At 38.4% G+C, this 283265-nt stretch overlaps 1 protein-coding gene across 2 annotated transcripts; it reads left to right on the forward strand.

Annotated features, from left to right (window-relative positions):
* Positions 1-71022: 71022 nt before the first annotated feature.
* On the forward strand, positions 71023-206026 carry nrp1a (neuropilin 1a). 2 transcript variants are annotated; one of them, XM_039753568.1, is made up of 17 exons: positions 71023-71741; positions 75647-75821; positions 109430-109611; positions 126664-126891; positions 136831-136986; positions 138874-139043; positions 171378-171533; positions 174105-174249; positions 179915-180246; positions 181464-181608; positions 187399-187503; positions 189224-189277; positions 191920-192066; positions 195460-195743; positions 196423-196519; positions 199261-199308; positions 202207-206026. In XM_039753568.1, exons 1-17 carry the CDS (start codon positions 71675-71677, stop codon positions 202494-202496), a joined length of 2781 nt encoding a protein of 926 aa, XP_039609502.1. In that variant the 5' UTR covers positions 71023-71674; the 3' UTR covers positions 202497-206026. The 2 variants fall into 2 exon arrangements, with proteins under 2 accessions (XP_039609502.1, XP_039609503.1); XM_039753569.1 differs by having other exon boundaries at positions 71024-71741; positions 187399-187482.
* Positions 206027-283265: the final 77239 nt, after the last annotated feature.

Raw genomic sequence — 283265 nt, forward strand, 5'->3', positions numbered from 1 at the left:
ACAAAGGTGAATCACTTCTGGCATTGCTGGGAGCTGCAGTCCCTTTAAGAAGTGCCGGTACTAAATGAAGTGGTGCGTAATATGTGCCATATGTATTACGTCACTCAGTCGCTAACCCCAATGAGCCTTATACTTTTGTATAGAGTTGTGTTATTTTCTTTCATTTCGTCTTGATGTATTCCTGGCCTAGAAATTCTGGGGCAAATTCAATGTTGCCCTTTGACTGGCGTGACTAAGTGAGGATCGCATTATGATTGGTCAACAGTGAACAAAAGACTATAGTAATGATAGGTCACTGAAATAATATGGCCCTTATTACAGAAACAAAGAGTATATTCATCCACAATGGCTTGGTGTATTTATTTATTTTATATTATTTTTATTTTTATTTTTGGTGGGATGTTGTCCCTTTGATATCTATAGACCAGCCACCACAGCTGAATACTTATGTCAATGTGATATTTTTTATATTTTATATTTATATATATTTTTTATTTTTAATAATTTTGTAAAACTTTTTAAAATCCTGTTTTCACTTTGTCATTCTGGGGTATTGATAGTTGGAAAAATTCATTTAAATGATTTTAGCACAAGGCTGTAACACAGCAAAATGTGAAAAAAGTGAAGGGGTCTGAGTACATTCTGAATCCGCCGTTTATCCCTGCTTACACCATACTGCTTAGTTATTATGGACTTGTTTCTTCACCTGTACCTCCAGCTTTATCATCTTTACCCTCTTAGACCTTCACCTGTCATCTTTCACCCTGTCAGACATCCAGCAAACTATCTGTATTTATACTTTGATTGCTCACTGCGGGGCTTGCATATATTCAGTTATTGACATGGCCTACAGTGAAAATGATACCAGGCAGCCGACTAAACAAATGTACTTTCCACTGAAAGAAAAAAAATTGCATCATGACTTCCTTTCATTTGCCCTTTCAGCACACAATTATTGTTCCAAAGTGCACACTTTGAAATTCCAAATAGAGCTTAGACGTCCAATGACTAGTATTAATGAAATAAAGCAATGTATTGACAGCTGCAACCATTTCAAATTAAAAGAACACAGGACTAAAAGAGACATCAGGCCGCCTGACATTTTACTGATCTGAAAGCTTTAGTAAATAATCAATGTCCAAATGAGCTGTGTACTTGAAATAAAGATACAAGCAACTGAAACGATTAAGCTTCATGAGTATTTATTAGTCGTAGTCTGTAGTCTCTGCTGTCACACTTTGTGGCAGTTTCATTTTTTTTATGTGTCCAAATGAAGGATTCTGCCAAAATGAATCAGGTACATTATTCTTGTAATAACGTTACCCTAGCTTTTATTTCTGCACATACATTATTATCTATGTTATGTAACTGAAATGATAAATAAAAGTAAAAATAAATTAAATTACCAGAGTTAAAAGGAAGTTACGCATTGTGTTTGAACTGGACTGAAGGAATGTCCAACAAGAATGAATGTTATTTTTAGGTGAGGCAGGGATAAGCAACATCCTTCTTTAAGTGAGTAAACAGAAGTAAACTTGATGTCACATAACTCGGCCTCTAGTTGTTGGGTATGTCAGATTTGCTGTCTGCATTTGCTGATCTAAATTCTGGACCATATCAATACGTGACTAAAAATTGCTGGCATGTCACATTTAGTGACTACATGTCAACCTTCCCATACAGTTGTGCTCACGCTTTTTTTGTGACAGCAAATAACATGCTGCCTGGCTTTATGAGGAGTTAATAGGTACGGAGAGTTTAGCGGTATTCTCATCCCTTTTATTCCTTTTCCCATTCTGTCATGGTATGCAAAACACAAGACATTAGACAGACAAGCTTCCATTTTGTTTGTGAGGTCTTAAACACCAACATTCTTTATTCTTTATCACTGCACTGTGTTTATTGTGCTTATATACACTGTATTTCTAGGTGAACATTCATTGGTTGTCAGATCTCAACTAAACTCTCAACTAAAGTGAAAATCAAACCTTCATGATTTTGTTGAAGAAAGTCGCAGATTACTTAGAGTGAGTCACTGGGTAAGTCACATTATGCGACTGGCTTCATGGAGGTACACCTGCAACTGGCTAAGATTACATAAATGAAGGCTACGACTGAGAATCACAGGAAAAGTCGTCTACTGTGACATGGCCTTAAGTTGAAAAAAGGGTCTGTTACACAGGGTTATACAGGTTTCTTTTTACATTGATACCAAAACCAAAATAAAAGCCACATCTTAATTCCAAACCAAATCAGAACTAAAAAAAGATTCAAAATGTTTATTTATTTATTTATTTTTTTGCTCAAACACTACAATCTCATAAGTCATTCCCTAGTTCTTTCAACATTCATATGCTTGCCTGGTGAAAGTGGCTTTCTTTTCACAACCAGAAATACAAAATGACAGTACCCAGGAAATCTACAAACACAGAATGGTAGCAATCATGAAAAAATAAATATAGGAAATGGTGATGTGATTACATCATAAATGCAAAAAGAAGGCAAAAATAAAAATACATATTTTTCCAAAAAAATGAAATAAAATTAAACCAATCTGACTTTAATTAAGTGTGTGGAGGCCAATTTGAAACTGCTTCTGACTTGGTGGAGTTCATTATTAATAATATCTTGTGAAATTAGTAAACCTAGAAAAATACATTGAAGTAGATAAAGAAGGTTTATCTTCAGTTTAGCAATTGTCAGTAAAATAATACAGGGGCACTGCTAAGACCAAAAGGCATTATAAAGTACTTATAATGTCTGGTGGTAGACACATCATCTTTCTCTCTGATTTAGGTTAGATTGTGTGCACTCCAAAATTCTAATTATAGTACCTTTAAAACATAAATATAGTGTAATGAAAATTGCATAATCAGATCTGGACCACTCTGTATATATATACCTGTATACAGTGCATCCGGAAAGAATTCACAGTACATCACTTTTTCCACATTTTGTTATGTTACAGCCTTATTCCAAAATGGATTAAATTCATTTTTTTTCCTCAGAATTCTACACACAACACCCCATATTGACAACGTGAAAAAAAGTTTACTTGAGGTTTTTGCAAATTTATTAAAAATAAAAAAACTGAGAAATCACATCTACATAAGTATTCACAGCCTTTGCTCAATACTTTGTCGATGCACTTTTGGCAGCAATTACAGCCTCAAGTCTTTTTGAATATGATGCTACAAGCTTGGCACACCTATCCTTGGCCAGTTTTGCCCATTCCTCTTTGCAGCACCTCTCAAGCTCCATCAGGTTGGATGGGAAGCGTCGGTGCACAGCCATTTTAAGATCTCTCCAGAGATGTTCAGTCGAATTCAAGTCTGGGCTCTGGCAGGGCCACTCAAGGACATTCACAGAGTTGTCCTGAAGCCACTCCTTTGATATCTTGGCTGTGTGCTTAGGGTCGTTGTCCTGCTGAAAGATGAACCGTCGCCCCAGTCTGAGGTCAAGAGCGATCTGGAGCAGGTTTTCATCCAGGATGTCTCTGTACATTGCTGCAGTCATCTTTCCCTTTATCCTGACTAGTCTGCCAGTTCCCGCCACTGAAAAACATCCCCACAGCATGATGCTGCCACCACCATGCTTCACTGTAAGGACGGTATTCGCCTGGTGATGAGTGGTGCCTGGTTTCCTCCAAACGTGTCGCCTGGCATTCACACCAAACAGTTAAATGTTTGACTCATCAGACCAGAGAATTTTGTTTCTCATGGTCTGAGAGTCCTTCAGGTGCCTTTTGGTAAACTCCAGGCAGGCTGCCATGTGCCTTTTACTAAGTAGTGGCTTCCGTCTGGCCATTCTACCATACAGGCCTGATTGGTGGATTGCTGCAGAGATGGTTGTCCTTCTCGAAGGTTCTCCTCTCTCCACAGAGGACCTCTGGAGCTCTGACAGAGTGACCATCGGGTTCTTGGTCACCTCACTGACTAAGGCCCTTCTCCCCCGATCACTCAGTTTAGATGGCCGGCCAGCTCTAGGAAGAATCCTGGTGGTTTTGAACTTCTTCCACTTACGGATGATGGAGGCCACTGTGCTCATTGGGACCTTCAAAGCAGCAGAAATTTTTCTGTAACCTTCTGCAGATTTGTGCCTCGAGACAATCCTGTCTCGGAGGTCTACAGACAATTCCTTTAACTTCATGCTTGGTTTGTGCTCTGACATGAACTGTCAAATGTGGGACCTTATATAGACAGGTGTGTGCCTTTCCAAATCTGTCCAATCAGCTGAATTTACCACAGGTGGACTCCAATTAAGCTGCAGAAACATCTCAGGGATGATCAGGGGAAACAGGATGCACCTGAGCTCAATTTTGAGCTTCATGGCAAAGGTTGTGAATACTTATGTACATGTGATTTCTCAGTTTTTTTTATTTTATAATAAATTTGCAAAAACCTCAAGTAAACTTTTTTTCACGTTGTCATTATGGGGTGTTGTGTGTAGAATTCTGAGGAAAAAAAAGAATTTAATCCATTTTGGAATAAGGCTGTAACATAACAAAATGTGGAAAAAGTGATGCGCTGTGAATACTTTCCGGATGCACTGTGTATATATATATATATATATATATATATTTAGGTATATATAGGTATATGTACTGTACAGTATATGTATAGTAAATAAAGATAGAACACAAAAGAAAAGAGGTTTGAAGTCCGATTTAATTGTAACATTTCAAGGACAAGATAGGGCACAATCATTTCAGATAAAAACAGTGGGCAGTTCCTGTTTCAAAAGTGAAAGTTACTCAGCAGGCCAGAGCTCCCATCTCCTCCGAAGACGTTCTGACTCTGAATGCAAACCAGTTGTCATTCAGTTTCACTATCTTCACTACCTGAAGGGGCAGCAGGGCTGCATAGCTATTAGAAATGACCTCAGTAGACTTCATATATACTGCTCAAAAAATTAAAGGAACTCTTTTTAATCTCAGAGTATAGCATCAAGTCAATAAAACTTCTGGGGTATTGATCTGGTCAGTTAAGTAGCAGATGGGGTTGTTAATCAGTTTCAGCTGCTTTGGTGTTAATGAAATTAACAACAGGTGCAGTAGAGGGGCAACAATAAGATGACCCCCAAAACAGGAATGATTTAACAGATGGAGGCCACTGACATTTTCCCCTCCTCATCTGTTTATTCACTCGTTTTGCATTTGGCTACAGTCAGTGTCACTACAGGATAAGTGCCATTGCCAGAAGGTTTGCCATGTCTCCCAGAACTGTCTCAAGGGCATGGAGGAGATTCCAGGAGGCAGGCAGTTACTCCAGGAGAGCTGGACAGGGCCGTAGAAGGTCCTTAATCCATCAGCAGGACCGGTATCTGCTCCTTTGGGCAAGGAGGAACAAGATGAGCACTGGCAGAGCCCTACAAAATGACCTCCAGCAGGCCACTGGTGTGAATGTCTCTGACCAAACAATCAGAAACAGACTTCATGAGGATGGCCTGAGATCCCATTGTTCTCTCGTGGGCCCTGTGCTCACTGCCCGGCACCAAGGAGCTCGTTTGGCATTTGCCATAGAATACCAGAATTGGCAGGTCCACCATTGCACCTTGACTGCCATTAGGTATTGGGATGAAATCCTTGGATCCATTGTCAGACCCTATGCTGGTGAAGTTGGTCCTGGGTTCCTCCTGGCGCACAACAAAGCCCGGCCTGTTGTGGCAAGAGTTCCTGGAGGATGAAGGAATTGATACCATTGACTGGCCCCCACGCTCATTCGCCTGACCTCAATCCAATAGAAAACCTCTGGGTGTGACATTATGTTTAGGTCCATCTGACACTACCAGGTTGCACCAGGACACCATCCGCCATCTCATTAGGATCATGTCCAGACATTGTCAGGCATGCATACAAGCTTGTGGAGGCCATACAAACTACTGAGTACGATTTTGAGTTGCTGCAATGAAATTTTAGCAAAATAGACTAGCCTGCCGCATCAGTTTTCACTTTGATTTTCGGGGTGTCTTTGAATTCAACCCTCTGTAGGTTGATAAGTTTAATTCATCAAACGATGTGGCATCCTTTCATTCCTAACTCATTATCCAGTCCATATCAGTTGAGAAATCCAGCAGAATTTTTTTTTTCCATTGAGATCTGACGTGTTTTCAAAGTGTTCCTTTAACTTTTTTGAGCAGTTTATATTGTACCAGATGGCCAGGGCCCTTACCTGGCTGGGACGCCTTTATAAAGGTAGGACCAGGGGAGAGAATATGCACAGGTCATTATTTCCCCAGAACGCTAGATGGCAGCCCCCCTGGGTTGCAGCGGTGCCTTGGATTTCCACAGGGATTCATGAGAGTTGGACTTTGGTACAAACATGTTGGATTCCATGGGTGCCACCAGAGAGTGCGGCAGGGATTGCACAGCCCTATTTTCTCAGGCTTCCGCCTCACCCAGAAGTGCTTCTGAACCACATTAACAGGCCACCAGAAGTACTCCCATATGCAGGATAAAAGGAGCCAACTGCAACTGCTCCAGGACCCAGAGTCGGGAGGGAAAGGACGACACTTGCCGGAAGAAGTGGAGGCAGAGACAAAGGCAAAGAAAGATCAAAAATACAAAGTTCTTGCTCTTACTGTGTACTGCTTAGTGCTGTACCGGACTGTGCATTGGTGCTAGTGGGAAACGATTTTGGGAAGCATTTCCCACTGAATTAAGCCTGTGTGTTGTGCTGAACTTGTGTCTGCATTTGTCTGTTTTGTGTTTGGGGAGCTGGTGTGCCCCCTGCCAGGCACAATATAAACAGAATATATAAAAGTATTTTAAAGTTCAGAAACGTATGAAAAAAATTGTCTTAAGTTGGAAGCAACACAGGAAACAGCAATATAACTTGGTTTGTGTCTTAAACTCAAGGTATTTCATTGTCACACCTCATAACACCTTCTACAGCTAAACAAATACAGTAAATAAACTTTGTCTGGGCTTGTGAAAGGCAAAGTGATTTGGCGCACACAGGCTTGTAAAAGGAAAAAGCGATTCAACATGTGTGGGCTTGTGAAAGGGAAACCAAGCTGGCATGTATGAGCTTGTCAAATTAAATTAATTCCATTAAAGAAAAAAAAAAAAGGTTCTCAGTATAATGGTATATTTTTTTGTAATTCTTGTGTAGGCCGGCAATTTTTTTTTTGTTTTTGAAAGAGGAGGAACTTCTTAAATTTGAAGCAAAAAATGTGGTATATGTATACAACATATATCTGGCCACTGTGGTGGCAAATGCTTTCCACTGTGGCCTAACACCTCTAGATATCGGGGTACATATCCTGTCTGAATGCATATTGCCCCCTTGTCTGTGTCCCCTTGTGGCTCTCACATGGAAGAAGGTTAACTGACGCTGCCAAAGTGGCTGTATGTATGTGAGTGAGCCCTATAAAATGCTATTGCCTTATCCAGCGCTGTTTTTTTTTTGTCTTGTGCCTAATGCTACCAAGAAAGGCTTAGACTCCACCAGCCCTGAATTAGACTAAATATGTTTATGTTTGAAAAAGATGGATATAATGTAATGCTGGCTGGTGCTTTTAATTCCTACAGCAAGAGCGGAAAAAGGGCATCTGGGACAGCAATCTGTCAAAGACATGACAAAATAAGTGACAAAAGAGAGGGTTCAGAGCACTGGGAAGTAAAGGGGACGAGTATCTGAGGAGCACAAGAAATCTGAGAGAATAGAAGGAATGGAATATCATGAAGCAGAGAGAGACAGGAGAATATACTGGGTAGAGAGGAAAATATTGCCAACTAGTTTAGTGAATGTGCAGAACTGTAGGTGGTTGTGGCTTTCTTGTTTTTATGGTGGGTTTGGTATCTTCATGTTGGGCTGACTAGAGGGACACCACAGTAGAAACTGAATTGAGTACATAAAGCGAGATGCTTCAGCATCCACCTAAAGACTTACCAAGTGTCCTGCATGGTTCCTTTGAGTTTCATTCAAATATCTATACATTAATTTAAGTTTTATCTGTTCACGCCACCTAAACCCATTCTATATTTCATTACAGTATATTGAATTTGAGAGTAGATGTTATGAGAAGACAAGCAAAATGACACCTTTTATTGGCTAACTAAAAAGATTACAATACGCAAGCTTTCGAGGCAACTCAGGCCCCTTCTTCAGGCAAGATGTAATCAACACCTTAGTACTACAGAGTATATGTTAAAAATCAGACATTTACTCTGTTAATGGTGATAATACCTGCATTCTGAAGACCCAATCTAAGGTTAGAAATGGCATTCATGCAAAATGCTGCTATAAAACATTAGGCATTCTCAATTTGATCTAAATATTGAACACACTGGCAAAACAAAAATGATGAAAGAGTCTGGGGGACTGAAAAGCTAAAGATTTGGCCTTCCAAAATTGTTTTATTTATTCTGGTAAACCAGTATTAGTAACTTGAGATTGCACTGTATAATTAAGAGTATTGGTGTTAGTAAGTGTTGTATGGTAAAGAAGTGCTAAACTGAATTTTTAAAACTATAACTACATATGTATAACAAAATACAATAAAAGGCCTTTCAGAATAGCTGGAAACTACCATTGTGACTTTCCAGTATAGCTGGTGTGAACTACAAGGGGGCATACAGCTCCCCAGCCCAGACACAACAGACACAGAGCCCAGTCTTGCCACACAGCACCTGTTTATTTTACGTTGGGAATCACTTTTCCTTTGCTCCCCACTACACAGTACTGTACAAAGCACCAATACACTGTCCCTTTCTTCTTTCTTTTCCTTTCCTTCTTTTGCCTCCACTCCAGCAAGCTTCGTCCAACTCCTCCCGACTCTGGCTCCCCGAGTTATAGAGCACCCGAAAGTGCTCCAGGTGTTCCATGATCTCCTGACTGCACTTCCGGGTGTGGTGGCAGCCCTGCAGAGGAGGGCTCAGCCATTTTCCATGCATGGGCCAAAGCAGGGTTGAGTTTCCATGCTCCAAAACCATGGCACTGTAACACGCCGGGGGGCTGACCTCTGTCGCCCCAGGGAAGGTATTACTCCATGCAAGCTCCTTCCTCCGGTACTTCTGTTACGGAGGCGTTCCAGCCGGGTAAGAATCCTGGCTGTCCATTACAGCTAGATTTATGTTTGGCCATATTTAACACTTCTCGTTGTGATCCTTCTGCCCAGCGATAAACTGATCCCAATGGTGTGGCTCCAGGATTAAACCAGAATTAAATGGGTGGAGTAATGGATGGATATAATTATAAAATCTCCGCTTTTCTTATTAATTTAAATTGGCGAATGAGATGTGTGACAAGTTTTTAACATAGTTAGGCTCTGTTTGTCTTTTTTTTTATTTGGAAATTGCTTATGTATTTTCCCACCTATTATAAATGTTATCGTTATTCTGGTAACACCGTTTTGTATTAACCATTACCATATTTTGTGAACTTTTCCTTAGCCATATTGCTTCAGGCGGCTATGCCTGTTAGCAGTGACACAGTGACATGACATACAGTATAATGGGTCATCTTACACTTACAGAACATAAAATGTGATCCATTTCTTTAACAAACACCAAAGATGTTAATAAGGAAAAAAATATAACAAGTAAGTTTGAGGGCTTCGAAACATTTCTTTTGACTATGACGTGTTATAACCTGGGATTATGCTTATTTTTTCTGACCTCATTTCTGTGTTTCTTGACTCTAAATTTCTCTTATTATGTATTCTTGTTCATCATGCTCATTTTTCATGACTGCAGCTATTCTCTTCTCAATGAGAAGCAGAAGATTTTATGTAAAAGGACCGGGAGAATGAGATGTGATCAAAATGTGTATGTGCCAGGGTCAAAAACCAGAAACTCAAACTGATCTCTCACCAATCCTGAACGTTATCTAGAAAATCAAAGTACAAAAAACAAGACGAGAGTCAGTAACCAGGAAATCCTTAAACAAAAATAACCACACTTAACACTCTTCAAATCCAGATCTAAGATAAAGAGGAATCTTAATTGGCAATCTAAATTCTGTCACAGCGATGACATTAGCAATCCTATCCTCCCAGTGGACAATGGGAATGTTGTAATAGTAACGGAAACACTATTGCCTTAAAAAGGTGACAAACACACCAAAACAAACTTGGTGTTGCACAACAGCATAAAAAATATAAAACTTTCAAATTGTTGAGTTGTTTGGAGTAGAAAAAACAATAACAATGTATATTTTGTAGGATTAGACCATAAAAAGCTGGAGAAAAATTAAATAAAGATACAAATCATAACAGCAGCCATACTGTGTACAGTCACAATTGTTGTTGCCAGCTTTGTGAAAGCGCTGGTGTCCTGAAGTGTGACATCAACATGTGATCAATATTTAAAATGGCGGCCCTGTATCTCAGCATCCCAGCTTTTAGATAACGCCATAAAGCAACCTCATTTGCAGTTGTTTCTTGTTAGTTCTGGTGCTTCAATTCTGCTTGAGAACCATTCATTGATTTTGTACCCCAGTTTTTGCTTGTAGACACTAGATAGTTTATCCACCCTTTTACAAACTCAGTTTATTATCTGAATGCAATTTTTGCCTGCACCTCTGAATTATGTTGATCTCCTTATCTATTCTTTCACTCTGCTTCCATTCCACTACTTTTTTTCCATTTCAAGGCATTCACTACAGGAGAAGATTCTTCTAATGACACCATGACATGTCATTTCATGGTTCCCTACACTAAAAATGCAGGTCTGAATCTGAAATCAACACTGAAAAATCCCAGGTAGACCTCAATAAGCAAACCTGGCCCTCAAAAACTTAATAAGCAGGCTTTACGACATGCACACCCAAAAGGCGTCTGAAGCATTTTCATCTAAAAATGGAGCAACTGTTAAAAAATAAACTCAGCCCAAATTAAAAAGACAAAGTTCCAAAATGATGAATTTATTAGAGCAAAAATACAATTCAAAAAACAAAGTGACAGCAAAAATATCTATAGAGGAGAGAAAGAGAAGTAGCCTGAAATAGGCAAAAAAAAAAGACCAAATTTGAATCCAAAAGTCAAGAAACCAAAGCTGAGAGTCTAAAGCCAAATCAAAAAACAAGCAGAATACAAAATTAGTTGAACAAGAGCAAAATAGCCAAGCCTCTGCAATTGTACCGAGGCACCTCAGAACTGATATATGGCTGGAGATGTGCCCAGAGCTGCAGCGTTTGGGTGGCTCCATCCCAATACAGTCCAGCTGCAGTCAGGACAGTTTTAGGCCTCAGACAGATTCAGCGACCTGAGACATTCTGAGGCCCATAAGATGGCGCTCCTGTCAGTTGCATCTCTTTTGACTCCACCCAGTTTTCACCCCCTAATAACCCTGGGTGTTTGCGGTAGACTTTTGTGCTAAATGTACTATTATAGTAATGGTGGCAAACTGAACATGTGTGCAAAATATATTTATTATAAATTAAAAAGCTTCACTAGGATAAACTGTCGTGCTAATAAATGTCTCTTTGTACTTGTTGCAAGGTTGCGAGCCGTCCCCAGCGGGTATGCAAAGCCACTCAGCTGAGAAGGTCTTAGGTGGGCAACTCAAATGCCTACTTTATAACTCTTCATGCTTCTAAATGCAAGTGTGTCATTCCTCTGGAGCATAAACTCCAACACAAATTAATGCATCATTAATATAAATATTTAAATTTTGCACACCAGTAATAATGCAGTACTAATGATATAACACAGAGAGGACCACTAAGACAGTACTCTAAAAAGATCTTACATGTCCGGCACGTAGTATTACATATTTTTACTGTTTACACAAATTATACGATTTACAGTATTCGATTCAGAGTCTTTAAGAATATATAGTATTAATCGTAGCTGAGTGCAGCATATAATTTATTTTTCTTAGTCTTCTTCCTTAGCATTTCCCATTTTTAAATGGGGTCAACCTTCTGATTACCAGTGTAGATCCTTAGCCACAGAGTCACTACTCCGTTGAGAGCAGCATATAACTAACGTATTAAAAAGTGCAGTCTCATGAATGAGACATGGCAAACACAGATATAAAATGTATACTATAAAATACAAAATGTTAAGATTTTTTGTTCAATTTGTTTCTATTAAATGACACGAAAACAATTGCTTCAGATGCAGAACTGAGAGACTTCGATAGTTTAGAAGTTTAATAAATTCTGAATCCACATTTGAGTGCAGGAACTAAAGGGAAATGAAATCGTCATAATGTGCATGTAATATAGGTGTCAGTTCACCAGCGAAACAGAGGAGTGGCTTCAGAATGGGGCGTCAATTTATGGACCTCATAGTGTCTGAAGTGCTCAGATCTGTCCGAGGCCTAAAACTGTCCTGACTGCAGCTGGACACTTCTCCTCCATGCCCTTAAGTTCAACACATCAAAGACAAGGAACATCACCAGTACAACCAATATAAAACAATAATGCAAAATCACTAAAAAACAAGACAATACTAATTAAAGAATTACACAATACAAATAAAAATATATGTTCAAGAAGAGAAAACATAAAAGAATTCACAAAGAAAGAAGTCAATTTTGTATGATTTAAGGGAATTGGGAACTGAAATTGTTTAATTTAGACCTTTGTTAATTTTTTTCTTTTTATTATTATATATTTGTTTTGTACTCAAAGCATTATGGAGTTCCAAATTTCATTTTAGGTTTAGCATAATTGTATATTATTAACAAGTTTAGTTCAGCTGTTTATTATTTACCATTTGTCCTGCAGTGCCATGTTGTTTTGGCATGGTTGGGTTGCTATTGCCATGTCACAATGGCAAGTTACTAGGGAGTGGTTCAAGTAAGGTGACATCATCTCTGTGACAGTATATAAGCTGGCAGCGTATTGAAAGTAACCATCCAAGATTCCGGATTTCCTCTAAAAGTGATTTTTAGAGTCAGTGTAGTTTCTTTTTTGAAGTAGAACTAACACACCTTTGAATGTTTCTTTTGACTACAATATTTGGCTTACCGTATATACTCGCGGATAAGTTCTACCACGGATAAGTCAGGACTTGATTTTATCGTATTATTTCTTGTATTTTATAATGTTGGTCGTATAAGTCAAATTTGGAAAACTCACGCTATTGGTCCAAGAGATTATGATATTCTAACGCCTACCTGAGAGAGTAATCACGGAGCACACCGCCTTTTTTTCTATGTGGGTGTGGCAATGTGTTTTATCAGCGTGTGCTCCTAGCCTCTCTCTCTCTCTATTGTGCCCACATGACCACACGGTACTACCCAAACTATTCCGAAGCAATGTTTACACTGATTTGTGTTTTTTGTGTCACACACACTCATACACCTGTATCATAAGAGCATCCCTTATCTACGATGGAGCGTTCGATAAGAAGAAAATATGAAGCTGGTTTTAAATTTACAGTCATTGAAGTAGTGAAAGAAATTGGCAACTGCGCTGCTGCCACAAAATGCGATGCGTCTGAGAAACTGATGCGAGATTGGAGGTGGCAAGAAGATGTAAAAAAAAAAATTAAGTGTCGCAATTTTGAACGGGCATATAAATCGGGGTCTGATTTTATGATTGATTTTTCAGTTTTCAAGATCCAACTTATATGTGAGTATATAGAGTAAATACTTTCTCATTCATTCTTTCTGTCATCCCAGTATCAGACCTTAGCCGGTGCCTAAACATTAATCTGTTATTCTTAACTTCCCCTGTCTAATCCTGCCAGATAGTATACAAAATAAACAAATAAAATTAGAAAAAACTAAAGTCACAAAGGAAACCCTGGACAAATCTATCTATGTCTTATGTGAGCACATACATTGACACATGAAAATTCAAAGCAAAAGTCACCCAAAGAAAGAGCCACATCAAAATGCGCTTGATTCACGGTAATGCTAGTGAAGATGCCTTTTAGGGTGCAATGTAAAGCAACAAGGCAAACCAAGTATGAGAACTTGACATTTAGTATAATGTGCAGCTTCCACACTGACAAAGGAAGTGCAGAAAATCAAATCTTGATCTTAGAACTGTCAGTTTGCAATACTCAGCCTCGATAAGGCAAAAATGCTAGTGGACTGCAGGAAAAGTGTGTGTTTTTACAGTAAAATGCATCCAGTTTGTATAGTTTTTTGGCTTTGCATGTTGTCTTTTTGGAATTAGTCCTAGATTAGGTATGCGTTCACCGCAAAACACACTCACGTACAGTATAATCAATTTAGAGTCAACAATTAACTATCAAGTAATTTTGCGGTATTTGGAGAAAAGCCCATGTAGACACTGGAGGACAAATAAATTCCATATAGACAACGACCTGGGCAGTTAGTGTACCTTGTCACTTATTCCTGACCTACAACTATCCTGGTTAACAAAGAGATCAGAAGAAGGTGGTTGTTCATGAGTTCTTTTTTACCTTTTATTAAGTGAAATCTTTCCCAACAATGCAGGTTTTAAAGGCATCATAATGCACTGTGAACCAAACTGAATGGCAGAAAAGCTCTAGGTGTAGGATCCAAAATCTTTAATCAGAACTAGATAGGGTCCATCTGTTCCTTAATTGTTGATTGACACAGAAGCTCTACAGTCAGTACTTGTTCTAAATACTCTGTCAGAGTGGCGTCTTCCTCGAGGTCAAACTACAGGCAGAAGGAGCTTCATATTCACAGTGCCATTTGTACTTATTCATATTTACACAGCTAAGAGCTGCAATATATTTTTATAAGCTTCAGTGGTCCCTTATGCTAAACTTGACTTGTATATTCAACAGCTGCTCCTTAATTGTCTAATATATTCATGGAAATAACATCCAAAATAATTTAGTTCCAATTTTTTTACCCGATAATACATCCACCAAATCCCCCGCCCTCACCACCAACAAGTAATAACTGCACACCAGCTGCATCCAAGGCAAACATAATTCAATACATTAAACACTCAGAAATGGCAACTGGCTTCTGCTGATTAATATTGCCTTCATGGGAAGCTATTTATCCCAAATAATGAACCAGTCACTCTTCTACTCACTCCATTTTAGGCCTGTCATGTAAAGTCAAATCCATTTGGGGAATGGAAGGATTTATTTTATTATAATATGTGCCATCCCCAGGACAGTGTCAGTAACTTTGACTTTAATCAATCATAAAACTCAGGAAAGGTTATAAACAGGATGAGCTGCTAGTAAGTTATTGATCTGAAAATCTCATTAAGCTTTTTCTTGAAGGAGCTCACAAAAGGTTTTTTGGATGCCTAGCACACTGGTTTATTGTGGGCGGACATTGGGGTGCATAGTTAAGATCTGTAACATTTTCAGTTACTTAGGACAGTCATGGAGGGTCTATTAGCAGTTTTACCTGTCAAGGAGCTGACCGATATGGCAGCCCTAGAACTTCTGGATCTCACTTGCACCCCACCCCATCTATGGCTTAACATTTTTTGCCTTTACTTTGTTATTCCCCTTCTCTTTTTCACTTGTTAATTGTTTTCAGTTTAGTTTGGCATCCTAGAAGGACAGACCATCTTATATTTTCATGTACATTTGTTTATTACATAAAAATTACATTTATATTAAAGCTGATGCTTTAATCCAAAGTGCCTTAGAAGAGAGGTCAGCATAATTGAGTAAACATCAGTGTTGGGGACTGTTTGGGAACAAATGTAACAGATCAAGGGTACAAAATTGGCCATCATAATTGAAGAGCCGAGAACAAAATGGAAGCTAGTTACAATTCATTGTTTAGAAAAAGCTAATAGCTAGACAGAAATTCAACAGATGACAGTTTTCAAACACTTCTTCAAAATGGAATTTCAAAATGGAAGTGGGAAGATCATTCCACAAGCTATATATATATAGGTGTTGACCCACTGACTACTCTGTAGGCAAGCATCAATAATTTGAACTCAGTATCTCCAGCTACAGAAAGTCAATGTAGTTATCTAAAAAGAGGAGTAACATTTGGCTTGTCTCAGCTGGTTGAATACCAGATGTGATGGTACATTCTGAATTATCTGCAGAGGTTTGGTAGCGCATGCCGGTAATCCTGTCAGCAGAGAGTTGCAGTGGTCCAGACATGACAAAACCATAGCCTGGACAAGGAGCTGTGCTGCGTACTCATACATCAGATACAGCCTGGTCTTGCGGATATTCTATAGAGCAAATCTGCCAGACCTAGAGACCATAGCAACATTATCCCTTAAGACTCATATTTGTTCATTGACCTCAAGAGATGTGATTAATTGAGTTGCATTCATCACTATAGTAATGATCATAATAATAACTCATAAATATCCACACTTACTAACACAGTGCCACTTTACAATCATCAAATATCCCCAGATCCAGGCCCCTATAGCTATAACACAAACCCCCTGTTAACTTCAATCAACATAAGTATGCCAAACCCAAAATTAAACTATATAGCAGCTTCCAGGCCTCCTGCTTTCTTCTGTTGTCAACATGACACCCTCAACACCCTTTCACATTTCTTGTTTTCCCATAAAAAAAGATTATGTCTCTGTTCCAGCTTTCCATAAGCTTTCTTGGTCAGGTACATGGTACATTTTTTTCTGGATCAGCTCTCTCTTTCTGTAGTCTCAACATCTTCTAGCCCTTGGCAGCTCCCGCATAGCTACACTGCTTTCCATTAGCTAGCATGGCTCAGTTTCTCATCATATATAATCCATCAAGCTCATTCCATGTCCTGTGTCATTACCATGCCTTTGTTGTTCACCTATCAACACCTTATCAAGGAGAAAATATGGCACTGGAAGGCAATGTATGACGTCATCACAAGCATCGGATGACACATATTACCCGAAGGTGTGTGAGTTGTAATAAAGGAGACCCAGAGACTCCACCTGAAAAGAAGAAAACCTTGTTTATTTCCATTAGGCTTTTGGAAAAAAAGAAAACAAACAAAAAAAAGTTTATTGGGCAACACCTGTGTGCCATCTTAATCATCTGGCCAAGTCTGACGACACTGTTATAGTGTGTCCAAACTAAATGAGATGCAAAGCAGAAGAGACGTTGATGGAGGCCTTGTGGCAGAGGGCTCAAAGCTCATTGTTCAAAATGTGGGCTTCTTGGCTGTAGGTAGAAGAGACAAGTGGTGGCATCTCATCCACATTCTTCCTCATATGTTCTCTTTAAATCAGTCCCAATAAGGCAAAGGCTATACATGTCAATGACAATTTTATGGTAGATTTATTTAATGTACACGCTGACCTTTCCTTTAAAACATAAAGCTCAGAAGGAAGCTGTTTGAGCAGTTTAACAACATTGATGCATTTCAATAATTTATTTGTGCTTACATGTTTTATCATGCATCTGTAAATATAACAAAATAAAGCTGAGTTGGACAACAACAAAGTGGATTACAGGGCTCTAATGCTGGATGCGTCAAATGCACACTTAAATATGTGCACAAGTAAAAAAAACCTGGATAATTTCAGCTTCCATTTCTGGTGTAAACCTGCAATCATTCAACGAGCAATGCAAAGAAGAAGAGCCTGAAAGAAGGATGCATACATGACGTCACCATCTTTGAGCTATTGGTGCAGCAATTGTAAATTGCAAGATTCAAAAAGAAAACAGACCTCCCTTAACAATTGATCATAGACATATATCTTTATGTGTGAATTAAATGGACAATGCTGTACTTTCCTGTTAAAAATCCAGTCTTTTCCAGTCTTTAAAATACTAATGTGATGTGTTAATATAAGAGGTACCATACATTAGAACAAAAAAAAAAAAAAAAACAACTCTGGAGCTTTGTATGGTTGCTTAATAGCTGCAAATACATCCTCTGTTTCCATCAATCCATTCAAATTTGGGGGCATAAGGAGCTGGAATTTATTATCAGAAAAATTAGCACGATGCCATGCCAGTCCATTCCAGGGCACACACTCACTCATACACACATTCAGCCGTACTCATTCCAGTTTAAAAGTCCCCAACTAACTTGAACTCATGTCTTTCAGCTGTAGGAGAACAACTTACACAAGTGCTTGGAGAACATGCAAACACCATGTGAATTTACCAACCAACATATGTACCACCATAACAGCCTATTATAAATAACAATTCTTAAATTATAGAGTTTTGTAAATAAGAATATCAATGAGGCAATCGCCTCCAGCAGCACATTAGTCAAGTCACTGTTTTCATATAGGTGTATTTGAGCTTACATAGCATAGATATGTAATTAGAATAGTAGAGTCCTTATATACAGTGCATCCGGAAAGTATTCACAGCGCATCACTTTTTCCACATTTTGTTATGTTACAGCCTTATTCCAAAATGGATTAAATTCATTTTTTTCCTCAGAATTCTACACACAACACCCCATAATAACAACGTGAAAAAAGTTTACTTAAGGTGTTTCCAAATTTATTAAAAATAAAAAAATCACATGTACATAAGCATTCACAGCCTTTGCTCAATACTTTGTCGATGCACCTTTGGCAGCAATTACAGCCTCAAGTCTTTTTGAATATGATGCCACAAGCTTGGCACACCTATCCTTGGCCAGTTTTGCCCATTCCTCTTTGCAGCACCTCTCAAGCTCCATCTGGTTGGATGGGAAGCGTCGGTGCACAGCCATTTTAAGATCTTTCCAGAGATGTTCAATCGGATTCAAGTCTGGGCTCGGCTGGGCCACTCAAGGACATTCACAGAGTTGTCCTGAAGCCACTCCTTTGATATCTTGGCTGTGTGCTTAGGGTCGTTGTCCTGCTGAAAGGTGAACCGTCGCCCCAGTCTAAGGTCAAGAGCGCTCTGGAGCAGGTTTTCATCCAGGATGTCTCTGTACATTGCTGCAGTCATCTTTCCTTTTATCCTGACTAGTCTCCCAGTTCCTGCCGCTGAAAAACTTCCCCACAGCATGATGCTGCCACCACCATGCTTCACTGTAGGCATGGTATTGGCCTGATGATGAGCGGTGCCTGGTTTCGTGCAAACGTGACACCTGGCATTCACACCAAAGAGTTCAATCTTTGTCTCATCAGACCAGAGAATTTTGTTTCTCATGGTCTGAGAGTCCTTCAGGTGCCTTTTGGCAAACTCCAGGCGGGCTGCCATGTGCCTTTTACTAAGGAGTGGCTTCCGTCTGGCCACTCTACCATACAGGCCTGATTGGTGGATTGCTGCAGAGATGGTTGTCCTTCTGGAAGGTTCTCCTCTCTCCACAGAGGACCTCTGCAGCTCTGGCAGAGTGGCCATCGGGTTCTTGGTCACCTCCCTGACTAAGGCCCTTCTCCCCCGATCGCCCAGTTTAGATGGCCGGCCAGCTCTAGGAAGAGTCTTGGTGGTTTCAAACTTCTTCCACATACGGATGATGGAGGCCACTGTGCGTATTGGGACCTTCAAGGCAGCAGAAATTTTTCTGTAACCTTCCCCAGATTTGTGCCTCGAAGACAATCCTGTCTTGGAGGTCTACAGACAATTCCTTTGACTTCATGCTTGGTTTGTGCTCTGACATGAACTGTCAACTGTGGGACCTTATATAGACAGATGTGTGCCTTTCCAAATCTGTCCAATCAACTGAATTTACCACAGGTGGACTCCAATTAAGCTGCAGAAACATCTGAAGGATGATCAGGGGAAACAGGATGCACCTGAGCTCAATTTTGAGCTTCATGGCAAAGGCTGTGAATGCTTATGTACATGTGATTTCTCAGTATTTTTATTTTTAATAAATTTGTAAAAACCTCAAGTAAACTTTTTTCATGTTGTCATTATGGGGTGTTGTGTGTAGAATTCTGAGGAAAAAAATGAATTTAATCCATTTTGGAATAAGGCTGTAACATAACAAAATGTGGAAAAAGTGATGCGCTGTGAATACTTTCTGGATGCACTGTATAATATCATATTGTAAGTCTCTAAAGATGACTACAATGATAAGGTCAGATGGCTGGGAAAGGCAGAAAAAAAACTCCAGATAAGATGGAGAAAGAAAAATCTACAGGGGTTCCAACAAGTGGTAGTGCTGCTGCTTTGCAGTGAGGAGACTGTGGAAGATTGAGGGTTCGCTTCCCGGTTCCTCCCTGTGTGGATAGCGCTTTGAGTACTGAGAAAAGCGCTATATAAATGTAATGAATTATTAAGGCCAAAAGACCCCCCAGCCCTCACTTGGCATTCAACCTAAATACATTTTCTAAAGTCATTCCTCATTGTTTCCAAGTTTTGTCCCAGTGGATTTAATGCAGAGAGGGCATCCACCTTCATTCATGCATTGCAGGAGCCTGCACAGTAATCAGGGGGTAAAGAAAAAAAAGAAAGCTGAGAGAAGCAGAGATAGATTACTAATGATTACAAATCCATGAGGAATATGATACTTTTATGCATGTATAGTCTTTTAGGAGTATAACTAAAAAATATCAACAAAGAATTAGAATTATTTATAAACACTATACCTGATCACTATACTGTTTTAATATCTAGTTATGCAAAATGTTGAGCTTTATAGGGGTTTCCCCTATTTTTGGCCCTCCAGACCCAACAAGTTCAACTTTTTAGGCAATCTTGAAGTATACTTTATGCAAGAAATTACACCCTTATGATAAAGAGTGAATTAAAAGGTGCGTTCATCATAAAATAATCAGAAGGAATTAAAGTTGTACATACCACATCAACCAGTCCCAGGCATTCATCCCCTAATGTTATACGAAGGGTCAAAGTTACTCCTTTTCACAAAAATTCTTAAGGAATGGGGATCAGTGATAAAGTCACGTAGAGAGTCATTTTATACAATTCCAAGGTTGCAGCTCACAAATATGATAATATCTGATTCCCTATAGATAGTCCAATCCTTCTAACAGCCACTCATCGAAGGTTTAAAAATAACCAGTTTTAAACATAAGCAAGTAGGGTATCATTTTAGACTATTTTAAAGTCAGAGGCTATGTTATTTTATATTTTTGATCCTTTACTAGGGATCTACACCTTGTAGACCCCTATCTTAGGGTGAAAAATGACAAATTTCTATTACAATTGAGAATATTTAGACTTTAAACATTTAAACTGAAGCACATATATTAGTATTTCAAATATTTGACACAACTTTTCTTGTTTATTATGTACTTCTCCATCATGAAGAAAATCATTACATTTCTTATGAACACCCAGAATTAGGGTGGCTTATGCTAATTTATACTTTTTATGTATTATTTTGCCTATTGTTCTAAGGATTTACTGTATGATGGGAGTATTACGTTATGAAAACTGTTTCACAAAACACATTGTATGTGGGTTAAGTGTATTGACTCATGACTAGTAGGGCCACAGGGTCGGGGGGCAGGTTTTTTTGTTTGTAGTAAAAATGTGCATTGTCTAAGGGAGCATTATTTAACTTGCCAGCCCTGATGGAGGCACTTCTTTTACTTAACAATTTGAGTATGGATGCTCTTCATCATAAATTTCAAATGTACCTTTGGGGTAATGAACCAAAATTGCCACAAAATCATCCTTTTATTGGAAGTATTCCAGGAATTCATCCTACCACCGTTCTCCTATGTCTACTACAGAACACTTAGCCTGAATATTGAATCACTTCATATTCTCACATCTCCACCACAGCCAGACAGACATCCCACTGAGTAGCCAATAAAAACAGGAAGGCATTTCCCTGTTGTGTGCTTCAAACCAGACATACAGGAAGCTTCAAAGAACCGTATACAGTATTTGCTGCAGCTTTATAGTATTTTTGGAAGAAAAGAACACATTAGCTTGCTGCACATTAAATAAATATATTATAAGCAAGAAGTCTGCAAAAGTAGTTAATGTGATCATTTACATTTCTATCCATATTACTTCTGTGGCATGCTGTGACTTTTCTAAATGAGCCATGCAGCAACATGAGAAGAAATTATTATTTTTTCTTTTGTGACCAATGCATACCAATGAAACGAATCCAACTGACACAATGTATGAAACACAATGTTTACATTATAATATGAATCAAATGTGTAAACAACTATACTAATTAGCGCAAGAATAATAAGTAAATAGGATCATAAAAAAAATACACACAAGCTGGTTTTCAGTCAGGATTTGGCACCCATTGCTACTATGACTAAACAAGTATAAATATAGGAATGCATGGCAGTGAAATAATACATTATATGTATTTAAAACTGACAGATCAATAGATCTGACCTAAAATAACAGTAGCCATCTGTTACTCTCTCAAGTGAACTCTCTTGTTCAGTCACTAGATTTGAGCACATAAACCCTGATGCCTTTGTTTCCCCTTTTAAGAAATGGGCAGCCGGTGAGCTGTTTTAGAATTGGTGCAGCTTCAGGAGGGACCTCCAACTTGATGGATCTTTAGCCAAAGAGGAACCTTCATTGAACCAACATGAATTACCAGACTCTGTCAGACATAACTTCCACGTGGAAATTTAAAACCAGTTCATGGTCTGAAGTTGAGAGTAGAGATGGTGTAAGGTGCTTGTTGGCAGCAAATGGACAGGAGCATAAGTGTGATGGGAGTAGGGAAGGGAGCATTTGGATGTATTACAGGTAGTCGTCGACTTAAGACCTATGTATCTTATGAACATTTGACTTGTGACCGTTACCGCGTCTCACAGGCAAACAACAATTTTCGCCACACCAGCTCCATATGCCATGACTCACTCATCTCAGTCTCAGTTTATTACCTGCAGCTGTTTCGACTATGTTCAGTTACATTTTTCTTACAATGAAAAAGGCAATTGATCTCGACACAAAAATTAAGGTGATCAAGTAGTATGAGGGAGGAAAGAAAGTGAATGTGATAGCATGTGACTTTAAGTTATCCCATTGTAACCGGTGTACACCTCACATGCTGAACTGCTACATTCTGGCTTTGAATCTGGTTAACCTCCAAAGATTCTGCGTTGTGACTCACGTGTGCCACCTCGTGTGAACCGCCACGAAGGGGTAATGAAACCACACAGAACTCCATTATCTGTTAATGTTAATTATTAACTGGCTGAAATGTTAAAACAGAAAACATATGAGTGCTCAAACTGTGCTGGTAAAAATCCTCCTCTCACAGTTAACACAATGAACACTGGGAGAGGCTCACACTGATGACATAACACAGGGGTGACAACTCCAGTCCTGGTGAGCCGCAGTGGCCGCAGGATTTCATTCTAACCCTTTTCCTAATCAGTGAGCAGCTTTCACTGCTAATTAACTCCTTTTCCCTTCATTTTAATAGCCCTGTTTTTAAGGATTCAGTCCTCTGTATCAATTCATTTCTTCATCAAATGGCAGTCAAACCGAAATGAGATGTGAAACGAGGCAAAAGATGACCAGCTAAATTGGAACGTCAGACTCCAGCCAGTTTTACTCTAGACAGTTTCTTAATGAGAAGCCAGTTCTTGCTGTTATTTAAAGCCGTTATTAAATATCATGACTTGTTGCTGCTCTCATTCTGCTACAGCAGACTGTGGATTTTCTGTTTTTTCTAAGACCACCGTCAAGATGTTTTTGTGACCTGAGCAGACCAACATGACCAAGACCTTCACTTTTCTTTATTTTGAGGTTAGCTGGTCATGTGGCGGCTTGTTTTGTGTCTCATTATTGTTTGGCTGCTCATTAAGGAAAAATAAACAACTAAGGGTTCTGAGTCATGTCCATTAAAACTAAGCAAAAACAGCTCACTAATTAAGAAGATGGTTAGAATGAAAACTTGCATCCACTGTGCCCCACCAGGACCGGAGTTGAACACCGCTGACATAACATAACACAGACAAAGAAAGGATTCGTGAAACTGTTAAAGATTTGGCACCCATGCAAGCAACAGTAATAATGACAGACAATAATAAAAAATACAATTTACATAAAAAAGGTAGAAAGTCTACACAATGTGCTAAAAATGATGATTAAAAAGAATATAAAACAATCAATATGACTCAAAGGACTTATTATACAGTACTATACATGCAGTCAGGTTTCATCGGAACTGAACGTGGCCATAAATTGACGACTACCTGTATTTGAAAGGTGAGTAACTGAGCAATCCTCTGCACTCGAGAAACAACACAATGTCTTAATGTTTACACCTCAAAGCAGACACCTTGTGACTCCTATAGTTCAGCCAGGGTGTCATCCTTGGCTTAAGTGGGTTTTTTTTATTTACTCTTTTTATTATATTCTTAATACTATTTTGAAACTATTGCTTACATTTTGTTTCCTTTTTTATGTATGTATCTTATTTATTGAATACTGTTGAAGGTTGGTGCCCTGCCCAGGGTTTGTTTCCTGCCTTGTGCCCTGTGTTGGCTAGGATTGGCTCCAGCAGGCCCCCGTGACCCTGTGGCTAGGATATAGCGGGTTGGTAATGGATGGATGGATGGATTTATTGAATAAACAAATGAACAAATAAATAAATAAATAAAATTAGATATTTTATGTTATTGAGGTGCTGCGGTGGGCTGGCACCCTGCCTGGGGTTTGTTTCCTGCCTTGCACCCTATGTTGGCTGGGATTGGCTCCAGTAGACCCCCGTGACCCTGTAGTTAGGATATAGCGGGTTGGATAATGGATGGATGGATGTTATTGATGTATTTATGTGTTATGTCTATTCTCCCCTTTATTTTGATCCTCAGGGGGCAGAGCCCCCAGACAAATTAGATGTGGGATTGTCCTCAGCTTTAATAATGGTCTCTGGCTTCAGAACTGACATTCTCTGTGGTTTGTGATTTATTGTGTAAATACCTTGTGGAATTTTCTGGAGTTTGACTCATTTGCTTCTGTTTCTGGTTTTCTAAATTGTGGACTGGCTTTGTTTGTTTTTGGAAGATTGCCTTTTAGGCAATCATTTGTGCCTCATTATCAAATGATGTCATGAACGCAACAGGTAAAAGATCGGCATCATGCATTTCCAGGTCCTCTGGGTATTCAGATATCTTCTATGAAGCTGGTTCAAGGCCTATTATATTTGTTTGATCTTTTGGTTTTCACTTATTGTCTCTGCTCCTGATCCTCTAGCTACATCCTTTTTCACGCTGATTTCTGTTACACGTTTTGGGCTCTGTTTAAAATATTAATTTTCTTGCAAACTCTTATTAACCTTAACTTGCTTTTCTAACTTCCATCTCCTACGCTTTAATTTAAAACCATCTATGACTGTTTCTTTCTGTTCAGTCATTACAGAATACAGTCAGGAAAAGCATGCAAGCAAAATAAAAACCTAACCTGCTTTGTAACCTGAGTTCAGAAGGACAACAGGTTTCTTACTGTCATTCCTTTGGTACTTTTGTTCTACCTAATTACCTCTACATTTTTATTTAGTTCTTAAAATATGTGCACCAACAAAGAGACTGGGAGAGGCTACATATCAAGGCTGGATGCTCCTCCGACCCGCTATATGGCAGTATCCCTGGAATTCAGTACCCATTCAGACACCTGCAGCGACAGCTGGCAACTGTAGCCCTGTGGTGTAGCCCTGCTGGGGACCATGGGTACAGACAGAGGATGCTGCTGGGAGTTAAACTCCCTACTTTACTTTGTGGGACTACCATATAACCTGAAAGTGCTTCCAACGTAGAATGCCCTGGCACCAGAAGTACCTCACTGCTTTCACCAGGAGAGTCGGAGTTGAGACTGGAGCTGGACAACACTTGCCTGGGAGGAGTGGAGGAATAAAAGAGAGAGTAGAAGAGAGCATTTGTGGCTATACAACATATAAGAACCCCTATTCGTTGGGTATTTGTTCTAATAAACCTTTTTATTTATACTGGGACTTGTGCCATTGTGGTTGTGTTTGGGGTTTGGAGTGATGCAGTGCCATATAAATGGACACAATAGACAAACAGATGAGCTGGCATGTCATCCAGGGCTAACATCTTGATTTGCACATTCTAATGCCAATATAAATTCAGACAGCTAGATTAAACACAACCTGAAGTAAACAGACTTGAGGGAATGAATGTACAAATACTACCTAATAGCTTGAATGACATCTGCCTAAGAATTTATGTTGCTACTTTTCATCTTTTCATTTGCTTGAAGAAAAGCTGCATTGCACTATTGACATATTATCTACTGTAATGCCATTTGAAAAAATGATAGAGTGAATGGTTTTAATATTAGTACCATGCTTTGTTTACTATAATGCATTTTCTTTTTCTATTTTTATTATTTCTATCATTAATTTATTTGTTGTCTTCCTTAGTAAGCAGAATCATAAAGCTTCTTTAAGTTAATTTTAGTGCTCAAAGCAATAAAGGTCTACTGCAAGTCTAATTAAAATATTTATAGAAGATACATGTTTTAAAGATATTTTGCTATAGTTATAAAACCATATATTAAAAATGTATGCTTGTAATATTATTGAAGGTTTCTATGGGGTATGCTTGAATAGCTGTATTCTCTCTGTGTTTTACTCTTCACCTTTCAACATTTATTTTTTTCTCCAACCACTTTATCCTTTGGTTACAGGCACTCTACAGCAACTAAGAATCAAAGTCTCCACAGCACTGTGTCATCTTTATCTTTCTAATCCCTTTTAGTGCTGCTGTTTTGACAGGAAGTCTCCCTAAAAACAACAGCAGGTGACAATTAAGAGCTTAAAAGTAATGAGAAAAGAGCACAATTGAACTCCTGCAGGATCGCCCAGTATGAAGAGAAACTGAGGTTCAATTGTTAGGACACTAACCCATTACCACTTCACTGTCAGCTATTCCAACCTTCCATCCCTTGTCACAGAGGTCCTCATTGACAGAAAAAGCAATCATGCACTTGTTGTTTTAATGTTAGGTTGTGTTCATCCATCCATCCATTATCCAACCCGCTATATCCTAACTACACAGTCACAGGGGTCTGCTGGAGCCAATCCCAGCCAACACAGGGCACAAGGCAGGAAACAACCCCCACGGGGCACACACACACACCAAGCACACACAATTTAGGATCGCCAATGCACCTAACTTGCATATCTTTGAACTGTGGGAGGAAACCGGAGTACCTGGAGGAAACCCACGCAGACATGGGGAGAACATGGAAACTCTACGCAGGGAAGAAACAGAAAGCCAACCCAGGTCTCCTAACTGCGAGGCAGCAGCGCTACCCACTGCACCACTGTGCTACCTAGGTTGTGTTCAGTCATTCAATATTAATTCATTTATTATTTATTCATCTCATTTTTCTTTGGGGATTTTATTTTCCTCTTCCTATCAATGTTGGGTTTGCCCACACCACTGAGTCATTTGTAGTGGAAAGTCTCTACAAGAACAAGGACGTCTCCACAACTGGGGTTGGCAACCTTTTCCATATTAAGTGTCAACTGGGCAAAACCCCATTTAATACATTGTCACAAAAAGACCGTGCAATGGTGCAAAAATGATCCGCAAGTTGCCATGGTGCAAAAAAACTTTCAGTTGACCATGTGACCTTCTTCGTGGCTCGTCAGGTCAGAACTGAGATGCCATCTCTTAGCAGTGTCATTCCTTTATACTGGCTGGACCGGAAGGGACAGGGCCACCTTGGCTCAGTTGCCCTTAAGGCGTCATTCCTTGAGGCTGTTAGGGGAAAAGAAGACTAAACTGTCAGTGTCAGTGCCACCTCTCATCCCAGGGAGGTTCCACATACCTTACGTGAGCCGGAAGGTGATCATCTGATGCACATCTGTGACAATAATAAACTTAGATAACAACACAGATTAGATAATATTAAGTGAACTTTACTATAGTCATGTGTAGAAATATCAAATAGGTTTTAGACATGTGACTATCCATCTTTTAGGTACCACTAAAAATGTTGTTGAGGGCCTTAAGTTGCTGACCCCTGCTAATTCCAGATCCAGACAACAGAGCACCAGAGTGTGTCCTTGGCAGGGCCCACCCATACACACTCACAGATGGACAATGACACTGGAGATGTGATTAGAAAGCTGAAATATATAAAGGAAACTCTACACAGGCATACGTAGAATGAGAAGACTTAACATAGACAATGCCTGGTGTAATATCTAAACCTTTCGGATAGTTTGGGGAACCAAAAAAGAATGAAGGTAAGAAAGAGCTCCCATTCCATATTTCTGGTATTTTGGTGCACCATTAAGGCAGATCATCAAACATATTTTGAAAAAAAATATTACAGTTTCCAACAATAAATATTCTGTGGTTTCTCTGAACTGTAAAATGAACAGAACAGAATCAGATTTTGATTTATTTTTTGCTTCAGGTTAAAAAGTTCAAGCAATTGAACATTGGCTTCAGCTGTGGTGGTGGAGGACTATTGTACTTTTTCACTTAGGCACCAGTTAGGAACACTAATGCCATTTCTGTATATTCTGAATGTGTTATTATTCCATGCACACTGTATACAAACTCTTATTCTCTGTGTCTGCCTGGTAATGAAATTCAAGGCTGCAGGTAAGGGTTGACAGTGAAATGGATGGAAATCTATCTTTGGATACTGTGCTCAGCTTCTGGTGGGTATGATAAATGCCCCGTGTTCTTGGATTGAAAGATGATGGATTTAATGACCCCACACTTAACCACTAAACAGTTGTCTTAGAATAATTAAAGGAACCATTACTTGCCAGTATGAGTTGTTTTTTTTTTTGTCACAATCATCATTGCAGTTAGCGTCCTCCCTCTCTCTGGAACTGTCCAATGTGTATTCTAACTTGAAACATTTCTTATAATAATGAAGATTGCTTTAATGGTCTGGCCCTGCAAATAATGAGCACCACTGAATGAAATGCACCCAGTTTATTTTTTCACATCGTTACAAAAGACATAACATCCGTTAATGAAAGAAGACACAAAATAAATTACACAGGTGCAACAACTTTTATCTGCCTATCCATTCATCCATTTTCTGAAGCCATTACAAAAATGAAATAAATTGCATGTATAATGAAACTATCAGTTTATATAAATATAACATAATCTGAAATGTGATAGATAGATAGATAGATAGATAGATAGATAGATAGATAGATAGATAGATAGATAGATAGATAGATAGATAGATAGATAGATAGATAGATACTTAATTGAACCCAATGTAAAATTGTAGCAGTATATATTTTAACTACAGTATATTTATAATTGTATGGCTAAATGAAATTCAATATAATAGCTAAAGTACATTTCTGGTTTGTTTATCTCATTGTATATTAAACAGCAGGATTTCTTTCAGAACTATAACCCTCAATTAGTAAAATATTTTAAAAAGTGCACTTAAGCATTGATCCATTTTCAAAATGAAGGTGTGCTTCCATCATAATGGTAGCTGCTTGGTTGTGCAAAGTGATGTATGTCTATAACTTTTGCTTTTATAATTTTGCTGTAGTTGTCCCTAAATGGCCATGCAGTGAGTTTATCTTTTATAAAGTTTTTTCTGTGCTTTCCATCTGCACAAGAGAATGGCTTGTGCATGTTTAGTGAAAGACTGTCTCTGCATCAGTAGCAGAGTTCACAACTTTTTTTTATTATTTTTCTCTTTTTCTTGCTTGTGCCAATGTTACACTGCTAAGTCCCTGGTTTTATCCACGGAATAGGATATCACAGTGATTTGAAATTTTAAGATTCAATAGTTACTGATCCAATACCAGGATATCTTCTTTCAGTAAAGTGCTAAGCTTGAGAATGTAAAACACCCAGAAGGGAGTGGGTAGCAGATAGCCCATGTCAGCAAAACTGTCTCTTTTCATTGTTATAAATGACCATGAACCCCCCCAAGAAAGTGCTTAATTGGAGTTTTTGCTTTCCACTCCTCTATTGTCAACTGGCAATATTTCAAATCTTATGTTTGTGGGAATTAATACTAGCATCCATCCATCCATTTTCCAACCCGCTGAATCCGAACACAGGGTCACGGGGGTCTGCTGGAGCCAATCCCAGCCAACACAGGGCACAAGGCAGGAACCAATCCCGGGCAGGGTGCCAACCCACTGCAGTAATACTAGCATGACTTTGTTTATATTAAACTACAAAGATTGATTTTGGTTTCATAATTTGTGTGCCTTGATATCTGTGTTTATATATGTAAATGTAAGTTTTTTATTTTAATGACCCAAGGTGTAACGGAGGAAATGACTGATATACAACCAGGAAGTTGAAGGTCCCCATTTATTAAAACACTTTCTTCAGGCTAGCTGTTATACCAGCTCCCATTGCTAACAGCCTCAGGAGATTCCAGTTAATTCATGTACTGCTCCTGATGTTCAATGACCCCAGGAGACACCACCCATTACCGTTAAAAGTAAATGCCTATTCAAATGTTACAAACAAAAAATTGTAATTTGAATATGTTATTACAAACTGCCAAAACCATCCTGAATTACTCACTCATGGCCATTACAAAGTAAACACATAAAATACATCGCAATTACACCAATTAGTCACAACATTAAAACTAGTGATACATGAAATGATTAGCATTGATTATATTGTTACAATGGCAACTGTCAAAGAGTGGGATATGTTAGGCAGCAAAGTGAACAGTTAGTTCTTGAAGGTGATGTGTTAAAAGCAGTAAAAATGTACAAACGTGAGGATCTGAGTAACATTGAGAAGGGCCAAATTCTAATGACTAGACGACTGGGTCAGGGCATCTCCAAAACAATAGGTCTTGTGGGGTGTTCCCAGTATGCAGTGGTTAGTGCCTACCAAAAGTGGTCCAAGGAAGGACAATTGGTTAACCAGTGACAGAGTCGTGGGGGCTAGCCTTTCTGGTCCAATCCCACAGAAGAGCTACTGCTAAAAAACATAACAAAGGCCATGAGGGAAAGGAGTCAGAAAACCGTTTGTATTGCAGCTTTCTGTGTAGGGAATTGTGTGGCTACTGACCAGTCAGAGTGCTCATGCTGACCCTTATTCACCACCGAAAGTACTTACAATAGGCATGTGAGTGGCAGAACTGGACAATATAGCAATAGAAGGTGGCCTGGTCTGATAAATCGTGTATTCTTTTAGATCACGTGGACGTGTGCATCATTTATCTCAGAAAAAAAAGGCATCAAGATGCAGTATTGGAAGAAATCAAGCTAACAGAGGCAGTGTGATGCTCTGGGGAATATTGGGTATTGACATTCATCTAGATTGTTGCAGACCACATACACCCATCCAATAGAACATTTCATGATGGCAGTAACTCTTTCATCAGAATAATGCACCCTGCCACACTACAAAAAGTTATCAGAAATAGTTTGAGGAACAAGGAGTTCAAGGTGTTGAGCTGGCCTCCAAATTCACAAGATCTCAGTCTAACAGAGTATATGTGGGATGTGCTGGAAAAACAAGTCTGTTCCATGGAGGCCCCTCTTCACAACTTACAAGACTTAAACAATCTGTTGCTAACATCTTGTTGCTGTGGGACACTTTCAGAGGTCTTGTGGAGTCCATGCCTCAAAGGGTCAGAGCCATTTTGCTGGCATGAGGGGAACTTACACAATATTAGGCCGGTGGATTTAACGTTAAGAATATCTATGTAAAAATTATTACAGGCAAGTTTGTAAGGTATATCTAATGGAAAAAGCTTTTTTAGTAAATCGTATATAGGGTGTTTGTGCCTGCACTCAGTGAAGAATGCTATACAAAAAATATTCATCCATTTTCCAACCTGCTATATCCTAACACAGGGTTACGGGGGTCTGCTGGAGTCAATCCCAGCCAGCACAGGGCGCGAAGCAGGAACAAATCCCGGGCAGGGCGCCAGCCCACCGCAGGGCACACACATACACACCCATATACACACCCACACACCAAGCACACACCAGGGACAATTCAGGATCGCCAATGCACCTAACCTGCATGTCCTTGGACTGTGGGAGGAAACTGGAGTACCTGGAGGAAACCCACGCAGACATGGGAAGAACAAGCAAACTCCACGCAGGGAGGACCCAGGAAGCAAACCCTGGTCTCCTAACTGCAAGGAAGCAGTGCTACCACTGCGCCACGGTGCTCCCCTACAAAAAATATGTTGTATTTGATTATATTGTATGTGGGATCTGGATGACATATGGGAAATATGGTAATATAGTCTGGACTTGTTCCAGAACTTTGCAGAAGTTCTGAATTCAAACCGTTCATTCGTCAGGATCAAATATACCGTTGACACAAATACAATTAACTTTCTAGACACAACCACTGCGAAGGTAGACTCATTTGCTGAATCAGACATCCTATACACTAAAACATATTTCAAAGAAATAGACACACACTATTAAATGAAAAAAGCTACAACCTAAAACATACATTTAGAAGCCTACTAAAATTTCAATGGACTTAGAATCCACAAATTTGTACTCAGGAAAAATATTTAAGAATCCACAAAAATAGCCTTTCATCACTCAGGATTAGAGGATACTCAAGCTCCTTGTTTGGGAACATGCTATAAAACATTTCTAAAACAAACTATCCAAAAAATAGTACCCCTAAGTGCAACCTATTCGCAGTACAGCCAGGTTATGAGTCACATAAATAAAAACTATTTCTTACAGCAACAAAAAAAAAACATACTATATCAATACAAAATTATTTCCAAAAAAATGAAACCTGCAAATGATCTTGGTTGCTAGCAAACTTTAATGTCTTAATATTAGACACCCTTTCTGGAAACAAAGCAACACCAAAAGTGTCAAACAATATAAACTGGAGAAAGGTACTTCATTAGAAAACGTCTCATACATCATCTACAAAACATCCAAGATATGAAAGAAATAAAAACACATAAGTACTCAGCCACTTTCTCAGGCATGGACCCCAAGCACGAAAAGTTTTGGATCAAGGGTGCAATCGAAGTTACATGCACAGGGAGTGAAAACAAACAAAAAGACATTGAATCAGGAAACCAAACACAACCTTTTAATTGCATTTAAATACAGTTAGGTCCATAAATATTTGGACAGAGACAACTTTTTTCTAATTTTGGTTCTGTACATTACCACAATGAATTTTAAATGAAACAACTCAGATGCAGTTGAAGTGCAGACTTTCAGCTTTAATTCAGTGGGTTGAACAAAAAGACTGCATAAAAATGTGAGGCAACTAAAGCATTTTTTTAACACAATCCCTTCATTTCAGGGGCTCAAAAGTAATTGGACAATTGACTCAAAGGCTATTTCATGGGCAGGTGTGGGCAAGTCCGTCGTTATGTCATTATCAATTAAGCAGATAAAAGGCCTGGAGTTGATTTGAGGTGTGGTGCTTGCATGTGGAAGATTTTGCTGTGAACAGACAACATGCGGTCAAAGGAGCTCTCCATGCAGGTGAAAGAAGCCATCCTTAAGCTGCGAAAACAGAAAAAACCCATCCGAGAAATTGCTACAATATTACGAGTGGCAAAATCTACAGTTTGGTACATCCTGAGAAAGAAAGCAAGCACTGGTGAACTCAGCAGCAAAAGACCTGGATGTCCATGGAAGACAACAGTGGTGGATGATCGCAGAATCATTTCCATGGTGAAGAGAAACCCTTCACAACAGCCAACCAAGTGAACAACACTCTCCAGGGGTAGTAGGTGTATCGATATCCAAGTCTACCATAAAGAGAAGACTGCATGAAAGTAAATACAGAGGGTGCACTGCAAGGTGCAAGCCACTCATAAGCCTCAAGAATAGAAAGGCTAGATTGGACTTTGCTAAAGAACATCTAAAAAAGCCAGCACAGTTCTGGAAAAACATTCTTTGGACAGATGAAACCAAGATCAACCTCTACCAGAATGATGGCAAGAAAAAGTATGGAGAAGCATGGAACAGCTCATTATCCAAAGCATACCACATCATCTGTAAAACACGGTGGAGGCAGTGTGATGGCTTGGGCGTGCATGGCTGCCAGTGGCACTGGGACACTAGTGTTTATTGATGATGTGACACAGGACAGAAGCAGCCAATTAATTCTGAGGTGTTCAGAGACATACTGTCTGCTCAAATCCAGCTAAATGCAGTCAAATTGATTGGGCGGTGTTTCATGATACAGATGGACAATGACCCAAAACATACAGCCAAAGCAACCCAGGAGTTTATTAAAGCAAAGAAGTGGAAAATTCTTGAATGGCCAAGTCAGTCACCTGATCTTAACCCAATTGAGCAGGCATTTCACTTGTTGAAGACTAAACTTTGGACAAAAAGGCCCACAAACAAACAGCAACTGAAAGCCGCTGCAGTAAAGGCCTGGCAGAGCATTAAAAAGGAGGAAACCCAGCATCTGGTGATGTCCATGAGTTCAAGACTTCAGGCTGTCATTGCCAGCAAAGGGTTTTCAACCAAGTATTAGAAATGAACATTTTATTTCCAGTTATTTAATTTGTCCAATTTCTTTTGAGCCCCTGAAATAAAGGGATTGTGTTAAAAAAATGCTTTAGTTGCCTCACATTTTATGCAATCTTTTGTTCAACCCACTGAATTAAAGCTGAAAGTCTGCACTTCAACTGCGTGTGAGTTGTTTCATTTAAAATTCATTGTAGTAATGTACAGAACCAAAATTAGAAAAAAGTTGTCTCTGTCCAAATGTTTATGGACCTAACTGTAGAAGGAATACATTAAGCCTGAAAAAAACAAAACAAAAAATAACAGCAATGACCAATTTATTTGTGAATACACATGAGACCTAAAACACACAGATGTCATTTATAGTAGCAGTGCAGTGGGAGCTCAGAGGAACTCTGTTTCCCCGAACCTAACCTATATTCCTTATTTCCCACCTCTCAAGTATCAAAAGTCACCTATTTTATGCTCACTGTCTACCTGGAAGACCAGGTTTCTGGATGATACCATACTTTATTGTTACTGCATTATATCTTTAACTGTACTCAGTGAAAAGAACTGTGGGAAAATAAACTGAGCTGAAGTGAAGTGAATTGAGTATCGGGGCAGATGAGTGGCACCTGTTGGAACTGTATGATTTGAATGAGCTGTTGTGTATTTTATTTTAAGTTGAAAGTGTTTCCGGCAAAGAGCTTGATGCCTGCAGGAAGTTATTACAGCATGACTAATGTTCATCTAAACACAGAAAATCATTCTTGAGCGGAGCAGGGAGCACTAGGCACACACATTTTTAGAGAAGTGTTAATCAGGCAGAAGATTTCACTTCTGAAAGTGGCATCTGAAATAAACAGAAGTACTCTGTTAATTTGTTGAAGACAGGCTTTGGTGAAGCCAAACTTTAATTTACAATACATGTGGACATTTAAAGATAGGCAAAGTGGTGGGATGGGAAATACAAAAGATACATTCCATTTTACAAACTGTAAAGCAATTACCCCACCAAAATTTGTAATGAGTTTAGACCAGGAGAATCTATTTAACTAATATGCTAGATGCCATAAAAGTATTTGACGACTGCAAAGCATACAATATTACATACTTTGACTTTCAAAAATCTGCTAAGAAGGTACAACATGTCAAGGTGGTTATCAAGCTACAAATTGGGCATCCTGCATAAAGTGTGCAGTCCTGTCAGTGTAATTTGTAAAATGTCAAGTGTATGCCCAGTAGGACTCTAGGTTATTGCTTTTTGAGATTAGAAATGGTTTCATTTAAAAAAGTTATATTTTGGCCACATTTTCAGATTACGCTAAATTAAATGGATAACAGGCTACACTAGAGTAAGAACAGTTGGATACAATTGAGATTGTACAGATATATGTCAAATAACTGTACAATGGGAATAGTTTTCCTGTAAAGTACACCTAAAACACCATAGATGTGCTAATAGTTTTATTTATGTCCAAAACCAGATAAAGATCATGTTTCACGGATGCTGGACTAAGTAACGTGTGAAATGGTGTGAATGCAAACAGAGGCTGTGTTCAAACTTTATAAATTGCTTGTAAAAACATATAGAAAATTATCAGCATTTTTTGTATGGACATATGCTGAGGAGAGACAATGAATATGTGGGCAAAAGAGTGATAGGAATAGAAATACAGGGGAAGAGAAAGTGAGGGAGGCCAATGAATAAAGTAAAAGAAGACCTGAAGGAAAACAGTTTGACTGGCAAGGAGGTGCAGGACCAAGCGGATTGACTGATCAAGCACATTGACTCCACAAGGAAATGGCAAAAGATGAAGAAGAAGAAGAAGAAGAAGAAGAAGAAGAAGATCAGCATTTTTTCTCTCTACATTATAAAAATCATATAATAGCATTAGAGAGTACTCACCTTATTCTGGAGCTGCAGTGTGTGAGCTATGTATGTAAATGGAATTTCCAGGAGTGAAATGGCAAAGCGTTTCAGACTACAAAAGGTGTAAGAATACTCAATTCCAGCTGTTACTTTAATGGAAATTATTCATTCGGATAGAACATGGAAACTCAGATGGCTGCTAGTTAAGACTACATTTTCCACAGAAGTTTGAAAACATTTCTTCACACATTGGCCCCAAGGAACAACTTTGGAAGAAGTAAATTTCAACTGGAAATTCCCTTCATTGCATAAGGTGAATAAAACAAGCCTGTATCCATTAAATGTTTTCTTACGCTCTTATTTCTGTGTCTTCTTGTTACTTAATAAAGAGAATGCAGTGGTCCTGCTCCACAACAATCACATTATGCCAGAAACAGATGGAGTCATTTGCTATCTGTTGCATCGATCCATCATCCATCCATCCATTTTCTGACCCGCTGAATCCGAATACAGGGTCACAGGGGTCTGCTGGAGCCAATCCCAGCCAACACAGGGCACAAGGCAGGAACCAATCCTGGGCAGGGTGCCAACCCACTGCAGCGATCCATCATGAAAATATTCAAAATCAATTAGATCTTTTGGCCTGGATTTTCAAAATCAAGATAAGAAATTGATTACAATTTAGATACTGTATTTATCTTTTCAATAGGAACCTGCAACATCCCCTCCAGACACAATAAAAGTATATTTACTCAGCATCCATCTTTTCATTATATACAGTGCTTATAAAAAGTAATCATCCCACTTGAAAATGCTTACTTTTTATTATCATGTAACATTGAATCACAGTGGATTTAATTTGACATTGATCAACATAAAAATGACTCTTTAATGTCAAAAACAGATCTCTGTAAAGTGGTGTAAATTAGTAAGTATAAGTATTCACCCCCTTCAGGACTTGAGTTGACTACCCCTGCTATAGAATTTACCTCCAACTGACTTCTGGGACTCCTATGTGCTTTCTAATAAACTCCAACTGAGACGTTATGTGCATTTTTTTAATGGTGGCTTTCTCTCTGCCCGTTCCCATAAAGCATAAACGAATTGTTTGCATGTTCTCCCTCCAGTGTCATCCACTGTCACTTGTAACTCCCGCAGAGCTATTATAGGCCTCATGGTCTCTTACTAGTCTTGTTCTTGCATATCCACTCACTTTTTTGAATGACTTTCTCTAGGCAGATATACAGCTGCGCCATAGTCCTTCCATTTCTTAATGCTCAAATTAACTGGATATTCAGTGACTTGGATATTTTCTTGTCTCCATCCCCTGACTTCTGCATTTTCAATCAATTTTCATGGAGTTGCCTGGAGTGCTCTTTTGTCTTCATTGGGTAGGTTGGGCCACCATACTGACTCGCCCAGGTAAATGGGCATTTGTACTACAATCATTTGAAAGTACAATCAGATAAACTCCACTTAACTAATGCTATGACTCTTAAAACCAATTGGCTACACCAGTGATGATTTAGGGGTACCACATTAAATACTTATGCATTCAACTATTTTGTATGTGTTACAGTGCTAGAAAAGGCAAATTAAATCCACTGTGATTCAATGATGTTTAACAATAAAATGTGAAAACTGCGACAGGGGTAAATACTTTTTATAGACGCTGTGAATCTAATATACTTAGCCCTGTTGGATTAATCAAAATCTGCATGTTCTGTAACATTATTATGTACTCAGGACGCTTGGTTCAGAGTTTGCTTCTTTCTTTTGCCTGATACTGCAGACTACATTTCTGCTCCCAAAAACACATAGTAAAGAAAGTACGTAGATTCTGAATACTCTTATAAGGATCGATACTATAGAATACATGTCAAGTCTCTGATATCACATAAAAATAGGCATGATATTTTTATTATAATAAATAGTTTGAATGATCTGAACAAGGAAGACGATGTCAGTTCTTAAGACAACACCTACAACTTAAAATTTAATTTTGACTAATCTTTATTATGGGCTTATAAATTCTGCAATTTACACAAAGCAAATTATTATTTTAACTGAATAGAACTAAAATCTGTGTTTTTGTTGTTTATTATTATTTTTTGAATACAGACTTAATCTTCATTAATAGCTGTGTGCTCACTCTGTTCTAAAGTATCCAATTAGCAGTTCCTGACATGAATCTTACCATTTATTGGTGCCAGCCTGAAAATGCATGGTCATTTCCACCTGCGCCTCAATTTGAATGTTATCATTTGTTTTACAGTATACTCTATGGAAACACAACATCTCTTTTTCTTCTCTTTAACTAGTGTTAAGGCAACCTTCTGGCTCGTTGTAAATAAATAATTGCAAAATCTCTAAAAGACACTCACAAATCTTGCCATTCGCTGCTATTTTTGACTTACCGCAGTTAGTCTGATGAGGAACAAGGACACATGTAAATCTCTGTCTTATATAACTAAATGTTTTGGTGCAATGTGCAGTGTATGACTTGTGAAATGTGTAAATTACAGTCCTAATTAGAACAAAGCAAACACACACAGACAGCAACCTCGGTTCATTATTAATGCATGACCCATCAGTCTTTCTTTGCATCCTTGGAGAATGCTTACATTTTTTTTGCAAAGTTATACATATTTATGGATATTTCCCAACCATTTGTGTTGGATGCAAGGAAACTAATTTATTTTCTTAATTAATGCCTTATTTGATTGTTTTTTTCATAATCCATGACCCTACTTTCATTTTATTGACAAACAAACAACACAGTGTGAAGCATATATGAGTGCATTTTTATTGCTTCACAATTACTACAAATGTGCTTTCTTCCCCTATTAATTCCGTTCACATTTCATTACACCTCACTGAAATCTCAGAAGAGACAAACTGCTAGAAGCAGAATTACCTCTGACCCCATTCTGGTTAAATCCCCAAAGTGAACACAAGGCAGGGGGGTGGTGTAGGGGTGCAGTCGGAATGCTTATAAATGTATGAGCTAGGAAATATTCCAATTTAACCAAGCAGATTTCTTTTTGGATGCGGAAACACTTCACTTCCTTGCTGTAGTGAATCACAATTGGTTAACATTGCAGGTGTTTCATTTTAAAATGCCAAACAGCACAATTAGAAACAGAAACAAAGGAGCAATTCAAGTGTAAGGCCATTAACACAAAATATGACTCATATCTTTATGTTAAGTGTGCTTGCATTTAAACAAAATACTATAAAAATAGTTGTGACTAATTATTTCAACTTTCAGCTTGCTTTCCCACAGTTCATCCATGGTAACAAAATGCAAGGTAAAACAGCGTTAATCATGCAAACCCAAATTTGTATATTGTTTAATTTTTTTATTATGTATATTATTTGTTCCAGTCAGTCTGAATGAGGTGCTGAACAAATCATCAGTAGATATTTTTCTTTTTTTTAACTTGACCTGATTCTTTAAAGATCTCACCTGACCCCATGCACAGTGCTGATACTGGACAACAACAACAACAACAACAACATTTACTTCTGGATCACATTTTCATACACAGGATGTAGCTTAAAGTTCGTTATAAGACGTCAAAGGAATGGTTACAAGAAAATAAAAAACAAATTAAAATTAGATAAGAATAATAATGAATAAATAACACACAGGAAATAAATAATACACATATACACCAATCAGCCGGAACACTGACACCACCTGCCTAATATTGTGTAAGTCCCCCTTGTGCCATTTTTGAAGCATGGACTCCACAAGACCTTTGAAGGTGTCCTTTGGTACCTGGCACTAAGATGTTAGCTGCAGATCCTTTAAGTCCTGTAAGTTGCGAGGTGGGGCCTCCATGAATTGGACTTGTTTTGACAAGTACATCCCACAGATGATCAATCTGGGGAATTTGAAGGCAAAGTCAACAACCTGAACACTCTGTCATGTTCATCTAACTATTCCATAACCATTCCAACTCTAAACCTATTTTTGTCCACCCCGTATGTATATACAGTATGTATAGGTATATAGATCAGAGTATAATATCCATAGATCTGAATCACAATCTGATTATCTGGGTGGTCACCTACCAGGAGCCAGCCACCATGGTACAATGACTGAGGCTCTGCCTCAGGTGCTGGAGTCCAAGGTTCGATCCCCATATGGGGAAGCAAAAATGCATACACCTGATGAGCCCCAGTTAGGGCAAAATATGTGTTATGTACTCTTTGTATTATTTGACAGGTACTAAATAACTTATATATTGTGGAAGCTCAGAAAGGCACACACAGATGGTTCCAAAAACACACACGTTTACTTATATAAAGTCCTCAGAACATACAGTGCCCCTGCACCAATAACCATCTTTTCTGGCCCTCCAAAGGTCCTTCACTGCCTCCACTCCTCTCCACCAAGCTCTATCCTCTTCCTCCTGACTACAGCTGTCGACTAGAGGGAGGCGGCCCCTTTTATTCTCACCTGGACGTACTCCAGGTGCTTTCTGATGGACTTCCTGTGGCACTTCCTGGTGTGGCAGAAGTGCCGCATGATCACTCCGGGTGTCCTCGCTAACATCCGAGTCTCAACAATCATCTGGTGGCCCCCAAACCAGGCAGGGCGGCTGCCCTCTTGTGGTCCTGGGAAGGCACAGTCCCTCTCCTGGTCCATCCAGGTGTCGCGACTGGGCACAGCCCCCAGTCGACCAACACAATATATATATTGTCACCTACATGCGATTAGAAGAAAGCTGAGTGGACCAAGTGGAGGTAATTACCCGCCAGGACAGGGGGTGGGAGGTGTTTTAAACCTACTTCTGTTATCTCTGCAGGCCAAATACAAGAAAACCTACCTGATTTAACAACAACAACGTCACTTCTGGTTCCAGTGTCGAGAACAGCGTCACTTCTAGTTCCAGTCTCTCAATGACATCACTTCCACTTTTGGCCTTTAAAACCACCACCATCTCACCAGTAAGTTCAGTTTTGTCTTGGAATTCAAACAGCGCACTTCAGGATTTATTCGAATACCCTACTGCAGCCAGGGTGGCTGCCCCAAACCTTTTTCGTGTGTTGAGACTCATTCTTTCACAATATATATATATTAATCAGACATGAAACAAGGTGAAGGATTGTGAACAGCCTTGGTAACCCTTTTTAATAACTTAAACAAAAAAGGAAAGCAAAAGTAATGAAAATAATGGTATATTTACACATCCCGCTTGCACTCTTCTTAAAGTGCTTCTCTGGAAGGAGAAACTGACATCCTATTATATTTCTCCTTAAATAACCAGGTAGGCAGAAGAGACAGGACTTGCGGACTACTAATGAAAATAAGGTCACTTGTCCTCCTGTAAATTTTCCTCCACTCTGTGGACAAAAAGGGTGAAGGAGTCAGCAAATGTGCCACCCTACTCTAGGGTTCCACCACTCTAGTTTTACCAGTGCCCTGAAGATGCTCCCTAGGCAAGAGTGTTGGACAATGTATTGACAGGAAAAACCTTTGAGTACCACCTTAACCCACAACAAAGAAGAAAGAATTGAAAGTGGTAATTTTGTTAACCAAACTAGACAAGTAAGAAATGATCAAAGGGAGAAGACAAATTAACGAATCGATACAATAGAAAACAAATATGAGCTGCCCAGCTGGGCTAGACTATACTTTTTCAGCCCACTGTCTCTCCATCTCATGTTTAAATTGCCAAGAAATCTGCCACAGTCAAGTAAGTCCCAATTGTTTTTCCCAGTTCCAACACAAGCACTGATTCTAAACTCAACAATGCAATGGCAGGATACAATCTTTAAACACCACATAAGTGGTATTTAAAAGGCTAACCTAAGAACAACTACTACTTTCACCCTCTGAACGTTTTGGGAGTGTTCGTATAAAGCTCCCTCTTGTTGAGTCCGAGCTCACAATTAATGGTCAGGTGTGCTTGGTAACTCCCAGTGTGCCTGCCTTGCCCAATATACAGCAAGGTCCAATCTGTTCAGTATGAACAGGGTCTGCTCCACATGGGCAGCCTTTAGTGCCATCTGATAGCTTGAAGCAATTCTTCTGGCCTTCTGCCAGTTCCCCAAGGCCTCTTTCTTGCTTCTGTGCCCCTGATTTAATTACTTGTATGGTACATTTAAAATAAATTCCTCATACTACATCTGGACAGCTGGCACTTGGAGGGACTCTCCAGTTACCTGTGTGAGTTCTTACCTTGACATACGGAAACTGCCTGGCCTGTCCTCTGCCTTTAGATTCCCCATTTTTGCCACTGGTAACCCTTTGCCAGTTGGGTGAAATGTTATGTTTGTTATGCTATTCATTTAAGATGTACATTGTGTAAAATAAAATGTGCTTGTGTCTGCAATTTTAAAATATGTCTTTAAAAAAAGAGCAGCTACAGATAGACGAACCAGATTATGATGTCCATGTTTTACTTTGATAAATCAAGGCTACACATTCCTAACCAATTTAAATGCAAGCAAAATGATTTCCTCATAAACTTTACTGAAACCTATTGAAACTATATCTAACAAAACAAATTAAGCCACTTTGTCTCTTTGTCTCACAAATCCCCCTTTGTTATTTTTAAAGGCCAAGGAAGAACTGCAGACTCATATCATGATAACAGCACTAAAGTCTTAATCAGATTAGAAATTCGAAAGCCCTAATTAAACATTTTATAGAATTATCCCACAACTAAGATGTCCACATTATCATGCTGCCATTTTAAGTATTCTCTGGGTTGGAACCGTAAACAAGATTGCCTTGACAATGAAGAAGACCACACAATATAGTGGCACCCAATGGTGGTGGAGCTTTGTAAAGAAAAAAAAAGTTTAAAATGAAATAACAATAAGAAGAACAAATAATACACACTAGCCAACCCGCGGCGTACCATACGCCGCATAATCAGGCCAGTTTTTTAATGATTTTTTAAGCACAGGGAGAAAACTAACATTTGAAAAATTGGTAATGTAATAAATCAGCAAGAAAAGCAACATTGTAACAATGCACAGAACGAACCAACACACAATCGTCCGTGACTAAATACTCGCGGACCACCATCACTCATGTTCCCACCTCCAACTTGTCACTTGAATCGTTGTCGTCTTTGCACAGTCCAGATACACCTGTGACTCACGTAGACTTTCCGTGTTCCTGCAGGAGCATCTAAGAAGACGCATGTTTGTTGCGGACGCGAATTGCTGTATGTAGCGTGTAAAACAGTTTGCTATGGTGCACACGGTCGTGCGTCGTAACCGAAAACTCGGTTTTTAAAAACTGCTTACTTCATTGTGTTTTAACCTCAGTTGTAAAGGATTGTTTTAAGGATCCCATGGGATATCCCTCGCAAACTGTTTTACACGCTGCATATGGCGATTCATCTCCGCGAGAAACATGCCTCTATGAACAGTCAACGTGGCTCGGAGGTGCATGTGGCCTCTACGACAGACGAATATAAATGACACCGTTTTTTCTGTGTCGTCACGTCCAAGTTGGTGGGCGAGGCTCTGCGAGTTGTCGTCGTATCCAATGGTCTTGGAGTTGGTGGGCGTGGCTCCTTCCTGTGTGCACCATAGGTGTCTTACTTGTCGCGGCTTAGTGAATCCATGCCCCTTACGGCGTGCTTTCCAAGGGGTCTTGCCTTAGTGAATTATGTATATAGATAATAAAATAAGAAACATATTTATGACACCTGTCTCCTAAAGTTGTGAGGGTCCACCCTACCATTGTGTTACCTTAGCATAAAAAGTTTTCAAAACAGCATATTTATATTCAACAAATGTTTAATAATAAATAGTCATTTCATATGGCGGACATTCAGAACATTGAGCTCAGAAAATAGTTTTTTTTAGCTGTTTACTGGCTTTCCTGTTTTTAAAATATAAGCCTCAAATGTCTTTTGTGTATTAAAATTAGGTTAAAATCTGCTTGTCTACAATTCCCCTATCACTTCATGAAATACACATTCCTTTTAACATGTATGCCTACTTGAATTTTACACCATTTGAATTTTTATGTTCCAGGACTCATTAGATCAATGGCTTCTAAGGAAAAAAATCTTGTTTGCAGTTTTAAAATGTTATCAGTACTAAATCCAATAATATTTGCTGAAAACAAATAATTACTTACATTTCTGAGATTGAAAGTTAATAATTTACAGCAGCTTTTAATATACAGTACAGTTTGCAAAATGTGCTTTTATTATGCATATTCTTTTTATATACACAGAATGAATAGTGAATGTATTGGCATTATCAGCAGTACACAATCTAAATCCTCATAAGGTAATAATCCTATACTCATAGGGACATAATTGCAAAAAGATGATTAAAATTTTAGAAGAGACTGCTCCAATTACTTTTTTTAAATGACTGTGTCAGCTTAATACATTCATGTGATATTATTGCTCAACCCTGTGAATGCATTTGAGAGCTTCCCTTTTTGTGGAAAGCAAATGCTGCATTTATTCATATCTCCAATAGGCTTAAATGGAATATATTTACAAATGACACTGTTTTCTGTAAATACCATACCCTCCAGCTTTTTCTTATTTTTTTCTGACAGAGTAAGTGATTGAATGGATCATAGACAATCAATGCTAATGACTACTAGACTCAAATCTCTTAGCAATGTGAGTGATTTTTAGAATAGCAGAATCTAGCATAAGTAGAAAATAACACTATCAGTAGGAAAAAAAGAAAATATCTTAATTTACACACCACTAAAATGTCAGAAATGGTTTAAAATGAAAGACATTGAAAACATACAGCACAATGAACCGTTTCCTGAACCTCTTTAGTCCACAGTGTATTCTGGTTTGTTTAGGAGCAAGGCAGTAATGAAGCTTGAATGGGGTACCAGTTTATCTTAAGGCACACTCACACAATCCAGTATCCTTAGTCTGTGGACCCCCAGCACGAATCACCACACCACTATGCTGTTCCATTTTGAAAACATCCATTAATTCATCTCAAGTACACTCTTACAATCCAATATCCTGGATCTGTGGACTAGCAGAACTAATCACTACACTACTATGCTATTCCATCTTGAAAACATCCTTTCATTTTCACCAACTTACATATCAAGTTAAATGTTGCAAAGGGTATGACTTCAATTTCCCTGCAGGCACTGGCGGATTTTGAAATTTAGGCCTGGTGGGGGGCAGACAAATAATAAAAAATAATTGCATTTTTAAAGTCACATCTGTACTGCTACATATTTACATCACATCCCATGACAAATACGGTAAGTTGTTTGTAATATAAATGTACAATATGAAGTGAGTCTCATTTCTACTCACATTTCTAGCTTTGAAATTCCAAAATAGTACACAAATATCGTTAATGATATTTAAAGGACAGAAAACACAGTTTTTTTTTTAAGATTGATAGCCTATGTAACTGTGACAAAATAAGCATTTCCTTATTTTAAAATGTTAGAAAGCATATGCATGGAGAAGCATGTGGTTGTGTTTGGGGACTTAGTTCACTGATTTTGAAGGTTGGTGCAATTTCTGTTATTTATTTGCCTCATCAAAGAGATAGATGTCACCTTTTTGCTTTATAAATATTATGATTACTGAGATCTGTTTTGCCAACAGCAGCTACTCTTGGACGTGTCAAAGAGGAAAATACTCTATATATAATCTACAATTTGAAATCCCCTGTCTGTTTTAAGGACAGGTGGTATGCAAATAAGAGCTGCTTCAGACAGAATGGATTATAATTATAATTGTTGATCCATCCAGCCATCTTTTATACCTGTTTATCCAGGGAATGGGGCTGCTGGAGAGTATCCCCCCAAGCAACAGGCATGGCAAGGAACAACCCATGGACAGGGAGCCAGCCTGTCACAGGGTGAACAAACATACACATGGCCGGGATAATAAAACATTACCAGTTCACCTAACTTGCACGTCTTTGGACTGTGGGGGGAAACCAGAGCAAACCCAAATAGACCCACATGCAAACAGAGACCCCCTGACTTCTAATGGTAGCTGTAGTGCTACCATTGTATCACCATGCCACATATTCATTGATTATTAACATATTTACATTAACTGTGGCCTTAAAAATAACTGAGGAAAAAAAGTCCCTTTATTTGAGACTTATTTTAGTAACATCATGCATCCATTGTGGAGGCCAGGCCCCCCTTGCCATCCCCTAAACTCTGCCCGCGCCTGCAGGGTATATTCAGTCACACTCATTGCAGTGGACTAATATAGTGCTGCCAATTAATCTAACAAAGATGTCTGTCTTATGGATGTGGGAAAAAACAGAACCAAATCTACACCAGCATTGGCAAAACAGGCAAACACTACATAATGCGTGCCTATATACAATAATGAGTAAAGTCTGTAATTGTGTATAATATATAAAATGTATCCTAAGTAAAAATTACTGCGTCAGTAAATCTGTTTGCCCTTATAATATTTCAGAATAAAATCCATCATCACATCACCAAGGATAAAGAATAATCTAAAATGACAAATGCAGTGTAATACAATATGTATTGTAGTACAAATAGGGAACTAGTAAAACCATACTGGAGTCTATTAACAAGACCAAAGAGATCTGTGAGTAAAGAACAAAAGGAAGTGTGAAGCAGATGTTGAGCAATAAGACATTCATCGCATTTCCTTAACTTGCATTCTGGCCTCAAATATATAAAAAAAGTAACTGGCAAGACAAAATTCAAAAAGTCTGAAAATCTTGTACTGTGCAGCAAGTGCCTGTGCTGAGAAATTAAAAAATGAGACGTGCTATTATTAAGTGGCTGCTGAACACTGTTTAAGTCAGTTTGCTTACAGAATTAAAAGAACATTCTGTTCACTGTACATCCTTCAGAAAACTGTGGTGGAAGACTACAAAGAAGGTCAACACAACCCACTTGTTCAACTGAAGGTCAATGGGAGCTCCAGCTTACTCTGGGAACTCTGAGCACAAAACCACAATCAACCCTGCAGAGCGTGCCAGTCGACCACCTGGGCCTTAGCTGACATTATGATTTGAAGGATGAAGACAGTATGACTTAGAAAGCTTTCTTATTATATCCTGCAATTATGAGTATGGAACAAATGAACTAATGTTAAAAAAGAACCAAGTTTACTTTTAGCACCAACCCATCTTGTTCTCCACATGGATCTGCTCTTTACACCTACGAGGAGCGTTGCAAAAAGCCATAGCCTTCAGTTCTTAGTGAGCAGGCATCATGTTCACATTTATGGAGATCAATTTTATTCTTTGTTGAGTTTGAAAAAAAAAATTTTCATGGTAAGTAGTACATGGGGGAAGAGTTAGAGGAGTGGAGGTCCCCAAAGTGAAATTCCGGGCTTCACAAATGAACACATTTTAATGATCATTCATTAATCATTCATGAAATGTCTGAGTGTGAGGTGTCCAGCAACAGTTAAAAACTGTGCCACACTCGTGCAACTAGGAGGAAGCTGACTGGACCAAGTGGAGGTAATTTTCTGGCAGGCCAGGGGGTGGCGGGATGCGCTAAACCTTATTCTTCTATCTCTGCAGGCCAAATGCGGGAAAACCTTACTGATTTAACGACAATGTCACTTCCGGTTCAGACACCAAGACAGACACCAATTCCGGCACCAAGACAGATGTCTCTTCTGGTTCTGGCACTAAGAAAGACATAACTTCCGGTTTCCAGCCTCAGATGACATCACTTCCAGTCTCACCCTTTAAAACTGCCATCTTCTCCACCACCAGTTCAGTTCAGTCTGGAGCTCAATCCATGCATATCAGTGCTTACTAAAAAACCCTTTTTGCGGCCAGGGACAATATACAGGTGGCTGCCCCAAACCTTTCCAGTGTGTTGAGACTCAGTCTTTCACAACTGTTTTTCTCAGTTCAGAAATGGTCACTTCATTATTGACGATGATGAGCAGGAAGGAAGCCCCAAAATTTACACTGACAGGCAGAATATCGCCGCTATGAGGGCAGCTGTTGGGGAAGACCCTGTATTGATCCTTCACAAGCTTACCCTTTTTCTGAAAACTGAGATCATGTCAATTTTTAGAATTGACTTGGTTATTCAAAAAGATGTGCTAGATGAGTTTCTTGCCTTTTGACCTCAGAGCTCAAGGAGCGCCATGTTAGTTTCTGTTGTCAGACTCACTAGTTTTCAAGAGATCAGTCAACTCAGATGGAAAAGCTTGTTACTGGTGATGAAGCCTGGTTTCACTTCTTTGACCCAGAAACACACCAAAAAAAAGTTGAAAGTGTGGATCCCAAAAGGCTCAAAGGCCCTTCTGATAGCTTGGCGCACCCATTCTGCTGGATAAGCCATGTTTGCGATTTTTGTTGCTGAAATCATCTCATGGCATCTGAAAAAGTGTATTGAGCTTGAGGATGACTATGTGGAAAAAGCTTGAATGCTGTGTTAAATAAATGAACTTTTTTGCCTCAATTGTTATTTCTTTCATGAAAGGCTAAAGAATTCTGCATCACCCTTTTTGTATACTCGTAACATGGCAGCAGAGCAGAAACAAAAGTGGCTAAACCCTTTGAGCTGAAGAAGAGTGGTTCATATAATTGTTACCTGCAATATAATGGGCTTACACTGAGCACTGTAACTTTTAAGATTTTGTAAAGTGTGCCTCCCAATTCCACTTACAGTCCAAAGATATGTGGCTACATTAACAGTTGGTCCTACATCACTTAGTGTGGGTGTGTGAGCCAATGATGCTCTGGCATCCAGGGCTCATTCCTGTATATGTTTAATGCTGCTGGCATAGTTTTTAGTTTCCCTGCTACCTATCAATAGATTAAGTAGGTATGAAAAATGGAGGGATATATTTCTTATTGTGCCTAAGTGAAAGGAAAGATGTTTAATGTTTCAACAATATGCCCAGCAAAGTAATTCTTCTGAGATATATGCCAGATAATATTTTCATTAATTCTGTTTCTAAAAAGAACAAGAGCGGAACAGGGAAGAGAAGGATCTTGATTCAGAATGCATATAAATTATTAAAAGCAGATGTTGAGCGCCTAGATGAAAGATCTACGTGTCCTGTGGTTGCGTTTGTAAGCATGAGCTATAGGTGAAAGTTTCACTGTTAAACCCCATGCTGATGTTATGCAAAGAATCCACTTACTTTTATATAATTCACAAAACTTTGTTCTCAGCTTGGTAAATTAGATATGCTTGCTATGAATACTGAATGTGATTTTTACATTTTTCTTTTTTTATAAAAGGGGCACTCCTGCCCAGCTTATCGCAGTCTGGTGAAGAGACACAGCTATCTGTTGGCGGGAGTCTCTAGGGCAGACTTGTAAACACGACCTTTCATGGCTGTGATTTACCCAGCTTGTGTTGTAAATAAGCAAATTAACATTTGTGGGCTGGAATGGCATGTATTTGTCAATGTTTACTTTTTGCAAATGCATTTAGTCTGATTCACGTAATTAAATTACTGCTGGGCCACATAGTAGAGCAAAAAATGAACAATAAAAAGCTCCTATGACCTCTTCCATTAAGCTCAGAACAAGGGCCAGATTTTACAAATTTATCCAAAATAGGTTAGAGCAGTAGAGATGAGAGCAAAAAATCCCATTAAAGGTGTTAAATATAAAATACACACTTTACAAAACAAAGCAAAGGTTATGCACATTGTATGTGGAAAAACCTGGGCTTTAGACAGTATCCCAGACAGTAACTACCTACTGTAGCACTGGGTAATGAAGAATGACTAGTGTAACATTTTACATATTGACCAGATGTTAGCGTAATAATGTAACACAATTCAGAGTCATGAGGGACCAAAGCAAATCCCAGCAGAACCTGACATACCAGTAAGTCAGGAGGCAACCCTGGATGAGGTGTCAGTACTTTCTAGAGCTCAACATTCCCCAATGAACCTAACTTGCATGCTTTAAACTGTTGAAGGAAAATTACATGCAGAGTCGATGGATAAAAACATAGGATGATGGATCCGTAAGGAAGTAGTATCAACATCTGTGCCACCATGCCACACACACAAAAAGTAAATAGTGAAACTGATGAAAGGGCAAAATCTGAAGAATCTCTTGAGCTGCGGAGTAAGTGTCTGTGCTTGTAAGTGAAGAATGAGATGTGAGAATCCTCTGGAAGAAGCCAGACGGCTCTATTAGAATGAAGATGCAAGCCCCTCAACTTCTACTTTAACCCATATACATAACTGAAGACAGGATTCTGAGGGGGGCTGGTGAATGTTCAAAAGCAGAGAATTATGGGAATTTGCCTTTCTTATTTATGTTATATGCTTTGTTGCATAGAAATAAGTATCTATATATATAATTCACTAAGGCAAGACAACCATGGAAAGCACACCGGAAGGGGTGTGGATTCACTAAGCCGCCGACAAGTGAGACACCTATGGCACATGCAGGAAGGAGCTACACCCACCAACTCCAAGACCACTGGATACGACGACAACTCGCAGAGCCACGCCCACCAACTTGGACGCGACGACACAGAAAAAATGATGTCATTTATATTCGTCTGTCATAGAGGCCACATGCAGTGCAGGTCAGGTTAATGTTATGTACATGTCATGCACCTCCGAGCTATGTTGACTGGTCATAGAGGCATGTTTCTCGCGCAGGTGAATCGCCATATGCAGAGTGTGAAACGGTTTGCGAGGGGTATCCCATGGGATCCTTAAAACAATCCTTTACAACTGAGGTTAAAGCACAATGAAGTAAGCAGTCTTTAAAAAACGAGTTTTCAGTTACGACGCACGACCGCATGCACCATAGCAAACTGTTTTACACGCTACATATAGCTATTCGCATCCGCGACATACATGCGTCTTCTTAGATGCTCCTGCAGGAACACGGAAGACGTTTCCCTGCCCACCAACACTTCTTTTTCACCGGCCAGCGTCTACCCTCACTCTCTAGGTATTCACACTGCCTGCTCATTTGCCTGGATGCAAAAACTGACCCACCACCCAGTTAGTCCCTTTCGTCTGTGCTAAGAGTCCACATGCACGTCTGAGCCATGCAGCGTTTGTTATGCTGCGGGTTCACTATTGTGTTGTATTTTGCTCTCTCCAGAGTTCCATCTTTTCATTCACTTACTGTTGTATTCTCACACCAACCCGTTTTAGACAACCGTGTCTTTCCAGAAGTGTTTAGCATTCAATAAATAATTATGCATGAGATTGAGCATGTGTCTACACGGCGCGGAGAGGCGTGGGTAAGCTGTTGCACCCCATTCGGGCTGCAAACCGTGGAATTCCCAGTAAGCGCAACTCATACGCTCCCACACATTACGTCCCTACCATTTGCACACTCCCCCCTCCCACCTCGCTACTTCCATGGTCGGGTGTCTTGGTGGATTATATATAGAAAAGCAGCCAAAACCGCACAGAGCAATGAAAAGTCTATGTGAGTCACAGCTGCATCTGGACTCGTGCAAAGACGACAACGACTCGAGTGACGAGTTGGAGGTGGGCACATGAGCAGGCAGTGCATACTGCACGAGAAATCAGCAGGCTAGCATGACGGAGGGAGCGGAGTGGATGTCCTTCTCCTCTCCTCCCATTCCACCCTCCGCGCCTGAGCGCCGCACGGACGATTGTGTGTTGGTTCGTTCCGTGCATTGTTACAATGTGGCTTTTCTTGCTGATTTATTACATTACCGATTTTTCAAATGTTAATTTTCTCCCTGTGCTTAAAAATCATTTAAAAACCGGCCTGATTATGCGGCGTATGGTACGCTGCGGGTTGGCTAGTTAATAATATTTTAACAAAAAATGCATGCATTTTGAATGTTCTGAGCATATGAATGGACAAAGGACATGTGAATTACGCAACATGAGTTTTGCGAGAATTTTTCACATTGTTTGCCATTGTAAAGCTGTAGCGGTGCTACATGATTAATGTCGTCGTAAATGTATTTTGTGCTGAGTCCCGTCTTTCGTTGTCCTGTTTACATGGTCTGTGTGTAAATATACTCCCCTGGAAACAAAAGGGGAAGGATAACACTGTGGAACCGTGGTCCCTCATGATAATTGGTCCTGTCAATCCCATCATCTGCTTCCAGTCATTCGCTATTTAAACAAAGGGACAGAAAGAAAAGAAAAAAAAACATTCTGTTCTACTAGACCACCAATTCACTACAGAGACAGGAAAAAGCACTGATTCAAAGCATTCACACCTTTGTCTACCTGCCACTTTCAATGCCCAACAACAAGATCTTTGCACTGCAAAACCCCGGGGTTCTGGATTATGCCACGTACCAAGATTAAGCACAGTGAGACTGTTTCTTGTTGTTTGGGGAGAGGAGCAAGCCATCATTTTCATCCGTGTAATTTCCGTAGGACGATTTTTCCAGCTGAACCAGGTTCACAAACATTATCCAATTTCCATTAAATCTTCTGGACTTTTATTTCGTACTATCTGTGTGTCTTATTGAGTTTGTGTTCAGTGTGGGGTCAAGGGAGGGTTTGTATTGTACAGTATATTAATTTTGTGCTGCACTTTGTCTCTTTATTATTACTTTCTGCCAGACTCTTTTGGGTTTGAATGTTATGTCGGGGTTGGTTGGGGTATGAGTCTAAAAGGACTATATTCTTTGTGGTTGGTGCACTGTTTGGGGTGTTATTGTGTGTTACACAATAAAACGTGTGTGCTTTAAGACATTCTGTGTCTGCCTATTTGTGTCCGGGTCTGAATATTCCACAAATGGCATCCCAGATGGCAAATAATTTTGTGGACGGCCCGACACTACAGAGCAACACGCACACGTGCTGCAACCGCTGCAACTGCCTCACTGAACATCCGGGTGACTCACTGTTCTTCCTAATAGGAAAAAAGACAGCCAGGCACAGCCAGAAGACAGCAGACACTTTCAGAAAGCCTGTTATCGAAAGTGTCAGCATGCCGGAAGGAGTGGATGGAAGAAAGCAGCAGCCTCCGGGAGAAGGATTCCAGGAGGTAGGTACCGACTGCAGGGAACGCTTGCCCTGTGGGAGTTTTTGGAGTGTTTTAGGTGCCTACCTCCTAGGGGTAAACCTTATGGAGGCATGCTGTTGGCTGAAGGATGCCAACGCCGAAGAAGACGGCAGGGCAACATCCGAGGAGAACAAGAACCTGTTGTCTTTGAGAGAGCAGAAACTGGCAGACCTACACCTGAGCTCATATCCCAAGGGGAGCAAGAACTCAGCGGAGAGGCAGTGGAGGACCGGAAGTCCCGCCTACAAGCTGCCAGTGCTGCCAGAAGAGGAGTTGAACGTCTTAACGAGCCCATCTGGGCTGTGATACAGCCACACCCTGGAAATGTTGCCTAATTAGGCTAATTACCACCTGAAGCATTTACAGATGGGCTATAAGAGAACCCAGCAGCCACCACTTTAGGGAGCCAGAGTCGGGTGGTAGTGGACAGAGCTTGGAAGAGAGGAGTGGACGCGACAGAGAAAGAAAGAAAGGAGTCTAAAAGGACTGTATTCTTGGTGGTTGGTGCACTGTTTGGGGTGTTATTGTGTGTTCCACAATAAAACATGTGTGCTTTGAGACATTCTGTGTCTGCCTGTTTGTGTTCGGGTCTGAATATTCCACAATATATATATATGTACTAGGGGGCTTGCCTCCTGCTCTCTTCACTCTCCCACCCCCCCACCCCCCATCCACCATGGCACGCTTCACGCTCGCCATTTCGCATCTCTGCCACTCACGTTGTGAAGGGGGCTGAACACACGCTAAGGAGATGCGGATGGATCAGCTGCTGCTACCGAGCTGCGTGTTCTGTATGTTGCGCTGCGCATTGATCATTTAAAAGCCTGTACAGCAGCTGCTGCTACCATGCTGTGTGATCTGCAGGTCACGCTGCACGACAATCATTTAAAAGCCTGGACAGTAGCTGATGTTAAAGTGTCTCCGAGAAATTATTTGTAAGTAGGGTGTGACGTGCAAGTAGTCACGCGGAACTTCAAAGTGTCTCTTCGAGATGATCACGTTTGACCCAAGATTCTTTTTATATAATAGATAGATTTATACATATATATATATATATATATATATATATATATATATATATATATATATATATATATATATATATATATATATATATATATATATATACACAGTGGAACCTCGAGATACGAGTTTAATTCGTTCCAGCACTGAGCTTGTATAGCAAATTTCTCGTATCTAGAACAAACTTCCCCATTGAAAATAATGGAAATTCAGTTAATCCGTTCCGCACCCCCAAAAATATCAACATACAAATCAATTTTCCTAACAAATAACACTGATAAATAATATATACAGTACAAGTGGAACCTCGGTTTGCAAGTAATTTGGTTTACGAGTATTTTGTAAGACGAGCTAAATTTTTTAATTAATTTTGACTTGATAAAATGAGCGATGTCTTGCAATACAAGTAGTATGGATACACTTAGTCTGCTGAGTGTCATGTGAGCATAACTGAGCTGATGGTTCTTCTCTCTCGTGCGCATCTCTCTCTCTCCTTATCTTTCCCGCTCGTGCATGCGTCTCTCTCTCTCTCTCCTTATCTCTCTCATTCATGCGCGCCTCTCTCTCTCCTTATCTCTCTCGCTCACGCCTCTCTCACTCCTTATCTCGCTCGCTCTCTCTCTCTCTCTCTCTCTCCCCTCTTCAGGGCAATCGTCTCCTATTCTCCGTCTGCATGTCCGTGATATTTTTGGATACGCTTATACAGCGAACTGCTACAGCGAAACAATGAAATCACAAGCGCACAAACGCGTAGATCCTCACGCTACAGGAGAACAAGGAACACTGAGTGAGCGGACGGGCTGGCAGCGTCAGCTTGGGTGAATCCCCGAGTCGAGGTGGATCGGGAAATGCGTCACGCATAACCACAGCCTGGCTCATGGCTCGTTAGGCGAGCCAATGCTCGTATTTAGATCCGAATTTTTCGCTCATACTTTCCTCTTATCTTGAATTTCTTGTATACAGAGGTGATCGTATCTAGGGGTTCCACTGTATATATAAATATATATATACTGTATGGAGTTTGTTCATTTCCTTTTTAATCAATATATACTCACTTTATTATTTTACATATGGTTTGTTTTTAAGCTTATTTTTGATCGGCGACCGGGGGGAAGTTTATTTGGAAGAAGTGCAGCCTGTTGGGTCTAACGTCCACAATTTGCCAGGCCACAGGCATTACCGCCGCCAGGATTTAATTCAGGGGGGTGCACATGGGCGCCGGCAGGGGGGTGCAAGTAGGTGCACATGCAATTCCTGCAACAACCTACAGTATTGAAAGATCTTTTAGCACATTACGGCGCGTCAAAACTTGGAACCGATCTACAATGAGTGACGATAGATTAAGTGGATTATGTATGCTTAGTGTACACAAAAAAAGAATAAATAATTGTCCAAAATTTATCGACAAAGTTGTAGACAAGTTTGGACAACAAAAAAGAAGGCTTGAAATGCTCTTTTAGAAACAAAGTGAATGATTGTTTATGTATAGTTGTAAAATGTAAACGTCTAATTGTAATTTAAAAATTTAAAATAAAAACTATTTTTTCGCGTTTTTTCTTATTATTGAAAGATTTATTTTTTTTCTCCATTTCCTTTTTTTTCAAAAGCTAGGGGGGTGCAAGTAGGTGCACGGCGCCCATGGCCACAGGTCTTGATGGTGCAGCTGCCAGTTCTGGAGTCGGCTGTTACAAAGCATTGGTCACTATTGGGGCACATTCAGTTACAATCTTTTTAAAGTGCTTTTGACATGAAAACATAAAAGATTTAGGTTTTTTTCAGCCAGTACTACAAACTACATGGTTTATTATTTCTTAAAATAATGAACATTCCTTTCTGTTACATGGTGTTTATTGCCTTAAAAGCTATGTTTAAACTAGCATAAATATTCAATTGCAACACAACATTCACCCCCCACTAACTCTTTTCTGTGTTGCTCCCTCGCACACTGACACAATAGCAGTATGCTATTGAGACCTGCTTCACATGCGATACAGCTCACCAGTAGGTCATCGGTCAAATATTTATTTTAATTGTCAGAATTATTTTGCAACTGAATGCTCAGTGGCAAAAACTATCAACAAAAGATTGGCAAGATTGAAAAGTTCTGTGCAGAAGAATTCCTGTCACAAAGCCAACAGTATTTTTCACCTTGCATTATTTCATACTAAGCAAACACATTGTCCCAGTTTACATGGGGTTATCATTCAGACTAATTTTGCTATGAAGGTAGCTGTATATTTTAATACATTTTGACATTGTTCTTGAAATGGCTAGTAAAATGCATTTGTCATGGTGCCATTCCTTGGCCGTGTCTTGGATATTGAAAACAATAGACCCAAGCATTATTTATCTTTTCCATTCTTTTTGTTTGACTCCAAAAACTCAATGGGTCATAAAAACACAAATGCAAAGGAAGGAGTGGAAACAAAACATCAAAACACCTAGCCTCCCAATGTGTGACTGATTATATTAAGCATTTGTTGACCCCGCTCTTCGAAGTAGAGGAGTTCAGGAGGCAACCTTTTACACCCAGAAACTCTGTCCACTGACCACTACTTACCATAATGCCATGTTAATTATTCAAATTGGTCACATACTCCTAAATGTTACATGACTACATACCATATGATATTGCTGACCTGGACTCCATGAATCTTTTGGGTTTCTATCTGTACTATGAAGAACTGTGGCTCCCTAGAAATTATTATTCTATTATATTTCTAAGTTTAGATGATCTATCTATCTACATATATATATATATATATGCAGCACTTAAATAAGGAAATGGTGCACCAAAGAAATGTTACCACAGCCATTTTATAGAGGCTTAGGTAGCCGTTCCCTTGCATGGGGCTTGAAACCTCCTTCCTGTAATCTGGCACACTCTCTGGCTAAAATCTTCTAAGGCCATTTTCTAAGTTCAAGCTCAGAAATGAACAGTTTTTAGCCAAGCTTGCATCTCACCTTGTCCTTGCAGATTTCGTTATCTAAGAGTGATTACAAATAGCAGCAAAACTGCTTTCTACCAGAAGTTTCCCTTTAAATGACTCATTCCTTAATGCGTGACTGTTCGATGTGCATTGCATTTCCTTTTTTCTTCTTTGAGTCACTTCTTGCTCAGATTTAATGAAATAAATGTTCTAGCTTTATGCTTAATTGAATGAATACCAGAACAGCAAAGGGGCTACAACCACATAGCTATCCCAACATGCAGTCCCATGACCTCAGATGTAACAGCTCAGATTGTTTTTGGAATTGGAGAAGGGGAGTTGACCATTTAAGACTGCTTAGGCATTATTATACAGATTTGTTTTCTTCTACTTGTCATATAAACAAGTCCAAGACATTATAAAGGTTTGGGGCAGCCACCCGTATATTGTTTTTCCCAGCTGCAAAAGGGTTTTCTTATCAAAGAAACGATGTGCATATCACAGAGTCCAAAACAGAACTGACTATAGTAGCCCAAGATGGAGGCTTTAAAAGATCTTGAGAGGAACTGACGTCATCAAAAGGACCGGCTTCGGAAGTGACGTCATCAAAGGGGCTGGCTTCGGAAGTGACGTCTTCAGAGGCGCCAGAACCTTGCAGGATTTCCCGGGAAAGGTCTGTAGGGAACTGAGAAAGACAGTCAACGCACTCCGCCACCCCCTGGTCAGATGTTTTATTACAATTACTTGAGCCCTTTAGCTGCCTCCTACTCGCACGTGTGTGACATCTATTATATCCATTTTATTAAATTGTTGCTGTTAAATTGATCATGGTTTGTCCTACATCAAAATCCTAACTCAAATATAAGAGTAATTTTCAAATCATTAATTTCTATGACATTTGTTTCAAATTCAGCCTGTGCAGATTGTTGCTTGAGGTTAAGGTTGGGGAGCATGCACTGATTACAGTGCATTGCCGCACCCACCACATGATAAACTACCCAGATTCGGACCTGAGTGCAGCCGTGCAATGGGTGACACCTCAGCACCACTTATGATTTTACAGTACAGAGCAATTGTATGACATGCATACTTACCAATAAGCAGTGTGTCTGGTTATTTGCACCACTATACTGCTAAAAGAGCTTTAAAGGAATACTCCACCCAAAAATGGTATTTTGTTAGTATATTACAAACTCCATGCAGTTAGTAGTGATGGCTGAAAAAAGTTTTTAGTGGAGAAAAGAAATAACAGTGCTTCTGATAAAATGGATGTCTATGCAGACAAACGCTGGACAACAGCAAATTATATCCAAAACTTCCATGAAAAAATTGTTTCATGTAATCTACATGCTCACCAGTCCATCAGCCCAGCTCACTCTCTATATTGTCATTGTGTAATGTTGCAGGAACCCTGTTTTTCTTTCTCTGAGGTGTTTTCTGGTATGGTGGAGACTACTACCAAGATCCTGTAAAGAATGATGTCTTATCAAGTTCAAAAGATCAAAAGAGAACTGCAAAACACTCATTTTGATTCAAAATCATGGAAGCATCCAGACGTAACCACAGGAAGAGAAAGAATATGCAGGCAGGTTTGTCTAATATCAGTCTCTCCTATCTCAAATTGTTCACTGTACATGTCCCACATTAGCCTGTGAGCCTTCTCATTGTCTGTTTGGCCTTCAGTCCAGAGTACACATGGGAGATGCTTATCAACACAGCTTTTTGCAGCGTCAGCCTCTCACTTCCCTCTGTTTTATTCAACTAAATATAAACTGCATGTTTTTATTTTTTTTAACATGGAGTAGCACAGTAGCCCTCCAACCCATCTATCAAAACAAATGACCCCTACATTAGCAGTCTAAGTATCTTAAGTACAGAATTACTCCCTCTACTGGAACGCAATATCCTGTCTTGAGAGATTTCAGAGAGCTCTTGAAACCTTTCTACTTTTGATGTAGTTACTTTTCCTTAGTGGCTTCCAGCTCTCACTATAAGCAGCAAGACCACACATTTTTTCCTATACTAATATAAGATTAAATGTCTTCCCAGCATACCCACAGGGACCATGCCCGAACCCTAAAGACTCCAGACCTATCCTCCTTCTTTTCCATTAAGAATTCATTAAAGCCAAATACATAGAGCCAAACACTCCAATATGACACGATACAAAGCAATTTAATTATCATGCATTTATACTGCTGATGCCACTGATTTATTTAATCTTGTCATTTCCCTTTCAAAACCACAGCATACCATACTGTAAATACTTCAGGTTTTTAATATCTTTCTTGGCAAAGCCATTGCAGTTGCTTGCTCTCACTGTTTGGAAAAAAAAAATGTTTTTTTGTCCTGGTAAATCCATGGTAAGAAAATACTTACGCTGACAGTGGTGAGGAAACATGACTTTGACCAGGGGCGCTTGACACATTTTAAGGAAAGAAGATGCCTGGCGATTATCACTTGATTTTGGAAATTAATTTGGCTGGCAATGCATTTTAGCACCATATTCAAAGTATTTGGATCCCAGTTTTTATAACTATGCAAACTAAACTCTGGTTATCCAAACTAACATGAATGACATGGATTAATTCAGTTAACAGTTCATTTATTGATATTTAGAAAGCATTATTTAACTTTTTTATTTACTGAATGTAATTGTCTTCGATGCACAGGTGAGAAATGCATTACAGGTTATATTATACATCTTAAAAAACAAAAGAATATGATGGAATCATCAGATAATTATTCATTAGGCACACAGCATAGTTATATATAAAATAAAGACAATGCAATTGCATGATTTATAGAAATATTTGTGCGCACTATGTCATATAAAATCATATGTTACTTACTGTAATGCCTCCCCTTTGACCATGCCCATCTCCCGGGCTTTCACCCAGTTATAGCAAGTAACACAGGTCTGCAAAATTAAAGACATAGAGCATGGTTTTTATTGTGAAGAGTTATCATCTATTTTTGTTTTTTTTTTTTTTTTTTTGCATTTACAAACACTACCATTAATCAGCAAAATTTGCCAAAGTTTTTTTTGCAGCAAATATGCTGTGTCTGCTGGTGACCTTGGTTGCTGAATATTTTCTTGGAAATTCATCATGTTGCCAGCATAGGCAAACATTTTTTTTCCAAGCACCTCATGATGCTTTGAGGCCAGCATGTCATCGCAGACCTGTAGCAGCCATGTGCAGAACTTTCCCACATGCCTACTGTAAGACCGTTGGTGACATGGCCATCGCTGACTCACAAACACATTCAGCTATTGAAATGCACTGACACCACCCTTCCCTGTTACCAATGCGCTTGACTATGATATTTTTCCCCAAACTCATTTCTACAACTTGTGGTAGCTCAACCCCCAGAGCATTTTGATTGCTGCATGTGAGTTGTCATGTCAATAAACGTAAGAAGGTAAAAATGGGTTCCAAAGATAAAAAGATTGAGAAACACCACCAGATTTCCATCACACAGGCCTTTAAAAACAATAAACCAAAAACTTGAAGTATGTCAGGTACTGCCACCATATATATAACACTGATTCCTGTGTACTGGCAGCGCAGCACCACTTTGCTAATTATGCATGCAAATTAGTCATGTGTCCAGCAACTACATCAAAATAAACATCCCCCTCATCAAAAAACAACAAACAAACTGTGAAATAATAAAAACAAAACATGTATTTCTATTTACAAGGTTTCCTTGAGGGACAAAAAAATTACTATGCAACTGCACAGGTACATGGGAAACAAGAAGGACATTCCTGCTGTGTCCAGAGCCACGACTTCAAACAATGGTACATGCCCATCCAATGCTGTCACTTTGTGGCACAGCCAATGTGCCCCAAGATTGGAACTCTGTGACCGCAAGAATCAAGATTTTATTTACTCATTGCTAGTTTGTACTGTTTGTTATACAGTGGTGTGAAAAACGATTTGCCCCCTTCCTGATTTCTTATTCTTTTGCAAGTTTGTCACACAAAATGTTTCTGATCATCAAACACATTTAACCATTAGTCAAATATAACAGAAGTAAACACAAAATGCAGTTTTTAAATGATGGTTTTTATTATTTAGGGAGAAAAAAAATCCAAACCTACATGGCCCTGTGTGAAAAAGTAATTGCCCCCTGAACCTAATAACTGGTTGGGCCACCCTTAGCAGCAATAACTGCAATCAAGCGTTTGCGATAACTTGCAATGAGTCTTTTACAGCGCTCTGGAGGAATTTTGGCCCACTCATCTTTGCAGAATTGTTGTAATTCAGCTTTATTTGAGGGTTTTCTAGCATGAACCGCCTTTTTAAGGTCATGCCATAGCATCTCATTTGGATTCAGGTCAGGACTTTGACTAGGCCACTCCAAAGTCTTCATTTTGTTTTTCTTTAGCCATTCAGAGGTGGATTTGCTGGTGTGTTTTGTGTCATTGTCCTGTTGCAGCACCCAAGATCGCTTCAGCTTGAGTTGACGAACAGATGGCCGGACATTCTCCTTCAGGATTTTTTGGTAGACAGTAGAATTCATGGTTCCATCTATCACAGCAAGCCTTCCAGGTCCTGAAGCAGCAAAACAACCCCAGACCATCACACTACCACCACCATATTTTACTGTTGGTATGATGTTCTTTTTCTGAAATGCTGTGTTCCTTTTATGCCAGATGTAACAGGACATTTGCCTTCCAAAAAGTTCAACTTTTGTCTCATCAGTCCACAAAGTATTTTCCCAAAAGTCTTGGCAATCATTGAGATGTTTCTTAGCAAAATTGAGACGAGCCCTAATGTTCTTTTTGCTTAACAGTGGTTTGCGTCTTGGAAATCTGCCATGCAGGCCGTTTTTGCCCAGTCTCTTTCTTATGGTGGAGTCGTGAACACTGACCTTAATTGAGGCAAGTGAGGCCTGCAGTTCTTTAGACGTTGTCCTGGGGTCTTTGTGACCTCTCGGATGAGTCGTCTCTGCGCTCTTAGGGTAATTTTGGTCGGCCGGCCACTCCTGGGAAGGTTCACCACTGTTCCATGTTTTTGCCATTTGTGGATAATGGCTCTCACTGTGGTTCGCTGGAGTCCCAAAGCTTTAGAAATGGCTTTATAACCTTTACCAGACTGATAGATCTCAATTACTTCTGTTCTCATTTGTTCCTGAATTTCTTTGGATCTTGGCATGATGTCTAGCTTTTGAGGTGCTTTTGGTCTACTTCTCTGTGTCAGGCAGCTCCTATTTAAGTGATTTCTTGATTGAAACAGGTGTGGCAGTAATCAGGCCTGGGGGTGGCTACGGAAATTGAACTCAGGTGTGATACACCGCAGTTAGGTTATTTTTTAACAAGGGGCAATTACTTTTCACACAGGGCCATGTAGGTTTGGATTTTTTTTTCCCTAAATAATAAAAACCATCATTTAAAAACTGCATTTTGTGTTTACTTGTGTTATATTTGACTAATGGTTAAATGTGTTTGATGATCAGAAACATTTTGTGTGACAAACATGCAAAAGAATAAGAAATCAGGAAGGGGGCAAATAGTTTTTCACACCACTGTATTTCGTCTGTGTCCTTCGCTGTTTGAGTGACAGTGGCTCAGTGGTCAGCACTGCTGCATCACAGCTTTGATCATAAATTTGGCCACAATAACCAGTCCTGCATAGTTGGTACACACTTTCCCTGCCCTCAGGGGCACTAAAAAGACCATTGCACTATTATAATACAGTCAACACTAGTTCACTTCCTTCTTCCCAATTGACTTTGATGCATTTTGTGGAGTTTAGTGAAGTTTGAAGCAAAGAGAATTCAACTGGATTTGCTCATCCCTACTGAGCACACTATAAAATGTAATTATAAAATTTCCATCACATTCCACATAGGTATAAAACTGAAAAAAAATTAAATAAAATTTAACAAATGACACAGTTTATTCATGTATAAAATAAGACTATATATTTGTTCACCCTGAACATTTTTTGTCAGTCTAATATTTATAAACATATATGTAAAGAAAACAACAATACATATTCACTGACTTAAATGAAGTTTTTGTCACTTTTTTTGATCCAAATCTTTGTTTTGTTGGTCCATCATTTGTACACTTTTTCTGGGTTGCCCTATGAATCATCCAGCAGTAGCCCACCATTATACTAACACCCTAATGTCACAGGTACCTTATTTCTGTATCCTTGATATCCTGCTGAAATCTTTCACCCTGCACTTCACTCACCGCTCCAAGATTTTCAGAGAACAATTTCAAATGTTGTGGTGGGTTGGCACCCTGCCCAGGATTAGTTCCTGCCTTGTGCCCTGTGTTGGCTGGGATTGGCTCCAGCAGACCCCCGTGACCCTGTATTCGGATTCAGCGGGTTAGAAAATGGATGGATGGATGAATTTCAAATGTTAATCCAAAAAGTGGACTTTGCGACTCATATTACAACCAATTTAGGTCTGATGATGTTTTGGCACCAAGCTGTAGCTTTTTTTGAGCTGGCCGTTCCGTTCAATTCTTGGCCCTCCTGTCCCACTCACATGGGAATTTTGTATGCCCTGACTGCTGACCCAGTAAGATACACACAACTTTCAAGTTACCATATACTGTATGAACCAGTGATGTACATTGTAGCTAATAACTGCTAAAAAAATAACTGTTGCTTTAAACATAGATTTTATTATTATAACATATTAAATTCAAACCAATTATCATTCAAATAAAATAACTATTTAATCAATTAAAAAAACAACTGCAAAATTGCAAAAACAATACAAAACTATAATTGACAGTGAAAAAATGTGTCTTTTGAAAAAAGTCACATGATTGTGACAAATGCATTTCATTTTTGAATTTGGTACCCAAAAACAGTGCTTGAAATTGGTCGGTAGTCAACTGTTCCACCTTCAACATAGAGTACCAGCTTCTCTTCTTAGTATTAGGGTGAGAACTAACACTTCTTCAGAAATCTTAACTGAGACCCCCCACCCCCTCCCACTGCAACTATTTGATTGAATGTCACTGTATCGCCGTAAATTAAGTACTGCCAATAATTTGGTTCCACTTCAAGCATTGCCCAAAAATGTATAAAATAATAATCAAAACAATTTTTTATGTATACTTGCGATAACTATCCTCAACCTTTGCCTGTTATAACAATACTTGACTCATTATTTGAAATGTCACCTTATGCTCAGGACTTTATTGTCATTTTCCATTTCAAATTCTTGTTCTCAAGTGTACTCGTATTCATGATTAGTCTTCTAAACTCATGGCCTTGACTTAATCAATGTTTTGAATTGACTCTGGCATATACTAAGATCTGCATGTTAGGAGTGTGTGAGCATGTGCCCTATGGTGGTCTTATTCCCAGGCTAGCACTGGTTCCTGCTTTGAAACTAGTGCTGCCAAGATTGACTCTGCCCGCATCACCTTGAATTGAAGTACTCAGGTTTGAGAATGTTATATTATGTTACATTGTGTTAATCTATGTGTTTGTCTCATTTTGGACAGTTGGGCAATGTAATGTACTGCTATTTAAGTTTTTAGGTGGTGGAAGCTAAAGCTTCATCTTGTAAGATTTACTAACAGACAAATCTGTCCTTATCCTTCATCTAAACTCTCATAAACAAAGCCAAATTGTTTTTTTTTTAATTTAGAAAGGATTTAAGCAATCAGAAATTCCCCAATTCAATAAGATTTCTCAAACAGGTTTACTAGCAGAGATGGTTCAGTTCCTTTCCATATTTTTTGGAAACTTAGAGTATATCCAAAATGGCCACCATTTGGTCATTTCTGAGTATCATGCCTGTATTTAAAATTAATTCTGGGTCGTGTTGCCCACACCAATGACATCATGAAAAAAATAATATAATGTAAAAGGTAAGAAAATGTGAAAATGTAATAAACATTCTCCAACTTGTTCAATCCAGTTCTAATTAAAGGGGGACAGCACTCCAAGCATCACTGAGCAAAACACAGAAACTAGTTCTATACAGGACACCAGTCCATAGTAGAACTTATTCTACTAATGCTGTCACCTGTTCAGTTAGTCCCTACGGCTACAGACAGAGCCTCTGCTGTGGAAAACATTCTGCTTCATTCCTGTTCCAAAAAAGGCAGGCACTTCTTCACCTAATGACTACAGGCACTTAGGTCTCACATCATGAAGACCTTTGAGAGATTGGTCCTGGACTATAGGGGTCTTCTTGTGGTAGACCACCCAGACCCACTGCAGTTTGCCAGTCGGACAAAGATTAGAGTGGAGGATGTAATTATCTACCTGCTCCACAAGCCTTATCCTCACCTGTGAGGATTAAGCTCCTGTGAGTCATAAGCTTTTGAATTCTCCAGCACCTTCAATACCATGCAGCCATCCCTGCTAAGGGGTAAAATGAGAGATAAGCACGTGGATGAGTCTATGGTGTCCTGGATAACGGACTACCTGTTAGGCCAGGGGTGCCCAATGCGTCGATCACGATCGACCGGTAGATTGCAAAGGTTGTGCAGATAGATTGCGTTGAATTCAAAAAACATTTTTTTAAACGTTAGTCTATCCTCCCTATGGCATTTGCCACTTGATTGACATACAGGGCGGCCAGTCTGAGATCTCCTTTCTTCTAACACACTGGTCATCCCTCACGCACAATCAAACGCACAAGCTACTGCAAAACTCCGGCTGTGATCTAGTTAGCCTTCCAATTTCTATCGACTAAAGAAGGGATTTAAAAAAAAAATTTGTTTAAGGAGGGTATTGGCTGGATGTGGAATTGGAAGAGGATTTTTTTTCTCACAATGTCACAATCGAAGTACGTTTGTCTGAAGTCCGAGGTTCGATCCCCGATAAGGGGTGCAGTGGGGTGTGTACGCCTGTTGAGCCCAAAATAGGGCAAAACACTTGTTGCGTACTCTGCATTATTTGACAGTTAACTATGTAACATTCTATGATCTGCTTCTCGCAACTGAGAGGGCACCTGTGGCGGATGTCTGCCGACTTGCAGACCAACCACACGCGTTACCTGGTAGGTAACCTCCCATACAATCAGATTGTGATTCAGACTTCGAATGCTATATATATATATATATATATATATATATATATATATATATATATATATATATATGTATTTATTTACTTAAAGGGCTTCTGTAATAAGCCAAATTTTCCCTGGGGACAAGATAACGTTCTCCTTGTCTATCTATCTACTTACAAACATACACTGACACTCATTGAGGGGCCAATTTAAAAACACCAGTTACCTAACCTGTATGTATTTATGGGTGTGGAGTGAAAACCAGAGAAACTGGAAGAAAACCTAGGCAAAAGCAGGGAATGTGGAAATTCCACACAGATGATTGATCACGGGATTCAATGCCAAGATGCCAAGGCAACAGTGCCAATTACTGAACTATTCTGTTGCTCTAAATTAAATATATAAATTAATAATTTTAAGTCATTAAGGACCCTTTGTAGGATGATGGCCTTATCTTTCTGTGGAATGAGAATTAACCTATACATGTTATCTTAACTCACATTAAATATATCTGTAAAGTATTTCCAAGGGGTTGCTTGCCATTTAATATACCAATATTTTTTTGTCTTCATAAAAAATAAATTTAACATGCAAATTCATAAGTTAACACAGCACAATAGATACTATATAATTAATTTAAAATAATAATGTAATTATAAAAATGTATAAATAATCAATTAACAAAAGTACTAAAAATGCATTGTTCATTTTTCAGTTATTGACACCTTGCGCTGAAGACAAAGGACAAAGACAAAGACTATTAATTAACGTAGTCTCTCACAGCTCAAGACAAGACAAATTGTTTTTCTGCGCATTCCTCCAAAAATAAGCTTTAAAATCTTAATGCAGAAAACACTTGAAAAATGTACCACCTCATGTGCAGCACTTTAGCAATATAAAATGTAACTGAATAGGCTACTGTGAAACCACTTCAGGCAAAAATATTTTTTTTTGGTTGGTTTTGTTTAGGAACAGAAAAGGACACAGAATCACACGGGTTTTTGGTTTTTGTAATACACATAGAAACATACTGTTGTATGTTTTATACAAATCAGAAAGCCACAAGCAGATTTTTTGAGGACAGAACCAATATATTTTAAAGGATGTTGGCAACACAATAAATAATTAAGCAAAATACATATAAGCAGCTGGCTCCCTCTTGGGGCTTCTCTCAAATCTAGCACCGTTTAGTTTTTGAGTACCCGGTCCTTTTCTGCATGGATACTAAAAGTGGACCATTCCATGCCCTCACTGATTCACATGGTGCTGTCAGATTTCTTCTCTCTTTCCTTTGTTTTTTGCCTTTAGTTCTGGTAAGGCTCACTCTCTTTGTCCAGTACAGGTTGGAACAGAGCAGGAGTCAATCTGAGCAGCCACAAAAACAAAGCAGAAAATAAAAGAAAAAAAAAAAACCATGAACAAACACCCTGGCCAAAACCCCAAACTTAGTGAGATATGAATACAATTCACTGCACTTCCCGGCCATACTTTATAAATAAAACAACATGTAATTCATATAAACATTACTCAGGCAAAGAGCAATCTGTAGATATCTCATGGATCCACACACATGATTTTATACAGTTTATGTTACGTACAATATACTTTAAATTTATTCTTCAGAATTTATCATGAAGACCTGACAGTTTTATACACTTAAGAAATACTTAATATGTATATATAAATTATACTTAAGTCATTATTAATGACTTTCATATCTCCATTACCTATGGGGACCCTATTAGCTTCAAGTGGAACCTGCTGATTGTAAAAGCATGTAAACAAAAAGAAGATGTTAAGGTGTACTTTTAATGAATAAATTAGTAGCTGGAGAACATGACAATAACACTGTGATGATGGAAGATCTTTATATATTTATGATAGAAAACACACTAAAAACAATCCTTTAAAAAAAACACCTTCAATTATTCTGATATGTCAATAAACACAACTTTGTGTGAGAACACAGCTCTTGAATTCCTCCTCTAAAGAACATTCACAACCCAGAGGTGTTTGATTTATTTCCATCGCTATTTGCCTTTCCCCTGCTTTTCACCCTTACCTTGGCAGTGGTGTTATTCAGGCAAGTTGACCCTGATCATTCGGCTTTATCCTTGAATTTGTTCTCCTGTCTCTGCACAGGCTTTTTTTTTTTTTTTACCAATTTGTTGACTTGATTTTGAAGGCAGTGTACAGCATTTACCACTCTGAGAGCATTGAGTTTTCATTTTCTGCTTCTCTTTTGGAAAAAAAAAAAGAAAAAAAAACTCTTGCAGGTCAGCCAATACGAATTCCATTGAAATTGAAATGGAACACAGAGAGAATTGTTTTAATCCTTTTAAATGGCATGTTATTTTTTTAGAAATGTGTGTGCTTTTTTAAACATTTACGAAAGCTTTATCCTGGTAATGGGAATTAAAAGGCTCTCCAATACGCCCATTAGATTTTTGTTAAGTGGAAGGTTACTGTTTCACCTATTAAAACAAAAACAACTGAAACGCAGTGTGTTAAGCATCAAAACCAATCAAAAAAATCAAATGGAAGAGCAGAGGACTTCTAAGAATGTAAATATTAAGAATCTGTTCCTTGTGCTGCCCTGTTTCCCCTCCTCTTGATTGCTAGGCTGTTCTGTTCTGTTTGCAAAACTTACACATATAGCAAATACCTTTCAATTTACTTGCTTAACTGCTGGTATGGATTGTGTTACATCAATCAAGTTATAAACTAAATGATTATTGAAAGAACAAGACATTATTTGTAAAATACAGTTATCAGTATCTCATAAAGACATTTGCTCCTTGATGCCAGCTGTGACTTGATTGCTCCCATGCTATAATGAGAAGCTATAGCATGGGTGTTTCTCTGTCCCTCCTTTGGGACAAGCATAATCAAACGATTAACCTATTCAACCAATTGAACATTCATTTAGTCACAGTGGCTAATTGTGCTTTTGATTGCAGATCTTGTGGTGTCAGTACATCTTTTACAAGATGGCCTGCGTGAAACTGCTATAACACTTTAGAAGAACAAAAGGCAACTGATGTTCAAATTCTGTCATCTGCAGGTCTCAAAACCATTTGCCACTGAAAGTTTAGTAGCAAGACATTTTTGGAAAGTACTATTTGCCATTGTACTATTTTGTTAAGGTATGGAAGCCCACAATCCACCCATTTTCAAATCCACTTAATTAGGGTCACAGGGGATGGGAGCCTATCCAAATAAAATCAGGGCAGAACAAATGCTTAATGTGGTGCCAGTTTACTGCAGGGCACACTCATGCATAAGGACGATTTAAAAATGGCAATTAACTTAACTCATACATCTATAAGTAAGTGAGAGAAAGAAGAGTATCCAGAAAAGGGAACTCTACAGACATACAGAAAACATGCAAAATCCAGGGACAGCCAGGATTTTAAACAAATCTCAAGCAGCAATATTAGAAACTACACTGCCGATAAAAAATTCAATGAAAAATTGTTTAATGTTTTTCCTGTAAGGATACCAATTTTACAGCTACACATTGGTTTATAAGTGAGTTTGAATCACAAACCATGAGTCGGGCAAAAACACGTACGGGTGGCATAATAAAAGATTTCAATTCGGTGAACTATTTGTGTAAAATGAGTGAGAGATTATTTTTCTCAAAAGTGTGCATTATTAACAAATGACCTAACCTCACTACAAACCCACTTGAGAACTTCACTCCGAGCGATCAGCAAAATTCTAAGAGATGAGCTCTAAATAATTGCAATTAAATTATGATGATAACGCCAGGGAAGCATAAATGATAGTGTATCAAAAAAATCACAAAATTTAAAAAGTGAGCAATTCAAATTTGTGTGCATGGTCTAGACTGCATATATAGGGCTACAATACAGAAACAGAAAAATTAAATTAATACAAAAGATCTATGCGGGAAAACTGAGGAGTTGTAACACTGTATAATGTGAGCATTGGCAAGGGCACCAAAAAATCACTTAGAACAAACTAGCAATCAAAGGACGGAAATCGTGCTATCGGTGCAACAATTTGCAAGAAAGAGAGCAGAGGAGGGTGGAGAGTACCACCTGCCGTACAGGCGAGCATTACACCGCTTACTGAGGGGAATACATTAAATGCGACCGTTTCGTCCGGAAAGTTCATTTGTGCAACCTCACTCTAAATAAATATTAGTTACCAGAGAGGAACGACCTGATGGCGCCCACCTTGTCTCTGTGCCCATTATAAATGTTAATTCATCGATACGCCGGTTGCACGAGAGCATAGACGTGTGTGCAAAGCGGCCACCGCAAGTTTGTCGTCAGAAGAACACGAGTGCCGAGTGGGTGAACAGATCCCACCGTGGTGTCGTCTAGGGACGTGACATGATACCACCAGTGTCACGATTCGAGTGTGCCTTTTGCCCGACAATAGCGGGAGAGCCTGCAGCCGCGCGCTGACTCTTCAGAGCGGTGCCCGCCTTCCGTATGTGAAGTTGTTTTGCCATTTAGACTCAAACTGACAGAGGCTTTGTGTGCAGAAGGTAAAGTGTACTGCCATGCGTGTTTGTCTGTTGGATAAATATCAATGACACCCCCGTGTACACAGTGATCTTAGCCCATTATATATCATATGGCACCCTCCACTGAAAGCCTTCGTATTTATTTGTGTTTGCTTGTGTTGGCTGTGTTACTTCCACGGACCGCGCACCTATAGGAATCTGAGGGTGAAACGGCGCTGACATGTTTCTGTCACTTGTCGCATTTGCCTTTCGGTGCCACACCGTGTATTAGTAGCGAGCTACCCGTGACAAAGTTGTCGATCTGATTAGGCGGACCCCATGTGCCTTGCAAGCGATGAATATGAGTGAATAATGCCTGGTCGCCTTCGATCCCTGATCCCCGGGACTTCCGACAAATCTGATAGAAACTTCGACATGAAAAGCAAGCGCTATGTTTTCCCTTTATTCTTGGCCAGTTACCACCAGCTGATATAAATGCTCTCAGATAAGATATAGGATGAACAGTTACAAGAGGAGTCGCCAATAAATAAGCCGCCGCCTCCTCCTCCACCTCCTTCTTTACGTTATCGCGTGTCCCTTATCTTCGACGCGCAAGGGTTAACGACATGCGCCTCCCGAAAGTCGCCCTCTTCTCTCACTTTCACGTCTGAACTTCAGTCGGCTCGGCTCGCCGGAGAGGGGCTCCTTCTGTGCGTCTCTGCGTATCCAATCACCAATTCCTCGGAGAGGTAGCAGACAGCCTCGGGGAGACAGTTTTTTAGAAGCGTAATGGCAGAGTCCGAGTGCAGAGCGCCGCTGTCACCAAGACCGTAACGAGACACGCTAATAATCTGAACGCACGCTTCTGTGTGTGTGAGTGAGTGTAAGAGAGAGAGAGAGAGGGAGCGAGCGAGAGAGAGAGAGCGCGACTGCGAGTTTCTGCGAGGTCTGCCAGCCTTCTCCCCGTCACACAGCCCAGGATTATTGTTCACGTCTTGCACTGCGAGCACCGACTGCGCGAGTGGACTGCCTGTTGTGCCTTCTCCTTCACTCCTTTCTTCATATTTTGTATTGGCATTGTGACTTCTTTACTAGGAAATGGCAACACCAGCGATTGGAAAAGGAACAAAACTGGGAAAAGAGGGAGGAAATCTGAACTAAATGACAGGATGCTGGAGACCTCGGACACAAAATCACGAATTTTCTTCATCGTGTAGACATTGCTGCGCAAAGTGAAGTGGGAACAATACAGCTGATTTACCCCTGAGGAGTTTATTTTCTTTTTTTCCTTTTCATTCTACCATTTGAACAATATGAGGATGTATTGTGGAATAGTGCTAGCTGGAATCTTTCTTCTAACCACCAGCGCTTCTAAACCCGGTAAGTGGCCGCCAACACCAGCCGTGCGCAATCAAAGAATGGAGAAGTTGGTTCATTCTGAAATGTAGGGGTGTATGACACATCGAGAAAATCACAAGAAATATTTTCAACAAAAAGAAAAACAGCTTCATAAACATTTTTGAACATGTTTTATAGCATCATTAGCTCCCGTTGTGGTAATTTTAATATTAATAATACTGGGCTTCTGGGCGACGTAACCTATTCAAGAAACTGGACGGGACGTCAGTGCAAATGCAAAATAATGAATTATATTTGTCTTCGAAGAATAAGCCGAAGTATTGACAATGTTGCATACATTTACAGTTAGCAGTGTCACAAGTGACCATATTTTTACAGTCCATCGTTTTCAAGAAGAATTGCTTTTATTTATGGAAAGGCACTTTTTAAGATGTACCAGAAGTCTTAACTGTAATAAAAGTTTCAGTGGTGGTTTTAAACTGTTCCCAGGTAATCTTGCTATTTTGGGGCTAAATAATAATTAATGCGACATTGATGATTATTATAAAAGATGCTGATATTTGAGCTATGAACAACTAGAAACACGACATTTTCATTGTAGTAGTAGTAGTTGTAAGTTATTGTGTGCGCTACATAGGTTGCCCTGTCTTTGCTATAACGCAAGTTTGTAAATTATTTTATGCACCATAATTCTTACATATTATGCTGTGCTAGATACAGGTAATATCTTATTGTTTTATATAATTTCTGGTGCATTAATCTGTAACATGAAAAAATATCATGTCCTTAATACAATTTCACATTAATCGCACTGGAATATATTATTATTATTATTATTATTATTATTATTATTATTATTATTATTATACAGCGACGCCAGTTAGCCCATTATGCGTGATTTTGGAATTTGATAGAGATAACCTGAATAACCGGAGCCTACACTCCAAAAAATGGGAACGGTGTGCAGATCCCAAAGACCGCTGACTACAGAAGTAATGTGTCGCGCGTTACTATCAATGTTATCGGGATAATAATTGGTGGCACTGTAGGAAAGTGTTGTTTTCTCACAGGCACAATTTAGTTGCATGCGTTGTGCCGTTCCATGTGGGGCTTACACGCTCTTCAGGTTTCTACAGCTACTCCTTTTTCGTTACAGCAAATCTTAGTTGACTCGTTATGTTTGAGTTTGCCCTGCCACAAACTGTTTTTAACTTTTTTTGCCACCGTTCACGATTATCGCCATCGAATGAGATTGATAAAGATCTGGCACTCGATCCTAGGATGGTGCACGGATGGTGCACGCATTGTGCCCAGTGCTGCTTGATATGCACCGGCTCTTTGCGTCTCTGACCTGGGTAAGCAGGTTAGAAGAAGAGCGGATGGGCAGTCCATACAGTCATTATATCGACCTTGCGTTCGCAGTTTCGATTGAAACGGTTCTGTGGAGTTATTTATGGTTTAAACTATGATGCATGCGCCAGTTTCCTAAGCGGTTGAGCCAGTAAATTCAGTGGCTTGCACACTTTGAATTTTTAACAATAGGTCGATGTTTAATCATTTTCGAAGCCAACGGTTAACCTAAGTCCCGCTGTAATACTGTGCATACATGTACTTCTGTAAAGCAAATTTGCATTTCTTTAAACAATGCTATCATTAATCAGGAGGAAAGTTATTTATAGTAAAGTTTGCTGAAAGCAAATTGTGCAGGAAACTTCACTTAAGTGGAATTATATTTTCTTTTACTTAACTGTTATATTTTTAAAATTAGGTGGGCTAGAATAAGAGTTTCCAGCCTTGTGTATGTTTGTAGTTGTACGTTCTGCTGGTCTTCAAGTAAAAGTGTGCATCTTCATACATCACATACATCAACTTTAAAAGTTAAATTCTGTTAAGTTACTGCTTAGCAGTCGTACGATAGATTACGAGAACCGAAACAAATCGGGGCTAATTGCTTTTTCCTTCTGTATAACAGCCCCTGGCCGCTAACTTCAGATCACAATAGAGCTTCTACTTGATTATCTTTAGAGCTGCCCGATTCACGAAGCCCATTAACCTTGTCTTGTTCTTCCCGTTGCCTTGTCCGGCACTGCCGTCTCCCAGATTAATTCATTAACCCTCAACGAGGATAATGGGTTCACAGTCATTAGGATCCGTCCCTTCTAATGGTGTGCTGGATGATATTCCGCAGAGCAGCACACGTCACCTACAATTGAGTAAACCAAGAGGCCAGTGACCGGCCTCCCCATAGTCGGGGGGGTCACCACGGGGATTATCGCGAATGAGTGACCGGCAATTGGAAGGACACAGGCAGCCAGTAACAGCTGAAACGAGCCGGTTCTAAGGCAAAGCTGGCTTGCCAGCTGTAAGCGAAGGTTAAAAGAGTGCATATAGGGCTCCATAATACGGAGTACCTGGCTGTCATTTCCTGCCTGTAAAAGTGCAACACAAGAACGGCTCACCGCCCATCGGAACTCTGACCTTTAGCCATATCAGACGCAGACATCAGGATTTTATTCCGGCGTCCAACAGGTCACAGACCGTCATAAAAGTTCGGAAACCACCTTTTTTGTCGTTCGATGGTATCGGTATATTGTTAAGACTAGAAACATAATAGTCAAATACATATCCAACAGATCAAAGGTTTATCACTGCACTCACTTTTATATATTGCCTTTCAAATAAAGCGCAGTTTCATGCATTGTTTTATGCTGTAATTTTGTTTGAATGTCTGTTCGGCGCCCATTAACTGAAGTATTCATTAGCTGAATCGGGCATCGAAAATGTAAAGTGTTAGATTGGGTGCATTAATTCGTAATTCAGTTTTTACAACAGTATGTTGCCTGTCTTTGCGTTCCAAACCTGCTTCATATTTTATTAGTATTTCTTATATTTAACCTTAATGGGCGCGAACGCGCAGAAACAACCTGGAAACCCATCCAGGCCATTCAGGACTGTACAGTTGAGATAGGCTTCCAGCTTGGATCGGGGGTCCAGCAACGGACGGATAGTCAGAAGGAAACGTTACAGAGAAGCCGTATTGTACAGCTGTATGGATTTAGGGAGGCAGAGGTTATTAACATGTACTCGCACTTCATTAAGGATACAAATCACTTGTAATCATCTCTGAAATTATATGTACAAAATAACTTTGGTATCATTTCCTAATGTATATAACCTGCCTGTGCCGTGAATAGCTCATTATATTTAGTATATTACATTGTTCATTTCTTACTTTGCCACCTAACTTCTAGTGTCAGAGTGCCGTAATTTTACATATATACATTATACATATATTTAATATAACAAGATGTTTGCCCTTTAAATATCTTATTGGGAAAATATACAGTATGTAGGTTATTATTGAAGAACTCTGTTAAGCGGTGACCTGAAACCGACCGCGTAGTGCTTCTCCGACGAAGTAAAAAGTTTAGACTCGCCCGACAAACTTCTTTTGGGCCCGACTGTCACATAAACAAGCACACCGTTTTTTTTCCTGTTTTCCTGGGACATACAGTGTGATTTTGTTAAAGGTGATCACAGAGTGAGATTGCTATGGTTCAAGATCAAAGGTAACCCACAAACTTTTATTTCCTCAGGATGTTTAATGTAAAGATTTGGTTACCCCGTGCATTTAGCTGATGTCTTCATCTGTGTTCTGTAAATCTGTATGTAATTAAATACTCAGCTGCGTAGGCCACGTCCACGTTGTTAATAAAAAAATTATAACCCGAAATATTCTATTTTAATACAAGGCAAACTAGGCACGTGCATTAGTTGATCAGTGCAGCACTGTAAAATAACACTTGGTAACTTAAAAATGAATCATAAACAGTCTAGAGATACAGTATACGCAGTTGTGTTGCCGGGTGGGCTTAAGTCAATCTCAGATTCGGATGCTAAGTTTTCACTTTTTTTCTTTTTTACAGAACAATGCGGTGGCGATATAAAAATTAAAGAACCTGGCTACCTGACCTCGCCTGGATATCCAAACCAGTACTTCCCGTACCAGAACTGTGTTTGGATAATCCAAGCACCGGAGCCTTATCAGCGGATTCTGATCAACTTTAACCCACATTTCGATCTGGAGGACAGGGAATGCAAGTAAGTCCATTTGCCGACAGCATACCGCCATCTAGTGGCAGTTTCTAGAGTGCAGGCACCGTCTTGCGTGAAGGAGACAGATGTTCACACTTCGGCAAACAGTTTACTATAATACATGTATAATTTGCGCACATTTTGCAAAACGTTGTGGCATATTGTGAATATTTAGAGGAAATCTGAAACAACACGAAAGTTATTATTATCTAAATTTTGTTAGAGCTTTAATGCATCAATCTAATCTTCATCCGTTTACTGATCTCACTCAGTTATAGTAATCCTCGTTCTATTCTGGTTGGATTATGAACAAAATGTTTTCCTCTTTAACTGTAGTTTTTTAATAAGATTTAATCTGAAAAACAAAGTTTTACAATGGAAGGTGATTTATGAATATTTCTAATATTAAGACAAAAATGAGAAGCAACTGTAAAAGTTATTCTCATCAGAATCATGTCAAAACTTTCCAAATATTTCTATAATTTGTGTTATTTTATATTTCTGGACAAAAAAGTAATTCTTTGGTTTATTTTGTTAATTTTATCACAGATTTTATTTACTCTTCATATAGTTTCAAGTAAAAAAAGAAGTTGCATTCATCATACTGTTTAAACTAGAATTTATGGACTGATTTCTTATCCAGGTTTGTTCCTCAATTAATGTCATTGTTGCTAGGTTAGACTTTGGTTCCTCATGATCCAGCTGTGGTTAAAAGGCAGCTTTGGCAAACAAATCCACACGTAAATATCCCTACAGGGGGCATTGGGGTGTCACCCAGCCGGTGCTTAGTGGACACATTGGTGCGATCTCTGCATTTTTGACTCTTTTTATCATTTGCGTGTTGTTTTGAGTAGAACTTGTTTTCACATGCTGAGAAAATAACAAAAAATCTTTTCATCAAAAGTTTTAAAAGTGGGAGTCTGCTTCACAATGCTAAACATACGTCAGAATTTTCAATACAACTGACAAGGTTTATAGCAACCTACATTTTACAGCTATGTAAACTACCAGTAATTTATGGCTCTAGTAAGAAATGCAGCCTGGCAGATGGGGTCTGCCGCTACAAGTGGATCAAATGTCGCTATCAGGGGACCAATAAAAATTTCTGAAAGGAAAAGATGCTGAAAGATTTGCAGGGCGGATGAGCAAAGATGGGTACATTGTTTTCTTAAAGGCTACACTGAGAGTCTAAGATTACCAGAGTAACAAAAAAAAATGCGCAAAAAGTGTTCTTAGAGGGTGTGCTATTACCCACATATGCATGCAATTAATGCACTGTCATGAGCTCAAAATTGCCTATTTATTTCTAAAAAAAACTCTTACAACTTGTTTCTTCTAATATTGTTAAGGGAATGTGCATGAAAAAGACATACATAATGTATTGTATTATTCTGCATGTGCAGCTAAATTCAGTTTGCAATTTTTGTACTTCTGTGAGTTGTTTTGAGTAAGAGCTGCTGGAACTGTGTTAGGTATATCATACCATCTGGACACCCTATAACAGTAGATCTCAAGTTTTTTCACGTTAACAGAAATGTAAGTATATATCAGTCATGTAGTAATAATGGTGCATTGCCATCCTGTATATGAACATATAACTGTTCAATTTTGTCATATCTTATATTCTTGTTACAGCCATTAGAGTTTTGAATATATTTTTCAGCAAGATCAAAAGTCAGATACAAACCTGCAAAGATGTTTTATCTAACTCTCTGTCATATTAGTGTGTATTATATTGGAATACTGGAAGGCAGTTATAGATCCTAAACTCAAATGGGTGTTTTAAACAATTAAATACAGCATATTAAATGGTCTACCAAGGTTAGTGATGCTGCCTCACTCCCCCAGAGTCTTGGGTTAAATCCCAGCCCAGTCACTGTTTGTGGACTTTACGTATTATCCCTAAGTCTGCTTGAGTTTCCCTCTCTCTACTCAGGCGTCTTCCCAAACACATGCCAGTTGGACTAAATGGCAACACTAAATTGGCTAAATATTAGTGAGAGTGCCCTGTGGTGGTCTGGCATCTTGTTCAGGGTTGGTTCCTGGCTTCCTTCTCTAGGCAGAGTGAGTTTGGAAATGGATGGATGGATATTTCATTTTGAAGAAAAAGACATTTGTACCATTAATTTCAATGTAAAAATCAAAGATATTAGCCTTTGCAGGAACTAATCTGAGTGTTCTTTTCAGCAGTAGCAGAAAGGTTTGTTGAACTCAGAGTAAAGGAATATTTCTCAGAATAAAATTACTCATTGGTATATGGTTATAGCATCTGAAAAAAGTGTAGGATTCATCTTTGAAACCAATTTGATGCTGGGGTGTAATGTTTTCCTCGGTGATCATTGAAACCACCTTTTCTGTAGCCAGATATCAACTAATAACCAGCAGCAGCATTGAACTGCGAGCATGTGTATTTAGATTGTTGGGGATGGCAGCTACCATTATGGCAATGTACTGCAGAGTATAAAATGTCCTTAATTAGGTGCTAATCAGGGCTAATTAGGGCCTGATGGAGCTCAGGTGGGCAAGCTGCCCTTTTAATGTGGAATGCCAGGAAAGGCAGAAAGAGACGGCAGATGGGACAGAACTAAAACAGGAAGAGAAAGTGGCTATTAGTCATCTGCTATCGGCCAGTGAAGGCACTAAGAGGTCTTTCTAAATAGGGGAGGGTATCAGAAGGTACACTTGCTTGTTTTTTTTATTAATAAGAAATAAAGACAGAGTGAATCTGCCAAAAGAAAAAAAATCTGCAAAAGACTAATTCCATGTTAACAAGCTAGAAATATAAAAATAATTTTCAACAGAAGAAATGTATTTCTAAGCTCGAATTAATTATTTCAGCATGGAAATAACCTTTACCTTTTACACATTGCATATTAGTTTAATAGGCACATATGCCTCTATATAACTGATTACCTGTAAATGTTTGCAGTGATGAATGACTGGGATACACATAACAGACATAACCATCATTCGCATAGGTAATTAATTAGACTTTTTAATAATCCTCTGCTTTGTAGAAACATATTTGTGTAAGGCAGGAACAAAAGTGTCCCACAGAGAAAGTTACAGTAGTTCATGTATAAAAGTACAGTCTTAAATATGTGTATTGCAGATGTCGGGCTTTAGCCTGTCTTGTCTTTCATCTGCTAGTTTCCTGTCTGTTCAGAGCTCTTGCCAACCTGTACAATGGTGTGATCCAAACTTGCACTTCCAAGGAAATAAACATCGTGAACTCTAAGGCACTGGACCCCCACCCAAAATCCTACTTCTGCTTTTCAAAGAAACCAGAGCAGTAAAATCAACTTTCTCATTTGAGTTCTATATACGATTTAAGTAAAGTTTTCCCAGGCTGTGAGCCAGTAAAAACGAAGCATGTGTGAACATTACAAAGGAATGTAAAGAAAAGCATTTTGCTTTATTCTACACCACCATCTCCATTATTCCAAAAAGAAACACTGATACCAACAGACGCATATCCTTATTCCCCCCATACTGGGACAATTTAGAATCATCAGTCGACCTTAAAAAAGTTTTATCACAAGAGTAAGTCCATTTGAATACAAAGGGAACGTGCAAACTTGGCATAGTGGACATGTCAACCTAGGATCGAACCACAGCCCAGTGTGAGGTAGTTACTGAACTAATATGTGTCTAATTAGAAGACCTGTGTGTGTATATGGAGCAGACTGCTCTGCTCACGCTCAACCACAACCATTAGATGGCGCCTGCTTGCACCGTTACATTTTTTCAGCGCTTTCATGCGCTTTGATTTTTGTTCAACCCAAGCAGACGAACTCAGCTTTGTAGTATATGCACATTGTACTTTTACGCAACAAGCTACCATACATGTGTCTGAGACAGGTTACAGCCTGTCCTGCTCAACTTGTGCCACAGCCTCACTCCACTACACATCCATCTCGGACAAGATGCAACCTATCCCTTGGCAAGTTCACCACTTGTGAAACTGCTAGGGAGTCTTCGGGTTGTTTTTTTGTTCTGAAGATCTCATCCAGTTAGTATTTACATAAATATACAATTCTTGAAATTTAGCTATAGCTTGCATTGTGTGACTTTAACATGGAAAATGCAAAATGTACTGGAGAAGACTTGTTGGGCCTTTTTTCTGTATGCATTTTGTCATTTTTCCAAAACTGTAAACTGTTTTACCGTATTTGCATACGTTTACTCGCTACATTACCTGTCTAAGGCAGGTAGTAGAATGAATTGAAAATATTTAATATATCTTGCCTTATGTATACCCTCAACATTTGTTGTATCCTTGTGTGTCTCAACCTGAGTTGTCCAGTGTTTCCTCTCTCAATCACATTCTCATAAACCTGCTTCTCAGAGTCTGTCATTTCAAGCCGTGTTGTATGCCCCATCTCCTTTTTGACAACCACCTATGGTAAATGGCTCCCATTACCGGTATCCTCTGTGAACAACAACCATTTATTTTTTGTATAACCCAAAATCACACTAGGAGCGCCACAACAGGCTTTAACAGGCCCTGTTTTTTGACAGCCCCCTAGCCTTGACTCCCTAAAATGACAAGAAAAAACTGCCAAAAAAACCCTGCGAGGACATTGTTTGTATTCTTGTGAACCTTTCTCACCTCCTTTTCTCTGTACGTATCTCCGTGTGTCTCAACCTCCTTTGCCCTGTACTTTCTATTTTGATAGGAAGCCAAAGCCAAACTGACCAATCAGATTGCTCAGAGGGACCAGGCACACACACAGACATTAGCTTTTTATTATATAGAATATTAATTTGTGGTGAAGTTTAATTTGCAGTGTTTGACATTTCTGACTGTGGCACCATGTCTCCCTCACCTTGATCTTAATATTTGTTAATGTCCAAACACTGAACATATTGTGAAAAGTAAAGAGTATGTGGTGTATTAGCTCTCTCTCCATAGCTCTCTGTTTTCCTCTTTCTTTTTGTGCAAGTCAATGCAGCTTTAAAATAAATAAAAGCTCAGAGCTAATTGCTAGTAGTGTTTCTGTACTGAGCAGCATTAGCTTTCTTAGCATGATTAATAAGTAGCTTTCACATCAGTTGAACTAGTTTGACTTTGTACGTCCCAGTGCTGTGTACATTTTTGATTATTCAGCTAACACCCTTGTTATCGTAAACTATCAGCTTCTTTAATAACCAGTTGTGCTCCAGTCAAATTTTATATCTACATTCTGTACTCCTGCCCTTAAGACATGATTCTTGTCATCTGATCCTGACTCCAAAGCCAACAGGCACTTTTCGTGTAAGTCAGGCTGCAGGCCATTAACTCAAAAATGTGCTTTCTAGATTGATTCTTTCCACCTGCACTAACGAGACAAATTGAGTAAGTAGTTGTAGATAAAATCTCCAAGCACTATCAAAGATATGTATTATTTTTTGCATAGTTACTATGTCGTATTAAAAATAAGTAAGTGGGGGAAATGATTTGGCATTGTAATTGTAGTGAACTAAGACACGACAGCAGCAAATCGCTTTAATCACTGTCACCCCCAAAAATAACAAAGCTGTGGTTTTATCTGATGTGGTCTAAGGCTGATTTTATTGCTCTCTGCCTAGTTACTTTACAATGCATATTACACTGCTGTGACACACTCTCAGGCAAAGCTTCTTTCTAAGGCCAGGGTGGCTGGCACCAGGTATGCATGTTGATTCTGAGTTATGTGAAACTGACCCTCTAAGATGTCTTTTTTAGGTTTGATGCTTTAGAGGTGTTGAAAAAGTGTCTTTAGTTTAGTGTTGCCATCATACATTGCTTAAATACTCATCAAGCTGTCCATGAATTTATCAAATGCATTTACTCTAATCACTGGGTTTTGGAGAAGTGGAGCACCAGGTGCAAGGTAGGCTCGAGACCCAGATGGGATACTAGGCTGTTACAGGGCACACTCACAGATTTAAAGCCATCCTAATCTGCCCATCTTGGGGATATAGAGGGAAAACCCACAGAAACCCATTTAGACACATAGAGAATGTGCAGATTTCACAAAGACATTTGAAAGTAGCCCACATGAGGTTTTGTGAGGAGATAATGCTAACCCTTAAGCCACCATGCTGTCCTGCTTAAATACAGTTTTCCTAAAATAAATTTCCATCCATTGATTTTTTTAACCATCTTGCATAGAATAAATATTCTGTGCAGTGTTTGGTCAGCACTTTTTTGGGCAATTTTGATATTTCTTAATGGGGAGGAGAATGTATATGTGTTATTGCATAGTCATTTGTTTTCTATGGTATAAATCTTTCTTATCCAATGGGAATAGCCTGGATGAAAGCAGAGGCTATTAGACCTCCCTTGTCTCCAAGGGTTAGCTACTGTCGAGTTGTTGATGGGGCTGCTGGAAATACAAATATGCCTGCAGAGGGATCTGCATGGCTTTAATGTTTGAGGCTTATTTTGTCTATTCATCTGTCCGTCCATCAATTTTCTGAATGTTTTTTTCAATACTGAGTTTCTGGCCTGGCAGCATTGGATACATGCAGGAGCTAACCTAGGATGGGATGCCAGTCAACCACACACATCACATGCACATATCAACAGACTAATGCCCAGATAATTAAACATCATCAATCCAACTAACATGTTAATCTATGGGATACTCAAAATCCTTACAGAGACACTGGGAGAGACAAACAGATTTTCCACACAGACGCTGATCAGGCTGTGTTGTAAACTCAAATTCCGTAGCCAAGAGTCAGTAGTGTTATACAACAATTTCTAGTCAGCATAATTATGATTCAGTTTGTTGTAAGTGCAATGGATGGATAATTATGATTCATAAACATACTAAATGATTCATCCAGCTATGTCTGTCAGTAGCAGCAGCCAATGAAATGACAGTTATGACAAAGCAAAGCTTTGCAGTCTTGGGAACTAAAAAAGGAGCGACCATAAGGTGAAATGATCTTTTAATCAGCATTAGAATCATTGTTAGATCAATACTACCCTCATCCTAAGGTCCCACATATACACAGTCTGGGCTAGATTTAGGCTTTAGACTATTTTCCTGCTGCTTGTGGTATCTGACAGTTCTGATAAGTTGTCGAACTCTGGTGATATTGATTGGGTGCTGTTGCCCACTGGGAGCCAATTATAAATTTAGATAAACCAGATTGGTCGTGACATGATTTCTTACAAGTTCTCTTTAGGTCTTTCTGTGTTTATGCCACAGGAAACTCTCAATTTCAGAATTAATATTTGAGCAACCAAACAAACTGAAGTGAAACCCAAAAAAATGACCATTTAAACCATTGAAAAACATTAAACTAAGCTGTGTGTACAATGTGGGCAGTGGCTTTGGATTTTGGGCCGAAAGACTTTTGCTGTGGCAGTTTGCTGTGAGTACATTTGTTTTTTCTTCCAGTATTATTTTTTCAGTTGCTACACATTGAAACTCCGGCTACGCAATTTCACAGGGATCTGCTTGTGTAATTTACTGTTCTCCCAGATTCATGTTTTGGCTTTTTTTTTAATTGGTATTTGAAAGATGCATGTATTAGGTTAAATGATTATTGATCTGGTGTGAGCCAGTGTAAATATGGTTTGTGATGGACTGGCAGCACACCCAGGGCTGAGTCCATCCTAACTTCACCACTGTAATGGCAAAACCTGTTTCAGAAAAAATTTAATGGATCGACTGTACTGATGAATAGTTATTTTGTAGTGTGGCATGAGAAAAGTCCATTCTTGACCAGACAAAGCAGATTAACTCTGTCTTACACTGTCAGACGTATTACACTATAATAGCCTTGCAAATCTTTTAATTGTTTATGACTAAAAAAAGATTAGAAGACTCAAAGTAGGATGACAAATCAAAATAAAAAAATTAAAAAGTGCTTTGCTGATTTATGGAAATCTAGACGTGGTGTCTAAAACAAGGTGATTTGCAGAGAAATGATCTCATCAACCATCACCAGTCTCAAACTGGACCTGCAGTAATGATTTTTGTGCCTAATATTACAGTGTTCTGACGCCATGATCATTGGACTCTTTATAACAGAAGAATTGTTTCTTGATCATTTTCTTGAAAATCACTATTGTTTATTTATACTAATATTACTCTAGAAAGGTTTGCCTGCAGAGAAACTTTATCTCATGCAAAGCTAGAATGCAGAGCCGGTCAATCTATTAGGCAACTTAGGTGGCCGCTTAGAGCGCCATTTTCTGTTGGCGGGTCTTTTATGAACGTTAAGGGGTGCACTCCGGATCCCGTGGGAGACCTTTTCAGGCTGTCAAACTCTGGTGGTATTGATTGGGTGCTGTTGCCTACTGAGACCCAATTAAAAAAGTAAATGTGCTATACACCAAGGGATGTGTGCTCCTTAAAGTTTGTGGAATATACACAAAGGGACGCCACTTGTGCTACTGGAGGGGTGCACAATATGGACACCAAGGGGGCAACAGGTCATTGAAATCTAATAGTAATGACTACCCGTTATGGAAACGATGGATGATGCTCATCCACTCTGCCTAGGGTTCAAAGTGGGCTTCGAGCTGCACTACTAGACAGAGACCCTTCTTAGTGATGAAGCTGAGATTTAATATGTTTTTGTTCCTACAGCTATAGCTAAGACTTCCACTATCTTGTTGGTATAGCTTGATTGAGAGGGGCATTACCATCTTATAAATATATAATCACCCTGGTTAAGGATAAGACCAGGAGATGACTCTGTGTCTTTAGTGGTCCAGGTTTTTTTTTCTTAAAATCTTTAATTTTAGCTTGATAGAAAGCAATCATTGGAGTTTGGAGTTTTCCTTGTTAAATTCATCGTTATTGGAATATTTAGTGTATGGTGTTAAAAACTGTTATGATATCACCTAGTATAGTGGTAGGCAGTAGGCCAAGCAGCTACCTACTGTTGACAGGTATTCTGCTCAGTAACTGCATAATCCAAGAGACAACCGGTTAACAAGATCATAGAACAGTGAACTGAGATAGCTGAACATGAGTACTGTTCAGCAGATCCCTGAACTTCGCTTAGAACTATGAAAAATAGTTTCAGTCATTTTCATCCTTTAAAATTAATATGGATTAGTAGAATCATACAGCTCCATTGAAATTTGCTTATTTGAGAAATAAAGCAGGAAAGAATTACCTGTAAGATCTCAGACTTTCTTCTTCACTGTACTTCTGTACTATTGTTTTCTGTTACTTTCCAACAATAAGTAATTTAGCAACAATTATTTGATGATGACAGATACTTATGGGAAATATATCCAGCAGGTTACAAAGATTATAATTTTGGAAAACACATGCTTTGGCATGGTTTGGAAGTATTTCATTTTGTGATCACATCACTCCTCTAAAGACCGCATTGTCCTTGTTCACTGACGAGGTTATACCCCATGTTTTCACATAATCAAAGTAAATTAAGGGAATGTGCTTTCATTAGTCTGCACAAATTATTCAAGTCCACTGTGACCCTAAATGGAAGAAGAGAGCTCAGACAATTGGCTGGATAGATGGATTTCACTTAACCTGAGACCGAACAAAGCAAGCTGCATAGTGGTCAGCGATTATGTGAAGGTCAGCATAGACATGATATTGTTTAAGGTAGTCTGCTGTAAGATGAAATAGATTGATGACCAGAAAGATTATGAGTCCATTTTTAAATTCAGTTACTTAACATCCATCCATCCATCCATCTGTCCATCCATTTTAACAAACAGGGTCATGGGGGGAAAGCTTATTCCAGAAACATCAAGCATAAGCAGGAACCAGCCATGGACAGGAGTCCAGTCTTTCACAGGGAGTTTAAGCATTACTTTTTTATTCTTTAAAACATTGCCTTTCATTGGGAATGTAGAACTGGTGTCATTGATTCAAGCAATGGACACTTCAACCAACAACTTACTGGCTTCTTTGGCAGATTTATCTGTATTAATGAGACAGCTTCACCCCAATTTTCACATTTGTCTGTTATCACCTTTCTTCCAATGTATCCTCATTGAATTGTCCATCACCAGCCTGTCATATATGTGGCAGTAAGCCAAGGAGGTAATGTAATTCTGTAACGTTGAATAATCCCTTATTGTTTTCTGGACAAGTGATGCCCAGCATCTCATACAGTGATACCGCCTGCCAATTCAAGCCTGCATACAAATCTGAATGCTGCCAAAAGTACATCTGTACTTTTTAAGAGCATTTTTTTGCACAGCAGAAATTCAATCCTTTATGTAACCACATCATTCTTTGACTTTTTTCCCACATATCTGGCAGTGGAGTCAGAGTGACAGAAGTAAAAAGCAAATCCCAGCACCCGTCTCATACAGTAAAAGAAATCCTTGTCAGCTCCAAGCTGCATGAAATCAACATCAGTACGAACCAATGATCATGATACTCTTTTATATATATATATATATCTGCGGTGGGTTGGCACCCTGCCCAGGATTGGTTCCTGCCTTGTGCCCTGTGTTGGCTGGGATTGGCTCCAGCAGACCCCTGTGACCCTGTGTTCGGATTCAACAGGTTGGAAAATTGATGGATGGATGGATATATATATATATACATATATTAATACTATATATACTATACTGTACATAATTATGTATATATGTATACAGTATATACAAAGTGAAACTTGCTACAATATAACTTATACTGTATTATCTAAGAAAATATTTACCAATTATTCTGTGTTATCAGTAGTACCTTTCTTTACAAGCTAAAGGTTGCCCATTAAAGACTCTCCTTAATTTTGCTGACAAGCAGTGAGTTGTTGACAGTGGTGTCATATGCAATATTGCTGTCATTTTGTCATTTTCTATCACTCTAAACTGGCAGCCTGCCTTTGGCACGTGGTGTGTGGATACATTTTCTTGTCTATCAATCCACCAGAGCCTCAGCCAAGACATGCCAGTGTGTAACGAGATGGCAGTTGCTGCAGTCTGACAGCCCATTCCTCTTAGGGGTCAGTGTGGCCAGCTAACTTGCATTTAACATTCTTTTATAAATTCAGATTTTTCCTTCAATAAGGACGATTACATCTGTCACTTTATATATTTTGGCAGGGTGTCAAGAAGGGATGACCTTGTTGCATTTTCCTAGTGCAGACAAGGCCAGTGATACAAACAGGAAGAAATGTTCGTTTATATCAGAGAAGCACATCTGAACAGGAAGGACATTTTTTTTTTAGATTCAGTCTCCTTAATTACTTAAATGAAATAATGCAGAATCCAGGATAACAGGGCACTGCTTTGGCTGTTTTGTTTTTCATTTACCTTGTATTTGAAAAGGTAATTGATGCCATATATATGTCGTCTGCTGTTCCTCTAGTGACTCACAGAGTTTGCTTTAGTGGCTGCACTTCTTCTTTTCTTGGTGCATAGTAAACTGACTAGTTTTCAGTTGTAAACATTTAAACATGTTAAGTGCTTTACAATAGTGCTTACCATGGAAGACACAATTTAAAAAGAAGGTGGTCTCACATTTGTTTTTATTTTGAAGGTCCATTTCAGAGGTTTCAGAATTTTTCAGTATACTAGAAACTCCTGGAGAATGAGGTGTGCACTTACGCACAAGAAGAATACAAGATCAAAAGCACAAGGACTAAAAGTAAAGTTCCCGTCCACTTTCTTAAGTTTTCCATTTACTGCTACAGAAAAGACCGGTCAGAAGAGACGGCGGATAGCTTTTAAAAAAAACACCCAGGATCCTCCTCTTCTTCATGACCTCTTTTTCAATTTTGCCATTGACTCTTAAGGAAAAAGGAATGAAGTCCTCAGGGGTATCTTGTATATGTCTCTAAAAATGCATATAAAGTTTAAATATTTATTTTTGTAGATGCTCACAATGAATTCTAAATATTTATTGTGTATTGAGGGTTTTGTTTTTTGATTTCAGTTTTACTTGAGGGAGAATCGTTTGCTTGGCAGTACAGCAGTTTCCATTGCCTGACACCCAAAAATAATTTATGGCCTGTTTACAGAAAGTACAACCAGAAATTTTTTATGGCCTGCTTGAAAAGATTATAGAAACTAAGAAGTATTATGATAAGAACAGACCATTCAGCTCTAAATAGCCAATCATTTTCTGATCAGTTAACATTTGTTAAGTATCGTTGAGTTGCAATTTGAAATCCCCTAAAGTACTAATATCGCTTACACTACTATGTCTAAGTCACGTCATATATTATTAGTGCACAATTTAGCCTTAACCAGTTTTGGCCTCCATGTAAAACTATTTTTAAGTAAGTGCTGGCATCCACATTTCTCATATATTCACTTCACAGTTTTGAACACTTATACATTGTCACCTCTTAATGTTGGTTTGTTTAAAGATGTGTTAGTTAATATTTGACAGTGCTCTTTCTTTAAACAGATAATCTAGGGTAATTCATAACTGTGTCCTTCGAACACCTCAAACAAGTGCCATTATGTTGTGTGACATATGTAAGCCCACTACGGTAAATTATTCAGCATTCTTCTGTATTTAAAAAAAATGCGTTTACTTTAATACTGTTGGTTCGTCTTGCATGAGCTTATTTGAATGACAGCTGCTTGTGTCTTTTCTATTGTGTAAGTTGCCCTAACCTTTAGTCATTTATTCTTTTGTCCTGATTCACTTGTGCTTTTAAAAAGTTTTCCCTTTAGTATCTTTTGTCTGTAAACATAGCTTAACTAAAACAAAATATGGGTCTTTTCATGTCTTTGAATGCATCATCTTTTGCTTCCTTTCCAGTAAGTTAGACTGCATGCTTCATCTACCTGGAAAGCATTAGCTACGACCCACCTGAACAGCGGCACATTTTTCTTCCTTCTTTAAGATATGCTTCCACATCATCTTCACCTTTGTAAACTATAGATGGGGGCTTCCCGTTTCTTTGTATGCCTGTCCTCTTGAAACTTTAGTAGCTGTTGTCCATTTTTTTTTTTGCAAGCTTCTAGCACAGCTGGAGACCAAGGAGCATAGCATTTACATCCTACTACAAGGGTTAAAGATTAAGATTTGGATTTCACCCTGGAGCCACACTGAGGCACTTACTGAAGGCAGCTGTCTCCACAAAAAAGAGAAAACTAACTAAAGAACATCTATTAAAAGGTCCAACTCTGTAAGGGCGAGCCATTTCAGTAGTTCCAGGCTCATTACACTATCCCACCGCTTTCATGCACATTCAGCCTGCAGTGACTTGTAACCCATTGCGTTATATCGGGATGTGCTGACCTCCACTTGACATGCTGGCAGAAGTAACATGGCAGGCGATTCCCATGTTATGCTCACACTTTACAGTGAATGAGCATTTTTTGCCATGGAGGATCACAGCAAGAACAATCACACAGGAGCATTTGATCATGACCAGTTGCAGTGTCATGGTGTGACTCACACAGCCTTAATAGCACACACTGAGTTGTACGCAGCTGAGTGGTCTACTTCATTGTCCTGGCTGCTGACTCTTCCTTTATGTAGACATGTCTGTTTTTATTCAGAAAAATTGTAAGTCATACTCTTAGTCCTTTCTCAATTGAAACTCCGGGAGATTCAGTGTTGAAATTTTACTTCAGCTTTATGGGTATTTTAATTTCTGACTTGATGTTACATGTCTTCTGGCAGAAGGAACATTTCCGTTTGTGGCCACACTATTTCCTGGTGTACTTAACAACAGATCCTCCGTCAGATAAGTGGCATTGTGACTCAGTACACACCAACTATTAATTTGACCTAAAATGACAGATGTGTGAAAAAAGATGCACTTTGATGATAGATAAAGGAATTCATTCTCTCTATACTAATGAATAGTCTACTGGCTAAGGACTGGGGTTTTAAACAAGGTTGCCTCTTCAGCCCACACTCAGTGTGTGAACCTAAGCAAGTCACCTCACCCACCTCTTTGCCAACAGTAAGAATGCATTTAAACAAGTAGTTTATAGCAGTTGTTGCCCTTTAGGGGGCATCTTACAACCCCCAACTGACAGAAAAACAGCAAAGACTTTAATAACACACTCTAAATAAGTAATACAAGGGAACAGCAAACTACAACTAAAGAATAATAAACGCCTCTAATTCCCTGGGCATATCTATATAATAGTAACTCCTGGCTACTCAGTTACACTTTTCCACTGCAAACCATCCAGTATTTTAGCACTCCTCCCTACCTTTGATTAGCCGAGCTCTTGCCATGATCTGCCTCTTAACTCTAAGCTCTCTGAGCCAAGATAAAGAGGACCTTTTATATTGTGTCTTAATGCCTTTCTGGGTATCCCACTATAAGCAATTCTGGGGCTCCGACTGACATTTTAAGTCCCTGACATTGCATGGGTAGAGCTCCCACCAGCAGCACATTAGCCTCACTACAGATGTGCTGGAGAGGGACAAATTTGGTTGCCAACCCCCCAGTATGCCCATCAGGTTACAACACCTCACATCCTAGTGGTCTGGGGATTCTCATACCCTGCAATAGGGCTTCATTTATATATTCACATTACCAGGCTGAAGTAAATTAGTTCCGATTTTTTGTCTTAATGTAACACAAGTGTGATATTTTCAGGGCTTTGTGGAAACAGAAATTTGATGTTTTGAAATCAGATACGAGTCACTTTCTTATGTGGTCCTAGATTGGATACATATCTGACTCGTGGCCATGCGACATGAATCAGAATGATCAGATCAGAATTCATGTGTTTTTTTTTTTGCCTGTACACATTGGGCTGAGCACAGTCATCATCAGCCAATACCGGCAGCATGTCAAAACAACAATTGAGGAGAGGTACAGCTGTGACAGCAATCACATTCTCACCATTGTTGACTTCTTTCTCATCCCCAAACATCCCTTTGAGGACAGATACATGCTCATTACGGCTAGATACAGGTCACTTGTACTTATGAATGTTAGCCTTCAAGATAGGCAAATCCAATCTGAGCAAAAAATCGAAATTGAATAATGAGGCATGTGATGTGAATGTAGCAAGAGTCCTGAATGACCCCTGCTGGTCAATAAGGGCACTGCTACCCAGATTAACTTCAAATAGTATACAGTGATCCCTCGCTATATTGCGCTTTGACTTTCGTGGCTTCACTCCATCGTGGATTTTATATGTAAGAATATCTAAATATATATCACAGATTTTTTTGCTGGTTCGCGGATTTCTCCGGGCAATGGAAATTTTAATTTCTGGTACATGCTTCCTCAGTTGTTTTGCCCAGTTGATTTCATACAAGGGACGCTCTTGGCAGGTGGCTGGGAAGCTACCCAATCAGAGCACGTATTGCATCTATATATATAATTCACTAAGGCAAGACAACCATGGAAAGCACGCCGGAAGGGGCGTGGATTCACTGAGCCGCCGACAAGTAAGACACCTATGGCGCACGCAGGAATGAGCCACGCCGGAGGTAAGTCTCCATATGCAGCATGTAAAACAGTTTGCGAGGGGTATCCCATGGGATCCTTAAAACAATCCTTTACAACTGACGTTAAAACACAATGAAGTAAGCAGTCTTTAAAAACCGAGTTTTCGGTTACGACGCACAACCGCGTGCATCATAGCAAACTGTTTTACACGCTACATACAGCAATTCGCATCTGAGACAAACATGCTTCTTCTTAGATGCTCCTGCAGGAACACGGAAAGTCTACGTGAGTCACAGGTGCATCTGGACTGTGCAAAGACGACAACAACTCAAGTGACGAGTTGGAGGTGGGCACATGAGCGATGGCGGTCCGCCAGTTTTCAGTCAAGTACGATTGTGTGTTGGTTCGTTCTGTGCATTGTTACAATGTTGCTTTTCTTGCTGGTTTATTACATTACCGATTTTTCAAATGTTAATTTTCTCCCTGTGCTTAAAAATCATTAAAAAACCGGCCTGATTATGGGGCTTATTGTACGCTGCGGGTTGGCTAGTATTAAATAAAACTCCTCAATGATATACGATATGCTTCCCGTGCGGTGCTTCGCATACTTAAAAGCTCGAACAGCATCTATTGATTTTTGATTGTTTGCTTTTCTCTCTCTCTCTCTCTCTGACCTGCTCTTCTCCTGATGGAGGGGGTGTGAGCAGAGGGGCTGTTCACACATTAGCCTAGAGGATACGGACGCTCCTCTAAAAAATGCTGAAAGACTACCTTCACATTGGTCCCTTCAGCTGCTTTGTCACGTGGTGCTTTGCATACTTAAAAGCCCGAACAGCACCTATTGATTTTTGATTGTTTGCTTTTCGCTCTCTGTCTTTGTAGCCAATAAAAGGTGTAATTTCACCCTACAGTCTCCTGCATCAGTCTATGGCTAACACGGTACAACACTCTACTGCTGTCTCTCTCTCTGACATTCTCTGCTCCTGACACACACTCCTTTGAAGAGGAAGATATGTTTGCATTCTTTTAATTGTGAGACGGAACTGTCATCTCTGTTTTGTCATGGAGAACAGTTTAAACTTTTGAAAAAGAGACAAATGTTTGTTTGCAGTGTTTTAAAGTCCCTGTCTCTGCAACCTCCTGTGTTTCTGTGCAAATCTATGACCCAAGTGTGACAATATAAAATAAACAATATAAACATATGGTTTTTACTTTGCGGATTTTCACCTTTTGCGGGGGGTTCTGGAATGCAACCCCCACGATCGAGGAGGGATCACTGTAGTTGTGAAGTACAAGATATTGTGTTCACTGTTGAAAACTGCTATAAAAGATACATTTTTAGTATTAAAAAAATATTTACAATATACTGTATTGCAGGCATCTGGTAAAAATATATATAGAGACCGAGACTGGGCAAGGATGGTCCTGGAGACAGTAGAACGAAACACAAAGCTCTGTATTTGTTGTTAGATTTATTCCCATAGTGCAGCCCTGAGCAATGCAAGGTTGATTGCCTAGAGTGCATTGTTGTTGCCTCATAAGGATTGTTCAAAGGGAGAAGTCAACCAGGGTGTGTACACACAAAGACTAGTAACTTCCATTAAAAAAACCCTGCAGCAGTATACACCTGAAGCCCTCTATGACCCTATTTATGTAGGGTTCATTGTTCATGTTGTCCTTGTTCAATTAGAATCTCTTAAGTGTTCCAGAATATAGAAATATGTGTTTCTGTATATATTTACAAGATGTAGATTTCACTCTCCGTCTGTAAAGAATAGAGGTTTATTACAAGTGTTCTATTTTCTTTATACATAGCAAAGAGGTGTGAGGTTAGGGTTAGATTGTAATTATAAATTGACACATTGTGTGTGTATACATAACTGTGGCTCCATCCTTGGACCTTGTGCTAAGGGAATAAGCTCCAGCTCCTCGCAACCCTGCAGTGAAGGTGACAATTGTGTAATGAGGTGTCTATTTGTTTGTCTATTTATCTATCTATAAAGTAAAGGGAACCTCACAGCTGTTGAGGTTAACATGACAAAACCTGCTTAATCCAATTCAGAGTGACAGGAGAGGCTATTGCAGCAGCACTGGAATACAAGAAGAAACAGCTCTGGACAGGGTACCAGTCCATTGCAAGACCCTCTCACAAACAAACCCTCATGCACACTTCCACTGGGGCCAATTTAGAATCACCAGTTCAACTAACCTGCATGCCCCTGACAACATGAAAGAAACATTCGAGTAACTGGTGGAAACCTCACAAAGACAGAGGGAATGTCTAGAATCAACACTAACAACGAGTGGGTCAAAACCCAGGATGTTGTCAATCACTAAGATAGTATGTTACCTTCAAGTAAAAAAATTAAATCTAAAATATCTCAAAAATATTTTTGTTAAGCAAATACATAGATATAGGATGACCTAACAGACGTAAAAAAATGTAAATTAAGTTTGCCTGCTCTACCTGGCCTGGCTATACTAGTCTCACTTACTGGACTTATTTGTTCTCAAAATGTGCAATATTAACTTAAGGTGCGACACTCTGTACTTTAGTTTGATACTTAAATTTATTATACTTTATTTATATTTACATAATTACTCTATACTTGCTAATAGTGTAACATGTCCCTTGTCTGTTATTAAGTTGCAACATAAGTAATATTTTTCGGGATTAATAAAATTTTCTGATTCTGATTCTGATTCTGATTCAACAAGCCATCAACCTGGATCAACTCCTGACTTTAATCTCAGTTAACAGTTGGATGGGAGTAGCCAGTTAACCCAGGGGAGTTCATTCAAACTTATCGTCCATAGAATAACTGTCCTACTCTAGAAAAACCCCAAGGCTACCAGGTCACTAAGCCCTCTAGTGACCAAAGAACCACTGCATTACTGGAGCACTCTTATTTTATTAGAGAGCCAAGGATCATAAAGGCTCTGCCATAAAGATTAAGATCCCACATAATGGATGTAGGAGTCCTCTGCTGTTCCTCCAGAGACTGCCATTGTAAGAGCAAGAAGGGTTTTTAACTCATCCTGCAATTTTGCCTGTGTATTGTTAGTAAGCTAAACATAGACTGTAGATAAATGAGTCTTTAATTACATTATGCTTGAAGAATAATTGAACTGCCGGCCTGTTCATTCATTTACTAAAAAATCTAATGAACCTTCTATGGTAATGTATGTTATATGTAAGCAGCTAGAAGCTTAAAATTATATACACCTATAAGTGATGAGAGAGAGAGAGATTAGGAGCACTCACAGATACAGCGCATTGCTGCACCCACCACATGATAAACCAACTCAGGATCCCAGAGTGGGACCCGAGTGTAGCCATGGCTCATAAAAATATGTAAGTAATGTTATAAGTAATTACGTTAATATATACAGTAAGTGCAATTATAAGATAATTTTTTAAAAACATTGAGCACTTAATATTTTATTATAGTCTGCATCATTTCTGAGTTCAAGTTTATAATCTTGCATGTTGTTTAACTAAAGCCTATTGTCTTCAACAATCCATTACCCGATTCTGGCTGCCAGTAGAAAGTGCCTGTCAGTTCTTAATTATAACTGTGTGTGTATGTGTTGTTGTATCCTTAAGTGATTCTTTGCTTATGTTTCCGAGGTGTATGTTGTATCTGCATTTGTTGCATTACACAATGTACGCTGAGTGGTGAGAAAGTTGCTTTGGGCAAAACTGTTTTTTATCATAGTGTAATGGCGTCTCTCTGGAGGATTGTAATGTCAAGAAATAAAGCAAAGCAATCAGGGCAAGATGTTGCACAGAAAACCCAGACACAATACGTCGAGCCAGCATTTTATCTGTAATTTTCTAGCTTGGCTTATTAATGTGTTAGCCGTCACTCACATATATTCAAAGCATGGAAATAAAAATCGCAAAAGTTGCAATAATACTAAAAATGCTTGCCAAAGGGGTCCAATATAAACAAATGTAGTTTGCCAGGCTTGTCTGCCATTTGCCCTCAGCTATTTATAAAATCAAGGGCAGATGTTGAGTGATTTGTACAAAATATAAATAAGAACTATATATTCAATAACTATATATGTGTGTGTGTGTGTGTGTGTGTGTGTGTATTTTCTGCAAAATGCAGTCTTATAACAGCTCTCCCCACCCTTTTATTTTGCACAATAATAGCTCCTTAGTTCAGACGCACCCAATTTTGCAAACAACTGGATATATGGAATGGGCAGGAAGAGAATTGCCAACAGAGTTAACTACAACATAACTTCTTTGTAAAACTTTTTCTGCCAGCAGGCTTTTTTTCCTTGGGAACTTTTTTAACTCGCAAAAGAGGAGTATCTAAGCTCTTTATTATATTTGGATACAGAAATGACCTAAGCCTTTCATGAGACAGAAGATTTATTTATTTTAAGAACAGTTAGGCTTTGTGTACAATCAGCGTCTTTGTTGTTGCTTCCCCAATTTACAGATGCTTGCTCTCCTTAAGGATGACACAGAGAAATGTCTGGAATACGTTAATGGCCCGTCTGCCTTTAAGCAATTGCAGGTCAGCGGGTTATACATTCACTTGTATAGAAGAGGAGAGGGTTGGTAACAAAATTGTAAAAACTCATAATCAGAATGTTATGCAACCTCATTAAAAAAGCAATAAATGCAGCTTGATAGTGTGGTTAGAGCATGTAAAAATCTGTTCTTAAATAATAATTATATTTAAAAAATACCAACTGTAATGGGACAGAATAAACGGTCACCTTTAGTAAGAGGCTTCAGTTGCATTTTATAGTACATACATTTTAAGTCTAGTGATTTCAGATCCTTATAAATGGATGTCCATTGAATATATACTAATTATTTTTTGATTACTGTCTGCATACTTGATTGAATGATTTAAAATGCATGCAAAAATTGCATTATGTTTAAACTCTGTTCACCTTTCATTGAATGTACACACTAATGACTTACCATGATTTGGTTATATTAATAAGTGAGATTTATATCTGTCATATTGTGTGCCTAACCTAAATTATACACATACATGCAAATACTGTGTAGTTTAGTAAAGGTTTCACATTTAGTGAAGAGAACTGTTAATTGTATTGTTGAACCTGGGATATCTGTAGACTTGTGTTTGCAAATTAAAAGAAACACTTTATCATCATAGAAGGGATAACCTAGGATGTATTTCAGCATGACATGGTCTCAAGTAGTACTTCTGGTTTCTTGAGTCTCTGGTGGTGACTAAGTAAGACATCCTGTCTCTCTTTCTGTCTTCTATAACTGCACTCATCTGTGAACGGATGTGGGATGGGTTTTGGTTAATTTTAACTTGAAGAAATCAAACGCAGGAATCGGCCATGCTTAGCTTTAGGTAGTGTGAAACTGCCAACAAATCTGTTCTGGCCATGACCAGTGCATACTTCCTTAATAGTTTGTGGCAGCCTAAGGCAGCGGAGCTGTTTCCCTATTAGTTAGCAGCCAATAAGTCATCTATCGTTCTTTTTCAGAAAGCATTTCATGCTGGCCAGCATTGTGGCACCAGTCCCAATTAACAGTGGGGAGGAAGCAGGACTGTGCTCAGAGCAGGTTGGCAGTCTGCTTTGGACATGGACAGTCTCACATAATTTTGTGACACCAAGCCAGTTTTTTAGCAGTTGTAATCTAGCAACAACTTACATGAATTTAAACAAAATTTTAAGATTGAGAGCAAAATGCCACACCACATCAGAGGGCATTCATTTGTCAGAATGTAAAGATTAAAGTCTTTGGGGGTGCTGAAGCAGCTGTGGAAGCTCAGTTCTTACTTTCAGTATCTCCACAGCCAACCCAGTTCCTTGTTGTCAAGAACGGTGCTTTATAAATGTCTTCTTGATTATAATGTGGTGCTGGCAATAGCGAAGGGTGCTCATAACATCTGTTACAGAGGAGCTAATCTGATCTCTTCCAGTCATGTCTTTACCTTTTTATTATGACTGAGAGTTTGTAATTGGGAATGATTAGTTGTAATCAACTGAAGCTTTTCAAGTTGCACACGTTTGTGGAAAATAATTTCCCTCAGGGTTTTCCCAGAGCAAGAGTGAGACGGACAATATAAATGTCCCACATTTTTGTGAAATCTAACAAGGTTCAACTAGCAGTTTAGTGAACACGTCATAACAAAACACTTAAGCAAGAAGTTGCAAGCTGATGCTGTGTGTGGTTTTGTTTTTTTTCCTAAAAGCAACAGGTTTCTTTATAAACTTGTCAGCCACCTTTCTTTATGGAGCAAGAATCCACTACTTTTAAGTTGATGAAAATCTTGGCCGACTTTTTAAGACCAATGACATGGGCTTTTGTTGGCTAGCTTTATGACTAAGTGACCATAACCATTTTATTTTGGGTTGTCCTTTTCACTACAAAAAATGATATACAATTAGTTGGACTGAAAGTCTTGACAATATACAGTATCTCTGTGGTTAGCCACCCAGTTAAGGCTGTGTACTCCGTAACCCACAGAGCAGAGGATAACTAATCTAAATAAAGTATATAAAGCATTAATAAAATGCATTTTTATTGAATGGCACACAGTAGTAGTGTTTTCTCTTCTGATATTAGAGCTGTGTGTTCAGTTCTGGAGATAGTTTATTTTTTTTTTGCTTTTAAGCTATCTGATTTTCCTTGCACCCTCAATCATCTTACTTTCAGAGATACAGTATGTCTATGTAACAAGTGTTAATAAATGTGTAATAAATGGGCCAGTAGTCCATTGATGTTTCCTGCATTATACCAGTTATTATATGGAACAGGTGTTAGTAAAAAAAAGAATGGACAATTAGATCCTACTTACTATACTGTTGTACATACTAGGTTAACAAAATGTACATACAGTTCATTCTAATATTCCAAGTTCTTTAACAAATAAACTCAAATGGCACTAATTTTATATTTTTGGCTATAAGAGAATGTGGTGATCAAGCTGTTTAGGTAAATGACAACAACATATGAGTAACTGAGCCTGTTGTACTGAAGTAGTGTTCCTGTAGTCTGAAAAGCTACAGCTTGCTGTTTACTGTAGAGTGGTGGCATGGCTGCATGTACTTCCGTCTCCCTTACTCTTATTCATTGTTTTTCCTCATTACATGTCCATATCACTTCAGACTACTTTCCTATACTTTCTTAGATATCTCTTCCACTCTGCATACATCCACACACCATTGCTAGTCTTACCACTGCCTTAAAATAAAATAATAATAGTATGTTGATAAAATTGGAATTAACGCCCCTGCCCTAAGAAAACAACAAACTGTGTGCCTTCTTTTAGGATTTAGTATAGGTTTATTCCGAGGATGCTGTTTTCCTTCCATAGTCCAACATACCTGGCAAGTCCAAGCTGGAGTGGGGCTGGCGTTTGCATGTGTTTGCCCTGCAGTGGATTGGTTCCTAATTTATAGTTGGTTCCTGCCTCGTGCACACTACTGGCATAGTCTCCCAAGTACCCAGCACTCCTTGCATGGTGTAAAGTTGATTTGGAATATGGATATACAAACTGATGTTTTCACATACTTACAGTACATATAATTCTTTTTTTATAGATTCATTCACCTCCTTCAGTCCAACTTAACAATTCACATTTTTTAATTCTATAAAAGGTATGATAGTGTTTTTTTCTCTATTGTTCGTCTATTGATATAGAAGTGAAAATTGCCTTCAGTAGATCAAAATATCAATCCACAAGTGCGGTATAGCATATAATTTAAACAGGGCCTAGTTAGACTTGTAAAATGCTCACACGAGGATAAAAAGTTGAGATTCCTGTGTAACTTTTAAATTGCTTCTCTTCCATAGTGCAATACCATATCTACTGTTTCACCATACATTGTCCATTTTTGTGTTTAAAAATGCATTTATTAAGTTATCATCTAATAGTTTTTGTTGCATTTAAATAAATGTATATTTACTTACATAAAATTTTATTTGCTTCATATCTGTCCAATTTAGATCCTTGTCAAACTCCTTTTCTGTGTGCTGTGGGAGTCTGTCCTCTAACAGACTCCATCAAGAGCTTATATCGATAAATTTCATTAAAGTGCAAATTACAAAGAATTGGATGCATGTACTGCAGGAAGCTGTGTTTTACCCTGAAACATTCATTAATCCCAAGATTTAAAAAGTAAAGGCAGCCACAGAGGGAGGTTGTCACTCCACAGAGATATTAAAATGTGATCATATGAAATTAATGGCTATTGATTTTAATACAGCCATTACAGCGTGCTCATATTTTTTGCCTTATGTCTCAAAATTGGTTTTGTGAGATGAGCTGGTTGCAAAATTCAGGCTCTCATAAATGCCATACATGTTGTTCTGCGGGGCAGACTGAGCTCAGCAAGTTTAACATATCTTGTGTGCCATGGATGCAAAATTTCTGGTATGGATTCTGATAGGAGATCCAGTAAAGCTTTGTTTTTGTCTGATGTCAAGGCAGGTTTAATAAAAATCGTCAGTCTACTTTTAATTGTTTGATCTCTCACCTTTTGGCTCCTGAGGTGTGAAACACATGACAAACAGAAAAAAGAGCTACCTTGATATATCCAGAAATTCTTAAAGCTATAATTAAATATTTCAGTTTAATGTAAATAACATATGCCATTCACTTGTTACTTTGAAAATATAGATAGATAGATAGATAGATAGATAGATAGATAGATAGATAGATACTTTATTAATCCCAAGGGGAAATTCACATAATCCATAAATTTCTCACGAAAATATTTTATACTTATCATGTGATATGTAAAGAACAAAGAAGAAAAAACAATATACTTTCGATCAGCATAAAATTCATACCATATTAATACTGCAGGATGATGAAATGCAATGAAAGGATAAAAGTAGATAAAGCTTGACACCGGTAAAAATAAACAAGCTTGAAAAGTGAATATGAAAAATAAGGATTTCCTTTCCTCTTCATAATGTTCAGTTAGGCTGATTAGAGATTCAGAATTGCCTGTAGCGGCTACCGACCTAATGAAAATTTCTCAAAGCTGTCTGCTAATTTATAACTCAACCCTCGTTTATAAAACCATTTTGCCTTTTTAGTTAAGTAAGCCAGATAATGCCACGGAGCATGCATGGATGTGAATGATACAGGACTCTGGCAGTGGGCTCTATACATTAGTTCATTGTTGTATTTGAAAGTGACAAGGTGGGGAGAGGGATTGTTGATGTCCATTCAGACATTCTTATAAGAAGACTGTTATTATTATTATTGTTGTATATTTGGTTGACACATTTGTTTGAGGTAACTTTACAAGATCAGGGTACATTACATACATTTTTTTAACAGTTGAAGCAAAGACAGTGTAAGTGACTTACTTATAGTCAGCAAGTAAATACTGTATTAGCAGTTTTGTAGTTTAGAGTCCAGCATCTTAGCATTGCATCACTGATGACATTCATCTTGAACTGCAATATGACAGATTTTTCAAATGTATCAATAATCCTTTAAAAGGCATCATTTTCACATTTTAAGTCTATGCAGGTAAAATAGCAGCATCCACTACATTAAGATTTACAATAACACCAGAGTCTGCGGTGGGTTGGCACCCTGCCCAGGATTGGTTCCTGCCTTGTGCCCTGTGTTGGCTGGGATTGGCTCCAGCAGACCCCCGTGACCCTGTATTTGGATTCAGCGGGTTAGAAAATGGATAACACCAGAGTACTTGGGAGCTGATAAGAATTAAGCAAAAGATAGACTAAGGTGAAAAAGCCCTGAGTAGACCTCCAGTAGGAACTGTGTTTCCCTCTGAGGATCACAAGGTCTTTTACACAACACTAGGAGAGTATCAAAACCTACAGTGAATTTGTTAATAGATTTGACTTTATTAAATGCTTGTAAAATACACTAGATAACTCTGCAGGTGGTTGTGAAAATATATTTTAAAATATGCAGCTGAAAACTAACAAAAGAGTGAGGGGGAAGGCAGACTGAGAATTTTCAGCCCTGAATAAGTAGGTGAATGAGCTGTAAATGATCGAATAATAACTTCCAGATGATTCACACGCATGTCGTTTTAATGCAGCACATGTGAATGTTGTGATCAAGGCACTAGGGGGTTTGGAGCAGGCACAGATTAAACAGCAGCCAGTTTTTAGCCATCTAACAGATGTAGGAGTAGCTAAACGTTGTGTCTTTGCAACAGGTGATGGTAACAATAAAGATGTCAAGATCTTCCATAACCACAGTTCTGGTGATAGGAGGTAGCTTTTTGGTGAGAATCAACAACCTTAAACACAGGCTTATCTCAGAAAAAATGAACTCTGTCACGTAATACCCCAAAAAATAAAATGTTGACATATTTATGTCAATCACTCAATTGTCTGTTATTATGTGTTCATTTAATGAAAAGGCTTATCTTGAATACAAGACAAAATTACATGGTAGAAAGTTACTGTGTAATTTTCAGTTTGTGATGCTTCACCACTGTTGTATTCTCTCTCACTTACTTATGTAATGTGTCTGCATATAAACAGTATAAGGTATTTAATTTAAATTTGAGTTTTTTTGCTTAACTCAATGTTTGATGTTGATTTTTTCCAAGAATTGCTCAGACTGGACTGTGTGGTAATGTCCAGCACTACATGTAGGAATGTTACGTGCTAAACAGCATGGTAATGCTGTTTGAAAACCCTAACAAATGACTGCAGAGTAAATATTTGGTTTATTCTTCTATGTAAGTCAAAAACTTGCAGTTCATGTGGTGTTGAGAGAGAGAGAGAGAGAGATACAGAGAGAGATAGAGGTTAGGAGCACACGCTGATACAGTGCATTACCGCACCCACCACATAACAAACCAACGGTGGATCCCAGATTGGGACCCAAGTGCAGCCATGCAACGGGTGACACCTCAGCACCACACAAGTTCAGATGGAATGGAACCAGTGGGAGGTTTTTTTTTATGGTGGCCAGAGTGCCAATTCTGCCACCAACACCCAGATTTTTCCCTGCAGGTTGGAGGGCTTACAAGCAGGGCTAATGCAGATTAACGTCATACCCAGGGCGGATGTGGTGTTGGAAATTACAGAAATACAAGTTTCTAACTGGTGAAGGAAAATATTAAATTGAAAAGTCAAAGACAATTTCTAGTTTGTTATGTTTCACCATTTCACCTCACTTCTGTCATTGTAAAATAGCCACAATTTGTGTTTAGGCAGTTTTACAGGACATTTGCTCATCTATTGCATTTTTGTTCCTTTATAACTGCACATAAGGTGATAGCAGCTCTTCAAGCTCTGTTGTATCAGAGAACCAGAAAATTATTTTTGATGAACTCCATATTTATTGGCAGTTATGAACAAAGATAACAACATAGTGAAAAATTCTGACAGATGAAAATGTTAAGTTACTGTAATTATATGAATGCAGCAGTTGGGCCCTTGTTTATTGAATCATCTCTAAATGCAGGAACTATGACAAACCCGGGCAAGTGTAACAGCCAGCTTATGCTGCGATTCTGGTACCACAAAATAACAAAAAAGGCCTTCAAAAAGACCCACAAGAACCACAATCCAGCCACAATATAGGCCTTACCCAGGAAGCCAGATTCTAGGCGAATGGTAGGCTTCAAGTCAGAGTAGGCCCCAAAGTGGAGAACAGGATTTTAAAGGAAAATAATAGCAAAGAGTCTCAAAATGCTGAAAGTTCAGCCTCCAAGGAGAACACCGTAAAAACGCTGGCTGGTGTTTAAAGACTTATTCACAAAAATCTGAAAATATTACAAAATACTCAAAAGAGCAAAAGACAGGCAAAAGAAGTTTCCAACAAGGCAATCTGTAAGAAAGCAAATCCAAATACAAGATACTCAATCAAGATCCTAAGACAGAAGCAAAAAAAGTAAGTGTAATTAACGGTGAGCAACTGCATTGCATTGCCTATCAGCCTTTACAGGGCTGGAGCAGTCCTTGAACAGTGATGGACAGGTGGCCCCACCTCTTGAAGATCCACTCACAAAATACATGGAGCACAGAGGCACTTGAAGAAACAGTACATAAATATTTTTAAGCATAACAAAATCAATACTATATTAAATATATTGACTAAATGATAAATGAACAGAACAATATTAACAGAAATAACCATACTAAATAATTCAAGCTGAAAAATGAATGAAAAAACATAAACAAAGGAAGGAGCCCTAGTCAAAACACAAGAGTTTGTACATATTTGCAGTATTACGTTAATTGTGGGCTCTTGAAGAATTCGTGAGCCCCAAAAAAATGTAAATGGGTGTTTTAAGGAGGCCTAACTGCAGATTTTTAATTTCATCCCTGCTCCTTTTCCCTGGTGTAATGATTGATGTTTCATTTTATCACTTCATTCACAATTGGGCTTCTCCTAAAGCATCACATCCTTAGCATTTTTTTCATTAGGAGAAAAGAAGATCTCCCACCAGCTCATCAGCGCCTTTTGATCTTTTCTTTCATATGTTGACCAGGCAGAACTCTACATGTTTTCTAAGATCTGACATACTCAGTGGGCAAACTTGTGTAGACCACTGTCTGTTGAGTTTCCTTTCTTTCATGGCTTTAAAAGTGGTTGCAAAGACAAGTAGACTGGCCAGATGCCTGCCCTTGCATTAGGATATCATGTTCCAGAGCAGTATCTTTTATTGTTATTACCCAATGAGCAGAAACATCTCTATGTTAGCTCAAATTGCTTGAGTTGCAAAACTTTTATGATTGTACTAGAGAGTTAAAGATTTTCTTCCCTGTCTCCCAGCACTACAAATGATAAATGGATAAGTACAGAATAAAAATGCAGCAGTGACATAAGCTTTTTTTATCCATTTCCACCAGATATAAAAAGAATTGTGTTTAGACATACAAACAAATTATAGGAACAGTGAATGTCTAGGTAAGATTATTCCCTTACCCATTTTCAAGGTCCCCCACACATTTTCCAGTATGAATTCATCAGCATAAATTAATGTGTTGGGTCATGAAAAAAATAGACAAGAGACTGCTGTATTACTACTTGCAGTGAGTTTTTTTTTTTTTTTGGTGTCCAACCACACTTTTTTTTTAAACTGGACTCTGGGTGATGGCAAAGCAGATTCAAATAACATGCATATCTACGGATCAAAAGTGTTGTCACAGTCATGTCTAAAGGGAATAAGAGTCAAGGCCAAAACAAGCCTGACATCTTCAGCAAGCTGCACAGTCTCATTAGCAGTTTATTTTCGTTGTGCAGAATCGCTCCTATTATCACTGATGTATGAAATCTGCAAGACATTATTAGTCTTTTCGACCAGTTGCAATTTCCTAATTGCAAAACAGCAAAAGAACAAAGAGGCAATTTAGACTCAAGTAGCTGATGAGATTCACGGCAGAAAAAATAAAATACTGTCCTGAAAGACTCATATATTTCCAAGCCAAAAGAGCTTCATCAATGTCAGTGAAGTGATCTGGAGGAAACATAAAGTGACAATGGCCTTAAGTGATGAGGTGATATCATTTGTAATAAAAGCAATTGGTGAGGTCATGCTGTCGGAGAATTGTGACAACCAATGAAAAATTAATATTGGGTTAGGATAAAATACATATAATGATGTATACAACAGCTGTATCTTGTTTTTCTACCTCAAACCTCCTCCATAAACACAAACACACATGCACATGCTGTATATATATATATAGTTTTATTTATCTATCTGTAATGTATAAGCTTTAAATCTGTGCATACATTTCTGAACCTACCTAACTAACTTAGGTGCTTGACAATAAGTGAGGATCTAGCCAGTAATATGGTGGCAGTCCATCTTGGGATACACACTTACACTTATACAAGGCCACTTTTCATTGTATGTGATTCTGTTAGATAGATAGATAGATAGATAGATAGATAGATAGATAGATAGATAGATAGATAGATAGATAGATAGATAGATAGATAGCATTATTGTCATTCTGTTCAAAAACAATACATTTACTGTGCATTCCTTGGAATACTATTTAAGAGCATTCACAAAAATATAACTACATAATACATAAATTATATAAAAAAGTAAAAGTATTGCAATTCTGGTAGAGTGTACACAGTCAACAATATTTTAAATTCTAAACAAAATTACATATAAGGCTACCCAAAAATTGAGTGTTGGAAGTGGAGTCATTTTTTCACTAAGTTCGGTTCAATGATGTCTCTGAAATAAATTCTATTTTTGTGCATGGATGTATGGGTTTACATGGCCCTGTAGCATCTCCCAGATGGCACCAGGATAAAAGTTTAATGTGCATAGACATATGTTACTGTATACATACTGTAAATGATTTTCAAATTGTTCTCCTCTGTCTGTCCTTTTGAAAGGATTACATTATCAGCACTGAGCATCAAACAAACTTTAATATGGATACAAATCTATCATTGTGTTGATTTGATTTTGATTTTTTTTTAATATACTGTTAATCCTGTCTTTTTGTACCTCCTTTGGGTTCCTAAATTAAAAAAAATGTCGTCAGGCAGTGTGGCTTAGCGACTAGGAATGTGGACCTTAAACCACAAGAATGCCTACTTCCTGCTTCCTATGTCACACTGAGCAAGTCACTTAAGCAAACCAGCACTTCATATATATATATGATATATATATATATATATATATATATATATATATATATATATATATATATATATATATATATACATATATCTAGCCCAACACAATACATGCATTTTAGTTATCATGACATTGGAGACTAGTGGTGTATTGCATGATGTTTGGACATGCAAGTAAGAATTCTATAGAAGAATCACTATACTGTACATATGAACACTACATTCACTTGGTAAAATGTATCTGCAATAATAAAAAATGTAAAATAAGAAAATTAAAGAGTTTTAATTTTTACAGACAACATCAAACTACTTGACTACAATGATAAACTGTGAATAAGTAAAATAGTGAAATGAAACAAAAGTGGTGATCTACTACTTGCTGCAGCAACTTCCAGTTTTGTAGTTATTATTACTTATTGTATTATTGTGCTTATTGTATTATTACGTATTTTTGTAGTTATTATTACTTTTTGTGATAATTTCTGATTTAGTTGCTTTATTTGTAGAAGACTGATGATTTTCATTTTCTCACAAAGGAAGTGGCTTCTCGCACAAAGCTTACAATTTCTGTCTGCTAGTTCTGCCATTTGAGAAGACAGACTCCATAAGCGTCATTCATAGCACATTCATACTTTACCTACAGATTATGGCTGCAGGATCAGACAGAAATCATTTTATCAGCACGCCTTGCATATGCTTAGTCATCTCCCTGACCTACTCTCAAATGTGGGTCACATACACTGATTTCTTTAATAGTCCTGCATATGAGGCCCCTCTTTACATAAGGGTCTATAGAACATTGAAGCCATAGGGCTTGCATTTTACAGATGACATCATCAGACTATGCCAATGTTACAGTGAATACTGCCCTCTGCTGGAGCTTGCTCTCAACTTGTCAACACAGCAGTGCATATTGTCCTTTAAAAAGTCTGTTTTGAATGGTTCTCTCACTTTAAAGAAACTAACTTCCAAATGTTTCCGTGACTGTTGGCTTCCAAATTCTGTCACAAGTTGTATACTGAAGAAAAAAAGATAAACACTTAGCAAAACATGCCATTGGTGAAGTATTTTATATTAAAAAATATGATTTCAGTCTTTGTGTCAGGATTGAATTGCATGGAATGAAAATGAAACATCAGGTATCTTAAGATCCTTAGAGTATTAAAATCAATGTAAAGTGATAACCTTGAGTATAATTTTCTTCAACAGAAGATGTGCCTTCACATAAATGATCAAGAATATGAATTTATGAATTTCACAACATTTATCAGTTTTGCTCATTTCAAAGTAGTGTTTGATTTTAAATCACTTGATTAGTATAACAAAAGGCAGACTGTCAGATGCAGGCTATCATTTCATACAGGAAGTTTGAATAAAACATTTTTGCAACCTGTAGGCTGAAAAGAAAAACAAGCAATTAAATGTAAATGTGTTTATTTTAAGCAATACTGAGCAAATTGCAACTGATGTTGTCTCTGTGAATGACTTCCGTGGTACAGATATCAGTTTTCTATCCATAGAGTCTTTGAACAAAAAATATCACAACTGCCATTGTTGTCAACTTAAACTGAAATTAAACTGGGAAAACTGGACAATATTCCCAAATATTTTTCTATATGTGCTTAATCCAATCTAGGATTATGATGTAATTAAGCAGCAGTGGGCACAAGGCCCAGCCAGGGTATCGAGTTCATCACAGGGCCCACTTCTGCACACACCCATGGTCACACTCACTTATGGAATCACAAATTACTATGACAAGCATGTCTTTGGAGATGAGGAAGGTACCAAGAGGTAAACCCACACTGATGGCACGAGGAGACTAATCAAATTCCATATAGTCAGTAATTGGTGAACGTTTAGAACAAAAGAATCCAGGGTTTATGAGGTATCAGTACAAACTTATGTGCCGTTTTGCCACCGTCAGTTTTACTAATCATCACATTGACATTGTTCATTTACAGCTTGTAACCATTTACTTATCAAAATCTCTGAGAGGAACACCTTTTCCACTGTATCAGTACTAGTATTATGCTACCCTTCTAAGATGGAATAAATCTCCGTAATCAATGTAGACCTTAGCATTAATGTTTGCAGTGCACCATCTATTGGGATGTATTTTTTATTGCGTGTAGTAGTAAACTTCATCATATTTGTCATTTCAAAATATGGTGCATCACAAACATTTCTAATAATAAAATTAATTACTACAAATGTTTGGGATGTGCCATCTATTGGAGTAACAAATACAATGCATATAAGTCTGTTTTATGCCATTTGGTATAGTATTTATAAAAGCAATGTTAATGTTTGTGATGCACCATCTGTTGGAATAACAGAGACATAGCAACCAGACAGACACTCAGGCACTTTTCATTGTATTCGTATTCATTTCATTTCTAATAAATTTCAATTAAAGGTTCCTTTTTTTCTGTTTCCACTCTTCATGTCTACAGCTTTGGCTAAGTTCACATTAGTATGAACCATTTTCAAAAGGTTTTCATCCACAGTAACACTTTAGATCATTTTTCAAACATTTTCCAAAACTCTTTTCAATTGGTTTGTCAGCCAAGACAGAGAGATGTTTCTTTGTAAAGTAAACACAAAGTAAATGGAAAGACTGAAAGCACAGGAAGACAAAGAGCACCTGAAGAAAACTTTATCCTGGACTTCTTTGTCTGGAGAGACAATGGAGAAACTGCTTTTAAAGGTTACATACGAGTGTAATGTTGCCCAAGCCATGGAAAATATATTTCTGGTAGGTCTGCCAAAATAAATATGGAGAAATATTAGAGTGCTTCAAGATGCAGTTAGGAAAGAACAATCACTGCAGAAAAGATGTGATCACAAAGGAAGTTATCACAGGAAAACTTCAGTCAGTGTCTGATAATATGAAAATCATACATAAGTGTTTTCAAAAAGCTCGGTTTTCCCTGTTCACACTGCCTGGCAAGACCCAGTGTTTTTAAATTTATACACTTCAGAGAACATTTTCAAAAAGATCAGTTTTCAGTGGTCAAAAACACCATTTCAGGCCTTAGTCCTGAAAGTGTTAGATAGAAGGATACAGAGTGTAGTCCCTGATCAGGATATTATAGTGGTAATGAAATATGTATGTTATTGTCTGAGTTTATAGAAAATACTGAAGTTAAATATCAGAACAGCAAGAAACTAAAATCCATATTTGACCAGTTACATGATACTAGTGTCCAATCACTCTTCAAGCTAGTAAGGGCCGTGTCATTTCCAACATCTTCCCTTCTCATCTTGCTCAACTTTGCTTCATTACTCTGCATTTCTCCTTTCCTTTTTTCCTTATATTTGATTTTTTTGGTAGCAACTGCTTGCTTGTATTTGTATTATGTTATAGCTATGCAATATATCCAGGGGCATATTTTTTCTTAGGCATTTGAGAATGCTGTTAAAGGCTCATGAGATTATCAGATTAATTTTGCAAGGTTATTCTGAAGATTCTAGCATCCTGGTTTTACTCCTGTTTCATGAGTAGTTGGAGTTTTTGTCTGTTCTCAAGGAATGTATTAAACCTGTAGAGAAAATAGGCTTAGAGACAAAAATCATTTTTCACATTTCTTTATGTTAGTCGTGATTGGACTGGTAGAATGTACAGCACTATGCCCCTTCACACTTATGAATATTCAGAAGTCTAGTAGAAAACATAACAATTAAATTACAGTCACTGTTAATCGCTAAACCTTTCTGCATCCATTTGCCTCTTTTTAGATATGACTACGTGGAGGTTCATGATGGTGGTGATGAAAACTCTCATCTCCTAGGGAAGTATTGTGGAAAGATTGCTCCTTCACCTTTGCAGTCAACATCTCCTCTGCTCTATATCAAATTTGTGTCAGACTATGAAACTCATGGAGCTGGTTTTTCAATCCGTTTTGAAGTCCTCAAAACAGGTAAGATTTTAAAAGTCATTAAAAACAAAATTTTCTGGTTTTAGAAACAGTATTCTTTTTGTCTTTTTAAATGTACTTAATGAAACATTCTTCTCCTAGGTCTGATCCACCATTTTTACCTTGCCTTTCACACAATGCTTATTTGTATACATTTACAATGTTAGATATCATTGCTGCCCTTAATTTATACAGATCATATACATTCATACAATGTATGTTTGAGATCCTTCTTCTGTGAAAAAGTATGTAACATATTCTGGACCCAAAGCTCTGCATTTAGTAGTTAACTGACACCACTGAGAGGACAAGTTCCACATTAATGTACGAGTCTTAAATTGACTAGAAAGGGTGTTTTGGAGTGAAGAGCGGGAACTCCGTTCAAGTTTACGTTTTTGTGCTGTACTTTTTCCTAATTCCCAAGACAAAATTACACAAGAAGCTAGTGGGTAATTTTTTTTTAATTTAGGGAAAATAATTGCACCCTAACATCACTTACCGTTACCATGAAAATATACAAACTACAAAATTAGTGTTGCCGGCAGCCAAGAGCCTAATCTGGCAGCCTTCAGCCTTAGGTTGGATTCTTTTTAATAGCAGGGCGCGCTTAAACACAGGGACAGATTGACTTACACTTGAAAAACCTAGTTTGGACTCATAGTGTGTCTTTGGACTGCAGAAGAAAGCTAAAGTCACAGACAGAGGGAAAGTATACAGACTTCCCAGCCAGAAGTCAAACTTGAGATTCAAGGTGACAATATTAAAAAAATTGCACATTATCTGGTGCCAAAATGATAATGATTAAATAGTGCTTTGTAATGGACCAGCATCCCATTAAGAGTTTGCCTTGAAACTGATGCTGGCAAGATGGGATCCGGCTAATATTTACCAGGATGAACATTGAAGAAGTATAGGAAATGTCCAAATGGACACCCAAACAATACTCCCCTTACTTTATTGTCCAATCTAATATCAATAACTGCAACTTAATTAAAACTTATTTAGGCTTGAGATTAAGCAAATGTTGCAGCTCTTACAAAGATGTAAATGCAAATTTTATTTTTCCAAAAAAAAATCAGTGCAGCTGGAAAATGAAAGTAAATTCACAGTGTTTTCCCGATTATTTGTTACCTTATAATGCTAGTGTCGTGCATAAAATCTATACTATATATAGTGTAAGCTACCTAGAGAAGTGATTCAATGATTTAAGAGGACACATTCTAACATAAAGTACTGCAAATTATCCAAGTGTGAGAGAGTGCTGATGTGTGTGTGATGGATTGGCAGTCCATCTTGGGCTCGTTCCTACCTTGTGTTCAGTGATGCTAATACAAATTTCTATCATCTGTGTGAACTGAATAAGCAGACAGAGAGATTAGATAGATTATTGGATGTTCTAACATATAATATGTTATTAAAATATTAAAACATGAAGACATGAAGTCATTTCTTTATGACAAATGAACCAAAAAGTGCATAATTGCATTATTTCACAAAAATATTGCATTATTTTGCAATTATTTATTGCATTATTTTAAAAAGCATATTATTTCTCAAAGATATTGCCTGCAGTTGCTGTTGTTATCGTGCACATGCATGCTTCTATCTAATGACATCTATTGACAGAGAGATTAAGCACGCACTTAAGTGCAATCAAGTGAAAATAGCAGAAGAAAAGTTACAGGTGTACAGTTTTAACTAGAGTAAAGTTCAGTATGTTTAGTACAGGTGTTTTAACATTGCCAGAGTGGTAGTCATAAGCTGTCATTCCTGCCTCAAGTGCCAGGATCTGGATAGGTTTTGCATGTTGGTCCCGTGCATTTGCAGATTGATTGTTAGCAGTGAGTATGCTTAAATGCACATGATTACTTTTTTGAAGTTTTGATACTGAACAACTGAAATGTGTCAATAATACTTCACATTTAACCAAATCATGTAGTCCTTCATGTGTTCTGAAGCAATTAACACACGCTAGCATACTGTCTGCTATGTTTGCTTCTTGCCTCAAACCCAGTGCTGCTACAATAATTACTGGCTCACACTGAGCCTGAACTGGGTGGTCTAAATTCATCCCTCAGCACATGCAGGATTAAATATGCGGTCATGTGTCGATATACATCTGAACAAGTTAAGGTGATCTGTATCTATGCCCCGAGAGCCATAATAAGGTATTAATGTTCTAGAAATTCCCAATACCAGCCACAGTTATAAATCTTTCATTATTATCATTATTATTTCACAAGGTCTCATATGTTTTCTGACTCTTCGTGGGTCCGTTAAAGTGTTATTTGATTGGCGTCGCTCCATGTGACTAACGTATTCAGCCAACACTACCTCCTGTTACAGTGTAAGGCTTACAGGGACCAGGTGAAGACTTGAAGATCAGTTTTTGCTATTCCATATTAGCAGTTAAAGTATGCCTTACTGGTGACCCATACCAGATCCACAGAAAGTCAATTAGCAAAGACTTGTTCACTTTGTGAGTGACATACGACAGTCCAAAATGGAGCCATAAGTCTCCACATAACTGTATTCCCATAAAGTCTGTTCAGTTTTTGCCTCTTGATTGGACACTGTGCATGTCTTTAATTTTTTCCTCACTAGCTGTCACTAAACAGCAGAACACATGTGTGCACAATAATATTACCAACCCCAGTGGGTAATGACTGTTGTGAAATAACTGAATTTTTTTTTAAGTGGTGGGAATAAGCCTCTATAAAAATGCTTACGTTTAATAGCATTAATTAAAATGTGTTTGTTTTAAAATGCTAAAATAAATGTACAGAAATATTTTCACATTGTTTATGTACGTATGTTGATTTGATACAGTATAATTATTTATCTTTCCACCTTTAAGACTTCTGAATTTCTGATTTAAGTTTAGTGTGGTTAAGTGCAATGACTGCCAGCTGTCTGTCACAATTCACGTTGGCATTATCTGTTGGTGAGCTCAACAAGCTTGGTGCTCCATCAGTGTGGACAATGAAGCAGTAGGAGCTGGCTAAGGGAGCATGCACTAAAAATGAACAGAAACCATTTTATTTCTGACATTTAATTAATATAAAAGGTGTTTACCGTTTTGAGCCAAAATAAAGTTTCTAAAATCATACAATTCTAACACACTGTAGATTTAAAATTTGTACAACAGATTGACTTTGTCTATTGAAAAATTAGATAAACATATCATCTACTGACTTATTTGATTAAAAAAATAAAAAAACAAAAGCATCTCATTGAATATGAATGATGCCAAGGTAAGAATAAAAATCTGTGCTTGTGTCATTTAGTAATAAAAATACTTTTTGCTTGCCTTCTCTTACATTTATTTAAAAAATTGGATTACATCTACATACTTCTATTAATCAGTTTTGATACTGAGTTGCTTGATTTTGTGTTTTTTTGGTTTGATCTCACAGTTTGTCTTCTTCAATTAATTGTAAAAATATACACTGAAAAAACAAGAGAAAGGAAACACCCTGATGTAGTAATTGTTTTTAAAATTGTGTTCATATTTCAGTGGTAAATAAAAAATTGCCTTGAGCAATCAACGCTCGTAGTTATTTTTGCTGATGGATTATTACAGTATATGAATAAATGAATTGTTTAATGGAATGCAGTTTCTGTATGGTCGCAGCACTAATTTTTATCCCTCTCTCTACACAAACAATTTATTGTGCCTAATCTAATACATCTACTCATTAATCTCCTTTGATTCTGATACTGTTTATAATTGCTGTTTCTAAACTGTTATACTTTGAGGCTTATATAAAAAGTTTTGGAAGGGAATTCACCATGAGAAATGTTATATAATGATAAGAAAGCATCTTTATCTAGGTCAGATAAATAGTTAGACAATAAAGAACCTATTTATAAGTAACAGTAATACATTTTAAAAAACAATTGTCAATGTCAAAATCATGCAGTTAACAAGTAACAGTGCATTGTAACAGACTGTTTAAGTGTGGGTTTTATCGAACTCTGCACATCAAACTATATTTGTTATGCTAAATTGACCTACAAATATGGCCTAGGTCACAGTCACAACAGTTGGTCATGTGTTATCTTAAATATTTGTCGTTTTGCCTTTTTACATTGTTTACTCACCAAAAAAATGGTGTTACATTGATTCATTGAGAAGACACAACTTTACGGTCATACATGAAAATTGTATTTTAGTGATCAATAAAAGGAATTGTAGTTTTTATCTGTAATAGCTTTGTAAACGATAGATGGTCCTCATGAGCCATCTCCAGAATAAGACAAAGAAAACCAAGTAATACAAAAAAGGTATATTTATTACTAAGATAAAAAAAGACTAGAGAAAGTAAAACATAAGGACTAATAGACACAACAGATGAACAAAATGAAAGAAATAATCTGTTGCCTCATTTGGGCCCCTGAGACATTCCTTGCATTACTATGCAATAAGTGGGGTACCTGATCTGTCTTTCAATGAAGTACCACATTAAACACTTCTGTTCCACACATTCTGGACCTTAATAACATCTCTGATTTTTCTTACTCCCACAGTTTAGCTTATTAATCTTTTTATCCTTCCAACTACAAAGTCCCCTAGGTGGTGGCCAGAAGGTGCCTTTATTCCTGGTCAGGAATGTCTTCTGGAACAATCCTCCAGGTCAAAAATAGGTTCTTAAACTTTTTAAGTCATCCTTTTGCCACTTCTCCTAGATGCCCAAGATGCCCCTTCAATCCTTGACCTTAGCTTTCTCTTAAATCCTCAATTTGCATGTCCACCACGATGTGCAGTAAGAAGCCATTTATAAAATACTAGCCACACTACCTGCCGTAGTACAGTAATTAAAAATATTTGTTGTCTCTTGCCCTATGTACACTTTCAGGTACTTTCTTCAGTATCCACGTGTGTGTGAACATTTCTTCTCCAGTTCTCCCTCTGCTGAGTGTGTTCCTGTAAAGTTTGCTTCTCTGACTCTGTCATTATTCTTGAGAAGGCTTTCTCGCATCCAGTCCACTTTTATACTTTGAAGGTGACTCTTTGCATGCCTTCTATGTCCTGTTTTTCCTCCTTGTGTATCTCACACTTGCTCTTCCTCCTTTGTCATGTCACCAAAGCCAAACTGACCAATCACACCAAAGCCAAATGGACCAATCAGATTACTCAGATGAACTGGACACTCAGACTTTTCTTGTTTTATTGTATAGTACAGTACCAAACTTTTTAAGAGACTCCTGCTTCAATCACCAAAGTTACCAAACATCATTCCACTTCAGATTGGTCCAAAAAGGACCTTCCGAGTTCCTTATTTCATGGGCGGAATTAATGAGGTAGCTCTGGGGCTTGAGACACCACAAAGGATTAACTGAGGTTCTAGAATTAATCTCAAATAAAAGCTACCTTTTCTCAGAAGTCTTTATAAATATGTTGATAATCAATAAATACAATAATTAAATTCACCCTGTCATAGGAACTTTCTTTTTCACTTTGCCTAGCCTTAAAACAACATTGAAACATTCTGTATAACTATAAATTAGTTTACTGGTCCAAATTTAGCTTGAGAGAGGTTATTTCAACTTAGGTAGTATATTTTGTATGCAGTATTTTCTACTTTTACACGTGTAATAGCCGCTCCTTTTTACAAACAGATCCTCAACAACCAGTACAAGCAATGAACTGAGCAAATCTCTAACATACATCACACACACCCTGGTAACAAAATATTTAATGAACAAAAATGTTTTTTTAATGAAGTAAATATAAATGCACATGCTGTTATATGTACTTTTTATTTTAGATAGATTTTTGTCATTTAATTTAAATATTTAATGCTTATTTATGGTAATATATGGGGTAAAAATAATACATTATTTATATGAAATCTAATTGTGTGGTTAGTATTCAAGTAATCAACAGTTACTTCATAAATATAGTGCACTTTATAAGCCATATTGAATAGTCAAAAAAATAAAATGTATAGCTTTTAATGTACTGTATTATTAATGGTACTATAAGGCAGAGTTTATTTATACTGACATCATATCAGTAATTCAATACTTAACCTATTCTGTCTTTGATGCATGGTTTGGAATTTCTAAACACTGATGGTTTCTGTCAGAGAAGAAGTGACGGCCTCTGCAGGTTAACATCCAAACTTTACAAGAACGTTTGTATCAAAAGCATGGAGGCTTCCGTCATGTTAGGTTAAGAAAAGGAAAAAAGAAAATGCCAGGACATCAAGATGACTTTCACATGCAGTCTCCTTTGAGTTGTTGCCATGAAGGCATTTCTAGCAAGAGTGTGCTTATTTTCTAGACTAGATACAGGGGGTCCTCGGGTTACAACGTCTCGACATATGACGTTTTGAGTTTACAACGCTCACTCCTATAAAAACTTTAAAAAATTGAGACATGAGAAGGAATAAAGGTAAGGATTTTTTTGCACTCTTTTTCTGTTACTACAGTACGGTGTACAGTACAGTATATTTATGTCCTTTTCCTTTTTCTGTGGCTTAGTTGTGTTTTTATGTTCTAGATTATGATTTTGCAAATGTATTAGGATAGGCAAGTGGCTTAGGCTAGGTTGTGTTTCGACTTACACCAAAACATCACTGTTGTAGGAACGGAACTGTGTTGTAACCTGAGGACCCCCTGTATTCCACTGCTGTATGCTGAAAGGTTGTGCAACTTTCAAGGATTTTAACATTCATTGGTCTTTATCTATTCTGGCCCCTAAAGGGAGAAAAATCCCAGCAGACTTTCTTTTTTATGGTAGCTAGCTTTTCTCTTTTTTATGCTGTAGCTTTCACAAATGTGAATGATTAACTCGGTGGTATGCATTTAGTTTTATTTTTCTTACCAGCTGTTTGTCTAATCATTGACTAAAGGGCTCTAATAAATGTAAAGTGGTTCACAACCAATAACCCCCTTGAAATACCACTGAAGGTCTTTTGATTGTGAAGTTGCCAGATAACCAGAAATGTGTCACGAAACATCCATTCTTTCATTTCCTTTACCCACATTTTCCCTTCACAGAAACAGAATCCAGTTGGGAGGTCGGTCCATTACAGGGCACACATATGGAAAACTCTTACGAGGCCAAATCAGAATCCTCAATTAACCCAAAACTTTCAGATGTTAGAGTAAATCAGCTTACCAAAGAAAAAGCAGGGTGAAAATGCAAACTCAGTACATATAGTGGCCAGGCTAGGAATCAAACTTGAGTCCTTGAAGCTGTGAGGCCATGTTGCTTAACACTGTGCCATCTCCTATTTTATGTGTAACTTGCCACGGTACCTGTCAAAGACAGGTAATGGAATTATTTTTAAATAGTTGTTATCTCTTGCCCTAAATGTACCTTCAGCGCCTTTCTTCTGTGTTCACGTGTGTGAACGTCTCTTCAGCGGTGCTCCCTTTCTCCAGCACATTCCTGTAAAGCCTTCTTCTCAGATTCTGTTACTGTTTTTGAGACTCCTTTCTTGCCTCCTGTCTGGTTTTATAATTTCTGTCTTTGAAGAATGTATCTCACACTCGTTACTTTCCGTTTCTTTGTATTATGAAAGCCAAACTGACCAATCATACCAAAGCCAAACAGACCAATCAGATTGCTCTAAAGGGATGGACACACAGACCTTAGTGATTTATTATATAGTAGATTGTTGTGCATCCTGTTATCCTATTCATATTTTAACTTAAAGTGTGTTATTTGTGCGTTTTTAATAATAATCCACTTCTTCACCACCAGCCAGTGTTTCAGCAGTGACATGAGATGAGTGATGTGAGAAGTGAAGCTTAGAGGAGAAAATGTACTTACAGTCTGATGAAATAAAGTCATAAGTGCAGTTTTATAACCAATACACTCAATGTCTACCAGACACATAGCCGTAAATGATAAAATACAGCCATTCAAATATCTAGAATATAATTTATAATAAATAACTGTAAAACTCTATGAAAACTGATATTGTAGCTCTCTGGCAGTTTTCCCAGTGCTGTTATATTTTACGTGCAGCTTGAAACTTTGTGTAAATAATCATTTAGCCACATTATTTTTATGTGCTTGGGGCTCTCTTTTTACTAAAAATAGGGAAATAAATCAGGATAAAAAATAAAACAGTTTATAAGTGAGCACCTGTCACCATTTTCAATAATGTCTTGAATTATGCTCTCATAGCCGCTCCAGAAATTAATGCAAAGCAGTAGCTATAACAACAGCTTGACTTAATCAACCTGAGAGTGAGCACATCTAAATCGCAGTTCAGTTGTATGAGATGTCCTCAAAAATGTGTTTTTTACTGGCAGTAAGTGAGCAAGGGCTTGTCTAATATAGGACAGGTGTGCTGTGACTCAGGGCAAAGTATGGTTGGATCACAAAACAAAGTGTTCAGTTGACAGCCTTCATCTCAGAATGAGCAGACACTGTGGAAGAAGTGCATTTTCTCACAAAGCCTCAGGTTAGTAAGGAAAAATGGCACTTATGGGTGGCATTTTAATTCATGCATTCTGAATTCAAACAAATCACTAGAGCCAGATAACATTTATCCTAGACTGCTTAAAGAGGTTAGCGAGTACATATATAAACTCTTAATGGGTATTTGTTGAAAATCACTGCACACTGGGGAAATTCTTAAAGACTGGTAATATCAAATGTTATTCCATTACATAAAAAAGGTGATTAGACAGATGCAGGTAACTTTAAACCATATAATTTAACATGCATGATGGGTGTATAAATGAAAGCAATTATTAAGGAAAAGACTAAGTATCACATGGCCAGAACAAGTGTATTAGTTAGCAGTTAATAGATCTTTACAGGGGAGAGGCTGTGTCATTAATTTACTGGAATTCTATGAGAAAGCGACAAAGGCGTATTACCAGAAAAGGGCATGTTATTATTTATTTAGATTTTCGGCAAGTATTTGATAAAAGTCCCATACGAGAGGCTAAAGATCAAAGTAAAATAAGTTGATATTCAAGGTGCAAAATTGGCTTAATTACTGAAAGCAAAGGTTATGGTTTGGGAATGTTTATGAGTTAAGGAAGCATTAAAAGTGATGTCCCTCAGGGTTGAGTGCTGTAGCCACTGCTCAGTTTAATATGCATAACTGATCTTGACAAACATTTAAAAAACAAGCTGATTACATTTGCAGATGATACTAAACTAGGTGGAAGGGTGGTTAATCTAGCAATCATCCAAATTAATATACACTTAGGCATAATAAAGGCTGGGCGGCACGGTGGCGCAGTTGCCTCGCAGTTAGGAGACCTGGGTTCACTTCACGGGTCCTCCCTGCGTGGAGTTTGCATGTTCTCCCAGTGTCTGCGTGGGTTTCCTCCCACAGTCCAAAGACATGCAGGTTAGGTGGATTGGCAATTCTAAAATGGCCCTAGTGTGTGCTTGGTGTGTGTTTGTGTGCGTCCTGCGGTGGGTTGGCACCCTGCCAGGGATTGGTTCCTGGGATTGGCTCCAGCAGACCCCTGTGACCCTGTGTTTGGATTCAGCAGGTTGGAAAATGGATGGATGGATAATAAAGGCTTGGGCAGATTTGTGGCAAGTGAAATTTATTCTAAGTAAGTTTAAAGAATTACATGTAGGTTTTAAAAATGTTAGATTTGAATACAGAATAGGAGGTTCGGAACTCAAGGTCCTAGGAGTCATAGTAAATTCTTCGACATCTACATCCAGACAATTTAGAGAAACGATTAAGAAGGCTAATATGTTGTTATTTTATATGAGGAAAAATCAAACAGCAAGGGCAATTTGAAAATTACATGGTATTCGCACTAGAAAGAAGCTAACGCAATATAACATGTTCGCTTTGGCTTATGGGTAGTTTGAACACAAACAATGCAGTATTCTGCTGTTAGTCTAGTTTAAGTAAAAATAGCATGACTCAACAAAAAGTTTATGAATGGATAGAAAGGTCTAAGGTGGGAAGAACAAGTGTAATCTTGATCTGTTCAACCATGAACATCTTGCACACAAGCAAGCCCACATCAACATACTAATGCCTTCATCATGGAAGAACATTGGATAACATTGTCTGCTGTTACTGCACATTTGGATATCAGCTATGGACCTGCAAATGCCAGAGAGCATGATGACTTGAGGTACCGTGAAGTTACCGTGAAGATGGATACCCAAACAGCTTACTGATGAATTTCAGTAAGTTTCACTTCCTCTGCCTAAAGACATCTTACTATGGTGCATTGTTCAACAATAGTACAATCACTTAGTGGATCTTCCATGTTCATTTGACCATGGCTTCAATTAGACCAACAACAGAGTGCTTCGATGAACATGTTAAAACGTCTCATAAGCCATCATGAATGTGTTGTATTGCGTCAGCTTCTATAAATTGCGGTTACCACATTGTTTTCAAAATGCCTTTACTTTTTGATTTACCTTTGGATATAATACCATGTGAAATACAAGATAAGGGAGTTTAGGATTTGGCATTTTTATAACACACTTGTGAGATCTCACCTATTAAACTGTACTTATTTTTGGTGTCCATATTACGAAAAAGATTTAGCAGCACTAGAAAAAAAATCCAGAAAAAAGCAACTAAGGTGATTCTAAGACTGAGTGTCATGAACAAGTGGTTTCTCCAAACAAAATCCTAAATTGAGACCTCCAAAGTAGCTAGGAAGTAGGCTGTCTAAATGGGTAAATGAGCTTTATAACAGTTTTATTTTACAAACTGCTCTGTAAGAAAAGAAGCAGCACAAAATTCACAGAAAGAGTTGGTTTCAAAAGCAGGCAATCCAGGGGCAAATAACACCCAAAGACTCAAATAGAGCAAAAAGGTCAAAACACAGAAATCCAACAACGAACAAAGCAATAATCTTACAGAACTCACTTACACCGAGTGCATGCAGTGTACAACAATGAACTGTGTGTTCCCACGGCCTTTAGAGGATGAAGGGAAGTCCCTTGGTTGTGATGGATGGGTGGCCCCATCTCTTGCAGAACCACTCACAAAATACAAGGAATACAAGCATGAATACATAGAATTAAAATACACAAAATAATGAAAGGCAATATTAGCACAAACAAAGGAATCAAACATGAACAAAAAAGGGATAAAAGGAATTTGAACAGAAGCTGTGGAGGAACCCTGGCTGAAACATAACAGTGAGGTAGGAGTTATGAGTAATGATTGAAGGTGCTGAACATTATTAACAGGAATTTAGAGGTGTCATGGTTTTATTATTTAAGTTTAATCAACAAAAACAGGCACATAGATTGAGGACTTTTTATGGAGAGATTAAGCACAACTAAACATGACGAAAGTTAACAAATAGCGTGTGAGAGAGGAGTACTTCAAAGAGCTTCTCAATTCGATTTAATTTTTCAGAAATTAAATGAAAATTGTTCTAATATCCAAAACCCCGTTATGCCAACAGAGCCTGGCTTGGCAGCAGAGGGTGCACTGTAATATCCAGCGTGAGTGCCTGATTAAAGTACATTTCTTGTTTTACTCCAAACTTATTTGCAATGTTCATTCTTATTTTCATTATTCATTATGATTATGTCTAGTGTGTAAGAAAATATAACTAGAATATTACAAACTTAAAATTTAAACTTTTAATATTTTTCTCTCTGTGGTTTACTCAACTTTTTAACCACAGTATACAAACATGTAATAGAACAAAGGTAATAAATGCATAAATTCATTTGCTCTGTCTGTTTTTCCCACAGCCTTGTAAAATTGTCACCATAATTCTCTTGCTTTATTTTCCATCACTTTTGATGTGTTTACAGTTTTAACGACATCTGTTGTTCCATAATAAGCTGAAACATCTGCCACCAATCTGTATGCATTGTGTGATAGTTTTGTTTGGGAAAGAAGTGCTGATCACACTTAAACAGACTGATGAGACTCATGATGAACCTTCAAGCATTTACCAAGAGCCTGAATGGTTATAGTACCAAAAATGTTCTGCGTAACCTTGGAGCAGGCCTGTGCTGCATAGTCGATGAGGGACCACAGTTGATTTAACTTTTCATTGAGACCAGTTTTTTAATTAGAGGATGTTTCTTAGTTTAAATTGACCTACATTGACTTAATTTCCTGTTTATATAATCACCCTGTGAATATATAATAAAATCACTAAAAGATAAGTGGTAATGTATAGTAATGGATTCATATGGGTACAAAAACTTTCTTCTTTATTACTCTGCCATTATTACTTTTCAAAACTTTGCATTGAATCGACTCAAGTTTGAGTTGACAATGAATACCAGCTGTTCTTCGTTTCATGATGCTGTATCATGTTGGTACTGAACTTCCCATTTTAACATTGCTTAGACATCAACTATAACAGGCCACCAAAAACTGTAATTGCTATAAAGGTCCCAGGTTTGCTAAATGCTGATGTCAAGCAAAGCCCAAAGTATGAGGTTGTTCAGAATCCCCAGGTAAGCTCTGATATGGTGAACAAGTAAGTCTAATTAAACTTGTAGCTCAAACTGAGGCACATTTTCTGTCTAAGAGACTAGTTACAATGAAAATCTTTAACCACAGTGACCCACCATGGAGCTGTACAGGTTCTGGATAAAAGCCACTATCAGGGAGTTATTGCCAAAAAGCTAAAAGATTGCAGTAATATGGTGTATATGTTTGTTTTTGGGTGTTATTATACACGGCTATTTTTTGTATTACCTGTAAGATTCCCAATACACAAACAAATCCTGGACATAGAACATTGTTTTTATAAAAGCACACAAACACACACACTTGAGAAATAATCAAAAGTCTCACTTTCCTCTTTCTCAACATTAAACCAACAGTGTCTGCCTTTCACTTTGGATGTCTCTGTTTCTAAACCTTGTGCTTTCTTCATCCAATTAAACCAATAACACATTATTTCTAGTTGGAGGATATGTTAGATTTGCCAAGTGCCGTTGCTAATCTAGTCACCGGGACATGTAAATTTACACGACTGAAAATCGTTGGCTGTGTGAAATTCTGACTATCACAGTTGTGCTCGACGCCTTTTTCTGATGGCCAATAGCGTGCTGCCTGACAGAGCTGATGCTGTACAAAAGGTTAACAAGTATGGCAAGTTCTGCCACAATCTGATCTCGTTTTTCTTTTTTCCATCCTATCATGGTATAAACCACCAAACATCAGACAGATGAACTTCCAGGATCCAAAATACTTGTGTTCCTTATTCTTTTTCACTGCATTGTATGCATTGTACTTTCAGATGAGCATTCCCTGGCCGTCAGTTTTCATGCACACAGAGACAACCCCTATGACTAAAGACAAAATCAGACCTGTTTGATTTTGTCACAGTGAGTCACAGACAGTTTGAGTTGAGCTGCTAGGTATGTCAGAGTATGTGACTGCCCTTCATGGGATTGTGTCGTCAACTGCCCCCCAACTCACTAAAGATTATGTAAATGAAAGGTATGACTGAGAATCATGATGAAAATCATCAAATGTGAAGGCCCTCAACTCTCCTCTCTTCAAAATCAGTAAATTGCTACTATTGTTCATCTTCAAATCACTGCTTGGGGTTGCTTTTAAATCAAGTCTCTTCAAGAGTCAGAACAGGAAATGTCCAACTCTCTCTCTCTCTAGTGGCCCCTGATCTCTCTATACCATTTAAGCCCAAAAAAGCCTTTAAAGCTTCTAAATCTTCAGCTTTTTTAAAAAAGGCAACATTACATGATCCTTTATAAGCACTTCCAGCTCTTCAAGAGAAATAGTATTGGTTTAATGTCTCATTTCCCTGACCTTATTATCAGATGAACAACATGCTACTATCATCTGTTTGCAAGGAAGTTTTGTTTCTGTGGTTGAAATATGTCACTCTGTTTGGCCCATTTCCTGCATTGCTATATAGAGTTCCACTGGCTGCCCTTTCTCTCTCTCTGTCCCTCTCTATGCCCCATGATGGTATTCTTGGGACTATTACCTGCCCTGTGCCACATTGGTGGTGCACTTGACAGCCAAGTTCTACAGCCCTCACAAGTATTTCATTGATACAGTTTTCAAAGCAAACCTAGATAATAAACATTTTAAAGAAGTGTAAATGTTACTTTAGTTTCAGGGTTTTCTATTTTGGAGTTTTGCTGGCATGTGTTCATAACTAAAAAGAAGTGTGGGTCAGTTGGAAGTCCCAGTAATTATGCTTGTGAGTCATCCAAACGCCCACACCATTGAGGCCATCACAGCAATGTTTCTTAATAGCATTATTGCCTGCACAAAAGTAACTGTGTTATTTTCTCACACAGTGAATCATTTGGTGCTTGCTCCGTGGAGCAGACTTTCTTGGGGGATTTCAAAGGAAATGTTCCTCCTTCACTTGGCTAGTTCTGCTTTTCCCACCCAGCAAATAGAGATGAGTGCCTGAATCTTAGCTGGGTCTCGACACTGACAATAGGAAGTTTGCACAACAAAAAATCAAAAGTTTTGCCAACAATAATGTTTGCTCGTTTTTGTGTGTGCATTGCCGTGACTGATGAGCACTTATGCTGAGCTGTGAGGGATGCTGCTTCTGATAACATTCCTGAACTGTCAGCCTTAAAACAACTTAACTGTCATCTCTGGGATCAATTAGAGCTGGAAGTTTAAGAATAAAAGGAAGATGTAATAGCACATGTGTGCGGCTGACCTCTCTGGCAGTCTGCATTTACTGGTGGTGAATCTGTGTTTGGGTGTTTAGTGGCAAATATTTCATGTCAAAAGTAAAACATCTCCTTACAAAGTTTTCATTTGACTTTGGAAAATGTTTTGAATGGAGACTTGCCTTGTTTAGATATGCAACAGATTCATATCCATTGGAATTTTGAAAATGTAATAGGGTTCATACTCCTACTTAGAAAATCCCTATAGTCTGTAAATACATTTCTTAAATCCACTGTCTCTGAATCCATTTTAAAGCCACAGAAAACCACTGAGTCTACATCTGGCTTAATTCATACTTTTTTGCAGTTTACTCAAATTCCATGCAAATACAGAATTGAACACAAGGCTGTGAAGCTGACAGACAACAAAGCTATTGCCAGAAGTAATAAAGTTCATTATTATGAAGAAAAACAAGAAATTAAGGACCCATTCCGCTTTAGTGTACCTGCCCATATAGTATACATATAGTAAAATACAATACAGAATTTTTAAATATTGAATGCAATGAAATGCTGGAACTTCTCCCACAAAAATAATGAGAACAGGAAATTAAAAAATGCGATACTTGCCCTGCTTCAGCACTGAATTTCTGGAGTTCTCATTTAATTGTTTTACTTTCATTCTAGCATTTGTCACCTCCTGCCTCAGGCAGTTCTCATCTTTACTCTTGATTTCTCTGTCGTTGTTTTCTACATCATCTTTGTAGACTTTCTAAGTTTTATCAGTTGTCCCCACTTCAGGCACACACTTTGTGACAAGTATGGCTTAATCAGATTTGCTTAGGTCTCAGTATTATTGCTGCCCCCTGGTGGCTGTAGAAGACTAAACATCTTTCCATCCATTATAGTATTATTATTGTTGTTGTTGTTGTGTTAGTATTATTAGGAACTGAAGAGGAAGTTGGAAGAATGGACAAGGATTTTGGAAGATAGAGGACTGAAAATTAAATAGGAAAAAAAAAAAAGAATATATGAGGTTTAATGATGATCGGGATTCAGAAGTTAGCCTGCAGAGAGAGCTATTGAAAGAAAGCATCAGCCTCAGTGCTGCCATCTGGTGGCCCCAGAAGACAAAGCATCTTTCCATCCATTATAGCGTTACTATTATTATCGATGATGTGTTATAATTACTAGGAAGTGGAGAGGAAGTTGGAAGGCTGGAGATAGACTTTGGAAGACAGAGAACTGAAAATAAATAGGAAGAAGAAAGAATATATTAGGTTTATTAATGCTCAGGATTCAGCAGTTATCCTGCAGGGACAACTACTGAACAGAGTGGATAAATTTAAATATCTGGGATCAGTGGTAGTCTGTGATGGAAAATTAGATGCAGAGATAACAAATACAGTGCAGTGTGGGATGAACAATTAGAATGACATTTTAGTAGTATTGTGTGTTTGAAAAAGTAAGGTGAAGGTGAAATGTACGGTTTCAAGGACAGTGTTAAGATCTGCTTGATTTATGGAGCTGAGACATGGTCAGTAGAGGGAGTGCAGGAGAAAAAGTTAGATATGGCAGGATTTAAAATATTTAGATGGATTTGAGGAGTTACAAAAAATAGGACAAAACAAGAAATGAGAATTACATGTACCACAAACATGGGAGAGAAATCTAAGAAAGTACAGGAAAGTAGGTTGAAGTGATATGGATATGTGGTGAGGGGAGACAATTTTTATGTGGACAAAAGATTAATGGGAATGGAAGTACAGGGGAAGATAAAATGAGGGAGGCAAAGTGGACCTGGATGGATAAAGTAAAAGAAAATCTGAAGGAAATGGGCCTGACTGGGGAGGAGGTGCATAAAAGAGCTGCTTGGAGAAGGTTGATCAACCCAAGCATAGAAGTGGGAAAAGTTGAAGAGGAAAAAGAATAAAAAGAAGTTGCTGTGTTATTATATTTGTGAAGAAAGCATTTATCCAAGGAGACTTACAACAACAAGCCTTCCAGTTATTATTTTTTTATTTTTTACACTTGCAGCATAGGCAGAATAAATAACTGCTGAAGTTCACCACCAACCATGTGACTTAAAAGCCAACATAACAGGCAATTTAGAGTCTCCAGTAACCGTTAATTTGGAATGCAGGAGAAACTAATGAAAAAACTCACATTAATTCAGAAGAGCAGCCAGCATGGCTTCACACTATGATAATGAGCCACCAAATTTGGTGTTCTGATTTGCAGTAACCACCAAAATTCATGGATGAATGTGCAAAAATAAATGTAGAATTTGTATGCTGTCCAAACTAATTTTCTGGTAAGGCTCTGATTTTTTCAACTCTGGTGTTGTGTTTGTGTTTGTTAGGTGAAAGGGTTATAGTACAGAGCCTGGAAAGGTCACTATAATGGATGGCACATTTTATGAAAAATTAACCAGATCGTCAGTGTTCAGTGTTTGGCTAACATTGTTAAGTGTTATTTTGTTTTGTTTTGTTTTTTTCTAGGAGCAGAATGTTCCAGAAACTTTACCAGGTCCAGTGGAGTGATTAAATCACCAGGATACCCTGAAAAATATCCCAATAATCTGGAATGCACGTACATTATTTTTGCCCCAAACATGGATGAAATTGTGCTCGATTTCGAAAATTTTGATTTGGAGGCTGATAGTAACCCACCACATGGAGCTGTTTGTCGGTATGATCGACTGGAAATCTGGGACGGCATTCCAGGAGGTAAATGCACTGGTTACAATTTTTTTTTGTTTAGACAATCTGTGTAATGTTTGCCTTGGTTTTCAAGCAGAACTTTTCTTAAGTTGTCAATGATGCATTGCATAGGATATGTGAATTTCCCCTTGGGATTAATATAGTATCTATCTATCTATCTATCTATCTATCTATCTATCTATCTATCTATCTATCTATCTATCTATCTGATGTCCTTTAATGAGTCAGTAAATGATTTTTCTGGTTTCATAACCGTGACTTCTTCATCCCTTTGCATTCATCTAAACCACTTATTCAGCAAACTCTACATTTTATATCAAAGCCTGTGAGCCATTTTTTGACATCACGACTGACAGATGCTTTATGGTGTACAGAACACAACTTTAAAGTTCTCTTTCTTATATAAAAGTTGTCCATTATCTGTTTTAGGGTTGTATTTTTTATTATTTAGCAGGCTCTAAAAGCCATCAGACTACAGAATCAGAGCCGCCCCTTCCTATACGCACATCAAGCACTGTGTGTGGGGCCCATTATGATGCCATTTTAAAGTCACATTATACCTGGGGATGGCTGAGGTATATTCAAATAGAAGCCAAACATTTAGTTTGAATTTTATAGCATTTATAGCAAATGTTCTTACACAACACCACACTGAAGTAGAAACAGAGATAGTCTATCAACAAGGTTCATGTCATTAGTGTTCTTCACATTGCTCATCTGTTAATGTAGCAATGATTTGTTATCTCTGGGATCTGATTACATGCTCTGACAGCCTTCTTCTAAATATTTGTCGGATTCCTGGCAACTATAGTACAAAGCCTCAGCATGTCTCTGTTATCTTCCTAAACACTACAACAGTTGTAGTCGTTTCTGCCAAGTATGCACATTTCAAATTATTTGTATTATGTATATTATTGGACAAAGGGTAGTCTCCCCTATAAGTATTAGGTTATCCATCTTTCCATTGGATGTTTGTGTATTTTCCATTGAACCCACTTATTTCTCGCCACAAAGGCAGGCTGCAAAAGGTTCTTAACATCTGTTGATGGATATTGCATAATCTTCTTGTTCACATAGGGTTTTCTCGAGGTACTTTTGGTTTCTCCTTAAGGCATATATAAAAATTACATTAAATTAGATCAGTACATGGCACTGAGCATGAGTGTGCCCCACAATGGTGTCCCATTCAGGATCCATTCCTGCCTTGAGTCTAATAACTGACTCTCATTCCCTAAATCTCTACGGAAAAAAACATTTGTAGAAAAGAGAGGGACCTATTATTCTATCTATAAGCTTCTTTAGATCTGAGATAGCAAACCTTATATATATCTCTTTACAGTACATATAGAGTAGCCATCAGCTTTGCCACCATTTCTCAGTGAAACACAGATTTATGTGGCCTGTACAGTAAGCATCAGTAAAATAATTGAGCCCTTGACATGTGAGTTATTGTCTCAGTACTTGTTATTTTGCAACACTCACTTAAGTAAAACCTTTGTATATAATGCTATTGTTTAACTTTGAATTGATTTTATGACATAGTTTGAAGGATTTAACTTGAAAATCATATTATGGGATATCATCTACTGTTAAATTCTGCTACGTACTTCTAAACTTTTTATTTGTATACTGTATTGAGGATTTGTTTTGTTCTGTGTATTGTATTGTATTGTATTGACCCCATCTTTTTGACACCCACTGCACGTCCAACCTACCTGGAAAGGGGTCTCTCTTTGAACTGCCTTTCCTGAGGTTTCTTCCATTTTTTCTCTACTGGGCTTTTTTTTGGGAGTTTTTACTGGTCCTCTTAGAGAGTCAAGGCTGGGGGGCTGTCAAGAGGCAGGGTCTGTTAAAGCCCATTGCAGCACTCCTTGTGTGATTTTGGGCTATGCAAAAATAAATTGTATTGTATTGTTTATACATGTAAGGCCTGGTTTTGAAACATCAATTATGATTAAAATATTGAATTGACAAATTAGGTTTGCATTTGGAGTCCAAGATGGTATTTTCTGAACTGTTTGTTAAGCCACTCAATTTGCAGTAGCACAATCAGCTATTCACATACTTCCAAATGAAGATGCATCATTTTTATGCTGTCTGTAATCTGTCCTTCATCATCTTCAAAAGAAACACAGGCATTAGTCAAATGCTTAATGAATGCAGGCATTCTAGATTAAGATGATGCATCATAAGACGTAGTTCAATGTTTACATTGAGGAAAATGGCACATGAGACACAAAAGAATAAATGATGACCAAAATGTTAGGTGTAATATCAATAATGTTGATTACCTTTGACCAGATATTTAGTTCTGGTGGCAGACATAAGGTAGTCCAAGGTGATATCTAGCCATTAATAGATAAATGTCAGTTATAGAAAGTAAGCAGTAAGATTAGAATCTCAGAAGGATTAGTCTTGAATGACTTAAAGAAAGTCTTGATTAATGTCATGAGGCCCATGCTCTTAAAATAATTTCAGACAAAGGGTGAAGATACTGGTTGGATTTCCCAGATCGTTTAAAAAGTATACTGGACTAAAGCCTGCTATGTTGAGCAGCATTCTCAGGATCACACGTCTATTAGTTTTCTTCCCTGATACGAAAGGAATGTTATTTGAAGTTCTTTACCCTTTTGGTTAAGACCAAAGTACTACAGCCATGGCCACTTATCTATTTGCACTGTTTTTTCTAGTTTTGCTGCTGAAAAAGAACTTAGTATTTATGGAGTACACTTTGACCATAATTACTTTGTCTTACTGTAGACTTTACAGCTGCATCCAGGTTAAAACAATTTGGACATTTACCTACCTGTGGAGCTTCCACTGACAGATTAAATTACACAGTGCTTATTGCTCCTGCTGATGGAAATTAATTCTTGGAATCCAATTTCTATACCAGGATAATGAAATGCAGAAAACCTATCCCAAAATTATAATAAGTTGGGCACAACATCCTAGGTTACGGTTTTTCTAAAAGTTAGTAATTAGGAGCAACCTACAGTATGAACACAATGCATTATGTGTGCAGAGTTTATATATTGTTTCTTAATACCTAAACAGTTAAGAGATTAGCTTGCTTCCCATTTGCATTTGATTCCTACCTCACACTGGGTGCCACTAGTAAAGTCTTTGGCTCCCCACGTTTGTCATAAATGGAGGAGAAAACTGATTGGACGTATTGTTTTATAGTGTATTCTAATAAGGTTTTTAATTCAATTTGCAACAGATAGATGTCTGAAAGTGTACAATGCTAAGTGTGCTGTCTCTCCTAAAATCAATAATTATCTTACTTACTTTAATGTACCATTAAAAGGTTTCATTTATGCTGAAATTTAATCTTATTGATGAACATTATCATAGTGAAGCCCTGTTGTGTGAAGTGTCGGCGGAATGGGGTATAACAGTGCAAAGATCAGTACACACAATTAGTCTTTGATTAACTGGGTATCTAATAGGATAAAAGGGGTCGTTTTTTTATTCTAATATCCTGCCTCAGATATTGTATTGGTGGTGGCGTAATAAGTAATCTTAGAGTAGATAAAAAGAAGAGTTTTGAATAAGGTCTTAAATTGTGTTTTTGCTCACTTATATTTTATTCATGTAATGAAATCTGTAAAATCAATAAACTTGTATACAAAAAAATCAATATTTCCTGTCACACTAGATGGACCTTTCTTTAATGTAGCAAATAATTCTCAATTGTAGATGAGGTGGAGTTGTCACTTAAGTTCAATGCCAGGTCAGTGCGAAATATAAATGGAAAAATTAACTTGAATCTCCCAATATTCACATTTTAATGTGTTGTGTTATGCATTTTATATATAAATTAAGATATCTGTCATCCCTGTTTGGTCTCATAACTTAGATTTTCGTTGCTTCTACTAGCAGAGCTCCATTTAGCCTGGCCATTTGGATTACCTCATGGTTATTTTATTGTACCTTCATACCGTTCAGATTCTACAAATGGGCTTTCTCCATTTATTCTATTTGAATATCTCCAAGTTTAATAGATACTGCATGTCTTCACATACTGTATCTTTACAAAGCACTGTGTCTCTACACAATCTCTACAATTGGTGCTTCATCTCTTCCTAAATGGATCTTCATGACTCAGTCAGTCATTCCTGGGCAAACTGCTGGACGGAGCTGTTATAAACTAAGGTGGACTATGAAAACCTTATGTTCTGAAAGCCAAGAAGAGGCTATACCTCTTTTTCATCCTTTTTCTTTATTCGCAATCAGGTGCTCGTTTTTATTCATTTAAGCACATTTGAGCACACACTCTTACACCAAGTATATAAATAACCTATATTTACATAATGCACATACATATTTAATTGGGCTAAAAAGAACACCAGTTATAGTGGGTGTTGCAGTGACATCACCGCCACACACTAAAAAATGGTGGAAAGTTTCTAGGGCTACAGGAAAACCCCTTTAACTTAACAGTTAATTTTTTTTTTACTATTCAGACATACTGATTAGCATAATGTCTTAGGTTCAATTCTGTCTATCTATCTATCTATCTATCTATCTATCTATCTATCTATCTATCTATCTATCTATCTATCTATCTATCTATCTATCTATCTATCTATCTATATCATTTTTCTTAGGTTTGGGGTCATTTTCTTTTTTTAAAGTTGCTTCCTCCACATTCTACAGACTTCTCAGAGACATGCAATAATGATTTTTACATTGTCTTTAAGGAAGTGAGTATAGCTATTTTCACCTCCTCATCAGATGAAAATTTCTGTCTGCTTGAATGCTATTGCCTTGCTTATGCACACTGCTTCATATACTAAATGTGACATTTCAAAAGGTTCGTGATCACTTTTCCTGAGCTTTACATTGTTGAAAATTGAAAATATATAAATCATGACTGCTGTCTCAACATAGGAGTTAAATTGTGAGGCATAACAACTCAACGACTGTTTATTACTGGTGTGTTGTCACAAAGTTTTATCTATCTATCTATCTATCTATCTATCTATCTATCTATCTATCTATCTATCTATCTATCTATCTATCTATCTATCTATCTGTATCATTATGATTTAAAGTCAGTCATCCCTGATAGTTGTGCCTAGAAGTAGGGAGAAAAATATTGGACATCTTCGTCCAGTAAAAGGAGGTATGCACTTCGCTTCACTAAGTGATGCATCCAAAGACACTAGAAATTAATTTACAAAATACAAATAAACAAAGGACTAACAACCTTTGTTTTGTTTAACACCTTAGACAGAGGGTCTGCTGAAGAGATTATATCTGCTGGAATTCCACAGGAGCTGCTAGAGATTGCTCCCTGTACTAGGGGAGCCTAGTCTGACCAAATCAGTCTGCGGTCGCCACACCTCTTACCAGGAAAAGCCCATTGAAAATGTACAGTGTAGGACATTGCTAAAATGAACATTGTCCCATGGCAACAAAATACAAAAGGCCAGCCAATAAAGTGTCCAGCCTTAGAAAAAATTGTATTATTAATTTAGAAAGGAGGGTGTCTGGCATATACTGTACATTTGTGCAGAATGGCCTATAGCCAACTTCATATGCTGTACTTTCAAAAGAAAGTTGCATTGAACTCTGAAAATAATGAAAGGAAACTTGTGTTGACAAACACCTCATTAACTCTCTGGGAGTATTTCTTATCTGAAATCATCCACTTCCCTTAACCAACAAGGGTTTCTGGACAGGCTACATAAGGAAAGTCAAAACAAAACCACTGAAGTAGGCGCCCAATCACCGCTCCCCTCTCTGGAGCAGCTGAAATGTTATCTGGGTAAAGCGAGCGGGGTCGTGTTGTCTGATAAAGCTGTTTGGGGATTTATTTAAAGTCGTGTAGCTGACCTCCTCTTTGTAGACAACACTTTTTATCTTCTTTTTTTTTTGACCATTGGAGTGACAGTTCCTGTTTTCTTCTACCAAATACATTTCTGAGATTCCTTTCAAACAGGGGCTTTTAGTGTACTGAAAAGAATATGAAAGAGTTTTCTTGCTTTGGTATTTCTTTTAATCAGCCTAAAGAACTTGGCATTGTTTTCCTGTCTTAAGTGAAAAAAGCTTGTGTGTTGTTTGAATAGAAAAATAAATTACTGACATTCATACACATACTCTACATATGCAACCTGCAAAATCAGACAAAGACCAGAGACTCTATATATTTAATATATTAATAAGGAAGTGTATGACAGCATAGTGGCACAGTGATGAGTGCATCAGGTTTGTGTTATTCATATATCTTGCCCATTCATTGTTTGTGTAGAGTTTGCACATTTTCCCTGTGTCTGCAGAGATTTTCCACAGGGTTGTCCAGTTTTCTTAGGTTATCTCGTTATTCCATATTAGCTCTGTGTATCTATGGGTGTGCATTAGAATGGGCTCTGCAATGGACTGGGTCCTATCCCTGAATGTATCCTTGTGTCCCATGTTGCTGGGGTAATCACTGGCTCCCTTGCAACAGTGAATTAGATTAAGCAACTTTGTGAATGTTATTTTATAAATTAAACTAAGTTGCCAAAGCTTAAAAAAACAATGTTTTGTGTGCATATGTAAATAACTTGTAATTTTAGCAGTAACTTTTATTGTGTTGATCTTCATCCTGCAAATTAAAACAAAACAGGAGATGAACATGACAACAAATTCAACCCTTTAGATGGCAGGCTGCCACACCTTTGTCCATAGACCATAGACCTGGCTAGTGTGGGATTGGCTGATGCCTTATCTGGGGTTAGGCTTCTGCCATGCATTAAATGCTGCCGGGATAGCCTCTGGCCCCTATGACCCTTAACTGGATGAGAAATGTAGAAAATGACTGAACAAGATTTTTTAAAGGTGTAATACAAGGATGCTGACCCATATGAACAATAGTGTGTCCTATAATCTTTGGGTATTAGCTGGTGGTGGATCTCCACCCATCTCATGTAGACTTAAACATGATGACTTGGGAATCCACCATATTAAGTTGAATCTACTGTTATGTCCCTGGAAACATTCCAGGACTTTACTAGCCTTGTCACATGGAGCTTCAATCTGCTGAAAAAGAGTATTCACAGATGAATACACTGGTGCCATGGTGAGGGGCACCTGATGATCAGTGATGTCCATATATCCTGAGGCATTTAGAGTTTGCTCTGCTCATATCAAGAGACACAATGTGAATAAAGAAAACACATCACCCACCACGGCGGTGCCATCTCCAGCCTGCAGGATGGATCCATTTTTTGCCTTATTATGGTCTTGTCATTAACAGGAGCTGGCATTTATCAACCCAGGAAACATTTTTTCCCATCCTGCGGAGTGCCTTGCTTATGTTTCAACTATTCCTGCTAAGATTTTAATTTTTTTGAGTTGTTATCTGCCATACTTCTACTCTCACAAGGTCCAATGTGAGAGAACTAAAAAAAAAACCTTAATTTGAATATGTTAAGTCAAGTATGTGCTGGCAGTGATGGTTAAAATATGTACAATAATGATACTATATGTAATTTTGCATAGTTACTTTCAAAGGATTATCAAAATCGACAAAATAGTAGTAATGATACCAACACAAAAGAATTTGCATAGTCTGAGAAGTTCAAAATGATTTTGCGATTTAATTTTTAAAACACTCCGTTCCTGATGTTACTCTTGAATTTTTAGTAACCTTGTAACTATTAAGAGCAATTTAACAAAAACATGCTGTTATTGTAATTTCATTGCTGTGATACAAGAAGATTTAGACGAAAAAGAAAACTTGAAAAAAATGCTGCAAATGTTTTTTGCCCCTTGTGTCTTTGGGATCAATATTACATTAAAGCCTGCTTGTGAAATGAGGACCCCTGATCCCCTTGCTATCACACTGTATAACACTTGGTGCTGATTCTTGGCATGGTGTGCAACATACAGAAGGATTTGTAGGTTCATTACAATAAAAGGTGAGAGAGAGGAGATGAGAAAAAATATATGATGAGATTATTACAGAATGAGGAGGATTAAACGCATCTCCAGAGTGGAATTCAACTTGCCAGGTATTGAGTTTTCACCGTGAATACTTCTGATTACTTGATAGCCGTACTGACATGTTAGTATAAAGAGTCACCATATTTCAGGGCAGTTTTTAAAAATTAATGAATGAGGAATGAAAGTTTAATATATGTGTCTGGATAAGGTAAGGAGTAACCTTAAGAAAATGAAATGAATGCATCTTTATTGGGAACTTATAGTAATATGTAGTGGTACGTGTACAAAATACTGTGAAATTTTTACTTGTATCCAACAAGTGTGCTTCCTGGAACCATGATAAACTTGATAAAATATTTTTAGAGACACCAAAGCAGATGTGCATTCATAAATGAGCTGCAGTGATGTTCTTTATTGTGACACATTGTGATTGGTTTGGAATGTATTTCCTTACCTGTCCAATAAGGGTTTAGTCTGTTTGTAGGCCTCCATGTACAAGAGACACTGTTGGCATAACCAATTATTTAGATTTTTATTTGTGTTCATCTCATTAAACTCAATTCAATTTATTGTCATTTTTCCTTACAGTAGAATGACAAGAAGTTGCTAGCCCATTGATGTAAAAACCAAAAAATGCAGCAATAATCTACTACATTAGGTAGTATGACAAGTGCAGCATCTATAAAGAAAACAAAGGTAATAAACAATAGCAATAGATATACGACAATATCAGATTAAATATATAATTATTTTATCAATATATAAAATGCCAGGGTGTGTCCATGTGTCATGCAGTTACTTGCGAACTACTGGGGCTAGAACCTTGATCTTGGTCTTAATTGAATACAGAAATGCATGGCAACAATTGAGAAGATTGTGAAGTAGTTGATATGTCCGAGCATTGTTTTACATCCTTGCATCGATGTTTGTTTGAAGCCCAGTAGTTATCAAAGTTACATCAGCAATCTGATCCGTGCTGAGCTGTATTTTTTAATGCTGAAAACAAAAGAATGTGTTGCCTAAATGGAAACGTTCAGCTTGCTCTAGATGATCCACCAGAAGTAATAATACATTATGAAAATAACTATTTAGAAAATATAAGAAGTATCAACAGCTCCTTATCTTTAACTTCTTTCTATTTTCATTTTATGTTAGGACCATGGGTCTGAGTTTTTAACTACTATAAACATACAGTCTGTAGCTGATCGAGCAAGTAACAATCAGATAGTACAAGTAACTGTGATCTAAAGTAACAGTACTCAGTAGTGCATTAAATAACATCCAGTTTAGAGTGAAAAGCAGAATCCAAACTATAAACAAAATGATAATGAATATTCTTTCAAATATTTTTATAACCCACTTCTTCCATCATAGTACCACTATAATGCCTACCCCAAAAGCATCAGGTTGAAAGCAGTAGCCAATCCCGAACAGGGCACAAGTCCATTATGTGGTGTCATGCATGGGTACCTAAGGATCACCTTCATGGCTCAATCAAAGCATGTAATAATAGTGCAGGGCAAGAGATGGCGTTGTCACCAACTATTTGGTCTTGTCACACTGCAACTCCAAGAAGACACCCAATGAGAAGGCACTATGCCTTCTGGTCAGAGCCTTATCAAAATGGATGTCTTTGGAAGGAGGCGTCACATTTCGACCCGAGTCTACTATAGGAGATTAGCCCACTCAGGCACCGAAATTATTTATGTAATGCCATCACTCCCTTTTTGTTCTTTGTTGTAAAATTAAATGTTGCAGCCCAGTTTGTCCACCAACTATTCCCCTGGACTTTTCTGATTTACTTGGGCAATTGTATTGGATTGTTATTGGTATAATCTAAATCAGCCCACAGTCCATTTAAGACTTTGAAGATATTCGTTCTTCCTATGTCTAACTTGTTGACAGCTACTCTTATTTAAAATAATTCATCACTATAAATGCTGCAGTTTTCTTTATCTATTGGGAACAAAGACCTTGACTAACCCCTTTCTTTATTTTCTGTTTGTTTAGTTGGAGCCTTTATTGGCCGATACTGTGGGCAGAACTCCCCAGGACGAATCCGATCTTTCACTGGCGTCCTCTCCATCTACTTACAGACTGATAATGCCATAGCCAAGGAGGGCTTTTCGGCAAACTTCACAGTCATTACAAAGTCAACTGTTGAAGGTAAGTTTTTAAAGCCACACATTTTCTTTGTTAGTTTAAGCTGGAGTCTTTACAATGTTTTAAAATTGTTTGCCAATTGGACTATGAGTTTTTGAGTGGATGTACTTTATTAGAAAGACATTGGAGAAGCCGATACTCCTACAAATACTGCAGGTTTTATCTTATTTTTCTCCAGTCATGCCAATCCACCAACCTAAATTAAGCCATTATACCTAGATGATATCTGCTAGGCAGGCAGTGTGTTATGGTGGTTAAGGCTTTGGACTTAAAACCCCAAGGTTATGGATTCAAATCTCACTACTGACATTGTGTCACCAGTTGTATCTCAAATGTTGTAAGTTGCCTTCAAAAAAGGCATCAGCCATTTGAATAAATGTGGAAAAAATGTCAGTAATGCTACAATGTATGTTTAATCATCCCATTCCAGATCCATGAATGCAGGCTTCTAGTTGAAGTGAGCAACACAAAGGTTAGGCCAAAAATGTAGTGTTAAGTGAGGGCCATGAAGTCAGAGACTGCTAGAGGCAACTGTGGCCCGGTAGAATTTTATAAGGCTGCTGTTACACTGGAAGTGAACTCAAATTGGGTATTTAAAGGGTCACTAACCACCAGAATTTATTGAACTTGGAGTGAGAATCCTGTCGCTGGAGGAAGCTGACGAAGACTGAGTATAGCACAAAAGAAATTTTTGTGTAGGGAATAAATAGGCCAGTTGCACACACTGTTTGATAGCACCACTTAATGTGGACCCTAGAGGGGCCTAGATGTTATTATCTTTTTTTGCTTGTATCTTTTCCATCTGTAAAATCCTTCCTTATGGCGTAAAAGAAAAACATAAACTTGATTTTACATCTTCTGGTGTCCAGGCATTGTGTTAAGTCAGAGTGACAACTAATTGCACATAGGACATTTCTAAATCATGGACGATAAAGCACAATTTGACCACTTAAATATATCATACTGAATGGAAAATTAAATCAGTTATATGAGTTAGCCGGTTATATTAAAATAAAAAAGGAGTGGGTAGCATGGTAACAATGTGGTTAGCACTGCTGTCTCACAGTTCCAGAGGCCCATTTTCCATTCCTAAGCCCTTCACTGTCTATTTAAAATATGTAGGTTCTACCTGTGCTTATATGGATATTTCAGTTTCCTCAGACTCTTCAAAGTACAGAAAATTAAGTTAAGTGACTCAGTGGGGACCTGTTGAGAAAATGGATGAAAATCAAAAAATCTGCCAAGTGTGGGTGTAGGAATTGTCTCCATTTTCAGAACCTATCTTATCCTTTGCATGGATGCTGGAGAATGACTTTATTTTGGTGGTACCATTACAGGGCACATTTATACATTCATTCACTTATGCCAAGCCAGTTTAGAGATGCTTATTAACCTAACATTTGCAACTTTGGGATGTGAAGGATAAGTAAAAATTCAAGAAAATTAAACCTATTTTGAAGAACAGAAAGACCAATAGTGATAGTAAGTGGGCCAGAAACCAAACACAGGTCTTTGGAGCTGCAGAGCAGCTGTGCTAACAACTGCAGCATGGTGAAGAAGGAAACCTCTGTTCTAAATTTTACAAACAACCATTATTTATTAAATGCAAGGACCAGAGTGGAGGCAAAAAAGTCTCTTGACTCTCTGTAGAATATATGAACTAATGCCATGTCTCGTACCGTAACATTAAATGAATGTTCTGTGTGATGAACAGGATGTCTAGACAGAAAACACTTCTATTGATTTTGTTTTCCTTTTTTTCCCTTAGAGCTATCTTAAGGACATTCCACTGTCCTCTTATCCTTTTTAATGTCTATAGGAATCCCATCTGATTTTGGCACAGAGCTCATTAGCTTCTTCAGAATGATTTTTTTTTCTTGTTTTAAACAGAGGAGATAAGTTGCCTGGAGCCCTTGGGATTGGAATCTGGAGACATTACCTCAGATCAGATCACTGCCTCTTCCCAGTACAATACAGACTGGTCACTGGAGAGGTCAAGACTGAACTACCGTGAGAATGCATGGACTCCAGCCTCAGACAACACTAAAGAATGGATTCAGGTAGGATACTCAGCACTGCCTAAAATGGGTTCTTTATGTTTTTATATATCAGTGGTTTACATGAATAAATGAGTAAACTTTAGAAATAATTTTGGAATGACAGGCTTAAAATGGGTCATTAACACCTGACTTAATAATTGACAAAATTTGTACAAAATTTATCTTGGTCCCCTGAGTAAGTTTTTAAAATTGATGCTGAATCCTGACTTAGGTAATAGAGGATAAGGAAAAGGTTTGATAATGGCAGTGCTACCTCTCCACTCCAGAGTCCTAGGTATGCCAGAGCCTGCACATTCCAGTCTGTCTTTGGGTTTGTTTCTTGGTGTCCCTCATTGCAGAGGTGTACCAGCTAGTTCTTTGCCAAATTGGCCCTGCAGTGTTCTGCTAGATCAGCGGTTTTCAACCTTTGTAGTGCCGCGACCCTTTAGTACAATTTCCCATGCTGTGGAGACCCCAACCGTAAAATTATTTTCGTTGCTACTTCATAACTGTAATCTTGCTACTGTTATGAATCGTAATGTAAATATCTGATATGCAGGATGTATTTTCATTGTTATAAATTGAATATAATTAAAGCGTAGTGATTAATAACAAACACTATGTAATTATATATTGTGAAATATTTATTTCTAATTACAAATAAATTTAATTTTGTCTTTATGACTTATGCTTATTTGCTTTTCGTCATTGTGCATTGAACTGTATTCATGTTGTATACTTATGTGAAAATGTGAAAAGCATGGCGTAGCATGGGTAACAGTCTTAATATAACAACAGTAAACTACATTGCTACAAAATTGTTGCGACAGTACGAGTAAAAAGCCAACGTCAGTGCAAAGGTTGAGGCTGCTTCTTTCTCACCAGATCAGAAATTCTTGGGGCAGCCTTTGCAAGAGCACAACGAAGATCATCTTCTGCAACAAGTCTACTTCTGTATTTAGACTTGATAACCAACAAGCTGGAAAACCCTGTTTTGCAAAGATATGTTGTTGGAAATGGAAGAAGAAGTGCGTAAATCTCTGCAATGGTGTGACGTTATGTAACGTCACGCCGTTCGATGTACAGTAATGTAAACAGTTAAAAATAATAAAGTTACGACAAAGCGTTTGAAATTATTCTGATTCAATTATCTGCAACATCTATCCTCGAATGACAATTATAGTAAAAAACTAGTAACTACCAATGGAAAAAATTTGTACAATAACAAGTTTTACACATTAGAATAGACAAAACCCATATTTCCAATGGTCTTAGGCAACACCTGGCAAATCGTCATTCGGTCGCAACCCACAGGTTGAGAACCGCTGTGCTAGATCATCTACTTTTGGTTATTGCCTTGTTTCTGATGTTTCTGGAATAAGCTGTGTCCCCTGAATATTAAAATATTTCCTGTCCACCCTGACTACTCAGTCACCACCACCTCGGCGGGTTTTCACATAATAGGAGAATACTTGCATCTGTCTATACGTGGACCTAGTCACCTCTAGCTTGCACTGACCAATTATAATGAAACATCTTCTGTGCTATAAAGATTTGGTACTCTCACAGCGAAATGATACTTCTCTACTGTATCAACAAGTGGGTTCAGGGTCATTTGTGATACTCATTACAGCATAACAGCTCTGCGTTTGGCATTTACATCTTTACAGCCTATCACATTGATCTCATGAGAGTTGTCGTGCAGTTCATTCAGAATAGAGAATCTAATTAGTTACATAATTAATGGATAATGAAATAATTACAGTAAAATAAACAATACAAATAATTTGATTGCATTGTAAAAAAAATTGGTTCCAACTAATAATAACTTATAATATCCCCATAATACAGTTTAACATCTCATCCTACCTAATATCCTGCTGTGCTCCTCATCAGGGTTACCAGGTCCTTAAAAATTTATAGCCTAAGGACAAATTAAAAATAGCAAATTTGCTCAAAAAAATAGCCCAATTCCTGAGGTAATCAAAATGACAGTGTTGGGGGGCTGGAGGGGGTCGAGGGATAGTGACAGAGTGGGAGGCTTAGGTACATATCATCAATGCCCAGTCAGGGTTGGTCCCCTCAGACATATTCCAGAGTGGCAGAATACAACGGGGGTTAGGTGAGGGTTGGGGGTGAGGGTTTCCCCCTTGGAGATTTTACAATGGTAAAGAACACTTAAAAATGGAAAAGTAGTGGAAGGGATGCCAGATGGATGAAAAATTTGATGAAAACGCGGTGGATGGGGGGTTGAAAAAGAAACCAAAAAATGTGTTGCTTTTAAAAATATAGCCCCAAAAACCACAACATGTGAAAGCTGATTATTTTTTCCCGTGGATGAGTCCATCTAAGGTATTTTCTGTGTTGAGTTTGCACATTCCTTCCAAGTCTGTATGGGTTTTCTTTGGATTCTCCAGTTTTCTTCTTCATCCCAACATGCTATGAGTTCACTGAAGCTCCAGTATCTTGGCAGGAGAGGCTCCAGCTCTTTGTAACCTAGTAAAGGACAAACCCTGAGCAGTGTGTGTAAAATATGGTATAAAATATTCAGCATCCATCCATTTTCTGCTGATATTGTACATCAAAGCACAGTACAGCACAGAGATAGATAGACATGCACAGAGAAAAATAAAATCCATGTTTAAAAAATATGTCTTGAAACATACCTGTACATTTAATATTTCATAATTGATAAAAACGTGAATTTTTAAAATATATACTTAATGAAAGGAATCTAGACTAATATGTTTAGAATATCTTCCCTGTACAACTTCTGTGGTATAGAAATGATGGCAAATAGTGCTCATTATCACACTTCTGTTATTAACAAAGAACAGGTAAATTCACAGTGAGCACTAAGTAAGAGTAGACAAAAGTGCTCAGATTGTTTAAAGTATTCCCTGTGTGGCTTCGCACTCTATGCACAAACATTTTTGCAATTGTATATTTAAAGGAAATGGGGGGGTTTGGGCAAGTAAAACTTTTGTATTGCTGAAAACAGAATCAGTTTCCTTTAAGATTATCATTCATCTGCATTTGTAAAGGAGACATTGAAACACTCGAGATTGGACAAAGGAAATGACTGTTTGTAAAATGGGAACAGGATTTGTTGGGGTGTTCACAAAACTAGCCAGTCACCTCCTTTAAAACCTGGGACAATACTTTTATGACTTAAGCTTATTGTCTAATTACTTATGAACTCTTTGAAACCATTTCAGTTTTTTTTTTTTTTTGTCCGGTGCCTCCTAACTCACCCTTACAAGAAAAACCCCCCACATATGATTTACATTTACATTTACATTTTTTTGCTTAGCAGATGCTTTTATCCAAAATGACTTACAAAAGGCTGTTTGACTTGTCTTGATGTCTAGATAGATAGATAGATAGATAGATAGATAGATAGATAGATAGATAGATAGATAGATAGATAGATAGATAGATAGATAGATAGATAGATAATACTTTATTTGTCTTCAACTAATGTAAGGTGTCAAGCTAATTGGGGTTTCTTCCTATTTTTGCCCCTTTTTTATCTGTCTAATATTATTTTATTAGACAAAGAATACTGAGGACCCCCAATTTAAGCCCCCTCCCCACATAAGAAGTATTAATCCATGCATTTTATTAACCTGTTATAATAAAATAATAACGCAATAATAATAATAAAGCAAAATATATTGTTAAACAGATTCTGTACATTCATAAAAAAAGAATCTTACATTCATTCTGGGCATTAACCTTAAAGAGACTAATGATGTATCAAGGATGATGGATGCACATCTGGTTTTGGTAAAAAAACCATATGATTCATGTTTTAACAAAATACTTCAAAGCATTGAAATCCTAAAGAGGATGCATTATACTGGGTCAAATTATTAATTTTTATGTAAAATGAAATTGTAACCTTTATTGTTGGCCAGGCCTGCTGTTACAACCATATGACACTCATCAGGATTTAGACTTGGGTCAAGATGGGAGAACTTTGTATTTGTATGACTGTATCCAATAGGCCTCCAATGTAATGGAAAACATATGACAGCACGTTAGTTTAATGATTTTAGAAAAAGTGGAAAAAACATTGTTTTGTAATACAGCTCAACACTGTGATAAACTGAAAAAGTTTAAGGAAGTCAATTGCCTTTACCTGATTAAAGAATAGGCAAAGCAACAGTAGATCACACCCTTTGAGCTAAAAGTGAAAAAAAATCAAGTAAATGTAAAAAATGGTGACTTCATTAAAACCTTCTTATATCTTGATATACCCCTCATCATAAAAGCAAGTGCCGATTCCATTCTTGTAGCATGCAGCATAAGCTTACATATGAGGATGTAACTTTATCTCACCTCTAACAGGGATTAATGCCTCAGGGCTGACTAGCATGTCACCAGAACCTGATATGATTACTGATTTATAATGTGCAGGTGGCAGCAATGCAATTAGTGGCGGCATCAGAAGTAATAACAGCCACAGTAGCAACCAGTGTTACACCATAATTTGAGTGATTCATATTGATAAGACTTGTATTAGTTCCAAGTATATGAATAAATTACATTTCAAGTAGCGTTACGAAAAGACGTGACAACAGTAAAGACAATACTATTATAATTGGACAACAATAACCTCACAGTCAAGGATAATTAATTTTTTAATGATTATCCATCCATCCATTATCCAACCCGCTGAATCCAAACACAGTGTCACGGGGGTGGGCTGGAGCCAATCCCAGCCAACACAGGGCACAAGGCAGGAACCAATCCCGGGCAGGGTGCCAACCCACCACAGTTTTTTTTTTTTTTTTATTAATTTTATTACAATCAATACATAGCAATCACATTTTTACAAAAAAAGAAAAAAAAAAGAATTATGCTAAGAACAGATCGATCCCCACCCTTGAGAGAGAGAGCAAGCCAAACTACCTAAATCAACAAATTCTCTGTGCTTTATAAACTTATTTCAAAATATTACTGATTAGATCCTGCCATGTTTTGAAAAAAGTCTGCACAGATCCTCTAACTGAGTATTTGATTTTTTCCAATTTTAAATAATATAACACATCAGTTTCCCACTGACTTAAAAGAGGAGAGTTTGGGTTTTTCCAGTTTATCAGAATAAGTCTGCGTGCCAAAGTGTAGTGAATGCAATCACAATTTGTTTGTCTTTCTCCACTTTAAGACCCTCTGGAAGAACCCCAAACACAGCTGTTAATGGGTTAGGAGGGATTGTGAGTCCAAGACTGTCTGAGAGGTAATTAAAAATGTTTGTCCAGAATAATGTTAATTTGGTGCAGGCCCAGAACATGTGACCTAGTGAGGCTGGAGCTAATTTGCAGCGTTCACAGGTTGGATCATGTCCTGGAAACATTTTGGAGAGTTTTAGTCGAGACAGATGTGCTCGATATATAATTTTGAGTTGTATAATTGTATGCTTTGCACATATGGAGCTCGAGTGAATTCTCTGCATTGCTACTTTCCACTCCTTTTCTGATATATTAATTGAGAGATCATTTTCCCAGTGTCCTCTTGGATCTTTGAAAGGAAGGGATTGTAAAAGGATTTTATATATTGTAGAGATGGAGTCTAACTCCTTGAAATTGAGCAATAAATTTTCCAGCGTGGATGAGGGTGCAAGATGAGGAAAATCTGGAAGGTTCTGTTTAACAAAGTTCCTGATTTGAAGATAGTAAAAGAAATTTGTAGCTGGAATGTTAAATTTGGAATGTAATTGTTCATAGGATGCAAAGACGTTGTCTATATAAAGATCCCTAAGCAAGTTAATTCCAAAATTTTTTCCAGATATTAAAAACTGCACATGTTTGTGAGGGTTGAAAGAGGTGGTTCTCTTGCAGGGGTGCCACAGATAGAAGCTTCTCCGTCTTAAAATGCTTTCTACATTGGTTCCAGATTCTAAGTGAGTGGAGCACAATTGGGTTATTAGTGTATTGCCGATAACGTGTGTTTATTGGTGCACAAAGCAACAACAACAACAACAACATTTATTTATATAGCACATTTTCATACAAACAGTAGCTCAAAGTGCTTTACATATTAAAGAATAGAAAAATGAAAGACATAATTATAAAAAATAAATCAACATTAACATCGAATAAGAGTAAGGTTCAATGGCCAGGGGGGACAGAAAAAACAAAAACTCCAGACGGCTGGAGAAAAATAAAATCTGTAGGGATTCCAGACCATGAGACCGCCCAGTCCCCTCTGGGCATTCTACCCAACATAAATGAAACAGTCCTCTTTGGATTTAGGGTTCTCACGGAAGGGCTTGATGATGATGATGGTCACGTAGAGTTCTGCCTTTTAATCCATCCATCATTGTTGGAGCATCATGAAGCTTTGAGTAGGTGGAGGTGGTGCAGGCCACCACCACAAAGAAACCGGAAAAAGAAACAGAAAGAGAGTAGGGGTCAGTACCGATTTTAGAGCCACCATGAATAGTTGTTATGATGAATTGAACATACAGAGTATCAGGATTAAGTTAAATTACGATTAAAATGAAGTTATAAAAAGGCCATGTTAAAGTAATGTGTTTTCAGCAGTGTTTTAAAGTGCTCTACTGTATCAGCCTGGCGAATTCCTATTGGCAGGCTATTCCAGATTTTAGGTGCATAACAGCAGAAGGCCGCCTCACCACTTCTTTTAAGTTTTGTTCTTGGAATTCTAAGGAGACACTCATTTGAGGATCTGAGGTTACGATTTGGAATATAAGGTGTCAGACATTCCGATATATAAGATGGGGCGAGATTATTTAAGGCTTTGTAAACCATAAGCAGAATTTTAAAGTCAATTCTGAATGACACAGGTAACCAGTGTAGTGACATCAAAGCTGGAGTAATGTGTTCTGATTTTCTTTTCCTAGTTAGGATTCTAGCAGCTGCATTCTGCACTAGTTGCAAACGATTTATATCTTTTTTGGGTAGTCCTGAGAGGAGTGCGTTACAGTAATCTAGTCGACTGAAAACAAACGCGTGAATTAATTTCTCAGCATCTTTCAGTGATAAAAGAGGTCTAACTTTACTTATGTTTCTTAAGTGAAAAAATGCTGTCCTAATGATCTGATTAATATGTGATTTAAAATTCAGATTACAGTCAACAATCACCCCTAAGCTTTTTACCTCCGTCTTGACTTTTAATCCTAATGTATCCAGTTTATTTCTAATAGCCTCATTGTATCCATTATTGCTGATCACTAAAATTTCAGTTAGGAAAGCAAGGAATACAAAGAAGTACTGCAGGATTTTACTTCTATTGCGGTCCATGCCTGTGTATGTTCTTCTATTTGTGTCCAGGTTCTTATCGACTGTATATTTGCCGCCCAGTAATAAAACTGGAAGTTAGGTAGAGCCATACCGCCTTCTACCTTTTGTCTTTGTAGAGTCGCTCTTTTGATGCACCACAGTTTTTAATGATTATAAATAATTTAAAAAAATGATTAAAGAAATCCTGTCTAGGGTTTGTTCCTGCTTTGCCCACAAAGCTCATGGGATAGCATCTACATACCCCACATACTAAAATCACAATAAGTGGGTTATAACATGAATGGATGAATGTTGTCGTTATGCCTCTAAATTTAATTTAGCTTATTACTTTTACAAAGTCACCAGTGGGGTAAATGTTGGGGCATGATGCTATCATAACTTTATTCTCTGCATAAATAAAAATGATAGATAGATAGATAGACAGATAGATAGATAGATAGATAGATAGATAGATAGATAGATAGATAGATAGATAGATAGATAGATAGATAGATACTTTATTAATCCCAAGGGGAAATTCACATAATAGGTAAAAGTATATTATTTTTATCAGAGTGTAACCAGGTTCTTTTCACTGCTGTTGTGGGTTATCCCCACTGCAGTCCTGGGTAATATTCACTAATGACTATTTATAATAAAGATGACAATAACATACAGTATATAGTGAAATCCTAATAATTTTGAAATTGAAGAATGTATAGTAAAAACACTGTAATTATGTTTGACACCTGTGTCTGTTATGGTTCAGTACATCATCTCAAGCTCCATAATGTCTCTGCTTACTTTAAACAGGCCATTGTTCTGACTGTTATCAAGAAGCCAAATCTTAATGGTTATTTGACTCAGAACTATACACCTAGTTTTAAACTGCCTTTTATGGGAAACATTTTAGAAAAACTTGTTGCCAACCAACTTGCTGATGTCCTGGAGGAGCACAATATTTTAGAAACATTTCAGTCTGTCTTCTACGGAGACAGCTCTTCTTGGAGTCTCTGGTGACATTCTGATGCATAAGGATGAAGGTTAATTCCCTGTGCTGGTGCTGCTGGAAGTTACAGTTACATTTCACATTGTTGATTGTCTTATCCTGCTTGAGAGACTTAGGACGAGTGTAGTCATATTTGGGTCAGCCCTGGGGTGGATCTGTTTCTACCCCTCTCACAGAAATTTCTCTGTTGTTGCTGGTAACTTTGCATTGTCATTCATCTACTGTGTCCTGTGGTGTGCTCCAGGGTTCTGTTCTTGGCTTGTTTTTGTTTGTCTTGTGTCTAATCTCCCTTGATTATATTTTAAGCACTTTTAAATGCATATAATTTCACTGCTTTATTGATGACATGCAGTCATATCTCTTTTAAACCATCACACGTTGCAGAGTTATCCATTTTACATGTCTGCCTGAATGTTATACAATAAAACTGGATGGCTGAGAATTATTTGCAACTGACAAAACTGAAATTTTAATTTATTCACTTGACAGTTTTATCCCATTAAAGGTTTTAGATAACCTTGGTTCTCTTTCCTCTGTTGTGAAATCCACTGTCAGAAATATAGGGGTTTCTTTTAGCCAAAGTTTGACCTTTCACAGTCATATGCAATGTTTAACGCAGTCTTGCTTCTTCCACTTCAGGAACGTTACCAGACTCAAGCAAGTTGTTTCCCAAATGGAATTGGAGATGAGAAGTGCATGCATTGCATTTGTGTCATCTCGTCTTGATTACTGTAACTTAATTCATCCTCACTGGATCACCTACAGCTGGTCCAGAATGCTGAGACAAAGCTCCTGACTAGGTCATCTAAAAGATCTCAACTCACATCTAATTTCTTTGCACTGCCTCCCCAGGAAATTCAGAGTTCATTTTAAAATCCTGGTTTTCATTTTTAGAGTCTTACGTGGTCAAACTCCTGTGTATATTACTGAGCCACTGCAGCTTTATATCACATATTAGTCTCTGAGGTCTTCTGATCAGGGTTTGTTGGCTGCTCCACACACCACACTTAAGAGTAAAGGAGCCTGTGGGTTTGAGACCGTAAATTGTGGAACTGTCTTGCTGTAGAAAAGAGATCAGTGAACACTGTGGTAGTTTTTCAAATGAGGTTTTAAGGTCCATTTATTTAAGCTCACCGTTGTGTAATTGTACTGTTTTTTATGGAGTCTATACATTTTTTCGTGGTTTTAATTTATTCAAGCTTGCATTTGCAGGCTATCAAGTTATATTGTATGTCTATGTATATTATTCTTGGTTTTAATTACTTTAACATGCTTTTGTGTGTTACTATGCTTTATTGTGCATGTGTTTGTATTTTATTCCTGGTTATAAATCATTAGCTCGCTTTTGTGTAAGGGTCTGTGACTACTGTTCACAAAGCACTTTGTGACTTTTGTTCATATAAATATGAACATTTGTTCTTTATAAATAAAACTGTTTTACTTAGTTGCTTACTTTGTAATGTAATGGGCACGGCTTGATTCCAGGAAAGGAATCCGCTGATCTCACATTGTCATCAGTTGTGGGACATCAGTCAGCGATGGTGGTGAATATAAGCTAATGTGCAAATCATTTTCTGATGGCATCGCCTCCACTGATAAATAGAAGCAACCTTCTTCAGTTCACCTTGTTAGTTTGCTCATATTTGGTATGCTTACATAGTGAGAAGATATGGCCCACAGAACTCCGAAAAAAACCAACAACAACATTTATTTATATAGCACATTTTCATACAAAAAGTAGCTCAAAGTGCTTTACATAATGAAGAATAGAAAAATGAAAGACAAGATAAGAAATTAAAATAAGTCAACATTAATTAACATAGAATAAGAGTAAGGTCCAATGGCCAGGGTGGACAGAAAAAACAAAAAAAACTCCAGACGGCTGGAGAACAAAATAAAATCTGTAGGGATTCCAGACCATGAGACTGCCCAGTCCCCTCTGGGGGAGGGAAACCAGTCTCACTGTTTTAATACTGATAGTATGAATGAATCTCTCAGTAGTATTAAAAATGTTTTGATGATACAGTATGTAATGGAACAGAGGGCAACCTTGCTTAACTGTCTGTGGAAGAGCTGGTCTTGTACATTCTCCCATTTTCATGTGAATGTTCACTACATACTGTATGCTAGTCCTCTCACTAAAATGTGGCTGGGATGAATGCTTCCTCGAAATACCCCTTACTGCTATTACCTGGTTATGCACTGAAGGCCCACTTTATGTTGATGTTATTAGGAGAGGCTTCATTCCTCTTGAACTCCAAATATACATATTAATTTTACTCCTACTTATAATTATTTATTAACTATGCTTTTATTATTCATTTTACAATAAATCAAAAATGCTGTGACCTTCAACAGAAACAGTGGTGTGAGATAATTATACTAGTAAGATAAAGATGCTACAAGATCTTTTGTATTAATAAAAAAGATCTCAGTGAAAAGTCACAATAATATTTTGTGGCATTGCTTTTGTTATCATTATAAATAGATCAGACTTCACATTCTGACATCATGAATTGAAACATGAGCATCCAGAAATATAATTAAGTTCAAATCTTTGATGCTTGCCTACAGATTAGTCATTGGATCACAAACTATATACTGTTATGGAGACATTTATGGGGTCCTATGCTTCTACTCGATAACTCAGATCTGCTGGTGTATGGCACCTGGTGGCATCAAATCTCTTTTCTTGTGTAGCTCCTATCTGGTGGAACGAGCTGCCCAGCTCCATTTGAAATACTGCCTCCCTCATTGTGTTTAAGAAGCCTTTGAAGACTCTCTTGATTGGTGAATTTCTTTTTGTAACCTAGTAAGCGAACCTCGCTTGTATGTTCTTCTCACTTGTGGTGATCGATTTTGTAAGCTGTCCTGTGTGACCCACTGAGCCCCCAAATCCAAAATACAATGACACAACTACAGATTCCAGGTTCAATTAGTAATTTATTTTAACCAGTACCTTCACACAGGTTTTTTAAGCACTCACAAAAGCACAGTTGCTTCTTCTTTCTCTTCCTTCTTCTCCTTCTTCCTCTCCTTCCACTACTTTACGTGAACTTCCTCCTCCACCTCCCGACTGTGACACTCCAAATGGAAGTGAGGTGACTCCTTTTATATAATACCTGGGACTACTTCCAGTGTCAGGGCGTAGGCCTTGGAAAACACTTCTGGATCAGGCAGAAGCTCTTCAAAACAGGGAGAGTTTCTTTTAGCAACCTCCTCTGGTTGTACCCTGGGATTCCAACGAGTTTGTACCTCTAGACTACAGGTCCCATGATGCCCTTAAGGCATCCAAACTGGGAGCCAACCAGAGAAGTACTGCCACCTCCTGTGTTGGGAGATAAACTGGTCCAGTCCACTAACTACACCTTATTAACCCCGACTGGAACAGGAATCAGCCATCCTGGTCAGGTTGTTTCTTCCACTAAACTGTAGATGGTTCACAGTCTCCTGACCGGGTAAGGCAGCACTCTCCAACCCAGTCAGAATGTTGGTCCTTCCATGTCACCATTCATACCTGTCAGACTTGTTTCCAAACAATCCCCACACCGATGTTTACTCAATTATGTTTAACCTGTTGTGAAAGTCGCTTTGGATAAAAGTGTCTGCTAAGCAAATACATGTAAATATAATGCAGTATATAATTTTACAGTTAATAACCATAATTGCTACAGTAAAGCCTAATGAGTAACATCCACGTTACTTTAAAAAGTGACAAAACGGCAGTTACAATTATGTTATTGTCATTTTCATTCCTTATAATGTCAGTAAAGCAACAAGACAGAAAAATAATTAGAGAAAATGCATCATACCTGTTCTGATGCTGGGAAACATCACCCTCCCTGGAGAGGATATTTTTCACTTGGATGAGCCATTGTTGGTCACCAGATTCAATCCAAGTGATATTTTATTTACGATTAACAACTTAGGTGTTATTTAATTACTTCTTATTCCCAAGGAATATGGATACCATGGTTATTATACAGCAGTTAATACCAAAAAGTGTTCTCTAGTGCTTTTTTTTTTATCCAAGATGGTGTGTCACGGTGGCTCCTGGTGCCTGGGTTTCAATTCCGGCCAGTTGCTGTCTGTCTGGACATTCTCTCAATGTATGCGTGCATTTTTCTCCTGGTACACCATTATTTCTGCCACATGCTCATTATTGACTTTAAGTTGCCCTCATATGTGTGAGTGTGTATTTGTCCACAAGTGTGTCCTGCTATTGGCCTGCTGTGTGCATAATGGAGGTGGTATGGATGAAGGACAGAAAGTGAACAATGTAATAGTTGTTTTAAAAATTTTGCAATCCGGAATGATTTTTTTTTTTTTAACAAAATTTTCCTGGCATTCAGTGTTTGACATGCGGTTGTTTAACATGAAGTATGTTACACTGGGCTGGCATCCCAAAGTCAGCACTTTTGAGGGCTTTAACAAGCATTTTTAAATAATTTTATCATACATGGTACAAGAATAATGTTTAACAAGAGAATGTTTTAGCAAATGCTATCACACTCAAGATTTGGAAGTATTATGCCAGCTGCTAATGTATCCGGAATAGCATGTGCTGATTGGAGATTATTGGAAAATATACAGTCTGACGCAGTTTGGCCAAGTCCTGAAACGAGGAGTGGTTTTGTAAGTTAGATTTATTGCAGTATAAAGTGAAATGGCAGGTTACACTCAGGAAAACCTGGCACCAGAGCAAGTTCGCATTTGAATGACAGTGGATTGTCAGCCTACTTTTAAATAACACAGACTGGCATGTCCTCGTGATGTTTTACTGAAATTGTGGTTGAACCTGGGCAATTTCTGCAAAACTGTGTGAGCAAGACACAAATTAGGGACTTCCCTGGGTAATGGAAGTGGTGAGGAAGGAGTTAGTTTTCTTAACCCTTTCTCTGGAAATTAGGGAAAAAACAACACTAATGTCAGGAACCGAAATAATGAGCAATATTATATCCTGTTTTTGCAGGATGTACAAATGTGTTTTCAATTAGTTACAGTGGTGAAAATGTAGCAGCGTCCGTTCGCTATTATTAGCGCTATTAAGCTACTGGAGCTCTTTCCAGTCAGTGGCCCCATAGTTCAAGTGATAAGTATTTAAGATCTGGAGAAGTAATTAAGGTTAGGATTAAAAGCGTGTGCCTCAGGAACCTGGCTTTTGTCACTACTTTAAAAAACAGACCAAAAAAGAAGAAATAAATAAATAATTAAAGAAACAAAAGGCTATTTCCTTTCCCAGTGGCAGGAAATGGGTATCTTTATCTTAGTGCAAATGTCATCAGATGTTATTAATGGGTTTTTGATATGGTATTCTTATTTATAGCAATATTGTGAGTTTCTGTGGTATTTTATTCATTCACTTTCAAACTTTCCATCAGTTTCTTTAACCTGATTATAAAAATGAAAAATGGGGGCCAAAAAAATAAATGGACATAGAGATATTGTGCAAATACAACACAGATAGTGACCAAGATGGGAATTGAACTGTGAATGCTAACCCCAGCATCATCATATTACCTTGCTGTAGTTACAATATAGTCTTTTATATTTTAATCTTAGTATAATACTGTATATCCTTTAAAGTGACTGCAAGTGTTTCATGCAGCACAGCATGATAGTTGCAGATCGGAACCTGTCAAATTCTAGGTGTCAGGAATTTTGAATTTTCTTAAGTAAATATTTGTATTAAGTCCAAATGCCTTTTGTAAACGTATTTTGCTTGTTTATGTGTAGTTCAGGGGTGCCCAAAACGTCGATCGCGATCGACCGGTAGATCGGAAAGGTAGTGCAGGTAGATCGCGTTGCATTCAAATGTTAGTCTGTCATATCCTTTCTATGGCATTTGCCACTTGATTGACATACAGCCAGTCTGAGATCTCTTTTCTTCTAGCACACGGGTCATCCCGCTCGCACAATCAAATGCGCGAGTTACTGCAAAATTCCGACTATCTAAGCAATCTACTTAGCCTTCCAATTTATATCGACTAAAGAAGTGGTATGAAAAAAAATTGGTGAGGGGGTGGCTGGACATGTGGAATTGAAATAGGATTTTTTTTTTCTCACAATGTCACAATCGAAGTGTGTTTGTCTCATCTGTCAATCTATCATTGCTATTCCAAAGAAGGAAAATGTGGAAAGGCACTTTCGAACTGTTCATAAAAACTACGAAACTGACTTCCTTCCGAAAAGCGACCTGAGAAAGAAAAAGGTGAGGGAAGTAAAGTCACAGTTAATCGGACAGCCATCATTTTTCACTCGGTTGAATTCAGAAGCAAAGGCAGACACCGAAGCATCGTTCCAGGTGAGTCACTCGATCATTAAGCATAAGAAGTCCTTCCAAGATGGAGAGATAATATAAGAGGCCTTCGTTGAGGCATATGGCTAGGGGAAAATTCCTGCAGAGATTTCGAGACCCCTGGCCGAAGATAAAGGAGTTTCTCCTTGTCATTGCACATGCAGAATACAAGCAACTTAATGACAATCAATGCCTGCTAGACTTGTCATTTTTTACCGATCTGACCAACATGTTAAATGAGCTTAATTTACAGCTGCAAGGAAAAAAAAAAAAACATGGTCAATATGATTAGCTCAGTTAATGCTTTCAAATGAAAAATGCAACATCTGTCCTCAAAGCTGCAGCATCTTGATTTGGGGAACATCTAAAACCTCACATCAGAGGTGGAGATGCAATGGAAGGCGTGTCCGCAACTTGACTGCATACGCTACACAGAACAGATTGAAATTTGTCTGTCAGATGGTTTCAAGACTTTGCTTCACTTGAGCCAATCACTACATTTATGTGCTATCCATTTAGGGAAGATGTTGAGGGTGATTCACTCGCATCAGAAATTGCCACACTGTTTCACCTAAAACTCCTCTACAGTGGAGGATGAGATTTTGACACTACAGGATGACATTCAGCTGAAGTCTGGGGCTCATGGACAGTTTTGGCACTTCCTCACAGAGGAAAAGTACCCAAACATGAGGAACTGTGCAACCTCCTTGACTGCATTATTCAGCTGTATTTATTTATGCGAGTCAGCCTTTTCCCACATGAAGATTATTAAGTCCAAATACCGTAATGGCCATAAATGCATTGGCAATATATTTTTATATATAAAGTGTGTGTGTGTGTGTGCATATATATATATATATATATATATATATATATATATATATATATATATATATATATATATATATATATATATAACATTTTTAATGTAGGTAGATCATTTTGACCTGGTCATTTTAAAAGTAGCTCACAAGCCGAAAAAGTGTGGGCACCCCTGGTGTAGTTAGTGTGATAGTAGTGAAGTAGAGGTGTTCTCTCCTCGCGAATCTCTTTTCCTACGATTGACCTTTCCAAAAAGCATTGCTTTACAATTATCATTAAAAGAACTGGCATTTTTGCCAAGCTTTGAATTTCTAGAAATACTATATGTTATGTAAATATTTGAGCAGGTTTTATGTGTGACACCTGACCATATCCTTGACCATATTGCACCTCAGTTCTATTACTTGGATGTTGTCTTTTCGTTTTGCCAACTGTAGAATTTAGAAAAAGTGCTTATTTTTTGCCCATCTGTAGTTTTTGTTATTCTATTTTAGTGGCAGTTTAAGATTGTGTTAGCCTCCATTTTGTGTGTTTTTCAGTGGCTGTGGCCATATTGTAGCTGCTGCTGCCACATGATGGCCTGAAGCATGTCGTGTGACATCATTGAGTCCCCAGTATTTAAAATGGTGTCTCACAGTACTTTGTTTAAGTTTCTATATTTTGTACAAAACACTTAACAGTTGTTTAGTAATTCAAAACAACTTAGGGAATAAGACATTTGTATGAGAATGGTTAGCATTTTTTTGGTTTTTGGTTCATATATATCTCTGATATATCTATGTTGTTTCCTGGTCCTGATGTTTTGATTTTTTTGTCTACTATATACAACTGCAGAACGTTTTTACTATTTTAGAAAGCTACTTATTCTAAGACTATTGTCTTTCTTGGGTCAACACTGCATACTTAGGGTCACACATATTAAAATCCAGCCCCCAAGCAATCAAGAAAATGTTCATCACAAGAACTTCTCCTAGACAGATGTCTATTTTTATACTAAATTCTGAGCATGTTACATGGTAAACCCGCCATAAACTTTGTAGGCTTCCAAGGACACTGTAAATGCATATCCTTTTGTTTTCCTTACATTCATCCATTTTCTAAACTCATTACATCCAAGTTTCGGGTGGCAGGAGGATGTCACCTTTCCTGGCTGTACAAGGGGGCAAGGCAAGAAGCCATCTTGGACAGGGCGCCAGTCCATTTCAAAGTTAAATTATTTTTTGTCTCCTGAGTATAGATGCCGTAGACTTCATCGGTCTTATATTTACAACTCCAATAAATTATCCACAAGACCCTACAACAATTGGAAAACATGGTCCAGTTCATCACAACCCTATCCATACAGGGACATTTATGACAAAAGCACTCTAAAGAAAGTATGTTCATTCATCTCAGATATAACACACTCCACTAACAAACTGTTTGCCCACTTGAAAACCACCAGACAGTTTGGTAGCAGTCAATTCTATACAACCAGACTAGCAAACTTTTTTCTACCTGCCAGCCATTAAACCGTTGACAACAATACATTAATCTGTTTGACCAGTGAGCAAGACTCCATTATGTAAGTATCTTCAATCCGTCTACACTGGTGATTCAGTGCAGCTGTCTGTTCACAGCTCATTTACTTGTATCGCCTGATTGTTACTTATTATGTCTGATAAATGACATTGCATAGGTCTGATACTGTTTTTTTTATAAGGGTACATATTTATTGACATTTGTTGTTCTTTTATGAGGATTTATTGATTTAGTAACTTGTGTTTCATTCTACCATCTCATATATTGTCGCTACATGAGTCTGCACCAGTGGAACAAGCAACAATAGTTTTTCTTTTTGTTGTAAGGTAGAGTGAAAATGGAGTGTAAAATCTGATACATAACAATGCTTTCTATCATGCTGTCTTGTAAATGTGAGTAGACATTATGAAGAGAAAAAATAATTCTGAACTTGTCTTTAGTTTCAGACATTTAAGCAAGCAGAATGAAATTCTACTCCCAGATTTGTGGGGTTTCAGGTGATGGGGAGGCAAAAATAACTTGTCATGATAAACAGCAAGAACATTTGGAAGTGAAAATGCAAGTGGTTCCAAGTGGGCAAGAAAATGAGCTGTCTGCAAAATAAAAGAGAGCCCCCAGGAAACAGACATCTGAGGCTATTCTTTTATATTTCAGAAACGCTTGGCAAAGACATTGTTTTGTAGCCGTGCTGCTTTTAAAGAGACTAAGGAAAATGCAATTTTCTAGAGGTGTCAGAAGGCTGCCTCAAGTGTTAAAAGCAGCAATTTGAAAGTATGCCATTTCATCCGGCCCTTGTGCTATTCAATAAAAAAATTGTGAAGATGTTTTTCAGACTTTATTTGTAATATGAGTATATGTATATAGATTTTTGCAAAAAGGCCACTTTTTATTCTAATCATTAATTTTTCTTTGTCAAATTTGTCCACTTTGCAAGTACCTCTGTTGTTCAGGAAACCTAGTCAACCAGAACCATATGGTATTTTAATTAAAATTACATGTCATACTTCCATAGTTTTGTAGATTACTGACTTCTTGTTTATGTAAAGTCTGCATAACATTCAACAAGGATCCCAAGGGGTCTGCTTCATTTCTGCAGCCCACACAGGCAGATAACTTCTTTTGTTTCTTCCTAATTATTAAATTATACTCTCTGAAACTCTTAGACTTTTATTTCTGACAATGTCATTAAGTCTAACCTTTTTGCTGATGCAGATGTTAATGGTAAGTTGTAAGATTTATCAGATATAATGTTAACATCTAACACTAAAGATTAAGAAAAGGCAAGCTCAGCACTCAAATCAGAAAAGAAATGGTAGTATCCTCGTTGAGCTTGGCTGTTATTTGTAGGTTGTCTCTGTACTGTGTACACACTTGACATGTACAAAATTGAATGTATGGCACTTGAAGCAGGGCAGAGGAGAGATGAGGAGCCAGAGCCAATTACAAAGATAGTATAAACCCATTTGGTGTATCCCTGAGAGAACACTTGAGTATCTAGGCAAAAGCTGCGTGTGGATTTCTGTCAGGCACTGCAGATACTTGCTTCTTTCCCTTTGAACATTTTTCAAGTTTTTTTTTTTTCGTAACTTGTTTGTTTACTGAGTATTGCATTTCTATAATATTACTCTCTTCGACATGAGAGAAGTTGCTTCTGACACAGTTGCCATTGCCATGTGCATGTTCGTGCCTGATCAAGTATAAAAGATGATTCCTGCCATTTTTATTACAGGACTTGTTTACAAAACTCATCTGACATTTTTGAAAAAGAAACAACTCATTTATGCGTTTAAAAGACAAATCTCTTAAAGGTACTTATTTTAGGATTTACGACCTTACCCGCCTTATGATTTTATGGCTTTTGTCAGGATTGCATCTCTGAATCCCCTCTTGCTCCCACTTTTTCATCTTTTTTTTTTTTTGTTTTCACTTGTCCCTGTCCTTTCATTGGTTAAGTCTTTTCAATTTAATTCTGTTCAAGGAGCGGCTCCAGTTTGTCTTACCGTTTTGCATTTGCATTTCCCTTCTGTCCTAGAGTAGGTTCTTGAGAAACTTACAAACATACATTAGGAATTTTTTCTTCACACTGAGAACCATAGATACTTGTAATAAATTACCTAGTAGTGTCGTAGACAGTAGGACTTTAGGGACCTTCAAAACTCAGCTTGATATTTTGGAGGAATTAAGTGGATAGGCCTTGCAAACTTGGTTGGGGCGAATCTCCATTTTGTCTAAATCTTTCTAATTTTCTAATATTCTAAATTCTAAAAGAGTATTCTTCTTGTTTTGTTTTAATAGTTTGCTTTCATCTTTGGCTTGTGTATGATTAAGGTTTTGTCTCAGTGAATTTATTATGTGATAATAGTTTTGCATTGACCAACAGGATTTTCAGTCCTAGATTTTTCAGATTTTTTTTCTGACTTTTGGATTAACACTTTGGGATTTTGTGTTCAGCATTGTTAACACAGAAAATTTCTTTTGGTTTAAATGTTTTTCCAATTATCTGTAATGTCCTTAAGTATTTGTGCTTGTTTTGTTAATTTTATTCTTTCTAGTTCATTGCAATTTAGTGGTTTCCTTTGTTTGTAAGTGTTAAAATTGCTTAGTGTTCACTCACTTAAATTTCCATTCCCAACTTCTTTGCATTCATATTTTTATTCAATTCTTCATCATTCCTTTTTTGTTAGTCGGCCTCTGTTTGTTCTATTAAAAGTCTTAATTAATTGTCAATGTAATTTCTTTTTTGATTAATAAATATTTTTACATTAAATTATTTTTGGTGATTGTGTTTAGAAGGGCATTTTATAGTTTTGATCTTCAAATCAGGGAAATTCTAACAGACTTTGAGTTTAGCTTTGCCCCTTAAATCACAATGATAAATTGCATGGTCTAGTATTTTAAACCCTGCCTGTCTTGTGAGAATTAGTTTCACACATGAAATATTAAAGGAATACTCTACCGAAAAATTATATATTTCTTTTATATAAGTAAGAAAGGTTGAATGCTATTTCTATGCTGAATAAGAAAGAAAGTTAAAGATGCAACTTTTTGACATTATGGCCTTCATCAGGTGTTCAACTAATAAGGAAATAGCAGGAATCATACAGTATATAGGACTGAACAAGGCCATGACAGATGAAAAGGAAAAAGATGAAAACGAGTGAGAGGAGTTCCCATTCAAGAAGATGAAGGGACAGATTAAAAAGTTAGATCTGGAGAAATATGTGATTCCAGGCTGAGAATGAGAATAACTTCATCAGTTTTTTGATGCCGTGTGAAAGAACACACACACAGAGAGGTCAGTGTGGCTATTTTCGAGAGAGTTTAAGTGTTCTACATTAAGCTTTGTGAGGGCTTTAATTTTAATGGGTAAAGCATACTCCCTGAATTGGTTTACTAGTCATCTCTGTCTTTTACGTATGTAGATGAAAATAAGTAATAATAATCAGTAAATCAGATTATCAGACTGGCAAGAGGTCTGTTGTTTAAAATTGAATTTACCACAGAGACCAGATACAAGGGTATACTTGGTGACATATTTGCAAGTGACACTGCAATTCATGTTGCAGTTCGAAGTGCCTGGTGAGGAATGTGGCTCTCCTCTGTAAAGTGAGCTTCGGACAAGAAGTTTGCATAGGTTAGGTGGTTGACAGAAGGAGATCAAGTGAGGGTTAGAAAAAATGACTCCCAAGGAATGAACAGTCGGCAAAATTGGGAAATTTAGTTTGATGATCTGTGGAAGTGAGTGTTAGGGTGGAATGGGAGGACAGGTGGGATGTGGGTTTCATTATCTGGGTTGTTCTTGGAGTGGATGTTATGATGTCTACTCCTGATTTGATTGAGGGCCCTCTGCACAATATGAGAAGGGTATCCTCTATCAGTGAAGAAGCTCCTCATTCCGAGTGCTTTATTACAGAAGTTAACAGCATACAGCAGAGGTGATGGAGCCTAAGGAAATGAGATAGGTAGAGAATTTTTACTATGCCAGGAACTCAACATCTTTCACATTTGCTTAGACTCTGCCACCAAGTTGGATAAAATATTATTGAACTACTTCCAGAAAATGCTCTTGTGAACAAAAATGGAATGTGCTCAGGCGTGAATTAGCATTTGAATTGAAGACCAGTAACATGAGGAATTTACTTAAATGTTTTTTTCCTCTGTTTATCAGTTTTTGCAGTATTCTGTTGCTAATGTTTTTGTGAGAGTTATATTTGGCTCTTGTCTGTACCTGCGTTTTCTTGTATTGTACCAAATTACCAAACCTGAAAAAACCTGTCTAGCAGCACCCATCCCTAACAACTGGCCAATTTCTTTTATGCATGTGAAAATTCAGGGGTCCAAATGAGAAGCAAAACTGCATGCAAGTTATGCACGGAGAGCCATGGTATGTGGTGACATTCAGCTGGTAATTATGTGGCTATACTGTAATATCATCTTTTTGTAATGTGTAAGATAATTTGATTTAAATAAAGATTACAACTTGCTACAAATGTCTAGTAAAACACAAATTCCTGTTTGTTTGTTACTGTTTGTTTAACAACAACACCATTTATTTATATAGAACATTTTCATACAAAAAAATGTAGCACAAAGTGCTTTACATAATGAAGAATAGAAAAATAAAAGACACAGAAAAAGAATAAGCCAACATTAATTTACATAGAATAAGAGTAAGGTCCGATGGCCAGGGTGGACAGAAAAAACAAACAAAAAAAAAACTCCAGACGGCTAGAGAAAAAAATAAAATCTGCAGGGATTCCAGACCACGAGACCGCCCAGTCCCCTCTGGGCATTCTACCTAACATAAGTGAAACAGTCGTCTTTGTATTTAGGGATCTCACGAAAGGACTTGATGATGATGGTCACGTACACTTCTGGCTTTTAGTCCATCAATGTTGGAGCATCACGATGCTTTGAATAGGTGGTGGTGGCACAGGCCGCCACCACAAAAAAAAACGGAAAAAGAAACAGAAGAGAGAGCAGGGGTCAGTACGGATTCTAGAGCCACCATGAATAGTTATTATGATGAATTGAACATACAGAGTATCAGGATTAAGTTAAAGTGAAATTTAAAATATGGAACAAAATTTTTGTCTGTCTGGCATAAATACATCTGTATGCCCTTGTGATCATTCAAGACATATAACAGAAAATGTCATTTACAAAAGAAAAAGTCTCAGACTACAAATTTATTTTCAAGGTAAAATAATTATTTTAGGTCAGACCTGCTCAGATTGTGCCACATGAGCAGGTCCAGTGTGTAGTGTCCACAAATGAAACATGCCTGATAGATACTTTATTCCTTGTTTGTAGTCACCAACATTAAGAATGATTTATCATTGCGATATTGGCACAGAGTGTATCATTTCTGTTGCTGAATCAGCCAGGATGATGAAACTTACTTTCTTGGGCATTGAAATGAACAAATTCAGTCCGCAATGTCGTGATCACTCATTTTGTTTTAACTGTTGTGAGACCTAGCCCAAACACAATCAGACAGACACCGCACTTCTTAGAAAACACACGTTTTATTTACGAATTAAAGTCCCATACACACACAGTGCTCCCGCACCAGTCACCCTCACACGGGCCTTTAAACGTCCATGGGCCATCTTTCTTCCTCTGTCTGGAGCTTCGTCCTCCTCCTGTACCCGACTCTGGCTCCCCAACTGTAGGAAGGCCTTTAATAATCACCCGGATGTGCTCCAGGTGCTCGCTGATGTCCTTCTGGCGGCACTTCCTGGTGTGGCGGAAGTGCTGCATGAGCACCCGGAAGCACTCCGGGCGTCCCTGAAAGGTCCTCCATCAACCCTCCCAGGTGTGGCGGAAGTGCAGATATCCCGGGCTCTATGAAGATTGGGGCACCCCCTGGCGGTGGCCACAGGCCCCATTGGGTTTGAGCCTCCACACTCCATCCCCGTGGTCCCCACACTATCCAGGGCAGTTGCCCCCTTGTGGCTCGGGGAACGTATCATCTGCCTCCCAGTCCTTCCAGGCGTCCCGGCATGGTCTGAGCCGCAGCCTCCTGCAACACTGTTCTGTGCTCCCTTCTTCATTCCAGCACATTCACAAAAATTTTCTAGACCCTCCCTGTTTTATCCACTCAGTCTGATGAACCCCATCCAACAACACAATAGCATCTGCAATAAGCGGTGTAAGCTGGTTTTCCACAGTACCTGAGTTTGCTATGAGATATAACAGTTCATTTAACTTAAATGAAAGCAATAGAACCTTTCTCATTATATGATGTTAAGCCAGGTCTGAATCCTTTGCACTTTACTTTTATTCTTGCTGTGGATTTTTGCCTCTCCATCTCTAGACGAGCCTTGTAACTTTTATCCTTGTTCGGAATATTGACCCTTTCGCCCTTTTCATTTTCTAATGAGTAGCTCTTTGGATAGGGTGTAATAGGACCCTTAAGGTGGTGCTGATTGCAGTACTACCAGGTGAATATGAGAATGTTTAATATATACCACATTACATTACTCAGAGTCTGTTATACTCTCAGATGTTATAGATGTAAGCAGCCATAAGATATTTTACACACACTGTGTGATATTTCTCAAGTGTGCAGCTTGGCTGTTGAGTCAGGGCAACGCACAGGTCTATGTTGACAGCAGCATCTTTTTAGTTTAAAAATTCATTCAAATATGTATGGTAACAAACTATTGGCTACATACTAGCATTACTAATTTATAACATTAATTAATTACATTAATACCATTAATAATTCTTAATTAAAAATGACAAAGAAAGCTTCTGTAAAGGCTGCCTGAAAAACTGCTATGGGTCTCACCACAGGTGGCCTAACCCTGTTTCCCTGTCAGTTTTTACTACTACCCCTGTTCCTGGAGACCTCATTACCTGAAGAATCTCATGTCTCCTTTAAGGGAGGTGTTTTCTATTTAAATATGAAACTCCTGTCAACAAAGTACATAAATAATTAGGTCTGTATTCCTCTCAACCACCTTTAAGTATTTTCAGATGGTTGAGGGATAAGTTGTACTGCACTGTACTTACAGTACTGTACGGTATTTCTTTGTTCAGATGATCATCTTTATGTCACAAATTGATCACAGCCCTGCAGGTCATATTATTTGCCTCTCATATCATGCCATAGAATTCAATCAAATTCCATGAGGTCAGAGTAAATTTGAGTAATTTTGTCAAGCATCGGTCAAAAATGTGATTTAAATATAAAGCCCAGCTGTGGATCAGATGGTCAGTTTGCTCACTTTATCCATCAGGTGCCAAGTCTGCAAGCAGATGTTGTTATTTGTATTATTTCCTTTTTATAAAACTAAATAAAAAAACATTTTATGTCATCAAGAAATATGCAATACAGCTACAGCTATATAAACTCAACCCCTTTTGGAGAGCAATGTAAAGTCCACTAAATGGCAAGATTGATTTAATTGCAAACTCCACTAAAAGGATGTTAGTCTTCATAGACAGGGCTGAAAGTAAATTGGTCAATAATGGTAATAATGGTAATTAGGCAAAGTGAAGAAGTGTACAATCAGGAACCTTTTGGCTCCACAAGTGTTTTTTTTCTTTCTTAGGGCTAATGACGGATTTTTTGAAAATAGTATGAAAAATATTTACTTTACTGGAGTAAGTTGGTGATGGATGGGGTCATTTTCAAACCTCAATGTACTCATTACAAAAAATAAAACAAACCTTGAGCCTGACATTTTAGCATTACCAGACTAATCAAGTCTTAACTTTCACAAGCTCTTGTAACAACTGAAGGAGGGGTGGTAAAGACTTCAGGCAAGGTGGGTGAATTGTTTCTTTCGACACTGCTGTTCTTAATCTGCTGTAGTGTTTTTTTGTTTTTTGTTTTTTTTTTTGGCTCAGCGCTCAATAAAACCTGCACTGGGCAATCAGATTTGGAAGTGGATTGATGAAAATGAAGCACCATTAGGAAAAAGTATAAAAGTAATTTTCGTTGTTTTTAGTTAGGAACGATACAGCAATTAAAAAGAAGTAGGTTTCAGAATTTGGTTCAAAATTTTGGAGTGGGAGCATTTTTTAATGTCATTATTTGAAACCTGATGGGTTTTGTGTTTTAAGCTTTTGTTCCATCACTTTCCAACATTTTTCTTTTACTTCAAGCAATGTGTCTGCATTTGTTGTTTTTTTATAATGGTTAAAGGCAGATGTTTTCAACCAAATCTGACATTTCCAACTGGTCCGGTATAACCATATGGCCTCTGCTGACCCATTTGATGGCAACAATATTTGTGTAGGAAAGGCACTGATCTCAACATTTCTAATCTGTATTCTACATGTGTTATAGTAGAGTATTAAATGCCAGGAGACAAGTTTAGCAGATTGTAACATACAGAATATATGTTTATGGCATTGACATGTACTTTGCGGCTTGTCTGCTCATGTTTAAGATGGCAGAGCGATAAAGTGGTTAGTGCTTCTAGTTTACAGTGGCAGGAGAAACACTTGGAATGCAGCCTGGCCATTGTCTTGATCGTGGCTGTGAAATCGATACACAAAGCCTTCAACTTAACTCCAACTCCTCGATTTCTGGCACCACTAACTCTGACTCCAAATCTTCGATTTATAATTATACTAATATGTTTAGTATGTTGATTGAAACCGCACAACATTCAAGATACAAGGCACTTTATTACTGCCAGTGTGAATTATCAGGCTACTGTTTAGCCATCTAACACGTTAAAGTTTGCTTTTAAAGGCTGAAGCAATATTGCTGTGGCTTACAAACACCAAATAACACTAAACGTAAGACTAAAGTTAAATAAAAAAAGAAATTATGTTTTTATTAAAAGTCTTTAATTGAATCATTATATGTGAAATTGGAAATTTTAACAAATTATAATACAATTTACATTTAATTTACATTTCTAGTAACCCTGACTCAACCTCCATGACTCCGACTCCACAGCTCTTGTCTTTGTGGGGTTTTTTTTCCCTCATTATCTGTTTTTCCTGTTTATCCATTCAGTCGAGTATAACTCTTGGTCATGCTATGGATCAATTCTCTCCATGTTTTCTGATCTCTCACAGTTTCTTTCAATTCTGCTATGGTCAGTCCAGTATCTTTCTTGATTGTATCTAGCTATGCCTCTTTTGCCAGTGACCACTCCAAGCATGACATCTTTTTGAAACCACCTGCTCTGCATGATGTGGCAAAAATTATGAGAGCTTTAGCTTTGTTATCTTGACCTTCAGTGAGAATTTCAGTTTCATTCTTGAATTCCATGGTTTGTTATCCTGATTGTTCACAGAATGCGTAGCAGACATCTCCAGTGCCACAGCTCAAATGCATCAATCCTTTGCCTGTGTGCCTTTCTTGGACTCCAGGCCCCTCATTATCAGTGATGTGTAAGTTAGGTTAATTGTCAGCACTACATTGTTGTGGATAGGTGGATAGATGGCCTTCAGACGCAGTGAGCTATACTGATTTCATTGGACTGAAGGTGTCGGGTACTAAGCAACATGGACGCTTGAAGAGACAACAACAACAACAACATTTATTTATATAGCAGTAGCTCAAAGTGCTTTACATATTAAAGAATAGAAAAATGAAAGACATAATTATAAAAAATAAATCAACATTAACATCGAATAAGAGTAAGGTTCAATGGCCAGGGGACAGAAAAAAAAAACTCCAGACGGCTGGAGAAAAATAAAATCTCAAATGCATCAATCCTTTAAAGTAATGTGTTTTCAGCAGTGTTTTAAAGTGCTCTACTGTATCAGCCTGGCGAATTCCTATTGGCAGGCTATTCCAGATTTTAGGTGCATAACAGCCGATATATAAGATGGGGCTAGATGTGCTGAATGACACAGGTAACCAGTGTAGTGACATCAAAACTGGAGTGATGTGTTCTTCTGTCCTAATGGATTAATATGTGATTTAAAATTCTCAGTCAACAATCACCCCTAAGCTTTTTACAGGCCCAGGGTCATCATTATCAGTGTGTGTCATGTGTGTGGTAGCTCACGTTAGGTTAATTGTCAGCACCCAGGATACAACACCATATTGACCGTTGTAATTCCCACAACTTATTTTCTCCCTGTCAGTATGTGTGTATGTATTTTCAAATGCAGCACTCAGATCTAAGAGGATGAGAACAGATAAATGGCCTCTGTCTGCATTTACCCGCAAGTCATTTACTACTTTAACGAGTGCAGTTTCTGTGCTGTGATTTGTTCTAAAACCTGACTGAAATTTATCAAGAATAGCATGTTTATTTAGGTGGTCATTTAACTGCATAATGACTGATGAGATGGGTCTAAAATTTTCAAGAGCTGATTATGTTTCTTAAGTAGGGGTTTAACTACAGCAGTCTTAAGACAGTCTGGGAAGACCCCAGTATCTAGTGACGAATTTACTATGTCAAGAACATTATCAATTAGCACGCCTGATACTTCTTTGAAAAACCTTGTTGGTATCGGGTCAAGGACGCAGGTGGAGGGTTTTAATTGGTGTAAATCAGGTAAATCTATCCTAGTGAAAGAGTTTAATTTGTTTATAACAGGATAGGGGATCCTTAGTGTTGGGGAGATATACTATGTTATTTCTAATGGAAGAATACAGCTTTTCACTGGAAGCACTTAGGAGGCATTCCTTTGAGCTACCTGGGTTTAGTAGGCAGACTCTAGGATTACTAGCATTGTTATTTATAATATTAGAGAAATAGCAGCGTCTCTCAAGACGGACAGTGTTATTGTATTCTGTTATTTTGACTTTTAATATTTCGTGGTGGATAGTAAGTTTACTCTTCCTCCATTGTGTTCTCTTTAAATCAGACACTCTTTGGGTCTTCCATGGTATACCAATGCTAGAATGATTTTTTCACTGTCTTTTCAGAACTCTGTCAACAGCAGCTCTCACTTTAGAATTAAATCTTTCCACCTTACTATTTACATTGTCCTCGCTATTATAGCTGGCACTACTGATTGCTTAAAATGTTTGTAAGTTTTAAAGCATTGCTTCTCATGAATATTATTTCTATATTAAAAGAGAAGAAAATGGTCTGATAGACCAATATCAATGATCTGTTTTATATCAACTTTCAGAGTAATCACTAAGTCTAATGTATGACCTGCTTTATGTGTAGGCTGACTCAAATCAAAAGAATCCAAGGTTCATAAATTCTTTTACTTTTAGATCACACTGATTATCTATATGAAAATTAAAGTCGCCAACTATGAATAATTAGTAATTAAAATTGACATTAAGTCAGAGAATTCCTCAAAAACGCATATTTAGGAGATACACGGATAATGAACTTGAGAATCTCCATGAATAACACTACTCAAAGACTTGAACTTACCAAAACTGACATCTTTACATTTTAATCAGTAAATGTTAGCAATTACAGATAGTAATGGAAATAGATAAACTGATGGATACTCAGGACATTAAAAATCAATAAACATTCATTTGAAGAGACAGAAAAAAGACAAGGTGGGTCTTGGAAGTGCCTAGGAAGAGTAAGAGGTATCTACGCATGATGTCAGAGTACATCTCTGGTCACTTGTGTGAGCAAACAGCAAACACCATAGGGTGAAAAAAACTGTTTTGAATATCCCAGTGGTAACTCTAAAGTAGGTGCCAGTGAGAGGCAAAGCTAATGGAGAACTAAGAAGAGGCAGACAAAAGCATACTTGTTATAACCAGTAAAACTATTTTTTAGGCTACAAAAAGTGTCCTCAGGAGTATGAAAAAAGCATGGAACGCCCCACAGTGATGTTTACAGTTTATGTGTCCAGACAGAGAAATTAAACAGCTGGCATACAAATGTCACTAAAAATGTTTTCTTGGTTTTACGAGAAGCCACAGTGGTCTTCAAAGCAGAAAGTGTTCTGTTTTTTTGTTTTTTTTGCTGTATTGCATATTTATTTTGTCCTTGCTGTCAAGAATGGCACATTTCACTTGCATAGCATCTCACAATTAGCCCTAGTGTCTTGTAATTCTTATCCTCTAAGGTATTGTGTGCCAGGACTGAATGCTCTCTATTTGTTTTTTTTTTAACTATCCTAACTACAGGGTCATGGGGGTCTGCTGGAGCCAATCCCAGCCAACACAGGGCTCAAGGCAGGAAACAAACCCTGGGCAGGGTGCCAGCCCACTGCAGGGCGCACAAACACACCCACACATCAAGCACACACTAGGGACAATTTAGCCAATGCACCTAACCTGCATGTCTTTGGACTGTGGGAGGAAACCGGAGAACCGGAGGAAACGCACGCAGACACGGAGAGAACATGCAAACTCCACGCAGGGAGGACCCGGATAGCGAACCCGGGTCTCCTGACTGCAAGGTGGCAGCGCTACCACTGCACCACCGTGCCACCCTCAAGTAATCCAATGATATAAATTGCATTTGGGAATTTTGTAAAGACAAATTTTAAAACATCCATCCATCCGTTTTCCAACCCACTGAATCTGAACACAGGGTCACGCCGGAGCCAATCCCAGCGCAGGAACCAATCCTGGGCAGGGTGCCAACCCACCGCAGGACACACACACAAACAGCACACACTAGTGCCAATTTAGAATCGCCAATCCACCTAACCTGCATGTCTTTGGACTGTGAGAGGAAACCGGAGCTCACTCACACAGACACGGGGAGAACATGCAAATTCCACGCAGGGAGGACCCGGGAAGCGAACCCGGGTCTCCTAACTGCGAGGCAGCAGCGCCACCATGCCACCCAATTTTAGAACATAATATTCTAAATGGAAAATTTAGGGAATGGCATGATTTCATTGTTATCCTGAAATGATTTTGTTACTTCATCATTATAATGTCCATCTTCTATTACCCTGACCTTTTAGCAAATGTATTTACTTTAGTTGTCAGCCTGAACCAAGCAAAATAAATTGCATAAGTAGAAAGCAACAATTAAAGTTCTTGTCCAGCAAATCCTTCCATATTGTTAGCAAGATGATTTTACACAGATGTGGCAGAATTAACACCTGTGGTAAAAGTAAAAATGAACTAAGCGAGGAGAAAAGCCAAAGAAAAATTTGGTGGAAAAAGAAGCCTGAAATTGATTTTATCGCTTGAATCACAGAAAATTCCCTAAACCTCTGACATATTTAAGGGCTGAAGACATTGGGTTTTACTTCAGAAACTGCACTGCAGGTATGCAAAAAATAATGAGGCCAGCATTTATTTTACAAGACTCAGCATTGGTAACTCATAAAGAAGCATTACTTGTGAAAACATCGTATTAGCAATTTAGAGTAATTATATTTACATGCACAACCCCTTACCAAGCCTCCGGTTTGTCAGGCCCCCGTATGCCAACAAGCACACTTGGGGGGTAAAACTCATAAAACAGTCCATCATTAAACTTTGGAGAGTTCTCCACATTTTCCAAATGAACAAGTAGCTACAGATAATCAGTTAACTCAGGATGGTCCAAAATACACCAGGTGAATATTTTGCCATAGTAAAACATTGCAGACGTCAAAGTTATATATATACAGTATGGCTGGTATGGATTAAAAAGTAAATATAAATAACTTTGACCTGCGGCTTTTAAGCTTGACAAGACATTAACAAATGGTTATAATTACAGCACGGCTCACAAGAGAACAAGATTTTGTTTCCTCCTTGCAATATTGTCGCCATTTTTGTAATTTACGTCATAATGTGTCATTGATGCATTATAGAGTCTCCTACCAAAATAAATTTAAATGTTTAACAGTAAGTAAGTACATAGTTATGAAGACATAAGTAATTAATCCTACTAGTACAGAGATTTATGCATCATGATCTACTGGCACGCAGCTATATTGCAAACTGCCTATGAAATACTACATGAAACAAAGACACAAAACAAGCCCAATAGTAGAAATGAGTAAGAGAGATCCTCAGATTTTAGAAGTTCAGCAAATAGTTTTATCCAAAATCTTTTATTTTAATAAAATATGATGAATTTGCTCATAAAAACAGAATACATGTTGCATACAAAAGTCACATTCAGACATAAAATCTCTAATATTAAGTGTTTACTACTGGCTTTTGTTATCTGGTATATGTGTTGCTTTAAAAGATTCACTTACAATATTTCACTTTAATAGATAGTAAAACAAAAGTTTTTTTCTGATACATTTTGGCGAATTTGTCCAGGAAGCCATTGCCTTATAACTACAAGGATCTAGCTGTGATTACTGGCCTGGTCCATGTCTATTTGGCATTTGCTTGTTATGCCCACTTTCACATACATTTTTGATAGGTACTCCTTGAATTAATGAATGTATTTGCTTAACTTGTGACTTTAAATGGACATGGTAATAGTGAACACAAGTGCTCCTTGCAAATGAATTGTGTTTTGTGATTTACTAGCTACGTTACCTGTTAAGACCTAAAAGAATAAATTAAAAAATATTTGATATTTGTTATCTCTTGCTAGTCAGTGATACTCATACACCTTTCCTCGGTATCCTCATGTTTCTTAACCTTTCTTTGCCAACACTTCCACTCTCAATTGCATTTCTCTGACTCTTATCATTTCGAGGCACCTTGTTCATCCTCTGTCCACTTTTTGACTGTCACCAATGTGAAAACATCATTCATATTCTTGCGAATACTTCTCATGTTTGAAAATAACTCTCATCATTCCTCCTACTCCTTTCTTCTATCTTCTCATTTGTGTCATCCTCTCATGCCTGCCACTTCCTGTCTTGATCGTGTTTGACTGAGCAACTGCCAAAGCCAACAGACCAGTCAGATTTCTTGGAGGGACTGGAGACTCACACACAGACATTAGCGTTTTATGATATAGTAGATTTTAGACTTATTCTTGTAGTTATCTTTTATGATCTTTGATGGTCTGCTTCTTTGAATTATTGAATACTTCCTTAAAATAGCAATACACATTCCCTGCAATTAGCTCTAGTTAAAAATTTGTGCTTACTCTATAATGTGGTAAATAGTATTATGAAACTTAATTTATTCATTTCTCGTTATTAAACCCCTTTATTCCAGTTTAGACTCATAGGTTAGCATTTCCTGACAGCATCAGGCGCAAGGCAAAGCACAGCCCTGGAAGGGGCCATACCTGTCATAGGGCACACCTACTCATGCATGGGGCCAAGTTAGAGTCACAAACTGGCCTAATTTGCCAGTCTTCAGTCTGTGGGAAGAAACCAAATGTGAAATGAAAATCTGATGTTGGCACAGAGAGAACATGAAAATTGCTCATAGTCACCAAGCTAACATGGAAATTAAACTCATGGGTCCATGAGGCAGCATTCCTAACCACTGAGCCATGATTCTTTGAAAAATATATATTTTGCAAATCTGAAGCTTTCTCAAAAGCAGAACTAGAGAAACATGTTAGAAACCGTTGGACGTTGTGGTCCATTAAAGGTAGTCAGTGAAAAACATAAGATCTTAAAGCTGATTGGGTGTAGTCTAAGTGAAATAAAAAGATAATGTTCCTTTTTCTCAGGTTGACTTCGGATTTCTGCGCATGATATCTGCAATTGGGACACAAGGAGCGACTTCAAAAGAAACCAAACTTATTTACTATGTGAAGTCATATAAAGTTGATGTCAGCAGCAATGGAGAAGACTGGATAACTGTGAAGGACGGCTCAAAGCATAAGGTACGATATATGATGAAAAGAATGCAAAACTAGGGGTACATGTTACAAGTATTTTTTTTCTATCTTGTCTTTAGAGCAGCTCCTCTTATTACATAAGCTCTGACTTACGCAATTCTGAAATAATCTAAGATACATAATTGTGCACAAGGGTTTGCAATTCAATTATTGCTATTATTTTGTAGCCTAATTATTGTTTTTTTCCACATCCCAATGACATGGATATTTGATTAAGACATCTATCCAACCATTTCTCAAACCCACTTCAACTAATAATATATTTGCCGTGAAGGGACTGGAGTTAATTATTTTAATTAGGGTCTTAAAAAATGGCTGAATATGAGTTACCTGGGGTGTATGCCTGAGTGTGCATCCCATCCAGGTTGAGTTCCTGACTCAAGTTTTGCCACTGCTGAAATAGATTCTGCAGTGCTGTAGTGCACCAGTTCTCTAATGGCCTCAGGATCCAGTTTTATCAATTTATGTTCATTGACGATCCAATCAGGAAATTGAAATTCAGTGTAAAAACAAGAACAAATATTGAAGATAAATAAACTCAAGAAATTAGGGACATTGGAGTTCAACTTGGTGAAATGAATGTGATTTGAAAGAGCTGCATGCAGATGCTGCTTGTCTTTATAATATGAGAAAGTCAGGGCTTATGACGCATAGACAGTGTTTCCTGACCCAGCCACAACGAATCAAAACCCACTTTTGGTTCAGAAGCACTGCTCTAATACAAAGTAGATTAGTGTGTTCATTAATTTATTTGTTATCCCTTGTGCTACTTTTAAACTGGAATATATCCATTATTAATTAATGTTGTTCTCTATCTTTATGTTACTGTCATAAACTAACACAAAACACCTTGACAAGTACAAATGTTCAAATCACTACCTGTTCTTTATTATTATGTCTGCTTTCACCTTTATTAACAAAACACACACAAGGAAGTGATTAATCCATGTATAAGCAAAGTATAGATAAAGCAAAAGCAATAGAACAGCCCTACAGCCTCTATGGGCCTACACTATGTATTAGATGGAGTGACTTGTTCAATGGCCAGTAAGAGTAGTGTCAACCTTTCTCCCCTTCCACTTCTCTTTCTCTCATCAACGTGACCTATTCTTCCTTCCAGCAACTCAACTCTCCTCACAGCTCCAGACTCATAGGCCTCCTGCACTTGTTGCCTTTGAACACCGTTGAGGGCACTTTTTGCCAGACCAGATTATGATTGACAAGAACACTAGCCTAAAATTCTCTTTATTGGTTTTTTGAGGTCAATGCATTCCTGGGCATTCATTTATTCTTATAGGACTATGTGGCTTAGTCATTTCTTAGCTGCCTGCCTTTTAGATGTAGCATGGTTCTCTTCCTTGTAAGCAGGGATTAAGTAATGCTACCTAAAAAACTAGAGGTTCAGGACTGTCCCGTATCTGATATCATCCTTTGAAAAGACCAGTATCCCAGTTTTTATTCCTTGGGACCTTACTCTGCCCATTATTAGCCCAAAAAATGTTCCATCTTTGTAGAACCTCCATTTCAGGACATGACTCATAAATACAAAATATGGTCTTCAGTTACCCGAGAATGAGTATTGTCAATCCCTTTGGCAGGATGATTCTCTCTCTGTCTCTCACTCTGTCTCATGTGGAGGTCTTTAGTGGTACTCCATGTGCCCCTTTACTAACCCAGAAGTGCTCTTGCCTCAGGGTCCTTTTCCTCAAATGCAACTGTTGTTGCTGGTGATCATCAGACAGATTCTTCAAGGCAATAGAGCTGATCCAAAGGTGAGGTGCAATTTGAACAGATTTAAATATTCTACTACAAAATGTTTCACTTTTTGTTGCTGCATTAAAGCAACTGCATGATTATATATGACGTGTTTAGTCATTTTGTGAATAATTTAGCCTGTTTAGTAAAATGGACGCAATGGTACAATGTAAAGTCTATTTTGATCATCTTGTGCATTTAGGAAACTTTGTTTCCCGAATATGTTAACCCTTACATCCCTGATTCTTTGTGCTTCTTTTTGCCTTAGTTCGTCACTTTCTAGTCCTGACATGTGTCATTCTTTGTGATTTTTGTTGCCTTCATTCATTGGACATCCCAGCCCTCTTGTGGACACAAGACAACATTATACCCATCAGAGGACAGATGACGGATGTTTTGTCTTTTTATATATAGAGAGAAGTTTAATATGGAGCACAATATTTTCAATCCTCTCCATGTATCCAGTCATAAGCAATCTAGGCCTAAAAATTGGTTAGTCCTCCGATCACATTTCAACGTCCTTATCGCTAGGAGAGGTTCATATTTCAGTGCTGATGACTTTTTTCCAATTACAATACATCGATATCATCGAGGCCACCTGCTTCAACATTTCTATAATCATTTATCAACTCTGGTAACAATGGAGATGCAGACACTGACAAGAATTGTGACCTAAACTTGTCATATTATTTCTTTTTTCAATTTTCTAGGTCACAGCTGCTTGCAGTCTGCATTTTTCAGCTGACAAATCCTTTAAACAAATATAATACATAATTCATCCTATTTGTGTCTCTGATGCAGATTTTCCAAGGGAACACAAACCCCACAGATGTCGTCGTGGGTCATCTTTCCAAGCCTATCCTCACACGCTTTGTTCGTATCAAGCCACTGACATGGCAGGAAGGCATAGCCATGCGATTTGAAATTTATGGCTGCAAAATCTCAGGTCAGTAAAAGAAGTGTGCAGTGCTTACTTTTATGAGTGTTGCCTTAGGCTAAATTAATGAAATATAAATGTTCAGCTGCCAGTCTTATTATCAATTCATGTTACGCTGCGTTACACTGTACTTCATGCAAAATTCATGTGGTTTTGAAGTCTGTTCTTATTTCAGTTCATTCCCTTTCAGCTATTGTGCATATTGTGCAGAAAGGAAGCTCAGATTTGATCACATATGATGTAAAAATGCTGGGTTTGCAAGCCAGAGATCAGCACTTTGAGGAGCTACTGCACATGCAATTTGTTTTTTAAATCCGAAGATCAAGCTTCTTGCAGAATTTAAAATGAGTTAATGTGTGTAAAGTGAAAAATTAGACCAAAGCATTCAGTAAGGTGGGACTGCGACATTAAATGATCTTTAAAGAGAAGTTCAGTTTTAGACATGTGGGTTCATTATAATGCCCATCAGTATTTTGTTGATACCATTTTTCATTTTTAAACTGAACAAAAATTACTATATAATAAAACACTATGGTATTTGTGTCCAGTCCCTCTGAGCAATCTGATTGGTCAGTTTGGCTTTGATGACACAATGAACAAGGAGGAGTGGAACGCATAAGGAGGAGTAAAGGTGTATGAGGCATGCTGAGAAAGTCTCCTTCAAAGACAACAAGTATAAAACTGGACAGGAGGTAAGACAGGTGCCTCAAAAATAATCACAGATCTGAAAATAAGACTTTAGATAGATAGATAGATAGATAGATAGATAGATAGATAGATAGATAGATAGATAGATAGATAAAAACTTTATTTATCCAGTAGCTCAAACACATCAGTAAAAATTGTTAAAAATTATTATTACATCAAAGAAAATATACATAAATTAATAAATAGTAAAAAGTACAAATGGGTCAGTTGTTACAGTGTTGGAAGGTGGAGTTTTGATCAGGTTATGAACCACTTTTATAGACAATTGCGTTATAAAATCTCAAAATCTTTAAAAGCTTTGTTTACTCCTCTGACCTGCCAAAATGTTGTGGCGAAAGTGACTGCTGCTGTCAAGGATGGCCTGTACCTTCTTCCCCATACACCTTTCCACCACCATTCCCACTGAGTCCACAGTTTTACCTAGCACCTAGCCAGCCTTCGTCACCAGCTTGTCCAGCCTCTTTATGTTCTTATCTATCATACTGACTCCCCAACAAACAGCGGTAAAAAAGAGGACACTGGCAATGACTGGCTGATAGAATACAATTAATTATTCTATTACCTGTCTTCAGGTACCATGGCCAGTATCATTATAATGTCATTGATATGCTATTAACATGCTATGCTATTAACATAAACAATTTTTGACACTATATTTATTTTAAAGTGTTTTTTAAACAACAATGGATTAATAAGGCCTACTTATATTGCCTGCAGAGGTCGTCTATTTGTTCAGTTATCAGGGAAGGAAGTGCCTTTTGGACTAGTGGTGTTCGAAATGATAAATAACTGACAGATATCAAGAGGTGACTCGATATCTTTGTTACTTTCAGATTGGAATTTGTGCATTAATATTGTTACATAGTATATCTGAATGTGTAGACAGCATACAGTAAAATCTAGATATCATGTTGACCCAAAGTTACGTTCAAAATTACAATCAGACTTACCACTTCCGATAAAAAAGCTGCATTGGAAGTTGTGTGTTGATATTGCTACTTCCTACGATTCAAAATGCAAACAATAGAAAATGTATTGTCGACACTTCAGTTAGCACGCATTCATTGGAAACATCATAACTTCTAATATCTCAAAATCTAAACAGAAAATTGGAAAATCTCTTTGAACTACAGATGGGTACCTTACTTGTGTAGGGCAGTGTCAGCATAAAAGCTGTGCACTGATATCATAATTTATTATGTGACAAAATGTAAACAACATTCATTCATCCGTTAATATTTTAAGCCCAGATAAACAGAACATACAATACACATTACCATTAGGCTATCTGAAAGTTAATCACATGCAGATTGCACACGTATTGGAAGTTATATACTTACATAGCCATATCCTTGCTTGTTTCAAACAGCATTGATCTACAATTGCAATGTTTATTATCCTTTACTATCCTCTGTCTATTAAACTGGCATGAAGACATGCTTTTCCTGCCATTGTAGAGGGTCTTGAATTGAAAGACCTATTAGGCCCTTTCCCAGTCTCATGCCAACATAGTACTTCTTATACCTTATGCATCCTCTGTCTGTGCACTGCTCTTTTTCCAAATAGTCAGGTGAAATTAACAGATCGGCAAGTTGTTGGATGCACAGATACCTATATTTATGGCTGCAACATGGATTCAGTAAGCAGGTTCATGTATAAAATCTATTCATAAATACCTCCTATATTCGATTGAACTAAACATTATATAAAGTGTGCATTATGAGTGGTGTTAGCTGCAGCAAAATAACCAAAAGTAATTCAAAGCAGTGAGCACACATGCAGTAAGATTATTGTCTTGTTTACGTGTCTTTGATACTGACAAATATTTGGTGTATTGCTGTTTAAACAAACCATATCTGTGACTGCATTTTTGCAAAATATACCATGACAATGAGAAATATTTTTAACTTCTAGAAACATTTGGACAAATGTTTGAGTTCACACAACAACGATGCCTGGCAGCTAGCATCTCAGACAGAGTTCTTAACAAGTCTAACAGGATAGATGTGAGCTCCCCATAGTGCTGTTATAGGGCAAGAAAAGGATGGATAGATACACAAAATATTATATCTTTGGTACAATGACACAACTATATTAACAGGCAGCATAGTATTTCTACCTCATGGATTCACTGGGCTGGCTGTAACTGTGAAACTTGCTCCCTGTCATTGTATATGTGGATCTTGCACTTTCTTCCTGTGTCTTTGTAGCTTTTCCTGCAGGTATTACACTTTTTCTTCAACTTATTCTTACATGGTAGGCCAGTTGGTGATTTTAAATTGGACGTGTGTGAGTGGGCCACTGCCAGGGCTGTTTTCTGTCTTATACTCAGTGCTACCAGGATATACTCCAGCCCCCTGAGATGCTAAACTGGATTAAGCAATTTTGATTTTGTCATGTTATGTTATGTTATGTTACGTTATGTTGTTATAATGTTTCCAGGTACTGAGGGCTCCTTAGGCCGATTTGTTTAATGAAGGTTAATTATTTTAAGATCTTTTATATTGGCATTCTAGAAAAGAAATTTGGCTTCATGGTTTGTCCTCCAGAATACAGCAGAAATTCATTGCATTATCACATCTAGATTTTGAGAAGAAGCCATCGGAGCCACGTTTTTTTTTTTCTTGTGATAGAGCTTTTCTGATTTCTTTTTAAAAAAAGGCTTTTTTGTTTCTTTAACAGAATGCCCACTGTTGTCTTCTTAGCCCATCTCTCCATTACGCTGTACTTCAATAAAAATTAGTGTAAGACGCCGTGGCGTTGATCGGTATTCAGCAAGACAAAAGCTGCTTTCAGTTACCACATGCCTCTTTGTGAAAATGAATCTTGTGTGCCATACATTAATCCTTCATTTGGCCATATTTTTCCACCCATAACTAAAGTTAAAATTTTTAGTACTTTATTAATAGAAATGAATGTTATGCATTTGCAATATCCTTAATAAAAGAGGTAAAAATGGCACAGATTTTTTAAACAGATGTGGGGGGCCTTTTGTCCACATCAGCTATTGAGATATATATAACGGAGTTCAGAATTGTTGAAATCTTAGCATGGGAAAGAAAAAGGGAAAGGCCTACAGATAGAATCTAACCAGCATATGCAGAGACTGGAAATACTGTGCATTTATTTTGTCCAACAGCGTCTCTTTAAAGTGCACAACTCAAGAACAGACTGTGTCACTGCAACCAAGGAAAAAAGAACACAACACATCTTTGCTGATCCTGCTCCACAAGCTGGGAGTGAGCTAACTGTGATCAGAAACAACCATGAAAGAGAGCAGTATGGAGTGAATGCATAATCTTTTTGCGACTGCCACGGATTCTGTGCTAAATCATTACAGTCAAGTGAATGTTCACTTATTGCCATCACTTTTCACAGACTACAAACTGCTAGTCATGAGAGCTGAGCTCAAGAACAACCCAATGGAAAATTACAAATACAGTTTAACAAGAGGAAATTATGTTACATAATGCGAACAAATGAAAGCTTTTTAGAAAAATTTGTACAGTCTTGTAATTTAAATGAAGTATGTGACATTCATTGCACTGCCTCTCTTATCTCCATCTACTTATGTTCATTTATCTATAATTGTTACTGTTAAATATACACAACAAATATATGAGTTTCATAAACTGCAGCAAACATTATGATATATCTATTTATAAAAATTCTAAACTCATGTCATTTTCTAACCTGCTTAATCCAGACCAGGGTTGTTGGGGTGAGGGGGATGGCAGGGGGTGCTGGAGCCTATCCCAGTAAGCATAGGGCACAACACAGGACCAAACCCTAGAGATGTGCCAGTCCATTGCACGGCAAACACACACACACACACACACACTAGACCCGATTTAGCAACGCCAGTTCGCTTAATCTGCCTGTCTTTGGATTGAGGGAGGAAACCAGAGCACATCAGGCAAACCCATGCAGACATGGGGAGAATATACAAACTCCAGGATGCAAACCCAAGTCACCTTACTGCGAGACAGCAGCACTACCACTGTGCCACCGTTACGCCAAAGTAACTTAAAAAAAAATAATTGAATTGGCATCTTTACCGTCTCATCTCCTCATTTTTCCTGATGCATAACAATCTCCTTTTCAACTTACTAACTGCTACCACCAACTCCCGACTCTTCTCTTTGCCAATCCATAGATGTCATGCAGGATATGTGCTCTTGTTTATGCATTTAATTTCCATCTTCCATAATCAGAGCATACCTTTCTTTTAGGAGTGTCATTTTATACAATACAGCTCCATCTGTTAAAGTGCTCATACTCTTTCTGTCTTCCAACCTTTCACTCTAGTACCCCTCAATAAGTCACAATGCACTTTGTATTTAACCCCAAATGCCTGCACATTCTTTCTATTGATTAAAATCACAGATTGCAGTTAGCCAAAACCAGTTACAGCTGCACTAGGCACAGGGCCGGGACCAACTCATGATGGGATACCATTTCATCTAAATTTGCATGTCCACATACAGGATCTTTTAGCTTCACTACTTAACCAAATAAAATGCCTTTAGAATTGTAGGAAAAAACTGGAATACTGCAACAGCCAGAAACCTCCTTAATCCAATTCTGAATAAGTCACACAAAACTAAACAGCAGTACAAGACATAAGGCTAAAACCATCTCTTGAAGGAGCACCTGTCCATCACAGAGTCCAGCCACTCATAATCCTACAGTCACACTTACATGTGGTCAGTTTACAGTTGCTTATCCATAGGCTGTAAGATGTAAGAAGACGAAAACAATTGAAAAAACACAGAATATCAACACACACTGTGAATTTAACCTAGCTGACTAAAGATAAAGCCTTTACCACTGTGCAACCAAGCCATACTGTCATGTTTTGAAGGTTCATGTTTTCATATGTCGAAATGAAATAAGTGAAAACCTCGAGACACTGTTTAATGTGTTGTTTGTGGGTGTTTAATCATAGTTCTTTCTCTTCTTTTAGACTACCCTTGTTCTGGAATGCTGGGAATGGTAACGGGCCTTATCACAGATGGTCAGATAACAGCTTCTAACCATGGAGACAGAAGTTGGAATCCTGAAAATGCCCGGCTCCTAACCAGTCGCTCAGTGTGGACACTGCCAGCACAAAGTCAGCCGTATACCAAGGAGTGGCTGCAGATTGACTTGAGTGAAGAGAAGAAAGTCCATGGTCTCATCATCCAAGGTGGAAGACACAGGGAGAACAAAGTCTTCATGAGAAAGTACAAGATTGGCTACAGCAACAATGGATCAGACTGGAAGATGATTTTGGACTCCAGTGGCTTAAAACCAAAGGTAAGGATGGGAATGTACTGTGCAAATGCACAGAAATGTATAAGAAAGGATGAAGGAGAAATTACTTAAGACTGAAGTAGAGTCATACTGAAGTGGACAGCAGGGTTTACCCAAACTTGCAGACCATTCCTCTACTTCAGTGTTCATTTTTTATGAGAAATTCAGTGAAAAATAAAATTCTGTGCAGAAATATAGGCTGTATTCCAGGAATCTTTTTTTTTTTAAATGCAGCATACAGGGCTTTTCCATCAGTTGTCATTTATTATTAAGAAATCCGATTAATCATGTGACTGCCTTATAAGATAAAAGAAAGGGGAACCTCAATTTGTACAAAATGAAAAAATCAAATACAGAGTACTACGTCATCTTCTCAACAATGCCAGTAGTGATAGATGTGTACTTCCTGAAATGTGACCTCTGTGCCCTGAAATGTCAAACTTTTTTGCCCTGCTCCAGAAGTTCAGATACTTTGGAATTCTCTTTCTTTCCAGCTGAGCCACATTAGCGTGTAAGCAGTTTAGGAGAGGCCCAGTGGCCAAGACAAAGGTATTTCCCTACTGTTTTGTCAAGGACAGAAAAACTTGGAATTCTCCTCCTTCTTATTTGCTGCAGCACTGCGTGACCTGTAAAGTCAACTTTCACTTCTCAGCTTTGAGAATCATTATAGAAGTTGAAAGAAACATGAAACATCACTGCGGACCTTAGATGTATCTGTCAACTGAGGTATGCTTTGAGCACTCAGCTTAAGAAATATGGCTGCACGCTGTGCTCTAACTACAAGAGCTGGGACAGAAGTATAAATTGCTTCCAGATGTCCTAACATTTGATTTATGAACAATTGAAACCCAAGTTTCCATTGTCTTGTATCCTGCATCTTTCATAAAATCCCATCAAGCCATGTTCAAAGTGAAGAGAAACAGATTGGCCTAGTCTCCTGATGTGATATAGTGCAGATGAGTTAATTATTACATTTCTGCTATATGCGTTTATCTTGGAGCTACACCTTCATAATTCTCCTTCAAAGGTCTTCAGGCTTTGCACTCTGCTGACAGAACTAGTTATGCTTTCAGCTGACAATATTTATCTTGTCTGCACCTGTTCACTTGTTTTTTTTTTTTTTGGTTTTCTCTTTGCCAAGTTTTCCCCTGGAAGCAGCCTGGAGTGGATTAGCTTTTTTGGTCACTCCCAAATTGTAATTCTCCACTCTTGTCTTACAGATATTTGAAGGAAATAGTAACTATGACACACCCGAAATGAGAACATTTGATGTCCTGCTCACAAGGTTCATTCGTATCATCCCTGAGCGTGCTTCACTTTCAGGGTTTGGTCTGCGTGTTGAACTGCTCGGCTGTGAAATTACAGGTAAGAATAGAAATGAGGTGAAGTGATAAACATTATGTGTTATTTACTGTGACCACTGGGTGCTGCCACCAAACCCCAAACCTCAGACACAACTCCATAGACACAAGTCCCCAGGTTCAAAGCAAGCATTTATCGAGCAGTGTACCTTTAACAGACTTTGTTTCACACTGCACTACCCTTTTTATTCCTTCACTCTTTCCCTCCTCTCAGGCGAGTGTTGTCTATTTCCTTTCGTGACTACGACTCTCCGGAGGAAGTGGAGGGCTTGCTTTTATGCCCCAACCCAGAAGTATTTCCAGTCACACTGCCTGTCTTAAGAAAACACTTCTGGGTCAGGTAGAACCTGAGCCTTCACTACACGACAGCTTTTCATTGCATCCCCCATGGAATGCAACAGGGCAGTGTTGTGGCACGACAACTACCATGCTGCTCTGCTATTATTGGGGTTTGCCACAAGGGTTGCTGCCACCCAGTTTATGTGGGAACAACCTGCATGTGAGACGCGGTCTCCCATTGTCCCATATATGTGTTCTCCCGACTGGGAAAGAGTCCTTTTCTTAGCCTGGTGGGGATGCTCCATCCATTTTGTTCTTTATCATCCCAACTGGGCATGTGATTCTCATCCATTGCAGTGCTGTTGCATTTCATTAAGTTGGCCTTCCAGATAGGTGATAGGTACGGGAAGGTAGCCCATTGTGGATATAGTCTATCTTGGCTATATATATATATATATATAGAGAGAGAGAGAGAGAGAGATTTTATTTATTTTAGAAGGTGCTAAAGTGGAGCTCAATAAGGAGCAATTCTATTCTCTCTTAATTGGATATGATACATAGCCTAACTTCAAGACCCATTCAATGTCCTCAGTTTGACCACCCTGTGGCTAGCGATGGCTGATTTATGCTGTTTTTTTTCAACAACCAGGAATCAGCTAGAGCTTTGTTTCAATTTGACTTGTTGCATATAATACCTGAAACCAGACATGACGTTTTATGGTATATTCCTTTCCTGCACCTTATGTGGAACTCAGGCCAATGGGAACACGTTCAGCCTAGCCATTACTTTCACACCGAGTTCGGACAATAAGACCGCAGTCAAGCATTTCTTCTCTGAGCACCGTTTTTAAATTGTCATTTTAGTTGTTCCTACTATATTGTATTCTGTGTAAAATGGAATCAGAAGGGCGTTGGGATGCAGATGAAGTACAAGCACTTGTGCCCCATCTAAACTACTACATTTCCGATAAAAACGCAAACATTCCATACTACTCCTTTGTTTTCAACCAAAAAAAATAAATATAATAATATTTTTGAAAACGCTTTAGAACAGGAGACTAAAACACCCTTCAGAGTTTCACTGTAAACAGGTAAAAATTAAGATTTTTGAAGACACAGACTCTGCTGTTCTTGTTGATTTGTGCTTATTATGTACCTCCTTCCTGATTTGATCCTGCTTATTACAATGTCTCATTGCCTAAACGGTCATCTTTCAAATAAGAAAAACATATTCCAACATAGCAGACATAAAAGAATTGTTTTCCATGGCTGCTGTTGTGTTGTTACCTGTAAGCCTCTAAATTGCTTTTTGTGCAATTTTTAAAAATCGTGTACAAGCAACAACTCACACTGCACAACACAGTTGACAGTCATATATGTGCTCCAATTGCACAAACCTTTTTAGTCCCACTGACATGCCATGTCTTGGTTATTCAGACAATACATGTACAATACACACTCGCTGTAGTCACTGCACAATGTATTTAAGGGAATTTGATAACAACACCCAGAAAGTGGCTCGTGTTACTGATCACACTACAATACAGCTGACTGAAAATTCTAACATGAAATTCTTCCGATTCTACAACAGTCCAGTCATGAGATGCAATCGAGCAACGCAGCCACTCTCGTACTAAAAGTTAGAACAATGGCCGATGAAGCAGAAATTCAGGCCATCTCAGATAATCAGTCAGCAACTGCATATCAAGCTTACAGTCATGCCAACATTGCAGTTGTATGCACAGTTTAAGACCTCTTTCTGTATGTATGTCCACTGTAGGCAGATGATTATATCATATGCATTTTTACCATTTTAGTATGAAGGGGAATCCTTTCATAAATGATGTGAAAATGCTAGAGTGGACTCTGTTTTTCAGTGAAAGCGTAGTAGCATGGATGTAGCCTTATTCTAGTTTCATCGGGCATACTGCAATAATACATATATTTCTTTTAGCTATAGTTATCTTACTTTATTTGTGTATTAATGTTATATTGTTCTGTTTTATTGTGTTTATCTGTGATACCTTTATCATGAAGCTTTGTGGTTAAGGGCCTATTATGGAGTACTTTGTATTATGAAGTTTTTTATGGGGTTATCGTGGGCACTGTTTAATTACGGAGACCTGCGTACTGAATTTCTTTTCTGCATATGGATGTTGGAATGTCAATAACAGATCCTTGATCCTTGATCTGAGGATAATATTAATTGCCAAATCAAAATTTAAATCAGTAATACAGAAGTATATGGAAAAATATTTAAAAAAACAGAAGAAATGGAAATCGTGCACAATATAAAGCTGTGCCAAAAAACAAATTCAAAGGTAAAGTATAAAAAAGCAAATGTTAACAGTGCCGCAGTAATTTCCTCATTTCCTTACATGTAGTAAGTACAGAAATATCTGTCACTTAACTGCATTGTTGTCATATTACAAATGGCAGCAAAGGAAGAAAGCATAGAAATGGGACATCAGCCTGATTTTGGCTTCTCCAAGTATTAGTGGTAAAAAGCATCATTAAAGCAAATTACTGGGGCACATCCTCTAGTTCAGTGTTGGGTTGGGTGGCCATAAGTATTTGACCTGGAATTTAAGGTTTAATCAAATTAGTACTTTGTGATAATAAAAAGTGAGACTGACCGGGCCATCGTTTCAGCATTTTATTTGGAGGTAATGTATTAATTACCTGAAAACAGCCACAGTTCTAAATGTTGACCTGCCCGAGAATTGTAATGTTTTAGTTCTTGTAAACGTTTTGCTCAAATAGTAGCCCCCTTTAATTACTGAGTAAACTCATACAAAGAAATGAGATGTCAATTTGCTCAAAGGTGTCAGGGTATAATGACAAATGGCTGTTCAGCCGAAAGCTGATCTTCTGTGTGTCCACCTGAACTAGTAGTAAGGTTTATGAACCTGATGCCAAATGCTTGCCCACAATGAATGCTCTGTATTGTATAATAGCTAGCATTCGGGCTTTTTAATTCCATTCTTTTCTTGTTATTGTTAACGGTTCACTTAATTTTGCAGTAGATTTCACAGATTGTACATAAATTGGCTATGTGAATAAAATTCAATTTAAAAGGTGAGGAATGTACTACATGTGTTAGGAGGCATTTCTAAAAGCTTTTCTTGTGGCACATTCAAACTGTTATAACACCTCTACTTGCCCTTCCACTTTACAATTAAAACGACATGCAAGTTGCAAAGCATTTTATCCGAGAGTTTGGCTTATAAAAAGCCTGTTTTAAAACAGGAGGTTACCAACTCCCATCCTGCAGCTGTTTTGACCAGACGGAGCCGCTCAGAAATATTTGACTTGGCTAAAATGAGACTGTCATGTGCCGGGGCTGCACTGTGAATCCTAGCCAGGAATAAGCAACTTGTGTGTGGAAGGACTGGTCTCCACCAGTTTAAAAAGCATAATCTTCAAATACTCAGTGAAAGTTCATTCTTATCATCTCTGTTTGAGACTGTGTGTGTCATGTGAGCTTCACATGACCGAAAAAGCAAACAGACTTAGCCTAAAATAAACTTTTGCAGATGTTTGGGCAGGGTCATTTTTTACAGGCTAATGCCATGTTGTCACCTGTAATTGTATAATATATAGGTGCTTTAGGTAGCGAGAATTGGAAGTGGGATTTTGCTTCACAGCTTTGTTTTAGAAGAGCTCTGGTTTCTGCCTACACAAAGTCTGCTTTTGGTTTGTTGGAGACAGTAAATCGTATGTGCTATAAGTCTGAGGCTACGCAACGACTGACAAGGACAAGCTGTAATTCCCCACATTGTGGGTATGTCAGGGTTCATGGCTATCTTTCTGACAGATATCTAAATTTAGCATAGTATATGAAGCTGATTTAGTATAGCTGGAGGTTACTGTACTATAGATCAGAAAGATGTATGTTCACGTGGATCATTATAGGGCTCATTGCAGAGCACATGCCTTAGGAAATCATAATTTTCACTCATTGGTAATGGACTCATTGACCAGGTGCTGACAAGCATATCAAACTTAACACATAATATTCTGTTAATGTTTTTGTGAGAAAGAGAGGATTTCATTCGGAAATAAATCAGCGTAGGGTGTGGCTCCTAAATGAAAGCACATTGCTGAGAATGGTGCTTCTATTTTCCTCACATGATATATGACTTCTTTCATTCCTACAAAATGCGAGAAATGCAGTTTTTAAGCATCACGAATTTCAGGAGTTAAAAGAAAAAGTGCATATCCAAACTTGAAATGCGTCTTATGCGATACTTTGAATTACTGGATGGGAATAATGTACGTGTTTCGTTTAATTAGCACCCTGTCCATATAAGAGTGAGTAAAATTGAAATTTCTTTAGAGTGAAACCAACTCAGATGTATCAGTTTGTGGCGGTCTGAAGAAGACCCAGCTAAGTTTCACACTGCCTGTTGATGATGATTTATTTATTTTTTTGGTGGGGACCCCCCGGAAGGCACCCAGCCTTGGCCCGACTCACACATACTCTCTCACAGAGTCAAAGAAGCAAATGACAATAAAACAGCAATTGAAGTATGTATTAAACAACAATAAATGAAATCTATCTACACAAACTAGAACGATCCCACCGAAGTTCCCTTTCCGGCGAATACACGATAAACATGAACTCAGAAACAACAAACAACTAACAAAAACTTATACACAAAGTCCATAGGAAATGGCAACCAATGTGGTGAAATGATGGAGATTGAATAATCCAGAGATCAACTCTCTGTAAGTAAATGTAAAGAACAGTCCTACCGGTATATCCTGATGATGAAATGATTGGGAGCACTCCTTTTTCGAAGGTTGACGAACAATCCAGTTCAGCCCTCAAGCAGCAGGCAGACACCAGACAGTCCATACACATGAACAGGAGATAATCCAGGATGTGATGGAAAGACAAAACAGACAGGTAACTCTAGGCTCAACACAGATTCTTCTCTCTGTATAAGCAGCCTCTTTTTAAGACTCGCACTGGCTTTCTTGTCCCCAGCAGCCCTTGCACCCCTGGCAGGCATCCAGTCAGAGATGGGAGACGGAAGTTTTTACTCCCAGGTAGCATTGCTACAAGTTGAAAAAAATTATTAGTTACTTATTATTAGTGTTGCTACTTAATAGCATGACATCGCATTCTCAGATCTGCCCAATACAGTTCATGTTCACAGAGGCGTCATAAACCACCACAAGACAGGGAACTGATCCATCATAGAATGTAGACTCAACATAGACAATGACCAGGTACAGGATGCTTGTTCTATGAGACTTATGTAATGCCCACTGTGGCATCATGCTACTAGTAATAATAATGCATTAAATATATATATTTAATGAACATATGAGTATTCTGTGAATTTTCAATAAGACATCTTGGTCTTATTTCCCTTCCCAGTGTTTGATGTTTTCTTTTTTTTCAAGTGTAGCTCACCACCATTAATCAGTCCATTTCCAGGTTGAATTTGTGTTGGTAGGGAGGAGAGACTAACCAACATCATGAGGACACTTCTTTTTCTTTCAGCCCCAACCTCTGTTCCCAGCACCACAGCGACATCTCTGGTGGATGAATGTGACGATGATCAAGCCAACTGTCACAGTGGCACAGGTGATGACTACGATCTGACAGGTGCTAACATCTTCATTCCACTGACAGGCTGTGCACGGTTTCCTTGTCTTGTGATGCATCCCGGGATCTGTGATCAAAGGCATTGCCTTTGTCCAGGAAGGGCTTGTTAAAATCATTTCAAAAAATGCATGTGACCCAGCATTTACTGAATATACTCACTTGCTTGGGTTTTCCTTAGTTGCTCAAATATTACTTGAGGAAGTCTTTTACCAGTTGCATGTCACAGATGTTAACCTCTAATTTCCAGTTTACTAACTATGAGGTGACTCTTTGAAGGAATGTTTTAATCTTACTGATTCTGTTCCTTAATATGTCCAAAACCTTCTGAAAAATTAAATCTTCTTCATTAAAATCCTGTTTGGTTATAAAATAACTTGTGCATCTATTTGGCTTGTTCCTACTGCACATAACGTCAACTTAGATAGATAGATAGATAGATAGATAGATAGATAGATAGATAGATAGATAGATAGATAGATAGATAGATAGATAGATAGATATTCTTTCCAAGTTAAGTTGTATTCCTTTAATAAAATCATTGTCATGGCTTAGTTTAATTTTATTGAAGTATACAGAATTCAAAATGAGACAAAGCAAGCAAGCACATTGTTCAGATGCAGGTGTCTGTATAAAATATGTTCGGAATTAGCTTTATTCTTGAGACTTGATGTGAGCTGTTTATTAGCCAGGTTATGAGCTACTAAGCTGTTGCTTTACATTCACCTTCTAACCTTACGCCACAGTTTTGTGTCTTTTGTTTTATGCTCGTATGTGACATTTCAAGAGCAAAAGGTTTGACCCCCAGATAAATTCAACAAAATGAGGTCCTTACATTTTATGGCAAAAAAATCACCAAGAAAGAGAACTTCTCTGTTGTGGTGGAAATGTGTAACTTTTTTCCCATTGTGCTTTAGTTCTTTAAAAGCAAATAACTAATTATATAGTATTTTTATGGAATCTTTTGATACAAATTGGAAAATTAACATTTTGTACATAACATTTAATACACCAGTTTGTAAGAATTATTAATTCATTTTGTACACATAAATCTGTGTGCAATGTTGTAGTTATATTTTTATGAAGACTTTTTAAGGTTTTCTAGTTCACAGTTTTAATATTACATATTTTTAGTGCCCAAGCCAGGCCTAATTTGTTATTGCTCAGTTAAGTCATGTTTTAATGTAGAACCTTTAAAAAACACAACTTTTAAAGTTCAGAATAATCGGGTCGATTACCAACATAATAGAAAGTGAAAGCTCTAGCTGTAACCCTTTTCCCTCCTTGTTTATTGAAAAGGGAATGTTCTGAAAGTTTTCCAAATACCAACATTTTGGGCAGGAATCAGTAGAGGTTATCCCAAGCTTTATGCTGTCAAATTCCCTCGTCCTCATCAGTTTCATTTCATATGAACAACCCTAGATGCCACCAAGTAAGGAAGTTCAAGCCAAAAGGGCATTTAAATGAAAGAAGATCTCATTGATTTGCTCCCAATTTATTACCTTCCTTGACACACAATGGATCCCTCTGCACAGTGTCTGTTTGCATGACTTCTTTTGATATGCTTATTCTGCCGTCCCTGCCAATGTACATTTGTGCTTTTTCATTTCTTTCTAAAAGCTATTCTGTCAATATATCAAGTCTTTGAGCTGCTACGATGACACCCACGCTTTCCCTTTTGCTGTCATCTACATTTCTAACTGGAGTTTAATTTATTCACCAGGTGTCAGCTTCACGCCATCAACTGAGGAGCCTACCGAAACCACGACGAGTACAGGTGAGACAAAATCTCTTGAGATGCCTGCCACTCTTTTCATTCTCAAGTTTATGTTAGAGTTAAAAAATGTATAAACGTGAGATTTTTGAGATTTTTGCATGCTTGACCTATTAGCTTTATGGCTTAGCCAGTTCCAAGGCATCAGATGTATGTAACATGTGAAGTATTTAACATTACACATTTTAAGTGCCAAAACAAATATCAGATTTAATTCATTGTACTCAGCACTCTGCTTCAGGCAAGGCACTTGTCCCAACTGTGATGTGGTACAGATATCAAGTCTCGCTTTGTCTGTCCCTCTTGTTGTTATGCTTCCACCCAACTTTTCATTTCCAATCAACCTCAGGGTCCCAGCACTAACCTTAACCCTACTTCTAACCCTAAACCTAACCCCACTATAAAGCGGATGGTGCAAGCTAGAGGTAAACTCTCAGGAAACTATAGTGCTGGTGGCGAACGCTATCACCTTTGCCTTTGGGCAGGTGGATGGATTATAAGGGAATTTACCCAGAGAGGAATTCCCAAAGTTAGACATACCTAACCCCATTTTCCCAGCAAACTGGACACAAGGCAGGAACCAGCTTCAGACTGGATGCTTGTTGATCCCGGGACATATTCACACAGTACAGCCACCTTTACCTGGTATATGGCCAGTTTACAGTTACACTTAACCTATCATGCCCATGTGAAGAAAACTGCAGTACAACCCACACAGAAATGGGGGAGAGCTTGCACTCTTGACCAGGATTCTTAACAACTGCACCAATGTGTCATCCCTGTTTTTACACTAGTTACTTACTATTATTACAAGCAAAATAATCATCCTCTAAAGCCACATTGACACTACTACATTTCCTTTAAAAATGCAGACATTTGTCTCCACTTTCGCCTTTCATCCGTACTATCCCATGGTTCTTAATCCCCAAAAACAGAGACTTTTGAAAACACTCTATATAGAACTGTATACTTCCAGCTCACAATTGGAATTTGTGCTGGTGAAAGTGTAGACTGCAAAAATGTAGATGTTTAAAAAACACAGTCTCTTAATGCATTCTGATGTGCTTGTGCTTATTCTGAGTGGATTCTGCTCTTTACTACATGTCATTCCCTGACTGATCACCATTTTCCAACATAGTCGACTTGCTGCTTGTTGTGTTGCTTACCTGGGTATATTTAAATTCCATTTTGTACAGTTTCAATGCCACATGCATGTGCAAAAGGCAAGTAATTTACTGTACATCCCTTGAAGGATTCTTCAAGTGATACACGCATATCCGGTGTAGGTGAATGTCTACGTCATGTGCAGGTTTAGTGTGAACAAAAACACTTTTGTAAATGGTGTGAAAATGCTAGTGTGGATGGAGATTATTTTCATTTAAAAACACCATAGTGTGGTTGTAACCTAAGGAGCCAGTGTGATAGTAAAGTTGAATTATTATCTGCCTCTATTGCTGATTAGCCAGGTCCTTTTTTTTGTGACTATGCAAAGGATGTGTCCTAAGTTTCTTTAAGGAATAGGTTTATAGGAATGTGAGCCATAAAAGCTAATTATTTCTGTTTTCATAGTTTACAGTATCCTTCATTATAAAAATTACCAGTTTGCAGCTTGTCCAAGGAAAACTTGAGTTTTTACATGCTATTTGTTCTCAGGATAAGAGAGGGCATGTGGTGAATAAACTTTTATTAATTATCCATCAATGGTTTAGGTTTTAGGGGTTTATTTGTTTAACAAGATGAATTCATTAATGTGTTATGAGCTTTAGCTCAGTGTGGAATTGATTTTCAAGGACCTTTCCAACCTCTTTCACTTGTTTATTCTTCTCATATATTTTATTTAAATTTTTTTGGCTGACTTGTCTATATTATCAATGCTTTGTCAGAAAGTTCTCTGCTGCCACCTTCTGTGCAAAAGAAGGAACCTACAGCCTTAGGGATAATTTCACTTCTTTTTTTTAACCAGAGGAAATGCCTTGTACAGTAGTGTATTATTACTTTTGTATGATTATTATTATAATGTAAAGGGTGTGATATTATTATTACTCAAAACAAAAAACTTAATGCAAGTAAAAATTAAAAGAATGTCCTTAGGAAAATAATGTTTACATTTTAAAGAGAGCTGCACTACTATACTTCTTCTGGAGATCTGTGTGTTTTATTCATATTGGTGAGATATAAACCAAGACAGGAAGTTAAGAAACAACATCCAAAGAGATAAATGAATATCCCAGTGCCAGATGTTATATTCCGGCAAACTTTAAAGCTTTAATAAGTCCACCAGTGTAACATTGAAGCTCGTCTTCAAACAGATACCCTCGTTTATGAGTTGTCCCATTTTTCTTCCTATCTGTCTGTCTCTAGCAGTGCTTGTTTGTCATCATTTTAGAATGTCACTTGACATCTTATAGTGAGCTCATTTTAGGTAACACTTTGTGAACTCAGTACACTTTTGTGAAGACCCCGTTTAATTGGAACTAAAATATGTGCAGAAGGAGTTTTTTTGTCTGATTTTTATGAAATGTGTTATTATGTCTTGCTATAATGGAAAAAGGTGGTTTTGTAAAACAAAGTGTATAGATGAATCCCTCCATATGTATGTCACCCCCCACCCATTTAACTCTTTATTTATTTTTTTTTCCCATCAGTAAAAGAAATGTCTGACTTCAACTGTAACTTCGGCATGTCCCTCAAGCAGACACTATGTGGCTGGCAACAAGAAGAGGGAAATAATTTCCCGTGGATATTGCAATCAAGTGGGAAGCCAAGCACAGGCTCATTTGAGGATCATAGCGGTAGGAGCTCATACACATTTTTGTTATTTCAATAACTGACCGTGTAAGAGATGAACTAGGAGGCAACAGGTGTCTTCAAAGACACAAAGATGATTTGTGGTTGCATCTCCCATTTACTTTCAACAGACTATACAAAGGTCATTATTAAATTCCAATATTAAGGTGTTGTTTATCAAGCTCATGATAGTGCTTGTTCTTTCTCAATTCTGTTTTATGATATTTATTGAGGTAACAATATAAAACCTCTGCAATTTTCTAAAGAAAATGATTATTGTTTTAGTGTTCTGCAACCATTGTCAACAATAATAATCTGAAAAGTCTTACAATTAGTATGAATTTGTTATTTTAACTGAGATTAAGATTTGATTTGCATGTTTTGTAAATTATGTATGATTTAGACCTTCAGATCTGCAAAGCCGTGCAAGGGTTGTGAGTCTGTTATGAACTGAATGTGATGAAAAATCATTGTTCCTACAATTTCCTTTCTGCGACTTTTTCAATAATTTACAATTTATCACCTTGTTTTTCTTAATAATTTGTCAAGTACAGTAAGGGTGTCTCAGCAGCGCTCCATTAGTCACACGTTTATGGCAAACAGGATAGATTGGATAGATGAAGTCACTCTTAAGTAAAAGGCATATGACAGTTTAAAAGATTCTGGAAACACAAGTAAAAACATTCTCCGGTATGATGAGACCAAAATTGAACTCACTGGGTAGAATTTCAAGCACCATGTTTAGTGAAGACCAAGCACTGCTCATCACTTGCGTAATGTCATCACTAAAGTGAAGCATCAGGCTATGGTGGTCCATCTTTGTGACAGGGACAAAAAGACAGACCAGAATTGAGGAAAGGATGAATGTAGCCACATACAGAGAAGTCTTTGAAGAAGAACTTCTCTAGAGTCCATGCAGCCTCAGACAGTGATCCAAACCATACAGCCAAGACAATTCTAGAGTGGCCTTTGGAGAACTCTGTGACTTCAATGTCCTTGAGTGGTCCTGCCAAAGCCCAGACTAAAAGCCTATAGAACATTGTTGAGATACCTGAAGACGGCAGTTTACAGATGCTTCCCGTCAAATCTAAGGGAGCTTGAGAGGATCAGCATAAGCTGCCCAAATCCAGATGTGCAAAGCTTGTAGAGACTTACCCAAGAAGTCTTGAAACTGTAATTGCTGCCAAGGGGCTTCTACAAAGTACTGAATTAAGGGTCCGAATACTTTTATAAATGAAAGATTGCAGTTTTTTATTTTAAGGAATTTGCAAACCTTTGTGAAAACTTGTTTTTGTTGTGTCATTATGGGTTATTGAGTGTGTATTGATGGGCAACAAAGGCAAATTTATGCATTTAGAGTTAAATCTACAATACAATAAAGTGTTTAGAAAGTAAAGGGGTCTGAATACGTTATGAATCCACTGTATATATTTTATAAACACCATATATTATATTAATATTATTTTAAATTTAGTATTCAATATATATAGTAGCATAATATATACATATATATACAGTATATATATATATATATATATATCTCAGTGTAAACATTAAAAAAAAACATAATTTGAACAATTTGACTAATTTAAAAGTGCAATCGAAACACAAGTCTGCTTCAGTTATTCATTATGCTGGATGAATAACTAAACCTAAAAAAATTGTTTGTGTGATGATTAATTAATGCTGGCACAATACAGGAGCGATTCAACCCTTCTGACAGTTATAAGAGGTGTCCTGATTTCCATCTGGTCTCACACAATTATTACTCCAGTATATTCCAGTAATGTCAGGTATGTACTGTATGTGGTGATTTTTGTAACCTCCCTGATTTAGTCACAGGCCAGACAGAGTCACCTTGATTTTAAATTGTAAAAATTAAAAATATTCAATATTTACTACACCAAATCCCATAGTATGGGAGGGAATGCAGAGCATTGAATGTGTAATGTATCTAGAAGGCCAGTAGCCAATGAGAGATGAACGGAAAAACTCAAGTAGAAAAAAAGCAAACCTGTTTCTTGTGAACAAGATGCATATTTCCCCTTTTTTTGTGAAGAATGCATCTCAATCAAACAAAAAAAGATTGCCATAGCAAATACATGTCAGAATTAATCCAAATAAAAGCACACAGCATTCCACCTCCACCCAGTAAGAAAAAATGACACCTATATGAATAGAGAGCATATCATAAAGCAGTAGGTAGACATTTATTTATATGTATGACTGTAAAATAAAGCCAGATTGCTCCACCAAGTTTTACTTGACTATAATCCACCATCTTTGATGTGAACTCACATTTTTGTGCAAAGGAACTTCTGTGAAGTCCCAGTTTTGAGTCATTAGGTATAAATCGGTAAATGTAAAATGTTCTTTGTGGGCATAATTTTCTAACATGCTTCAATAACAGATGGACTAGATAGACAAAAGTGCCGGGGAAATATGTGTTTATGTGTGCTGTCTCTGAAATTTTCAACATCAGTACAATTAAAAAAAACTTTTCAATCTATGCCAGGAATAAGTCAGTACAACTAGGCTTGCCAATTATGCAGATTGCCCTTGGAGGCTTCTAAAATTGTGGTTTGCTCTGGTAATCTGGCAGTGTTAAACAACACCTCTATATATTCCTTTTACTGTTGCTTTCACATAAAGAGGCAATAATTATAAAACTATCATGTCAGCACACAGATCTATATTAGAAGATCTATTGAATATGATTAACCGCATTGTTAGGATTTTTATTGTAAGCGATATCGTTCTCACCTTTAGTGCCTGCCATAGATCACCCCCTACCTTAAATTGAGGCCCAGTGCCTGAGCAGAGCAGCCACGCTGTTTATGAGCACACACCAGGAACCCAATAAGGGAACTAACTGACTCAAGTAGAAAAGAATTACTGTACGCATGACATCCAGACTCCATGTGACTAGTTGGGATTTTTAAAATATTACTTTCAAAGTGATATGTTTGGAGCATACAGTATATTATCTAGGAGACAGACAAATCTGATGTCCATTATGAACAGTGCTGCACATCCTCTGTATGAAACACAATCATTCAGTATTTGTAAACATTAAATTGTTCACTTGAAGTGTCTCAAGAACCGGTACTGGAGCTTCTTCATACCTACAGCAATACAACATTATAATTTTAAGTTTCTTCTTCTTTTTTTAAATTTGTGTGTGTGTTTGAGAGTTGCTGTTGTTGTTTGTTATATTCACATATTGGTTGAGGGTCTGTAAAAGTTATCTATCTATCTATCTATCTATCTAAAGTACTTTATATTATGCTGGCCTGCTACTTATGTATGTGTAAATAAATTGTACATTTTGTGAGATTTATAATGTTACTCTTAGTCTATTGCCACTTGAATACTAATGCTCACAATCTTATTTACAGGAGGTGGCAACTTCCTCTGTGCCCAGGCCAATGGAAATCCAGAGAACAATGTTGTGCGACTGCTAGGTCCCTCGATGACACCTTCGAATTCTTTTCTATGCATGTCGTTCTGGTATCACATAGTTGGATCTCACATTGGTACACTGTCAATCAAGCTGAGGACAGCAACCACAACGGCCCCAGAGGGCAGAGTGGATTTTGTCCTATGGACCTTGAGTGGGCATCAAGGCAATCGCTGGAGAGAGGGCAGAGTCATTATTCCTGAGACTACAGAAAATTATCGGGTAATTCTACTGCCTTGAAATTATTTTCCTGAGTATGTTGTGTACAAACTTGTCTTTGTTAGAGCTGACCACCCTGATAAGGCAATAATTCTTTTTAAGACAGCATAGGTTCCTGTAGTTTCCTGGGTGAGTCTGAAGTTTCTAGGTGTAGGTGATGTAGGTGACACATTGGATCATTCTTCATCTTCCTCTTATGTGTACAGCAGAGTTATTCATAGAACATTCTTATCAAATAATGCAGGAGAGATCTGAAAATAAAATATTTTGCCTTGTTGAATTTCCATGGTGTCTGTTATAACATCAAGACCATCTTTTACAACTAAAAAGGTTTTGCAATCCTAAATGAATACCTTCAAAGGTGAGCCACTTTCATACTTACTAAGGAGTTTCTCATCCGAGTGGAGGGTCTATTTCTGCAGTCTCACAATGGCATTGTGTACCCACCCTGTCATCTCCCCAGCTCCCAACAGACAATAAGAACCATTACACATACTAACATGCAAATCTGGATTTCATGTACATTGAGTAACTCAATAAGGAGTGCTGTCTTAGGGAATGTTATGCTTTATGTTACAAATATGACATGTTTACAAGAAGAGCAAGATGTAGTGTAAAATAATTGAGGAAGATGTGACCTTGGAAAGCAGATCAGTGACAAGAAATTATGATGTTTTAACAGGTGGTCATTGAAGCAGACATTTCAAAGAACAGCTGGGGAGACATTGCAGTGGACGACATTGAGATTTTAGAGTTAAATAATTCTCAGGAATGCAGAGGTGAGTTACTGGCTGTCCGCATCCCCCTTCACTGGTATTCCATCTCTTTCCGGTTTTGTTTTTATACTCAAAATTATCATTTAATATTACATTGTTCAATGAGGATAAAGTTCAGTTAAAAGTTTATTGTCATGTGCACAGTAAGGAAATACGTTTCCCTGTACAATGAAATTCTTTCTTTGCTGTCCACACCAAATGCCAAAACCAGTGTATAAAGATAAACAAATAATAAGTAGCAGACAATTAATAAATAAAAATTATTTATGTGCATAAAGGCAAATTACACAGATCTGCAAAGTTAAACTCATAAAAATGTGTTTAAATTGTGAATAGTTATTTTTATTTGCACTCATGAACATGAAAAATATAATCAGAATGTTTTCATCACATTATATTTAAGTGCAAAACTGAAAAGAGATTTAGTTGAAATTTAACAAATTATTCAGTCTGTTCATGTGTACAGTATTGTTCTCAATCAATTTAACATGAAATATTTAGTCAATGTAATATTTTATATGTAAATATAAATATATGAAAATAAAACCTATTCATTGACTTACATTTATCTTCTCTAGTTTTTGTCACTTCTAAGTTTAGTGGCCTGTCGTTTGTCCACTTTTTGGCGCTTCCCTATGAATCATCCAGCAGTAGTCCACCACCCATCATACTGACATCCCAATATGCTCGGTTCCTTCTTTCCATGTCCTTGATATCCTGATGGAATGTTTTACCCCGCTCTTCATCCAAGATTTTCAGAGAAAACTTCCAAAAGCAAATGCAAAAAGTAAACATTGAGACTCTTGTTGCAACCCAATTCCTTAAACTTAACTAATACATTTTTCACAATTTCTTCATAATTTGGATCTTTATTGTTACCTAAAAACTTGACTTTTCGAATAATCAAATTCAGCATCTGTATTATAATACCAGGTCCAGCAAAAATGCCCTCTTTCTAATTAGCCTTGGGCAAAACTGGAAAATTTTGACAGAAATGTATAAAACAGGCTCCATCATTTTCGTAGTTGGTCCGAGATTGCAGCTGTACCTGTAAACCCTTCTTACAGCACCAGCTCCATCAGACAGCAGGTTATGTATTGACTGCCTGAAAAAGCTGTAAGTTCGCAATATTTTGGAAATGTGAAAATGTGCCGGAAAGTCATTAGGAATTGGGTCATTTGACATCCCCAATGATTTCTAGCTGTATAAATTGACCTATTCAATTCAACAAGCAACTGTAGCTGTCACATTTAACACACCTTCCGGTTACAATTCATGTATAGTGTGATAGATTTGTCCTACCCCATTTGATTAGTACATTTTAAAATAAAAAAAAATCTATAAACAAACAGAAATTAGCATACACTGTATTGCCCAGTATATTTGTGGCTTCCGCAAGCTCCATCTCTTAAGTTGTTAATGGGCCAAAAGACAACCTCCTGGAACCTGGTTTGGTTGTGGACCTGGAAGGGTGGGGCCGAGGCTGCAGGTTTTTGTTCTGACCTGGTTGCTTAATTAGAAAGCAATTCTTGCCAATAAAGCACTAACAAGCTATGAAATTAAATTAACTTTGCTATGTCAGGTCATTCTCATATCCTAGATTTTCTTTCCCTTTCTATCATGCAAATGATTTGAAGACTAAAATGGACGAGTAATTCTCAGTCCTTCACTTTTTTCTCTTCATTTTTCTTCCAAGTATTTAATTAAACCCAATAGTGCAGATAAATACACACAGGTGTAAATGTAAATAAGCTAAATGGAGAAATGCTGCTCTCTCTTGTCATTTGCATGTTATTGATAATAAGGAGCAATTAAAATAGCTGTTTAAGACAAAATTAAGCAATAAAGGCTCAAAATCACTAAAGTGAAGCAGAAGTGTTACTTTAGCAATAAGTGCTTTTTATTAAGCAACTGGGTTGGAGCAAAAACCTGCAGCCACTGCGGCTCTCCAGGACCGTGATTGAGGACCCCTGTTCTAGCATAAGACACTTTACAGCTGAACAAGATCGTCATGCTGAAAAGATGCTTTCTGTGATCTTATGTAAGGAATAAATAAATAAGGGAATGTTTTGTAGTTCGAGAACATGGTAGTAAGATGATTGTCATTGCTGTCTTAGTTCTCCAGGGATCGGGGTTCTTCACACCGTGTTCAGTTGTCCACATGGAGTTTCTCTGGGTGTTTCTATAGACATTTATAATAGGTTGATGGGAAAAGTGCAGTTGGGTGTGTGCAGGTTTGGTGTCTCATCCTGCATTGTTGACTGGATGAGCTCCTGCTCCTTGTGACTATATGTTAGAATTAGCAGGTTAAAATGAATGCATGGATGAAGTTTATGTCTGTAGTCAAGTGTTTAAGTGTTTTGTAAGTCTGATATGTGAGGTAATCTTATTGTAACCCAGGTTTGTCTGTTGTTATTTTCTCTTGAGAGAGTTCCATCTTTTCAAAAGAATCTGTGCTTGATGTTAGTCATGTTATAAGATTGTTACATACTTAATGTTAATTTTGAATTCCTGCAGGTGCTTTGCCTTTTCTCCTTCCTTTGTGTTAGGTTAGTTGGTTATACCAAATGGCAGCTAAATAAGTTTGTGTGTGTGTGTGTGCGTCCGTGGCCATCGGCAGAAGACAGGTGCTCCACTTTTTATGTGCATTTAAAGAGTGTGATGTTTTAAGTATGATGCAATTGGATGAGTATGTATCCCTTACAAAATACAAACACCTAATTATGTTTTCATTACATTTTCAGACCCAGAGCCTCCATTCGACCCTACAGTTTCTTTTGGTAATGACATTGGTAAGCGTTTTCCTGTCTTCTATTTTGATGTGAGCAAATACTGGACTGAGTGACGCATCTTCTGCAGCACTCTGATTTGCTTTTCCGTTCACGAGTTTGCTATCTTTAGTAAATATATCTTGTACTTTCTTGGTTCAATTAAAGGATTACTCTACCCAAAAATTATATTTTTTATATGTTAACTTACCTCATGTGGCTTGTAGTGATGGCTGACAAATTTTTTTTAATGTTGTGCTTTCATGAAAAATAGAGATAACAAACTTTTTTGATAGAATATGCATCTCTAGAAACTAAAGCTTGACCTTTGCAAACAATATTAAAAAAATCCATAAAAAAATTATTTGAAATGAATTGCATGCGGAGGACACATCCTAACATGAGATCGGGTTTTTGAATTAAAGTCGAAACTCTTGACCGGTAAATCCTGGGAAGATGTAGGTGTTCATTTCAAAAGCTCTTATTTGGGTGTATACGCTGTTCTGATTTTTAGTTTTATATTATTAAATATTTATTTACAATATTTTACCAAAAAAATGCATGGTTTGCCATTGGTGAGCATACAACTGAATGACTTGACATGTCAATTATGTGATGCGACTAACTTTGTTGATAAACATTCTTATACTGTTTGCTGTGGTCCAGTGCTGGTCTCCATAGATGCCCTTCAGTCCGAAAGTTTTTTTGTTTTTTATTTCTGTTCTTCATGAAAGCATGAAGTTAAAACATTTTCTCAGCCACCAATATAAACTGTATGGGGTAAGTAACATATTTAAAAAAAAACATTTTTGGGTGGATTAATCCTTTAGGATATGACCTACTCTATATTGTGTGGTAATAGTTGGTGTTCAATTAACACAAATGAGGTTCTGATATTTACCCATTCAATGGTTGTTTTAATTGTATTGAGCAGACATGGAAAATGGATGGATGAATATTCTTCTGATCTCCAGGGTTTCAATACTGTCTGTTTCGAGTTTTATTTCATGTCCCTTCATGGGTTTCTCTGGGTTTCTTGTTGAACATCAAAAAGACATGTACAGTATGTTAATTTATTTGGAAGTTCCACATTGGTCTTACAGGGATGAGTGAGTTTGTCTGTGTGTTCTCTACTTGTCTGGAAGTAAATCTCTCTGAAGCCATGTAATGGATAAGTAGGTCTTCGAAAATGCATGAACAGAAAACCATTTAAGCGTCCATTAATGCTTTCTTCACCTTAACGGTGCTATGAAATTTGATAGATGAGTGTTTTGTGGGGAGCTGATAGTTTTGACTATAACCTCGTGGATGACGCTCAGCTACAGCATGCACACATTATGAAATAAATTATTGAGTAAAAGATTCCTGTCAATCAGCGCCAAGATGTTGTAGGCTTCGCTGGAAAAACAACCCTATCTTTAATCCCAGAGCAGTTCCCATTTGTACTCTCGTTACTTAGGGTTTCATACATTTTTTATACATTCTCTTGACCTTGCAAAACAGTTTTTATCAATACGCATCAATGTTGCATCCCATGCGGCACTTCTGATTGTTTATACATAAACTTTGTCTAAGACGAGACATGGACACGAGCCCAGAATACTTCTTACTTTCCCCTGGGATTCTTTAACTGAATCTCAAAAAATAGGAAATCGAGAAATGACGTGCTGTCTGAGCACTTAGTTTATCCAGCTTGCTTTGCCTCTATTTCTGACCAGTCAAAGAAATGTATTACTGTCTAGATCGTAATACTGCATGATAATTGGGTCTTTTCAAAATTTGGCCAAGATTCTCTTTTAATGTGGGATAAATGTTCATTATATTTTTAGAAATTTACAAAAATAAAAATCTCAAATAGGCATCAAAGGGTCAGAGTGGTAGCTCTGGTGGCTGAGGATCAGTGCTGGCATCTGGAAGGATGCAAGTTTAAGTGCTGTTACTGCCAGAAGCGATCCTACTCATTTGGGCCCTTAACCTGAAAATAGTTCTATGGGTGCTGTACAATGGCTAACCATGCACTCTGAGCTCAAGAGACCATGCAAAAAGTTCATTTCCCCTTGGGGATTAATAAAGTACGTCAAATAAAAAAAGGAAAATCAAAGAGTGAGCATTCATTGTAGTTCTGCAAGCAGTGGCACTGTAAGACCTTTCCATGCCCACCTGCTTGCTCCTCTCAAATGGGTTACAAGGCTGTCAGTCCTCCTTCAACCTTTTGCAAATAAATGCACATGAGTACGGCATCCTTGTGAATAATTTGTATTCAACTTCTCACTCATTCAGGCAACAGAAAGAGAGGCAGCTGAACAAACAGAATCGTCCTGAATGATGTCAGGTTTCTGTTGAACCATGGAACTAACTATTCTGTGATATTAGGCAAGGTTGTGAGAAAAGTGGAGATGAAATCTAGGAACATTTTCTAAACATTCTATTAGAAAAGTGTCACATTTCCTAAGATATTCGCTCATAAGGGTGGTTTGGTAGCACACTGGTTAGCGCTGCTGCCTCCTACGTCTGGAGGCTGGACTGAGTCTGCTCATTTGTCTTGTGTCGTGTGTGAGTTTTTCTCTGAATTTCTCATACATCACAGTGGTACTCAGTTTAAGTCAACTGGAAACCCAATGTTGGTTCATTGTGAGTGAGTACACCCTATGGATGGGCTCAGGTGTTTGCCACTTGTGCCCAACACTGCTAGGATAGGCTTGTGAGCTAATATTGGGAAATGTGGCTTTGGAGAGATGAGATTTGCAATGCCTTTGTTCACATCATAAATTATAATTAATTGAATTCAAGCAACACTTTTTTAATTATTTAGGGGAGCTGACAGTTCTGGACAACTGCTGCAAAGTAGTGTCCTCTCTACAAGAACACAGGAGATGAGGATTTTGCTAGAAGTAACCCTTTCTTTGTTTCCCTTGTTTTCAGATGATATTGTGGAACCTAACATTTACCCCAATCCTGGAAATGACATTGAAGAGAGTCCGGGTAATATGCTAAAAACATTAGATCCTATTCTAATTACCATCATTGCCATGAGCGCATTAGGAGTCTTCCTGGGTGCCATCTGCGGGGTCGTCCTCTATTGTGCCTGTTCTCACAGCGGAATGGGGGACAGAAACTTATCTGCCTTGGAGAATTACAATTTTGAACTTGTGGATGGTGTGAAACTTAAAAAAGAGAAACTGAACACAATGAATTCATATTCAGAGGCATGAAACTAAACACAGAGGCAAAGAGAGGCTGGGCTTTTAGAAATGCAGAAGAAAACTCTATTTTATCTTTCAAAAAGAGACAGAATTGCTGAGTCGTGTCCGACTGTGACTGAGCCAAGTTTTTCTCAGGAGCTACAGTGAATGAAACCTGCAAATAGGGACACTGTGTATAAAAGTGAAATATGTACAGTTAGATTTTTTTTTTTTTTTTTTTAAGAGGGTTTTTAAAATTCTTTTACTTCAAACAATCAGATGCTGGTGGTGAGACCAATTAAGATAATGCTTTAAGCATTAATCCATATTTGGAAGTTTTTTTATTTTGTTTTTTTTGTTTTGTTGAGTTTTGTTAAAAAATTCAATTACAGATACTACCATACTGACAAAAATGTAGTAATGCCGTTATAAGGGACAGAAGCAAAAGTCTATCCAGGTCACCATCTGTGACCTGTGCAGTTCCTGCCGTGCCTTATTACATCTTTGTTGGTCTCTTTTGTCTATTTTTTTAATTATAAGATGATTTAGTAGCAACAAAATCACTACCTGGTCAAGGGAGGCGTTTCTCTAATTCCCTTACAGATGAAACGTGACTAGGATGTTGTATATAAGTTTATTTTTTGTATCTCCCTAAACGTAAGCTGCAGTATCCCTTTCCTTTGGTTATAAATGTTAAGTCCTGTCACTTTCAATTTCTTATGTAGCAAAAAAATAATAATAATAATAAGCGCACATCACCGCTGTTATCGCTGCTATTGTCATGCCTAAATGAAGTGGAGCAGTGCGACTTTATTAACGTTTCAAGACTGAATTCAGGAAATGAAGGAAGAAGATAACGTGTCACAAGGCTTCAGGTCACACAAACCCGTTCCCTAAAGCAGACTGTGCAGTCTGAGCCTTAAGAATGGTTTGTTGGGGAATAAATGTGCATGGCACCCAGCTCCAGCAAGCACCTTGGCATCTGCAAACTGTAACTCAGAAGACTGGAAGCAACGTTTCCTTGGAATAGGATCTCATGCCACCGGATTTTTGCTTGTGTGTGTGTTACAGGAGATGACGAAGTAACACGATTTTGCTGAGACTGATGTCCACTGAGACAAATGTAAAAGAGGTGAACGTGCAGTATGTTATCATCAAAAGTCCCTGGACACCTAAGGTTATTATTACTAAAAATTGACCTTACCATTGCAAAGTTCCATTTAGCAGGTTACTGGCATTTGCAGCCGACACTGGCTTCTGTGTTTTGTTTTGTTTTTTTTCTGTTTGGTGTGCACGGGGCCTTTTCAGTCTTTATGTATATACATGTGTGTATATGTGTGCCTATATGATACGAACATGTGAGTGTGTATGTACAGTATGTATGTGTATATATTTTTATAGAAACACACAGATGCACACACTTACTTACTTACGTGTGTGCGTGTGTGTGTGTGTGTGTGTGTGTGTGCGTGTTAGACATGTATCAGTAAGCAATATGTGGCCCTCCCAGACTTTACCCTAACTAACCAGTGTTCTGGAAACATGGTTTTATTTTGTTGTTTTTATTTTTATTATTATTATTATTTTGTTTTGCTGTGTGCCATTTTTTTTAAACAAAAGACAAGAGACTGTGCTCTTTAAATGCAAAGATAAATGGGAATGTCAGGGTGTTTTTATTGAATGCTTTAGATTTCAGATTCAGGTCTATTATAAGCTGTCTGCTTTCTCTTTAAGACGGTTAGAGAACAAATCATTTGCTGCAGAAGTGTATATTCCCACTCCTTTTGGTAAACATTTGAGTATCTTTTCACTGGACTTGCTCACGTTTGGCGCAAGTGCCTAATCCAAAGTAACGCCTCGAATGTTCAGTAACATGTGCAACAAAGACTTTTGCTGTACCCTGAGCACTTAACCGTAATGACGCTATACGCCAGGGATGTCCGGCTCTGATTTCGGAGGGCCATTTTCTAAATCAACGGCCAATTTCCAGTCTGCATTGACTTGTTTTCCTCTCATTTTAACTGGCTTGTTCTTTAAGGCTTGAGATTGTTTCTTTTTTCTGAAATGAGCCAACAGATGACCAACTAAGTCCAGACAATTTCCCTCCCAGCCAGTTCTCATTGTTCATGTAATTCTATGATTTGGTGGTGCTGTCATACTGCCACTGCAAACATTTCTAAAACTGTACATTTTCATTTTTCTAAAAGCACCGTCCAAAGGTTTTTGTGGACCTGAGCAGATCTGTGAATTTCCCCTTAGGATGAATAAAGTTTTTATCTATCTATCTATCTATCTATCTATCTATCTATCTATCTAGATCAACCTTTGTGAGACCTTCACGTTTCTTTATCTTCGGATATTGTATGATGGACACAGGTCATCTTTTGGCACCTCATTATTGTTTGGCTGCTCATTAAGGAAAAAGAAGCAAAAGATCTGGGTTTTATATAGCAAGTCAATTCACATTAAGACAAACGACTTCATTAGCAGCAAAAACTGGTCACTCATTTAGGAAAGTAGTTAGAATGAAGACCTGTAGCCACTGTGGCCCTCCAGGATCAGAGTTGGACACCCCTGTAATAGACATATAACTCAATGAATGTGTGCAAAGTGTGGGTATAACCACGAGGTTGTCAGTTGTCCCATCGGTAAGAGCGGACTTGTGCTGATTAAATACTTTAGCCGAGCTTGTGCTAAATGGTGACCTTACAGATGAGTCGAGTTATGTCAAGGTAGGCAAAGCAAAGATGCATCGTACAGAACGACAGATCACCTAGAGTGGGATCCAATAGAAAGACTGCAGCCATACACATGTACACAACAGAAGATCACAAATGAATTGATAGAAGTAGGCAATCGGCGGCCCTGCTGAAATGGGCTTACATATTCTGTCATAAAGAAATGCAAACGGCTTCCAGTTCTGCAGTGTTATAAAAGTGTTCCTCGACCTGCCCATGCTGTCACTGCCAGGAGCTATACATCTGTGTGTCCATTTAAGGATTCATTCGCTCTCGTCAAGTCACTTCAATTGAAGCAAATGTAGTCTTAGGCATTGTATGTTTGTTATTAGCGTCAATTCAGTAAGATTTCATTTCCATTGTATTGAAGATCAGTTCATTGGTCTTCGTGTTTCAGTGTGCTCATACTGTATATCTTACACCTATTCCAGTCCATGCCATACGATTCCCAAAGCCATGTAATACAATTCAGGACTGTGTCTGTGTGTGCATATTACATATATAGACACGATACACCGAGCCCATAAAGAAATGGAGCGCCCTTCACAGCTTTGTAGCCCAATAAGTACTAAACAAGGCAGCATCGTGCTTGTATGAAAACAAAGAGGAACTCAGTAAGTCTCGATATGAGCCCCATTCATTGATCAAGGCTTCCCATGATGCTGTGCTTCACTCCCTGTACTGACAGTCGTGTTTCTCTTTTACGTATCGCGAATTTTATTCAGCATAGCTGCATTTCTTTACAATCCAAGAGTGTTAGATCTGGACTTCAAGACAGTGATCCCCTTCTTGATTGTTTTAGTTATTAGTTTAACTGGCAGACATCAAGGTGATGTTAAAGAACAGGAATTACTTACACGTTTATCTTCTCAGTGCGACTGCAGGCAGTAAGCCGGTGGGGGAACTCAACTGCCAGGGTCCGTCACTGCACACCACTTACTGCCCCCGACCTGTTGCTTCATACTACGGCTTGCTCACCCAGGAGTCGGTCACATCTACTCGTCTGTCAAAAAATAAACCCTCCTTTACTATTCCCTCAGAGATAGTGACATTTTCTTTAGCGTTTTCCGAGTGATATTATTTTTATAGATGATCAGTATACTGTACAAGGAAATAGGGTTAACCATTCATTTTCATACAGAAAATATGAATAAGAGGACAATGTTTTTGGTCTGGCCTTCATCAAGTGAGGTAATATCAAAAACAATTTTTTTTTTTTTTAACATTTTTTGACAGAGAAATAACTTTAATTGATTTGTTTTCCTTTTGTAGATTGTCTATATATATATATATATATAAATATATGTAATGTTTATCCAAAAAAGGTCAAAAATGTACAATTTATTCCATATAAAAATGTAAAAAAAAAAAGAATTAACAAGGGCCTACAATATTAAAATATTACAAATACCAGAGTCAATGGATACTGTAGCTTTTAATAAATAAAATAAAATCAATCTTGCACTGAATAAATATATTTAAAATGTTTGTGTTTATAAAATTATTGATTTGTAAAAACAGTGTTACAAAATTTTCATTTTATATTGTTTCAGATTATGTGACATAATTTTGAAATGTAAAGTAAAAAAACAAAATGTTTCATTACTGAATGAAAGGTATACAAATTTCCTATAGTAATATGTTTCCATTTTACTAGTATATTACAGCTTCATGTTTTGTACTGTCATAAAACTTTTGTGCCGATTTTTTTACAAAATCTTTATTTTCAATACTGCTTCTGTAATTTGCTGTTATAGGAAAGAGAAAACAGCAAGGCCTTAACTTTAAATATGTTTGTACTCTTACATCTGGGACAGCCTCAAAACTTCACCTGTAACTGTTGTTCTCTTTTATTCTAACTTATGACTACTACATTCCAAAGATTCAGCTGAAATAAATGTTTTGTTAAGATCTTGCCTTTTTTTACTTTAAAATCATTTCATCACTCTGCTTGAATATGATAATTAATAAAAAAAATAGTCAGAATTCATCTTTGTTCCATATATTGTTTCGTACTGACTCCATACCCCCCCTTAGGTCTTGTCGGCGTCTTTAACGGCTGTAGGTGAAGAGGACCAGACCAGCAGCTGAAGGCTTTGTACGTAGAGAGACCATTAGATTCTCTTTTGAGTTTTCTCATTCACTCCTGCAATAACTCATTCATTTGATGCAATTTGTTGAATCCAAATGTGTTACTTAAATTATACCCATGAAAACGGACAACTTCCCTGTTAATAGGCAGGGCCCTTCTCAAAGTTTTCAAAAAGGTACTGAACACCACCGGCATACTCTTTGAATGGCCTGTTTGTCTCCTCATGCTGCAGTTCTTTTTTTCTTGTTCAAATAAAACTGAATTACATGGTTGTATGGTGTAAAATAAGCCATGGCTGTCTATCTGTTTGTCCATCTCTGACACATGGAAAGAAGAGCATGTGCAAAGGAGTTGTAGATATCAGTGGTAGTGAGGGTGGATAATCCTCCATCACGCTGCTCCAAGTGGCAAACTGCGTGCAGGACGACGAGGAATGGCAGGAAATTGTGCCACTTTGGATGGACCCTTGGTGGGACAAAAGGATGGTTGATTCAGTCCCAGTCAGGATCTCACCTCTGACTTTTCCGCCATGGGTGGCTTTACCAGGAGTATGCGACTCCAGATGGCATTGTTCAGGAGATCATTGATCACACAAACCACTTCCCCATGTTAAGGTGATGACTCAGTGTAAGGATACAATAAGAGACACATGATGAAGCCAGCAGCATCTCTCATACTGGACTCTCATGCTGGGTAAATAGTGGCTTTTATACTGGATACTCAACTCTTGTACTGGAGTGGTCAGATAGCAATTCTTATACCAGATACTCAACTCTTGTACTGGACTCTCATACTGGTTAGGTGACTCTTGTACTTGTTATACCAACTCTTATACTGGATATGTAATTCTCGTGCTGGACACTTAACTGTTGTACTGGACTCTCATACTGGTTAAATAGTGGCTTTTATACTGGATACTCAACTCTTGTACCGGTTGGACACCGACTCTTGTACTGGAGTGGTCACAGATAGCGATTCTTATACCAGATACTCAACTCTCATACTAGTGTGGTCTATGGTCGGTTTGTCATCCCGGGCAATACCCCCAGGCTGCCAGATGGAGTTGGTGTTTTCCTCTACAGCCCTGCTGGATACCGTAGGGGCCAACAGAGGACGCTGCAGGTAGGTCCAGAGAGTCACATGTGCCCTATAACCCGGAAGTACGTCATAGGCAAAGCGACAACGGAAGTGACATACTTCTGGGATGAAGAGGATTTTTATCTGACACGGAAGTGATAAGGAGTCACATGGACTGAAGGATGAGAAACACTTCCGGGTCAGGGACTATAATAGACTCTGAGGAACATCAGTGCGTTGAGCTGAAATGGGTGGAAGGGTGGCAACGCGTCTGGGAGAGGAGGATTGGTATATTGATTGTACTGTGGAGTATTTAATGAGTATTGTTAAGAGGAGGGTGCTTGTGCACTGTTTATTAAAAATAAAGTCATTATTTTGGACTTTTACCTGGTGTCTGACATATTGTCCAAGGGTTCAAGAGGACGATAGTGCCCTCTATCTGTCACACTGGTTAAATAGTGGCTTTTATACTGGATACTCTACTCTTGTACAGGTTGGATAGTAACTCCTGTACTGGAGTGGTCAGATAGCGATTCTTATACCAGATACTCAACTCTTGTACTGGACTCTCGTACTGGTCAGGGAGTAACTCTTGTACTTGTTATACCAACTCTTGTACTGGATACGTGACTCTTGTGCTGGACACTCAGTTCTCGTCCTGGATACTCAACTCACGTAGTGGAAAATCAGCTTGTGACTCTCATACTAGAAACTCCGCTCTCATGCTGGACTCTTGTACTTCATTCTACCCTCTTATGCTCAAGCAACCGAAAAATATTATAAAAAAATATGCAAAGAAACATGTTTACTGTCCTGATTGCGACATCGGGATGTGCATTGCCGACTGTTTCAAAACCGGCATTAGTACAGCAGTGGATAATACACGCACCTTTCCTACTGTATTTACTTGATTTATTTGATATGTACATGTTTCTGTTACACATAGTGATATTTTTTTCTTATCAAAAAACTTTTTTGCCTTGCTTTTCTGGGGTAAACAAAATATTAAGGAGGCTAAATAATAGAAAACAAAGGGTAAGCATTTGTGGCTGTTTTTCTGATAGCCTTAATGCATCTATTGGGGGCAACACGAGGCTATTGCACCCCTGACAATGGCAAGCTTGGTTTCTGATCCACATTGATTTTACTGAACCATTTCAGGGAAAGGTCTTCTATATTCCCATTTCAAGTGGCTGAAGGTGTCACTTCTGTGTTCAATGTCTGCTAACGCTGCCATCGGCACCTTATCTTCGCTACACATGGATTACAAGATGTTACAGTCTCTGTGTTATGATGCAGGGATTTCTTCTCCACAATCTTCACGCTGACTGTAGAACAGACCAGTATCCTCACTGGTGCACCCAGCAAAAGCTCCCGAGTTTCACCTGTGGGCTTTAAAGGGAGTAGTCCCTCAAAATGAGAAACTGGACCCAAAACTGTAAGTGCCCAAATACATTAGCAAATGCCCTGAAAGGGAAAGTTGAACTGTAAACCTTTGGCTGTGTAATAAAAGGCAGACGAAGAATCTTTATCCAACGAAAATCCATCCATCCATTTTCCAACCCGCTGTATCCGAACACAGGGTCATGGGGGTCTGCTGGAGCCAATCTCAGCCAACACAGGGCACAAGGCAGGAACCAATCCTGGGTAGGGTGCCAGCCCACCGCAGGACACACAGAAACACACCCACACACCAAGCACACACTAGGGCCAATTTACAATCGCCAATCCACCTAACCTGCATGTCTTTGGACTGTGGGTCAAAAGAAAATATTTATTTTAAACACTTCTATAATTCCAAAATACTCAAAACAAGAACAAAAAGGCACAAATAGATATGCGTGAATGCAATCTGCTAGCAAAGTCCAAAAAAACAGGATCCGAAGAGAGTGGTCAAAAACAGGACAGAGGTCAGAAATCCAGTAATTCAATAATAATAATAATAAAAAAGGAACCACATTTGACCCATGGGACCTCAGCCTTTAAGGAACTGGGAGTGAGTCAATATGGAAACAAACAGGTGGTCCTACCTCTTGAGGAAAAACCCACAAAGCACCAAGGACTTAGGGGACTGCTTGACAATACAAAGAAACTAAACAACATACTAGTGAAATAATATAAATCTACTAAATAATAAAACACTGCTGTCTGTGTGTGTCTCGTCCCACTGAGCAAATTGATTGGTCAGTTTGGCTTTGGTCTGTGTAGGAGATGGCAGGCAGCTCAGCCCGGCCAGGACACCCCTGAAGTGGAAGGATGGAGGAAGGCAGCTGCTGTGGGACACTGCCTCCCCCAGGACACTAGTTGGCAGCTTCCCTGCAGCATAGCAGTGAACCATGAGATCTGGAGTTCAGCTTCACAGTCCTGCTGGATGCCATGGGTGCTGTCAGGAGACACTACAGGGAGACTGGGGAGTCCCTACTGTCTACATAGCCCGGAAGTACTGCAAAGTCACAGGAATGGAATTATAGAAGTTCTTCCAGGCTGAAGAAATTACAAGTTCTCCATCTGACCCAGAAGTGCTGACAAGTCACGTGGACGGAAGAACAGAAGCACTTCCTGCTGTGAACCCAGCAAGCAATCATGAGGAGGAGATGGACAACGCTTGCTGGGAGGTGTGGAGGAGAAAAAATATTCTGTTTATTACCTGTTTATTGTGGCTGTGGTGCTTTGGATTCACTTTGGATGGAAGAAGAAAATTATTAAAAGTCTTCGTAGTGCTTTTAACCTGTGTCCAGAGCGTCTGTCTGTTGGGTTTAAAATGGCCAATAGTGCCACCTAGTGTTAACTAATTTACAGTCTGATCGATCAATTTGGTATTGGTGACACAATCAACAGAGAAAGTGCCAACCAATACAGGCTGAGACTCACAAGGAGGAGTCAAGGCATAGGAGGCACGCTGAGAGTCACCTTCAAAGATGGGGAGTGCTCACAATGATGTTTTTTCACAGCTGGTGATGGCCGCCCATCTACCATTGGTGGAAGTCAAAAAGCAGGCAGGAGGGGAACAAGGCACATCGAAATGAGTCTGAGTAGTTGGCTTTGCAAGAATGTGATTGAGAGAGGGAATGCTGGGCATGAGAGGTTCAGGCACATGAGAATACCAAGGAAAGGCTTAGGGGAAATGCTGAAGAATACATGTAGGACATGAGATATCAAATATCAGATACTTTAAAATGTATTCTCTTACCTGTCATCAACAGATAACGTCACTAGTGGAACATAGATAAACATGATACGCATATGAAACATACAATAAATTACAAAAGGAAAATAATCAGAATAAACCAGGACACTCAGACAATGGCACAGTATTTACATCAGTTCCTCATCATCCATCCTCAAATGGACAAGCAGAGCAAATGGTACAGATGACAAAGAAAGCTCTAAGGAGATTCATAGCACTTCACTGTCACCTTGCCAGATTTTAACTAGTTCAGCACACCATGTTCAGATCTTCCACAGGAAAGAGCCCTGCAGAATTGCTAATGCTCAGACGACTGACCGATGCACATGACCGCCTTCACCGAGACTTTCAAGGTGACATGCGTACAAAGCAAGGGGAACTGGAATGAAAGTATAGAGGTATGCTTCAGCAGTTTTGGCACAACTTTGTAGCAGAACCTGGTTCATACCAGCAGTAGTAGAAGAGGTTGTAACGGCCGACCCCTTTACCCAGCCGGCAGCTACACCTCCAAGACCTGTGGCCTGGATAATTTACTGAGAAATCTAACTATCAAGCCGTACTTCTACACAATTAAACTTTTCCCCACAATCGACGGTATAAATGTAAGTACACAAAAGCAGGATGTAAAATTAAACGGATTAAATGTATTAAATGAAACAAGACATGCCACAAAACAGATATAAATATAAATATCCCTCCACCCCAGCAACAACAAGACAGAACCAAATATAAATACAAAAACCCTCCCTTGTCCCTGTAACATATAACACACAACACGAACAACAAAATGACTGATAAACAGAATGATTGTGAACTTGAGTCCGAATATAAAAAATGTCCTGAATACGGATGACTGAACTAGCGGCAATTGTGGTGTTTGATTTTCCCGGCGATTGGAGCAACCTCACCGTGATTCCTCGGCATATGGTGGATGGTGAATCGACCCCGGGGTCTCAGCAGATGCAGGTTGAAAGACAGTCCGGAAAATGAAAAGCAAACTGGTGAAAGGCGCGATGTGAAGAAACAGCAAGCAAGTTGAAGTGGTTGAAACAAAATGGTCTTTTTTTCCTTCTCCTCCCTCTTTCCTTCCTCCTTAAATAGTCTGTGATGGCTGTGATTGATTAATTAAGAACAGGTGTTTTCCAGGTTTGCGGCTGTGGTCTCCTTCCATCATCCGTCCTCCTTTACGGGGACGGCATTAACTGATACACATACAAACAGCAAACGGGACAATGAAACGAGACGCACTCAGAACTGACATTTAAACACTAACTATGTGGCCCCGCTACAAGGTAACTGGCCCTTTGTCTTACCGTATGTGAACAGAAGATGAAAACATTCATCATCACCACAATGGTCAGCTTCGAGAGTGGATGACAGATGTAGGGTCAGTGCCTGAGTTTCTGGGTTGCCATTCCACATTTTCTAGCGTGTTCCATTCTGTTCGCTCTGTCCATGTTCCATCTGTGTTTACCAATGGGACATCCGTACCGTAGCTTTCAGTTGTGTCAGTGAGTCACAGCCATCTTGTCTAGTGTTAAACAAAATAAAGCAAGCAACAAGCCACAGAATCATAAGGGTTAAGTTTAGTTTTTCAGGTAATCTTCCCCAACTGTTTTAACCCCGCGGGGAGTTATGCCAGCGTGATTGCATCATTTCAAAACTTATCCTCTGGTACGTCTGTAAGCTCATCATTGGAAGAAAAAACCCTTCCTTCCAAGTGGGTCTTCCTGTCATTTTTGCAGAGATCATCAGATATTTAGATGATCAACCCATAAATGCTGAAGGTTTATACCCTGAAGTTTTACCTTCTTTCTTGGGTGTTCTCTTCCCCATTGCTGGTCTCTTGACAGTCACGTTTGCTTGCCCTGTGTGTAATTGGTCAGGGTTGGTCCAGTGGACTCCAGTCATAAGATTTTTTTTTTAAACACAGGTTTCTGCCAAGCAGACAGCTAGGAATCCTGCTGACTATGCCACTTGTGACCTGAAGGAGTTGTTGCAGCTCCCCAAATACCAGACAGCACCACACAGACACAATTATCGGGTTCAAATGTAAAGTTTAATACAATTAGAATCCCTTTAATAAGTTTCACAATTGCAGTTAAGCAGAAGCACAATGCAATTCTCTTCTCCTTCTCCCGTCTGCTCCTCACAGGTGAGCTTTGTCCCTACACTGCAGCCAACCCAAACTCCTTTGGGTGAGGCAACAAGACTCCTATTATCTAAGACATGGGATTACTTCCAGGGTTAGGACATAGTCAGTTGGAAGTACTTCCAGTTCATTCTGAAGTCCCACGAAGTAGGGACTGCAAATCCCCACAGTGCCCCTTGGTGGGCATCAGCCACGGGACCCAACAGGGTTGCCCCACTTGACTACAGTCACCCGCATACCCTGTGTATTGTCAGAATGAGCACTGATGCTGCCTTCTAGCGAACTGGGAGAGAATGTAGTCTTTGCTCCATCATCTCCCCCAGTCTCTCCAGTAGACTGCGAGATAAGGGTCCAGAACTCATCACAACAGAGAGATGCCAGGTCATACATGTCGTTCACTTCAGCTAATAATAATGCCTTTCTATCAGCCCCAGCACTCTTCAGCTGCCTGTAATAGCAGTAGGGTCCACATCAGTGCTGGTTTTTGGATTGCCCCCCTTCATTACAACCCTTATATGCCTTATCTTCTTATATAATACGCTACCGTGGCTGTCCGTTTGTCTGTCCAGGATTTTAAATCACCTGTAGCTCGCAAACAGTTTGACCTATTGACCTGAAATTTGGTACACATATACTACGTGCCCTCTACTCTCTGCTTTTGCAGTGATGATTTTTATTATTCTTTTTATTTTATTGTAGAATTAACTCTCGGCAGCAGCCAGCAGGGTGCCACGTGGCGCATGCATACGGGTACCGTTCTCATCCCTACCACCTTCGCCATTACTTTCCCTACCTCTTCATATCTTGAGGCAGATTGAAGACTTAAGTGCCAGCTTAAGTGACAAATTAAAGAAAAAGTACTGAGTAATTGCAACACAAACACTGACAATCAGTTTTAACGCGAAAAAGATGCCAATGAAAGAAGAGAAGATGTGGGCCGCTAGGTTGGAGAAAAGAAGAGCAGCAAGCACATCAACCTCTGAGCAAATGAATGCTAAACAGAGACAGAGAAAGAGGATGAAAACTAGGAATGCTCAAGTCAAGTGTATTCACTACTGCACATTATCGTGCAGTGCACCATTTACTGGTATCCTATAGTTTAAGTTGGACTGATGGCAGTACACATGCAAAATTTGATAAAAAACAGCTAATCCGTTTTTGCTTTATTGGCAAATAATAAATAGACAAACAAACAAGCTAACAAATTACAATTTGCAAACATAAAGTGGTTATGCTCAGTTCTAACAATCTGTTCCTTAATATCTTTTTTACTCACAGAGAACAGCACTGTATTTATCTTCTTTCTTATCTAATTACTTTGTCTCAATCTTTCTCTTTCAGCCGACAGCGCCTGACACAGCTTGTACTGTATTTTTCTCCCTGTAGATTACACATTCTTGCCATATGAATAAAATGACTGTACTTGTAGGAGTCTTACCCAAAGGCAAATGAATCAGTTGAATTTACATCAGCGATGATTTGAATGCAGCTTAAACAAAGCGAGGAAGTGTGATGCCTTTGTTACAGCTGGCCCGCACACATCCAGTGGCTGCGTATGAACTCTCCATCTGGACGTTATCTGCATGGGTTTCCCCAGGTGTCTCAGCCTTCACTCAGATAACCGAGAATTGAAAATTGAGTGGGTATAAGCAAGTCAGGAAGTGGACTGATGCCATGTCTATAGTTTCATTCTGCTATCCACAGATGTTTTCTAATTAAAAGAAACAAAATCAACCTGTGCCTTACACTCTGTAGCCTGCAGGTGTCGCCATTTTGCCACAGAAGAAACATCAGGAAGAAAACATTTCCTACTTAACAGTAAGATCCGTGGAAAGCTTCTTTCTAGAATTAGAATGTTCCCCTAAGCTATTCTGCTTACACACTTAGTAGTAGTAACAGTGATCATTTAAAGCTCAAACTCAAGTAGCGCATAACGGTATACAGTCCACTGGAAGAAATACATTTATAACCTTAATAATTACAGTACATTCATTTGTTTAAAGTTTTAACATGAAAGTAAGTTTTCCCACAGATAGGTCGGGGCTTGATTTTACAGTTTAATTTCTGGTATTTTATAATGTTGGTCGTATAACTCACGCTATTGGTCCAAGAGATTATGATATACTGATGCCCACCTGAGAAAGTAACAATAGGGCACACTGCCTTTTTTTTCTATGTATTGTACCTACGTGACCACACGGTAATACCTCAACTATTTCAAGGCAACGTTTGCACTGATTTGTGCTTTTTGTATCCCACACCCTCATACCTCCTTATCGTAACAGCATCCCTTATCTACGATGGAGCATTCGACCAGAAGAAAATATGAAGCTGGTTATAAATTAAAAGTCATTGAACTGACAAAAGAAATTGGTAACTGCGCTGCTGCAACAAAATTTGATGTGTCTGAGAATCTGGTGAGAGATTGGAGGAGGGAAAAAAAATGAAGTGCCACATTTTTGAATAAAGCATATAAGTCGGGTTCTGATGTCATGAACGATTTTTCAGGTTTCAAGACCCAACTTATACACAAGTATATAAGGTAGTTTTATTTAAAGTTCAGGAGATGGTACTGCCCTCTAACCATTACCTGGGTTTTGATACGGCAGCAGGCTAGGAAGCCCTTTATTCTTTTAAACATTTCACACTGCAGATGTTAATAAGAGAATAACACTACAACAAGAAAATGGTAGCTATGATAAGCAGTTATGATTCCTTACATTGTCCATCTATCTTCCTAACCTAATTATCCAGGGCAGGGTCATGGGGTAGCTGGAGCAAGCACTAGGTGTAAGGCAGGAACGACAGCTGGACAAGGTACCAGTCCAGCACAGGGTGAACACACACACACACTAGGGGTCAATTTAGCAAAGCCAGACCACCTAACTTGTCCATGTCACCTTATTCATAAAGAGACAGTGAAGATAATGTAGTAGCGGATATACACAGGAAGTAACAGTACATCATACCTCTTGTGCCAACTTACAGCAGCAAGTTTAACCAATATGACCACAGTCATGCAAAGACAAACACAAAATGGTGGTAATCACACCAAAATAAGAAACAAAATAGCATTGTCAGAATAACAACAAAAAGTTTAGAAAGTCCAAAAATAAAGTAAAGAAACCAGAACCCGTATTCATTACATTGATATCTATCAATGTGATGAGTATACTGGCACAAAATGGCTGCCGTGGCATCATCCAGGTAGATGCAGCACATTTGTGGTGGTTGAAGTGGCTCCCCACTGTCCATATAAAGTGCTTTGAGTGCCTATAATTGTGGTTTATAAATCTATGTATCCATCCGTCTTCTTAGGTTTATTCCAACAATGCAACTGTTATTGCCACGTGATCAGCTGTATTGTGACTTGTGCTGTCATTACACAATTCCTTGAAATGTTGGTGACACAGTAACATGAATATCTGAGCATTGGATTACTTTCATTACTTTGTACAACCTCTTAAAGAGTAGTGGATGAGACAATCCCAGGTTGGCCTTTTCAATTCATCCTTTTGAGGTTACATTTGGTTCTTGATTCTGGTTTAGATGTTTCTATCTACTATCAACCCCTAATTCCCTATTATTCTGTAGTTCTTGTTGCACTTTTTCATTAATGTTCATAGGCATGTTTGTGCAGATCATAACAGCTACACAGCCACGTGACTGCAAAATAATCAATGAAGGTTGAAGGAAATGTGTGGATAGATGTGTGAGGAGCTGCCAGGCTGACATGGGCACCATCAAAGTGGCACTTTATCGTGGTGTAAAATTCAGCCCGAAACCGTCTTTCTGTTTAACTTCGGGGAGTCTCTTGTGAACATTTTGGTTGTTTAAACCATTATGCACAAAATACTATACCAATTTCGACACTGCCTGGCATTGTACCTTAGTCACATGGTTTTCCTCTTAAATTTCAGCATGACAGTCACGTGATGCCTCGTGTACTGGCACACTGTGCAGACTCTCGGACTTTGGGCATTTGAAGTTGTACTCAGGTGGATCAGTGGTGAACCAAATGGAAATACTGATCAAAGTATTAGTCCAAAACCAAATGTTCTTTATTATAGCACCAGAAACAATAATTCTAATGCCATCCACTAATAACACAGTCCAGAGCTGTGGCACAGAATGTTTGCAAATTCAAAAATAAGCAAATCTTTACTGTATTTTCAGTGGTTCAGAAATAATAAGTGAATAAATGAGTTTCTTTATAAAAAAAAATCAAACAGTACAAAAAGACCAATAAGTCTAAGTGTGATAAGAAAAAAAATTTGTGAATATATACCGCATTGCTATCTACAGATGTGCTTGAAAGTTTGTGAACCCTTTAGAATTTTCTTTATTTCTGCATAAATATGACCTAAAACATCATCAGATTTTCACTCAAGTCTTAAAAATAAATAAAGAGAAGCCAGTTAAACAAATGAGACAAAAATATTAAACTTGGTCATTTATTTATTAAGGAAAATGATCGAATATTACATATTTGTGAGTGGCAAAGGTATGTGAACCTTTGCTTTCAGTATCTGGTGTGACCCCCCTTTGCAGCAATAACTGCAAATAAACGTTTCCAGTAACTTTTGCTCATTCCTGCACACCAGCTTGGAGGAATTTTAGCCCATTCCTCCATACAGAACAGCTTCAACTCTGGGATGTTGGTGGGTTTCACACATTAACTGCTCGTTTCAGGTCCTTCCACAATATTTTGATTGGATTAAGGTCAGGACTTTGACTTGGTCATTCCAAAACATTAACTTTATTCTTCTTTAACCATTCTTAGGTAGAACGACTTGTGTGCTTAGGGTCGTTGTCTTGCTGCATGACCCACCTTCTCTTGAGATTCAGTTCATGGACAGATGTCTTGACAGTTTCTTTTAGAATTCTCTGATATAATTCAGAATTCATTGTTCCATCAATGAAGGCAAGCCGTCCTGGCCCAGATGCAGCAAAACAGGCCCAAACCATGATACTACCATCACCATGTTTCACAGATGGGATAAGGTTCTTATGCTGGAATGCAGTGTTTTCCTTTCTCCAAACATAACACTTTTCATTTAAACCAAAAAGTTATATTTTGGTCTCATCCATCCACAAAACATTCTTCCAATAGCCTTCTGGTTTGTCCACGTGATCTTTAGCAAACTGCAGACGAGCAGCAATGTTTTTTTTGGAGAGCAGTGGCTTCCTCCTTGCAACCCTGCCATGCACACCATTGTTGTTCAGTGTTCTCCTGATGGTGGACTCATGAACATGAACATTAGCCAATATGAGAGAGGCCTTTAGCTACTTAAAAGTTACCCTGGGGTCCTTTGTGACCTTGCCGACTATTACACGCCTTGCTCTTGAAGTGATCTTTGTTGGTCGAGCGTAACAATGGTCTTGAATTTCCTCCATTTGTCTGTCTGACTGTGAATTGGTGGAGTCCAAACTCTTTAGAGATGGTTTTGTAACCTTTTCCAGCCATTTGTTTCTCTTTATCTACTTTTAGGACTTGAGTGAAAATCTCATGATGTTTTAGGTCATATTTATGCAGAAATATGGAAAATTTTAAAGGGTTCACAAACTTTCAAGCACAACTGTACAGATCCTTCTCACCAAGCGCCAGGCAATCAAGAAACAATGAGCCGTTCATCAATTTTTTATCCCAGGCACCATCTACCTGGCCAGTCTCTCATGACGCCCAATAAGTGAAGACACTGTGAAGTCCACATTACATCTCCATTCTTCCAAGTGGTTGCCCCTATAACTGCCTTCTCCATCACCCATGCAAAGCTGCTGGCATGCATCTGTGCAAGTTTCCCACTTTCAGATAACTTCCTGAACTGTTTTTCCCCAGGATTTGAAGTCTTTTACGCCTTTCTGCCCTGGTTAGTGTGTGCTCTTCCTAGTTGGGTAGCTTCAATGACACATATGGACTTGTCTGAATGTCCTTCCATGACACGCATAAAGTAACAGCGGGATGCTGGTACGTTGGCACTTAAGAGTTCAAGTGGATGATGGACCGGCCAGTGGCACTTCTTTCCAGATTGCAGCTTCATGTTCCTGCTCAGCCATTTCTCTCCCAGTGCCTTCAAAAATGTACCCTACAGGTAAGTGCACCTCTCTAACTAATTATAAAAGGAAAAGTGTAGCTATAGTCAATTACTGACTTTTCAAAATAAATAAATGTGATCTGGCCTACCACAAATCATCACATGACCACACCTCTACAATTATCCAAAGAAATGAAGAACAAATATTGATGTCAAATTTTACAGACACTCAACGTAATGTCAAAGCAGTTTTGCATTTTATTATAATGAAGCACTGTGATGGATCATCTCTATGGAAGAGATCATACCAAGGTGGCACACCATAAGTTGGCCCTTTCAGATGCAGGTGCGTTTATACTACAGACAAATAAAACCCCTTGATCACAGAGGTGACCGGAAAAAAGTGCACAGGAAAAAAGCGTACAGTCATATAAGCGCACGGGAAATAACGCACACGGGAAAAAACGCATGTGGATAAAAGCTCACATGGAAAAATGAGCATACGACAAAGGCGTAGAAGAAAGAAAATTATATTATACATCTCAATAAATGAAATTGTATAATTGTTCACTAAACGTATTTATAAGCTTGTATGTTTTAATTTGTGCTAAATGGGGTAGTGGGCTGTTGGATGGTCCATAAAATAAAATAGTCATTAATCCTTTTATTACTGTCATTGTTGTGCCTAAATTACCATTTCTAGGAAATTATTATTCTTTACAATAGTTTTCAGAATTTATATTATACCTTCTTATTCCACAGGTAGGCAAATTAGGGTTTTATAGAGGGTTTTTGATTACGGCAAGTAAGTAAAGATCGTCCTATAAATAGGCCACACAGTTAGAGTTTTCTTTAATCTTCTCTAACTTTCGTGCAAGGCAATTCGATATTTTTTTTTGAATAAGCGAGATGGAGTTTTCGACCAGTCAGAAAGGCAAGCAAATTCTCGGTTACAAGGGATTTGAATATCTGCGTTTTCACACATCAAATGGAATAGATACTTGAAGGTGTCGTGAGAATCGATCAACAAAGTGCCATTCCTTAATGAAAACAAACAACGGAGACATTGTACAACAGCAAACCAGTCATTGTTTTATTATAATAAAAATGTCTAGCAGTATAGGTGGAGTATATTTTATATTTATAATAGTTATATGTCACCGCCATGTGCTTTTTCCGTGTGCACACTTTACCGTATGCCTATTCTTCCACGTGCGTTTTTTCCCGTGTGCGCATTTTTCCGTGTGTAGTTATTTCTCGGGCGGCACGGTGGCGCAGTGGTAGCGCTGCTGCCTCGCAGTTAGGAGACCCGGGTTCGCTTCCCGGGTCCTCCCTGCGTGGAGTTTGCATGTTCTCCCGTGTCTGCGTGGGTTTCCTCCGGGCGCTCCGGTTTCCTCCCACAATCCAAAGACATGCAGGTTAGGTGGACTGGTGATTCTAAATTGGCCCTAGTGTGTGCTTGGTTTGTGTGTGTCCTGCGGTGGGTTGGCACCCTGCCCAGGATTGGTTCGTGCCCTGTGTTGGCTGGGATTGGCTCCAGCAGACCCCTGTGACCCTGTATTCGGATTCAGCGGGTTAGAAAATGGATGGATGGATAGTTATTTCTCATGCACTTATATGACTGTGCTCTTTTTTCTTTGCGAATATTTCCTGTGCGCTTCTTTCCGGGATTCGTTTACAGGCCAGAAATCTCCATTGAACTAACTATGTGACTTCTAACAACAACTGGCTGCACCAGTCACCACCTAGGTGTACCACACTAAAAGGTACTTAGTGACCAAGCAGGTTGTGTTTTATATCAAGATCTGTTTTCACTGTGTATTCAATGTTGTATAACAATAAAATGTGAAAACTTCCAAGGCGGTGGATACTTTTTATAAACAGCTGTCACGCGTGCCCGCTTCAGACTCGCCTGCCAGGCTCATCTGAGGTAAGCCCTGCCACACAAGGGGGCACTGTCACTGACTGTATCATCTCTTCTTTTCCCAACAGTCCTGAGAAACCACCCATGAGGGTCACTGACTCCGCCCCTTCTGATCCAGCCAATGTAAATCCAAAGCACTCCCAGCAGCAATCACCTTATTCTGGAGAAAGCAGACCACAGGACAGCACTTCCTTCCTAGACAGAGCTTTGACTTATCCCCAGCCCATTAAGGCTAATTAGTCTTTGTTTATTTCTGCTTAATCACCACTGAGTGCCTGTTTTTTTCAGGAGTTTCACAAATATTAAAAGAGGTGACCTGTTGGGTGCCCCAACATTTCCTTTTGTGCATCTTGTGCTCCTTCAGTCGACAACAGATCATTCACATACTCAGCCATATTGGACCAGCCTGAAGTAGCCAAATAACCTAATAAACAGAACTTTGGGAATTGGGAAAAAAGCTGAAGCACTCATAAACAGACAGGGAGTTTGTGCCCACTTGGACGGGGCCTGGTCCATGGCTGGAGCTGCAGGTACTGAAGCTGTGGGTCGGCAGCCATGGACCTGCTTTACTCGTATACAGTATGGCATCTGTGTCCAACAACCAATGACTTAAACAGGCAAAAGCCTATATTATAAAGTTGTAGCAGTGCCTGTTTAATCAGGCCACAATGAAGACATTGGCACACATTTTTTACAGCAGTATTTGTTAAATTTCATTGTGCTTTCCTGCTTGATTCCCCATAATTAGTACTTTAGCTCACTTGGTGTCTTTTTCTTGCACAAAGGAGTCCTGGTGGAAGTGCTGCAGCTTCCAATGAGGTTCCCTTTATTTATAACAGCAAGCCTTTTAATCTGAGATTCCTTTCCATACATAGGCTCAAAAGCATGCCTCAGTTCAGCCACAGAAAACTCTGCTTTTAGAAACAAACGGTTCACTTTCTTTGGCCTTGCAACCCTTGGCGCCTCCTCCTAAAACTGTCTGCACATTTATTTTCCTACAGATGACGTAATATAACTGCTCAAGGAGACTGTTAGTCGCGTCCAGGGCCTGCATGGGAGCTACTGGGATTCAGCAAGCTACACATACTTGCATGTTTGACTATGAAATGATTATTGTTTAACTTTTATTTACAAAAGGAAAACATTTCTCTATTTCCTACTCTCTCTCTCTCTCTCTCTAAATATACAGTATATACATATATACATATATATTGTACATATAAAGTATATATTGTTTCAAGTATCATACGCAGAATAAAGCAATGGAGGCCAAGATATACAGTATAAGAAATATAGAGGACTTCTTACATGAAGAATATACAAGGGAGAGAAATGAACAAACAGAGAAAACAGAGCAGTAAAACAACCCGACAAAGTAATAAAACCCGCACCTTCTCTGGTCTTGACTATACAGACTGCTGACTCTTATGTGTTGGGTGGGACGTATGTGTTTTTCCACTTGCCCAGTAATGTAGCACAAAAGCTCTCTTGTGTTTCCTGGCCTCTCTTCCTCTTGCCATTTACAGTAAGCCCTGACTCGCTCACCTCTGACTTTGAACTCCATGTCCCTCTTTGCTTGAGGAGGCTTCTGGCCTTCTTGCTGGTTGCCTTTCAGCCAAGCCCCAGAATAACTTCTGGAAGCTATCCTTTAGCAGGCTAGTAGTCCCTTTATATGTCCTTGGTGTCTCTTCATCGTTGAGCCTTCAGATACTGTGAGACGGCGAGGTTTCTAGTGTAGACTCATCACATAAAGGGCAACCTGATCCCTGATCTCTCAGTGTAGGGGCGATGTGCTGCCATCTGTTGGTATGAAGGTCTTTTTCACCTTCTTCCAGCATCTTCAAATTTTCAATCTCTCCTTCCATAAAACAAGATCAGACATTCCTGGAAATTGGAAGAACATTGCATGCTTCCACATCTCGTTCTTTCGCTCATGGGTGTCCGTCTGTAGCCCTTACAGGGCAGCCAGTACACATACCCTACCCTTGCTCTTTGCCCCCTCACTATGCCTCACAAACCTCCTGATTGAATGGGTCATCCTTCACTATATAAAGTATCTCATTGGTCAACCTAAAGACTGCCATTTTCAGTGGCACCTTGAAGATCGATAGTCACATGTCTAAAAATGATTCGATATTTCTGCAGTGTCATCAAAGTTAATTATAATAAGTATATAAAATAGGATTGAATCAGTAAATAAAAAACACTTAAGAGCAACATTCAGCTTGTGTATACTTCTCATTGAGAATCTCCACACACAAGGACAGAAGTAACCTTTACCAACACCATCTAATGGATGTGGCTTTGTGTTTAAGGTGCCAAATGGCAGACACGTGTAGCAGCCATTCTTTTCAAACCAGGTGGATGAACTGTATTTACTCTGTGTTGTTTTACCGTTGTGTGCCAAGCATCAAGTGAATGGCGTCACTTTGAAACGAAGCGTGACAAAAAAATCAAGGATAAGACAAGAGTGGAATTTTTAAGGAGTGCAGTAGAAAATATGAGTTTGGTGGACTCCCAGATGGACGTTAAGTGGAAAAGGACAAACAAACTGCAATTGCCTTTACTTTGCTATTGGCACATAGACTTATCTCGCTCAGCTGGAAGAATCCTAACCCACCTCTGTTAAATCAGTGGGTAACTGATGTAATATTCATCCATCCATTATCCAGCCCGCTATATCCTAACTACAGGGTCACGGGGGTCTGCTGGAGCCAATCCCATCCAACACAGGGCGCAAGGCAGGAAACAAACCCCAGGCAGGACGCCAGCCCACTGCAGGGCACACACACACCCCAAGCACACACTAGAGATAATTTTTTAGGATTGCCAATGCACCTAACATGCATGTCTTCAGATTGTGGGAGGAAACCCACGCAGACACAGGGAGAACATGCAAACTCCACGCAGGGAGGACCCAGGAAACAAACCCGGGTCTCCTAACTGCAAGGTAGCAGTGCTACCCACTGTGCCACCGTGCCACCCTTAATAAATTCAATAAAATGTTAAAAAAAGAGAATATAAAAAGAAAATTAGAGTGTTCAAAACCGTAAACACTAAAAGCTACAGAAAACAGCCATAAACTCTGAGAATGGATCACCAAATACCAAAAACCATTTACAAATGGAGAGTACTCAAATGAAGTCTTCCACATTGAGGCAGGAGTGTCATTTGATGGACTGTCAAACAAAGAAACAATCATGTCCGACAGATCAGATGTATCAGAGTTTAGTGTGCATCGCTCATTGACCCGCCAACAGCTTTGATTGCTGCTGGAAGAGATGGGCAGCGTTTACAAGGATTTGCCCTTCCACTGCCCTGCGAGATGACCCAGTGGAATAAAGGTTTTGGAGCTCTTTGTCAAGTGCTTTACTGTGATCCTCACATTTTTAGAAGAGAAGGGTTCGAACTACGCAGAGCTAGAGAATGAGCAATGGCAAGTAAAACTGATGTTTTTGACGGACATTACAGGACATTTCAACACTCTAATTCGAGAGTTACAAGGTGTACAGCAAGCTTTATTTGACATATGGAAGGCATTTCTGATGAAATAAACGTATTCTCTTGTGACATAAAGATCCACTTTTTCCCCTAATTAATTGTTCAGGTCATACACAGGGTATTATGGGAAAGTGTTATTCCTGTTTATTTTGAATAAAGTTCTAATATTTGAACAAAAAATGCTTGCATTTTGCACTTTTTAAGTTACGTGAGAATTTTTTTTTCTTTTTTCCTTGGATTTTTTTTTTACAGTAACAGGGAACTCTAAAAAAGAGAATGCCTAAACCAAAATGCTAACCCAAAATCACTGTGAAAGTTAATCAGTGGAATTTTTAACCAGAATATCACTAAAGAAAGCACATGTCAGAGTATTAGAGGTATCCGCAATCTCGGATGATTCAATATCTGTTGCGATGGCTTTCTAAAGCATCATGTAATTAATTTTAGCAACACACGACTCCTATCACTGGGTCCCTAAGAAACTGAGAGGCCCAAACCCTCACTCAGCCCCAAACCAATGACACCCACAAAAATAAACAAATACCAACGCATCAGTCAGTAATAAAAATTACAATAAATACAGCCAGGGACACATCTCCAACACGACAATATTAAACCATGAAGTACACACTTAAGACATTTTTAGCAGGAAGTCATATTATATTTTACTAGCAGTGTAAGCCAGTCAGAAAAAAAATTGAATTGCAGAGTCGGCGGTTTCGTTTTGCAGATGTGCTCGCCCCCCTTGTCTATCAGCAGCTAAAGGAGTTCTCTCTTTGGAGGTTTCGTTTTGCTGATGTGCTCGCCTCACTTGTGTATTAGCAGCAAAGCGAGTTTGTCTTTTGTTGGCGGTTTCACTTTGGCAATGGAGTCGCTTTCTTTCAGCTTCATGCTGTAGCCTCGTACTTCTTTCTTCTTCCGACTCGTTAACTTGGGGCCGTCTAGCTGACTCTTTGAGCTTCATACTGTAGCGTCGCACTTCCGGGCCGGACAGACAGACACACACACTTCCATGCGTAGACATTTGTATATAAGATTAAAAATGAAAATAACTGTAGTAGTGTTTCAGTCATAACAGCTAACACTATCGTATCCTACAAGTGCCCAGCAATCTCTTGTCCCATAGTATCGGCCTCTAGGACACCATGTGATGTGGTAAGGCTTACTTCCTGACTTGGGTTTTTCTTTTGGCAAATGGGCACACACTGGCTATTCTAAATTTATCAGCCTTAAGATCCTCTTCTGCCACTCCTTACCAACTAGGTAAAAAAAAAAATCAGTATACACATTTATGTGTATGCATATATTCAGATGTAAAGTTGCATGTAAGATAGATAGATAGATAGATAGATAGATAGATAGATAGATAGATAGATAGATAGAAGTCACTATACAATAGATAGATAGATAGATAGATAGATAGATAGATAGATAGATAGATAGATAGATAGATAGATAGATAGATAGATAGATAGATAGATAGATAGATAGATAGATAGATAGATAGTGTCATGTATGCCAGGGGCGATGACCTGGCTGGGATGCCTTGGAAGACCGGAAGTGGGCGTGCACCCATCTGGGATCACTTGGGGGCCGCCTTCCTGGTTGCTTTGGGGGCCACGGGTTGAGGGCATGGAAGCCCAATGCCTTGGGGACCTGTTGCCCCAGCACTTCCACCTCACCAGGAAGTGCCGGGGGGAAGACTTTGGGAGACACCCGGAGAGCTTCCGGGAGGACAGCCGGCAATTCCGCCACGCTGGGGCGTGGCCAAGAGAGGAATGCCGGGAACACCTGGTGCTCATCCAGGAACCATATAAAAGGGGCCGTCTCCATTCATTCAGGGCTGGAGTCGGGTGGAAGAAGGACAAGGCACGAGAGAGGTGTGGAGGCGGCCCGAGAAGAGGCATTTGTGTGGCCAGGACTGTGTGATTATTGGGGTTTGTGCACTTTTGGACTGGGTCTTAGTGACCATTTATTGTAAATATTATTGTAAATAAAACATGTGGTGGTGAAGAACAACATGTCCGCCTGTCTGTGTCCGGGTCAGCTCCACAATAGATAGATAGATAGATAGATATAAGTCACTATATAATAGATAGACAGATAAAAGTCACTATACAATAGATAGATAGACAGATAAAAGTCACTATACAATAGATAGATAGATAAAAGTCACTATACAATAGATAGATAGATAGATAGATAGATAGATAGATAGTGTAACAGAGGCGCTATATAGGTGCCTGACCCGACACAGAAAGACACAGAGGCACGTATAAAAAGTACAAAAGACTTTAATTTTTCTTCAGCTGTGGGACATGTCTTCCCCATGCCACACAGCCCAAACACAGTCCCAAAGCACACACTGAAAACCCAACCAACAATCCTTCTTCTCTTCCACCACTCCTCCTCAAGCTTAGTCCTTCTCCTCCCAACCCTGGCTCCCTGAGTGGTGGTGGCTGGCCCTTTTTATAACCCACCCGGAAGTGTTCCAGGTGCTTGACCACCTGGTCCTAATTGCACCTCCAGGTGGGGCTGAAGATTCGTCCAGCCAGGCTGCCGAGTCCATGCAGCTCCCCCAGCGGCCATCCGAGCCCCCAACCAGGCTGTGGAGGACTCCATCTCCCATGGAGCCCTGCGGGTGGTTGGGGAATCACCGTCAGCCATGGAGGCTGCCACCAAGCGTCCCGGGGCAGGTACTGGAGTGCCCATGGTGGCTCCCCCGGAACATAAGCAGCAGGGGCATCCCTGCCGGGCATGGGACCCGGCTGTCCGTCACAATAGATAGATAGATAGATAGATAACACGTTGTGACAACACACCAGTAATAAACAGTCGTTGAGTTGTTATGCCTCACAATTTAACTCCTATGTTGAGACAGCAGTCATGATTTCTTTTTTTCAAATTTCAACAATGTAAAGCTCAGGAAAAGTGATCAAGAACCTTTTGAAATGTCACATTTAGTATATGAAGCAGGGTGCATGAGCAAGGCAATAGCATTCAAGCAGACGGAAATTTTCATCTGATGAGGAGGTGAAAATAGCTATACTCACTTCCTTAAAGACAATGTAAAAATCATTATTGCATGTCTCTGAGAAGTCTGTAGAATGTGGAGGAAGCAACTTTAAAAAAAGAAAATGACTCCAAACCTAAGAAAATGTCAGATGAAGAATGACTGTTTCAAAAGTTTTCTGGTAAGTCTCAAAGGCAGGTTACTATGATGTTATTTTAATTGCAGCATTAGAGTAACTTTTGCCTAATTCAAAAATATTAAAAATAGATGCCAACACAACACAGATACTTACAGAATAAACCAATTTTTAAAATATTTCCTGTTGACTCCAAGAAGAACAAAACAATACAGCTGTACAAATAGCAAAGAGGGTCAGCATGCCTTTAGCAAAACACTAAAGACAGCCAGCTGAACTAAATGGTTATAAAAGTTACATAACATCTAATATATCTTTAAGAAAGGAATGCACACATTTTAAATTCTGCTGAATCTGAGGTCCCCATAAAGGCACATTTAAAATGCACTGAGTGTACATTATCTAATCACTCGGTGGATTTGTAGCGTTAGTTATGATTTGTTAATATTATGTGAGATTTGTAGAATAATGCAGAACTTTGTTGATACACCTTTAAACCCATTTGTCAAAACTTGAATAGTGGGGATGAGTATGAAAGGTTGTAAGAAGGGGAGACAAGAAGACATTGCAGGGTTTTGTGCATTTTTATTTTATTCTGCCTTCTCCCAGTGTTCTCTCCCTGCCAATGTCTGGGACAAGTTCTTATAATAAAGATGGCATGGCTTCCATCCTGCAAAGGCTGATAAAAAAGCAGTGGACTAAATATAATATAAGCTTCATCAACAATGAAAAGAAGTAAAGGTATGTAACAACACCACATCCTGCCTTCAGCCTTGAAACGAAGCCACCAAGTAACACCTCAATATGACGATGACTTCACTCAATGACTGAAGCTAATTTTTCAAGTGAGTCCAAAATGTGGCATTTTGGTATTTATTGAAAGATTCCACTGTCTGGTTTCTGGGTCATAAAGACACCCCCAAAATAACCAAACAGAAATGCCTTAACCTTGTTTATCACTTAATCATTGCAACTAACTATTGTTCCTTAAGCCAATGTCACATTACACGACTTCTAGAATGAATGGATGTCAGACTTCATGACTGATCTTGTCACCTAAGGATATCAGACTACACGACTAGAAAACACTAGTGATGTCAAATTACATGTTTGCATAACAATTACCCAGCATCATTTCACATTTCACATAAGTGTTGCAAGCTTGATCCCTTTACTGACAACCAATGACATGCTGCCTGATGGAGCCTGCGGCCATGCAAAGGACAGTGGGATGGACGGCCGGCAGCTCAAACCAGCCAGGATGCCCAAAGAGTGGAAGGATGGGGGAAGGCAGATACTCTGGGATACTGTCTCCCCCAAGACGCTAGATGGCGATTTCCCACAGGGCACCATGGGAACTGGAGATCGGCTTCACAGCCCTACTGAATACTGTGGGTGCCACCAGGAGATGCTGCAGGAGGACCTAGGGACTTCTACTTTCTACATAGCCCACAAGTACTATCGAGTCATGGGGAAGTACTTCAGGGCTGACAGAAAACTTAATTTCTCTATCTGACCCAAAAGTGCTGGCAAGTCACGTGGGTGGGAGAACAGATCATATATAAAGGACTGCTGAAAACGCAGCAAGGGAGCCAGAGTTGGGTGGAGGTGGGGAAAGCTTGCTGGGAGGTATAGAATAGAATAGTATAACTGTTGATTACGTCTGGCCGTGGTGGTAGAGAGCACTGTTTTGAGAAGAAAAGGAACAAAAAGTGTTCTTGGTGCTTTTACCTCGTGTTGTCTTTGTCTGTGTGTTAGGTTAGAGGAGCGACAGTGCCCTCTAGTGTTACAACAGGTTTAGAGTGTTTAGCTATGATCTCAACCTTTTTTCTTTTTTTTATTCTATCATCCATCCATCCATTATCCAACCCGCTATATCCCAACACAGGGTCACGGGGGTCTGCTGGTGCCAATCCCAACCAACACAGTGTGCAAGGCAGGAAACAAACCCCGGGCAGGGCGCCAGCCCACCACAGGGTGCACACACACACATCCACACACCAAGCACACGCTAGGGACAATTCAGAATCGCCAATGCACCTAACCTGCATGTCTTTGGACTGTGGGAGGAAACCGGAGTACCAGGAGGAAACCCACACAGACATGGGGAGAACATGCAAACTCCATTGGTTTTAAAATACGAGACATTAGACAGATGAGCCTCTGTGCTGTTGGGGATATCCAAAACATCAGTGGTTCTTATTCCTCATAGCTGCATTATATGCATTGTACTTTGGTATGGTATGGCAGGAGTCCACTAGTTGTCAGCTCTCTTATACGCAAGTCCACCCCTGCAACTTAAGAGCAAATCAAACCTGTTTTATTTTGAGAGGGCGACTCACAGACTGGTTGGACTGAGCCGCTGGAGATGTCAGACTAGGTTGTCACCAGCAGCTGCACGATTGCCTTTTTAATGAGACTGGGGTCGTTTTTCACTCCACTCTTGTAGAGGGGCATCTGAGTTCAGTTGCTTTTTCAAGCTCTTTTAAAATATGTAACAAAAAAGTAAGCCAGAATCCAGTCCGGGGGAGTTTTTCTGTTGTCTGTTATGCTGGCTGTGCCGCTTATGTTACCCGTGGGCTTCTGCTACAAGATGAACTACTGAACTTTGGAGGTGCAGATACACCATTTCTTCCTGAGTACTTTGTAAAATAAAACAGTGTGCTATTGACAGGTTAAAAGAAAAAATGTAAACGTTTCTTATAGTCAACACTTTTTGTACTCTTAATTGCTGCAAAAGAAGAAGTGCATCTGATGAGTCCTTTAAGCTGTAAAAGCATAGCGGTATTGAGGTATTTTGGGCCGCAGTTGCTAGATTTTGCTGTAATAAAATGTCTGGTGACAATTGCAAACTATAAACTGGTTATCACCTAGACCACAATTTCTAAAACAAATTTGCATGGCCAGTTTATCACTTTGTCACTTAACAAGTGTTTGCAATGCATAAGATCATTGCGTTCACTTACTCCATTAGCAGTATGTCAGGAAACCAAAGGCCCAACACGACTAGGCTAGAGTTGCTAAACCAAGTCAATGAGGTATTGACTACTGCTGCATTTTCTCAGCAAAACACTTTGATTATAAGAGTTTTCGGTTCAATGAGCAATTCCAAGAGTAGGCAATGAAAATGGGAGGCTCTACCTGAAGAGGAAGAGGCTGCCGTGAGGTAAAGGGATCAGGTATGTATTACTAGACCAGACAAAATAGACAACCCTTGTATTAGATTAAAGACAAAACAGCATGTTGATTTCTTAGATTTAAATATATCTTAGACTGGTAATATATTCAATATTTGTTTTGTTAATGATGCTTTTGAATGATCACTTTTCATAAAGGGACTCGGCTCCATTGGGCCCTTGAGCAAGACCCTTAACCTGCAATTGCTGAGCGCTTTGAGTAGTGAGAAAAGCGCTATATAAAATAATTATTATTATTATGATATGTTTTCCATCTTTTATTTATTATTTGTCATTTATGTATTGTGTATTTATTGTTTTTTTCATACTCATGTGTTTTGTGTGTCACACCCCAAGAGGCGGAGCCACCCTGACATCACAACTGAAGGACCGCCCTCATCCTTTACATGCCAGGCCTTTTAGGTCTTTCAGTGACTCATTGACTGACTGAGAAAGACAGCACATTATATCAGTATAGTATTTATTCTGTTTATTTCAGTTTTCTGTTTTTAGGATTGCTGTTATTTGGATGGGTGGCGCAGTGGTAGCGCTGCTGCCTCACAGTAAGGAGACCCGGGTTCGCTTCCCAAGTCCTCCCTCCGTGGAGTCTGCATGGGTTTCCTCCGCGTACTCCGGTTTCCTCCCACAGTCCAAAGACATGCAGGTTAGGTGGATTGGTGATTCTAAATTGTCCCTGGTGTGTGTCCTGCGGTGGGTTGGCGCCCTGCCCGGGATTGGTTTCTGCCTTGCACCCTGTGTTGGCTGGGATTGGCTCCAGCAGACCCCCGTGACCCTATGTTCGGATTCAAGGGGTTGGAAAATGGATGGATGGATGGATATTATTTGAATCATGACCTGGGCTTGTTCACCTTGGGTTGTCTTTTTTAGTAAATTCTTTTTGCTTTTTTGCCTTTTCTTTCATTTTTGATTATCCACATTAATAAGTGTCTGTGTGTGTGCCTGGGTATCCATCTGGTTGCTATGTCTCTGTTGTTTCAAAAGATGGAGCATCACAAACATTTGTAATAAAAATGCCTTGCATTTGACATTCTAACAGATGGTGCATCACAAACATTAACACTGCTTTTAAGAATCCCACACAAAATAGTAAATAACAGAGATATAGGCATTATGTAGAACACTGTACTGCACCATTATTTGATCTTAGATGGGTAACACAGCTAGTTTCTTGTATAAAGTCCTTATTTATAAAAATTATCTTCTGGACTTGTCTCTCAAGCCAGATGTTTGATGGTTTCCTCTCCCCTAAGGCACACTTTGATATATTTTAGAACATATGGAGTATTTGTTGAACTAAAGGCCAGTTCCCCATTTTGGGCCTGTAAAAGTAGAAGCCTGCCTGTGTAATTTGAAGTCAGGATGACTGGGTTGAGGCCTATTTCTAATTAGGCCAGTTAACGTCCTGCCCTGCTATGAAGATCTTTTTGGAGGAATTTCACCCCCTTTTACCATCTTTATGTCACCTTTTCACAAATGAATCAAATTCATAAGGGCGTAATGTTGTAAGTTATTCCATTTTTAAGATGACACTGCACTATTTGTAGCACCCAAATTTCTGTTTAAAAGTTTAATTTTCAGTGGGGTTAGTTAGTGCTAACCTTCTTAGGGAGTAAGGATCATGCACATTTTTTTTACTATGTCTTTTGGTTAATATCATTGGCTTTGGTTTCTTGATTTTTTAAAACTGCCTTAGACCATGACATTCTATTTAATTTCCAAGTCTGTTCTTATTAATTCTGTGGCTTGGTATTTTCTCACAACTGACAGTACATGTATGGCTGTACACACTACACAACGTTCACAAGATGTTTCCCCTAACAAAGAGGCTCTGATTCCTGAAAACACGTGTATTGTGACTCTTTGTTTTCATGTGGCTTTGTCAGAATGGACACTGAAGAGCAACTTGCAATATTAATTGTGCTCTTATTTGTTTAGAAGAAGAGAACAAATCTGAAACAAATGGAGAAGGCAATAGTTGCAGAGACACAGGCAGTGTCTGACTTCTACCACCTTTTTCTCCATTTCTTGGGTCCATACATGCTTTGGACAGACTTTCCTCGATATCATTTTAATGTTTTTCCCATGTTTCTGGCTCAGTCTCATTTTTGCTTTCCACATTCTCACTGGATATTTGTCAGTGCTGTTCTTTTTACTTATCATAGGTTTGTTCTGGTAATTTCAGACATGCTTGAAAATCACAGGACAACTGCAATTGCTTTAAGAGTGGCTCATGCACCTAGCTGGATTAATCCTACGCAGTGAGTATCAGTGACAGGTATTACATTTGAAAGTGCATCTTATTTGAACGGTCTAGGAATCATAGTTTCTACAACAAGACAGCAGACAGAAGGCTAATAGGAGGTTGTATGTCGCGATGCTGAGTACAAGTAACAACCTTTTAAAGTTTAAAGATTAAGGCCTTAGTGACAACATCATATGACAGCAGACCTGTAGCAGCAGTCAGAATTATATTACTTGCTTCCTAACATGCTGTGTAGTCAAAATCCCTCCTAGCAGATTCTGACCAAAAGAAGAAACATCTGTTTGGCATTAGATGTGCTTCTGCCTTTCTGCATGCATACAAGGTATCAAATAACTCTTTAAATTTTGAGGATGTACTAATCAATTGCTTCACCAGCAAGACAAGGAATTCCCATGGTGAGGACTGCTAGAATTTGTTGCCATCATCTCCACTTGAAACATGTAAGATTTTGATATATGGCAACAGATAATAGATAGAAAGATAATGCGTTATCAGCTAAATTATATGTATAAATTATTATACATATATACAGCTGAGTGTGAAGCGGCTGGGATGGGAATCAGCACCTCCAAATCCGAGCCCATGGTCCTCAGCCGGAAAAGCATGGAGTGCCCTCTCAGGGTTGGGAGCGAGATCCTGCCCCAAGTGGAGGAGTTCAAGTATCTCGGGGTCTTGTTCACGAGTGAGGGAAGAATGGAGCGAGAGATCGACAGGCGGATCGGTGCGGCATCCACAGTGATGCGGGCTCAGCATTGGTCTGTCGTGGTGAAAAAGGAGTTGAGCCGCAAGGCAAAGCTCTCAATTTACCAGTCGATCTGCGTTCCTACCCTTACCTATGGTCATGAGCTATGGGTAGTGAGTGAAAGAACGAGATTGCGAATACAAGCAGCTCAAATGTGTTTTCCTCCGCAGGGTGTCTGGGCTTTCCCTTAAAGATAAGGTGAGAAGCTCAGTCATCCGGGAGGGACTCAGAGTAGAGCCGCTGCTCCTCCGCATCGAGAGGAGTCAGATGAGGTGGCTCGGGCATCTGATCAGAATGCCTCTTGGACGCCTCCCTGGTGAGGTGTTCCGGCCACGTCCAACCAGGAGGAGGCCCCGGGGAAGACCCAGGACACGCTGGAAGGACTATGTCTCTTGGCTGGCCTGGGAACGCCTTGGAATTCTCCCGGAAGAGCTGGAAGAAGTGGCCGGGGAGAGGGAAGTCTGAGCCTCTCTGCTCAAGCTGCTGCCCCCGCGACCTGACCTCGGATAAGAGGAAGAGGATGGATGGATGGATGGACCGTGACAACATACAGGCTTGATCAGATTTGTGGCAAATGAAATTTAATTTAAGCAAATATAAGGTATTAAACATAGGGAGTAAAAATATTATATTTGGATACAAATTGGGGTTTTTAAAAATTGAAAGTACATTTTATGATTCAGATCTAGGAGTCTTTGTGGACCTATCACTACAGTAATTACATCAAGACAGTGTACAGAGGAGATCAAAAAAGCTAATAAGATGTTAGGTTATAGATCACAATATGTGAAGTGCAATTCAAAGGAGGTTATGCATAAATTAAATAATGTGTTAATGAGGCCTCACGTGGAGTAATGTGCTTTGGTCTCCATTTTACAAAAAAGACACAACAGCATAAGAGAGAGTTCAGAGGAGAGCAACTAGGATGGTTCGAGGACTGAGTAGTATCAGCTATGAGTTGAACCTTTTCAGTTCATGCAAACAGAGATTAACAGCTGACATGACTGAAGTGTTAAAAATGATGGAGGGATCAGTATATTGGATCCCAGCTGCTACTTCAAAATAAATTACTCAAAAAGAATACAAGGATATGGATGTAAACTTATTAATGGAGGATTTCACACAAATGATAGAAAAGATTTTCTTCACGCAATGAACTATAGATACATGGAACAAATTTCTAAGTAGTTAGACGGAGAGGAGGACTCTCAAATCTGAACTTGATATTATTTTAAAGAAGCTAGGTAAACAGGGTGGATGAGCTTACTGGACTGAACGGCCTGTTCCTGTCAAAACTTTTCAAATGTTCTAATGACCTGCTTGTGCATGACTTCTACCACACCTTCCTACGTTTATTCTTTAAAGTAATACATGTTTTATATTCTCTTTTTACATTTCTTTGTCGTATTATTACGATAGGTATGGTAGTTCCTGTACGGTAGGGCTGTTCACCTGCTTTCCTACCTATCAGGTACACCTTCTTTCACTTTCCATCTCTCTCTCTAATTCTCAATAATAGCCTTGCACAAGCAGAGCTCTTGACTCAGTGATAATCCCAGCTCCACACCCATAGTTAACTTTGCAGTAAGGCTGAGGTAAACCACTTTTTAGGGTAACTTTTTGCAACCCGAGAACCATTTATGTGTTCAGTAGCTGTCCTAATGTTACTACAGAGAGACCAGACCACAACTCCCACTAGCAGTTTCTGACCTCCCTGCACCTCAAAGCCTTCAGCTATTAAGCCAGATTTCAGCTTCCTTTTTCCTACTAAAAGCAATATGTTCACTCTCCTCCAAATCAAGAATACGTGTGGCATTCTAGCAGTTAGGTGGAAGAGTGCTGGCCCCCTGAAAGTTCTTCCTGGATTTATTCTAGAATGAGCAGCCTTGTATCAGCTTTAACAGCCAGTAGCCAGAAGCCATCATCCTTTAACCAGATTTCCAAGTGTTTGCCTGACCTGCTTAGCTTCACACTCTTTTAAGGTCAAGGTTCAAGCATCCTGGGTCTCTGCTGCATTGGTTGCCCATTAGAATCCTTGAAGAACACTGAAGAACATGAAAGGTTTATCTTATAGTTGCTCATCCTATATTGGGAAACAGCATATGTGCAATGCAGTCTCTGAGTTTCCATACTGACAGAATTCCTGACAGTGGACCTTTGCCATTCCAGAGTTATTCTAATGCCCCTTCCCTCTGTCGGCCTTTTGCCAGCTTGATACCCCTTCATGCACACTGTTGACTACTTCTTACAGCTTGAATTTATCCCAATAAAACTATTAAGTGTTACTTATTTTTACACTTGAAAATGCAACTGTTTTCTGTTAGATAATGTGCTCCACTGGGACTTCAGTCTGTGTGAGACAAATTAATATCTCACACTCTTGTGAAAGAATCAACTTTGCAACAGATGAGCCTTTCAGAATGCTATGCACTACACAGTGGAACATTCACAAAAATGGTATTACTTTTGAGTCTTGCTGCTTTAGCTGTCCAGCCAAGATTCCTGTTTATTAAGTCATGGCATTAATCATGAAGATGAATGAACTTGGAAAGAGAGCACATGCCTTTCTAACTCATTACAGAGGCCTAAACAATCATTTCCAGCTCTTACCATGACACTTCTGTGAATAAGGTACTCTAATTAATGGAGATATGAAAAGTATAAGTATGTACTCTACAATATGTACAGTGGATTCAGAAGGTATACAGGCCCCTTCACATTCTGTACATTTTATTGTATGGTAGATTTATTTTGAAAGTTGTGCCCATCAATCTAAACTCAATAATCCATAATGACAAAGTGAAAACATATTTTCAGAAAGACATTTGGCTGTAGCACTCCAAATTATGGTCTGGTGCACGCTGTTTGCTTGAATTCTCCTTGAGATGTGTGTAGAACTTGACTGGAATCTGTGTATCAGGTCCTTCAGTTCATGCTGCATGTCAACACAAAAGCAAAGCCATGAATTCCAAGGAACTCTCTGCAGACTGACGAAATTCAATTGTCACAGCAAGGGTATTTAGTGTTCCCAGGAGCATGTTGGCCTTAGAAGAGCTTTGGTCATGGAGGTGACAAATAACCCAATGGTCACTTCAATAGAGCTTCAGAAGTACTCTTCTGAGATGGGAGAATCTTTCAGAAGCACCAATGAGGCATTCATGGTAGAGTGGAGTGGCTCGATGAAAGCCACTTTTGAGTAAAAGGCAAATGTTAGCCCGCTTGGAGATTGCAAAATGACATTTAAGAGCAGAAGGAAAATGATTCTCTGGTCTGTTGAGGCAAAAATTAAACTCTTTGTGCAGAAATCCAAGGACTGTGTCGTATTAAGTCCAGGCAATTCTCATCACCTTCCCAATACCATTCCTACAGTGAAGCATGGTGGTAGCATCATCATGCTATGGGGGTTCTTCTCAGCAACAACAGCAGGGAAACTTGTCAGAACTGAGGAAAGGATGAATGCAGCCAAATACAGAGAGGTCCCTGAAGGAAACCTGCTCCAGAGTGTGTGTGACCTCAGACCTGGGCAACAGTCAATCAAACAGAGCTTGAATATGATTGTATTTTGGTCATAGATGGGACAGGATACTTGCCTTGTAATAAGACTCAACGCACTTGTCTCTAGCTCTATGACATATGGGCTTCCTTTGATGGTTGCTGTTCAGTAAGGGATTGAACACTCTAATAATTTACAGCATTCCTCCATTGGAGTGTTTGCTAGTTTCAAATCATGCTCTTTGTAGGGTACGACTTCAGAGCCTGTCCTTTCAAAGACTCACATCATAAAACTACTGTTATGTTAGTTCATCTGAGAGTCACTTTTAGGTTTGGGATGAAAGAATTAAGTATAGTAGGCAGAGGAAATGTAGAAGAAATTGTGAACCACTTTAAATAACCGCGCTCAATGTACAGGACAACACGTGGCTATGCATAGTAAAGGAAAGAGTTAGAGCAGGACAGATTAAATGGAAGGAAGTGTGAGGTATTATGAATGATCAAAGATCGCCAAGAAAACGCAGATTGCCTAAGACAGTGTGGCGGATGGCCAGCAGCTCATCCCGGCCATGATGCCCCTTAGATGGATGGGGGAAGGCAGCTTTTCCAGGACACTGCCTCCCCTAAAACGCTAGATGGCAACTCTCCTGGAGTGTAACGGTGACCCGGATTCCCGCAAGGCATCCTGGGACTTAGAGTGCAGTTTCTCAGGCCTGTTGGGTACCGTGGGAACCGCCAGGAGGAGCTGTGAGAGGACCGGAGGAGCCATGCCTCATCACAAGGACAGGAGCCCTGAAGTACTTCCGGGCTGAAGAAAAAGCCAGTTCTCCATCTGACACGGAAGTGTGAGCAAGTCATGTTGGCAGAAGGACAGAAGCACTTCTGGGTCAAGGACTATATAAAAGACTGTTGGAGACCCAGCAAGCGAGCCAGAGTTGGGAGGTAGTAGGACAGAGCTTGCTGGGAGGTGTGGAGGAGAAATTAGGAATTAATATTATTTTATTGTTGTGTTTATTGTGGCTGTGGTGCTTTAGAGGCACTATTTCAGAAGAAGAAAAGATTAAAAGTCTTCTTAGTGCTTTTAACCTGTGTCCTGCTTCTGTCTGTTGGAAAAAAGGCGGGCAACAGGGTCACCTAGCATCCACTTACTTACAACAGTAATTTGACCAGATTTTCTGTATGACTTCCATCAGAAGGAAGAAGGACAACAAAACAGAAACGGTTATGCTGAGATGACTGCTAGAGGTCTCTTTCACAGAAAGAATAACAAATGACTTTTAAAACGGCATGTGTCAGATTATGAAGAAAGTCATGCAAAACATGATGGGGTGGTTTGAGCATTTTGTACAGAGTAGGGAGGATGACACAGTTAGAAAAGCATAGTGTATGTTGGTGGGAGGAAAGAGATCAAGAGAATCTAGAGATTTAAATGGAGAGACCTGATGGCAAAAAATTTTAAGGTATTGAGTCTGTGGGCAAAGAATGCTGCAGATGGGGATAAGAAAAAATGGAGAATCTGCATGCCCAACCTTCTAACACTTAGAAAGAGGTTTCGAGTAAAAGACGGAAAAAGAAAAAAAAGAAGTAAAAAAGAAGAAGACGGTTATTTTAAGTTCCTAAGCAAAAGATATGATAGCATATCTAGGGAGTTTTACAGACATTCATGTCATTGACAGCATGTTGTTCAACAAATGTGCAATCCCACCGTCCATGTTCCTTTAACCTTGGCTTCAACTAGACTAATGTCAGGGTGTTGTGCTGTGCGTGTTCGAGCTACTGATAAGTCATTGAAAACATGTGGCATTGCATCAGCTTCTATCTGTTGCAGTTATGGCGTAATTTTCAAGTTAGCTTTACTTTTTGCTTTACTCTCATGTCAGAAATAAATGATATACTTATATAAAACAAATAAAACACAAATATAGACAGAAACATGTGGGAACATTACAGCTAGTAGTAAATTAAGGATGCTGTATATTGGTAATATTTTTTTAATACAGTAAAGCATAGTTTAGCCAATGATAAATTCAAAACATTAGTACAGACGTGGGGTGTACCAAAACAAACAAGAACAACAAGAACAACATTTACTTATATAGCACATTTTCATACAAAAAATGTAGCTCAAAGTGCTTTAAATGATGAAGATAGAGAAAAAAGACATTTACCTCAAAGCTTGCTGCATGAACCAAACATTATTTACATCCATTTAGCTACCTGGTATGACTGATTAAAAGTGTAAGTAGTTTAAAAATAAATAAATAAATAAAAAAAATAAAAAAACAGCTTTTTAGGTGTAATTGTATATAATGCAAAAAGAACTTAGTGTCGTCATCATCTCTGTCTGTCAGTCTATCTAAATGCAAAAACTCTGCTTCCTGCAGATGCATTTCATTGAACCTGAACCTTTGTTTTGAGGAAAGGCGTCACTGAAGTGACACATATGGCAAGATATCTCTCTATTATAAAAAAAAAATCAAATCTTGGGAGGGAGACGAGACGTGATCTTCTCGGAAGACAATCTGACATCCCGCGAGGGACACTTTAACGTCATGCGAGACAAGGCAGTGAGACAACATTTAAAACAAGTTCACGGACATCTAACCGAGCAGTTGTTGGAATGCTTTGGGCAGACACACTTCATGTACTCCCAGCTCTTAGAACAAGGACAAGCAGAACACGCAGCTCGCCAGCAGATGATCCGACCGCTTCTCCTTAGCGTGTGTTCAGACACACACACCAGATTCACCCAGAACCCTTTCACAACGCGAGCGGCAGAGACACAAGGTGGCAAAAGGACAGCTGCTGTACAGGCTTTTAAATGATCAACACGCAGCACGCCAGCAGCAACAACAACAAGCCAGCGGATGATCCAACTTTTTCTCCTTAGCATGCGTTCAGCCACCTACACCTCCACCCACCTGATCACAATGCGAGCGGCAGAGACACAAAGTGGCAGAGACATTTACTTTATAGTTTTATCTCCCTTGTAAGAAATTTGAATATACCGTGCTTTGTGACTTAAAGTATATGTTTGAATGTTTAAAAACCAGAATCCCAATTTAGCCCTGTGTAGGTCAAAGCCTGCAGGTAGCAGTTGGAGGGCTAGCTTACTTGGAGTAAACCTTATCTAATTCTGGCCTGCGTATGTGGCCTATTTTGGAGACCTCATATATTTTTTATTATACTTGGGGCTTCATATCATTCCAAAGATTTGCAGCCTAGCAATAAATTGGGAAGATGCGTGAAACATTTTTTTTTAGAGTTCTCTGTAGAGTCATCTTTATAATATGCGGCTGTTTTCACTTCCTGATAAATGAAGTTACAATTGAGTCCAGCTTTTTAATACTCTGAAAAAGATAAAGGATTTCTGGGAGAATTTTCATTTTAATAATATTAACTATCCCATCTAAGGTAGGATGAAGGGATGACCATCTATTCACACCTTGCTTGATATTATCCCTTGTACTGCAGAAATTAAGATTACTGAGATCTTTGGGGTTTCTTGTAAAAGCAACTCTATCTATGAACTATTGTAAAACAATCAATAAAACGTTATCTTGTCTAGTCTGGTATGCAAGAGGAAAGCACAACTTGAATCCAGAGAATTTTTAAAAGTAGATAAATTTGACAGATTTCGCAGCGATGGTAATGATGAGTGTTGGTCCAAAATATAGAACACCATATTGTCAGCATATAGAGCCAATTGTATGGTGCTTCCTTGATATGTCCTTTATCTGTGACTGTTTCAGAAGATAAATAGCTTAGGGTTCAATAGTCATGGTAAAAAGTATTGGTAATGATGGACACCCCTCTCTGGTGGAGTCTTCTCATTTGAAATAGTCAGAATATATACTATATATACAAATTGAGGCTTTTGTATCAGTGTTTAGTAATTTGATTCAAACACATGTATTATGAACAAACTCGAATCTGCACAGTACATTAAACAGACAACCCCATTCAACTCTTCTTCATCATTCAACGATAACATAGCCTCTGGAAACTCAGATACTATAGAGAAATACATTATACTAGTCACTCTACCTGTCAAAGACAGGTAACATAATAATTTAAAAATATTTGCTATCTCTTGTCCCATGTGTCTCCTTTGTATCCTTGTGTGTCTTAACCTCCATTGACCTAAGCTCCCTTCTGTCAACAGTGTTCCCATAAAGCTTGCTTCTCAGACTCTGTCATAATTTACAAGGCGCCTTTCTCAACTCCTGTCTGGTTCTATTCTTCCCATCCTTGACAGTGCCTCCTATGCCTTTTCTCCTTCTCATGTGTCTCACGCTTGCATTTTCTCTTTCGAATGCATCATCATAGCCAAACTGACCAATCAGATTGCTCAGAGGGACTGGACACACAGATCTTAGTTTTGTATTCTATAGCAGATACACAGCAGATATCAGATTGATCTTGAGATATTTTAGGAAGAAGGTTTAATATCATTTCAAATTATATAAATTGATGGTGATGATCTTAAATTTGCATATTAATCTTTGAAATTCCAGATTTGTGACCTGATATCGCCAATGTATAACATTAGGTTTCTTGCAGAAAATCTGCCACAATCCTTAAAATTCATATAAAATAAAAAAAACAGATATGACCAAACCTTATTCTTCAAAAATTCCCACCAGTCTCCAAGGCCTTGGTTCTTGGCATGTCCTATATCCAAATCCCAATTATTATCAAGTAGGTGCAAACTTTCAGAAACACATTTTTTGTGTCACAGCTTTTGGTCAAATTTACTCCTATTTCAATTGGAAATTTCTCTGTGTGAGCTCAGTCATGTGCTATCCTTACTGAAAATGTGTTTTTTTTAGTACAGAGATGTATGTTAGCTAGTGTACCTTCTTTTGAAGATCTAAAAGAGCTTTGAAGTATTCACACCTCTGAGTAATGCATCACATTTCCCATACACCTACCTATTAATACCTACAGACACTTCTGAAACCACTGCCTAGCCAAGTACACACTTACTTACAGTTCTGTTGGTAATTTAGAATACAGTATCTTTACTGCTTGATATCACTGAATCAGTGTGAATCTAAAGCTTTCATACAACACTCTTTTCAAACTGTGACAAAGAGTCACACTAGTAGTGTGCTTTAAACTGTTGTCCTGTTGAAACATAATGCTGTTTCCTAGCTTCACAGCATTTCTATTATTATCTTCTCATCAGTTGTAACAAGAAGACAGTTTTAGCTAATGAAAAGTATCTTCTGTGCTCCAACAGAAACATTCTCCATGTTTCTGGAACTACCAGAGAAAAGGCCTTGAGCAAAATAATATTTTCATAGCCTGATACTTCTGCTTTGTTATTTTGACTTACTGGAGTTATGTTATTGGGTCTGTTCTTGTAACTGAAACACATGCATGCTATCTGATATTACAAATACTTTAAATAACATTGTGTATTGTAGTAATGAATTAGTTTCATATGCTGTATAGCCTAATAATGGGAGGCCTGCAAAAGTAAACTCATGAATAATTCTTTTTATTGTCAATAGACAGTTGCTTTTATGAACACAATAAAAAAATATAATTAGAATGTTTCCATCATGGTCACATTTAAGTACAAAATTGAAAAGAAGTTTAATTAAAATGTAACAATTTACACAAATTTATTAGTGTACACAATATTCTTCTGAATCAATTTAACACGAAAGTATTTAGTGAATCTAATATACAGTATTTAAATATGTATGTAAACAAAACAACAATATAGTGTGACAGACAGCAGGGGTGCACTGACATTCCAGCCGAGACCTTTACCAAGTAGGAAAGCAAGTGTGTAATGGATGAACAGAGGGAGAGCGCCTCCCAGGTGTGCATACTCCCCAAAATGCTGTGTGGCAGCATTCCTAGGCTAGTATGGTATGGCATGCTGGGAATTGCAGTTCCAGGGGGAAGCCCTGTTGGGCTCTGTGAGTGGCGACAGGGGGAGATGCAGGAGAGCTGTCCCTATTTTCTGGGACTCATGCCTGACTCAACAGTGATTCTTCAATGACCCTGATGTACTTCCCTGTCTGGCATAAAATGGGGTCACCCCCATTTATTGTGTTATAGTTTCAAATAAAGAAAGAGACCAGTGTAAGGTGGTTGTCAAATAAAAGCCATTTGGAGGCACCAAAACCAGGTCTATGGAGTTGTGTCAAGGGTTAGAAGGCCGTGAGGCTACCCCTACAGGCCACAACATATTCATTGTCTTACAGGAGGGGAGCTGTTCTACTAGCCAATAATAAAAATTATAATAATTCTTTACATTTAGATAGTGCTTTCCTGCTGCTCAAAGTCCTTTATATAGTGAGTGAGGAGCCACTACATCCACCACCAATGTGCAGCATCCACTTGGATGATGTGATGACAGCCATTTTTGTGCCAGTATGCTCAGCGCACAATAGCTGTTAGGTGGTGAGAGACATAGCGGATTAGGAACAGGAGATTATTATGGGCCAGAATAGACAAGGCTGTGAAGGGCAATTTAGCCAGGACATCGGGATACACCTTATTCTTTACAAGGGATGCCCAATGAAGTTCTGTAGAATTGTGATTGCATATGTATGAATTAGATTTTTATGCTCCATACAGTATATGGATGTTTCAAGGCAGCTTTTGAGGCGCTCTCACATACACATATTTACAAATTGATTATAATCTATAAAGGTTAAATTGCATAGAAATGTGTGTACGGCAGGTTTTATAAACCTAATTTTTTGTTAGTGATTATGCATTTTCATTATTTTTTGCCATGCACATGCAGTATTTTCATGTTCAAATCTGCACAAAAGTTTTATAAATGAAGCCCATGATGCTTGCTTATATGTTCAATGACAAACTGTAGCCTTGCTATTTTCTAATCGGGCTTTTTCCTGGCATACCTCACATGCAGGTCAAACAAACCGATTTTTGCAGATCCTGCAGTGAAATTTTTGGGGTTCTTGGAGACTTCTTTTCATATCAAATAGTCAAGTCCTGGACTAAATTAGTTTACTTACAGTAGAATGACTGCTTTCAAATAATTTGCCAATCTTTTTAAATCTCTTGCTAGACTCATTGGCATCCACAACCTTCTTTCTGAAGACCTTAGACAGCTCTCTTAATCTTGGCATGCTGACATCACACAAATCAATGGCAAAGAGAATGCAGACCCTGTTGTTTAAATAAGACCTGCATACTACCTAAGGAGGATGTAACTACTGACACCAAATCTGGAAAGGAGATTTGAATTTTATGGATTTGAAGTGGTGATAAATGTAGGGGTGTACTTATTTTTTCCATATTACAAATCTACATTTTTGTTAATTTAGATTATAAGAATGAAAACACCATATAAATTGTATGTGGTATTTATTCAAGTAGATTACCTTTATCTGTAGGCACTATTTCAAATATGTTGAAAGTGTTCCATGGGGTGTACTTACATTTCCACATGACTATAGTTTCACTTCTTTATATTTGATAATTTCAACAAAAAATTATTCACAAAAATGTAAAGCAGATGATCTGTGCACCTGATCGAAAACGTTTCAGATTTTCTTAAAAACAGAAGAAGAGAACAATGGGTGATTACATAGCCATAAGAACAACATTTATTTATATAGCACATTTTCATACAAACAATGTAGTTCAAAGTACTTTACAAAATGAATTAGAAGGAAGTTCACATAAAACATAAACGAACAAGATTAGACTATAATATTACACAGTATGTAACAAAGAAAAAAGTAAGGTCGAACAGCCAGGAGGACCAAAAAAAAAAACAAAATCTGCAGGGGTTCCAAGGCCAAAGGATCGCCCTGGGTGTTCTACCTAACATAGAGGTTCTAAATTAAGACACTTTCTAAATAAACAGGATTCTGAGAAATGAATTCATGCATTTATTTCTAGTAGGATTGACTACTGCAATGCTGTGTTCACTGGATGAACAAACTGTTCTTTATACAGCCTCCAGTTAATCCAAAATGCTGCTGCAAGAATTATTATAAGAACAAGAAAATACAAACACATAACTCCAGTTCTTAAATCCTTACACTGGCTCCCAGTTAAGTTTAGTGCAGATTTAAAAATCCTCCTTTTAACATATAAAGCCTTAAATGGCCAAGGTCTGGCTTACTTGTCTGAACTTATCATGACTTACAAACCTGAGCGCACATTAAGATCTCAAGATGTCGGTCTGCTTAGGATTCCAAGGATTAATAAAATAACAGTGGGAGGTCGAGCTTTTAGTTACAGGGCCCCTAAACTGTGGAGTGGTCTGCCTGCTACTATAAGAGATGTCCCTTTGGTCTCAGCTTCCAAATCCCGACTAAAGACTCACTACTTCAGTTTAGCATACCCTGACTAGAGCTGCTGATTAACTGTACAGACTGCATCTCTGTTGTTAGTCATTAGCACTAAAACATAAGTAACATGATAGTTATAATTTGTTACTAACCCTCATCAATTCTGTTTCTCTTCCTAGTACTTAAATGTGGCACTTGGTGCCACGGACCACCTGCCAAGTTGTTTTTGCTGCCTAAGGAAAAGTCATCTCTGATGGAAAATTGCAGAAATCGTCAGGTAGAGGGGTCCTTTCATCAGATTGGCTGCCCAAATGCTGTCTTAGCTGTGGATTGGCCAAATGGGGGAGGCAGCTTGATGGCTGAGGTCTCCAGGACTCAAAAATCCAAATCATATTATGTAATATCATCTACTGTTAAATTCTGCTCCATGTTTGTAAGATTTTTATTTTACTATTAAACTGTATTGAGAATTACTTGTGTTTTGTTCTTTGTATTGTATTGTATTGACTCCCTTCTTTTTGACACCCACTGCACGCCCAGCCTACCTGGAAAGGGGTCTCTCCTTCAACTGCCTTTCCCAAGGTTTCCTCCATTTTTTCCCTACTAGGGTTTTTTTTGGGGTCTTCTTAGAGAGTCAAGGCTAGGGGGCTGTCAAGAGGCAGGGCCTGTTATCAGTCCATTGCAGCACTTCTTGTTTGATTTTGAGCTATAAAAAAATTAATTGTATTGTATTATACTGTATAAATCAGCCCTCTTGGTTTTCAGGCTTCATATGGAAGAAGGTGATGATAATGGTCATGTGGACATCTGGGACACCCGCCATTTAAGATACAGAAATAAAATGAAGTCACAGTAAGCCTTAAATTGACAATAATTAGCACAGCAAGATGGTGTAACCTGTAGCCCCTGGCAGTCCCTACCTGTGCCAAGGTTGCAAATTTCTCACGTGTTTTCTGGTAGATTCTCCAGTTTTCCTCCAACATTCATATATGCAATGATTAATTTAACTGCTAACATTAATTTGGTCAGCTATGACTGAGTGTGGGCACGTGTGCAAATGTGCTCTGCAATACACAGTTCTTCATTGATAGGCTCTGCTCCACCCCATCCCATATGTCATTATCTGTTTGATATTTACAGTATTTCATATTCTGTTTTATTTTTGATGATTTTTCACCATTTAGGAAAAAGTTTAACGTAATGTTGTGTTCAACCAGCAGTTGTGGAATATCACGGTGGCTATCTTTAATCACACTAAAGTGCACTCACACTGATTGTCTACTATTTGTTGCAAAATAAAGCAAATTCTTTGCCCTGAGAAAGTTAGTTTCTAATGCAATTTCTCTTCAGTATCTAACTGCAGGTTTTTTCTTTTGGTTTATGATTTTCCTTTGATATTGAGTTTGGTTAAGCTGCTTCATTCTTGCTTTCCTCTGCATCAAATCTTGTGATAGTCTGACTTCTCTTTCTGTCTTGTCTTGGTAGAGTAATATATTACTCTACTTTCCCCTTTTGTATTATTAATATGTAGCCTTTGTCAGAATGCCTCAAATCTCACAGACGTACCACTGTTTATAAGGTATTGTACCATATAACTTCTCCCCACCTTTCCTTCTACATGTATAACCTCAGGCAATTAGGTGTAGTAAAAGACAAGCAGGAGTTAAGTTACACTTTAAACAATGTATTACTGATAATATTCATAAATAATAGCAATATCCAAAGTACATTAGAATTTTGGCAACCATACAACCTGATAAATGTTAATGTATACAGTAGTTTCAGGTGGCACACAAACTTGTTAGTTACTTAAAATGTCTCTAGTTAAGGCATCATTTGTGGTCAGCTATCTTCAGAACAGGCCGCATGCCTGTCTCAATATGGCTGCCGAGCTGTGCTCTCCATTGTGTTGTCCTTTTCAGTTCATGACGAGATGGTCTTTCATCAGTTTAGTGTGAGAGAGAGATAGAGAGAGAAGTAAAGCAAACAAATGTATAGGGTTTCTTTCCAACCCCTACAGCCAATAGGGCGTCATGGTACTTAAATGCTTTTGATACAAGCCAATTCCAAACTGCCATACTTCAGACCAATGGGGGGATAGAACACCTTCACACCTGCGCCCAAAACCATTTCTTAAGGTAAAGCTTGGCAGTTAGGCAGCCTGGCTTTCCTGTGGGGGTTGACTGAGAAACTTCAGCAGAGAAATATTAGCCAAACTTGTTTGAGGCGTTTCCCCCAACCCTATCGCAAAATTACAAAGAGACTCACTCCTAAAAGGGGGAAAGGGGTTCTTGACCATCAAACCATTGCTCTTCTTATTAATAATTAAAACTAATATTACATTGCTTTGTCTAAGTTACAAATAAAGACATACAAAATATTTATCAACTTGTATGCAAAATTTCACATCACAACATTCAGATTTAATTTCTTTAATCTTATTCACTTCTTGAAATATAAATTGAGTTCTTCCATTTATCATGCTTACAACACCTTAGGGGTATTAAAAAAGTTTTTATGTTTGGAACTTTATGCCAAGCTATAAAATGTGATGTAATTATAAGAGTGCCATCTTAAAAACAGCTGTGGAATTATTTCTTCACAAATGCTTGTATGATGTGTCTTGTTATGACTGTTTAATCAAAGGTAGTTAATACATTTTTTGCAAGAATTTACCAATATAAATTTAGTCATGTACACTATACAGCATAAACTACATCAGTTAAAGTATGAGCTGGATCACCCCGTTGAAATCCTGTACCTAGGGAGTAAAATTAATAAGTTTAAAACATCACAAAAATGATGGAATGTGAGATGCATCAGAAATTCATCTGTGATCTAATGTTCATTTCCCAAAATGCTTCCCACTTTTGAATTGATATAACACTTGTCTCACAACCACAAACATTTTTTGTAAAAATTACTGACAGGAGAAATAATCACTAACCTACTCTCCACTACCTCTGTCCCTTAAGTCAGGGCTATTCCATTAAAATTTCAATTGGGCCAGAGTTTCAAACCAAGAAATTTAGCTGGGCCTGATATTTTCAGCAGCCAGTAAGCAGCAGGTACTGAAACATTTTAAATCAACACAAATGAATGTATTTAAAAACAAGTAATGTTTATTCATTGTTTCCCTTTTACATTTGGTCACATCTGACACAGGCACATCAAAAATATCCATCCATCCATTATTCAACCTGCTATATCCTAACTACAGGGTCATGGTGGTCTGCTGGAGCCAATCCCGGCCAACACAGGGCGCAAGGCAGGAAACAAACCCCGTGTAGGGCGCCAGCCCACCGCAGGGAACACACACACACACTAAGCAAACACTAGGGACAATTTAGAATTGGCAATGCGCCTAACCTGCCTGTCTTTGGACTGTGGAAGGCAACCAGAGTCAAGAGTGCTCAACAGCAGCTGTACTTTCTGAGGAAGCTGAAGAAGTTTGGTATGTCAACTAATATCCTCAGCAACTTTTATAGCTGCATTGTTAAGAGCAGCTGAGCTGCATCACTGTATGGTACGACAACACTACTGCTATGGACCGCAAACGCCTGCAGAGAGTGGTAAAGACAGCTGAGAAGATCACCAGGACCCCACTGCCCTCTCTGCAGAACATCTACAACTGCAGAGTTCGCAGGAAAACTGCCTCGATCCTCAGGGAAAACCCACCCCCAACACAAACTGTTCACACTTATACCCTCAGGCAGGAAGTATAGAAGCATGAAATGCAGGACTTTCAGGCTAAAGAACTCTTTCTTTCCCAAGGCCATTAGACTCCTAAATAACTGACTGGAGTTTATAACCATGGTTCAGAACCTCATTGCCTCACACAACTGTTTTTGACTTGTACATCACACACCTACCTATATAATTACACTTCATACTTCTATTCTGTTTTTATACTTTATTCTGTAGTACTAGGGTGTTGTACTGTGTTAGCCATTATGAATGTAGAGAAAAGCCAAGCAAAATGACACCTTTTACTGGCTAACTAAAAAGATTACAATATGCAAGCTTTCGAGGCAACTCAGGCCCCTTCGGGCATGATGTAGACAAATGGTATCATTTTGCTTGGCTTTTCTCTATACTTATTATTCTGTTACTTATTATCTATCTGCTACTTGTTATTTATGTTTATCTTTATATGTTGGTTTTGGCATTTGGTATGGACAGCAAAGAAAGAATTTCATTGTACAGGGAAACGTGTTTCCTTACTGTGCACATGGCAATAATCTTTGAACTTGAACTTCAATTTATAAATTTCTCTCTTTCTCAAAGTCCATGTTTCACAGTCATACAGTAATGTGGAGAACAACCTTAAAAGTAGCTGATGAAAAAAGAAAGTTAAACATCACAGACAGAGCAAGGAAACCAATATGAAATGCAAAGAATTATGTAAGGAGATAAAGAAGAGTGCTAAGGCTGACAGAAGGAGATAGATTAATGATATATGCAAAGAAATTGACCGATGTGCAGTATAAGTGCAAAGAGAACATTGGAGCCATAAGCTATGGTTAAACAATTTAAAGAAAATTTTCAAAGTACATTAAAAGTAATTAATGGCAAAGATGGTAATACACTGACAGATTTGTACACAATGAAAGACAATTGAACGGAGTATGTAAAGTAACTCTTCACAGATGCAAATGTATATAAAAAGCATACATTGAGTAGACTAAAAGAAAGAAAGGTAGTCAATGAAACAGAAGATGGAATCACACTTGAGGAAGATGTAAAAACAATCACAAAGCTAAAAATACAATAAGAGTTCTGTGATAGATGCAATACCAGAAAAACGGATTAAGACAAGAGGAACAAGTATAGCCAAAGAAATACAAAAAATATGCTTGGAAATCTGTGAGAGAAGGCAGATGTAATAATTGATGTGAACCAATGATTGAGATGCTACCAAAGAAGGGTGATGTTTTCAATCCTATTTTTTGTAAAAAATTATCTATTTGTATGGAAAGATTACAATAAAATCAATAAAATTTAAAAAAAAGGAAGGGTGATGTGAAAAGCTACACTAATTACAGGTCTATAGCATTGATACCATACATGAGCAAACTTGATTTGAATGTCTTTCAAGAACGATTACAGATAGCCATTTGAGTAAGCAACAGCCTGGTTTTAGGAAGGATCGGAGCGCCATCCAACATATCTTGATGTTAAGATCATTAGCAGAAGATGACATGTCTAGCTGCCAAAACATCTACCATTACTTTGTAGATTTTAAGAAAGCATTTTTTTTTCATTTTGGGATCAAGGGTTGTTGGCATTGTAGGAAAACATGGCAGTACCATCCAAGCATTGGATGCATTGCATAAAGAGTCTTTTGTGTTTTTAAAGTGAGAAGAGAGCTGAGCAACTGGATAAAGACCACAATGGGAATAAGACAAAAATACCTGTTATTCTTGACATTAATAGAAAAAATAATGAAAAAGATGAAAGTGGATTTAAGAGGAGGAATTACCACTGGAAAGCAAATAGTCAAAGATCTTAAATTTGTGGATGATACTGAAATGCTAACAACGAATGAAACGGATTCAAAAAAACATCCTGCTATATCTGAGTTTACAATGCCTGAAGTGTCTTGCACTGCCTTAGTGTTAAAACAGGTGTTCTGCTGTACCTCATGGGACCTATGGCTGACAATAATGGAAGACCATCTACTGTAATATCCTACAAATTTATTATGAAGGTAGACAGAGTGCATTCATGAGGATTTCTGTTTGGTCAGCCTATATTAGGGCTGTAAGGCATAACTATGTCTTATCCTCTCCTGACAAAAGAAACATTAACTGATGAAAGTCCACTGATGCGTTCTAGAGAATCAGTACATTGAACCAGGATAAACATGAAGAGTCTTACCAACAACTACTTTTGCAAAAGTAGCAGACACTTTGGAGGTGAGAAGCCAATTTAGCTGATTAAACTGCCTCAGAGGCTTTTTAAGAAGATAATTGTATATGTGGTTGAACAAAGTATTTTAATTAACTGTGCCTTTCTCTGTTTTTTCTTGAAATATTTGCAAATTATTAAGACAGAAACTGAACATAACAAACTTTCCCACACTCAAAAGCGATATGTTTTAAAACATAAAAGCCATTGCTGGAATAATTAAAAAGCATACCAAAGTAAACATTAATTTACTGGAAATATATAATTTGGGTAAATATATAAGATGCATGTATGTCTCTGTAAACAATAAATGATGATGAATTCCTTCACCCACCTGTAATGTGTTGCGTGGCTGGCAAGAGGTTGCAAGGGGCAAAAGCACCACCAGACTGGCAAAGAGCAAAACCAGTAAGCCTCCAAGACAGGGAAACGGAGCTACACAGGCAGCAAGGAACATCCTGCACAAACCAGTTGTTGTGATCACAGGTTTTGGTATTTCTAACACTCATTTTGTACCTTTTTTGGATTTGTCTTTTTTTTTTTTTTTTGGCACTCCTTGAAATTTTTTGGATGGTCACAACCACTTTTTAACAATTTTTGAATGGCTGTGGCTATTTTGTTTACAGTCACTGTGTCTATATAATGGTCACATGACATGGAGGCATACAGACATACAAAAGATGGTTGTGCACAGCTTCAGACAATTTGTATTAGATTTGATTAGAATTTCTGTTATTGTGGGTTAGAATCACAGGAATATATGTGTGTAATAATCTTAATTTCCTTTGCTTTGTTTTAGTTTTTGTGAATTGGCTTTGGTGAATGGTTTTCTGTCTTTTTTGGCCTTCTGCCTGATTTAAGACTACGCACAAAGTGCTCCCTTTTGTTTCTTCCCCTGCCACTAGCTTCAGAACCATGTTCTAAACTGTGGTCAGTCTTCTTCAGTTCCTTTAAAGAGAAAAGTACATGGCACTTCCAAGAAGACTCTAGTTTAGGGGTTCTTGTTTAATATTCCTTTTTATTGGTTGCCCATCCCTGCATGGAGTCTGCATGTTCTCCCCATGTCTGCGTGGGTTTCCTCCGGGTACTCCGGTTTCCTCAAACAGTCCAAAGACATGCAGGTTAGGTGCATTGGAGATCCTAAATTGTCCCTAGTGTGTGCTGTGTGTGTGTGTGTGTGTGTGCTCCCTGTGGTGGGCTGGCACCCTGCCCAGGATTTGTTCCTGCCTTGCGCCCTGTGTTGGCTGGGATTGGCTCTAGCAGACCCCCGTGACCCTGTGTTAAGATATAGCGGGTTGGATAATGGATGGTTGCCATCTTGATTTTGTACAGATCATAACAACAGTATGGAAACACTGGAACAATGAAGCAGCAGAACCAATGACTATACCATTGTGCTTGTAAAAGTAACAGTTAATTACCAATTCAAAATGTCTGTGCACATTTATTATGTCATAACATTCTTAATTTCAAAGAAATGTCACATTCACACATCAGAAACACAGAACATCCAAACTGCATAATTGGAACAGTGCTTTTAAAACTATATTTGCAATGTGATGTTAATAATATATTTTATGAGTCAGCAGGTCAGACCATGTAATCTTGGGAACATTTTGAGGAGGAAAACTCAGAGAAGAAATTCTGGTACAGAAATACACTCAATGGCCTAGGGGAAAGTGGGTTTTGGAATAAAATCCACAATGAATTAAACTGGCATGTCCACTTATTATGTCAACTGTAGACAGTGTATATTGAACACATTTTTGATAACTATCAGTGCATTCTCCCAATCCCCCTCTCTTTCCAAATATCAGTTAAGGGCAGAATGCATCCTCTTACACATAGTTCAGCTTGAGCACAACTAAATGAATATGTAAATGTGACCAATGAGCACAACCGATGCATCACACATTTTGTTCGGTCTAATTCCTTATACATGGCAAGTTTTAATAGCATACAACAACAAGGCTAAATAAAAACATTATAACAATAAATAATTAAAGGTGTCCAGTACATGGGTCCATAGTAAAGCAAGGCAGTTTAAGTGATTTGGTTAGTGTCACACAGGGAACCAGGTGAAGGATTTGAACCTTTGACATTATTATTTCTAAACCCACTCCCAAGCTACTTGAAAGCATGGTCTGTGCCATATTAACACATCCTGGAACAACTTTCATGGGCCTTTCCTGACCGTTCTCTAATCTTTCTATATATTTCTTGATATATAGAGATCAAAAGTGCACTCACTATACCAGATGTGCTTTTGCAAGTACATTATATAATAGCCATAGCCTCTCAACACTTGTACTCCACTCTCTGAGTATATCGCCATTAAACAAAAAGTCATCCTTAGCCCATATGTGGAAGAGAAGATGTGTTTATGCTTTAGTAACCACCAGAAATTAAGAAAAGGAAGCAATTCCAAAAGAGGAAGGGAGGGAAGCAAGCTCTCAATAAAGATAACGATTTTTTTAAGCCTTTCCTGGGCCTCATACATTCTAATAGCAGGATTCAAAATTCCATGTAGTCAAAATAAAACGTGAGAAATATTATAGGTGAATTAAGTGTGAGGTTCATCAAAAAATAAAAGCTGCTATGACTCTGTAACTGTAAGGGGTATTGTTTTGTTGGAGGTAGGAAAGGTGGCTCAAGCTACCAGTTTGGTATCTATGTTAGTTGTCTGCAGAATGCAAACATTCAATTATTTTGAGATGCATGGATTGTAAGTGACCCTTGAAAGAGGTATTATTTTATAGTTAAGCCACCTTACATTTTATCTGAATTGAGAAGGTGCATTTCCAGATAAGAAGAAGGTGTGGGACAGAAAAACAAAAAGTCAGGTTGTGTCAACCGATGTTGAGAATTAGCATTGTGCTAGGTCTGTTTCTACCAGCTTTAAGAAAGCCCCCAAAAAACCAATGTAAGTGGTCTGACAGCCCAAGAATGTAAATAAACCATTGTGTCAGAGGAGCCAGGGGTTGTAGGAGGGTGCTGTTGTCTAGCAAACTTGAATATTCTAAGGAAGTTCTTAACTCTAGAAACCAGCCAAAAACAGGAGTAAATGTGGTCTTCCCAAATAGTGTATAGATCTTGAGAGACAAAGCACACTAAGCAAGAAGGAATAGAAAAAAGAGAAAGGCTATAAAGTGAATGTAAGTTGATTGAGGAAGGATGGGGGGGAAAGGTATAACAGTTGTTTTACTATTTGAAAAGACACCGTCTTTGCTAAATTCATACTTAGTACAGTACATAGACACTGTAATTTCATTACCTGTTGCATGGCTCATGTTTTATTGCACCCTCTCACCATTCCTGTTTACTTTTCAAGTATCTTCCTTTGTCTATGACCCTGAGGGATCTTAAAATATTAAGATCAAAACCTTAATATTAGATCTAGCCAGCCATAAAGTTTATATTCAGTGAGTCACTGTGGCCATTAGTGCATTGATTAAGCTTTCTACTAATTGCACCTGCTTATATATATCATTTTTACCTGTAACATTTCTGCTTATTATTATCGTGTTACATTGTTTGTTTTTCCTTTTTATTATATTCTTGCTTTTATTTTCATTATTAGAATGTGACAAAACGGCAGCACATTGGGGCAGTGGTAGCGCTGCTGCCTCGCAGTTAGGAGACACGGGTTCGCTTCCCGGGTCCTCCCTGTGTGGAGTTGGCATGTTCTCCCCGTGTCTGCGTGGGTTTCCTCACACAGTCCAAAGACATGCAGGTTAGGTGCATTGGCAATCCTAAATTGTCCCTAGTGTGTGCTTGGTGGCTGTGTGTGTGCTGTCCGGGATTTGTTCCTGCCTTGCACCCTGTGTTGGCTGGGATTGGCTCCAGCAGACCCCCGTGACCCTGTATTAGGATATAGTGGGTTGGATAATGACTGATTGACAATGTGAGAAAATGTTTCTTGCTGTTCTGCTAGGAGAAATGTTAAAAAGGTCTTTTGTAGCACATGGTTTGAGGTGGTGAAGCTCCTAATGAAACAATTGGTTTTCTATACCTAAACAGGTTTCTCTTAAGGTTAGAAAAAGTGTTGCCACATATTAGCATTTGAGACCCCAGAGCCGTGCTGGAACCACTACAGGTGCTGACCTGTTCAACCCTTGGATTCCCAGCAGTGAACCTGGTTCATTCATGAAGCTAAGGTACCCTCCTGGCATGAAAACAATATAGATAAAATAAATGAAATTGCATTTACCAGTAAAGAGCCTTTACAGTAAATGGGTTCTCTGTCAGAATAGCTATTTGTCTGTAAAATTAAGAATCCCTGAATAAGAGGCCAGGCTGTATAAGAGGAGGGGATCGGGTTATGTTTCCAAGTATACAAGGTATAATGTAATATGTAATTTTATCCCAATTAACATTTTCTTCCTATTGCTAATATTACAGTACGCTGACACAAAAAGTAGGAAAGCTAACAATGTGTTTTTTTATCACTTGGTAATATTCACCAGTCCTTCTAGTGTTATCGACTGCTGTATATAACAGTGCAACAGTGATATCTAAAGAGACATTTAGGACGGCTTAGCATACCTTAATATGAATGAGGTAAGGTTGCTGACAACGTAACCAGCTTCTACCACTTTGCAAAGGAAGGATGTGGTTGCATTGGACTAGGGAATACAAATACCGGAGAACTAGAAAATCAGCATTTTCTCTCACGAATCCTTGTTGTTGCTGATTCACATTGAGGGGAGATCGGAATATGACTGTAACTTCATAGATCAATGCAGTTCTCTAGAAATAGCAATGCAATAGTGTGGGGCTCTGCCCAAAAACCATGAACTTGTTTAAGGGGTTAAATTATGAATAGAAGGATGCCTATCAGTTCCTTGATATGAGCAAGACAATCTTTCATTAGAAGAGGATATGCAAACATCATTTAAAAATCATTTCCAAATCTTCACAGCAGCAGAGTAATAAGCTTTCAGCAGGATGCCACTAGGCTATGTGGCAGACGGCCGGGACGCCCCTGCAGCATATGTTCCAGGGGAGCAAGCATGGGAGACCCAATACCTCCCCCCTGGATGGTAGATGACAGCCTCCCGGGGTTGCAGCAGTGCATCAGAGTCCTGTAGGGCTTCATGGGAGTTGGAGTTTGGTGCAGCCCTGTTGGGTTCTGCAGGCACCACCAGGGGGTGCTACAGTGGGAGCTGCTGGGGCTTTCTGGGCAGTAGTTTTGCCACACCTGGAAGTGCATTCGGATGTCAGCAATCAAGCACCTGGAGCACTTCCGGGTGCCCAATAAAAGGAGCCAGTGACCACCACTCAGGAGCCAGAGTTGGGAGGAGGAGGACAAAGCTGCCTAGGAGGAGTGGAGGATAATACCGTAATTTATTGGTGTTTTGGTGTGTGCTGTGCTTGGTACTGTGTACTGAGTGTGGGACACAGGGACGACTTGTGCCCACAGGTGAAGAAAAATAAATTTTATAAGTTTTATTTTACATGTGCCTCCGTGTCCAGTCTGTGTCGGGTCAGGCACCTATATAGCAACTTTCACAGCTATCAATGTCCAGGTATGTTTCCAAGAACATAACATTGAATTTATCTTAATCCAGTTTTAGTTCAACCCACAATCTGAAGGATGTAGTGGAAAATGTTATTGCAAAGAATAAATCTGGGCTGCATGTTGTCCAGAATCAACATGTATTCATGTGCTGCACTTTCTACACACAAGTTGTGTCATACGAGTGAGCAATTTGTAAACCTTGTGGAGACCAATTATACACACACTGGGGAATATATGTAGCTTACCTGTTTGCACTATTTCTTTCTCTAGCCAGGAAGGTGATGACCAGGAAAATAATTTGAAGCCAGTCTCCAGTACTATCACTCAGTACTACCTTATTTAAGTCTTTTTAAATCTCTGAAAAAACAGGGTGAGATCTCTGGAATTATCCAAAGAAGAACAGAGGCTACACTGATGTGTCTATAAGCACAGAGGTTGGTTTTTTTTTTCTTTTGGTTATATTCTATCATCTATCACTTGCTGTCGGGAAATAAATTAGGAGTCTGCTAGATCCCAGACACTTTTAGCAACTCTTGGGCCCCATCCACACTACTCCATTTTCTTTTAAAAATGCAGATGTTAGTCTCTGTTTTTGCTTTCCATTCACACTACCCTGGCATTTTCAACCTCTGAAAACAGAGACTTCTGGAAACATTTTCCAAAAGCTGTATATCTTTGAAAACGCAGCCTCAGTGCTGTGGTGTGGATGGGCAAAAACACAGAATCTAATCGTCCTGATTTGTTCATGTTCATTATTACGTGGCCCCTTTCCTGACTGGATCCTGCTCATTACAATAACTCATTCCCTGACTGGTCACCCCTCAAGGAAGAAAAACATATTCCAACATTGCGGGCATGCACTAGAAGAGCTGCTTTCCATGATTCTTGTTGTACCTATCTAAATTGTGTTTTGTGTAGTATTCAATGAAGCATAAATGTGCAAAAGGCAAATAATCAACCAGTTACTACAGCTTTGTGATAAATCCCATTGGTGTTGACATTACCATCTCTTTAAGGATCACTGATTTTGGGTAAGACATCTATGCTGCATGCATGCCTGGTGAAGGTGTCCAACTATGTTATATGTTTTTGGTCATTTTAATGTGAATGGAGATACTTTTGTAAACAATGTGAAAATGCAAGTTTAGACAGAGATCATTTTAATTTTTAAATGAACGTTTAGTAGTATGGACATTGAATTGGTCCTCTTTTTCACATCATGACAAGTTCATGTTGCTGTAAAGGTAAATGGGGAACCAACTCACTATTTACTTTAAAATGATGAGCTCAATCATATCTGTAAATATGAAAGATCTGAAATTAGCCAATACAGTATATAAAATGTAAGGCAAAAGTAACATACTAGAGAAATAGTATCATTGGGAGTTTGGGTTTGGTTTTACACTTAAATAAGCACAAAGAAGCCCGGAAATAGACATACACCCTGTCCAACATTTCTGAAGTTTCTTCACTGTCACTAAAATAATGCATTCTTTTACACTGTGCTATATTAGGAACTGGTCACACCAAGTCTAATTTTGTCAAACTGGCAAAGATAAGTATAATTAAAATACAAATAAAAGTTAGGGAAAATGTATAAAAGGAAATATGAAAAAAACCCAACAATTAAGGGAAACATTCAGTAAACTTTAGAAGCAGCACTGATAGAGTAGATAAGCGTATTGTTGAGGTTTAAGATGAGCAAAAAGAAACAAGGGGACATGGAAGTAACATGAATAGATAAAGAGGATTAATTCCTTTGTTTTAATAAGAGGTTCCATCTTCTGAATTTTTTAAAATGAAATCTGCCAGCTGAATTGATGTCAACTCAGACTTTACAACTACTTTACCACAAAAAGGTGATTAAAAGGTAAATCTTTCTTCAATAATTCAGTGGCTACCATGGAGAGAATGGGGGTGCAGTGGTTAGCACAGCTGCCTCCCATTTCTAGAACCTCTGATTCAATTCCCAGCAATGTCACTATATAGACGGTACACAGACTGCATGACCTTCCTGTTTTCTCATTTTTTTTTATTTTGGGGTACTGACATACTCCATTTCAAAAGATGTATATATTTAAACTGTCTAGTGCACATCACTGTAGCTGTGTGAGCATGTGTCCTGATAGACTGGTGCCTTACATCCCAAAAACAAAGAAATGACCTGTGCTTCATAAAGTGAATCTCACAGCGAGCATTTTATTAACTAAATAGCAGATATATTAGAATCATTACTCATAATAGTCATATCATAAGCAAATGCACAACCAGCATGTCAATATGTAGGAGGTGAAGCCAGAATATCTTATCCTCAAAATGGTTTAATTACTGAGATTTCTAGACTAACCATCTTCTTATATTCTTCAGAGATGTGCAGTCATTACTAATCTCTACTTTTCTGTCCTTTGTGTTCCTGACTGAGGCACTGTGCAGTCACCTGTAATGCTCGAATGATGGTGGGTGCCCCAGCTGTTCATGAGACCTACCACAGCAAATCCAAGCCAGTAAACAATGAGGAGAGAACATTTAAGAACAAGGGCAGCACGGTTTCACAGTGGTGGCACTGCTGCCTCACAGTAAGGAGACTGAGATTCGCTTCCCGGGTCCTCCATGCGTGGAGTTTGCATGTTCTCCCCGTGTCTGTGTGGGTTTCCTCAGGGAGCTCCAGTTTCCTCCCACAGTCCAAAGACATGAAGATTAGGTGCATTGGCGATCCTAAATTGTCCCTACTGCGTGTGTGTGTGTGCACCCTGCGGTGGATTGGCGCCCTGCCTGGGTTGGTTCCTGCCTTGCACCCTGTGCTGGCTGGAAATGGATCCAGAAGACTCCCATGACCCTGTGTTAGGATATAGTGGGTTGGATGATGGATGGATGAAGAAACCACCAGCTCTACAGCTACCTTTGTTTCATTTACAGTTGTGATTGTGCATCATGAAGTATCTGTGTTAATAAAATGTTTAGAAATAAATGAGTTAGAAATAGGGAGGATCATGATGTGCAAATCTATTCTGGTCCTCAAAACTTATGGGTAATGTTCTCAGAAAATGAAACACAACAATGTAAACTGCTCAAAAAAATTAAAGGAACACTTTGAAAACACATCAGATCTCAATGGGAAAAAGAAATCCTCCTGGATATCTATACTGATATAGACTGGGTAATGTGTTAGGAACGAAAGGATGCCACATCGTTTGATGGAAATGAAAATGATCAACCTACAGAGCCCTGAATTCAAAGACGCCCCAAAAATCTGAGTGAAAAAATTATGTGGCAGGCTAGTCCATTTTGCCAAAATTTAATTGCAGCAACTCAAAATTGTACGCAGCACTTTGTATGGCCCCTGTGTTCTTGTATACATGCCTGACCACATCGGTGCATGCTGCTAATGAGATGACAGATGGTGTTGTGGGGGATCTCCTCCCAGATCTGGACCAGGGCATCACTGAGCTCCTGGATAGTCTGAGGTGCAACCTGGTGGCATTGGATAGACCAAAACATAATGTCCCAGAGGTGTTCTATTGGATTTAGGTCAGGAAAGTGTGGTGGCCAGTCAATGGTATCAATTCCTTCATCCTCCAGGAACTGCCTGCATACTCTCACCACATGAGGCCAGGAATTGTCGTGCACCAGGAGCCACTGTACCAGCATAGGGTCTGACAATGGGTCCAAGGATTTCATCCTGATACCTAATGGCAGCCAAGGTGCCTTTGTCAAGCCTGTAGCGGTCTGTGTGATCCTCCATGGATATGCCTCCCCAGACAATCATTAACCCACCACCAAACTGCTCATGCTGAATGATGTTACAGGCAGCATAATGTTCTCCATGGCTTCTCCAGACCCTTTCACTTCTGTCACGTGCTCAGGGTGAACCTGCTCTCATCTGTAAAAAGCACAGGGCACCAGTGGTGCATCTGCCAATTCTGGTATTCTATGGCGAATGCCAATCGAGCTGCATGCTGCTGGGCAGTGAGCTCAGGGCCCATTAGAGTACATGGGGCCCTTGGGTCACCCTCATGAAGTCTTTCTGGTTGTTTGGTCAGAGACATTCACACCAGTGGCCTGCTGGAGGTCATTTTGTAGGGCTCTGGCAGTGCTCATCCTGTTCCTCCTTGCCCAAAGGAGCAGATACTGGTCCTGCTGATGGGTTATGGACCTTCTATGGCCCTCTCCAGCTCTCCTAGAGTAACTGCTTGTCTCCTAGAATCTCCTCCATGCCCTTGAGACTGTGCAGGGAGACACAGCAAACCTTCTGGCAATGACACGTATTGATGTGCCATCCTGGAGAAGTTGGACTACCTGTGCAACCTCTGTAGGGTCCAGGTATCGCCTCATGCTACCAGTAGTGACACTGACTGTAGCCAAATGCAAAACTAGTGAAGAAACAGTCAGAAAAGATGAGGAGGGAAAAATGTCAGTGGCCTCCACCTGTTAAACCATTCCTGTTTTGGGGGTCATCTCATTGTTGCCCCTCTAGTGCATCTGTTGTTAATTTCATTAACACCACAGCAGCTGAAACTGATTAACAACCCCCTCTGCTACTTAACTGACCAGATTAATATCCCATAAGTTTCATTGACTTTATGCTATACTCTTATTAAAAAGTGTTCCTTTAATTCTTTTGAGCAGTATATTTAAAATTTCCCTTGGTTGAATGAAAGCACTAACAAGCAATACAGTTATATACCAAGCATCATTATCAGCAAGGCCTGTCTTCTAATTAGGAAACTGGTTGGCATTAAAACCTGTAACCACTGTGGCACTCCAGGACTGTGAGTGAGTATCCTTGATCTAAGCCAGAAGACAACTCCTCCCCAAATGGTACAACCCCACATGTGTGAAATTTAAACTAACCCTCATGTAACCATTTTACAGCAAGGTAAAAGAAAGAAGAGAGGTAGTGCTCAGCATTAAGCCTAAATGAGGATGCAGTAAAATGTATATCATCTTTATTTAGAACAGGTGAAAATAGGTGTCCTCCATTCATTTTACAACACGGCAGTAGTTCACAACTTAAGTAAAAGTAAGTGACAGAAAAATAGATAGCTAGCTGGCAAGTGTGATTGGTCCTATGCTGTATCACATTGCTTAAGACCCGATGGTATTCGAGCGTTATTAACATAGTGGTGGCTCTGAGGCTAAGGATCTGTGCTGGTATCCAGAAGGTTGCTGGTTTGATTCTCCGTCACTGCAAAAGGAGATCCTACTCTGCTGGACCCTTGAGCAAGACCCTTAACCTGTAATTTCTCCAGGGGCGCTGTACAATGGCTGACCCTGTGCTCTGACCCCAAGGGGTATGTGAAAACTAACAAATTCCTAATGCAAGAAATTGTATAAGGCGAAATAAAGACCAAAAAAAAATGCTGTGTCTTGCTGACATTGATTTGCGGTGCTTTGTTTAACATTAGCTCACTAAATATCTTAACAACCAACTTGACAAGTGTAGTTATAACTTGGTGTTGCTACCTAGCATTCACAGCTAGCTTTAGGCTTTAGAATTTAGGCTAGGTGAAGCCTATTAAGAAAGGGAAATTGTAAGTGAATGTATGAGGTAAATAATAAGCAACCAAAATGCTACATGCTATGAATGCCTAGGGATAAACAATTGCTGCCAGTGTTTCTCAGCTCTGCACCAACTAACAGTTCTTAAAGAGCATTACAGAGTCAGTCCAAAGATGCTGGTGAGGCAGTAGTAGGAGGTAGTAAAGGAAGGACAGCAACAGGGATGTGCAACATTGTGATCAATGTTATCAGTATGGTGCTGAGTATGATGACAGGGTGTGAGTATTTTTTAATATTACAGAAAATTATATTTTCAGCGTGAAATATTATGACTGCAGGATATAAAGAAATTATCTATGGAAGGATATGTAATAATATAACTATTCGGACATCAGGAATTATGCGTTGCAAAGTTATAATTAGCTATGGTACATAGTAGTACAAACAACATAGTCGTAGCCCTATTAATTATTTAAAGTTTTTGTTATTAAAGATGAGGCTGGTCAGTGCGAAGGGAAGAGGTTAGCACAAAAAATGTCTGAGAGACTTTACTGGAACCACAGGAGCAGCAGATCAATTTGTGGAATGGGCCAACAATAAGATGCCGAAGAATTGTGACATAGAGGCACAGGATGATTTGACTGAAAAATAAGTTAGAAAAAAGGAGAGAATGCCAGATGAGCTGGCAAATGATGAAGCATTACCATCAGCTGAGAAGGACTTTGAGATCAAAGGACACACAATGTTATTCTGAACACAGTCATAGAAAGTATTCATCAATGTTCTCCTGCCAGTGGAAAACATTGATCTGAGTTTGCCTGCCTTGACCCAAGAAGCTTTGATGCCATAAGGGAGAGATTTCTGGAATCAGCACTGCAAGAGAGAAACAAATGTTTACTGAACTTTGATGCAAGAGCTACTACAGGGATGTTTTGGGCTGAACTTTTAACTCTTGCAACACAGGAGGAATAAGGGAAGATGTCATCTTTGGGAGAATACAATGTAAGAACACTTGGTGATTCACCTGAAGACAGAGAGTATTATAAATACGGAGAACCATTCAATGTGGATGGGCTATAACTGGTGAACAGTAGTTATTCTCTGTGCAAAAACTGTGCCATCTCATCTGCTTACGCTATAATTTCTTGACTAAAGCTAATCGTGTCATCAGACTGGCCTACTAGTTTCTCTTGACCTTGTCCGTCACTCAAGGTGTCTGTGGGAGAAACTTCTTCATACTTAAATGTGTCAAAAGCAGACTTAGGGCACTCTCATTCAGGAAAACATAAAAGCAATCGTGCTCAAGAAAGAAAGACAATCTTATGTACTTGGATACTGAACGAGTGATCAATAAGGTACTAGAGACGAGTGACATGCTAAGGAGGCTTCTCTTGTTTTAAGTAGAGATAATATGTCCAATATTCTAAAGTTCAAGACAGGATAAGGCCACTAATGATTATCATTTTAAAAAAGCAGAGCAAAATTTCAGTTGATTTAGAACTTTTGCAATTAGAGGAATTAGCCACCTATATGCTGTGAGAGAAGGCTCCTACCACAGCAGCAGGACAAGACTTTCACACAGTTAGTTACTGTTGCAGAAAGTGTCCATCAGCAGTTTGCTACCAATATGAATCATTGGTCAGTTGTAGTATTCTGTCTTAGGAGTTGAATGTCTCTCTTTTCTATTGTTGGCAGTTACTGTGGAGGCCTAGTAATAATGTTCCCCTGAGTGGGAGTTGGTTGGTTTGTATCATGTCAATCCAGGACTGAAAGATAGTTCTCCACACCTAATGTATGTATGTAGTCTTAAAGATCTTCACTTTAAATGGCCCTATATAAACAATGAATGCTTGCTTTCCACTGACCAGAGATCACCTCCCACTGGAAATGTGCCAGGTATGCATTACTGGAAGATTTCAAACAACACACTGGGCACACAGCAGATAAGGAGCCAGAATCTGCTGGTGAGAAATGAGAAATACAGTCCACCCTACTTAGTGACTATGACCCTCTATAGAAAAAACATTTAAAAACAGATGAATGGATTGATTTCCATCTAAATCTATAAAAAAACTTGTATTTGTTGTTAATTGAAAAATTACATAAAATGAAAACTCCATCTTCGACTCAGTTAATGACTTTATGCTTTGTGATATCTTCACCTTTAAGATTTAAGAAAAATACAAATCCAAATGCTTACAATATGTCCAACTAAACCACTGGCTAAAACATATTTAACCATAATTATTTGTTAAGCTCACTTAACGAGTGTTTTAATTATAAGTGCAGTAAGTAGCACTACAATATGCACTCAGTGTGTGTATGCATAGATACTGGATTGGATAGGTTTTTATGTGATATTGCTTATTGGTTATAATGTGAACTCAAATAGGACAGCACAGCTGTGTTGTCTTGCACCAGTGCTCCACATTACACATATAGACTGCAAGAGCATGCCAGAGACACAGGACAGAGGAAGTGCTTAAAATGGCTATTTAAAGATGAAAGAATCCACACTGGTAACTGTAGAAGTCCTCGTTTGGAGTCAGAAGGTAAAACGAGGCAGAGGTTGTAGAATTAGGATACAAGCATAGGCATGGTATCTGAGAGAAATTGAGAGAATCAAGGTAATGTTTAGCATGTTTAGAGGAGGGCAAAACCTTCAGTATGATGCAGTGGAATAGTGGGCTCTTGTTTCCTTTTGGATTTATTTACTTGATACTGTGTGCTTACTCCCTATAATTGACCTTCTCTTCATTATGGATATAATAAATAAATTGCCTATTTATTTGATTTCTTTATTACTTTAATTTGTGGATTTCATTGCTCAACACAATGTGCACGTTGATAGTACTTTGGACAAGTATAATGAGTTAAAACAAATGGAAAGACAACTTGTAAGAAAAAATTAGCCACCATTGATTCAGAAGAGAGTGATCTTTTCAAACAAATCTGTAAGTCTTGTTTGAACAAGTAAAAGATGTAACAGATAAAATTAAAGAACCTATGAGTTGTTTTCATACCACTGAATAATCCTGAAACTTAAAGCTACTGGCATCAACTGTAACTCATTAAATTAGACTCTGAGATGGCTAACAGATTTACAGACAAAAAAACATAGATAAGAGGAAATGTCTTGTGTGGGAGGATCAGCACTGCAGTCCTTCAGGGATTTGTGCTGGAACCATTGTTTTGTAATATATCTTGACGCAGAACTAAAGTTAAGAGCAAATACTGAGACAAGAGCAAAAACCGTTCAGAAAAGCCTCAGAATTAAATATGGCTAAAAATGTATTAAATCTTTCTAAGACAGAAGTCAAGATGTATGTCTTCACAAAAGAAATTGTGAAAATCTGAAACAAACTACTTAGTCATAGACTTGATCCTTTTAAAAACTGTCTCTTTGAGATATTGTGACAAAGTGCTTACTAGACAAAAAATAGCTTCACAAACTAAGCAATGCCCTGCCCTTTGTGAAATATGTGTTTTTGTAATATTGAGTATTGTATTCATTATCAAGATAAAGTGTTTACAGAATACAGAACTTATCAGTTTACTATATAGAAGACAATTAAACAGAATAAAACAAATACTAGATTTACAAATGCATTCTTCTGCGAAGTAACGTTACTTCAAAGCTGAGAAAGGGTATACTCTGCACTAAATTATAAATTTATAAGACATAAACATTATAGAACTTATAGAATGATACAATAGAACACAACATTATAGAACTTATAGAATAATACAATAGAAAACAATGAAAAAGAACAAAAGAAGTACTCCACATTAAAGTATGTACAAATGCCTCTTTCTACAAAACAGTCTCTCTTCAGATGTTGTAAATGGCATCCTTAAAAGATAATAGCTCTGTGATGGTAAGAAGCATGCCAGATACTTACATGGGACAATAAGTACCATAAGCAAAACAAAAACTGCAAGAAGAGATTCCCTGCAGTAATGTTCAAATATTTAGGCTCCTAACAATTAATTAATGACAATGCAGTTGATACAGGGAAGAACTCTATCTAAAAGGTACTTGGCACATGTCTGAGGACTTCCACAAAGGCAACGACACCCTCAAAAATTAAATCATCTGTACACAGGCTTCCACAGCTGCTTACCATGTGAACAAATGCCGAACACAGGTAGCATTACAAGAAATATTAGACCTCTGCTCAAAAAAGTTAAGGCATTACAATAATTTTCTTATGATTAAGAGACATTACCAATTTTTGTTGGAAAGATAATTAAAAGGTTAAGCAGAAAATAATTATGTTAATGTTTATAATATGCATAATATTTACAGTCACTTGATATACGGATGCTATATAGATTCATTCCTATGTGAATTAATTATTTGAACCACATTTAGTATGATAATTACCCTGTTCTCATTTCAAGTATAATTGAATCTTTTTATCTTTTCCCCATTTCTCTTTTTTAATGTTTTTTTTCATTGAAGAACTCATCTATGTTTGCATGCCAAAAGAAAACACTATATTGTTGGCAAATAAATAATGCAACCCTTTGACCATTTTAATGACAGTTCGAGTTTTGTAATTGTTGGAAGAGGTTTTTAAAAATATTTCACATGTAGTTATCATATCTGATTCTCAAGAACTGAAGACTTGGTAGGGTTTCTCTGGCACCTTAATCTTTCTGTAAATCTAAAATTCTTCATAACAAAATAATGCAGCTTCTCCATGGCATCATTTACAAAGCAAAACTGAACTATGTATTTACTGCTTCTTGGTCTGGTAAATGCTGCTAACCAGGCAAAAAATATGTGAATTCAATGGCATTAATAATGAACTGAGAGAAATATCAGACTGTGTAATAAAGTTACCTGGGGAGTTAACTGAGGACACTTAAAACCTCTGAGTTGATTATGATAATCCTTTTTGGCAAAGCTTTGGTAAATGTATAAATTGAACACATACATGAATAACACCTGTGATTTCACTCTTTTAAAACCCTATAATTATCTTGGTGTCATATTAATTCTGAAAGTTGTAACAAATTGAGCACTAAAGCTGCTCTAGTTTTCTATGGTAATATTCTATCATTTGGAAAGTTGTATGATTTCCTAATGAAAAAATGATCATCCAATCTTCAACAAAGGTGAATTCTGCAAATACACGGAAGCTATACTTTCATCCCTAATAAAAGACTACAATATGCACTATTAGATATGCATTTTCATCATAGCTGATGAACTGGCAGAAAGTAGGGTGAAAGGCATTAATGCAGTAAATTCTCTCTTGAACTATGGCTCTTCATTTGAGAACAACCCCAAATTCCCTGTCTACCATCTTACTTAAAAGCACAACTCTGCTCTGCTTTGATGGTCTCCTTCCTTCTAATCTGACAAGAAGATTTTCTCTTCTCAGAATGTGCCTGATACATTCTGTCTGACCTCTAAAATGGCGTACAGAATAAATGTTTAGGGCTTAATGTATTCAAGCCAAACCATTTATTACATGTATTATTGTCCATCCATCCATAATCCAACCCGCTATATCCTAACTACAGGGTCACGGGGGTCTCCTGGAGCCAATCCCAGCCAACATAGGGCGCAAGGCAGGAAACAAACCCCGGGCAGGGCGCCAGCCCACCGCAGGGAGCGAACACACACATACCCAGCACACACTAGGGACAATTAAGAATTACCAATGCACCTAACTCTATGGACTGTGGGAGAAAACCAGAGAACCCAGAGGAACCCCACGCAGACACGGGAAGAACATGCAAACTCCACGCAGGGAGGACCCAGGAAGCGAACCCAGGTCCCCTAACTGCAAGGCAGCAGTGGTACCTACTGCGCCACCGTGCCACCCATGCATTATTGTACATGTTCAAATTATGATTTACTGATATCATTAAAATCATTAGGTAAAAAAGTAAATGCAAAAAGATAGAGAGAGATTGAAACACAGCCGCCTAAGTACATAAATAAGGTGAAATTTACAGCAGAAATATTTCTGTATTGTTTTTTTAAATAAACCTATGTTCTCCGCAGAAATATGTGTAAGTGGTTTTCAGCTGTTTCAAAACAAACAGCCAATGCATATAAAACCTAAACATTTAAGGGTCAATAAACCACTAAGCATTAAAGTACAACCTTCTTTCTTTATGCTTACAGGTCCTCACTGTCTACATCCATCCTGCTTTGGGCTAAAAGATCAGGATTCACTGGTGACGTCTTAGGTGAGGACTCTTGAAACCTTACAGGTAGTTAAGAAAATTAATTAATCTGAAGGAATATTAAAAACAGCCAGAATCAAAATACCACCTTTTACTTCCATGGTTACAGGATAATTCATTGGTGGGGTAAAAGTTAGATTTTCTGGGGCAAATTTTTCATCTTGTATTTTTGGTGCTTTACAATTGAACCTATAAATATTGCCTGTGATTACAGCATATTTCTTATAAAGCAATATTCTACTTCTGAACACATCTTTATCCATTGAAATCCTTGTTGTTACCTTGTCTTCAAATCGTCTATCCATCAATTTTGTTGATTTAAACATAATACATGGGGGAAGGCATATTAAAATGATTTCTCAATATGATGCACAACTATTCCTGAACGACACTGCCAAAACTGAGTTGGATTTGGGAATTTTAGACCATTAAACCTTAAGAAGGTTGTGAAATTGTGTTACCATAAGTAGCTCAGTTTTGTTTTTAACTATCTTTTGTTTGAGTCCAGAAATTCAAAAAAAAATCATAAAAACACTTCTCTGAATGGTCAGTAGATGTGCATAAGATGGCTACAAATCCCTGCATGCAATGCTAATGTTTGCAGCATCCTATTAGTAGGAAAGTAGAAGCAATGCATTGTGTTAGGCAGTTTTTAATATAATGCAGTTTTTAATATAATGCATTGCATCCATGAACGTAGGGATGAGGATCCACAAGCATTAGTGCTAGAGATTGTGCTGAAAAATACTTCAAAACACCCCATACTAATACACTACTGTCATTGTTATCATGTTCTTACTCTGGAGTGCAGCATTAGCTTTTCTCCAGATATTATGGATCTCGTACTGGCCAAAACCATCTAAGTTTGATTCCTCTGTTTACAGAACACTGCTCCACAATTCTTGGGGATCATCTAGATTATTTTAAGCAAACATGAACCAAACTAACTTTCTCATTAGTGAATACTTGTTTCCTCTGCATGTATGCCATTTTTGATTTTCTAATGTTGGAATAATGATTACTTTCTATAGATAAGACACCAGTAGATCCCTAGAAGTTGCTCAATGACTTTGTATGAAAAATTCTTTCCTTACTGAAAGATTATGGCAGGACAGCCAGTCCATGTTTCTGTGACCACTGTCCCAAACATTCTAAACTTGACCAATTTGGTACAAATGTTGGTGATGCCAATAGCCTTAGAAATGATATTGCAATAAATATCACTAACTCAGATGATGTTTTCTGGAATTACTTTTAATGGTGGCATGAGCCATTGTGGTAACAATGTCTCTCTTGGAAAGGACAAAATTGTTAAGCTTTATACGAGGTGTGATCAAAACGTACGGTGAATGTTGATGCAGAGCACCATCCAAGAGCAACGCAAAACAATTCACTGCAGGTTCTGACAGGTCCATCCTAGAGCCTAGTTTGTGAGAAGTCTCACCTTGTTTGATACTGGCAGTCGTTTGTGAGCCACTGTTGAGTTCAAGTGTGTTTTTCAAGTTTGTCGTTAATAATGGATATTGGATTAATATGAAATTTTATTTCAAATTGCAAAAAGCTCAGAAAACCTATCAGATGTTAAAATTGCTTTATGGTGACACTGCACTGACAATTAAGACTGTTTACAAGTGGTTTGATCGATTTCGTAATTGATCTGACTTGGTTGAAGACGAGAAAAGATCAGGACGACCTCCAACATCAATAACCATGGAAAATGTTGAAACGGTTTCATTCTTCATCATGACAACGCTCCTTGTCACACATCCCTTCTAGTACGACAATTTCTGTTGAATAAAAACAGTACGCTGTGTCCGCATCCACCTTATTTGCCGAAACTGGCACCATACGACTTCTGGCTGTTCCCTAAATTGAAAATGACCATGAAAGGCAAACGATTTTAATCCATTGAGGACATCCTGGCAGCCATGAAAGCCCAACTAAAGACACACTCAAAAAAAAACTTCCAGAACTGCTTCACAAAGTGGCAGGAGCGTTGAGATAAGTGCATTTAAAGTGGAGGAGAGTATTTTGAGGGTGACTAGTAGTTGTAAATCTTCTACTGCAATAAATGTTTTTTTTAAAACATTCACCGTATTTTTTAATCGCACCTCGTATTGGACACACCTGGCCATAATTTTTTTTTTGTTTACCACATAGCAAAAAAAGTTCACATTTAAAGACTTCAGGCTGGATTATCAAAGAAATGAAAAAGGCATTAAGATGTGGTGCAATTTCTTTTTTTCTAAATCTCCTACCTCTCCAAATCTCTTATCTCAGATCTACTAAGATAATAATTGGCTTTGGTCATCCATTTGTTTTGGGGGTATGCATCTAGTGTCTTAAACCACATAAAAAGAATATCCATTGATCCATCTCACCCAGGTCATCACTTGTTCCTAAACTTCCCTCTAGTAAACACATTTAATGTCAGTTATAACTAAAACTAACAGAGACCTAAACAGTTTCCTTCCCAGAGCCACTGACCTCGCAAACCAGTAATATAGCCAGTTTTATTTGCTTACCCATATATTCTTCATATCTGAAGATAAGGCTTTGGACTTCAAACCCTGAGGCTGTGGGTTCAAATCCCACTACTGACACTGTGTGACCATAAGCAAGTCACTTGACCTGCCTGTGCTCCAATTGGGAATACAAAAAAAAGTAACCAACTGTAGTTGACCTTGGATGACCTTGATCCGGGCCCCTGGCACCGGTTGTTTGTTGACCTTTAGCCCTGCCATCTGTTTTCCCCAGGAAGCTGTCAAGGGCAATTTGATGGATGCCCCCCACCCTCCTTGAACCCCCACCACCCGCCCCTGCTTGGCCACCTGCCTAGCCCCATCTCACTAGGGCAAGTTCAGACATGCCCAAGGGCTGCCTAGGCCCCCCTTGAACCCATCACCAACCCCCACCACTTCCCAGCCACCACCCCTCTTCCAAAGACAAGTTCAGGCATGTTGCAGCCGGTCCCAGGACAAGTTCAGGCATGTTCCTATCCATACCCAGACTGAATGGCCTGCCTAAGCCTCACCGCAGCACATGATGTCTGGCCCCTCCACTTCCTGGGCCATTTTCCGAGGACATAACACACACACACACACACACACATGCTCCGTTCCTGCCAATATTGCTTTGGGTAAGAATCCTTATATCTATGTAACAATTATTTTTAAAATATCTATCTATCTAATCGATGCTATATCATTTGTATGCCACTTTTATTTTTACCTAAGCCCACTTACAGATCAAGCCTTTTCACAGAACAACAGCCATCTCACAGACAGGCTCTGAGTTTAAAAAAAGCCTTTCAACATCGCACACAGAAAGACAAGCAGTCTCTGCGCAGCCCCGCAGGCACACTGAAATACAAGCTGTCCGGCTCTCAGATCAGACAGCCCCCCGCGCGCTCGCGAAATGGTCAGGGCCGAAGCTCTACGCAGCCTCCGAAAGATACGTAGTTGTAAACTGCAGCCTGTATGTCCCTGCAGCGCTGACGAGGATTGATTCAGACCCTACTGAAGCGTGCGCGATTGTCTTAACACAGATGCCAAAACCCCACCTCCCACGCCCGCTCAGCGCTGATTCAGTCCAGGAGCGTACATGCTTTTCATCAGCTGAACGTAAGCCCCCATCCCCATGCGCTTAGCACTCAGATACACAATTCAATCCCCCGACGCATGTTTCTTAAAAAGTTAAAGGCTTTCATGATAACGTGTAAAAAACGTGATAACTAGTTCGCTATAAGTCCTTTAAACATCACACAGTTAAATAAGATGCAGCAGTTCCCTTTTAAAGCACATTGGAGACGTCTAAATGCTAAATGAATTAATATATTTATAATTTGTATTAAAATCGATCTAAAACCAACCCCTATTCTATCCCTGTTAATCCTCCCCTCATGAAGAAAGGCGTTTAGTTTTTCTAAAAGTTTGAATGCCTTAATCAGAGCGGATATCTCGGGCTGGAGAAAGGAACTTTAAAATACTCTTTGTCAAAACCGCTTTTTGCAACGCACGACCCCCACACTACCTGAGCTCCAGGCATCAGGATTTGGGAGGTGGGCTCTGGGGGAGCATTGTCGATTCAACTGTTAGGGCAGTTCAGGACGTTTATGACCCTTAACCTCGGAGCAAAACAGAATGCGTCTGTTTAATCAAATCTACGAGTTACAACGGAATCTATTAATCAAATTCCGGATAACCCTTAACTTTGTGACCGGATCAAAATTTTTGCAAAGGTGAAAAGGTCTTGCGGAGATACGTACAGATGTTTAAACAAATCTATTAACCAAATTCCTGACTTTTTTTAGCATCCGCCGAAAGTGGTGCCTAGACACTGGACAAAGGCCATTATACGGATGTCCGATTAAAATGATTGGGGCACATTCCAAAACACCCAGCTTTTTGGGTCTATAAAAGTGTTCAGACTGGTCCATTACTCAGCAGGCCGTTAATACTGAAAGAGGACACCGAATCTTGTCGGAAACATCAAGGATCACGGTATGGCATATTTTTGATTATTATATGCGCCAAACAAGTATGTTTTTAGAAAACGGATGGATGAATCCTTATATTTTATTCTTACTATGAATAATTTCCAAGTTTATTCTCAAGTGCGTGCGTGCGCGCACTCGTGTGTGTAGCATGAGCGCGTATAATATAAGATGTAGCATTTATATCCATCTATCTGCGTGTACGACGATTAATGTACAAATTCATAGGACTGAAGCAAACAATATTAGCTTTTTCATACCGAAAAGGGCTTTACAATCAAGTAGTTTTTGTCTCGGCGTCTGAAAATTCAAACAGAACCTCTTCTCTGAGAATACTCAGGCATGGTTTAAAAGCGCAGGCGTAGTAAGAGGTCAGTATTCTGAACTACGTACAGAAGGGTCCCGTTTGTGAAATGCGTACTCTTCCGAATCGGGCTTACTGTAGCAGGGGAATGTCTGCACCAGGGTCCGCATGTTTTAAAAGTCTGGGATATCGAAACATTTTAACTTTATAAACTCTCATTTGTTACAACCGGTTGGAGACAGCCTCCAATGATGAACGGGATCCAGGAGCATATATCGAAGCGAATGCTTAATAGACATAAGGCAACTGTGTTTTCATTCATTTCGCTAAATGAAAAGTAATTATTTTAATACGGAATAGTAGCCCCACAAAGGCCGGGTGATTTTAGACGTGCGAGTAATATAATTAAGTTATTTTTAAAAGTAATCCCACACTGCACAAGAGACAGATTCCACGTGTGTTTTAGGATTTGCTGCGGTCAGTGATGATTTTAATTTTTTCCTTAGATCATTTCTATAACATAGGAGCCTTTTGACAAAGGAAAACTCTGTAAATACACTCGTGCATTAAACGGAGATTTAAGAAAGCAGGTTTCTACCTTAGACAGATTACTCACCTTAACCCAGTTTTGTACGTGCATGTAAAAGCACTCACTGTTGTTACACTAGCACAAAATTGATATTTTCTGTCTACTCAAAAAACTAAAATTATTTCTATTAACACATGTGATAACTGGAAAACATTTCACTATTTTTAATTAAAAAGTTAAACAGAAAAGCTCAATTATGATTTTTGTTTTGTCATGCTAGGGTCCTAGGGTGACACTTGTGCCCTTTATACTCTCTTATGTAGACCTTAACACATATTCTTATCAAAATAGTTCATCACTTCCCAATTCCTGTAACTTCAGGTAATTAGACAGAGCTCCATAACAGGCAAGAGAAAAGTATTATAGGTCAAATACACAGAGCCATAAAACAAAAGCACTGAACACCACACAACCTGGTATTGCTAGATGTATTTTGTTACCTGGAGAAAGAAAAAAAAAAAAAACATTTTTAGTAGTCACGTAAAATGACCAGTTGCTTTAACATGAAAATAAAGCATCTTTAGAAAATAATGCATCTAAAAGCATCTTTGTAAAGGACCGATTTTAAAACATAAGAAAAATCCTTGTTTCCAAAAGAGTTCTGCCCATTTTTTCCAGCAGTTTTCTTGACTGATCTCATTTTAAATGATAATAGCCAGTATAAAGTCCCTAAAGGAACTGGGTAGGAACTGGAGACATCTGATATCTTCTATCATATCTTTTTTTTTGCGAACAGAGTTTTCATAACAGTTTTAATCGAGCCCCCTAACGTTTTTTTGAAAGTAGACCACTATTACCAATATGTCCTTTTTTAAAATTAATGATATACCATAGATGCATATTTTATTATAATTACTTAACTTTTATCAACTTTTATCTAACTCAATATTTATTTTTCTAGTATCAGAATGTAGTTCAAGTTATTTTGTTTTCGGTTCAATAGATGTATTTTTCATATTTGATTCTTTGTTTTTCACATCTTTAGCCCCTTTTTGTTACTTGCGCCTAGGGGCCATCCCCAGTTTGAGAACTACGGTTGTAGGGGATTATTTGTAAAACACTCTGTGGCACTTCAAGCTAAATTAGATTTCCTTGGTTATTCAGCCGTTCATCGGTGTTCCATTTTTGTTATAAATTGTATTTAGTCTCTCTTTATTTACTAAACATTTTATATTTTGAATAGAAAACAGTTATTTTGTTCAGGCTTTAATTTAAAACCGCATTTTCATCAACAGGCTATAATCACTTTGGTACTTAGGATGCTTTGTATAATACAAAGTTTTAGAAATTCTGTTAATGCTTGGTAATAGCCTTCCATTTTACATCAGTTATGAACCCCTGAAAATAAGAATGGTTATAGTAGGTTATAGGAGCCTGTACACTACAGGGCCGATGATTAGGCTTATACTGGACACGTTAGGCAAATCAGGATGGACATTTTTAGTAAATAGTTACATAATATGTGTTTTTACAAGGATTAAAATTTTACTAAAACTTTGTGGTTTATTCTTTCTTTTAGTTAGTCCAGGTTACATAGGACAGCTATCATTGAAAACTGCTTTTCCCCTCTGTTTGTGAAAAAGCACCCTTGGTTTTGGTAGCATTCAGGGTGAAGGGAATGTAAGTTTAAACTGTGATTCCAAGAGTCAACAAGTGTCTGCAAACGTCTTGAATACGAGTCAAAGGACCAGGGTTTGTGCAGGGATCATAGTCAGGGGCAGAGTTACGCTAGACATTATTATTCCAAAATGTAACATTGACTCGCCCATATCACAAATATAAGATAGTAAAAACTAAAATTTACAAATACTAAGTCACAGAGGAGATTAAAAACATAATTAAGACCGGATCAACAAGGGATCACCCCAAAATCACAGCACACTACAACAGAACCTACGTTTTCTGAGGTATATTATCAGCTAAACTGTCATCTGTTTACCAGTTCCACGGGTTGCAAAGAGTTAGGGAAAAACATTTTTTAACATCTGCTAGTATGAGGCTAATTAACATTAGCCGGTTATTGTTAGAATCTTATCTGGAACTAAAAGTCAGGTTTGTGTTCCTCCTGATTCAGGAAGAACATTAAATATTGGAGTTTAGAATATGAACTAGACTGGTAAGGACATTTATGCCTAAATAAATAAATAAAGTTAATTATGAAATAATTACATGAAAAAGTGGATTTATAAAGGAGTTATTACAATTTGAAAAACTGCTGTGATGTATAAAAAACATTGATAGGTGACAAAACCAGCACGAAAAGAAACCTTTTGAAATAAATAAGCTTTTTTGACATGCGTAGTCTGGAATAGTCTGAATATGTCTTAAAGAGTTCATTTTTTAATAAAACTTAAAAAGGCAAATTAAAAATAATAAATAGTAAACCCGAATAAAACACAGAAGTATCATTTAATGATATCAATTAGTGTTAAGTATTATCAAGCACCGGGATCTATTTATAAGGATTATTTAATTTAGTTATAAACAAAATGATTGGTTGCATTTTGCTTTGAAATTAACAATAGTTTGATACCGCTTTAAGAATTAGAATGCAAGACAAACCTATACACTTAATAACAAATATTGCGGATGCAATAGGAGTATCTCGGATCTCTGTTTTATTTTAACCTTTTGACAGGGAAGTATACCACCTATATTGAAAATGAACAGCGCCGACATGCTAACTAAATAGATATAATCGAAGATGTTTTAGAATATGGACCTGGGCACTAACCCATGATTCTGACAAACTAAAGGGTCTTCACTTAATTGTCGAACTTCCTGTGGGTGCTATGGATCTCGTAATGGAGAGTGCAAAAGATTCTAGAATCTTTACTCTGTAATGGTCCATATGACGGAGATCTAGCGCCTGTGTCCACAGTGTTAACCAGTCATAGGACATGATGTTCAAAATTCACCTAGGGTTTTTCAGAAGAGATAGGACAAGTGCGTGTGTGTTCTGTATTCTCTTTTCTGTATTAACTATTCACAATGACCATACTCCCGAGACCTTAGGTTTTTTTATGCAGAAGTACATTTCACAGACCCGAATAAGAGACATCCATCAAAATGTTCTTGACACAAAGGAGGCCCAATCAGGCGTTTGGGGTTTGTTAAACTTTATTTTTGTTTTCGCGGTTTTGTATTAAATTTCCCACTTTTCGTTAATCAGCATTTTTTGTTGGGTTTTTTGGAAAGTTTAACGTCGGCTGCCGGGGTGGTGAAAAGGCCATTGGGCGGCCATGTGTTGGGTGGAAATCCTTATGTGTTTTCGGTTGGAAAGGGGTCCGAAGCACGGGTCTGGGATTACCGCTGGCGTTGAAATTTGGGGGTTTCCTGACGGTACTGAAATTGAGCCATTTGGTGGTAAGTTGGGGTTTTTTAAAAGTTTTTATCCCCTGTTTTCTTTTAATAGTGAAATGTTATACTGGCCCGTGGATTAAGGCGGGTGACCCGGTTTTCGCCGCAAGGGCCCGGTTTAATGTTTGGAAGTGAAGGGAAAAGGTTTTAAAGCTGTTTCCCGGGGTTAGCTGAACCTTAGGTTTTAAAATGAACCTGGTTAAAACTTTTCTTAAATTTTAAAATTTGAAATTTCTGCATAGGTGCTTCCCCCAAACGGGGGCCCTTTTTGGGGGGGGTTTTAAAAAAAATGGGCTTTTTCAAAAATTTTCCCAATTTTTATAAAGGGGAAAAAAAAAGGGTTTAAAATTTTTTAAAAAAAAGTTTTTTAAAAAAAAATCAAATAAAAAAGGAAATAAAGGTTAAAAAAAAAAAATGGCCCAAAACCGGGGGGCAAACAGGCGGCGGGGCGGGGTACTCCCGGGGCGGGCCCCAAAATGGGCTTTTGTTTTTTCGTGGGGGTAACCCGTGGGTGTTTTTTGGTTTTACTGGGGGGGGCCCCGTTTTCGAGGGGGTGGCTTTTCCCGGGGAAAGGTTACAACTTGTCACAAAAAAAACCTTTTTATCAAATTTCAAAAAGCGACCCGTACACAAATCGACGGACGATGTAGCAGCGTTTATTCAGTTATTACAAATGGGGCCCAGGTCGTTCGTAAAAGGGTGTTGGTCTCTGCGTATTAAAGGGTCATGTGCTGTCGAAATGACATTCTGATACTAGAAAAATAAATATTGAGTTAGATAAAAGTTGATAAAAGTTAAGTAATTATAATAAAATATGCATCTATGGTATATCATTAATTTTAAAAAAGGACATATTGGTAATAGTGGTCTACTTTCAAAAAAAACGTTAAGGGGCTCGATTAAAACTGTTATGAAAACTCTGTTCGCAAAAAAGATATGATAGAAGATATCAGATGTCTCCAGTTCCTACCCAGTTCCTTTAGGGACTTTATACTGGCTATTATCATTTAAAATGAGATCAGTCAAGAAAACTGCTGGAAAAATGGGCAGAACTCTTTTGGAAACAAGGATTTTTCTTATGTTTTAAAATCGGTCCTTTACAAAGATGCTTTTAGATGCTTTATTTTCTAAAGATGTTTTATTTTCATGTTAAAGCAACTGGTCATTTTACGGGACTACTAAAAATGTTTTTTTCTTTTTTTTCTTCTTTCTCCAGGTAACAAAATACATCTAGCAATACCAGGTTGTGTGGCGTTCAGTGCTTTTGTTTTATGGCTCTGTGTATCTGACCTATAATACTTTTCTCTTGCCTGTTATGGAGCTCACTCTGTCTAATTACCTGAAGTTACAGGAATTGGGAAGTGATGAACTATTTTGGTAAGAATATGTGTTAAGGTCTACATAAGAGAGTATAAAGGGCACAAGTGTCACCCTAGGACCCTAGCATGACAAAACAAAAATCATAATTGAGCTTTTCTGTTTAACTTTTTAATTAAAAATAGTGAAAATGCTTTCCAGTTATCACCTGTGTTAATAGAAATAATTTTAGTTTTTGAGTAGACAGAAAATATCAATTTTGTGCTAGTGTAACAACAGTGAGTGCTTTTACATGCACGCATAAAACTGGGTTAAGGTGAGTAATCTGTCTTAAGGTAGAAACCTGCTTTCTTAAATCTCCGTTTTAATGCACAAGTGTATTTACAGAGTTTTCCTTTGTCAAAAGGCTCCTATGTTATAGAAATGAGCTAAGGAAAAATTAAAATCATCACTGACCGCAGCAAATCCTAAAACACACGTGGAATCTGTCTCTTGTGCAGTGTGGGATTACTTTTAAAAATAACTTAATTATATTACTCGCACGTCTAAAATCACCCGGCCTTTGTGGGGCTACTATTCCGTATTAAAATAATTACTTTTCATTTAGCGAAATGAATGAAAACACAGTTGCCTTATGTCTATTAAGCATTCGCTTCGATATATGCTCCTGGATCCCGTTCATCATTGGAGGCTGTCTCCAACCGGTTGTAACAAATGAGAGTTTATAAAGTTAAAATGTTTCGATATCCCAGACTTTTAAAACATGCGGACCCTGGTGCAGACATTCCCCTGCTACAGTAAGCCCGATTCGAAAGAGTACGCATTTCACAAACGGGACCCTTCTGTACGTAGTTCAGAATACTGACCTCTTACTACGCCAGCGCTGATACACAACCGGCCTGCGCTTTTAAACCATGCCTGAGTATTCTCAGAGAAGAGGCTCTGTTTGAATTTTCAGACGCCGAGACAAAACTACTTGATTGTAAAGCCCTTTTCGGTATGAAAAGCTAATATTGTTTGCTTCAGTCCTATGAATTTGTACATTAATCGTCGTACACGCAGATAGATGGATATAAATGCTACATCTTATATTATACGCTCATGCGTCTACACAGTGCGCACGCACGCACGCACTTGAGAATAAACTTGGAAATTATTCATAGTAAGAATAAAATATAAGGGTTCATCCATCCGTTTTCTAAAAACATACTTGTTTGGCGCATATAATAATCAAAAATATGCCATACCGTGATCCTTGATGTTTCCGACGAGATTCGTGTCCTCTTTCAGTATTAACGGCCTGCTGAGTAATGGACCAGTCTGAACACTTTTATAGACCCAAAAAGCTGGGTGTTTTGGAATGTGCCCCAATCATTTTAATCGGACATCCGTATAATGGCCTTTGTCCGGTGTCTAGGCACCACTTTCGCGGACGCTAAAAAGTCAGGAATTTGGTTAATAGATTTGTTTAAACATCTGTACGTATCTCCGCAAGACCTTTTCACCTTTGCAAAAATTTTGTTCCGGTCACAAAGTTAAGGGTTATCCGGAATTTGATTAATAGATTCCGTTGTAACTGGTAGATTTGATTAAACAGACGCATTCTGTTTTGCTCCGAGGTTAAAGGTCATCAGCGGCTCAGGCCGTTTATGATGCGGAAGTGCCACCGATTCCCCAAAGACCACAGCCCGAGATATCCGCTCTGATTAAGGCATTCAAACTTTTAGAAAAAACTAAACGCCTTTCTTCATGAGGGAGGATTAACAGGGTAGAAAAAGGGTTGGTTTTAGATCGATTTTAATACAAATTATAAATATATTAATTCATTTAGCATTTAGACGTCTCCAATGTGCTTTAAAAGGGAACTGCTGCATCTTATTTAACTGTGTGATGTTTAAAGGACTTATAGCGAACTAGTTATCACGTTTTTTACACGTTATCATGAAAGCCTTTAACTTTTTAAGAAACATGCGTCGGGGGATTGAATTGTGTATCTGAGTGCTAAGCGCATGGGGATGGGGGCTTACGTTCAGCTGATGAAAAGCATGTACGCTCCTGGACTGAATCAGCGCTGAGCGGGCGTGGGGAGGTGGGGTTTTGGCATCTGTGTTAAGACAATCGCGCACGCTTCAGTAGGGTCTGAATCAATCCTCGTCAGCGCTGCAGGGACATACAGGCTGCAGTTTACAGCTACGTATCTTTCGGAGGCTGCGTAGAGCTTCGGCCCTGACCATTTCGCGAGCGCGCGGGGCTGTCTGATCTGAGAGCCGGACAGCTTGTATTTCAGTGTGCCTGCGGGGCTGCGCAGAGACTGCTTGTCTTTCTGTGTGCGATGTTGAAAGGCTTTTTAAACTCAGAGCCTGTCTGTGAGATGGCTGTTGTTCTGTGAAAAGGCTTGATCTGTAAGTGGGCTTAGGTAAAAAATAAAAAGTGGCATACAAATGATATAGCATCGATTAGATAGATAGATATTTTAAAAATAATTGTTACATAGATATAAGGATTCTTACCCAAAGCAATATTGGCAGGAACGGAGCATGTGTGTGTGTGTGTGTGTGTGTGTTATGTCCTCGAAAATGGCCCAGGAAGTGGAGGGGCCAGACATCATGTGCTGCGGTGAGGCTTAGGCAGGCCATTCAGTCTGGGTATGGATAGGAACATGCCTGAACTTGTCCTGGGACCGCTGCAACATGCCTGAACTTGTCTTTGGAAGAGGGGTGGTGGCTGGGAAGTGGTGGGGTTGGTGATGGGTTCAAGGGGCCTAGGCAGCCCTTGGGCATGTCTGAACTTGCCCTAGTGAGATGGGGCAATGCAGGTGGCCAAGCAGGGGCGGGGTGGTGGGGGTTCAAGGAGGGTGGGGGCATCCATCAAATTGTTTAATCTCATCAATCAAACTCGGATTAAATTTTGACAGAAGCCGCCTGACATTATACTACTACTGTATCATAAATGTTGTTAAGTTGCCTTGAATAAAGACATCGGCCATCGGTGTGCATACACACTATACACTCACACAATTTCATTTACACACCATTTGCTGATCTCCTTTATAATTAATTGCACTTGTCTGCTACTGTTCATAAAGTACATTGTTTAACTTATGTTATCTGAGGGGATGTTGTTTTCTATTATAATCAGCTCCAAAACTACCAAGTTAAATTCCTGTACATTAAGGGTTGGTGAATAAAAGTGATTCTGATGCCATTATTCCATGTTTTCATATCGGTTATGTTTGGAAAGTAATTTAGTTTACTATGTTGGCTGCCAATATTGGCATGCATGTACTGTAATGCTATCATACCTTAAGAACAATGATAGTTATGTCAGAATGCTATTTATTGATTACAGCTCTGTATTCAATACAGTGATACCATCAAAACTGATAGATAAGCTCCTTACCCTTGTCTGGCCATTCACCATTTATAACTGGTTCTGGAGTTTCTAACTAGCAGACCTCAGGTAGTCTGAATTGGGAACCTAATTTCTAAAATATGGGTTCTAAATACAGGAATGTGTACTAAGCCCCTTGCTTTATACTCTCTTCAATAGTCTTGCCTCTCAAAATTACACCAGCACCATTAAATATGCTGATGATAACACAGTCATTGGACTGTATTCTTGGAGAGATAAGACAACATACAGGGAGTGGTGGCAAATCTGGAAATGTGGTGTCCTCAAAAGAAAACAAATGGATGTGAATGTGAACCCAATGAAGAAGAGGGAGCAGCACACCCTACTGTATTTTGGTGAGGTA

Source organism: Polypterus senegalus, chromosome 5 (assembly GCF_016835505.1).
Source record: "Polypterus senegalus isolate Bchr_013 chromosome 5, ASM1683550v1, whole genome shotgun sequence".
NCBI classification, from domain to species: Eukaryota; Metazoa; Chordata; class Cladistia; order Polypteriformes; family Polypteridae; genus Polypterus; species Polypterus senegalus.

What these genes read in the sequence shown, in the direction of transcription:
- nrp1a (XM_039753568.1), top strand. Translation starts at nt 71,675, where the DNA reads ATGAGGATGTATTGTGGAATAGTGCTAGCTGGAATCTTTCTTCTAACC. An exon ending in CACCAGCGCTTCTAAACCCG is followed by an intron (nt 71,742 to 75,646) that starts GTAAGTGGCCGC and finishes TCTTTTTTACAG; the next exon opens with AACAATGCGGTGGCGATATA. An exon ending in CTGGAGGACAGGGAATGCAA is followed by an intron (nt 75,822 to 109,429) that starts GTAAGTCCATTT and finishes GCCTCTTTTTAG; the next exon opens with ATATGACTACGTGGAGGTTC.